Below are 288,358 nucleotides of genomic sequence, written 5' to 3'. Positions count from 1 at the left end.
GTGGTATTCAGAGGTCTCATGACACTGGTTTTCAACAGTGGGGTCATAGGTGAGAAGGAATGGGTTCCTTCCCCAGCGATGACTCCCCTAAACTGCCTCCCCTCCAGAGCCTTGGAAAAGTATTCTATTGTACAAAGCTTCTTTCAATGCTAACTGTGGAATGGGAAGTGTTTTCAGTGGCAGGATCAGTGATGGGAAGGGAGAGTTAACTCTGTCCAGATGGGACCAACCTTAAAACCACTCGATGCACCACAATTAGCCTTGAAAATATCCTTCTGTTGGCTGCAGTGGGTGACTTTTTTCAAGTGCAAGGAGAATCTCCTCAGGAACACTTGCCTTGCACAAGTGCAAGTTGATGAGCCTAATCTATATTGTGAAACAGATCCAAGTCCCATTGATTTCATCAAAAAAATTAACCTTGGGCCTAACTCTTTGCATTTGAAATTAGTAGGGCTTACAAGTACTTAGCTTTGGATGCCCAAGGTGTTCTACTTCACATGATAGACAGCCACTAGCCTTCTGGATTCTCCCTTGACAGCAAAGGCAATTGTCTTCTGATGAAGGAAACAGGCCCCATTGTCCAATGCTGGGAACAGGAGAATACATGATGTGAAATAAGTTTCTACTCATGGCTTTCTACTATTAAGCATATAAAGGAGTGTGAAGGAGGGCATATCCAGGGGTGTGCAAGCTGTGCATTACTGAACTAATGATCAGCACAATTACTGCCTTGAATAGCACTGCTAGGATGAGGGACTCTTCCTCCATTCATCCACTCAGCAGGGAAGGATCTTTGAACAGCCTTCTTCTGCTCTTTATCATCTCTGAACTGCATTCCACAGTCTCCACTGGAAAACTTGTAGATGATTACCCATCTGACCACACAGATCCCATTTAGCTAAGACCCAATAGGACCTGGTATTGTACTTAGTTTAATGGTGAATCTGGGCCATGCATTGTCTGTTTTAACCCATAGCACACCAAGTCATGTATTTATATAAGTTTCAGTTTTTTGTCCTCATGGTTAATGTGAAAAGCTTGAAAATAAGCCCTGTGTATGGCTTAATGATGGTTATAGTTGGGAATTAAACAATTCGACATATACTGTGTTAAACTGTCATAATTTGCAGGCTATTCCCAGGATTTGGGAGTTCACAGGCATTTAACTCAAATGCATTTTGTCCTCCTAGCCTCAGGGCAGCCCGTTTTTAATTGCATGATGAACATGTGGTTATCATTACCTGGGAATGGGTCAGCTTTCATAGAAAGATTAACTTGGGTGAACTTAATCTGGAAACTTTCAGGTGCAGAATGTCTGATATTTATGTCACAGAGGCTTTTCAGATATGATATAAAACAGTGACAATTTTAACTCCTGCGAACAATGATGAACGTGCCCCCAAAGATTCAGTTTTAATCTCCATAGATGAAGGAGCCCATATGGTTTGCAGTGAAGAATAAAAAATAAAACAAAAAACAAAGCAAAAACCCAACCCTCTGGAGGGGGCAGAAGAAACTAAAATTGCTGAATAACGAGAGTACTGTTTCATCATAAGACCTGAGTGACATTGATTTGATGCACCCAAGTGACATCTGAAACATTTAGATAAGAAGTCTGCCCTATTTTAATAATCATAGTAGTTACACAGATTTGTTCTGACACAGAGTTGCATGGATGTGGAAAATAAAATAAATAAAACCGGATAACGGAATCTGATAAAGAAGAGTCCATTACCCAAATGGCCTTACTGTTGGAACACAGCAAATCACTTCAGCTCATCAAACTTTGACATTAAAGAGATGCCACTAAACTTGCTTATGAGGGTTCCCATATGTCCTCTTTTTCCAGGACTTCTTTTTCATGGGTACAGTCGTCATCGTGATCCATAGTTAAAAGTAGAAGTCAGCAAATGTGTTCTCATTTTTTGCTCTTAAAAATATGGCAGTCCTATCAGGCATAACAACTTAACCCCTGTTTTGATACCATAAAATTCAGGGATGGATCCAGGGTGGGGTGGGTGGCCTCTAGGGCAGCATGGTGCAAATCAACCTGATCTGAAGGTCGCAGACTAGAGCTACAGGAAGTCCATGCGCAGCCCTAGTAGGTATCATTGTGACAACTTTGGCAGGGGGAGACACTGAGCAAGAGAGATATCTTATGTGAGGACTCCCATACATACCATTGTCCCAAGGAATCTGGGAATAAGTCAGATCTTGAAAAGTATGTAGACCTGAAAGAGGAAGTGGGAAAGAGTGTAATTCTTCAAATTTCCTCTTTAGCTCTTTTCAAGGCATAAACACTTAACCACTCTCACAACCCCATTATCAAAGGAACAGCGAGCGGATCTTCATGGGCACCAGGAAATATCTCAAAGGTGTCATTGTGACCACAGGCGCAAAGCTGCAGCACATAGTTTGGCTCCCAGACAGAATAAAGTTGTATCACTCCCACCTAAGGAATGGGAGGATGTTGTACATTTTGAGCATCCAGTGCTGAGGCTTAAAAAATAAATAAATTAATGCATGAATGAGGAAGAGGAAGTAGCAGCAGACAGGCAGCTGAGAGGGAGGGAGAGCAAGATTAATACAATGAATTATTCAGTTCACTGGTATACTAGAGACAGATATTTAATATAAAAACAGAGCTTGGAGCTCTGAGTTTCTTCAACCATCATAAAAACGTGGTATGTTTACGGGGGAGGCAGGCAGAAGGAGCAAGATTCATCTTCACTCCTGTAAAACATCTAAAAAGATGGCCCTAAAGTCCTGAGAGCAATTCCAGTGCATTGAAAATGAATGAATAGATGTAAATCTGACCCTGTTTATGCAGGCCTTGAACAGGGTGGCACTTAAGATTCTCTAGCATCAGGCGAATGCTGTTGAAAAGTCTTGTGCGTGTGCCAGTTCTATCAAATGGGGGAAAGAATTTGGAAGTGCCAAAGCACGTTCTAAATTGAATATGCCGCCTCTGATCTTAAGTACATTTTGCAAGCACTAGAGCTTGTTATAGGAAGCTGATTGCACTTCTGCAAAAGAGAAATTAAGCCATATTATGTGTTTTGATTGGCCTTTCACCAAGCCGGGCTGCATAGCAAGGACTTCTAAAAGGATTTGCTTTGTGAGGTACTGAGAGGCAAGATATGGAAAGCTGATGCTATCTACCCTCTCTAGCAAACACTGTGTATTCCTGGGCCTGTGGGATTTTCAGCTGATGGAGATGGCATTCAGAAAACTTTCAAAGGCACTAGCAATTCCTGTGCTTCTCGGCAGAATCTTCTTCACACATCTCTGAAAATCTGGGACGTGCAGTCTTTAACATTTTTGAATGCATTTTCATCCCTGAGACTGAGAAACTGTCAGCGTTAAGTATTCCTGGGGGAGTTCGTGAACATTGGCACCTTGTTCATTATTTTCACTGTAAAATAATTAGCTGTCCTGAGAAAATTTCTGTAGACAACTTTTCTATTTATATGACCTGCCAGTTTCCTGTGCTTGTGGGGGTTGTTTTTTTTTTAACCACCAGTTGAGCACAATGACCCACTAGAGGCCACATTATAATTCTCCTCTAAGCCCAGATCCAATCCTTTTACCAGTGGATTGAAGGGAAGAGTCTTCTTCAGAATGTGAGATGTCAAAACTGTGCGTGGAGTAGCAGTTAAATCATTTGTCCCCGTGCAAATGTTGCCCTTTTATACACATTTCAACAGTAGAAACAGTGGAATGGACCAGCTCTATCATGAGGTAGAATGAACCAGCTATTTCAGGCAACCAATGTCAACTGGTAGGGGAAACACCAGGAGCCCTTCCCATGACCCACCACACTGACCATTCTCATCCTCCTAAGGCAGAGCAGTGAGCAAGAGGACTGAGCTGTGATTGCCATTTGACCTGTGTCATGGTCCGGATCATAGGCAACAGCAGTCCAGACCTGACATGCCAGGACCAGGGTATGGATGGTAACAATGGTAGCAGTTCAATGGAGGACGGAAACTCAGTGGAACACAGGAACAGGAGAAGGAACTGGAGCAAAGACAGGAGTGTGGAAGCAGGATCAGGAACTGGACCAGGATCAGGAATTGGATCAGCATCAGGAGCTAAAACAGGAACTGGCAACAGCAGGGTATAAACCACGTTGTTGTGGCAAAGAACCAGGGGCACAATGCTGGCCTTATATCTGGGGTTTGCCTTCAGGTGCTGCACATCTCCTGATCTGGCCACACCCGACTCCCCCAAGACAAACACAGCAAGGGCTTGGTTCTGCAACTCTTCACTGTGCTCAGGGCCTGGCCACTGCAAATACTCATGGCACTCCTTACAACCTGTCCAGTACCCAGTTATCTACCTTCAGGTGTGATGAAGGATGCTGTCCTTTTGCCAGTGTTGAAGTATGTTTCAAGCTGTGGTCTGGTTGCCTTCTCTTTGTAGAGTAGGAGTGCCACATTGTTCTTCCACTGTCTATGCTCTTCCTTGATTGGCTAAAATGAAAGGGAAGTTGGATCAGATTACCTTCAAGGTCTTGTCCAACTCTGTTATTCTATATGGGGTGAGGGGTGAGGGAGATTTATTGCACAAATGGAAATCCTTGCTTTGACTAAAACAAGTTAGTGGGATGCCGCTTGTTGTGTGCAGTTTTTGCATACCAAAATTGCATCACAAAATCCAGTGGAGTATGTAATCTACCTGGGAGCTCTTCCAATTCACAAGCAAGTCGGGGGGCATTGAGTTAGGTTCATGCACTGCAAAAATTGAACTAAATGAATACTTTCCTGATGCTTAGTAAGACTGGTGACTGAATGGAATTTTAACTGCATGTGCTAATAAAAAATGCTGGTTCTTTTATATTTATTTCTTTTCTTCAGCAAAGAGCAAGCATTCTGTTTTGTTAAATAGAAGTGATAGAACTTCAGGGAAAAGTATATGAATAAGATCCCCTCCCCTCCCCACCCAAAAAAAGGCCTAAAAGAGAAGTTGATCAAATAAAACAGAATTAAAGAACAACTATACATCCTTTTTAAGATGAGTGTGGGTGTTTTTGTCATTGATTAATGATAAATTTAACTGTAAGGTGCTGAAAAAATAATAAATTAAAAATTCCTCTTCTGAGTTAGAGATATTTTCCCTTTTTTCTGTGGAGATTTAGATTTTGTAAGACTGAAGGGACTAACTTGTTCAAACCACTGACCACTGTAAAAAAAACACAACTTGAAATATGATCTCATCCTCAGAATATTGCTTTTTACATCCCATTGTGAGCATATTTAATGATCAGGACAACTTACACACCCGACTAACCTCAGCATTTTCTGGGAAACTAGGCATTCCTCTCAATAGTGTTATAAAATTGTAAGTATTCACATAATATGTTTTCAGAGATCTAACAGATCCACTAGTCTTTCATCTAGAACATCACAGACTGGTCTGCTATATTATCATTGCAATGTATAGGCCCAGATTGGGTTGGGTGTACCCCATATGAATAATTTATTTTCTGGATCAGGTCTGAATAGTATTCTGGGATAAATGCTAATATTAATGTCTGAAAAATAAGCTGAGTCCAATCCAAAGGAAATCATTGTGATCTGCAAATCCTTCATGCATTCCCACTTGTAGAGGCCAGAGAGAAGGGGCCTTCATTTCACAGGCTTCTGTGAGGCCATTTTGAAGTTCATCAAAACTCAGTAATTGATCTTGTGAACGTAACACCCTTTCTGCCATGAGAGGAGAGTTAGAAGGGCATGTTACTCTGCTCATGGTTCTTCAGTGCCTGTGGTCCAGCTTCTGGGTTTAAAATTAGTTTAAAAGTCTATTCAGCTGTGAAGACATCTGTACCATTAACAGAGGCATCTGTAGTCTGTTAGGTTACATCACACAAGCATTTAGACACCATCTCTACATCTTATGGCAAACAGCACCTCTCTTGACAGTATGTAGAAAAGATGTTAAGGCAATATGATTAATGATGGTAGTTCTCTTCCAATTTTAGGTACATTCCCCAAGTGGAGGAAGGTGAAAGCAGCATCCTCCATCACCAAGTTAAATGATTGGCCGGAAGCTACCGCCTCATCCACCAAAGAGCACTTCCTCCCTTGTGAGGATGTGTCAGAAGCATTGTTATGTGTAAGACTCTGAAAACATAACTTACGATGAATTATGGAAGGGACTAAATACACATTATGTGCAAATGTGCCTATTAGAGCCCTAACGCTGGGTGGTTTGACTTTCCTTGTTTTGTTCAAGAAAAGTAGCTTTAGGAAAGGACTATGAATGAGAATGGAGTTGAAAAGACTCTTGGGGACAATATAGAGTGGCAAAATGATAGGCAGGGAAAAGGTTAAGCCACTCCCTACTGCTGTGCTCTCAATTGCCTACTTCCAATGATGTCTTTCTTTTAAAAACCATGCGCACACACATCCAAAGAAAAACCCAACATTCCCGCTATAATGCAAGCATCTGCATGTAGCTACCCCCGCCCTATGGGGCTATATTTATCATATTTTAGTGTAGGCTACAGCAGTTTTAAAATACAAATTGAAAACAGTGAAAACTGAATGTTACATACTTTAACCTTTTCAAATAGAGTTATCTTCTTTGTGGAATGACTGGGTGCAGAAGAATTATTAGTGGGGCAAGGGGAAGCAATATTGTTCTAATCTAATTAATTAGAGTGCATCATCATAATGAAGAGTTAATTCCATGAATATAATTAGGCATTTCAGAACACAGGAAGTGAGGAAGGCAACAGATATAAGTAACTAATTAGATGGCACTTCAGTCTTAAACATTTTGGCTGATAAATCTGTCAGCAACACTAGTGCAATGCCGGGGTTTATGAAGTTGCCTTGGAGAGGCTGCAGCAAGACTCGTTTTCAGTACCTTTTTGCTGATAAAACAGGGCTTAAGATCAGGTGTGGAATTACATGAAAATGTGAGATCACACTATTTGTTGCTGACTGTGTCTGCTGACCTACTTTATATGCTCAAAATAGATGTTATGGAAGACGTGCACTTACGCACAACTCCTTAAGAAGCCCTTCATGCAATATACATTGTGCACACCCTCCTGCCTCCACCCTAGAAGCAGCCAATCATGAGTAACAGGGTGGGGAAATGGTTTCCATGGCACATGCCCTCCAACATCCAGGTGATCTAAATCAGGACGCTTGTTTTTATGGTCCCAAGGTCTTGTGGTAGCCAGCTAACACATGCCGGAGCACAAGACTAAAAGCAAGTGCTTTTTGGTCTGTTGAGAACCAGCTGACTTGTACCAGAGCACTGAATCAAAAATAAAATAAAATGGACATTCCAGGATCCAATCAGAATCTGGGAATGGCTTCTGTAATTCTGGGGTGTCCTACTTAAATTGGGACAATTGAGCGGTATATATGGCAAGAGCATTTTGCAATCCTCACCTGCTAGATGTGATAGAAAGAGAGGAGGGCAGTAGAGGTATGTTGCTGATTTTGGGGAGGAACTCCACTTTCCCCATAATGGCCTGCTTTCCACAACATGGTTAAGTCCAGCTATGGATTACTGAGGCCATGCTTTCAGCCAGTTTGCTCGTTCCTTGTCTTTCTTAGTTGTGTGCCACATTGAACCAAGGTTTGGTTTGTATGTCATCTGAACCCAGGATCACAACTCATGTTTTTCCTTGCTAAGCATGACCTACTATATCACCCCACACATTTCCTTCTCCCAAAGCCACAAACTGAATGAGGAATGTACCAGGCTGTGTCTATGCTGAACCCCATTGTGTTCCAAAACTAAGTAAACTAGATAGAGGAACAGCCATTGATACAACAGTTTGGCCACTTGATATACAGTACAACTCAGTGACACAGAAGGCCTTGCTTCACTACTATCTTCTGCAGAGAAACATGCATTGTAAACTTATGACATGGTAAGAGGATTAATCTCTGAAAGTGGGGCTAAGAAAATATAGTGCTCTGAATATATTTTCATGCTTGTACAGCAGCCACACTCTACACTCCTTATTTTGTTGGCAAGAGCCATGATGAATCAAACGGTGCTGGATATTTGTATTAATATCTGTTTACACCTTTCAAGAGGTGTAAATCAATGATGGCAAAATCAATCACGATGGTAATTTTCTGCTTAGATATGAGAACATTCCCTCAATTGAGTTCTGTATCTCTTTTGAAAGGCCAACCTGAACGTTTGCTAATTTTCCATTTGTTAACAGCATTCATGGCTCTGACTTGAATACATATATTTTACTGCACACCGAACAAGCCATTGCATTAATGTGCACTAAAAGTCATAGCTGTAACAAAACAGCACACATATTAACATAAATCAAGGCAACATTGCTCCTGGTGGTCTTACAACATGATCTTCAGCATAAACACAATGCACACATACAACTTTGGTTGGCCAATGTTGAATCAACAATTTCTACAGATTAAAAGGCAGAGCTTAGTTGTTCCCAAAGAGGGGAAGAGATAATTATTTTCCAAGGGTCTATGGGTCTACATTGGTGTGCGTGCAGGTGGTCTCCTCTCTGTACAGCAGAAGCCTCACATTACTTATGATGTCATGTGCTTATAGAATTATAAAGTCTTAGACTGCATTTTCAGTATGGAATGGTACATGAAAGAAGCCTTACACGTCCAAAGGGCTTAATATTTGCTGGCACTGAAAAAGGAAAAGGAAGGCAGCCTAGTCCAGAGCATAACATTAAGGCTAGGATACAAAACCCTATAGGGACGTGGGTGGCGCTGTGGTCTAAACCACTGAGCCTAGGGCGTGCCGATCAAGAAGGTCGGCGGTTCAAATCCCCATGATGGAGTGAGCTCCTGTTGTTCAGTCCCAGCTCCTGCCCACCTAGCAGTTCGAAATCACGTCAAAGTGCAAGTAGATAAATAGGTACCGCTCTGGGGGGGAAGGTAAACGGCGTTTCCGTGTGCTGCTCTGGTTCACCAGAAGTGGAATACTCATGCTGGCCACATGACCCGGAAAAAATGTCTGCGGACAAATGCTGGCTCCCTCGGCCAATAAAGCGAGATGAGTGCTGCAACCTCAGAGTCATTTGCTGTAAGGGGTCCTTTACCTTTTTTTAACAAACTGTAAAGGGTCCTTTAACTTTTTTTTTACAAAACCCTATATGCAATGTTTCACATGACTTTAGGTTCCATTGGCATACGAACTGTTCCTTTTCAAAAAGCACTCCCCTCTCTCTAAAAGACCTGGGACTCTATGGAGCACAAATAACCAAGAGGACAAATCAGCCACATCCTACCCTGTGTCTTCACAATATTGCATTTTATGATTCTAGATCCCAAGCAACATCCCAGTATTTGTGTAGAGGAAACCCAAACTCATTTACGTTGGCTAATACATTTCTGCAAACAAAAACTAGCAAGTAAGAAGTTTTAAGCCATCTCCCACCACCTGCACAGAAATAATGTGAAAGCCGTATTCAGAAGAAATTATAATAAATTTGGTTAACAACTGAGCAGCTTTACATGTACCTTAACCATAAAGGGACCCCTGACCATTAGGTCCAGTCGTGACCGACTCTGGGGTTGCGACGCTCATCTTGCTTTATTGGCCGAGGGAGCCGGCGTACAGCTTCCGGGTCATGTGGCCAGCATGACTAAGCCACTTCTGGCGAACCAGAGCAGCGCACGGAAATGCCGTTTACCTTCCCGCCAGAGCGGTACCTATTTATCTACTTGCACTTTGACGTGCTTTCGAACTGCTAGGTTGGCAGGAGCAGGGACCAAGCAATGGGAGCTCACCCCGTCACGGGGATTTGAACCGCCGACCTTCTGATCGGCAAGTCCTAGGCTCTGTGGTTTAACCCACAGTGCCACCCATGTCCCTACCTTAACCATAACCATCCATAAATTAACCATAAATTAACCTTAACCATAACCATCCATAAATAACCAATCAGGCTAAATTGATGTAAATCCTCGTGTTCAACTTAAAAGGGTTGTGTACTGAATCACAACAACCTTTCTAGATGGACGGTTCTTACTGATTTATCATAGGAAATCCAATGTCTCTCCTCAAAGCAGTGTGTCTGCTCTAAGGATGTTTCCTTCTTCCCCATCATGCCAGCAGAACATTATTTTGCTCCTAGGATAATGCAGTGTATGCCACAGCTAGTGCATTCATTGTGGATTGCATCCGAAGCAGTGCGATGTGAACATTCTTTCAGCGCAATGATGTCTGCAGTGGGATGTTTTTCCTTTCTCCTCCCCATGTGCACCCCTCAATCTGTCCTAGGATTTCCTCCAACCCCAGGAAGCAGATTTGGGGAGGGTGTGGCATGCACATTACCATTACATCATCCATCTTCCTGTGTCAGCCAAAACCATTTCTCTTCAGCCTGGAACTTAGTTAGTTTCGCCACGGGCTGGTGACGATAAGTGTGTGGTAACACAGACAGGCTTTTTCATGGGTGGCACCAGTGTTGTGGAATGCTCTCTGTTGGAATATAAGAGATCTCATTGGTACTGGGATTTCACTAGCTCTTGTTTAAACCAACATTCTCTTGATCTCCTGACCTGGACCTCCTGTTTTAATGGCTGTTTTAACTGCTTTAATAGTACCATTTTAATTGACTTTTTATTGCACATTTTTATTGTGGATGTTTATTTTAATGTTTGATGGAACTGTTTCATTGAGCATTTTAATCATCTGTGTTTATTGTATAATTGGTTTTACACCTGTAAACTGCTTGGAAGCCACTTTGGAAATTGAGTAGTATGTAAATATAATAACAATAATATATGGCAGTAGAGAGGAAGATTTTATTAGATACCTATGGATGCTACCCGCAATACTCATTGCAAACATATCCAATGCATCCAGAAGGATCTACTGGGGGGTGCAGGGAAATGATGGATTCTTCAGAGGTTGTCCTACCCTTGTACCACTCAGTCTGAAGTGACTTAAAAACGATTCACCTGCACGACCAGAATTCCAAACCCATACCAAAGAACCAAACCTTGCAATCACTTCCGAACTATTATCTGCTTACCCAACACAGTTAGGATCTGAATTGCATCACCTGGAAGCAATGCCCTACCTCTCTTTTCACAGGTCAAACATATCATCAAGATTCCATAGCCTGTATGTGTTCCCTTGCTAATGTAACAGTATATATAGCAGTGAGGGCTGCTGACAGCCCCTGGTTTTGGCAGAGGTTCAGATCAGGTTCCAAAAATGCTGAGCCAAGTGCTTATGATCCCATCTTTCTGCTTTCGCCCCTCATTTTCAGGCTGAAACCCTCAAGCACACTTAGGTCTGTATCTGTTGACTTACTGTCAACTGGAGCTGCAGCATTATTTGGGCAGGGGCTTTCTCACAAAGCTACCCAACAGACCCAAATTTGAAAAAGCTTTTTTTTTTTCAGGTGTGGATGAAGACATGACCCTTCATCTCCACCTCCCACTGTTAGTTATATAGTCTAACCTTTTAGCCACTTTTTCCATGACCATGAAATGTGTACCTTGGGAAAGCAAATTCCAGGAGGGAGTATGCTGAAGAACGTTCCTCTATCACCCTCGTTGCTTCACCCACTGATTTACAAGCTACTGATTTACAAGCTGTGAATGAATAGTAGCCTTCAACAACAGGAAGCTTGGTCATTGAGAAACCTGATCTCTTCACATGGAGCCAGGAGACGAGCCCTGGTGCCTACAGGAAAATTCACTCCAGGAATCCCAGTAATCAGAGCTGTTAACCAGAAGGAAATGTCTTCAGTGCGCTTACATGGCGCTTAATCAGCTACTGACAGAGCACCTTTGATCAATGGGTTTTCAAAACGAGGTTAACTGCAGTTTACAATATGTCCACATACATTTCACAGTCAATCCCAAATGTACACATTCAGAGAAATTATTCAGTCATGGATCTTTCCACTAGTTCCCCATTGATTTGCTGGTATCTTAGAAAACTGACTGAAAGAGATAGCTATTCACATATGCTGGAGTACTCCCAATGGCTGCAATGGTACGGCACATGGCAATTGGATCCCACTCACAGAAATTAGTGATGGAGCTCTATATTTATATCCAGGAGAAGGAAATATGTTCCAAAAAAAAAAAAAAAAAATCCCTGACATCTATTAAGAAAACACTACTGGGAGTAAGTAAACAGCACCTACAAAGATTTGTTTTCCAAGTTGATTGTGTACAGATTCATATCACCAAGCCTGAGGTTGAAGATTTCTGCTGCACATATTACTGCCACTAATATTTTGATATTGACAGTACCAGTAGAAATCAAAACTAACCCAGACTACGTAAACTGATTTTAGGTCCCACTGAAATCAAGTTAGACATTATTTAACTTAACACCTTACTTCCCAAAAGCTGAGTTGGTACAGCTTACCATAAAGGAGCCAAGAAGGGGCAAGGCAGAATGCAGAAGTCGTCAGAGTACATACATAGAACCATAGAATCATAGAATCATAGAGTTGGAAGAGACCACAAGGGCCATCGAGTCCAACCCCCTGCCAAGCAGGAAACACCATCAGAGCACTCCTGACATATGGTTGTCAAGCCTCTGCTTAAAGACCTCCAAAGAAGGAGACTCCACCACACTCCTTGGCAGCAAATTCCACTGTCAAACAGCTCTTACTGTCAGGAAGTTCTTCCTAATGTTTAGGTGGAATCTTCTTTCTTGTAAGTTTGGATCCATTGCTCCGTGTCCGCTTCTCTGGAGCAGCAGAAAACAACCTTTCTCCCTCCTCTATGTGACATCCTTTTATATATTTGAACATGGCTATCATATCACCCCTTAACCTCCTCTTCTCCAGGCTAAACATGCCCAGCTCCCTTAGCCGTTCCTCATAAGGCATCATTTCCAGGCCTTTGACCATTTTGGTTGCCCTCCTCTGGACACGTTCCAGATTGTCAGTGTCCTTCTTGAAATGTGGTGCCCAGAACTGGACACAGTACTCCAGGTGAGGTCTGACCAGAGCAGAATACAGTGGCACTATTACTTCCCTTGATCTAGATGCTATACTCCTATTGATGCAGCCCAGAATTGCATTGGCTTTTTTAGCTGCCGCGTCACACTGTTGGCTCATGTCAAGTTTGTGGTCAACCAAGACTCCTAGATCTTTTTCACATGTACTGCTCTCAAGCCAGGTGTCACCCATCTTGTATTTGTGCCTCTCATTTTTTTTTTGCCCAAGTGCAATACTTTACATTTCTCCCTGTTAAAATTCATCTTGTTTGTTTAGGCCCAGTTCACTAATCTGTCAAGGTCGTTTTGAAGTGTGATCCTGTCCTCTGGGGTGTTAGCCACCCCTCCCAGTTTGGTGTCATCTGCAGATTTGATCAGGATGCCCTTGAGTCCATCATCCAAGTCGTTGATAAAGATGTTGAATAAGACCGGGCCCAAGACAGAACCCTGTGGCACCCCACTAGTCACTCTTCTCCAGGATGAAGAGGAACCATTGATGAGCACCCTTTGGGTTTGGTCAGTCAGCCAGTTACAAATCCACTGAGTGGTAGCATAGTCAAGACCGCATTTTACCAGCTTCTTTACAAGAATACCATGGGGCACCTTGTCAAATGCCTTGCTGAAATCAAGGTAGGCTACATCCACTGCGTTCCCTTCATCTACCAGGCTTGTAATTCTGTCAAAAAACGAGATCAGGTTAGTCTGACATGACTTATTTTTCAGAAATCCATGCTGACTTTTGGTGATCACAGCATTCCTTTCTAGATGTTCACAGACTGTTTGCTTAATGATCTGCTCCAGAATCTTCCCTGGTATTGATGTCAGACTGACTGGGCGGTAATTATTTGGGTCCTCTCTTTTCCCCTTTTTGAAAATAGGGACAACATTTGCCCTCCTCCAGTCTGCCGGAACTCCAGTATTCTTGTACTATCTCCTTAGTTATTCTGGGCTGTGTTTCCTCCACTGTTTCTTTGTTCTTCCTTTTGCTACGAACATACCCATAAAAGCCCTTTTTGTTGCTTTTAACCTCTCTAGCAAGCCTGAGTTCATTCTGTGCTTTAGCTTTTCTGACTTTGTGTCTACACGTGCTGGCTATTTGTTTGAATTCCTCTTTGGTGGTTTCCCCCCTTTTCCATTTTTTGTACACATCCTTTTTAAATCTTAACTCAGTTAAAAGCTCTTTAGATAGCCACCCTGGCTTCTTTAGGTACCTTCCATGTTTCCGTCTCATTGGTATTGCCTGAAGTTGTGCTTTTACTATCTCCCTCTTAACAAACTCCCAGCCATCATGAACTCCCTTTCCTTTTAGTATTACTGTCCATGGGATCTCACCCAGCACTTCCCTAAGTTTTATGAAGTCGGCTTTCTTAAAGTCAAGAAATTGAGTCCTAGTATGCTTGGCTGCTCCTTTCCGCTGTATAGTAAACTTCAGAAGAGCATGATCACTCACGCCTAATGATCCTTCCACTTCTACCCCACTAACCAGGTCATCAACATTGGTTAGGACCAGATCTAAAATGGCTGTTCCTCTTGTTGCTTCTCCCACTTTCTGGACAATGAAGTTGTCTGTGAGGCCAGTGAGGAATCTGTTTGACTTTATGCTCTTGGCTGAGTTTGACATCCAACAAATATCCGGGTAATTGAAGTCCCCCATTACTACTGTCTCCCTTCCTTTTGCATGCTTGGCCACCTGTTCCAGGAAGGCATCATCTATGTCCTCCGTTTGGCTTGGGGATCTATAGTAAACTCCCACAATGAGGTCACTGTTATTCTTCTCTCCCTTAATTTTGACCCAAATGCTCTCACTTTGGCTTTGAGCTTCTAAATCTTGGATCTCTTCACAGGTATACACATCCCTGACATATAACGCCACTCCTCCTCCTTTCTTGTCTGGTCTGTTTCTCTGAAATAGATTGTATCCCTCCATTATTACATTCCAATCGTGGGACTTATCCCACCAGGTTTCAGTGATGCCTATTATGTCATATTTAGTTTGCTGTACCAAGAGCTCAAGCTCATCTTGTTTATTTCCCATGCTTTGCGCATTACTGTACAGACATTGAAGTCCATTAATCATTCCCCCGTGTCTCTTATTTAAGGATTTTTTCCTCCCACAACTAGGTCTGCGTGCTGTTTGCTCCATTTGGTCTATGACATTTGGATGATCATCTTCATCAATTGATAAACTCCTACCTTCAGGAGCACTGTCTCCCTCCCCCACATTAGTCAGTTTAAAGCCCTCCTGATGAGGTTTCTGAGATTTTTGGCAAAAACATTCCTCCCAACCGTTGTGAGGTGCAGCCCATCACTTGCCAGAAGTCCATCTTCAAGAAACTGCAGTCCGTGATCTAAGAATCCAAACCGTTCCTGTTTACACCATTTGCGATGCCAGCTGTTCACTTCCACTATTTTCCCCTCTCTCCCTGGGCCACGTCGTTCAACTGGGAGGACAGATGAGATGACAATTTGTGCATTTAATTGCTTCAATTTCCTGCCCAGAGCCTCGTAGTCTCTTTTGATCTTCTGGAGGCTATTGCTTGCAGTGTCATTGGTTCCCACATGAACCAAGAGGAAGGGGTATTTGTCAGTGGGTTTTATGATTCCTTGCAGTCGTTCAGTTACATCTTGGCTCTTAGCCCCGGGGAGACAGCACACTTCCCGAGACATCTTGTCAGGCCCACAGATCACTGCTTCTGTTCCCCTCAGTAGGGAATCCCCTATCACCACTACACGCCTCCTCTTAGGTTTGGTCGGGGTTCTTCCGTGAGCTGTCCGTTCCAAGGTCGCCTGCACATTCCCTGAGGACTGACTTTGCTGCTCGTCTTCATATACCTGATCGACTGTAATGAGGGAGAGATCCTCAAATGGAGTCTGCTCTTCATCTTCCATGCTAGGGGAGAGGACCTCAAAGCGATTGTGTATTTCTAAACAATCAGAGTGAACCCTGGGCCTCCTACTTCTTTGAGTCATGTTTCTCCATATATCTGGCTCCTGTGTTGGTGAACTAGCCTCCTTCTCAGGGGAGTCCCCTGTCTCCGCCTTGGTGGAGACGGTGTGGTCTGTTGCTTCCAAGAAGAGCTCCAGCTCTCTAATTCTTTGGAGCGTAGCTACACGTTCCTCCAGTTGCTGGACTTTGTCTTCTAAGAGGGCAATCAACATGCAATTGCTGCAGGTAAAGCTGCCTGCAACCTTTGGCAAGATGGCAAACATTGCGCAGGAACCGCAGGCGACTGCAGCTGTTCCCTCCCCCTCCATCTTGAGAACGTGTCGTTGGGGGTGGCTACAGCGGTCCTCCATCATAAAAAGCGTGAAGACAGGACAAATAACCCCCCCCAAAAAAACCCTAGGTCTCCCCCAACAAACGTTTGAGACTAGCTCCCCTAAATCTAAAAGATGGATCAAACTGCACGCGCCGCTGCCCTGCAAGCTCTGATAAGCTCCTCCCACAGCTAATCACCTGCCTCAACAGAAACCCTGCCCCCTCTGACCTTTGCACAGGGAGAGCAGCTAATCAGCCACAAAGAAACACACACACAAGAAAACCCTTTTTGCTCCTTCTTCAACTGCTGCCCTGTAAGCTCTGATAAGCTCCTCCCACAGCTAATCACCTGCCTCAACAGAAACCCTGCCCCCTCTGACCTTTGCACAGGGAGAGCAGCTAATCAGCCACAAAGAAACACACACACACAAGAAAACCCTTTTTGCTCCTTCTTCAACTGCTGCCCTGTAAGCTCTGATAAGCTCCTCCCACAGCTAATCACCTGCCTCAACAGAAACCCTGCCCCCTCTGACCTTTGCACAGGGAGAGCAGCTAATCAGCCACAAAGAAACACACACACACACACACACACGAAAACCCTTTTTGCTCCTTCTTCAACTGCTGTCCTGCAAGCTCATACTGGCAGGAGTACTGGATTGGCTCCCGTGGTGTGTTTGCACTGCACCAACCTTCCTCCATGAAACATATTTTGTATGTAATATCTTTTGTCATTTGTCTCTAAGGTTGGCCATGCTGGGTCACCTGGACAAGTTCTTCCCTCAAGGAAAGTAAGGGAGTATATAGAAGGTGATGTTTTGTATAGGCTGTCAAAGAAAGAATTGATGCCTACGCACATGGTAGTACAATAAAGCATGATGTTAACATGTGACTTGCTTTTCACAATGTCCAATGATAAACCCTAAGACTGGGCTTCAGACACGATCCTGCAAAAACACATGTTGCCTCTGCCCCACAGCCCTGGACCCTTGTGAGACTTAGAAGTATTGCCTCTAACTAATGGCTGAATAGAGAATTAATGTGCTAAACCTTACAGGTTATTTATGAAAGCTCTACATTCCATATCCATCTACTTTTGTGATTAATGGATTCATGCTGGCCAGAGAAAGAGAGTATTGGGAATCCGTGTTTGGTGTCAAAATGGATTGAAAGAGAAATCCTTGCTATATTCCTCTGGCATTTCTTGTAAAAACATTACCCAAAGTGTTTTTTCTCCTCTACGCTGCAGGCCTGGGCCTTTGTCAGCAACACAGGTCTACAAATGAGCACGTGGAGAGGAATGTGTTTATAGTCAATGGGACAGCAACCTAAGTGAATAACATTCCTTAAACTTGGTAAAAGATGCTAATATTAAACATGATATAATATTTAGGGGCCTAGGGTGATGAGATAGATTGCTACAATGATAACAATTTGGGAGCCTGGATTCACTTTCAAGAGAAAGGAGCAAAGGAAAAGACAATATGTGGGGTGTGTGTGTGTGTGTGTGTGTGTGTGTGTGTAGACCAGTTAACAACACTGAATGTGGCTTTAAAATTCCAGGTTGTTAAGAAAATATGGCCCAACTACATAAATACATCTTAATTAGACAGCCAAGCCAACCTTATCTCACCTGGCAGTTGCTTGGTACAGCAGGAGTTTTAGAACTGTAGGTGATCTAACATAGCACATGCAATGAACTGTTTAGCACATATGGTACATATATTGCAGAAATGTAACATAAAAGTTTACCTACTGCTCTGGGACTTCCTTCATAGAGTACCTGTTCACCATGGGGTAGATTAAAAAGGCAGCAGCCGGTTAACTACGAAATTTATCAGATGCTTTTGCCTTGGAGAAACAAAATAAAATCACTTAAGAAGATAGCATACTTTCCGCAATTATGAAATGGCTACAATTCACTGAATTTCTCTTTATTATGATGTTGTTATGTGTAGAAGTAATTTCTGTCTGAACCCTGCCCCAAACAGGAATCTGCACTACAGCCTTATTCTACCTGGGCTTCTGAAGCCTGTTGTTCTGTAATTACTATGCTGCCTTGAAGGCATCCCAAAAGGAAAGGGCTGTGGCTCAGTGGTCAAGAAGCTGCACTGCATGTAGGATGTCCCTGGTTCAATGCCCAGAATCTCCAGGTGGAGCTAAAAATGCCTCCATCTGAGACCCCAAAGAGTTGCTGTTGGTATGGACCAGAGCTAGTCAAAGTGGTCCCTTCCAGATGTTGTAGGACTCAAACTCTCATAAGCCCCTTTCCAACATGGCCAATGGTCTTGCATCATCTGGAGAGCACCATAGTGGCTATCCCTGGTGCAGACGAAACTGAGCTAGATGATACTGAACCAGATGGACCAATGGTGGAGCCCAAATGGCGCATTCTACTGGGGCATTTACAAAGTATTGCTGTATCATTTAGAAGCATTTCCTGCTTTTGTCTGCTATTATTATTTGTTATTATTTTTTCCATTTATATACTGCGTATATGCCAAAATGGCTTCTAAGCACTTTGCAATTATAAAAACATAATCAAAATACACAATAACAATTCCATTAGTGCCTTAAAAGACTCTTAGTTAAAATATACAATAAAACAAGCCCGTTAAAATGCACGGCAATTAAGCAGTTTTTAAAAAAAACATGAAAACAATAAGAGCAGAAGTTCAGGGGGATGCTTGGCGGAACAGATGTCTCTTTAGGAGCCGGTAGAATGCCAATGCTGATGGTACCTCTTGTATTTCGGGGGGGGGGGGATTCCATAACACTGGTGCCACCAGTGAACCACAAGCTGAAAATCATCAGGCTGTGGCACACTGGGTTCCATTTGCTAATCTTAATGCCTTTACTAAGCAACAGAGCTGAATATAGTTTTTCAGGAAAACTGGTACAGAGTTATTTAGGGTTTTGAATGTAATTAACAGAACCTTAAAACTAGCTTGATGGCTAATGCTGTATTGTTTTTAACACTCGATTGAGAGCCGCCCAGAGTGGCTGGGGAAACTCAGCCAGATGGGCCGGGTATAATAATAATAAATTATTATTATTATTATTATTATTATTATTATTATTGGCAACTACTTCACATCCCTCAACACCGGTAGAATATGTGCCTGATAAAGAGCATCACTTGCCACCGAGGCTGCTGCATTCTGCCTCTGGACCATCTACCTGCCTCTCCTCATGGTCACTTTACCCTGCTGAATTGTAAAGCTAACCCTGGGCAAGCAACAGTGGCTATGTTTACCTGTCCTTCTAGCTCAGCCACCACACCTTCCTTAGAAAACCCCTCAATGCATACTTACCTCTCCTGTAGGTAAGGAAAGTAGGTGGGGTATATTAATAGTAACATTATGTGAATCCTGCATGTTGCAGAGCTGCCTGTGCTGTGCCTGTGTTGGACCTATTCCGAATCGGCTTTAGAGCTTCAGCACAAAGAACTTTGGTCCCAAGCTGTGCCATGAGTGCATTTAGCAGTGCTCAGGAAATCATTGAATCATATATTTGGAAGGGCTCTAAACTTATCCCCTGCCCTCAGGTAGAACCATCCATCAGCCAGCCCCTCCAATAAAGTCACTAATTCAGCTTAGCAGCTTGATTCACAGCTCAGTTAGAATGAAGCCTGCTAGATACCCGTTCCAGAGGTTTACGAGTGCTCAGTTGTGCGCATGGACGGCCCACCAATCACAGGCCTCTCTGCTCATTCCAATGCACGGGGAACAGGACCCGGGCTTGCAACTTCGTAACAGTATCTTTAATTCAAACACTTGTCCAAATAAAATGTATCTATAAATTTGAGAAAACCTCTTTGGCGAGCCGCACAATGAACAGAGCAAGGAGAGCCAACGAATAGAAGCAAAACTATCTGGAAAGAAAATCTTTATTCAGTCAGCTGACGGAGCAGTCGAGGCTTGAACTCATTAGCTAGAAATGATTAATACAGATGGGAGAAAATGGTAGAGCATTCCCCTAGGAGAAGGTGAAGCAATTACAAATATAATAAATAAGATTAATTTTCACCAACAGTGGGGAGTTTGTTTGGTTAGGTTACGACCGCAAGTCTCTACTGGCAAGTCTGAATGTCCATATGAATAGGGAGCATGAGCATATCTTGGTATCTGCTCACTACAGTACGGCAGACTTCAAACATTACAACATTGTTGTCTCTGTGCATGTTTACATGTAATTTAAAAACCAAACCATAAATAAACAAAGGGGACAACTGTGCAAGCACCAGGACAAGAAGAGCCTTGTGTGCTGACTCTGAGATTGAAAGCAGATGTCCAGTTCTCTAATTAGGCACGATTCAAGCTGCCTGTAGCGCATAAAAGCCGTTGTTTGGGAATCGGTGGGAGGGGCCAATCTAACATAAACATTATTTGTCTTTTTTTGCTGCACATGGCAAGAGATTAAAGCAAACGGCAACACATTAATCACGGGAAAAATAGTCTTCAGGGAAGGCACTTACATATGTACCTCTGGTATCTTTCAAAAGTGAAATGTTTAGAAGTCGGGGTTTACGGTGCTTATTATTCAGGCATAGTAGGCCTGAATAGTTAAGGCACAACCCCATGCACCGTGCCTGAGAGGGAGGTCCGCATGGCTTGGCTATGGCTGGCCATGAAATTGGGTATATTGATTTGTTCTAAGCAAGTTTCAAAATGATTTTTCACATGATAACAAGCGAATGAGAGATTGGAGGGTTGGTCTTTCCCCCACCTATCAATACACTCTCCTAAGAGTGAATTATTTTCATGTATTGAAAATATCAAGATAAACTGAATCTGGATGATTTGTGGATTTGAGGCGAGTTATATCTACAAAGCACTTGAGAAACTTTTGGCTTTGTTTGACAGCACCACAGCCAACTTTAGTTCTACGCTCCAATATTTCACACATGAAAATCCGGCATGCTTGCAATACTCCAGTGATCATTGTCCAAGGTCCTACCTTTATATCAGAGTTATATCCACCTGTTGGCTTCCATTATGCTGTTGCTCTCCAGCTCCCATCAGCCCCAACTACTGGTTAATGGTCAGGGATGACTGGAGATCCCCTTCCCTGCTTTACATATGAAATGTTGTTCACCACTTGCTATATGCTGTCTTGGTTTATTCTGCAATAGCCCAGCACCAACTGATTTAAAAGCTGAGATACTTTTTTGTATCAATGTGAAAGTATTTTATCAATATTAAAGGTGTGATCCCCCCTTTTTAAAAAAATGCTGTTGATGTTCACCTGGAAGCATCGAAACATTTTGATTACATACTTGTGACCTCCATGCTATCAGTGTGAAACAAAGCCTAAATGATGTGATTTGGATCAACTGCCATTTGATCACATCAGTTCACAAGGTGAAAAGAACGAACCCAGGATCTACCAGCCATTTCCCCCTGTTTTTGTTATCTAAATTTTATTGAATTTTCAGCATAGTTACAATAACAATATAAAAGCATTCCACCCCACTTTCCCAACACACTTCCTTTTGTGCCATAACTAAATTCTAATGGTATTTTAATTGCGTTAACTTTAGCTTCCATAGTTTTAATATTGCTTTTATTACAGGGTGAGTCATGGAAGAGCATGGATGAGCAGTACAGTGCCTGCTTTGCATTCATAATGTCCTAAGTTCACTCTCTGGCATCTCCAGGTAGGTATGGCAAGAACCCAAACCTGAAACACTGGATAGCTGCTGCCAGTCAGTGTATACAGTACTGTGCTAGATGAACAAATGACCTGACACAGTATAAGGTGGAATCTACACACATATAAACAAACACTGTGAAAATGATTTTTTTTTTAAGTTTTGAAAAATACATGGAATTTCACCATCGAGTGTCACATTTGTATATCGCACTTTACAACACATTTAAAACATTTTATTTACAGCTGTATAAGACAGATTCTTATGTTTCTATATGCCATGAGTGTTTGGTTAGAGTATAAATTCTGTAAACAAATAATCAAATACGTAATGAACTCTGGCACTGAATGTGACATGAAATAATATTTCAACAGTTCAGGCTATATACACAAAGGGAAAAGAAGTGTCAATGAAAAAGGGAAGGGAAAAGGTGAAGGAAGCCCGAATATGCTCCGTGTTACACTCTGGTTTTTGTTTTCACTAAAACGGCACATGCTTTTGCCATGTGGAACGCTTTTGTCACACTTTCCTGTGATTTTCATTCCTGAGATTTCCCCCTCCTTTTGGTTACCCTAGATATTAGAACAATCTGCAGTCATAGCTCCATGATCTGGGAAAGCTTCCATCAACAGAGATCAATGAATGAAGGCGTACCTGTCTCAGGTGTCCGTGCCAACGTGTGAGTGAATTGTGGGCTTGCCCCATTCAACATCCTGTTCCTCCTCATGCATGTGAATAATCAACATGTGGAGGGGGTGGTGGTACCCTTCCTTCCTTCCTTCCTTCCTTCCTTCCTTCCATGAACTTATCTTCTCCAAATGTGCAGAGCCTATGCATTTAGATGCTGTACATTTGGAGATGGCTGGGGCCCATTGACACTGGTGGGGCAGAAGGAAGAGAGACCAATATTAGGTGGACCAAACCAACGATAGGCAGCATCAACGAATTCGAGTCCCAATTATCCTTCCTGTTGACATCTACAGGAGTCAGCACTCACCCAAGAAGAAGGAAGCTAGCAGACAGTTCCATAGCCAGCCAGCCAGCCAGCCAGTTGGGAGTTGGTGAAGATAATGGGAGTTGGTGGGGTAATGCACCATTTGTCCAAATGAAGCAATCTCCTCTGTCATGTGTTACATTGTGTTCTCTGTGCATGATCTAGAAACCATATGTACAAAATGTACAGCTTGCAGATATTTAAGCTCCGGGTGCACAAAGTCAGTCAATATGTGGGTCGTAGGGGTGAGACCAGTGGGCATCCTCACCCTTTCTACATATACTTTTGTTGTACTCAAAGTATGTAGATCTTTATCTAGCATAGTATCATCAGACTGCAAGCGTCTCTCCGGTGTCTCAGAACTTTGTCATGTTTTTCACATTATCCGCTACCCACCTGGTCTGTGCAGCTGTCCATCTCTCCACCAGTGCCATCGAGGGGGCCATAAAAGCTTCACCTTTAGTTTTCAGACAGACACAATGCACAATACAAAGTGAAGTGCTATGTCTTACTTGTAAAGACTTCAGCATCGTAGGATAGCCCTGTACTGTATGCAAATAATTTAATTTTCTTCCCCCTGTCTATCAATTCTTATGGCTCAATTAATAAGGAAAATGTTTGTGTTTTGTCTATTCAGCAGTGGCTAATCACCATATACATAATTATCTATCCCTTCTTGAATAGGAATAATCACTGCGAAGATTTAAGGAAACAAGAGGCAAAGGCAGGAAGATTAGTGTGCTGGCGACATAGGTGATTATCCTAAGCAACTATCTAATTATTTATAACCTTGATTCACGTATATAGTAAATATATCTCTTTTCCCCATGCTTGTTGACGCCTAGAGTAATTATTCACTGGAAGGTAACTCTCCGAGGCACCATTTCTATCTTCCTTAATTGCTCAAGTACCAGCTTACACTAGATCAGCATTGATGAGCAGTGACATCGCCCTGTCAGCCAAGTAATTTGTTGGCAGCAAATGCCATCGACGGTTTAGTCCCCATCTTTCAAGATTCCTCATGCAAATAAGACACCATAATTAGCACTGACCTTTGCCTAATGCTGGTTGCCAATCACTTGCGCACCATCCTGGCCGGGATGTGGGGGGGGGGGTGCACCTTCTTTGAGCTAGTTATAACAATTGAGACAATGAGTGGCAGAAGTAGGACCAACAGAGAAAGACAAAGATGCTGCTTGGTGAGCCTGCTGTGCTTATGGTAGCTTAAGGGATTGAATGGTCTTACAGAGTGTGTGCTGGGGAAGGGCCATAGCTCAGTGGTAAAGCATTCGCTTTGCATGGAGAATGTCCTGGGTTCAATCCCAGCTCTGCCGGAAGCTCTGGAGGGAACCTATCAGCAAGTGTAGACCATGCTGTCTTAGATAGTTCAGTGGTCTGGCTTGGTGTAAGGCAGCATTGTTTGTTCCTATGCTACCTACCTCCACCGTCTTTCCCATGGAAGCTTCCAGCTCATGACTCATTCTCCATTAATAGGAGATTCCAGTTTCTCATGTCACTGTAATGGAGATGCTTTATTTCAGGGATGGCCAATAGGTAGATCATGATCTACTGGTAGATCACGGGGTGCCTGTGGTAGATCTTGGAACCTCTCCCACCCCCCAAAAAAACAACTTGGAGCTCCCCCAAAAAGCTTATTAAAAAAAGCTCAACAACCTTGGTCAATCCAGTGGGTAGATCACTGCCAGTTTTTTTATAGTGGGAGTAGATCGCAGTCTCTTGGAAGTTGGACAAGCCTGTTCTATTTTATTGTGACATTCAAAGCTGAAGTTGATGATGATGATGACGACGACGATATATTCATACCACGCCCATCTGGCTTGGGTTTCCCCAGCCACTCTGGGCAGCTCCCAACAGAATATTAATCACGATAAAACATCAAACATTAAAAACTTCCCTAAACAGGGCTGCCTTCTGAGGTCTTCTAAAAGTCAGATAGTTGTTTATTTCCTTGACATCTGATGGTAGGGCATTCCACAGGGTGGGTGCCACTACAAAGAAGGCCCTCTGCCTGGTTCCCCGCAACCTCACTTCTCATAAAAGGCGCTCAGTGCTGGACCTCAGTGTCTGGGCAGAACGATGGGGATGGAGACGCTCCTTCAGGTATACTGGGCCGAGGCCATTTAGGGCTTTAAAGGTCAGAACCAACACTTTGAATTGTGCTTGGAAATGTCATGCTTATGATGGACAAGACAGATGCACTGGCAGGACACGCTGGAAGGACTGATTTGTTTATTTGAAGTTTTGCATGCTCCCCTTCATTAGAGGGCCACACGGTGATTAATATCAAAATTTCTGCAGCTCCCAGAATCTCCTGAATGAAAATAAATGCTCATTCTGATGTGTTGGGTTTTTAAAAAATATATAAAGTACCTTGTAGTGTATCTTGGTTTGGATCCTAGTTTCGAGAGCTTTCATTCAGAGAAGGAGATTTGCATTCAAAGGAGGGGACTTTCTAAAAGCAGAGAGGGTGCTTCCATCAATGGAGGTAAAACATAGGATCCAAACCTTTCGTTTCAGCAAGTCTTTTGGTCAGCTGCATGAAGGAGCAGACTTTCCCAAAGAAGTCAGTGGCATACACTGCTTTCATGTACCAAAGTGTTCATATCCAGTTCCCCAAAAAGGAAGAATCAGGGAAGTGAATAAGACCTTACCCTGGTGCCCACCAGATGTCCCTGGGCTGGCTGCAACTCCCATAATCGGTGATCAATGACCTTGCTGGCTGGGGTTGATGGGAGATGTAGATTGGCCCTTCCTGATCATATCCCTTGATGGTTTAAAAAGAGGATTAGGCAAATTCACACCAAAACTATCAAGAAATTCTAATGCCCTCTGTGAATGAGTCAAGAAAATAGAAGCCTCTTTCATAGGGCATGAGCACTAGAGGTGAGGTTTTGGCATAGCACTGCCTTATAAAATTTCCCTTGTACCACAATTTAAAGTAGTAGATCACTAGGTGGCATGCAATTAACTTGGAAGCAACTTTTTAAAGCTGGCAAGACAGAATCCAGGATGCTCAGAGACAGAGTGCTGCTATTGCAATGTTTAAAACAACTTTCACACCAAGACCTCACATGTACATTTTTGTTTCGCAAAGAAGTGAGCGGTGAAGAACATACTGAAAAACACAAGTGTTAAGTAAAAGAAAACTGCCATTTACAGCTCTTCAACCAATGCACCAAACTGGAACTTAATTAATGTGTCAAAAGTAGAGCAGCAGAGAGCCCCGATCCATACCATGCTAGGGCACATAAAGGAAAGAAGATATTTCGTAAGACAAATCAAAGTCTTATAAGGGTCAATAATCAACAGTATCTAGGCATTACGGTGTTATCTGGAAAGGAGGCTTCATAAATATAAATGGGCAGAGCTGAAAAGCCATTAGAATCCACTGAGAAGGTTAAAACTTTATTCATTCTTGGAAAGAACTAGACAAGCATACCTTTCCACTATAATCAATTCTTTAAGGATTATTCTTCTTTTGTTTGGGGCAAATTGCTTGCTGTCTCCTTCACTGTCAAGTCAATCCATTAGAACATAAATCTCCTAGAGTCAGTCTTTTATTGCCTACGTAAAATACAAAGGAACAGTAACCCGACACTTCAATAATTTCATTCCACAAGCAGCCTTCTATTCCAGCTGCATTGACAGTTCCTGGTGCACTACGAGCCGCCCCACCCCTTCCATAGAATGGAACACTTTCTCTCAAATTGCTGGCTCAGCCCATCGGATGACTCTATTAATCTTCACTCATTTAGCAAATAGCTGCTGCTGAACAGCACCAAAAAAGCAGGGCCTTTTTGTGGAGTATGATCTGTATCTGGTCAGTTTGAGGAATTTGCATCTCATGCCACATGCTGCTCTGAAGACATTCCATATCCAGGTGTTTTGGCACCCATCAATGCAAGACTATATATGCCTCACAACTATCAGAGCTGTGTGTGGACATAGCATGGTCTTTTAATCACAATTGCTACTTTCCTTTTCCAGTGGAATAGCAGACAGGCGGAGAAGACAATTGGCCCCACTCATATAGGGCTGTGCTGAAACCCGCCCTCCAATTTCTCCAAAGGGTTATTCCACCACAAAAGAGATTTTCTGATTTTATGCCTCATTTGAGATGGTGAAATGAAAATGTACATGATTATTTTCATGCATGTATTTTGAGATGGGTGGAAATAAATTAAGTAGGAATCTAATCACAGAGTTGTCTAGTCTAGCAACTTTCCTCTTGCTAGTTTTCTTCAGGAAAAGGGAGAAGCAAAGGGCTGATGGGCTGAAAATAGAGGGTGATTTTTGTCCAGCTTGTATCTTTTTAATGTAGTCATAAACCACAAAGTTGCTTTTCTTTTCTTCTTTCTTCTCTGAACTGGAATGATCATGCAATGTGGAAATATTGTCTGACACCAGCTCATTCTTTTAATAGAGATGCAAAGTTTGTCACTAACAGAATTGAAACCATTTTGTTCTTATGTTGTGAACTACCATACAGTGTGTTAAATTGTGCAGCTTTTTCATTTAATCTGTGATGTTGAATTGCCTGCATTAGATTGTATATTAGATTATGACACAGAGAAGAGTGTTGTATGAGGGATGGGGGAGAATGTCAGTTAAGTTTACATTTAAAAGGACCAATCAAAGACACACTTTCCGAAACAATGCACAAGCTGTCACAGACGCCCTTCAAAATTTACACTGCTCTGAACTTGCAGTGCAGTTCTGTGGCCAAATAATGTGTGCAAAAATTCATATTACCGAGTAGTGTATACATTAAAAAGCATATAGTAGTGAAAATGGCATACAACCATGTATTATGTTAGACAAAATTGCATACAGACATATTGGGATAAATTCACACTAAAATCACGATTGATTTTCATGCGGATTTTTCCTAATAAAATTGCAAACTGATAGGAAATATGGAAACTGAAAATGTTGGGAAGAAATGAGAACAACCAAAATTGACAGCTTTGTCCATTCCTGATATGTATACAGAACGGTCTGCAGTTTGGGGCTGTACATTTATTTCAGTATGTCAACTATTTGTAATCAGATATTTCTTTTTTTATTTATATCCATTTCCACCAGGCATACCAATATCTATACTTGCCATGCATCATTTCATTGCCCAAGTTTAGCCTGCTGAACTGGTGGGAGAAAGCAATGGCAGAAAGAAGTGTCATTGGGAAAATATAACCTTCTTTTACGTATCTGTAATATGTGATTTCAAAGTTATGGAGACGAGATACCTGCTACATATGAAGGATAAGGCAAAATATAGAGTGCCAACAATTTTCCTTTATTAGAAGCTGAGATCTCTTAAAGCTTATTTCAGCACCTTTAATTTTGGTAATACATTGGTATCAGCATGTAGATGAAAAATGTTTCATTAGGTTAGAAGACATGCTAATATAAAATAGCAACAGAGGAAGAATAGGACAATAAAATATGAGAGCCAGTATGGCATGGCAATTAAGTGCAGTATTGAACAACAGCAGGAAGACCTGGGTTCAAATCTCTGCTTATCCATGAAACTCACTAGGTGGCCTTGGGACACTAACTATTTCATGGTGTACCCTATGTAAGTAGCTGTTGTGAGGATAAAAATGAAGAGGGAGCATGCATGCCATTCTGAGATCCTTGAAGAAAGGTGGGTGCGTGGATAGATAGATAGATAGATAGATAGATAGATAGACAGATATAGATAAGTAAGTTAGTATTTAGGTGAAATGACTCCCAAAGTCAAGTTCTTCCTAACTGGAATGAGAATATTTCCTGAGATATTCCAGGAAATGTTCGGTAATTCAATTGTGACTCCATCAGATGCTTTACAATTAGATGTAAGCCTTCTTGCAGAATCTTGGGGATTCAGGACTTGTCATGCAATGCAATGCAATGCAATGTTTTAAAATATTAAGTAATTGGGGAAACCAGAACCAGGACTATGTCTATGCTGTAATTCCACAAAAATGCATTTAAAAAAATTCATAGTGTTGTTGTGGGAGCACAGATCAGTTTTCTAAGGATCACTACTTTCACTTCAGACTTTCAGAGCCTCACAAAATGGACTCTCGCATTGTCTTCCCCCCACTACAGAATCATCTCTCACCAGAGCTCTAAATCCCTTAACCACCTTGGAATAAATCTGCAAAGCATTAGCCATTTCCCAAGGACATGAAATTCAAAATGGTGCCAAAGTGGAAGGCAAAGACCATTCCAACCTTTGATAATCAAGAAAGAAGGCAGACTGATTTGTAACTGGGGAAATCTTTGGAAAAAAATAGCAGAACCATTCCAAGATGGTCTTGCTTTTAACATTCATGCTTTATGGCTCGAGACCAATGTGTCTCTCCCCCCACCGAATCTGTAAACAGGAATTAGACTTAAGGGAAGACCTGATGTATGTGATGAACCCACCCACACAGTTTTGTAAACAGCCAAAGACTCTACATATGTTATTAAATAGAAACCTCTGTTTTCCCGATTCCTGTCAGCGTGCAGCTACATCCAACTCATTACAATGGACTATCTTGTAAAAAACAAGTGACACGCTCTACTGGTTTTAGCTGTGAAAATTAACTTGCTATCTGACAAGAAGGTGGAGACCTGATGGTTTAATTTAGCAACTTTCATCTGGGATACATCTGCAGTTCTCGACAAAAGTCAGTCCTGCTTTTGGTAGGTATCCATGATTCCCCTGCTAGGCTTGCTTTGCCCAACATCCTCCTAGGAAATGAAAAGTCTGTCATTCCGCATTGTATCTTTTTCAGGAAAACACTATATTCTGGAGTGGATTTTAAAAGAACAAAAAATTCTTTAACTACACAGCCTTTCAAAAACTACTTCCACTTGCTCACTGGTAAAATAAAATAAAATAAATAAAATAAAATTGAAATGAAATGAAATGAAATACATGCATCAGTTACTATGCAAGTTTACTTTTAAATCTTTTGGAATTCAATAGGGCTTAGAGTAAGTAAGGGCAGATGCAATGCATTTCAATTTGTGTCTCTCCTTCAAACTCTACTTAGCACCTTGCAGTCTACTTTTCTGCAACTTGTGACCCATCAAGTAGCTGTTACATTCCTCATAAGCAGACTGGACCCGATTACTAATATTAATGCACATTTCACTACTCATCTGCACAGATTTGGTCTATTTCTTCCTCAACACTTGGCAGGATAAAACAAAAAGTCAATATTCTCCTTGTGGGAGAGATTGCAACCTGTTAGTTTATCTGGGGTAATTTGGTTGTCTGTACAGAGTCCGTGCAATACTCTATGAATGAGTTTATAGGCCAATTTAGGCGTTCAGTACTAACTCTGAAGGGGTTTTCATGCACGAGTGTGCTACCCTGCCCCTCGATTCCAGTGCACATATTAGTCACAGCCTGATGGATGTCATACAATCAATGTCATTCTGAATAGGGACCTATACATGAACCTCTGTACCCACCACCTTGACCCCCTTCAGCTTGATGTGAATTGCATGTGAGCCGGGGAGTGTGGTCATCAACTTCTAAGAAGTAGGGCTAGCTTACTTGTTCCTGAGATGCTCCCTGTATGTTCAAAGTGTGTATTTGAACCCCCTCCTCCCGGAAGCATCTTCACTTAGTTGTTGCTATGGCAACTGGCCAACTGAAACCATTATCCGACAAAGAGACTGGCTTGACTGGTTCAGCTACTAGATTCTAAACCTCACAGCTACAGAACCACAGATGTCAAAGGGATTCACAGATATTACCCTGAGTGACCTTTGAACATACAGGGAGCATCTCCTATAACAATATTCTTTTCACACAACCCTGAAAACATAGCAGTTCAGGGCTAGAGCCTGGCCTACTTTCACAGCACCTCCCCATCCCTACAATTATCTGACTTCAGCATTGGCAGTTTTTTAAAAACTACATCTGCTGTAGCCATTTCAACAAGAGAAAATACTGCCAACTTTCCTTATTTTGGAGAGTTGGCAGTGCTTTCTACTGTTGAAATAGCTATAGCAGATGTAATTTTGTGAAGTGCCTGACTGCCATGATATGGAATTCTCCTCGTTCTGAAAGTGTTCAATGTGAATTTTGGGGAGAGAGAGGCTTCTCTCCCCCTTCTTTTTAAAGGACAGCAATGAAGGCTTTTATTCTGTCTACAGTAAATCTTCCTCATTTCTTTCTTTTACCTAGAAACTGATCACTATTCAGTGGAAGCTTATGAAAATTATCTTGGAATAGCTACCTCTAGTTTGCACACACACAAACCTATTTGGTTGGCTTAAAAATGAAGAAGAAAACCTTTTTGAGTGACTTGCTGGGAGATCTTATGGCCCCTCTGAGCCCTGGTAAGGCAGGATTAACACCACCCTGACATAAGAATCCTAGCTATCAAAAGCAGAATAGCTAAAGAAGCAAAGGTAAATATGGAAACTCTGAAAGAAGCTGCCACAACATTTTAGTAACTCCTTCACCACTTACAAGACTGCTTCCCACATCAGCCATGCAGAAAACACACTGATCAATGTTGTGTAACACAGATGGCCCCCACACACAATGCAGTGCTGGACAGTCAGAAAACCCGTGCTTTCTCCCACAAAGACTATCATGGTTTGTGGGCAGGTTGACCGCAACTGACCCTTATAGCCACAAATTCCAAAGCTTTGGGGTTTGAAGAATTTTCTCATAGTACTGTACATGCACAGAGAGTTTGCCAAAAGCCATCTTTGGTCAGGCAGATAGCAAGGGCTAAAAAGTGGTGGAAGGATGCTTTTGGTACCTCAGTGGGAGAAAATATTGTGGAGGGGGTTCTTTTAGCTGAATCTTGGGTTGCATGCCAGCTCTATAATAATGGCTAACACTGCAGCATTTGCCTAATATGGCATCTATTTGTCCTTGGTCAAAGAGCAGCACCCAACCCACCCCAGCCAAAGTGTTTATGCCTCATGCCCCCATTTCTGGCAGAGTGATCGGTTCATCCTGTACCCTGCATTCAAGATAGTCAGATTTTGTTTAATTGGAAACTTACATTTGGAGCTGTGCAGTCTATATTGAGAAGCAAATATTCATTATACACCTTTAGGTGCCAGGAAAAGATGTTCCTTTTTAACCAGGCCTTTGGTTGACCTGATCGACATCCTGTACCCTTTTTAAAATGTGGCTCTTTGGTTATTGTTATTTTTACTTTGATTTTAAATATTGTGATATTTTATGTGAACCGCCCTGAGACTTCTGGGTATAGGGCAGTATATGAATTGAATCAATCAATCAATCAATCAATCAATCAAATAGGTAACAGAAACTTCACATCACAGTGCAAATGAGATGAAGAGCGAGAGCAAAATGCAATAACTCTTAAGAGACAGCATAAAGCTAGTCTGAAAAATCCTGGAAAAATGTCAGAAGTAGTGGTATCAACACCGACTGGGGTGAGCGTCATGTGCCTTGTCAGGAGATAAGAAGGAATAACACTGATTAAAACAACAACCCACTGGTGTAAATTAGCCCCCATTAGGCAGCAGTTGCTGAAAAGGTGAAATCCATGTGAGGGAGCATTAGGAAAGGGACTGGAAGTGAAACAGCCACTATCATAAAGCTGTCTTAATAGTAATAATATTAATATTAATTATTATTATTATTATTATTATTATTATTATTATTTATACCCTGTCCATCTGGCAGGCACTCTGGGCGGCTCCCAACAGAATATTAAAAACACAATAAAACATCAAACATTAAAAACTTCCCTAAACAGGGTTGCCTTTAGATGTCTTCTAAAAGGCAGATAGTTGTTTATTTCCTTGACATCTGATGGGAGGGCATTCCACAGGGCAGGCGCCACTACCGAGAAGGCCCTCTGCCTGGTTCCCTGTAGCTTCACTTGTCATAGTGAGGGAACTGCCAGAAGGCCCTTGGAGCTGGACCTCTGTGTCTGGACTGAACGATGGGGGTGGAGATGCTTCTTCAGGTATAGCAATCAATGGTGCAACCAACAGTTGCTTATAGTTTTGGTTGCTACACCTCAGAAAAAGGATATTATAGATCTGGAAAGGGTGCAGAAATGGACAATCAATACTGTGTAAACCAAGCATTCAAATGAGTCCTTACCAGCCAGAGATCACCCTTGGGAAGAGCTGTAAGTCAGTGGCAAAGCCCATGCTTTGCATGTGGAAAGTCCTCTTCTCCAGATCGGGCTGAAACCCTGCAGAGCCACTGCCAGTCACTATAGATGATCCTGACCAAGATGGACAAATGGTCCGACTTGGTCTGATGCAAGTTGCTCTCTTCCTGTGTCATCCTAATTTATCTCCATAGACACCTTTCAGTGCCTGAGCTGAAAACGAGGGCCTGTGGAGTATTGTGAGAGACAGCACATGTTGAGCTAAGGAAGACAACGAGCCACATATCATTAAAAGTGATACCAAACGCTCCCTTTCCTTTCATCTCGAAGAAGTTCCATTTGCAAGATTTTGAAAGATGTTCCCACAGTGCTTTCTCTCTCTCTCTCCCCCCTCACTCTTTTCATCCGTAAGATGAGAATAAAAGTGGCTTTCTATAACCTCCAGGGAACATTACAAAGGATAAATACATTGATGGTTGCGCTGGGATTTTGTTCAATAATGATGAAGAAGAGAAAGGTGATTTAGCATACAATCCTAATCACTTTGAAATCAATGCCAAGGGAAACATTGGCCTCAATGAGCACCCTAGATATACAATATAAATAAGACACTTGAAACCTCTCTGTGCTGGAATCATCACCATAGCCAACTCCAAGATCAATGAAAGGGGAGAAAAAGGAAAAGATATTTTCCTTTCCTCACTACAGAACTGATGATTTAATTTCCATGCTTCCAGGTGCAATTAGTATGCACTGTAATGGCGTAAGTCCTACTGACTTGAAGGCATAGTAATCTCGACTCTGGCAGGGGTTTCATTACACACTAAATCAGCGAGAACTGATGCACCATTAAAATGCAGCGTTCCCTCAGTCCCTGCAGAACGGGCTGTAAAACTGTTACAGCTGCACTTTCGCATCCACTTATAGCCCTTAAAAGATAGCAACGGCAAAAGGTGCAAAGGTTTGATTAAATTATGTAACCCAGACCCCGGTTTTGGGCCTCTCCCTAAAAACGATTCCGAGCGCTTTGATTAAATACCTATAAACAATGCAGACAAGTGGACGGAGTGCAATCAAAAGTTTTCCAAGTGCCAATTGACTCAACATAAAACTCCCACATGCTTCACAAAACAGGCCCTGTCAAGCCATAACAAGTCAATTACACTTCCTTCGTCAATCTCTGTTAGTCTCGCCGATGACAGACTTGCCAATTATTATTTTTTTACCAACTCGGAAATCAGTGCTTCCTGCAGAAAACTGGGTGGCAGGGGGAAGATGGGATAGCCAGTGCTTTTTTTTCTGGGGGTATGCAGAGGTACGCATACCCCTAAACATTTTGTGAATCTAAGTTTGGCCTCATTGAGGGGTAGTATTTCAATATGAGTAGGAAAATGAGAGTACCCCTCAACATATTTCTTCAGAGAAAGAGCACTGGGGATATCTGTAAGAAGAAGTTGTACAGGTTGTCTGCCCATTACTGAAAATGTCCCGGGTTGTAAGCAAAGGGGTGGAAAAACCATTGGTACTTGTACTTTTGGGATCCCTGGAAAATCAGGTTTCCAAAAGGCATGGGACCCTCCATGAGAACAGGAGACAACCTTACCCATGGGAGAAAGTCACCTGCTGAACATATGGAGGGAGCAGAGCAGAGCTAACACCGTTGTGACTCTCCCAGTATGTTTTTTTAAAAGCCCTTTTCTTTTTTTAAATATATTTTTTCTTAAATTTTCCGATTTACATTTCAAAATATTCATTTAAAGAACCTTAAACCAATGACTCCCCTTCTTCTCTTTCCCTGGATCATTTTGCATTCCATACATCCCTGCATATTTTACATGACCTATACCATTGTTGCATCCATTAAAACTTGTTTTCACTGTTGAATTTATCTTAATGCTACAAGCGTTTTTAAATGGACACAGTTTTAAACCCATTTTCAATGCTTGCAAATGGCTATTTACTTGGTGGACAAAAATCCATTGACATGGAATGTCAGCCATTGACAGGGAATGACCGAATGACCGCTCCCCACTTAAAACGGGGAGTGCCCTTTGCGTGGACGCGAGCAGCCCTAGATCTGGAGTGGCCCCATCAGCATAGGCTTGGCTTTGCCTTCCCTCAGGTGGGATACCTAGAGGTCTCCGCCTACCTCAGTCAGTTGTCCAATCCCACCTGGGGGAAGCGTTGCCAAGGAGACCAGGCCAGGTAGGGGAGGGATTACCTGCCCACACAATCTTACCTGGGAATTTAATAAAGTTGTGGCCAATTTAATCCCATAGCACATTGTCTTGAGTCGTTATTCCACATGACGGGGGGGGACCGCTCGGGATCTGGGGACTCCGCCTGTCCATGCAAACATGCTTAACCACTGTAGCCTGTAGTATTCACTGTATTATTAATATTATTTTTTTAAAAAGGTTTTGCAATTCTAGGAGCATTGAACACCTCTGTAGTTCTGTAGTTCTTTTGCCCTCTCCCTGACCATTTCGTTGTGGAGAAAGATGTATGATATATCACAATCATTTTGCATACAGTCTCTCACCTGAAGTCTCTGGAGTAAGATGCAAGCTTCGCAGCAGAACTGCAATTTGTTGAGGATAAGTGAAGGAAACAAGAACACACCCTGAGAGCCTTTAACCTCCCTCTGATATTTCAAGACTTGATATTTCAGGTACACCCCCGCTCCTCCTCCTTTCCTCTGCCAGTGGAGAATTCAGCATCCCTTTACAATGTATACATGAAATTTCAAATGTGTCTCCAGTGACTTCTAGCATATATATATATATTAGAGGATATAAATGCTCTTTTTGCTGAAAAGTGGCAGGCTCTTCCCCAAAGTCCTTAAGCGTATACTATCAAAGGAGTGTTTCAGTCCACATACTAGGTTTAACTATATATTTTTTATATCTGTTTCCAAAGTCCATGTCATTTTTATGGGGTGTTAAAAAGGGAAATTTCAATGCCACGGTGGCCTGATATGCAAACACAGATCATTTTGCCTGGGAAACTCTCGTTTCCATTTTAATGCGGAAAGGTTTCAGATTTACCGATAGCAGAGAGTAAACTGTAGGATGTCTCATAGCTGTAACAGTTTACTCTAAAAGTGTCTTCTGAAAGATCTGTGATCATTCATTAAACTCAATCCCTATCTGTTCAAAAAAAGGTCATAGTTTGGGCAGAGCTGCCCCGCAACCCCAATACCCAGATTTCACCTTATTTAATTTTTGGATGTTTCAGAGAAGACTTGCTTTGAAGTTCATCCCCATCTGTGTATAATAATGTGGGTGATCTTATAAAATAACAGTGAAGACTGAATAGATAGCTTCTTTTTGCTAGATTACATGAAAATCTGTCATTATTAATTATATTGTTCTCTCCACTAGATCCTTACAGCAACCCTGAAAGGTATTTTTGAGAGATTGTGAGTTTCATGGTTAAATGGGATTTGGATCCAGGGGTGGATGAACTGGTCCTAACTTAGTCATGTTCATTAATTTTAGTGGGTCTACTCTGAGCAAAACTTAGCTGAAAACCCACCCCAAGTTTCCCTGGTTTTAATCCAATGCAACATTATCATCACTGTACTACACAGGTTCTTATGATGCTGTGGTTTCTCACATGAGGCTGTGGGTAGTGCTAAACCCTAGAAATTAATAAATGGTTGGATTTTGATTATTTGGAGTACTGATGGGAAGATTTAGTGGAAAAAGGACAGACTAAGCTTCTTTTCCAAGCCAGTGCCTCTCCCGGAATTGAGGCATTAACATGACAAAAGGTGTTGATGCCCCATCTAAGAGGAATCTTGGGCTTGGGCAGATAGAGGTTGCCAAACTGATGGGTGTATATATGAGGTGACAGGAAAATAGTGCTTTTTTTAAGCAAGGTGTGCTAGGAAGAAGTGGGAGAAGAAAGACAGAGCCATCTCACACAGGCTGGCTGAAGTCCAGCTGGGAGAGATGACTTGGGGTGAATCTAAACACAGGAATACAATGCTATAAATGAGTCATAAATTAGATGGAAAAAATTCCTATGTGAAAGCCCGTTTTAAACCATTCTCGCTCTCTTGAGCCATCTGGTGTTGCATGTTTAAAATGCAATCAAATCGCATTACTGTGACAAATGTAGCTGAGTCCTTGGACTCCAGTGCTATACTGCTGTAAGATCTGGACTCTTTCCCTCATCTAAATCCAGGTGTAAATATGTGAATGAATCATATTTCTTAAAGCTACAATAGTCTCCGCTGCATCTTCAATTCTGTACTGTATGAGGGGAAATTGCTTTGCAAAAATGTGAACTGCCCTGAGATCTTTTATTTTGCAAAATAAGAAAATTCCTTCCAGTAGCACCTTAGAGACCAACTAAGTTTGTTATTGGTATGATTGGCTGATAGGACAGGTTTTATTTTGCAGTTTTTGCACCACCACCACAACTCACTGTCCCCTCTGCAAACCTTATCAGCATTTTAGTGCCACATTAGAATGAAAGCCAAGTGGTGTCCACCAGTCATGTACCCAGAATTCAGTGCCCTGACCTATAGAGCTATGATTTTTTTAAAATAGCTATATAGGCTGGATTTTATAGAGGTGTGTATTTTTAGGACCCACGTTATTTTTGTGACTGTGGTTGTTTAAAACTGTTTTAACAGTTTTAACCATGACCTTACGGTGAAGGGCAGGTAAATAAATAAATAGTAGTAGTAGTAGTAATAATAATAATAATAATAATAATAATAATAATAATAATAATAAATCGTTGTGCCAGTCTTCCATTGACTGAGTTCATTAGGTGCATCTCACGCTAAGCCTGTAATCCTACACCTATTAAACTGGGTAATCCACACAAAATACAATGGCATATTTCCAAGTAAATACACATAGTATCATGGTAAGGCACTGATCTAGAAAAAGCTGAGCAAAAAATCAGGAAAAACCTCTATTGTGAATGCGGTTTTCCACACAAGCTACTATGGGGGATGAGAGTTTAAAGTTGCAGCTTGTGTCGAGTTATGTGTCCCAATGATTTCAGCGAGACAGAAAAGTGGAAGGCCAACCGCAGGAACGCAGCACTGAGGAGAATAAAGAGAAGCAGAGACAACTTACAATATCAGCTGGAACTGCAAGCAAGCTGTGAACACTATTTTTGTTAGAGACTATCATTTGTACATGTTATTTCCTATGTTTCATTGTAATTCCCTGGCAGGAGTCCCGTAGCATCGTAAGCTAGAGGAAGGGGAGTTACAAAACCAGGTTGTTGTAAGGATTGAGTTTTATTGCTTTGCTATTAGAGTGAGGTATGTATTAACTCGGTTAATGAGGCATTAAAAAAAAAAGTTAAACAGAACGTCAGGCTGTGTTACTTTGCCAAACCCTGAAATAGTCACAGGGGGAAGTTGGGATAAAATAATAACAGTAAAAAATCAAAAACCCTCTCATCTGTAAAATGGGCAGTGATTAGACTAGCCCAATCAGCCTGTACAGTCTTCCATAGTTTGTCAACCTCTTTGAGATATTTTTCTCAATATAAAGTGGTATAGAAATGAAATCATCAACAAAAACCCAAGAATAATAGAGAGCTATCAGCCAGTCAGGCAATATTATTCCTACAATCCTCACAGCTACATGGAAGATGCAGAAGGCCTTAAGAACGGAGTGTGGAGACAATCTTTAAATGCAAAGAGAATATATTCTTTGGAAGGTGGTGGGGAATCTCAGAAGGTACACTATCAGATGTGACTGGGGGGAAAGGAGATTAATCTGAACATGGATTAAGTTTGTTTTATTTTTGCTGTGCCATATGGGTCACTTTCTTTTGCGGGATTCTTGCCCACAGTAGTAGATATGATGGTCATCCGAACTGAATTCGCCCATTCCCGTCCATTTTAGTTCACCGATGCCCAGGATGTCAGTGTTTATTCTTGCCATCTCATTTTTGTTAAAGCTATGGTTTTCCCAGTAGTGATGTATGGAAGTGAGAGCTGGACCATAAAGAAGGCTGATCGCCGAAGAATTGATGCTTATGAATTATGGTGCTGGAGGAAACTCTTGAGAGTCCCATAGCCTCCAAGAAGATCAAACATATCCATTCTTAAGGAAATCAGCCCTGAGTGCTCACTGGAAGGGCAGATTCTGAAGCTGAGGCTCCAATATTTTGGCCACCTCATGAGAAGAGAAGACTCCCAGGAAAAGACCCTGATGTTGGGAAAGATGGAGGGCACAAGGAGAAGAAGACGACAGAGGACGAGATGGTTGGACAGTGTTCTTGAAGCTACCAACATGAGTTTGACCAAACTGCGGGAGGCAGTGGAAGGCAGGAGGGCCTGGCGTGCTCTGGTCCATGGGGTCACGAAGAGTCAGACACGACTAAACGACTAAACAACAACATGGGTCACTTTAAGAAAGATATTCTGTATCTGTGGATTGCCGACACCTGTAACCCAATGAATATTGTGCTTGTCCATATAACCCTACTTTGTAACAGTTGCTGCTTACCACAGCTACTACTATGCCATAAGATCCACTGTCTTGTAATGTCATATATGGTATGTACAGTTATTTATTGTTTGATATTATTATTGCTGTAAAATGTGTGAGATCATGATATTGTATTTATTTGTATTACTTGGTGCTTTAACTACTGATGAAGCCCAGGACAGCGAAACAAGGCCAATATTCTGGAAATCCTTGTCTTGACTCTGTGAGAGGATTTTGTGGAACTCTAACAACCTTTCATGTGGATTGTTTGGACTTTATGAACAGACAGATGGAATAGACACCATTACACGGATGGACCTTATACATGAACTGACTAGAAAATGAACTGATCCACTGGGTCTTCTGCTTTGTTCGTTTGTTGAACTTTATGAGTTACTTCTGTTGAAATTTGATACAATGAATAGTATACCTTATTTATCTAAGAACACAGCAGGTTACGTCTTGTGTGTTTATTGTGGTTCAAAACAACAGCAACCCATTGAGAACCATTGATTAAACCAAGCTACAGATGTTCGATGGCAGTCAAATAAACAGAATTGAAAGACAGAATCACCAATGAATTCTAGAAATAATTAAAAGAATTAAAAAGGCAAAGAGAGGCTTGAATTATAAGCTTTCATCTACTGGATCCCAACTTTGTCAGATGCATCACAACAAAGTATCTTACTGCATCTTCAAGACTAATTGATGTCTTGAGGCATAAGCTTTTGTGAACAAGAGAGCTCACTTCATCAGACATATGAAGTGGTGACGTGCATTCTGGTCCATGACATCAATGCCTCTAAGGTGCCACAAGACTCGTTTTTGTTTGTTTGCTGCAAAATAATAACATGGTTGTCAATCTGAAAGCCAAGGGTAGATTTCAGAATCCACCCCAACAGATTTAGAGGATTATTAGCTTATTTATGAAAATTTTCAATGGATCTGTAGGTAATCCTCCTTCATCAAGCCAGGCTGCCTCTTATTAGACTTGTAGTAAAAAGTTAAATTGCACCCTAAAATATAGATCCCAGATGTATTTTGGACCTCACTTCCATTGAAATTGATTTCCAACCAAATGATTAAACCTCCAGGCTGAAAGCTTTAAATAAGTGGAACCTTTCCTTCTGACCAAGCTCTAGGAAAACAGCAGAATGCGTGTGGATCTAGCAAGTTTATTGATCCACTATTGCATCCACTATTTATTTTTTTTACTTTGCAACATTTTTTAATAAATAGTTTTTAGAAGTTAAAATATGTTTAAATGATATTTTATCTTCTGTTACTTAATTTTTGGAAGCTAGTTACATAGGAGACAGCATCATCCCTTTGCCAATCCGCCAATATAACACTCATTACTTCATTACTACACCTTTCCTCTCTGGCTGTTTCAATCTGGACCAATTCCTTTTTTTGTTTAGATGATTTACGTTATCATTTGCACAAGCCATAGGGCAGTTTCAAACAAAACGAACAGATGAAAACACATAACATTGATTTTTTAAAAAATCCTTTAAAACTAGTTCTTTAAAAAGACACAATAAAGGTAAAGGTAAAGGGACCCCTTACCATTAGGTCCAGTTGTGGGGTTGCGGTGCTCATCTTGCTTTATTGGCTGAGGGAGCCGGCATACAGCTTCCGGGTCATGTGGCCAGCATGACTAAGCCACTTCTGGCGAACCAGAGCAGTGCACGGAAATGCCGTTTACCTTCCCGCCAGAGTAGTACCTATTTATCTACTTGCACTTTGACGTGATTTCGAACTGCTAGGTTGGCAAGAGCAGGGACCGAGCAACAGGAGCTCACCCCGTTGCGGGGATTCGAACCACCAACCTTCTGATCAGCAAGTCCTAGGCTCTGTGGTTTAACCCACAACGCCAAATGAGACTTACTAATAGCAGCAGCAACCAGGTCTCTCCTTCTCCAAACAATACTTCTTAACAAAGTGCCTCAAATTATAGAGAGTGGGGCCAGGTGCACTGCAGTAAGGAGGGAGTTCCACATATAAGAAGCCACCACTGAAAAGGTCCTTTCCTGGTCCCTTCACCACATACCTAATACTATGGAAGAGTCACAAAGAAAGCACCATCAGCTGATTTTAAAGCAAGTACAGGTAAATGTGAAAGAAGGTGTTTTGCGGATGGTTGGGCCTCAGCTTGTTTAGGAATTTAAACATCAAAGTAAGCACATAGAATTGGGCTTGAAATGGCAAGCTGTGCAGCTGTTTTAAGATGCTGGAAATATGCTCAGTGCAGCTGTTTTAAAATGCCGGTAATATGCTTGTGGACTGCTACTCCTACCATATGAATCCTAGCGTTCTCTACATCTCTTTTCCTCTTTTAAATTCAAAGGATGCTCAGCTATTTTTGAGAAGCTTGTATGGGTAGGAATTGCTATTTTGGTAATTCAGTTTTAACCCTCACTTGATTTTTGACACTATGTTGAAATGGATATATAGTTTTATTCACTTTTCTTACTTTTCCTGTTTGCTTGTATCTGCTATATAAACCTACAGACTGCAATGTTTTGCTGTTCTGTTTAATTCTGTTTTGTGCATTATGTTTCATGCTGTTCCTATAGAATTGTACCTTTAAAGCTGATTTCCATTTATTAATGGAACATGTTTTGTTGTGCTTTTGATACTTTATAGTAAGCTTATCTGATACTGTGTTTGAATCTCAATAACAGTATAACTCTCAGGGATAAATACATAAAAAATATGGAGTGATCCTTTGCTCCATTTCATCTAAGAATTTATGCACATAGTTGTGAACAAATCCCTAATAGTATAAGAATCTGTGCATGCCAGTGGGCATAGTGTGTGCTGTTCCTTTTATTTATATACAGCTTAGTGCCAAAATAGGCTGCTAAGCAGTTTACAAGTATAAAAATAAATGATGCAACCTTTAAAATATGAACACCCATAATTACAAAATGCAATAAAACAATCCAGTTAAAACAACACAGCCATTGAAATGGCTCAGGTCAAGAGATTAAAGGAATTCTTGTGTTACCAGGTGCATCTTTAAAAGCTGGTGGAATGCCAGTACTGATGATGGTGTCTTGTATTTCAGCAGGGAGTGTCCTCCATGACACAAGCACCAGCAACAGAAAAATCCAACAGCTCCGGTTGCATGTATAGAAAATTTCCCCCTTGCCCCAAATGCCATTGTGCATCTCAGCCGTTTGGGAAGGAGCAAGAGTGTGTTAAATGCCTTCCCTTAGTTGATCACTGCTTTTTGAAGGTGGGGATGGGGATGGAGACTTTGGCTCCTCACAGCTAGATCAACATGTGAGGTAAAACTATCTCTCACAGTGTGAAAGCTTTTCTTGCTGCCATTTAGGGTTGCCATATTCATGGGTGTCAAGGCTCTGTAAAGGCTTCGGGAAAGCTATTCCTACCCCAGCTGCAGCAAGAGCAGAGAAAACAAGGTAGAGTCATTTTTTTAATGAGGTTTATTCAATCCTAATAAGAACACAACCAGCCTCAGAAAACTGGGCTCCTTCCTCCTCCTCCTTAGCAACAGCATCTTCCCTTACGGTGGCCACTTGTGGTCAAATGTCTTTGAGTCTTTTGTTCCTGTACTCTTAATGAATGCTGCATTCTGGGAGAAGGGGGATCAGAAATACTTTCCAGTGATGACGTGTCATCTGGCTGCCCTGCCGGATTCCGCCCCCCCCCCTTGTTCTAACACTTCCCAACTTTTCTGTTCTTCTCTCTCTGAGCTGTGACTTTCCTCAAATCCCTCAAAGCCCCGCTGTAAATCAAGGCTGTCTCCCTCTTCTGCTGCAGTGTCAGGAGAAGGCGGGCGGGGATTGATCTCCACCACCACTCCTCCTCCTCCTACATCTCGCCCTCTTGAGTCCGATCCCTGACATCGGGTATGTAAAATGGGAGTTGACATCGTGATCCATAGTTAAAAGTAGAAGTTGGCAAATGTGTCCCATTTTTGCTCTTCAAAATATGGCAACCCTACCATCGTTAGATGGTGCCATTGAATAGCATTGGTGTGCCCTGTGCCCAGGTTAAGCAAAGAGTGGCATACTGGCACTGCTTCTTCTGCTGCTTCACCTCTTCCCCAGCCCTTAACTTCTCAATAATTTTTATTTAACAAGAAAATACGTATAGTAAATAAAAAATAAGAAAAACACAAAGACACATTACTAGGAATCAGGGTTTGGAAGGAAAGGGTAAAGGATTTCCCACAACTGCTTATCCACATCCTGAAGCCACTTTTTGGATTTGGAAAGGACTGCTAGTAGGCCACTGTTATGGGCATTTGTGTGCAAAATCCCCTTGTTGTCTGCCTTCCTCTTTACACGATCCAGTTCAGTGGAAGGAACTGTTTGCCAGCTTCTTCCTCTTGAGTCTCAAGGTTGCCCTTTTAGAACACAGCAGGAAGGAGGGTGGGAGGGGCAAAACTATAATGAGTTGCCTCTGTTGGTCAGCTCTGGCTCCATCTACTGTTGACCTCTTTGCCTTCCACCCTACCAGTCCAATGGATATCAGCCACCATTGGATGATTCTCCAGAAATCCAGTATGCAGGAACATCATCACCATCGTCATAACAACAACTTTTATTTGTATCCCGCCCTCCCCGGCTGAGACGGGTTCAGGGCGGCTAACATCAAATATAAACATTGATCTAAAATCAAACAATAATTAAATCACCTCTTAAAAACAAGTCAGGATAAAATTAAAGTCTGAATTAGATGACTTTCTGCAGAATTTGGGTTGGGAACAGTAAATGCTCATCAGGCCCAACTGTGTACGCTGATCTTATATGGGCCTGTGAGAATGCTGGGAGGCTTCTTTTGTACTAGTTCTTATACAGAAAAGGAAGGGGAGTCAGGCTGAGCCCTGACCAAAGGCCTGGCAGAACAACTTGTCATACAGGCCCTGCGGAAAGATGTCAAAACCTGTGACCCTCCAGATTTTCTTCCCATTGACTCCAGGCAGCAGAGCCAATGGACAAGGAAAAATTAGCTATGCCAACACCTTCAACAGCTGAGGACCCACCCCAGGCAACCCCATATTTAATGTATTGCAAAGTGTGTGTCTGTGCTGTGCCAGGATGGTTTGCATCAGTCCCAGCAGGAACAAAACACAGCCCAGATGTTAAGAAATTTGAGATTTTAAACCTGTCTCTCTTCTGTTAACAGTATCTTACCCCTATCTCCACCACCACTACCCTACCTGTCATCTTGTTTCTCAAGCTGTATGTTGTTTTATAGACATTAGCAAGGGCTGGCAAGTCCTGACAGGGGATGTGTGCTTTCTGGTGAAATCTCTGTTGATATGGACAAGAAAGCATTCTTGCCTTCTACTTCTCATTAAGAAGCTCTTGGACATGCAAAAGCCCCAAACACATGCCCTTATCCTTTTATTTTGTACCGTCTACCACACTATCATGATACAGTGGTACCTCAGGTTAAGAACTTTATTCGTTCTGGAGGTCCGTTCTTAACCTGAATCTGTTCTTAACCTGAGGTACCACTTTAGCTAATGAGGCCTCCCGCTGCTGCCGCGCCACCGCCGCGCGATTTCTGTTCTCATCCTGAAGCAAAGTTCTTAACCTGAGGTACTATTTCTGGGTTAGTGGAGTCTGTAACCTGAAGCGTCTGTAACCCGAGGTACCACTGTATTTTTAATCATAGTTAAACACATGCCAGAGTATCACCTAACCTCCAAATTGCAGCCTCGTCTTATTCTGGTATTCCATTTTTTTTTTTTTATGAAAATGAAAGTGTCATAGTGGCAGAAAGGATGTGAGGGAGAGAGTCTTTGTGCTGACCACCTCCACAGAAAGGATCCTTCAGAAGGGAATTGTGGCCAGGAGCATTATGTTGCAGGTGTATTTTTGATGCATTGAATAGAATGAAAGTTTATGAGTCATGGCAGAGGGGAGAGCATGTGCACAAATTCAACAGGGCTTTGTTTGTTTTGTTGCTATTTTGTTTATGCTGTTAATATTGTTTTATAGATGTGAATCCTATAATATGATTTTTGGTGTAACTGTGATGTTTAGCTTATGTTTTAGTTGTTTTGCTAATAGTGTTACATAGATGGTAATTGTTTTGTTTGTGATTTGTAATTGTTTTACTGATGACTTGTTTTCTATATTCTGTATTTGTGATGTTCCATTATGTTATTTTTATCTTTTGTTTGTAAGCCACTTTGGGATTTATTTGAATAAAAAGCGAAATAGAATCAATCAATCAATCAATCAATCAATCAATCAAGTAAGTATCCCTTAATGCAGAAAAGTCTGAGAGAGTCCTTGCTGGCCTCTTCATTGTTCATTGTGTTCTGCAGTGCTGGATTCTGATAGCCAATTCCTGAGAGTGGTACAACAGGCAGCAGCACTGTCACACCTCATCCTGGAAGCCCTGGTTTGGCTGTCACCTCTTACCTTTGCCTGTCACCATTTGGAAAGGGGTTCCTTTAGCACCAGAGCAAAATCCTCCATACCATGTTCCAAAAGATCTCATTCCCTGGCCTTAGGTATGGAAAGGTAGTGCTGGAATATATATATTTCTCCAAGCCTATTGGGGCACCGAGGTCCTGGAAACTGCCTGAGGATGCCATGTGCTGACATTGGGCCTGCCAGTATTCAGAGCAAAGTGTTCCTAATGTGTACCATTTTGAAATCATTTCCCTGACTACCTTTCCCCTTTCCAAACAGCTTGCTTAGCACAGTGTCATCGAAGGTGAATGGAAATATATGTACCACATCAGTTCCCTGCATGATAATACCGCAAGATGTCTTTCATCATTCTCAGTTAATTTTAAATATAGGATTAGAACGTTTCCCTGTCCTCCAATTCTTCTTGCAAGACAGTACTTAATATGCAAAAGCAATTCCACACACTGGTTTTAAAATGATCCTTGCTTTAGAAAGGCACATAAAACTTTAAGGCAGAGGGAAGATGATAAATTATCCCTCCTGCTATGAACATCCAAAGGAAACTGAGCATTACAGGATGCTTTTACATTGTGGGGAAATGATTGGGGGGGGGGGGAGAGCACAATAAATAAACCTTGGCTTATATGGTTGAAGAAGAGTGCATTTTTACAGCGTTTGGATGCCTTAGCATTATGAGAGGAGCTCCAGCGCCTTTGAACTCAACAAAGACTTTCATTTTCTTGCCCATTATTTCATTTCCTCATTCTCTCATGAGTTTCAGATCCAATTCTTCCTAGTCTTTTATTCCTAGAATGCTCATAGAACAAAGGAAGCACAAACTCTTGACTGGAAGGTGACTGCACCACTTTTTCTCTTTAGTAATCTTTTTTTGCAACACCCACCATGTGAAGAACCAAGTGGTAGCTGAAAGTGGAATTTGTACAGTCGGGAGAGGGGAAGGGATTCATTCTAACGTATGCTTCTGCGGCGGCGCCCCTTTCATTCATTTCAGTTAATCAGATTTAATTGCTAATCGGTATAATTAAACCTATTAGGCCTGTGTTGCAGCTCCCAATTGCAAAATCACACACAGATTGAACCTGCAACAAAACAACTAACTTTCCTAACAACAACCCCACAAACTGTCCTGAAAAAACAAAACAGCAGCAGTTGATAATAATCTTGGACAATCGAATTGCATTTTACCAAAGGCCTAGCTAAACAAATGTGCCTCAACCTGGCACTCAAAGCCCAGTAATGTAGTAGCCATTTGTGGCACCAGGAGCTATAACTACATAGTTGGGGTACCATTACAGAGATGGCTCTATCCCACCTGGGCCACCCTGATCGTGAGATTGGATCATCTTAAAGGATGGTCCTGGTTGTGGGTGGGCCCACAACACAGTCCCCCCCTCCCTGGCATGGGGGGAGTGATGCCCTTTACGCCAGGGTGGCACCACGATCACCCCAGGCCTCTTTTGGCCAATTGCAATTGAGTGGGGTGATCGTGGGGGATATAGAAGCAGCAGCGCGACATGTGCTGAGCACCTGCTTCATGCTGCCAAACACCTGCCCACCCTCCCTTTCGTTTTAGGTGCCATCTGGCCTTGCTTTGGACTTTGGTTGGTCACCTGTCACCAGGGGCCGGGTTGGAATTTTCCCATTTGGCAGATTGTCACTGGCCACTTGGTTTTCGCCTACCTCTTAGCAATTGTCACAACTATGTAAGGTTTGGCGGTTAGGCATTGGCTTATTGATGTGTGGGGGAGGGGAGGTCGGCCGTTGCCTGCCCCTCCATGTTCAAGGGTATTCAGTTAAAGGAATCTGGGGCCTGGATCCAAAGTCTGCTTGAGGGGCTAGGGCCATGCCAGGTCTCTGGGAACACCAAGGAAAGCTGCAGGCGGGTTCCCCCGATGTCGCTTCCTCATTGGTGGTTTACTCTTCCTGACTCCCTGCAAGGTGGGCAGGAGTCAGTTAGAGTTTATAGCCAATGTCTAAGCCAATACTGCTCACATTTGCTGTAATCAATAAAGTTGTGGCCTAAATTTTGCCCATTAACCTTAAACCATAATCTGTGTCTGTGTGAATTTATTTCTTCTGGGGGGGGCTGGCTTGCGGGCCTTGACAGGCAACCACCCCCACCAGTGGAACAATTGGAACGATGTCGTATGCTGATCTTAGGGCCTGTGTTGGCTAATATGGGGAGTGGTGTTAGATCATGTATTTGGGGCTCAAGCCATTTAGGGTTTTGTATATCAGCACTAACACCTTGAATTATTGGGTCCAGTGGGATGTAGGCAGCAGGTGAAGGTCATACAGAATAGGTGTTATGAGACACTGCACAAATACTGCTGTCATCACTGCTTGGCATATGGAATGAAAGTCTACTTCTGCATAGACACGCCCCCTTGCTGGATTGTGGTAGGGTTGTTTTTTAACATGACCAGCTAGCCTGATGAAGCTGTATCCTAAATTTGAGAAGTTTGCTCCAGATACTGTAGGAGATTTAATACAAAATGATTGCCCAACAATCAGTTTCCTTGGTTTCAAAACAATCACCTGTGTATTCCAATATGTAAAAAATACTTTCATTATGTTTATTATAAAAATATAAATGTTTCCACTACAAATCATTTTACATTAGTAACAGGCCATCTACAATTGCACAACGTAATTAACTAAATGAGTAAGTAATGCTTTGAAATAAAGGTTAAAAAGCAAATGTGGATTTGCCAGTTCAAATCACATCTATACATTGCTTATTGGAGTCTAAAGTACAGCAAAACAAAAAAACAAAAAACCCTATGTTATATGTTAATAGAAATAAATAATATATGTAAAAACAATATTTTTAAGATACAAAAACAATAATATGGTACATATTCTTAGTGAAGACTTTGCAATGCTTGTTTGATGTAAATAATAATCAAAGGCAGGTCCTGTACAGGAAGATGGCCACAAAATTTCTATTTCCTCTACTCCACAGTTAAGAATTGTACACTGCTATGTTTACATATGTACAGGGGGAGAAGGGGAATGGGGGCTATCGGAGGCCACCGAACAGTACAAAAAATTGTAAGAAAGAGAAGACAAAAGTTCTTTTAAAACCCTCTGCAAAAAAGGAATTTCCTCCTGAACAAACAATGAAATCAGTCTTTAGTACTGAGCACACACATAATTATGTCCCGTGGTATTACTAGACATTGAAAGATAATTAAGGATAGGTAAGACTAAAATGTAGTTTGAAAACCTGCTAATACACATTTTTTTCTTTCTTTCACAGCCATTTAAAATTGCCTCGGGGACAATTTGTTCTAGATAGTACTTCCAAGAACATCAGTAGAATTGTTTTGTTTTAAAAACAATACAAAAACTTCCTGCTAGCAGGAATGGTGTATTTATGGCTGGAGATCAAATCTAAAGAGAAGGGAGGTGATTATTTGGCATATTAATCAGATCTGAATCCTTGCAGAACACGGGTTTAGGATGGTGCATTGTATACTTCCAGATCCTGCTATGATCAGAGAACTTTAAAAAGCATGACATCATATTGGAAGGGCATGCAAGTTACAAAGGTGTGCAGGGAAAGTACACCAGTGCTCTGTGTATAGTCAGAGTATCAGCATTTTGAAGTGTCATTTTATGCTTTTTACAAAACGGATCACCTACTGGGCATAATGCAAAACCAAACCATGGCTTAACGCAAATACAAGGGTTCTTGAGAAAAGACTGTGGCCGCTGTGTTCCTTTCCTAATCATCCTGCTGCTGCATGCTGTGAGCTAAACCATGGTTTGGCTTAGCATACTGTCTGAACCTGGTCTCATGGTATGTCTCCTCTAGATAACCATGAGCTGTAAAACCCAAGAGCAAACCATGGTTGCAGCTCACTGTTTGCCTGGAGTGTGACAAACCATGAGGCTAGATTCGGATGGCGAGCTAAGCCAACCATGGCTTAGCTCATAGCGGCACAACAGCATTAGGGGAGGAGGGCAGTAGCTGCAATCTCCACTCTGAAGACCTGTGCATTCACGCCAAGCCATGTTTTGACTTCACATGTCTTGCAAACAGGCCACTGTATGACTCAAATCCATCTTAAAAGCAGCTGTGTACTGTGGTGAAGGCAAATGTAGCCAAAAGAAAATACAGACAGGATACGTGTTGATTTGGATATCGGCCCATACACGTTGTTCACATAGTACAACTTATAAGCACATCTTTGTAAGTGTTTAAGACTGCAGCCTTAAAAACATACTGTAATCATTTACTCTTAAGTGGATGCCAACAATGCTAGCTTGCTTCTCTAATATAATAACTAAGAAAAGGGATTTTCATCTTTTGCTATTTGGACCCCAGAGTATTATAAGCAAATAATTTTATCACCAAGTAATGCATCGTATAGCCTGGGTGTTGCTTTTTTTTTAAAAAAAAATATCTGGCACAATTCAACACTTTGTGCACACTGCAAACATTTAAGTACATGCAATTATGCAACTCTGAGTTAAGTTGTCAAGAAAATAACGAACAGCTCACTATGGCTGTTTTCCTTGGAGAAAAATGATTGTGTGGTTCATTGGATTATACTACCCAGAACATGGTGCATGAAAATTTACTCACTTGTGGGCATGTAGGCCTCTTTCTTCACTTATATCAGATCCTCTAGATTGGGACCTATTTTCTTAAAAGTAAGTCTCACTACTTGTACTGAAATTTCTTCCCAATGTCTGGGGCTGCAGCCGAAGTCTGGGAGGATATGGCACTTGGTAGTAATTAAACCCAGTCAAAACATATATAAATATAAACAATAAGAAAACATTTAAAGGGAAATAAATATGCCTTTTAAAAGAAAAATTAAGACTTTTTTTTTTTATAAGAACACATGCATCAAAACCAGCCCCAACAGCAAATATTATTCATGAACTATTGCCTCATTTTATACCCAACATTATTCATGTTTTCCTTCCACCGTCGAAACAGAATGTTGCAGGAATATCCTTGCAGATATGGCCAGACAGAGCTGAGGTATTATCCCCAAAAGAGCATTACAATTATTTTAAAGAAATAAAATACTAGTCACCTATCCTTTCTGCATATAAAAAAAATACTGCAAGGGTATTTCCCCCTGTTGCTTTCTGCTGACAATTGGTCAAGACCTAGCATAACATCCACCGTTTAGTTGTTTGCCTTTCTTGGTATTCAGTCCATCAGCATTGAAATGGCTCTAAGTTACATGGAAGGATTTAATAAAACAAAGAAACCAACATTTTCTTTCAAATGCAGTATATGTTTGAGTAGTCCATTATTACAAGGTGGGAAAGGCACCCCCTCCCTTCAAGAATAAGAGAGAGAGAAAAGTTTTTCATTCCTATTTTAAGGCAATTTAACTCAACGTATGAGTCTCTTAGTGGGCTTGAAACGGGCCCAAAATGTCATGCTTCCAACAATGCTACAAGAGTGCCTTTTCAGTCTTGCACTTTTTCACTCATCACCATGACCTTTGCAGCAACTTCTTGCTTCCTCTTGTGTCTCGAGTGCCAACGTTTCGGTAGCCTACACTGGAACGGGGCCATTCTTTGTATGCATTTCTAGAGATTTAATACTGCTAATGAGCTTTTTCTGTGGCCCCACAATCGTCACACCGACCTTCTTCATGTCGCTGGAAAAGACAAAACACACCTGATGAGTTCCAGAGAAGTTGGAAAGTGTTTTGCACATCAAAAGAATCCACAATGTTAGGCCGATGAGGAAACTTCCTTTGCATGTTGCTAAACAGTGGTAGCTCGCCTGAATGTTTCCAGATGGGCCAAAGGCAGCAGAGTGTGTTTTTGATATCTAAGAAAATAGCTCTCCTAAGGAAGCAACACAAACACATTCTCAGGGGCTGAGAAAAATTGTTGCACCTGTACAGCAGCTTGCAGATTTTGGATGATTTAAACAAAAGTGTGTGGGAGACAGGGAGAAGTGGTGTAGTGAGGGAGGGAGGAGGGCAGAGGGGCGGTGGCCTTGGGCACAAAATTATGAGAGGGGCACAACCAGGCACAATGCCCATGAATCCCACACCATAGATGGCTGAGCTGGGAGGCAGCAGAGCTGCTGAGCTAAGAAGGCACACAGCCACCGTAACCAGCAGCAGCAACTGCCCAGTCCACCAGGGGAGCGCAACACTTGCCTCACTCCGAGCACCAGCAACCCATGCTATGCCACTGATGGAGGACCACTATCTTGGATGCCAGTGGCTACTGTCATACATAGCTTCTTCATAGAATTTCCACATATGGTAACCAATGGCACCCAGGGCCCTAGGTAAGTTGGAAAAGGTTCATTCAAAGAGTCTGAGTTTGAGGGCTTGAAGAATTTCTGTGAACAGAACTGGAAGTGGTGGAGTGCTTTAAAAATAAATAAATCCCAATGATCCTGGCTCACAAGCTGGGAATGACAGATGGTTGAGTATTTTATCTATCCTGAGGGGTAGTACGGTGCCATGGTGAGAGAATTTATTATTACCAGAAAGACCTCAGTTCGAATCCACATTCAGCATATGGGTTGAGTGATATTGGGTCATAGGATGTAAGATAAAACAGAGAGGAAAAGTTGTGTATATCTTCTTGAGATCTTTGGGCTGTGCTAAATCTTCAGAACGCCAAAAATAATCTCCCTCTCCTTCTTTTTTCCTGCCCCACCACATCAGCATAACTGACACTGGACAAAAAATACCCTATTTTCCTGAGAAATCAGAACGTCTGCTCCATTTAAAAAATATGGAAGCTAAAAAATTCATTATGCTGAACCGTTGACCTATATAAAAAATTGACACATCTAATTCTAAACTAATCCCAGCCACCACGACTCAGATAGAGCAAAAAAGTCACATGTTGCTTTCAAAAGAAGATCTTCCATTTATGATTTTACAACAGCCTTCCAAAGAAGTAGAACAAATGTGGGGCAACTCAGTTGGTAGAGCATGGGACTCTTAATCTCAGGGTCATGGGTTTGAGCCCCACATTGGGTGAAAGATCCCTGCATTGCAAAGATGACCCTCATGTTCCCTTCCAACTCTATGATTCTATGAAGAACACTCTATTGTTCAAACTGACATATATGTAACTGAACACATGGGTGGTATATTTCAGCATGGTGTTCTTGAAGTGCAATCTATGAAGGGATTCTATGAAGAACACTCTATTGTTCAAATTGACATATATGTAACTGAACACATAGGTGGTATATTTCAGCAAGGTGTTCTTGAAGTGCAATCCTATCCATGTCTACTCAGAGGTAAGTATAATTGAATTCAATGGGACTTGCACCCAGTTAAGGCTTCAGCCTGAGTTGACTTTAAAGGAGCATGTGTTCTGGGCTGCCTGCTGGGCACATATGCTGCATTAATTTCACTGATACCTAGATGTTGAACTGCCCACAAGATTGAAATCTCATAATTTGGCAAGTGGCATGCAAAATGCAAAAGCAGCCAAAGAAACAGTTTTAAGATGGACTCTTACTCTGAGGAAATCTTGGCTATCGTATCGCACGAGCTGTATTCTACTCCTGTGAATATGTCCTTGCATTGTCCTATCCGAATGCCATTGAGCCAGTCACCTGTTGAGCGGAAGGCTGAGATTTCAACATTGCTTTGGTCCAGAAGGAGATTTGATGGCCTGGAATAAAATGAATGTGATGGTGGTGAGAGAACAGAAATACACTGTGATTCCCTATATATCTGGACTTAAAACAAGTCCCAGCAGAATCTTTCAGATGAGGTGCAAGTTGCGTGCAGAATTTAATGCCTGCAGAAATCTATTGCTTTAGGGGAAACCATAGAAATCACAGTGCCTAAGTGAACCAGCTGTTCAGCTTGTGTCTTAAGCTCATGATTGCATTGTCAGGGCACTTCTTTTGAATTGAAGCTTTCATGAAGCTCATCTTGATTTAGCTCAGGTATGTGTAACTTGACAAACATACCTCAAATAAGAGCCAAGCCAATCCAGTGATAAACGCTCTTAATCTCAGATTAAACCAACTGATGCAGTGTGATTTTAAGCACGTTATGAACTGGTGGCTTAAATAGGAGGATGTGACCATCTGGAGCTTTGCAGCACGAATGAAAATCTCTAGATGGCTTTGTTCAGAATTGGCAGCGCAAAATATTACAGACAGCAAATGCAATGAAATCACCAAATGCTTCCCTAAAATTTTCTACAACAGTTTTCAGTTCTGGAATATCAAAAGAAACCTGAGAGATCGTTGCATTTTAGAGCCTGCAGAGACAGACATAGAAAGCTTGTTTGCTTCATAAAAACAAAGTTTAAAAACTTAAGCTTCCATTATATTGCATCCCTAACGTAATGAGCAAACTATATGCTAAATTATCCTGTGGCTTTCGAATACATAGTGGAGACTCAGCAAAACAAATAAGTAAACCATCACAAATAGTTTTCTACAATTGACCTATTTGGATATTCCTTCCCACTTTTATTTTGGTTGCTGATATTAAATATAAAAATATAACTCAGTGGATTTTTTCTTTGAGGAATAAGCTACTATTTTCCCTGCCAGTCAGTCAACATGTGCCATGCTTAAATGTGAGCTTTTCAATCATCTTTCTACAATTAGAGTACGTGCAGTAAAAACAATATCTTTTTTTGGTGCATGGGAAGTTGGAATTCTCTGTGTCAGTTTGTCCATGTAATTTGATACACCAGAGACAAATGATTTATTTTTCGAGAAACAAACAAACAAGCAAGCAAGCAAGCAAACAAACAAACAAACAAACAAAGGCACTTAAAATTACCTTTTCTACCATCTCATGTTATCTGATAAGATAATGTCTGATTTATGAGCTATGAAGAAACCTGGGAGATGAACATCAACCCCACCTGCCCAATACTGTTAGAAGAGATAAAAGAACAAAAATCTGGGCGCCCACTGACAAAAAATGCTGTCTCACCACCCCAGCAGGCACAACAGCATGATTTCTTTTCTCCACCAGCTGTCCTATTATCCCCCTGTCTATCGCAGAATGAGGACAATCCTCTTAATTGTTGGCCAAAGTCCTAGTCTCTGCTCCAAATGGATTTTTATTAAAGAAAACTAAAACAAAACTCAACAATACGCAAAAGAGTTGGTGGTAGCTTCTTAGTATATGAACCTTCTCTCTTTCCCTTCATCTCCAAAACTAGTCTACACATTTCAGCTGGACAGATTATTATCAGCAACGCAGCACCCCTTGTGGTGAAGGACTGATATTGCTATAAAGGAGCTGAGTTGCTTAATGTGGCTATTAAAAAGAGGCTATCTGATGCATCAATTGCCTGCTTTCGCTACGCATACAGTTCTTGTTAATATGTATGTATGATTTCTTTGATGCTCAGCCATTTCCCCTAAATGTCCATTTCAGAAACAAATCCAAAGGAAATGCAATTAACTATACTGGATACAGCTAGCTAACTTCTGTTTGTCTCATGAAGTCCACGTTTTTTATTTATAGCTTTCTCTGTATAGCTACTAGGATCCCAGGGCATTTATTAAAGTATATGTGAAGTATGGAGAAGTTGCTTTTTCTCTCTGGTCAATCTAACATGCCGTTTCATTCTAGTAAAAGGGGGAACTGGCGTCACTGCTCCCTTTTTGTGTGCATGTGGAATGTTAAACAACATGAGAAAAAGCAGAGCAGCAGGATTACAAATTGGACAATCCCAGTGCAGCTTTTATGTCTGTTGTCGGGACCAAGGTGTAATGAAGACAAAAATATGAACTAATTTCAAGTAACCACAGAATAACTAGCATTGTAAAGTATCATTTTTCTCGCAGGATTCTAAGTGGGGAGGGCATTTCTCCCCCCTCCCCACAAAAAAAGCTCCTTTCCTCCTTGGAGAGGACATCTGGACAGTTTATCAATGAGCAGGAATTTGTCTCTCGCTGTGAAGAGTCTGTGATGTCTCCTCATGCGCATCGAGGGAGTGCCGGGCTTTCGGAGCATCTGCATCCATGGGCTTCCACCCCCCTCCCTTTGACCCAGCCCCCTAGACAGCAGGTCTAAACATGAAATTTATGGGCTGGGTGATGTGCACCATAAGCTCACACTTTTACTAGACAAATTAGATGGGCTACAATCCGTGCAGCTGTAAATGACGTCCTGCAGGGTTCCACCTGATCTTTCACAGCTTTTCATAAATCAGGTCCTACTAGCGTCAGACTGCAATCATTAAAAAGAAATCATGGAAATTACATGTCTGCTCAGGGGAATTGAAACACAACTCCCCCCCGCCTCTTTCATTTCTGCCGCTTCCCACTCCCACTAGCAACATTTCAAAACTGTTCTCTGTGTACTGGCAAAGCGGGAGGGAAACCTTCGGTGCTATTCATTCTGGCACTGAGCATGGTTGGAAGGCTGTGTGTGCTGGCATATGGCTGTCATAAATAAAAGGACAGCAACCCACTCAGCAGTGAGATTCCAGAGTATATATTCCACCAATGGCCTCTTGCAGTCGGCTTTTATGGACTGACCTATTATGTTAACAGCTGGAATTAACCTTGTTCTTTTGCATGCAAGCCTGGAAAGCCATGGTTTGCTGTCATTGAGATGGATGTTGCCACTTTGCAAAGAATTTTCTGTCGCACCGCATCATGTCTCGAAATAAACATATAAATAGCAATGGAGCTGTACCTCCTACTGATACAAATTGCTGTTCTGAGCGTGCCAGCTGTCCAGTGGGGAAAGATATAACTCAATTTGTAACCACTACCATCAAGCACTCCTATTTGAGAGGCAGCAGTGTGTTACTAAGAGAAATGTTGCATACTCTACCCTCTAAGTTTCCACATCTATTTTTACTTGTCTTCTTAGCTAGCTCTCCTCTGCTGCACTCGAGTGTCTCAAGACTGGGAGAGCATCTATTTCAAACGAGCAGTTCTTAATACCTTGCATTTTTGCTTATGTAAAAGCCTGCTGAACATTTATGCGAGCTGAAATATGACTTTGATGGCTTATAAATGACCCCAAGGACCAGAATCCTAGACTAATTTTAAGGTCAACAAAAGCACAAGTGTGTGTGATTTTTTCATTCATATATATATATATATATATATATATATATATATTTGCTGCCAGATGGAAAGCACAGGTATAGCCACTTTCCAACAGGAGACAAGGAAATAAATGCCACACTGAGGAGGCGTGGAGACATGTTGTTGACTTTAATTATCTCAGTACCACAAGGAGTACAACTTTGCTTTTACAGTCATTTATGCTGCTTTAAAGTGTCATTCAGGTAAAAAAAATATGACTATGTTCTTTAAATAAAATTGACCTACCTCTATGGCACATTTGCTTCCCCTGATATTTCTTTATATCATGTTTGCTCAGTTCAGTAATAATCAGATAGCTACTGCATTTGGTCCTTGAGCTAAAAAGACCTAGACTTGCGAATCAGACATCAAAGGCATCACCTTCGCCTAAGGACAACCATTTATGGACTGCTCACCAATAGATGCCCAAAGCGCCCCTTCAGATAATGAATGCCCCCCAAATTGTTGTAAATGTCAACAATACTGAATGCTTTTCATTTACTATGATTATAATATTGGAAACCTGTGGGCAGGGTATTTTTGCTTTTCCAACTCAAGTTCTATAGAGTTCTATAGCGTCTAGTTTTTGAGGAGCGTACATTAAAAACCTGGGTTTTAATCCAGTTATTCGCATTATAACTTCAATTACATACACTCCATGTGGCTATTGCAGTGAACAGACAAATCTGGGATTCATATCCATAGCCACCCAGCTCCAAAGTGGCAATAAAGCTTGAATTAACTGCAACATAGGATACCACACAGTATCCGTATTGCCTAAATACGGTAGTCCCAAGGAACTGCAATTGCCTCGCATTTTGGTGCTTGGTTGAACATGGAGTTTAACACAGCAGAGACCCATTGTGTTGGGAAGCCAGGAGAGCAACGCAGCTCCACCCATGCCACCCTATCAGCCACTACTGTACATATTCACAACTGTAAAGCAGTGCACACGAAGGTAAGAAATAATAATCTGAACTAGGAAAAAGAATGGACGTGATCAAAACTCAACTTGCCCTAAAACACACACACACACACACACACACACACACACCTATATGTTATACAGATTAAATCAGAACGGAGAAAAAGTTAACAATGATCAGACACCCCGACAGAACTGCTGAGACAAATCAAAGAAGTTATGATTAGATTGTGCAAGTGCTCTGGCACAATCACAAACTAAACTGTAACTAAACTTCAAATATTGTGCCTTTTTGCACTGTATTCCAAAACACAGAGTCTGCATGTACCTGAAAAACACTGATTACAAAAGTGCCAATCAGCCTAGTAAGAAAGAAGAGCTTAAAATTATATCATAACTGATGAACATAGAACTAGTAGGAGAAAGTATTATTTAATGTTGAGCCAAGATATGGAACTTCCTGACCTGGGGGAATCAACTCTCAGCTCTCTCTTCCCTTCCCTCCCTTCCAATTACAAATTTTCTGCTGCTGCTTGAACACCTGTTTGTTTTTGTTTGTTTGTTTGTTTGTTTGTAGGTCTTTAACCTGACCACTGTGATTTTTGCTGCCCTCCTCTGGAATCCCTTTGGTTTGCTTTCATATGAATTATTTTTAAAAGTTTGATGTAATTTATTCTGCACCTAGATAGGGGCAAAGAGCTATGCAGTTGTCTCTAAATCAGTGGGAACGATGGTTGCCTCCACTACCATCATCTGCACGGCATAGTTTCTGAAATTTCACTAGACATTGCTGACATATTTTCTTCAGGCCTAAAACTGCATTTTTGAAAAAGAGCACAAGTTGAGATTGGAAGGATGAAATCTCTCACAGTTTCTGCACCTGTTCAAACTGACCGTGCAGTTGCAGAAAATGCTCTGTCCTGATAATGTCTGCTTGCTTTCATCACAGTATTCCTGTGGTGCTGCACACCTACAGCTTTCTGTTGAACTGGTCTTGTGAATTCACAACCAGCAGGAACTTTGAAACTAGATGTTCCCTTGCCTCCTTTGCAAACTGGGTTTTGGACAACAACAACAGGGATGCTGTTTGCCTACTAGAAGATAAATAGATAGCAGCCATGCTTCCTCCCACCCCAGCCCCCAACTTAAACTACACTACTAATAAGAAATAGCTGTAAACATGGAAGTAGGTAGTGGACAAAGCAAACATATTGTAATTACTGGAGGTAGAGAAAGCAAACACATTCATGCTCAGTGTGCAAGATGTAGAAGGTATTGTGTCACCTTGCAGCTGCATTGGTGATTATTTTTAGACTGCTGGGATTACGGATCAGCTTGTCCAGGATGCTGACAATCTGCTCAAACTTCGGTCTGTTGTTTCTGTCTTTTTGCCAACAGTCCAGCATCAACTGATACAAGGCAGCTGGGCAGTCCATGGGTGGTGGCAAGCGGTACCCTTCTTCCACGGCTTTAATTACCTGCACAAGGAGAAAAAGATTGCAGACATTATCAGGAAATGCTTCCCCCTTTGGTTCTGCAAGGGATCTCCATTACATTGTCACGGACGCACGGTATTTAAAACCAATCTATTCATTCTCCAATTGTTCCGACGTGTCCTTCTTCCTCTTTATTTGCAAAATAAGCCACTTGACAAAACGGAGATAGGGAAAAGTGACAGAGGAAGCAGAGGATAATGTGTAGCTCTTTGAAGAAGGTGCTATTTGGTCTTGTCCAGTGCTCAGCTTTGATTAGACCAAATGCAAGTCAACTTAATACATTTCCTACAATACAAGCTTAATTGGTCCAAAGAGAAAACATCTGGAGGATCGCTACCCACTCATCCCCCCTCCTCCTCAACAGCCTTTTAGGAATTGCTGTTTGAGATCATAGGAACATGGGAAGCTGCCTCAGAGTGCGACTGATTATTGGTCTGTATAACTCAGTACTGCCTTCAAGCCCTGGCAGAAATTCCAGTGGGTTTCAGGCAAGAGTCTATCCAGCCCTATCTGGAGATGCCAGTGACTGAATTTGGGACATTCTGCATCCAAATCATGCACTCTCTTTCTGAGCTACAGCCCTCCCTCCAATAAAGAGGCCTTACATTTTAAGATCTAATTATCAACTAGGATGTTTTACATAATATTCACTAACACAAAGACACAAGCATGCAAACTCTGGGACTATTTCATAGGTACAGAATTCTATATAGGGAGAGAACATCAGTATATATAAATATATCTATATATTAATTGTTTCACAGAAAGAGGGCAGTATTCATCTATCAAGGCTACATCGGAAGCTAGTAGCTTAGCACAACAAGTTATCCCTTCTCCTTTTAATGGGAGTGCTCCTTGCCTCTATGAGCAAGCAATATTCAAATACGCACTTAAAGTTGCACAGGCAGTTGCTAACGCCACATAATTGCAGAAATATCCAGCTTTACTGACATTTCCATATTTCTGCATCGCACGGCAGATAGAGTTAGGTTACTGTTGACAGATGGGTTAAGGGGCTAACAAGGATGTGGAGTAGCAATAAAGCTAGATTACCCATGATTGTCCTAACAAGCATATTTCCAGCCACGTTGGGGTTTGGCTTGAGAGGTTGTGGCTGTGTGGTTTGCATGTGAGAAATCAACCAGATTTTGACTTTCTATAATCATTTTAGGAAAATGACTGCAAAGCAGCAGGCAGCTTAACAAACGCCCTGTGGCAGATCACAAACAACTGCTTCCTACTTGACATTTCAGGAGGAACAAATTATGAAATTAGCTTCCATTTTCTAATTTCCATTGTCAGGGCAGCAATTCTTTATTTCTAAACCAGCAAGTTAAGCAATATGGTTAACTAATCCAGGCAATATGAACAACTAACAGCCAATAGTTATATGAATAACTAGGGGCTACTGCAAACATAACATTTCTTGGTCTTTTTATAAACTGTAGCTAGGAAATTAAAAGCATTCCCTGACCTACAAGAAACCCCCTTTCCCTCCCCTTTCAGAGTTAACAACTGCCACAGTGAGGTGTTACATTTACATTAATGTTAATAATAACCGTAGCTGCCTTTAATCATGGTTTACATCGCCATTTCAAACTCTTATTTTAAAGCTAACCAAGACAACATTGGTGCAAATATTATTGCATGGCTCATGCTGGCAAGCAAAGATAGGATGGAATTAACATGTTAGAAGGGACACAGGCTACTAATTTATTAACAATAATCAATAGACTGGAAAATGTTATATATTTATATTAATAGACTGGAAAACCTGTTCAATAAAGAGTCATTTTAAAGCAATGAACAACATGGGTTCACTACACTGTGATACAGCCTGTGTGTGTGTGTGTGTGTGTGTGTGTGTGTGTGTGTGTATTCCATGATTATATCCCCATTTGTTAGCTAAAAAGTGCCTGATTTCATTTGCTTTTACTATATGTTTCCTTAGCATTAGGGTAAGATATTATGCGCCAAATTTATTCCCGTTTGTAAAACATGTATAGAACTGGTCAGAATTGATAGCTTTTAATTGAGTCATGTGGAACATATCTAGACTAAATTAAGGGAACAATATGGTATGTTTTTTAAAATGGCTTTGGGAAATACTATATTCCAAAGAAGCATAAAAGGATGGCAGATCTATTTAACTTTCTGAAGTTGGACAGCAATAAATTTAAAGCTATCTAAATGAACCTCTATGTAAAAGACTTCTAAACAAATCAAACCATCACTTCATGTTATCTGCTCACTGCATCCGAAGGCATTCGCTCATTAAAATCTTAAACACAATTTCCTCCTCTCTTTCTTAGGCAGTTTAATTGGCCCAGTATACTCCTAGAAAAGCTCAGCAGAGATACAGCCAAAAGGGATCACGAGACATTTCATAAAGTTCTATAAAAGATGTATAACATTCTAACTAATGTAAAAGCACTTGTCAGTTATTCTCAGAGTAACTTGAAGTTGTAACCTGTAAGTTCAAAAGTTCTTTTTTATATAGAAATGCTGCATATTTTTTCAAGAGAAAGTAAGATTTTCAAACATTTGGTTTTCCAAAATTAAAAATAGGCACCAGCTTGTCTTATGCTTTTCCTCCTCTCACAGTATACTCACATCCTGATTGGACATCTCCCAGTATGGTCTCTCTCCATAGGACATCACCTCCCAAAGAACAATCCCATAGCTCCACGCGTCACTGGCTGATGTGAATTTACGGTAAGCAATGGCTTCTGGAGATGTCCATCGGATTGGAATCTTGCCTCCCTACAAACACAAAGCATTGTGTAAAGTAGCAATAATGACTCAGGCAGTGGGATGCACATTTATGCTATGGAATTTGGTGCCATAAGACGTAGTGATAGCCACCAACTCTGAAGACTTCAAAAGGAAATTAGACAAATCGTTGGAGGATATGACTATGAGCAAAACTCATTCTATGAATGGTTTCAACATCCTGAAAACTGAAATGGACCCAGTTTGAGTGTAGCTTGTAAGAAGAATTGACAGTGGTGTAAGTAACTTTTTATTTATTTACACTGTCTCTTGACAGTTTTACAACAAATACATTTTCAAATGTTTGCACAAATTTTTTATTTTTTTTTAAATAAATGCAATTGAAAATGCATGTAGCAACAATGAAAGAATACATAAAATCAACTGGGAGTCTATCTATCTAATTTCCAAATGCCTGAGAGAACTAAAAAGTTTTCCAGCTTCTGAAAAGAAATCAGAAACATCAAGATTTCTTGGGGGAACACATTTCATAACTCCAGGACCACCTTAGAAAAGGCAATGGTGCCCTTATTTTCCTAGAGGCCGTAACTTGGAGCAGGACCCCACTGGCAAATACTAAATTGTTGTAGTAGCCTCATGTAATTGATGTCATTGCCTGATGCTGTTTATTTGTTTATGTCACAGGGATTCCTGCCAGAAAAAGAACATGGTATGGAAACCAACGTCTGATTGTTCTTTATTCCATTGGAAAACACATAAACCCCAATTTCACTTGCCAGGTCTAGATGGTCTCTTTTAAGTTTATTTTAATCTCTGTTGCTGACTTTTAGCTATTTTATGCTTTTATGTTGCATTTTGCATTCAATTTGTTTTTCTTTTTATTGTAAAGCAACCCAGAAACTATGCATTATGGGGCTGCATACACATTTTGCTTTAAATAACCGAATAAATAAATCTATGTAGGACTGTCACAAAACAGCCACTTTGATATACATGAACCACAGAACCACAGAAACTGTTGTTATTACTTTGGGCATCTTTCTGGATCTGACGTTTTCTCTCCATTTTGATAGACATGGGTTGCCATTGTATACACATTTACCTAGGATTTACTGCTGAATAGATATGTATAGGATTCCAATCTTAAGTATGATTAGATTCCAGAATACATATTTTTGAACCAAATCTCACCAGATGGCATTTAGCATGAGGACAGAACTATGCAAGCGTGGCTCACCCTGCAGGGTAGAGCTGTAGCAATAGCCTCCCGTCAGCAGCATCCCTGTTGCTTCCTGGAAGAGGCACGGTGGCAGCAAGGTTGGTGCCATGCAGATGCATGGGGGAAGCACTGTATGCATCCCAGCACTGCTGCTGGGAGGCTATTTCGCAGTACTGTCCCACTAGGCGAGCCATTCCTGAAAGAATGTATGCAGCCTTGAGCTTCTTGGAAAAAAGAAAGAAAGAAAGAAAGAAAGAAAGAAGATTGTAAAGCCCCAAAGGAGCAGAATTATGTGTTTCTAAAACCTTCAGCACTGGCTTTTGTGAAACTGGTAGGGTGGTTAAACGACATTAAATCATATATATTTTCCTTGCCTTTTTTAATCTCTTCATCAACTTTTCATCACCAAGCCAGAAATGTAAGAATATTGGAGGAAGTGTATAGGCATACTGGACAGTCTTAGACAGAATAGAATTGTTGTGGTCATGTATGTGTGCCCACCCTCGCTCCCTCCCTCTTTTAACATAAATGATCTTGTTGAAGAGCCACTATGTCATATTTGGCTCTCAAACACCTAAGGATTCATAGTAATCATTCACAGATCACCGGACTCACCCTTGTTGTGTAGGCAGCTTCTGGATCATCCTCCAGAACACGGGAGAGGCCAAAATCTGAGACCTTGCATACCAGGTTACTGTTGATGAGGATGTTGCGGGCAGCCAGGTCACGATGGACATAACCCATATCTGACAAGTACTTCATGCCAGATGCAATTCCTCGAAGCATTCCCACTAGCTGGATGACTGTGAACTGAGCATCATGTTTCTGTAAGACATTTACAACAGCTTTTCAGATCTTCAACGCACCCAGGACTTGTATCCGCACACATTCTATCAAAGTCACTGGGAACCTGCCTTGTGAAAATGCTCTGCCAAAACTCAGTGCTTATAATGAAAATAAACCTGTCCCAGGCATTGTCGGATGAGACATGGGTAATTTCATCTGTCCTTTTATTATTGCACAGTTTTTATATGAGTTCAGACTATATAGCTCCCTTTGGGCTGATTTCCCCCCACTCCAGTTGACTGTGGGGGCCTAATTTCACCGAAAACCTTAATTCTCTACTCCGAGTTAAGCAGATACACAGGAAGGCAGACAAAATATGATTATAAACATATATAATGGATTCAAATGGGCACATTCTATCTGTGACTCAATATTATTTTTCACAGTGTAATACAATTTCATTCTTTTCTTCTGGCGAAATGCAGTAGGTGCATATATTTCCTTGTTGCCCAGGTATGATACATCAGGCTTGCAGGATGGGGGCCCCTGCCTGAAATCCTGGACAGCTGCTGCGAGTCAGTGTAGACAATACCCTGACTAAATACAAGGTGTTCCTGTGTTCCTATAATTCCTTATGAGGCAAGCAGTAGACTCATATCCTTATGGTATTTTTACATATCCGCAACCAACCTTTACTATGGTAGCCATTAGTCTGAAATTCTACCAATACTGGTACAGTCACACTGATTTATAAAGCCAGAGGCATCACCACAGAATAAACAGGGTACTTACCCTCAGGAAGCTATCCAAAGAGCCATTTTCCATATACTCAGTAACAATCATGACAGGTTTACCTGGGGGGGAAATATTAAGCACAATCACTCTGTAGGATAAGCAACCTTATAACCAAAATGCTTAAGTCTAATTAATGCATGCATGAAGGGGTTAATCCCATAGAGCAAGCTGTCCTGCCAGGCTTATCTAGGTTATTCCCTTTCAACTCGAATGGAAGGAAGTCAAGCCTATGGTTCCCCTCAGCCTACCATGCGAAGCCACTCTTGTGTTCCTATAGAAATAATTAGGAACTTGCACCATTTGGGAAAACAATAACATCTTTAATAAAAAACAATTCATCATCATCATCATAAAGTAAAGGGTTAACAAGAGAAAAGTTAAGTTCTACAAAATGCAGAGAGCTGTATTATGGTAAAATGGCTAATAGCATTTGGTGTTTGATCAGCATCCTAAAAGCATTCTCCAAACAGAAGAGGGGCATAAACAGGATTGTTTGCATGGCTATCTGTATGATTTAGAACAGGGGTGGGCCTGAGGATGACATGAAGCCCTCAGCCTAATTTCATTCAGCTTCAGAAAGCCTGGAAGGAGAGGAAGAAGGCAAGGTGGCAGAAAGAGGGGTGTGACCCATTCACTTTTGGCCCTCACCTCCAACGGTTGACATATGACCCCCCCACCTCACCCAGCAGATCAATCATATGGGAAAGAGGTTCTCGTCGGGGGGGGGGGGGAGGTTCCCATGCCTGGTTTGCTGCAAACATGTTCAACTTGAAGGTTCTCCTATACTTTTTATGAAGCTGCTGCTTCTGTCAGTGACAGAATGCTAGGTTAACGTGAGCTATTGGTCTGAAGCAATATGGCAACTCTGACCTATTATAGCAAGGCTATATGCAACTGCATTTCATTTTGGGTCTCATGAAGGCAGCTATAATATTAGCATTTCAGAAGATAATTCTTTAATCACAACAAAGGACTATTTATTTATATTTTATCTTCTGTCCTAGGAGATCGGTGCAAATCATCACAATTATTCAGGGATAAAGCAAACTTGTCACCACAGGGCTCAAAGGCCATCATCTTAATCCTAAACACATTTACTTGGGAGTGAATCCTATTGATTTCAAGACAATTTACTTCCAATTAAGAATGCTTAGGATCATAAAATGAGCCAGGGGGACAAGAGGCCAGACAACGCCAGCAGGAGAGCAAACAATAGGGGAATATTTGGCAAAATACTAACATACACAAGAAATACACAGATGGATGGGGATGAATCACAACCATTGCTCATAATTATAGATTTCTCCATGCCTGTTTTCGTCTGAAATTGCCACTTCACTGCTGAAATATTAGCACATAGGAAATATTTCCATCAGTAGCCCACTGCATATAACCCTACTTCACTCTTTGGGCAGAAAAGGACATGGTCGTATGGTGGCAGTATACCATCCTGCTTCCCTGTGACTAAGCCTCATTCCATGCCCAATATGCATGGGGCACTTTGGCCCGGCGGCACTGTGGCCCATAGATTGCAGCAAAATACTGGTCAAGGTTTTGTCCAGTATTCTCTCTGTGTGATGGGCTCATGGGGAAAATCTGCCCCATGAGTCCTTGCTGAAGAGGGGAGGAGAAAGCCTATATAAGGCTGCTCCCCCTGAAGCTCACAGCCATTTTGCTTTGAAAGCTTCCCGCCCTCCCACCCTCAGGTTAGAGCCTTCAATGGGCAATTCTGAGTCGTTGGTTGACAGGGCTGGACAGGATTTTTTCCTCCTCTCTGAACCTGATTGGCACTTGGTTGGGGTTTTTTCCACCTTTCCCTCAGTGAAATTATGGCATTCCTTTGTTAGGCGGAAGGAGTGTTTGTATGAGGGCAGAAATGGCATTGGTCATGATCAACATAGTATGGGGGGGCATAAGGGAGCTGAGGGGAGAATTGACCACAGCAAACCCAAGCATGGGTTCAGTATCTGACTGGTTGGAATCTGCACCCTGGTCCCCCAGTGAGACCCTGCTTGCTTGGCTTGCACCACAGCAAGGTTCAACACTGGCTGATTCCCGTCATACAGGTTTGGAGTGATCCAAACCCATTCCATCAACCTGGGGCTTGTGGAATGATGAACTGATCCTGGGACCCAATGCCATGCCAACCCTTGCCCTGCCTACTGCTGTCAATAAAGATTTGGTCTGATTTTATCCCATCACCATTCTACATTCTGGTTATTTTGCTGCTCTCATGGGTCACATAATGTGCTTGCGTGGACAATTAGCTAATAGCAAATATACTACATTTAATTATCACAAGCATTAAGTAGTTCAGGAGTAGCAGGTCTTACTCAGGACCCTAACAGCCTTTCCACTGCCTAATGGCAATTGGACACAGTTCTTTCATGTGTCCTTTGTGAAGAAACACTGCCGTGCTTATGCTCCAATGAATCTTTACAAAGCTCAGTCTTTCAGATCTTTCTGGTCAGGTCTGACATGAGTTATGGCTTGGGAACCAGAAAAAAACCCACTAGATAATCCACTTAGCAACTGCTTTAACTCCTTAGGGATAATGCCGCCCCCCTCCATGGCTTTCCATTCATAATCAATAAATACATGGCATAATACAGCATAATGTTCATTCAGTTAATTATTAATAACCATATTACAGCTGCAAATAATTCACAAGCTACCAGAATTATGTGCTCGTACGGCATTACAGGACTACGCTGGCGGTGCACAATTTCCATTTTATAAATGGCTACGGACCTATTTAGTCTGAGGTATCCCTACTAATACAGACCTATAGTCGAAGGTTAAACTACTGTCTTGTAAATTGCCATGCACATTCTATGCTATACGAACAAAACAATGTTTACCACCTTTCAGAGGTGTTGTAAAGGGTTTGAAACCACAGATTGCCATAGTAAAGGTAAAGGTACCCCTGCCCGTACGGGCCAGTCTTGACAGACTCTAGGGTTGTGCGCCCATCTCACTCAAGAGGCCTGGGGCCAGCGCTGTCCGGAGACACTTCCGGGTCACGTGGCCAGCGTGACAAAGCTGCATCTGGCGAGCCAGCGCAGCACACAGAAACGCCGTTTACCTTCCCGCTAGTAAGCGGTCCCTATTTATCTACTTGCACCCGGGGGTGCTTTCAAACTGCTAGGTTGGCAGGCGCTGGGACCGAGCAACGGGAGCTCACCCCACCGCGGGGATTCGAACCGCCGACCTTTCGATCAGCAAGCCCTAGGCGCTGAGGCTTTTACCCACAGCGCACTTCATATCATTTTTTATGGGATCTCATGTTTTAATAAAATAATTAATATCAGAGAGAGGATTTCAATGTCATTCTCAGGAAATTTTGTGTGATATTTAAAATGCAGTCAAACCAACAATTCATGTTTTGTTAGACGGGCACACGCTAGGAGCTGAAGCGCACAGAATTTTCCTCTACGTTTGCTAGAGAGAACTCCATTAGAGACACTCCCACTGTGCCCTGACAGGGAGAAGGCATAGCTATATATCTTCTCTTACCTGCCCGGGCACATCCTCTCCTTTTTTGCCTTTTCCTCAACTCTTCACCACCAAACCAGAAATGTGAGAACATCTGCTAAATCTGAGCTCCAAAGCTCAACTACATTTAAGCTAGACTTAAGTATGTACTTGTCACCAAATTACCATTTTAAACCTGCCTGAAGAAAGCTGCTGTTATCTGTTACTCTTCAACAAGTATTCTGTGGGAACAAATGTTATTTATACATTTTACAAGATTGTCTGTGTGATTGTTGATTTAAGGGGGAGAAAAGGGAGAAACACCAGGAATATCAAGTCTGCCTTAAAGCATTCGATCTCCCTCCCGTCACCATGTGCTCTTCTGAGGGTGTTCCCAACCCCCTAAAGCCAATTTCAGGGGGCATGGGAGGGGGGAAAGTCCCATTGCACAAGCAGAAGTTCTTGCATGCAGCTTCTGCTGACAGGACTCATTAGTTGCTTCCTGCTCTCAGGTCTCAGCTAGACTGGTAAAGAAAAAGCGATTGATATGCATTGTATGTGCGATATAACATTGTGCCATCAGCTGGCAATGTGGAGTCCCGTTTTTCTCTACCTGTTTTCCCTGTTTAAATTTACAATGCTTTAAACTGAAGTGGTTTTTTTTTATGTGTCTAGATCCAGCCACAGTTAAGCCTCCATGTCATCTTCTTTTATTCAGATAAAAACGTGGATTGCTCCCCAGTCTCAAAACTCAACAAACTGTTTCATTCCAATGACAATAAAATGTGGATTCAGACCTTTGAATAGATTTCATTGCATATTTACAAAATTATCTTTAGGCTCAACAGCAATCTGTTCAAGAGATGCAAGATAAATAAAGGACAAATGTTACTCTGTGTACACCACTGTTAAATGAGGTAAAAGTTCTAAAAGCAGAGCTGGCCCAAATAGGGATCATGCCTATGTCTTACTCTAGAGGAAGACCCCATTGGTCCTTCCTCAGAGTGAGGTACGGAAGCAGTGAAGATGAGATGAAGCGGCAGTAGAAAAGTTTCCACCACTAATGCAGTGGCAAAAAAATCAAGGGAGGGAGGAAGGAAGAACAGGTGGTTTGATAGGCGGAAGGGGAAAGAAGTAGGATATTGCCACTGATAGATGAAAGGCATAGCTAGCTGGCAGCCCCAATGAACAGGACCATGCCTAAAAGGATGTGAGGATACACCACTACCATTTGCTGCAGTGCCATACTTGTTTCCTCTAATAGCCAATTCCTTGGACTGAATAATAATAATAATAATAATAATAATAATTTATTATTTATACCCCGCCCATCTGGCTGGGTTTCCCCAGCCACTCTGGGCGGCTTCCAAAAGAATATTAAAATACTATGATACATCAAACATTAAAAGCTTCCCTAAACAGGGCTGCCTTCAGATGTCTTCTAAAAGTCTGGTAGTTGTTGTTCTCTTTGACATCTGGTGGGAGGGCGTTCCACAGGGAGGGCGCCACTACCGAGAAGGCCCTCTGCCTGGTTCCCTGTAACTTGGCTTCTCGCAGTGAGGGAACCGCCAGAAGGCCCTCGGTGCTGGACCTCAGTGTCCGGGTAGAACGATGGAGGTGGAGACGCTCCTTCAGGTATACTGGACCGAGGCCGTTTAGGGCTTTAAAGGTCAGCACCAACACTTTGAATTGTGCTCGGAAACGTACTGGGAGCCAATGTAGGTCTTTCAAGACCGGTGTTATATGGTCTCGGCGGCTGTTCCCAGTCACCAGTCTGGCTGCTGCATTCTGGATTAGTTGTAGTTTCCGGGTCACCTTCAAAGGTAGCCCCACGTAGAGCGCATTGCAGTAGTCCAAGCGGGAGATAACCAGAGCATGCACCACTCTGGCGAGGCAGTCCGCGGGCAGATAGGGTCTCAACCTACGTACCAGATGGAGCTGGTACACAGCTGCCCTGGACACGGATTTAACCTGTGCCTCCATGGACAGCTGTGAGTCCAAAATGACTCCCAGGCTGCGCACCTGGTCCTTCAGGGGCACGGTTACCCCATTCAGGACCAGGGAATCCCCCACACCTGCCCGCCTCCTGTCCCCCAGAAACAGTACTTCTGTCTTGTCAGGATTCAACCTCAATCTGTTTGCCGCCATCCATCCTCCAACCGCCTCCAGACCCTCACACAGGACCTTCACCGCCTTCACTGGTTCTGATTTAAAGGAGAGGTAGAGCTGGGTGTCATCTGCATACTGATGAACACCCAGTCCAAACCCCCTGATGATCTCTCCCAGCGGCTTCATATAGATATTAAAAAGCATGGGGGAGAGGACAGAACCCTGAGGCACCCCACAAGTGAGAGCCCAAGGGTCTGAACACTCATCCCCCACCACCACTTTCTGAACACGGCCCAGGAGGAAGGAGCGGAACCACTGTATGACAGTGCCCCCAGCTCCCAGCCCCTCAAGACGGTCCAGAAGGATGTTATGGTCGATGGTATCAAATGCCGCTGAGAGATCCAGCAGAACTAGGAAACAGCTCTCACCTTTGTCCCTAGCCCGCCGGAGATCATCAACCAGTGCGACCAAGGCAGTTTCAGTCCCGTGATGAGGCCTGAATCCTGATTGGAAGGGATCCAAATGGTCCGCTTCTTCCAGGCGTGCCTGGAGTTGTTCAGCAACCACTCGCTCAATCACCTTGCCCAAGAATGGAAGATTTGAGACTGGGCGATAGTTGGCCATCGTGGCCGCATCTAAAGATGGTTTTTTAAGAAGCGGTTTAATAACCGCCTCTTTCAGCGGGTCTGGGAAGGCTCCCTCACGGAGGGAAGCATTCACCACCCTATCAGTTTGCCTATCAGTTTGCACATGAAACAGGGCCACCTACATACAGAGGTGACACCCTTGCTAGGCAGAAGTACATATCACTGTGAATCAAACGAAAGAAAGAAAACTCAACCATACTGACTGACATGAAGCCATGAACATACAAAGTCTTGATGGCAGTTGAGAGGGAGTGGGTGAGGAGAGGGGAGGCTAAGGGTTTAATGCTGTACTCACCAAGGGCATAAACCACACAGAATCAATGGGGCTTACTTCAAGTAGACTTATATAGGGGAAGGAGGAAAAAGTGTCCTTTATCCATTCTCCACCCATAAACCCCATTCATCTACCCCCATACTGAGAGGCTTAAACAGTACAACAAGGCTCCTATTCCATGTTCCTGTCTGGAATATTCCTCTAGGGGAATGGCTATAGACAGCAAGACTTTGTTATAGGTCCCACATGCCTTAGTATGTTTCAAAACTCTAAATAAAAAGAAACTGAGTGGAACATTGTACATTTGGTAGCAAGCAATGCTTATGAGATGAATTTACGCAACAAGTAAAAGCCAAAGTTGCCTGGTTACAATCTGAATGTTTCCATATTGATAATGTGCCAGTAGTCTAAAATTAGGAAAGAAGCAAAAGCCTTTCAAATCATTAGACGTACATTAACTGCCTTATTTATCCTGTTCTGAAGAGAAATTCTCACTAACACTGAGCTGGAAATGTATGTGCAATCCGAAACATATGCTCCAAAGAAAACCTACATTTTTTTTAAAAAAAGAAACATTATGTGTTAATTTATCAAAATGCAGCCATTTACACGATAACAACTTGTGTCAACAGTGTTTCTAAAATTTATTATACTAAACTGCTACAAATTGCTGTAAATTATTAGTAAACTAAGGAGAACATGTGTGTTGGCTATTAGGGCTGCTGCCTATAGGACACCCTAGAGACCAGTGTGGAAGGAAAGTTCAGCACAGAAACAAATATGTTACAGGGGAATAATTCAGTGCTGGAAGAATGGTCGGAGGTCTTATTTCACCCATACACCTTATCGCATCTCTAGTGAGTAATAAGAGACACTGTCCCTAAACAGTGAATGTGTGCCTCTGGGTTCAAGTAGGGTTCCTTACAGACATTTGCCATGCAAGAGGTCAAGAATAAGTCCATATGAACCTATCAGCATGAACAGTCAGTTCCTTTCTAAGGGCCATCCATCAAAATTGGGTTTGCCATGTAACGGTCCCAATGCCTATTTATCATGTGCTTTATATATTTTGGAAGGTATGCTTGGCAGACTCCTTTCAAAAAGAACACCCATGGATAATATACAAACTTGAACTATTTTCTTGAACTATGTCCAGCTTACCTTTAAGCTCTACATAATTGCCAGTAAAATTCAAAAGCACTGGAGAATTTATCATTGTACCATATCGATGCAGGAAGAAATAATCTATTAAGTATTTGCCATCTTAGTGATAATGCAAAACATGTATCTGAATTACCTTCTTGAAAGCAGCAAGAACATTTATAGTAATAATGTCAGCAATGGCCAAAAACATTTCCCCTCAATAATGTCTTGTGTTATATGTCTTAGCTGATATATATTCTAAACAACTCTGAATTGTAATGTGCTAAGGCCTTTTGTGGTAGTGAAGCATCGGGTAGTGATTAGCTGGCCTGCCATGATGTCATGGAGTGCTCATAAACGTTCTAACTGCTGAAGAAATGACACTATGAATAATAGAATGTTTGCAAAAAGTCCAAGTGAAAAATCACTTTGATTGAGGGGGAAATCTAGTCCTAACTCAGACCTTTGGGGGCAAATTACACAACCACAGCATTTTTCATTGCAAAATTTGCACAGAATTATTATTATTATTATTCCTCTGTTGAGCATTGTTACCCACAAGGTAGTAAACAATGACCACAAATTTGAGTCACTTACCATTTACAGTTCTTTCTGTCAACAAAAAGCTCCTGGGACAAGAAATATCCCAAGAAAATCAACTTGATTTTACCTGTGGGTTGCTCTTGTCTTGTTGTTCCACTCAATGTAATGTGTTGGGATACCAGGAAAAACTGATGTGGCATTATAGGTTAACGTGCCCAGAGAGTTGTTTTTTTTAATAAGTTCCTGGGACAACACCCAAACAAGAAATCTATTGATTTTATTTCATCATGGCTGTGGACTGCTGTTTTGGTTTCTTAACCCCCGGGATCTCTTCCTACTTATAATTTAGGGAGTGGCTTTTCTACCCCAAGCTCCATTCCAATGCCTCTCATGAAAGCAAAAGTCATGCTTCAAAATCAATACATTCTTCAAATATCTGAAGGACTGCCATGTAGAAGATGGAGCAGATCTCTTCTCTGCTTCTCCAGAAGGCAGGACTAGAACAAAAGGATGGAAGTGTCAGTGGAACAGTCTGCCTTGGGAGGTGGTGGACACTCCTTCAGTTGAAGTATTTAAGCAGATTAGGTGGCCATTTGTCAGGGATGCTGCAGCTGCCTCCTGCATCTGACATGCATTATACAGTAGGTTGGACTAGATGTCCTACAAGATGTCAGGCTTTGGGGAATCGGCTTTCTCTCCTGTGGCCGTAAATGAGCAGATCAAACAAAAGGAATTCTTCTCGACCTTGGGGAAAGCGCTGGAGGAATGCTGTCCAAAGACCATGAATCTGCTAACCTCTCTCTTCCAGTGTTTCTTCTCCTAGCTGTTCCCCATCGAGTATTTCCCAGCTTCTGCCTTCTGAACTATGCCCCTCTGCAAACCACTGTTCCAAATCCTGGGAAGATTCAGGAGCAGGAGAAAGGGGGGGAGGTGGCTCCCACCATTCCTCTTCAGTGCAGCCCTCCTCAGCACGGTCCCTGACACAAGATCCTGAAGGGCTCTACAACACTAAGCTACATATATAAGCTCTATGATTTCTGATGAATGTCTTATTTGTTTTCTTACTAAGTGGTTGCACTAGGCGCAGCTTCTTCCATTGTTCTTCAACACCCATCTTTTCTATGACCTCCAAACCACTATTACCTTCGCATGCTTCGGTTGGTCCTCCCTACGGAACATTTTTGCCCTTCCGCTCAGCCCCTTTACCCCAAGAATACATAGTTTATTCTGTTATTGAGCCTTGTGTGACCTTTTCTACATTTTGTTTCCTTTTAATTGCCCCCTTCTTTCCTCAACTCCCTAGCACAGTGTTGATAGAGCATGACAATGAACAGGTAAAGAATGAAAAGGTCAAGGTCCCACTTCTTGCATTCATCAGAAATCATAGAATTACAGAATCGTCAAGTTGGAAGAGAATCTGAAGGTCATCTGGTCCCATCCCCTGCAATTCAGGAATCTCAGCTTAAGCATCCATGACAGATGGCCCTCCAACCTCTGGTTAAAAACCTCCAAGGAATGAGTGTCCACAACTTCCCGAGGAAGTCTGTTCCAGAACAACTCTTATTGCCAGAAAGTTCTTCCTGATGTTTAATGCATTCCAGACTAAGCAAAGATGTTCTTAGCATATCTAGTGTAAACATCCAATTTGGATAGGGTAAGCATAAAAAGTTTTTAAAACTTTTGAATTTCCCCTTTTATTTCTTTTTTAAAAAATGAAATTGTCATCTACACTGTGATAGCAATATCTATACGGGATTCGATTTTATGCTAATCAATTTATCAATGCTATTCTTGGTCATTTGCAAGGCAGGAACTAATATTTTCCCACTTTGTACTGTTCTTATGACTCCTAAAATACATATTAAATACCATGCAATAAATAATGAAATTAAGCTTTTACATGGACCAATTATTGCCACATGGTTTTTTGCTGCCTAATTGTGGCTATCCAAATATCTGCCAGATGCTGACACCATGAGGTAATGTGCAGTATGGTTTTGTAAGCGCAGCCAGAATGCCTGCAGCTGTTTAAGAGCAGTCACTCTCAGCACAGATCCCGGTATTTTCTAATCTTGAATGACAACTGTAAAGCATTATCATCATTATCACCACAGGAGGGTGTATAGCGCACAGAATTCTCCAAAACTATAAGAGAATGCAAGACTATGGGTTCCTGTAGTATATATTTAACTATTCCAGAAGTTTAAAGACGGTTGCGTAGCCCCTTAAGATGTAAAATACTGCTTCTACATTAAGTAACTGCCTTGGTATTTAGGAATTATTATGACTTATAAGCATCCTATAAGTAAGACTAAAACATTCACAGCTCAAGGATTATCAATACTGTCTAGCAGCATAGTGTTAAATTCTCTTTGGCTGGCAGCGGCCAAAAGATGGGAGGTCACATAGGGACTAGACTGCCTAGGACTGGGTGATATCTGGTATTATCATGATATATCGCCAGCTAAACATTGCAGTATCTCGATATATGTCTGAAATAAGGCTGGAGCTTATAATAATCTGGGGAAATGTTTTTTTAAAGAAAAATCTAAATTTGATGTGTATAATTAAATGAAAATTTACTCATGCTTAACTAAACTATTAAAAATTTCTGGAGAATATATTACTGTTCTGTTAAGGGCTTTCTATACCCATGGTAACACCTTGTTAGAAAGTCAGGTAGACAATCTAGGTGCCACATGGTTCCTGAAAACTAGGTTACAGACAGTCATCCAACCTCTGCTTCTCCTCCAAGGAAGGAGAGTGTACACCTACCAAGGGTGTCCTTTCCACTGTCAAAACAGCTCTTACTGTCAGAAAGTTCTTCCTGTTGTTTAGTCCTTGCTTGTCGCTTGAAGCCATTCATTCGGGTCCTGCCCCCACCAGAGCAGGAGAAAACATGCTGCCTCCATGAGGGCCTTGCAGATTGTGCAGGCAGAAAGCAGCTTTTAATGCAAAGTCCTTTAGTCTGCAACTTCAGCTGAGAGGTAGCAGGGGCTTATGCCTTGCAAATAGGACAGGCAGGAAATGGCCATTTACTTTGCAGTACAGTGGTACCTCTGGTTACGAACTGAATTCGTTCCGGAGGTTTGTTCATAACCGGAAACCGTTCTTATCCTGAGGCGTGCTTTCACTAATGGGGCCTCCTGCTGCGTGCCTCCAGTGCAAAATTTTTGCTCATAACCAAGGGCAAAGTTCGCAACCAGGAGACCTACTTCCAGGTTAGCAAAGCTTGTAACCCAAAGCATTTGCAAGGAGGACGGTTTGTAACCAGAGGCATTACTGTAAGTGCAAAGGTCTGTAAGGCCAGCTGGGCAGTGCATTCTCGATATATTACAGGGTGAAAAAATATGAAATCTTTATCGCGGTCTGGAGTTCATCCTGGTAAGAGTCAAAATATCAATTTATCGTCCACCCCTACCTAGGACTAGGCAGCTAAGAGAATTCTGGATATCTTAGGAACTACATTTCTCATAAACCTTTCATACCTTGCCTACAGACCATGGATTTTCGAATTACTCCCTGTGGGTGCAAATCAGATGAGCAGTTTCTGAGACTTTTAATGAAAAGTCATTGGCCACAGACAGATGACATTTGCAGCTTATGAATGTGATTTTCCACCACTTGATTCAAAGATCAACTTCTTTTGAGGCATATTAAGGCAAACCCTTTCCATGACAGTCACGGGAGGAGGGCTTTAAGAGTCTTCCATACAGTTTTCTACACACTATCTGCAATATGCTACAACATACACAAGCCGACTTTAAGTATTTCTACAAGTTTCTTCCTACTTCATATCACCCAAAGCATTTTCTTCAAATACAGAAACTCAATTGATTCATTCTCAATTACATCTGTTTAGACTAGGAGCAGGTTGCCCTTTTCAGCATGTGGGCCACATTGCCTTGTGCAGAGCCTTTGGGATAGGCATGGCCAGAGGCAAATATTGGCAGAGCAATGGGTATGGCTATTTCCTTTGCATATTCTAGCGCACAAAAGTTATACATGTCTTTCTATCCTTTGTCCAGGCAAGCAAGAAGCATTAAAACAATTTGAGGACACATTTATGCCAGGAGCAGGCACAGCAGGGCTGGTGAGAGGGGTGGTCTGGTGGAAGCAAGATTAGGTTGGGTGTGTGTGTGTCATGACCTCGGGAGAGTCCCATGAGCCAGATAGAAAGAGAGGGCTGAATGGCAACACTTTGCACCGGTGCCTGAGATTCCCAATTCCTATAGTAGACAACAGTTCTTACTTTTAGTGACAACTCCTTCTAATCGGATGATGTTGGGGTGATCAAACTGTCCCATGATGCTTGCCTCTCCAAGAAAATCTCTTCTCTGTTTATCCGTGTAACCAACCTTCAGAGTTTTGATTGCCACTGAGATTTCTTTTTTAGAAGGAAGTTTTAGACGACCACTGCATACTTCTCCAAACTCGCCTGTCAATAAAAGCAAAATATAAGGGAAACACTTTTTTTCATTTCATAGCTCACGACAAAACTAACTTAGAAAACTGCACTTTAATTGGCACTGAAAAACTGACATTTTTACCGTCATGGATCCCATAACATGTGGTTCCCAACCAGTCACTCCTCCAAGCACTAACAAGAGTGAAACCGTCTTTACTTCAGCAGTGTGGTGGCCTCATTCGCCTTCAGATAATCACCCTGAGACTGTTTCAACAACAAGGCAACTTTAGCAAGCCTTTTCCGGAATGAGCTTGACCGTTTCACATTGTTCAGTTCCGATTCTTCAAAACTATGGCACCGACAACTAAACTGCCTTACAGTAATGTTCTTTAGCAAAAACAGAATTTTCACACAGTTCTCATAGTACGGTCATTTTGCAAAAGTTTTGTGACAGTTTCATTTCACAATGATTATGCCAAGTGACAAATGACATTATGCAATAGATGAAGCAATAGACACTTTGTCCTATGGCACAACTTGTCTTAATTCCAGGTTAGGAATTGATAGCCATTTGATAAAAACCTCACAATCTTGGCCAACAACTCAAGGAAGTGAAACCACTCCATCCCCCAAATAAAAAGCAGCCAGTGCTTCCATAGTTTAGTTACAATTCAGTCAGTGCTGTGCTTTCTATATAGGAATGAAATCTACAGCCAAAGACCAGTAATTCTTCACCCATTGCTACATCCCTGGACAGGAAGTGTCAGCAACAGATGAGATTTCTGTTGTACTGTATGCTGTAAATATCTATATGTGACTAATTTAGGCACATAGGTCAAGAAGAACACGGGCCATGTGACAGTGTGACGATTTTTCATCTTGACAAATTCACATAGAATTTTAACAATTGTCTTCAAAAGCCAGCATCTCCGCTATAGCCTACTGCTGACATTGCTAAGAAGCGATAACATGGGCTGGCATTAAAGTGGTATAGAAGAGCCTAGCATACACTGCATTGCATTATATTTTCTTTTTGATTCGATGTAGGTCAAAAAGGGCCATTCAGCTTGAAAATGAGCTTTTGGGGATTTTTTTTAAACTGACTATTTAGAGATCCAAACATGCATTCAAGAAGCTATACAGGCTGTAACAAGGATTCTGATGAATAAAAATCTGACCTCTACAAGAATCCACATCTGCCAGCATGCTTTACTCAAGGCAAACAGCAGTTCTATTCAAATATTAGCATTAGGTCGATACTGTTAGGACACCATGAGAGCAGAAAATCAAAGCGTGACACCAGAGGGGCAAAAAACCCACTTTTCAATAAATCTTGTGGAGGCTTGATGCTGTATTTTCTTTAGCTTTCTCTCTCCTTTCTTTCTCTCCCTATGTATCTTAATGGTCGTAACAGCTATAAGCTGCTGATCTCTTACACCTACATTGTGTGACAGCCAGAGGAATTTTTATTTATCATTTGAGCAAATGCGGCTATTAAACCTATCTATGAATTCTTTGCCTGAGAACACAGTCAGAAGTGTCCACTGGGAGGTGGGTGGGTGTATGTACATATAGTCTGATTTTCAGGGAGAAATGTTGTGTTTTTGTTACATTCCCCTTATGCTGTTTTGCAGCTTATGTAGAATATAGATTGCCCTGAATAATAACAACATGCTCCAAGCTATACAGTGGTACCTCGATGCCTTGATGTTCAGGTCCTCTTACCAAATGGTTAATGAATTCAAACCCTACATACTGCAATTGTGTAAGCAATTCAAGCTATAATTAGGTGAAGAGGGATTAATGGAGTCCTAAAATAAGTCAGTATGCCATGTTCATAGTAAAACATGTGCGTTGAGAAAACCTAGCAAGATTAAGATATGGAGGAAGAAGAGCAGAAATAAACCCAGTGTTGTTCAGTTGATTGAATATTGGGAGATCTCAGCCAAGAGCTGGGGAAATTGCTGATTTGGATAGAACCATACATTAATAATAATAATAATAATAATAATAATAATAATAATAATACATTTAGTCAGTTGTGCTGTGCGGGAGTGAGAGCCTTACATTTCTGCCTATCTGGCATGCCTTTTACACTTCCAGTTGTCTCAGACATCTCATTTGAATATGACATACATGTTTAAAACACAAGCCACTTAAGCTTGAACTTAGTAACTGATATGCCATACAAAATCTGGAGATTGACGTGACCTGGGCATAGTGCATTGGATTTTATACATGTACACACAACTGGGATGGCATGCTCACACACGGCTGTCAGGGGCATCAGAGGTGGGAAAATGCACCAGATGAATGGCAGGAAAGGTTCGTGATCAGGTAAGTGTATAATCTGATGCAGTCTGCTCTCTGTCAAGCTCAGGTCTTCATTTGTGAATGAGAATTATGGTACTAGCAAGCTGTTGTGAAGTTAGGTGACAAAAGAAAATCATCTGTATTTTATTGCTGCTTTGGGCATAGTACGTTCTATAACAAGATGTAATAATTGTAATTATTATTATTATTATTATTATTATTATTATTATTATTACTCAGCCATTCAAACAGGCACGTTGTTCACTTCTGATAGCTTACAATGGATTTCCTTGAGAAAAAACCCACAAGGCTTTAATTTCATTTCAAATCACATGCACAGCAGGGGTTGAACTTTGTTTTCAATTTGGACTGTCTGGAAATAGAAGGATACAGATAGATATTACTGGAACAGCTTTACATGATTTAAATCTACTCAGGGGACACTGGACATTTCTATTAATTTAGGCACTTGCTGCCTCAATCAATTGCATTTTGTTGAGAATTTGCAAACAGATGAGTTGTAGATGCAATTGTTTCCTCCTCTTAGTTAGGTATGCTCTAAATCATAACTCTGTTCTGCACAGGGCCCTCCGTGACATTCCATTTCCTATTCAGATAAGACAAATGTCTCATGTAAGCTTAAACATTTTGTGCTGAAGCCCTCATTAATGAGAGCCAGGTAATTCATCCCCGCTAGGCTCTATAGCTCTGGAGCTCAGACTGTTAAGCCTTAATTCAGAACAGCATTCAAGGAAGCGTTGGTTAGGACTAGTTATTTAAAGGGACTATACAGTCGTACCTCGGAAGTTGGACATAATCCGCTCCGGAAGTCCGTTCGACTTCTGAAATGTTTGACTTCCAAAGCGTGGCTTCCGCAGAAGTCCTGCTAGACATTTGGCTTCCGAAAGAATGTTTGAAAACCGAAACACGCACTTCTGGTTTTTGATCGTTTGGGAGCCGAAACGTTCAACTCCCAAGGCATTTTGGAGTCAAGGTACGACTGTATAAGCATAAGATGATATTTTACAGGACATGCTAATTCAAGAAGAAGGCAGTACCTGACAGATGATATGAGGCACCAAACACATCATGCCAAATTTTGACTCCTTGTAGACCATCACTCATTTTTAAGAACCTAGGCCAAGATATTTTCCAAATGTGTCTATCTGACACATATCCATCTATATAATGAACGTTTGTCTTTTAAAATACATTGTTAAACTGATATCTATATTTATATCTATATTTGATACCCTCCAACATGCACCAGAGTAAAACCAGGATGCCCATCTTTCGGGGCTGCACTCCTATGTGAGTCACGTGACTCATGTGAGAGCACAGCCCCTAAAAATGGGGTGTCCCACTTAAACTGGGACAGTTGAGGCGTATTGCATTCTGTATATCCTCCAATAAGCTCAGGGCAACACTATGCATTTCTTTCTTCTCTTCCTTTTATCCTCACAATAGAGTTAGTCCCATGGTATTCATAAGCCACAGGAAGCCTGATGTTCACATATATGGAACTGATAAGGGTTGATGATGAATGAAAAGACAGTACAATTGTACCTTGGAAGTTGAACAGCTTAGTCCCCGAACGTTTTGGCTCCCGAACGTCACAAACCCAGAAATGACTGTTCCAGTTTGTGAACTACTTTTGGAAGCCGAACATCCAATGGGGTTTCCGCTGCTTCCAATTGGCTGCAGGACTTGCTTTCCACACCTTGCTTTCCAAATTTTTGGAAGTCGAACGGACTTCTGGAATGGATTGCGTTCGACTTCCAAGGCATGACTGTAGTAGTAAGGAGCACGTTTACACAGATCAATCCAGGTTTTTACAACAACTTTAAGGCATTGCTTTGCTCTTCTGACTCAGGTGCACATTGCAGACATGCATTTCAGTGGACAGATGGTGGGAGGCAGACCCCGTTGCCACCTCTGCCCACACGTTCACTATTAGGTGCACAAAGAAGTGCAAACACATGAAGTCAGGCTCTGAGTACAGGCTCTTTAAGAAAAAGTCAGAGGAGCCACATTTACCTTACAATGCACACCAAGATTCAAAACAGAGGGGCAGGTGAAAGCAAAAAGGCAAGTGATAAATAGTGCGTGTTGAGTATCCTGTGGACAAATTAAATCATACAACTTCCTGTCCTAATAAACATGTGCAGAAAGGAAACTGGAATTGGAGGAGGAGCAGAGCGAGATACACATGCCTTGCTTGGCAACTCCCAACTCTCCCTTTGACAACAAGGGCAGACACACATTAGGAATTTGATTTAGAAAAACAAAAGCTCTGCCTCCTAGGTTCTAAAAGTGCATGATGCAGTGAACTCCGTGTACAACACTCCAGATTAAAAATCAGAAATAATGGATGGAAATTAGGCACTTGAAATAAAATGTATTTTCCAGTGCTATGGTGTCCTTTAAAACAGTGATGGAAACGCTTCGTATGCCCTCTCACGTTTCCATGGTTTGCGTTCATGGGGTTACTTTGAAAAGCACCTGAACCATAAAACACTTTAAAAGCACCTTTTCATGTCTTGAGCACTAGGGAGTGGAATGCCTTGGAGTGAGGGAAATGGAATCCCTGTTGTAAATCCAAACCGTATAAACACAGATTACAAGGTATGTCTGCCCTCATTTTAATTAGAGATTGCACAGCAGTTTACTTTGCTGATTTGATTGTCAGTTGTAAAAATGACCCATAGCACCCATTGTTAAGCACTCATTAAAGTATCATTTTAATTCATTTTAAATGCTTTAAAAACATTTTAAAGCTTTTAGGATGAAATGGTTTTAGCATTTACTGCTGTATAATTAACTGCTAAGAATTACAAACAGCTGTTGTAACCCTTATCAGGACCCTGAGAAGTGGTACTAGTTAGCAGAGGCAGATGGAATTGACGAGGATCGTTAGAAGAGATTCTTTGAGTATCGGACAAGAATCTCTTGCAGAAAATAGTCTGAACTAAGGAGTCTACACTATACCTGTGAACTTTATCAGCAAGGAACAAGACATTCAGGGGAAGCTACCAGCAGTCTTACAAATATGTTATCAATCTCTTTTCTAGTTAAAAACAACCGTGGCCATAACACATATGCCACTGCTAGCCTGGATATAACAGGATGGAGAACACTGCACTCTTGTGGGGCAAAATGAAAAAATAAATAAATTAAAAATAAATAAATAAATGAAAAAAATTCAGAGCATGTGAATTTGACAGATTTGCATTTAAATGCAAACTGAATCAAATTTCTCCTCCATCCCTAAATTCACCAGCATCAACTTGGGCAAGACTGCCAGCTAATTGAGGACTACAAAACATAAAGAGCTCATGCACTTGCAAGTTCTTGAATCTGACAGCAATACTCTCCTACACTTTCAGGCCAGTTTATGGCAAAAGGTCATAAACTGTATGCTTAAATGGCAGCACAAGAGCAGAAGCAGCTCAACATTTCAGTAGTAGTGACTGGTAGGGTTGCATTGCTTACTGGCTTCCCAACACAGAGTCACTGCTAGGAACCAAGAGGGAGACAGGGGGAGTGTGGTCACTATTGCAAGCACAACAATGGAAATTTTGGGTTAGCTCTGCTGCTGCACCTGCACCACCACCAACATTCCCATTGCTGCAAGCTCTTTGTTGGGAAGCCAGGGAAGCAATGCCTTCCCATCCCTTTGACTGCTTTTGCATTTCAGTGTCCTGAGAGTTTTGGTTTCCGGCCTCATTTGGGGCAAGGAGCTGGTAGCGGCTTAGCTTTAGGTATTCTTGGTGGAAAATGATTATCTGAACCCACTGCAGTCAGAGCAATTGTTCACTTTAACTCACGGAGTAATGTGTGGTAAGGCTTTCCTCTACCTTATATGTTGTAAGACAGATTGTCTCCTTCTGCAACTACATGCACACAAATACATGTGAGTCTATGCGCACAACTTGGAGGTGTGTGATTCAGTTCTTCAGCTGAAGCTAAGCAGGTATGCTACTATTATACTGTCTGGGAACCACATGTAAGCCACTCTAAGCTCTTTGGACAGAGGCGTGGGCTATGGGTAAAATAAATGAATGAATTAAGTAAGTAAGTAAGTACAAAAGCACTATTCTGCCAAAATAAATTTGAAAGCCTTTAAGAGGCAAATAACTGCTGTTTTTGCAATAACTCCTAGTCTTCTGGAATGTTTCCATTCTGTACTTATTCTTCAGTAATGTCTCTGATTGCTACATGTTTGAAGCACTGAGGCATTTGGATACAATTCACAAACCTCTCCTGCTGTGCAAAGATCCTGCATACACTGGTTTTGTGGAAACCGGTGCGTTTGCAACAAGCTTGCATTCAGGGGTATCTTTATAGCTCTGGTGATTAATAATATGTCAAGAAGCAGTTTGCTCTTAAATGAGTAACTCCAAATGGTGATGTTCAAAAATCAATCCACTGAACAAAGGTCACTGCAGTCTGATGGCTGTTTGATAACCTATATGAAATAAAAGTCTGAGGTTTTAGCTCAGATTCTGGTAGACCAACAAATCTTCAACATCAAACCTTTTACGGGCAGCAATATTAAGAACAAAGGGCAAAAGAAAGGCTGATAAACATTTTCAGTGCAGAAGAAGCAGCTGGATCTGTCAGTCATGACGGTTGTGAAAAATTCAGAATACAAATGCAGAAACCTTCAAACAATTATTTCCTTTGCATCTGCACAGAAAGTTTTATCCACCAACTTGCCTGCATCTGAATGGTCCAGCTGTATTAGGCAGACTGAAATGGCACAGTTATTCTCACGAGAGAGGACACTGTAAGAATCCTTACCTGCCCCAACAACTTTGTCGATGGCTATGCTAGCAGAATCTAGCTCCTTGGCAAATTCATGAACAGCTTGAGTAGGATCTTCATATGTATGTGGATCCACATAAGTTCTAAGGCCTGGGAGCTTTACTGTTTAAAAAGAAATTCAGAGAGAGAAGCATATGTTCAGTAATAATAACCAACACACAAAAACCCTAATGCGTTTGTATTGCAAAGCATCCACTGTAATCATGAAAGCAAAAAGTGCAAGATTCCTAGGCCACTGACATTTTGGGAGCCAACTGTAGTACATCTCACCCCTTTTAAGTATCAGCCAAATTGCAGGGGGAAATAATAATCATGCTAATTTTCCTCTGGATTTAGAAGAGGCAGAGGAACCAGAGACCAAATTGCAAACATGCGCTGGATTATGGAGAAAGCTAGAGAGTTCCAGAAAGACATCTACTTTTGCTTCATTGACTATGCAAAAGCCTTTGACTGTGTCGACCACAGCAAACTATGGCAAGTTCTTAAAGAAATGGGAGTGCCTGATCACCTCATCTGTCTCCTGAGAAATCTCTATGTGGGACAAGAAGCTACAGTTAGAACTGGATTAGGAACAACTGATTGGTTCAAAATTGGGAAAGGAGTACGGCAAGGCTGTATATTGTCTCCCTGCTTATTTAACTTATATGCAGAATTCATCATGCGAAAGGCTGGGCTGGATGAATCCCAAGACGGAATTAAGACTGCCGGAAGAAATATCAACAACCTCAGATATGCAGATGACACAACCTTGATGGCAGAAAGTGAGGAGGAATTAAAGAACCTTTTAATGAGGGTGAAAGAGGAGAGCGCAAAATATGGTCTGAAGCTCAACATCAAAAAAACGAAGATCATGGCCACTGGGCCCATCACATCCTGGCAAATAGAAGGGAAGGAAATGGAGGCAGTGAGAGATTTTACTTTCTTGGGCTCCATGATCACTGCAGATGGTGACAGCAGTCACGAAATTAAAAGACGCCTGCTCTTTGGGAGAAAGGCGATGGCTAACCTAGACAGCATCTTAAAAAGCAGAGACATCACCTTGCCAACAAAGGTCCGTATAGTTAAAGCCATGGTTTTCCCAGTAGTGATGTATGGAAGTGAGAGCTGGACCATAAAGAAGGCTGATCGCCAAAGAATTGATGCTTTTGAATTATGGTGCTGGAGGAGACTCTTGAGAGTCCCATGGACTGCAAGAAGATCAAACGCATCCATTCTTAAGGAAATTAGCCCTGAGTGCTCACTGGAAGGACAGATCGTGAAGCTGAGGCTCCAATACCTCATGAGAAGAGAAGACTCCCTGGAAAAGACCCTGATGTTGGGAAAGATTGAGGGCACAAGGAGAAGGGGACGACAGAGGACGAGATGGTTGGACAGTGTTCTCGAAGCTACAAACATGAGTCTGGCCAAACTGAGGGAGACAGTGGAAGACAGAAGTGCCTGGCGTGCTCTGGTCCATGGGGTCACGAAGAGTCGGACACGACTAAATGACTAAACAACAAATTTTCCTCTAGATCTCCCAGTGTTCCAAATAATCCCGCCCCACTGTACAGCTGCTGTTCACTGAAAATAGAAATGTCAGGAAATCTGATCATGGATCTTTGGCCCTAGGAAGCTACATAACAGAAGCAAAGGAAATCAGTACGGCTTTTTCTTCTCCTTATACAGTGGTACCTTGGTTTACAAACTTAATCCATTCCGGAAGTCCGTTCTTGAACCGAAACCATTCTTAAACTGAGGCACACTTTCCCTAATGAGGCCTCCCGCCACTGGTCCCCTTCCACTGTTCGGCTTCCGTTCTTAGACCAAGGTGAAGTTCGCAAACCGGGACACTACCGGTTTTGCAGAGTTCGTAAACCGAATAGTTTGTAAAAAGGGCTGTTCTTAAACTGAGGTACCACTGTACTAGAAACCAGCATCAACCATTGACATTGATTGTCAGTAGATTCATGACGGACCAAATAGCACTTCTTCCATGCAATGCATAAAATCTATGCAATTCATTATCATAAGATAATGTGGTAATAATATTTTATAAAAGGTGACTTTTAGGGGATATCAGATAAATTTGTAGAGGAATGATTTAACAGACGGTATTAAGCATGGTAGATGAATGGAACATCCAGGTTCAGAAGCAATGTACTGCTGAGCATAAATTGCTAAGGGATGAAGAACAGGATAAGGCATTCATATGATTCTTGTACACTTCCTGAAAGCATATAGGTATATAAAAAGAGTCCTGCTGTATCGGAGCAAATCTCAATCTAGTCCAGCATCCTCTTTCCTTCAGGCCAACTAGATACCTCTGGGATGTCCACAAGCAGAACATGAGTGAAATAACATCCCTGGTGTTTCCTAATGACGAGTATTCAGAGGCATGGCACTTCTGACCCCAGAGGTAGTTATATAGCCATTGTGACTAGTAGCACCTAGTTGGCCACTGTTGGAAAGAAGTTGCTGGACTGGACTGATCTTTGGTCTGGTTCAGCAGGGTTCTTTTCTCCGGCTTTCACTTTACCTACCAATACAATTGCTGCAAGAGCGTAATCAAATCTTGAAAGCTTCCCTCTTTAAGCTCTAGTGTTAACTGCCTCCAACACAATTTAAGCATCACATGAAGAACAGTGAAGCTGTGTTTTGCCCAATACGACATGCTGAAATTGTTTCGTACAAGACCGTGGTTGGTAAAACTATCGCTCACAATAAAACTTTCTGAACAACAGCAGCAATTAAAACACACACTCACCCCCCTACTGGCAGCATATTGCTACAGGTTAAAGGTCTCGTAAATGTTCCCTGCCATCCATACTGCCTGCATATTACAGACTCCCTCCTGTCTCTAATAAAAAGAAATCCAGCAATTTAAAAACCTCTGAGCAGTGGGGACTTCTGTTCCTGATTTTTTTTTTTTTAATGCTGACCCCTGAGGGTTTGTGTTATCAGGTGACTGGAGATTGCAGGGAGAATAATTCCTTCGCACCAATTACTAAAGAGCAGTCCATATAATGTTGATTCTGTCATGAGCAGTAGATAATAAACACATGTACTCGTGTTAAGCTGCAGGACTTTACAGCTCCTTCTGTGCCAGTGGCATCATTTCCATTTTTAATTTTTTTTACCAGCATGAATTATCTTACAGGTAGCAAAGGAGTAGAAAGTGCTTGGCCAGACGTGGGCAAACGGGGATGATCTGAGAAGGTCAAATGCATTTCTGCTCCTTTGAAGTGGTATTACAGGATTCGAAATAAGGCCGCAGGGAACACTTCATGGGTGAGGCTTTTTCTTAGGCAATTCACAAGCAAGAGGCTGAAATAAACCATCTGCTATGGGCTAAAGTGCAGAAAGTTTATTATAGCCACAGAAGTTGTTTTATCCTATTGAAACGAACCCAGGAGAATTTTCATTCTGGTATTTAGCTGCAACAGACTCCAGAAGAGTGACTGGGTTTATATTTCCCCAGTAGCAACTGGGGGTTCAGATGAATGCTGAGCTTTTGGGAAGGGGGAGTGCCCAGTAGTAGTTCTGTATATTCAACAAAATGCCACTAATAGAACATTGTAAATAGCTATGGGGTATACAATTGAAGCACTGAAGCTTGCCAGAATTAATATATCTGGGTACAGTCACCTTCTCATAAACATTTTCAAAATAAGCCTCCCCCTGCAAGGAAGCCGAAGATTTAATTTGAAGCAGGACTCACCAGTGTTTGGTTGTGAGACCTGTTTTGAATGACCAAAGTATGCTCAGGAATATGTTCAGAAACAATAAAGAGGACTGCCTCTGAATATTTCCATATCATCATTTAATAGTCCAATCTAGACACAGCACATCTGACATCAGGGCAATATAGTTTTCTAGACCCAGTTTGATAAATATACTGATAGCAACCCTCCCCCAACAATCTACAGCTCTCTCTCTCTCGGATGGATTGTCAGAGAACCAACAATATTTAGACTTTCCCTTCATATTGCAGCATGAACATGGCTTGGAACGCCAAAGCACAATAACTGAAGTGGTTGAATCCACAGGAATTTTAACTACTGTGGTTCATTTAGAAAAAGTGGTTGTGACATTCCATTGAACGAGAATTGAGAAAGCAACTTTTGACCTGTTACTTGTCCATGACACTTTTTTAATGGTTGTTTCTGTTTTATAATCTAATTAAAATGCTGTGGGCCACATATTACTAAATGGGGAGCTGAAGCCCAGTGTGTTAACTGTGATTGTGCAGCCTTAAGTAGCTGGATATCACAGCTTGCATGTTGGCAATAAAGTACCAACTTGCTCCTGAGGGGAAAGGCTCTAGAGAAAAACAATTTGACATTCAATTGCTCCAACACAGTTGTAATTAGGCGGAGGTTTTAATTTCTGCAACCATATGCAAACCGCATAAAAGAAACTGGCAATACTGACTCTGACTTAAATTGTAAATAAAATATCTGCATCTAATAAATAGGGATTCAACTGCATCTAATAAATAGGGATTCAACTATGTGAAGAAAAAAGAAAACAAGAAGTCTCCCATTCCTTGATCCAAAAATGAATTGGGCTCTTCCAAGCATTTCACCAAAATTCCATGTGATCCCAAGCTGGGATGAAGCAGAACTTTGCTTCTGTTCACATTTTCATGCAACCCTACCTAATTTGCACTTCTTGAAACAATACAGGAACTGAAACGCAGCTATCATTTGAAATTTGCACGAATTTTGCAAAGCAGTTCTGCAACCCCAAAAGCACACAAAATTTGCAGGGAAAGTGTACACAAAAAAGTATCTATTAATGAAAAGAACATGAACAAAGGCACTAAATTGGGGAAAATTGCTTGCAAAACTGTGTAAATCACCTGAGGAGATGCTTTCTCCATATCAACTTGATCATTCATTACGATCAGCAGGTGAGGCTCTTTTGGTAGTTCCTGCTCTGAATGAGATGAAAAGTGTGGGGCCCTGTAGGAAGCCTTTTTAGTGATGGCTCTGTGGCTACAATCTCCATTCTGAGATGCATCTTACTTGTGCTATGCATTTGTTGAAGCTGTACCTTTTTCATCAGACATTCAGAGGTGGACAGGTGTGGTAGGTGAAGTCAGTTTTAAGTATGACGCTGATGCTTATATATGCAGATGCTTATGTAGGTATTTTAGGTTGAATGGATTTAGTGATTTTATTATGTATTATGTTTTGTTGTCTTTTATTTTGTTGTACACCACCATGTGGCTGCTGTAGAGAAGAGTGGTATAAAAATACCTTGATAAATAGGCAAAACTGAATGCAAAAATGTGTATCTTGAGCACTTTGCACAGAGGGAGGCATTTCTAGTTGCACAATAAGGGGACACAGATTTATACTACACTGCTATTATGAATTTGGCCCCATTGTTCAGCATGAACGTGCCGACCACTATGACTTCATCAACCCAAGGGTCGGGAGCCTGTGTCCCTCTAGATGCTGTTCGACAACTGCTCCTATTATCCCTGACCACTGGCCATGCTGGCTGAGGCTGATGGGAGTTGTAGTCCAATCCTAACCGGAGAGATACAAAACTACATCATCCTACACCAGGATAATGGATTTGAGAAAGCACCTCAATGTTCCTTGATTATTCCAACATAATGAATTTTACACCCATCATGGGATGGAGCAGGGAAAAACACATTTGCAGGCCAGCTTGCCATTTCAATTTAGAGAGAATAAGACAGGTAGACTAGGCTACCTTTGAAGCCTCTTAGAGTTCAGGATTTTGCTCTATCCTGCAGGAACATTGATTTGTTTCTAATGTTCTCTGCTTGCAAATATGAAAAGAAACCATCTATCACAGACACATTTCTTTTCTGGGATTTCTCATTAGGAAGAGAGGACACAGTGAAACTTACTTCTGAAGAAGCACATATTGAATTGCACTAAAAAAATCTTGTATTATTTGCATTGTGAGACACTGTGTGTGCATGCGCGTGAACAAAGGGAAAGAGAAATAAAGGAGACAAAGTTGCATCTGTATCATATGAGCACATAGAATTTTGCTGAGTGCAATAAATGGCATAATGTACTGGGGTGGGGGGGAAGAGATGACAAAAAAACTTACAATGTCCATTCCCAAAGTACAGCCTCTTCTCATCAATTCCATGTTTCGATTTACTATGCCCGCAGAATCTACAAGCAATAAAAGGCAAAAACATAAGAAAACCAACTTTTTATACGCTGCTTGAATATAAAAAACAGAGCACAACAGTTAAGTTCCTATTAAGAACTTTAGTACTGTTTACATTCTCTGTATCCTACAGAGTACAGATACGTTCTGAGGGAATTTGAGGAAATTGACTAATGAGACAATCTGTTGATTTTTGACCCCTCCAGTTTAGTTTTACAATTGCTTGAGAATGTGTTTATAGCTATTTTTAACAAGTTCTGTAGTGCCTGCGCCTGCTATTGTTTGCAGCCTCATTAAGGCTTATAACTCTGCTGTGACTTCCTGGTCAACAAACCGGGGGTGGGGGTGGCTTTCCGGATGAATCCTGGTGATTCTTGTTCAGGAGGGTGTCTCCTTGACAGCGCTTATCATTCAAATGCAGCACTGAAGGGATGGAAATAAACGTGTAAAAGAAATTATGAACTAACCTCCCGATCAAGATGTAAACCACAATGGTGAGCAGAATAATTGCTACTGCAGCCGAAACAGCAATCATTACAACCTGGCTGTTCTCGCTGGAGATTGAGAAAGCTGGAAGTTACAAGGAAATAAACGTGAGGTTTTCTTTTAGTTTAAAAACCCTTGGAACATTAAATATATCACCACCGACAAATGCAGGTAGCAGATAAGTGAAATCATTACAGCATTGCTTAGAAATGACTTGCAGCCCAATTTCTAAGCTAAATATCTATTTACTCTTTACCAATTTGAAAAGACAAGAAAAACCCTTATGGGTCTATGAACCAGTTGCAATGGCTAAGCAAAGTAAAAATATATCAGGTTGGAGCCAGAGAAGTGCTAGCATGACTCCACACACACAACATGGCTTTTTCAGCCCTTCCTCCCTATGGTAGTCTCCTTCAGCCTAAAAAAACCTTATTTTGAGGAGTGAATAACGCTCTGGAACAGTGTGGGACTGAGACAGGAGAACATTTTATGTGCAATTTTCCTTAGTAAAGTATGTGGCTTGAAATGTATTTTTTACACAAGAGGCTTAAATCAGCTCTGTTTAAATTGAGCTCCTAGTATGAATGGAAAATGAAAAATTGACACCAGCTACCCCTTCAGGTCTCATCCCAACTCTCCATCGCAATAACCTCTAAAGGGCCAAACTAGACCATATATTAGCTTTGTATTTGTGTCCTTAAATATGGGTTTTTGCCGTTTGCTTTTTACACAAATTTAATAAATAAATAAACAAAACTGGGAAGTTTTGTAAAACAGCACACTGCACTTAAGAGCATAGATAGAGAGCTAATGTATCAATGAACTTGGTCTTTAAAAATGCTTGTTTTAAAGTCAATGGATCAAGTCCAAAGTTTAAAATGCTATGCAAAAGAAGTAAGTACTTAAAACATAATAAGAATATTGAAATCCAAGTCATGATTTTTAAGTAACAATTAGAATATCCACCAAAATAGTATCATGATAATAAGGAACAACAAGTCTTCCATCTGTTCTGCAAAGCTTTTTATCACCTAAATTCTGTGCATTTGCCAGAGGCATCCACATGCATCTTGGTTCGAGTTAAGACAACACAAAAACATATTTCTTTGCCATCTATTCCCATATATTATACCCTAAATGGTTTTATATTCTCTATGCATCATACAATTTATTCCATAGACTGAAGGTCACCATAATAAGTCATTAGTTTGCTAAAATCAGGAGCTCAGCTACTTTCCAGAAAGAGCTGGAATTTCAAAAGCTCACAAATCTCAAAAATTCAAACAAGATTGCTTGGCTTGCTGCTAAATTTTTTCTGTTTATTTTTGAGACCTTATACTCTCCAAACACTCCAGACACTCAGGCCTTATGAGAAGGCTGTCAGAAAAGTTGCTGCCACTGTATCTGTGGTATAATCTGTGTTATGCTATAACTTTGGAATTCCTCCCACCTTCCTCCAATCTCCGATGTCTGACAAATTAATCAGGACCAACTACTAGATGGTGATATTATTGCTGACTGGTAGTGCACACTGTAATTGAGATGGACATGTTGAATATTAACTCACTCAAATATTTTCATAAATGCTATCAAGGGAGGTGATTCTCAGACCCAGTGGTTAATTAGGGTAGTCAAAAGATAAGCATTTGTGTTTTAAAATATAGAATTACATTGTGTACATTTTAAATGGTCTGATGACTTGAGTTGGCTTTGGTTGTTGTTGCTTTTTTATGAAGAGATCTGCAAGATCAGACCAAAGGCCTAACTAGTACAGCATTTTGTCCTCAGAATGGTCAACAAGATGCCCATGTGAAGCCTGCAAGCCAACAGCATGACATTGTTAATGTTTAGTGTAAGCAAGGGTACTGTACATATTCTGGTTAAGTAATGTCTCTGCCAAAAGTTTTGGTACGCAGGACTTTCCCAGAAAATGGCTATTTTGTGGGGGTTCTTGCATGTATTTGTCACTCCATCAACTGCAGTAGTGAATGTAGGATAACAATGTGATAATTCGAGAACCTATCTCAAAGGTACCAAGGACTAATAATGAGCATGTAATGTTGTACAGTGGTACCTCGGGTTACGAACTTAATTTGTTCTGGAGGTCTGTTCTTAACCCCAAACTGTTCTTAACCTGAAGCACCACTTTAGCTAATGGGGCTTCCTGCTGCTGCCACGCAGCCGCCGCACAATTTCTGTTCTCATCCTGTGGTACTACTTCCGGGTTAGCGGAGTTTGTAACCTAAAGTGTTTGTAACCCGAGGTGTTTGTAACCCAAGGTACCACTGTAATGAGTTTCACGAACTATTGAAAAGTTTAGTTTATTGTAAAAAGGTAAAGGACCCCTGACAGTTATGTCCAGTCGTGAATGACTCTGGGGTTGCGGTGCTCATCTCGCTTTACTGGCCGAAGGAACCAACATTTGTCCACAGACAGTTTTTCCGGGTCATGTGGCCAACATGACTGAGCCACTTCTAGCAAAACCAGAGCAGCACACAGAAACACCGTTTACCTCCCACCGGAGTGGTACCTATTTATCTACTTGCACTTTGATGTGCTTTCGACCTGCTAGGTTGGCAGGAGCTGGGACTGAGCAATGGGAGCTCACCCCGTCATGGGGATTCAAACCGCTGACCTTTCAATCGGCAAGCCCCAGGCTCAGTGACATAGACCACAGCGCCACCCACGTCCCCCGTTATTTTATTGTAGGTTGCATCAAATTGTGTCCTTCCATGTACAGATGGTGTCTTTCCATTTGGAGTCTATGATCTATTCTAGCTGAAGGCCTTTGCTAATGGAAGAGGAGAGGACATGTTCCAACCTGTGTCACTTTCTATTCTTTTCCAGAGTCCATAGGGATATGTATTAGCAGATAATATAGCACTTTATTAAGTCCCATGTGAAACATTTAATTGAATCAGTGCTATTTTTCTAGAAAAAGAGGTGCCAGAATTCACCTTGAATGTCTCTCTCATTCTCTTACAATGGCAATGGCACCTACCTGAGAGGTGCCGGAACGGAGTTCTGGTGAGTTCTGGCCCTGATTTTAATGCCACTTTGAGAAAAGCAATGCATCGGGGCTTAGTGTAGAAGAAAGCTAAGCAATATAATACAAAATGGCAATTCACTGGCATCAACCTTTGCTTTGACTGTAATTTGCATGAAAAGTTAGGATTCCCTTCCTAACAAACCAACACCCACCTACAGGGGAAAAAAGGGAAGCTTGCCTGAAATTAAGTTAATGAAAGCACAACTCTATGTACTTGGAAGTCGGCGGGGTGGTGGTGGTTTGAAGTGACTGCAGTTCTTTTGGAGGTCAGAAGTTTAGGAGTCCATAAGTTTAAACAACAATGTCAGAATATTATGACACTGTGGAACTTTTAAATTTCTTTCCCGGCAGGAGCTGCTGCCTAGCACAGGATTCATTTAATTCTGGCAACATAAATAAGATATGGCAGGAGAAAGTAGGAATACCACCTGCATTATTTTATAGTATATTTCACATAGCATGTTTTAAAATAATGACAAAATATAAAAATTTATAGGCATGTTAGCCGGAAAGGCAGATCATAAATATAGAATCACATTTGCTGAACTAGAGAGGGAATAAAGCTAGCCAGCCATATAATTTTGTGCAGGAAAACAGACAAAATCAATTTTTTACAAATACATACAATCCGGGCTGGTTTCAAACTCAAACTTGCGGCTGTTGGTTCCATATCCTGCAGCCGTCCGAGCTCTGATTTGGAAAACATAAGTGGTGTCTGGTTTGAGGCCACTGATGGTAACATTGGTGCTTCTTGCTCTTAGAATGGTGTAACTTGTCTCTTGCTCCTGCTTCAGAAAAAAAAAAAAAGAAATGGCCACATTAAAACCCAAGATAGGGTGGCATATTGACGTTTTCTCCCATCTTATGCTGGCTGTGTAAACAGCATTTAGAGTGAGAGTTAATTGTATTCACATGTGTGTTATCTTCCTGCACCAGAATGATGAAACAGATCGGAGGGTGCAGAAATGTCTTGACCCTCTACAACCCTTTTTCCTTCTTGGTGTAATTTGGAAAAATGGGTGAAATTGCACTACCCCTAGCCAATATTTTAGTGGACGGTCTATTATTGCAGATCAAAATATAGTCACAGTGCATTATGATTTTTAGGCTGATTAATCATGTGTGAAAGTGTTTTGCCTTTCTCTTTTTCCCTTTCAAGCCTTTTTTTTTTTTTTACCAGCTTGACACAGGCATCCGATTGAAATCAAGGCCCTTTAACACGGCAAGACATCCAGAAGATGCCCTTATGCAAACCCTCCCCTTTCAGACTAATAAAAATAATGGATTCAAGAAACATAGGATTAATAGAATATATTTTGCAAATGTAGAAATATAAAATACATGAATAAGCATATTTATAAACTACATTTTTTGTGATTTAAGGAGGTTGTAAGATAAAACAGAGGGCACAATCTAAAGTGGGGAATTCCCATAGGGTAGCTTAACAGTCTTTTTTCCCCCTCCTCTGTAAGTGCAAAGCGTCATTCGGGAGCAGAAAAAATTATCTGCACAGCTCCTATATCCACATCCAAGCACCACTCTGCTCAGTGCAAGTTACTCAAGCTTCAGAGTATGAATAACCTGCAAGAAAGTAAGAAGTGCCTGCACATAGATAGTGGAGGGGGAAAGGAAACAGGGCTTGCCATGCATTGGATAGTGCCCCTTAATTTGCATTCATCGCTATGTCACAGACAGCCAAACCCAAACATGTTTACTTAGAAATAAGCCCCACTGAATTGAATGGAACTCCCTTCCTAGCAAGTGTGTCCAAGATTGCAGCCTAGGTAACTATTTTAATAGCCCAAAAGGAATAGGTTTGCCAGTATAAATGTCATCATTTTATGAATCTGAATGGCTGCTTAAGTGGAATTTCTGAGGCTATGTTTGCATAGTCAGGGTAGCTCCTTCTTTTTAATAAATATGCAAAAGAGGAGATTTTGTGGTTATGGAAAGGTCACATTTCTTATTATAAACATAAATCCGCATCCTATACCCACTCAACTGAGAGTAAGCGCCACTGAAATCAGTGAGAATTATTTCTGAGTGGACAATATAGGATTGCATTGTTAAGCAGCTTGGCAAGGTTTAAAAATATATATATATGATGAGATGAATGGCAATGTATCTTTAATAATATGGTAATTTCTGTTTTGTGTTAATGATCATCAGATTTTCACTTTACAACAACCTCTAGGTTTATTTTTTCACAGAAGAGAAACAGAAATTCAGAAAATGCTGTACTTTATCATTAACATTCTTTTTTATTTTAATAAAAGAACGAATCCCTCTGATTAAACACCCAACATGTCAGTGACTTCTTTGAAAAAGGCTTGTTCCCCCCCCCCTTTCTAAGCATTACTGCCCATTTCCCCCACAAAGCAGAACTGGATGGATCACAAAACCAACACATTACCAATAAAATAATCTACCAGAGAATATTTCTCAGAGGATAGTCAATTCTATATTTCATAGCGAGAAATTCTGCTATTAATGCATCTCATGCAACAAAAATGTTCTAGTTAATTCAGGATGGGGAACTTGTGGCTTTTCAAATGTTGTTAGATCCAATGCCCAACTTAAGGCGAGAGCCAAATAAAATAGCTAAATTTTAAATTATGGGGAATTACTGTTAATATACAGATATTCCTCAGTGGCACTCTGTAAAAGTCTAAGAGGCGCCGTTCCAATCTGACATTCTTCATATGTTGTTAGACTACAACTACCATCATCCTTGACCTTGCTGGCAGGGACTGATAGGAGCCAGAATCCAAAAACATTTGGAGGCAACATTTACCTTTACCTTTACCTTTATGTCATGCTGCACCTCCTGGCACACAATTATACTCCTAAATACACCTCAGGCCTTTCTCCTGGTGCCCTGCTAATTAAAATGTGATGGGTATCTACTATGGTAGGACCCTTTTCTGTGGTCACATCTGACTTATGGAATGTGCTTCTCCGAGAAGCTCACTTGGAGACCACATTGTGGTCTTTTTATTTTCACTGGTTTTTAATTTTTTTTTTAAAAAAATCTTTTAATGATTATAGATATTTATTGGACTTGAAGATCTGTGAAATTCTTGGTGCTGTTGTGAGTTTGCTTTATTGATATTATCCTCTGTTGCCAGCTTTATGGTGTGTTATATATTATTGCTGTTTTCTATTTATTTGTCATGGGGCATCCTAACAAAAGTAGCAAATTAATTAATAAATTTCAGTGGGTAAATGAGGGGAAAGTAGAATAGATGATAAAGTATGTCAACCAAACATAGTTGGGACAATAATTCCTTGATTTTAATTTTTCCGTACTAAATCCTGTGGTTTTGGTTTTATTCCTGGTTTTCATTTCTAACTTGCAGGTTTTTGTTTTTTTAAAAAAAAATGATGAGGAAGATCTGATATATGGGAAATTAAGCAACATTCACTCCCTTCCCCAATAGAAAAGGTTAAAACGCCTTCTAAGAAACTTGTCTTTTTCTGTATCCTGGAACATGGGAAATTATAGTATCTAAACAGGCCTTAGAAATTACTGCTTACATGACTTTACCTGGAAAGTTAATTGCTAAGTTGAGTGATATAATACCTTTTTGGAAAAATATTGAAACTCACGCAAATTCAATTATTTTACATTGTTATCACAAGTGTATAAAACAAACAAGAATTCAATTTCTTAAACGTACTGTGTAAGTGGAATTTTAAAGGACAGTTGAGATGCTTATGTAACCTTCTTATACTGATTTAGTCTATGCATTTATACAAAAAAGCCTAATTAAATAATAATAATCCGATCTAATATTAAATGCAGCCACTGAAAGCATTAACTTTAATATGATACATCAACAGAATGCAAATGTTGTTCTGTATTTTTGTTCATGGTTCGGACAGCTAAGCTTATTTTGAAGAATTTGGATATGAATGTGAAAGAGCATTTTTACACAGCTTTCAACTTCTTTTCAGTTTCTTATCTTACTCTTCCCATAACCCAACTGAATGGGCCAAGCCCACCCCCTGTCATCTTTGCTGTGCTTTCCCACCTTTTCGTAGTACTTGACTTCATAGTCCAAGATGATCCCATTAGGATGTTCAGGCTCTTGCCAAGAGAGAGAGACACTGTTCCTGGATGTCCGGTCTTTTCTAATTATAGTAATAGGGGATGGAGCTAGAGTGGAGAAGAAGAAAAAGAAAGCAAATGGAGTTTATCACTGTTCTAATCCTTGGCAAGGAGGTGGTGTTTCCATTTGAAGGGCTCCTGAGTATAAACCTGGATCCGTATCAACACTCAACAGCTGGATTATAGACTTCTTACCCAAGCCTTGAAGCAGGATAGCCTGAAGGAAAACGAGTTAGGCTTTCTATTGCTAGAAGACTGGTGGCAAATGAGCAGATGTTTCTAATCTGCTACTATAATGTAAGCAACGAAATACATTTGATATATTAAAAAGTGAAGCAAAAAAAAGTGCTCAGCCTATTTATTATGATGTTGCGGTGTTATTAGTACCAGATTCTGCAGCTCATTGATAATTTTTTCATATTCCAGGCAGATGACAGGACTGGAGTACATTATGGGCAAGGAGTCCCAAGAGGTCCAATGCTAATAATAATAATCATCGGTATACTGTTGAACATACACTTTTCTGTGACATTCTCTGTGGTTCCCCTATCCCAGTCCACTTCAAATTTCTCCCACATCCTTAACAATTTTCTACAGAGCTTAAGCAAACATTAGCTTTTTTAAAAAAAGACACCACTAAAGCACAATTCATTTATCAAGGCACAGGTAATTTTGCTGACATAATGAAGAAACACAAGTACCAAAATGCAATGTGGTGAAACATTTTATTGTTCATATTCAAGTTCTCTCCTTCTCTTCGGTCCCATCAGGACAGGGATCACAAATGTGACACCCAGAGGCTCTCATGCAAGAGAAGGGTCCCAATAAATATCCCTTCACAAATCAAGAATACATAACATACTTTTTGCAATTCCACTGATATTCTGTTAGCACTGGGTCAGTCTCTTATACATTGAAGTCATTATGCTATGTCCCAATAGTAGCCATTTTGTGTCATGCCACACCCCATAACAGCCACTTTGTGATATTCCCACCCCTGACCATCAGCATCAGTTTTTTTGTATGCCATGCCCTCACGGCAGCCATTTTGTGACTGGCATCCATGGCGTTTTCTTTAAATAGTAAATAAGCCCACTGGCCCAAAAAGGTTGGTGACCTTTAACTATAAAGTTAAATGTTCTACTAGATGTTTAAACAGCTCATTCAGTGAGCCCATGGTTCATGCTGGGTATCCTGGTAATATGGCAGGACACTAGAAAAATGGAAGAGAAATAATCTGATGAAGATGACATGTAAGAAGTAAATGCATGCCAGCTTTCATTTGAAAATAGCAGATAAGGTGAATATTCACATTTATTAGAAGATCGGCCTGGAATTTTATTCCAAATCTGCTCAAACAAATGGTAGCTGAATTGTTTATAATACAACTGAATAGTCATAATGGGTTAGAAACAGTCCAGGTAACTTGAATGAAGTTCTCATAGACCTCAACTGGAACTCAAATTATGACAAAGTTACTCCATTGATTTCATTGAGACTTCTTTTTCCTTAACTTAGCTCGGCTCATATAGTTTTATTGACCCTAAAAACCGTAGAATTTTTTCAAATTACAGCTTTCTGGGAATTCATCATCATAAAATCACCACCATTATTTTCAAATACAGGTTTTAGTCATAAACATGGTCAACCCTTAATTAGGCGATTGGAATTAATCTAGCTGATTCTAGATTCATTGAAACCAGAGAAATGTGAGGGTGCATCCAGATTAAGTTCAGCTTCATGCATATAAGTAGTGGCATAGTTACTGCCCAAAAATGTTTTCATGCAGTTGGAATGTCTGTCACAAGACACAGGGGCCGGAAGGTTCTTGTTTGTGCACACCAAGGTAATGAATATCTATAGGAGGAGCCCCTACTGTAGCTCATTTCTATGACAGCATTGTTGGATGTGTAACAGTAGAAATAATTTAGTTTGTAACTTGAGGGTGAATTATGTCATCAGTAAGTCAGCTAACCAAGAAGGTAGAAGTGGTGCAGATGTTGCTTAGCAACCAGGCAAAGTTGTAGAAAGCTTGCTAACGCAACATGTGCTGTGATTGGCTATGTACTTCTGAGAGAGTTCTCTCCTGAATATTTGGTTGAATATCTCCTTGCTATGCATTCCTGAACCTCTGTTCCTTTCTCCTCAAATTACATTCTGTGTTCTGCTCTGTTTTCCTCAGAAAAGTGTTATTAGGCTTTATTTTCTCCCTGGACTCCATCAGTGTTTTTAAAGGGACTTTGCCAGCAAACATCACTCACAGCATGTGCTCCTCCTACATGGTTCAGGTGCTCTGGCATTAGTGGAGTGATGCAGGATGAACATATGGTGCAGCAGCTTCTATTGCTTGAAATGGATTTTGACAGCAGCTCTGTTGTTGCCTGAATGGATAAAGCTGCTCTTAATCTGGGCACTTCTGACAAACACAACAGAACATGCACGCACACATGCACACACACACACACACACACACACACACACACCAGTAGAAGTTCAGCATTATGCAAGCAGCTCCAGCTTCCCATATACAACTACTAAATTTCGTGAGAGGTCGTACTGGCCTCTATGTCCCCAAGGGGAACCATGCATCTAGGAGAAGTAACTTCACATAACTGAAGCCTTCCTTGCTGATCTTTCAGTAACAGTCCCTATGACTGAAAAAGGACCACGTTTACAACTCAACTGTGGCAAGACCAGCAAGGACTAGTCCAAGAATTTCGTGCATAGCTCGAAATACAAGGATTATAATAACTGACAAGCATTAAGCAACACAAATGGATCTGGATTATAACATCTACTCACTAGTAATTGCACAATCAGAAGTACAGGCTGCTGTTAAAAGATAGATATAATAATAGTCAGGCTGTTTTGAAATGCAGAGACCTATGTCATGCACAATTTCCTACTAGTTCATCTTTACATTCTTCTAATTTGTACCCTTTAACACTTTAGTTTGCATTTTCCAAGCATAACAAGCTTATGCTAAGATAGGTGCCATCCATATTTATGAGTAATTAACAAATCGTTAAAAGTTATGATTTCCCACCACCACTAATAATACTATAAAGTCAATCAATATAGTGTTGATGAGACAAGGCTAACAATCCTGATGACAGTGATTGCTCCCAAATTGTTGTAATCACTTTTTACAGTTTACTTATATACTTCTCTCTATGAGTCACAAATAATGTTAGTGCGTTGATTGTGATTTTTTCAGAAATATAGCTGTTTTTGACCCCCCCCCAACAGCAACTTGCACATTGTTGGTATATGCCACACCATGTCAATGGAACAGTGAAATCTTGATTACAGTAAACATGCTGACCTTTATTAATCAGACTCCACCTCTGCAATAGCAGAACTATTTGTGTGACCAGATAATTTATATACTCAGATCTTTCCCAGGACCCACCAGAAACCATTAGATTCTGCTACTGAGTTGCCTCCCACGCTATCCAAGCATCAGAAATTTTAATTTCAAGATCTGATAACTCTGCATATCTGTTGTGGGTACTGACGTATAGGAGATTCACTTGTTGTTTATACATATAAGTATTTATATACTGCCCTCTAGCAAAATATCAACAAAAACAAATTTGAAGCAATCATTAAAATGGTTGGCTACTCAAGGATAGGGTTTTTGTTCTCTCAGTTTCTCATTTTTCCAGTCTTCAGTTCAGTTCTCCATACTTTGGTGAACTGTATGATTTTTTAATTATTATTATTCTCTTAAAAATCTATCGGCATTTCCCATAATAAACACATTTTTATATGTAGTTTTGATTGATGTGCACATTTTTGAAAGCAGCTTTCCTAAAGTAATGCATTTTTTTCATTATTTCCATCAGTATATTCATTTTTATGGACACTTTTCCCGAACAGATGCAATTTTGTAGAGAATGGTTCATGAACTACATAGCAGAATTCGTCCAAGTGGAAAAGTCAAAATTAGAAACAGAATTGTTAGAACCCAAAACTAAGAATTTGTCAAGAATGTATAACTTGCTGTTGAAATGGAATACTCAGGATGAAACGGTGAAATCTGCTATGATTAAATGGGCACAAGATGTTGGACATAATATTATGTTCGCTGACTGGGAACAGTTATGGACCACAGGTATGAAGTTTACGGCATGTAATGCCTTAAGAGAGAATATTATGAAAATGATATACAGGTGGTACATGACCCCAGTCAAGCTTGCAAAAATTTATCATTTGCCCGATAATAAATGTTGGAAATGTAAAGAAACTGAAGGTACATTCTTTCACCTTTGGTGGACGTGCCCAAAGATTAAGGCTTTCTGGGAAATGATATATAATGAACTGAAAAAGGTATTTAAATATACCTTTCTGAAGAAACCAGAGGCCTTTCTCTTGGGCATTGTCGGCCAACTGGTGCCAAAGAAGGACAGAACCTTTTTCATGTATGCTACAACAGCAGCAAGAATACTTATCGCAAAGTATTGGAGGACACAAGATCTACCCACTTTGGAAGAATGGCAGATGAAGGTGATTGACTACATGGAATTGGCGGAAATGACTGGCAGAATCCGAGACCAGGGAGAAGAGTCGGTGAAAGAAGACTGGAAAAAATTTAAGGACTATTTACAGAAATATTGTAAAATTAAGGAACTTTAGAAGGATGCTGGATAGAAATTAAGAGGTTTTTAGCTGTAATGCTTTAAGAGACATGGAAAAGAAAAAAAAAGGTTAACAATTGGGTAAAAGATTAATGGTAAGGATTTGCTGAACCAACAAACTGAATTGGAATACAAAGAAGGGAGGTATGAGGAGGTCTGGGGAAATAAGAGTAAGGAAGATAGGTTATGGAACATTAGTGTGTTTTTAACTGTTTTATTTTGTATGTTTTTTCTTACTTTTTGCTTTTTTGCTGTAATTTATACTTTTTTCTTTGTTTTCTGTATTTTTGTGAAACTTTAATAAATATCTTTAAAAAAAAATACATAGCAGAATTCGGACATGTGCCAATTTCAAAGGTCACCTGTGCTGCAGTTCACAATTTATTTTATTTTTTTTGCAAAAGTATAAATTGATAGTTTTGGCTTCAAATGATACATGAATGGAATTTCTCCCCCAACCCTACTCAAGAAACATTTTAAACAACTGCATAGGGCTATCAGCTTAAATATATATATTTAAGAGATGCCTGAAAGTCTTAAGCAGACATGGATATTGGTACAAAATTTACTCAGTCAGTCAATAACATCATTCCGTATATAATAACTAAATCCAAAACCATAAACAGTCAAACATTAAAACATATACACCAGCAGTATTGAAGAAATAACAGCAAAAACTTCACTGAATATAAAAGCCAAAGGCTTGATTGTTCCAACATGGGAAACTCTAAGTGGCAGTAAACTGTTAAAGGATAAATAAATAAATATTCCTTATCTGTTACATAGATTTTGGAGGCAATGAAAGCAAGTCTGGGAGTGAAAAAGCTCATTCTTGTAAGTGTTTAAGATGCAAAACATAAAGAGCATGAAGCTTCTTAAACTCCTGACAATAATTTTAGATTTACCTTGCTAAAATTGATTTGCTAGAGAAAATAATCCCTAAGCATATCATGCATCTTCCTTTAGCTTAGTAGCAGCTAGACATAAATTTCCTTATTGATTTAAACTCCATGTGCTGTGTTAGTATTTGTTACATGAATAACTGGTCTCCAGATGAACACATGGCAAAAGCCAAGCCTGCAATGTGCATACACTGCACTCAGTAGTTACCGCTTCCTAACGGTTACTAACTGTTCTGTTGAGACTGTAGAGTCTCTATAGGGATCACAAAGATTCATATGCATGCAGCTGCCCAATGCTTTCAGAATGATTCTGGACCATTAAATCAGAGATGAGGGAAGTATCTAAAACCAGGTACAAAGTGGCACATGAAAAACCTGTTTGGTTTCTTTCTCACCACCATGGTAGAACCCAAAATTTTCAACCCTGCAGTGTACTATGGTGGTTAACATCCAGTATGGGCTTCAAATATTTAGATAGGCTGGAGTGTAGTGTCAACGAACCTGTTTAGCTTTCTTGGAGGACTAGGTGGACTCCATGACCATCTTAACACTGCAGTTTGATCTAAAGCATAGCAGAACGCATCACATATCTAGGGAGAAAGTTTGCTCCCTAGTGGTGCCATGAAATGTAAAAGACATGCAATAGTGGGAAACTGATTTCTGAATTCAGATCCCCCGTCACTGAAGCCCAAAGAAATGAGGTAGAAGAGTTAGAAGAATTGAGGAAGATGTGTTGAAGCTTCATTCTGGGCCCACAGGATTGCAGTTGACCAGTTTGTGCTCTTGTCTCCGCTCAGCATTTGTGTGCTTAACTCATTGCATGTTAAGAGCCTCAAGCCAAACCACCCATTAGGAGTAAAAAAATTCACACTGACGCAGAATTTTGGTTTAAAGTGAATGGGCAAAATTTAGGCCACAACTTTATTGATTACAGCAAATGTAGCGGTATTGGCTTAAGCATTGGCAAAAGACTTTATCAGACTCCTGCCCCCTGTGCTAAACCACAAAAGGCTAAACCACAAAAGAGGAAGCTGCTTTGGGGGAACCCGACTGCATCTCCCCTGGTGTTCCCAGAGGCCTGGCATGGCCCTAGCTCCTCAACCGGACTTCAGACAGGATCCAGGCCCCAGATTCGTTTAACGAAATACCCTTGAACAATGGAGGGCAGGCGATGGCCAACCTCCCCTCCCCCACTCAACAATAAGCCAATGCCTAACTGCCAAACCTTACAAAGTTGTGACGATTGCTAAGAGGTAGGTGAAAACCAAAAGGCTAATGCCAATCTGCCAAAAGGATAAATTCCTACCCGGTCCCCGTCCTAAGACGGGCGACCAAAGTCCAAAGCAAGGCCAGAAGACACCTAAATTAAAGGGAGGGTGGGAGGGTGTTCAGCAACATGAAGCAGCTGCTTGGCACACGCTGCGCTGCTGCTTTTATGCCCCTCCCCCATGATCACCCCACTCAAAATGATTGGCCAATAGGCCTGGGGTGATCATGGTGCCACCCTGGTGTGAGGGTATTACTCCGCCCATGCCAGGGTGAAGGAAACTGGATTGAGGGCCTGCCCGCAACCAGGACTATCTTTTAGGATGATCCCACTTGCAGGGAGGTGGCCTAGTTTAGCCTCAGCTAACAGAAAACTCAAGCAACCCTGATGCTCTAGGACTTGTTTCCAAGAAAGGTCAGTTTCACCTTTTCCCTTAAGTCCTTTCAGAGCTTGGTTTTTTTAAAAAAATCCCATTCAGAAAGCCTTTGGGAACTGTTGATTACAGGCTGCTACGTTTCGTTCTTATGTCTTAGGTACTGTTTATGTGTCAGTATGTGCTGGTTTAAGGGACACGGGGGGCGCTGTGGGTTAAACCACAGAGCCTAGGACTTGCCGATCAGAAGGTCGGCGGTTCGAATCCCCACAATGGGGTGAGCTCCCGTTGCTCGGTCCCTGCTCCTGCCAACCTAGCAGTTCAAAAGCACGTCAAAGTGCAAGTAGATAAATAGGTACCACTCCGGCGGGAAGGTAAACGGTGTTTCTGTGCACTGCTGTGGTTTGCCAGAAGCGGCTTAGTCATGTTGGCCACATGACCCAGAAGCTGTACGCCGGCTCCCTCGGCCAATAAAACGAGATGAGCGCCGCAACCCCAGAGTCGGTCACGACTGGACCTAATGGTCAGGGGTCCCGTTACCTTTACTTTTATGTGCTGGTTTATTGTATTGTTTTACATTACTACATGGGATGATTTTTATTGGGTAATTAGGTGGATTCTGTCTTGGATTTAGACTAAGCTATTTGAGATTAGGTCCCACTGAAACGAACGTTAGTCATGATTTCACTTCACAATGAGTTCAGTGCAACTAACCTAGGCTGCATTCAGACGTGAGATTATTCCATCTTCCAGATGTTTCCTTACCTGTTAATTTTCACATAAAATGCACCTCTGGAAATCAAGCAGAATCTGGTGGCAGTTCAAAGCTAATTTATGTGTTGTTACCAGAAAATAATCTGTTGTAACCCTTGAAATTTGCTGCAGTTTTCATGGATCAGGCCCCCACTGCTCATGTAATGAAATTTTAGGTGGTATTCTAGCATACTGTATAGTGAATCATGGGGGAACAATAGAGTGAATGCACAGAAAGGGTGTGGGGGGTGACACTTCCAATGACATTCCTTGTTGTGTCACATCACACCAACTGGTGCAACTAAAATTTAATGCAACATGGGTGGTTTTTTTTATTAAAAACCCATAGCTCCATAATGCAACAGGTGCTGTGGTGCAAAAGGAATGTTAGAAACTGGGACAGAACCCGGAAAACTATAGCAATGATCCTCATGTCTGAATGCAACCTTTGTCTGGATCCAACTCTCTGTTTCTGAATGCATAAACTGTTGTTAAATTCCATATGAATGAATAAAATACAACAGTGTTTAAAATAAAAACTATCACAACTCTTTCACAAGGCTTTAAAGCAAAAGAACTTTTAGTTTTCAAATGACTTCTAAACTGGTGACTTCACTAATTATGTATTTCCTTGTAGGTAAAGGACCCATGGACTGTTAAGCCCAGTCAAAGGTGACTATGGGGTGTGGTGTTCATCCCGCTTCAGGCTGAGGGAGCTGGTATTTGTCCACAGACAGCTTTCCTGTTTGTCCACAGACAGACAGCATGACTAAATCACTTCTGGCGCAACAGGACACCCTGACGAGTGCCAGAGCGCACAGAATGGCCTTGTATGGGTACTCTAAATGCCCTTTACACAGACTTATGCCCTATTCCACTGGGCCTCCACATTTTCTAGAACTATTGTATGTAACCTTTGAACGAACAATACTGCAGTTTATCATGCAAATGTACATTTTAATTACAGTATTCTTACAATCTTAAAGTTATTTTGCTGAGGGAAATCTGTGAAAATTTGACTATTCTACTTCAGTATGCCTGCTTTTGTTTGGTTGGAAAAACACTGTCAAAAACTACTGCTTTTTGGCAAGTCTTCAGTGACCAGTATGAAACATCTTGGGAAGAGATGTCTCACAGCTCGGTTCGCAGATGACTGATAGCACAAGCAAAATAATTACAATGTTAACTAACTCTGATAGGTTCCCTATTGGGAACATCACTGAAGAGGGCAAGTCATGAAGAACGGTCTACATTCTCACCTTTATGTGGTGGTCCCTCTAGATTACATAAGACATGCCTGAAGGATGGGGATTTTGGATGAAACTTGTCTTGCTGCTATTTCTTTGTGAACAAATAGATGATTATATTCTCTTTATCTCAGTCAAACACCTTTCAGAAACAATGACTTTTCTCAAAAGACAAACCTTTCCTTTTATAACAAGGAGACATTTTGCAATTGAGCTCATACAATTTTGGCCACTATCCACCAGTTTCCTATTTGTTTATCTGACAAGTGAAATGGCACAGGTGGAACATCTGGCCCAACAATTTCTATAAACATCCTCTCATTAAGAACTGGTGCATTTTTTTCCCTTGACTACTTTCCCCCCCAGAATCCATGCTATAGTGGAAGAAGGGAAGATGAGGGTCAGGCTTTGTTATAGAAAGAATAATGTTGGGTATAACTTAAAACTGTTTATTATTGTTATTATTGGTTTCTATTGATTTATTGGTTTGTTTTTGCCTGTACAGTGGAACCTTGGGTTGCGAATGTGATCCGTGCAGGAGGCACATTCGCAACCCATAGCATTCGCAACCCGCAGCGCTGTGCCTGCACACACGCGTGATGCGATTCGGTGCTTCTGTGCATGTGCGAGTGCCGAAACCCAAAAGTAGCCTGTTCCGGTACTTCCAGGTTTCGGCATGTCTGTAACCTGAAAACGCGTAACCCGAAGTGTCTGTTACCCAAGGTACCACTGTATAGGATATTGTGTTTTTTAATGTTTGATGTTTTGTTGTATTTTTATAGATGCTGTAAGTTTTATATATCTATATAAGTTTTATATTTTTATATATGCAGTAAGCTGGCTGGGGAATCCCAGCCAGATGGGTGGGATATAAATAAAATTATTATTATTATTATTATTATTATTCATTGCATTTTCTCAGAAACAGAAAACTGTGTGAATGAGCTGAAGAATTATGAAATGCATTATGATTCTACAGCAATGAGCATGACTGTTGAACTCCACTGAAATCATCTTTTTAGCAGAGCCTCTAAGTTTCCCTCAAGGTCAAATTCCAAGACTGTAGTGATTCAAATGGCTTTTTGATCAAGCTCAAAACTTATTCACTGATATAGGCAAATGTTCTAGGGAAACGGCAGAATTTGAACAAGAAAATCATATATAGATATGTACACCAAGATATAGATATATAGATATGTATACCAAGGGGGAAAAAAATCCTCATTTGGTGGAAATATAAAATGGACAGCAAGTGAAATTTGCCAAAATAAAACTAACTTTAGTACCTATCCTGTTGAAGAGCTTTGTTTAGACAACAGTTTTACGAAGCACGATTTCAAGCATTTTAAAATTTAATACTTAAGACGGGGCCTGCCCTGGTCCTTAATGTGTGCATTAGGTGCATGGAACATATGCCCTAAAATTTATTGGTTTGAAGACCCTGTCTACAGGGTCTGCAAACATAAAAGGGGATAGAAGAAAGCAAGGCGGAAAAGACAGCAAGGAACACAAAATGCCCCTAACTTTCACGTCAGAGACAAACTATTCCTATCTAACAACTTTCTCTGTAAGAACAATCAGTGGCAGTTATTTTTCACTGGTACTGTTAAAATGCATATTAAACTTTGGCTTGTTTCACTCTTTCATGTGCTGTTGTCTGTCCGTCTCCTTTTAATAGAGACACAAAGTGAGCGAAACTAACGCGTTCTTCGTATGTTTAACATGTGTGTGATAAATCAAGGATATGCCAAGTCCACTTGAAAAGTAACAGACTGCACAAGATATTCACTTCAGGAACCACAAATTACGAGGCTGTGGCTTTCCCACATGGAGAGGTAAAAATCATGCATGCTTTTGTAATGGTTTTCCTGGAGTAAACATGTTCAGTTTTTCAGTTTCATGCACAAAATAGAAGCTTTTATGCTGCTTTGTCATTCCTGTTGAGAAAGCCTCACGGTGGTTGATGGAGAGATCCTGATGCCAGCTGTATGAATACTGTACAGTTAAATTATTCTCCTCCCCTGCCAGCCTTCTTAACTTCACCTCCTCTAAAATCCAGTCAGCTTCTGACATCTTAAAGATCAATGGTGAAAGACAGTGTGATCACCCTTGTTTGGAGAGTAAGGATTATGCACTGAGATCTTTGCTTCAGCAGGTGCCTAAATCTTATCTACGGTGGTTCACAGCAGTGCTCTTGTGAAGCTTATTATACATCCAGCTGCTGGATATCTTTCAGAATAAGGAACTTCCTGGTAGTTGAAAGCTCTCAGCTATGTGGTAATCTGAAGGCAATGCATCTAGTTCACTACACAGAACAATGCCGCTGTGCTTTTGATTTTATGCAGCTTTAATACCAGTATGGGATGGTGACTTGTCAACATTTTAAGATCAGTTTATGGCTAAAGGGCAGGGGAGCTGTTGAAGACAAAACCAAAGAAAACAGCTCCATTTGTGCATACATTATTAATTCCAATTGATTCAGTTAGGTTGAATGGGGTCTTATTTTAGGCAATGGGTACAATCCAGATAAATTTAAGTGAGCTTAAGACCAACTAATTATAATTTATTTGAAATTTGGCTGCAATTTAAATAATAGACGTGCTGTTTCAAGTATGCATGAGGGAAGGAATATCAGCTAATGGCTTGCATGTGTGAATAGGTCACAGGCAGGACTTTCATATTCCCTCAAACACCATTGCCTTTTGATGATTACAGCTCACAAATAAGCTGCTTGTCATCAAGTGATGAGAAATTACAAATTTAATCAGAGCTGAGTTCATAAATCAAGAGTGGGGAACTTGTGGCCCTCCAGATGTTGAGGGGCTCAATCTCAGATCAGCCCCAGCCATCCTAGCTAATGGATAGGGATGAAGGGAACTGCAGCCCAACCACATCTGGAGGAGTACAGATTCCCAACCCCTGAGTTGAAAGAGGCCTTGGTCAATTCCCACTCTTAAATCAGCCTACAAAATCCAGATTACAAGGGGACAATCACAGCTGAACTGGCTGTTGAAAGGTATTTACAAATTTTCTCCTTCCTTCCTTTGTAGCTCATCAAAGCTCAGAAATTTAGAATTAACTAAAATCAAATATATAATATAACCCCCATCACAAAATTAACAGTAAGCAGGCATATTAAAAAATTAAGATAATTGTGTTTAAGGACCTGCCACACACTCTCCTTCACTCATTCTCATCTCTCGCCTCCCCATTCCCAAACCACTTCAGTTCTCCACAACTGGGACAGTCTTATTAATGCTCCCAGGGTCAGGCTGCTTCACATGGGTGATCATTTAGGGAAGGAATTGATGTCTGAATGCTACAGTAAGGCTTTTTAAAGGGTTGACCCTAGGGGGGAGCATGAGAGGCAAAATTTGGACTTTGATTCAAGCAACAAACTACCCGTTTCTGTCTCAAATTCCTTTCCAAGCACACACTATTCTTTCCACTGCTCTATGTCTCACCCTTCCAACCTTCACCAGCACAGAGTTAAATGTACCCCCCTTTTTTCTGAAAAATGAAACCAAGCAGTCTAAGGAAACATTTAGAGTTCAAGAGGAGAGCAGGTGAAGAAGAGAGGAGAGGAAGTGGAGAGATGAATGGGAAACTTTGGGTCTTGATGGACAAGGCTAGCTTTTAATCACACTGAATTATTTTCTGAGGCTACTCCAATCGCAGTGATTTGGAGCAGGGATGTTGATCTAAATAAACAGAGTTGTTCTTCTCATGGGTTATCATTCTTCTCTGAGTTTTGGCTGTGGGAGCAGGGTGTAAAGAAGTGGAATAAGACTGTTGGGTGGCATAATTCTTTCCCCTAAAAAACAGTTTAAAAGAAAGAAAAAATAGGGACTTGCAGTTTTCTCTAATGAAGGTAAAAATCACCTAGCACAAAATCCCCTGGAACTATATAGTCTTTTTCTTTTTTAATAAACAAAACATTAAATGTTCTCTACATGAAATCATCTGCCTGAAATTTGGCAGGCTTAAGCCATTCTTGAGGGCCTTCTTCGCCTAAAGATCTTAACCCATTTTTGTAGAAAGTGAAAAAATGCAAGAGCTGTTTTCATATTCCCCATTACAGTAAACGGAGTTGAAACAAAGCTTTGGATTTTTAACAGATCAGATTCAGACCCAAATAATGAATGAAATTGGAATGACATAGAGCATATCTGAAACAGATTGGACTGCTTCCAAATGCTACAGATGCAAGACAAATCTTGTGGTCACTGCACACCCCTTATATCTTATTTGTCTAAACTTTTTGTTTGAGAACTACTAGCCTTGCATGGCAGAAATTATTTTTGGTTTTTTCCCTATTCTTTGCTGTCTGGTATTGAAGAATACGGTGGATACTGAATATACTGTAGGAAGGTATATTTACACTTTTTATTTTATGTCAGAATATTGCTCCCCTATTACAATCTTGAAAGAGAGAGGGTTGTGGTCCATTGCTATCCTAGTCTTGATTTAAGAGATTTATACAGTTCCAGTCATTTACCAAAAGATCCAGATAACTATAACTAAAATACAGCCAATTAAATAAGTTAAGGTTCTTAAAATAATAAAGAACCCAAAATCTGATCTGAAAACCTATCTGCGAACTAAACATTGACCAAGCAGACTAGATAAATCTGCATATCAGCTTGTCAGAGTGGCACAGCTGTCCATCTCTCTCCATGACACATTCATAATTAGCACCTTGCCTCAGGGGATTGTGGATTTCATATAATTCTCCTGTGGCAGTCAGTGACCCGTCCTAAGCAGGGTTGATTGGTGTTATTAGATAACATCTGTGTGAAAACATATTATTGTGAGTTGAGATGAAGTCTTGTTCCCTTTAGCATGGCTGATAACTACAGTTATAAGTCTGGGCCTTAGCATTATAATATAGTGGCAGAAGCCTGATCATATGAGCTAATAGAAGCAGAACATGTTACTCTTTCCATGAGGCAGTTGACAACAAAACCCACCTAAAAGTATTGCAATACTGCAGTTGTCCAAGGAAAACTGTCCTAGACTCTATGTCAACGAGCACATGTGATCCAAGGAATAAAATGATAGCTTAAGAACGTGGCTTTCTGAACTTCCTCTGCTTCTTTGTGTCCTGTTTTGCTCAGACAATGTTTGAAATGTGGAGCCATGTCAGAGAATGGCATGGTTACTCCCCACACCAGTCCAGTACCAAGGCTGGATTTAGGTTTGATGAGGCCCCAAGCTACTGAAGGTAATGGAGCCCTTTATATGTCCAGCTGTCCTTTGTCAACAACAAATTGTCGCTGGGTTTTTGTGTGTGTGTGTGTGTGTTGAATATATGCTATATGGTAATTTATGGACCTAATAGGTCCATACACAACACAAAACACTGTGGCTGTATGTAGGTTTTATTTTATTAGTTTTTTTAACTTATATTTTGGAAATCTAAATCCAGTTTTTTTCCCTTTCAATTTTTCTGGGGGGCCCTGGGGGGACTCTCTTGAGTGGGGCCCTAAGCTATAGCTTGTTTAGCTTATATGTAAATCTGGCACTGGTCCAATACCCATCCCCAGAAGCTGACAAGCCTGAAAAAGGAGTAACCACGTCATCCAACCATTCTGTATTTTCTCTCCATGGCTGTACATCAACGCAGACATCAGCAGAAAAAAACTGCCACTGCTTTGGGTAGAGAAGTACATCTGAGTTAGCCTGAGTTAGCTGAGTAGTATATAGGTACAATTCCCCTAATGTCGTTCATTACAGTCAGAAGATGGAGTTCATTTACGAAACACTGTACTACTATAATTGCATATGTGCCAGTGCAAATTGAAAAACGGAAACATGGTAGCATGTGTTCCACTAGGATATACAACTTTCCATGTTAACTGTAGGATAGGAACATGAAGGAAGCTCAGGTCTCCCTTCACTGGCTCATCTGCATTGCTGCAGCAAGTTACCTCTCAACTCCTCCTTCCTTCCCTCCTTCATCTATTACCATTAGGCAAAACTCCCCATTCACAAACTATTCACACAAGCAGCATACTGCACAGAGGAGTATGCACACGGGTGGTCACAATAAATAATTAGGTATTGTTCTGGCTTTTCTTTATTAGTATTATTCCACCACACAACTTGTCAAAAAGGCAGATGAGAAATATTAATTAACCAACACATTGTAACTGAATATCTCCATAAAGAAAGCATCTAAGGCTCATTCTGAAGAAAGTAGAGAATGAACTACATGGTGGCTGTACAGAAAGTTGAGATTCCTCCACATCCCACCAAGATAATTGTGAAATTTAAAAACAACCAAAGTAATTTCAAGTATAGTCTTCTGTACTTGAACAAACAATACTTACTAGAGACCTATCTATTGCAAGCAAAACTTTCCACAGTGAAAATTATACTCTCATTCATTCATTGTTCATGTACAGAAAATCCCATAGGCATGAATGGGCCTCTCTAAGGCCAGCTGAATACCATAAATCACAGCACCAGCAATTTAAAGCAATATTCATGTAAAGCTGCTGGTGATCAGGATTTGGGGAGAGCAGGAAACATGGAAGAACAGAAAATATAATCCATAATATTATTAAATCTTTGTAGTGCCAGTGTTAGTATTTTATATGTCTAACATCAAAGCACTTAATTTCCTCCACTTCTATTATATCAAAATTAATCACCTACATGACCACTGTAATTTATATTGGAGATTACTGCTTTGAGTCTTTCATTAAAATCTGATTTTATTAATAAAACACATTCTTTCTGTGACAACAGACTAAAGTGTTATTTGACACTGCTGACTGGAGATTGGGAGTTAATCCTAATAGTAATTCTGCCAAATCCCTTGATAATAAAACCACCCAACAATTGGAAATCTGTTTCTGTTTGCTTTCACTACAGTATATTCATAGCATCTCCCCTTATGCTACAGAAGCTAAACTAATGAAGACAGTGTCCCTAGTACTTATGATGCAGGAAAAGAGAAAACACTACCTCACACCAGATAGTTGGCTCTAGCTGCTTGGCAAAGAAAGCCCACATGCCTTCTTCACCTCTTGTTGGCTCTCAGATGGATACAGTGATAATGGAGGGGCTGAAATTTGCCTCTATGCCTGCCACGTGATTGGAATTTCAACAGCTCAGCAGAGACAGAAAAAGGGTACATGGCTCCACTACCTCTCATCAACTAATGGCAGGGGAGGTTCTGCTTGTCCCTGACCTCATGCTGCGTTTCTACAAGATCCCACTGCCTGGGGCAGGATTATATCCTGGTGAAAACAAATTGTTGCTTGACCACAAAAACACCCAAACATTATGGACATGTGGACCTACTTCTTATAAAGACAGACAGAAAATACACCCACAAACGCACTCCAAACAAATATGAAAGCTAAAAGGTAAGAACAGCAGTTGTAACCAGGGAAGGGCAGACATCTGCAGAACTCATTGGACTGACTTGGAAACAAATTTCATTCTTTACTCAAAAATTGGAAACAATTTCAGTTCATTTTCAGAGCCCGTGACATAAACTCAACAAAAACAAAAGGAGCCCCTTCCTCCTTGGCAGCTGACCACTGTCCAAAACATCCTCCCTAGGCTTCCCTTTATTTATTAATTTCAAAAGGTTTATTATTTAAAATTAATTTTAAAGAAGATTTGAAAGATTTTTAAAAGATTTATAAACAATGCACATTATAGTGGCATGGTGTACAGGAAACCAAAAGTGATACAGTTAAAGTAACAGCACTACATTAGTAGACAATCAGCAGACAATAACTAAGAATTGTATTCAGAAAACGTGTTGGTAAATAAAAAAGTTTTGAAAATGCATCTAAAAGAATAGATTGTTGGCCAATGCCCTATTTCAAACAGTTATGAATTCTGCATTAAGGTGGACACAACACTGAAAGACCTACTACTACAGTTCAAGAGCCAGTGTGGTGTAGTGGTTAAGAGTGGTAGTCTCGTAATCTGGGGAACCGGGTTCGCGTCTCCGCTCCTCCACATGCAGCTGCTGGGTGACCTTGGGCCAGTCACACTTCTTTGAAGTCTCTCAGCCCCACTCACCTCACAGAGTGTTTGTTGTGGGGGAGGAAGGGAAAGGACAATGTTAGCTGCTTTGAGACTCCTTCTAGTAGTGATAAAGTGGGATATCAAATCCAAACTCTTCTTCTTCTACTACTATTGGCAGACCCAAGGCACATAGCTTCTGGACTAACCTCATGGGCAACTATATGGGATCTACTGTGGTAGACCAAACTGCGGGAGGCAGTGGAAGACAAGAGTGCCTGGTGTACTCTGGTCCATGGGGTCACGAAGAGTCGGACATGACTAAACGACTAAACAACTAAACAACACTGTGGTAGCCAAGCCTTGAGGTTACCAGTGCATGGTCACTGTGGCCAGATTATCCTTGTTCATAAACAGCTGAAGTTGGCATTCTGTTGAAGCTGGTAGAACCTCTTACTAGCCGCTGAATCCACTTGACAAACGATGAATCAATAAGTAACCCCAGAACACAAACCTGTTCCTTCAGAGGATGTGAAGCCCCACGCAGAACAGACAAAAGCCAACTTCCCAGAATAGAGAAATGTACAAGGCCTCCACTTGCCAGGATTCCTTTTTCATTCTATTGGCCCTCATCCAATAAACTTATTTACTAGCAAGTAGAAATGAGGGTGGGAGCAGCAGCAGCAGAAAGCAGAATGGATAGAATATTAGCTCCTCCTGCCCACATACCCCTGATGCACTGCAGATACTCTGCAGCATACAATACCAATGGAGAGGTAGCGGGGATAATGAGAAGAAGAAGAAATCCCTTCCTTCTCCCTGCCATCACTACAGCCACTAGTTCTACCTGCTGGTAAGTAAGATGAGGGATGCTCTGAGGGAGGAAAGATGATGAGGATGTGGAGAATGAGGCCTGGAAACTTCTCAGGTTCAGACAGCAGAAGAACAATGAAAAAATGATACTCACCAGCTTGATTGGTCGTAATGATGACTGCAGCAAATTGCCTTGCAAAGGTGCTCAAATCTGACACGCCATTAACTGCATCTATCTCAAAGGTGTAATTTGTGTGAGCCAGGAGGTCCACCACAGTCACAGTGGTGTTGGTGAGGCCGATCTGACGTGGAAGGAATCTCACATTAGTACTACACGGATCACACAGCTTTGCTGTTCCTCCACATTTCTTGCAGACAACGTTGAAAGTGACATCTTTCCTGCCCCCAGTGTCCAAAGGCCAGCTCCAATCTAGGATGACTGATGTTTCATTGATGTTGGAGATAACATTTCTGGGAGCAGAAGGTGGTCCTACAGATGTAATGGGAAGAAAATGATGATTGTTTCATCTGTTTGAATTCAAAGACAATAAAGCTACTCAAATATGCATTTGATAATGGTAGGTGCCATGTTTTTTAATGATCTGCCTCATTTCTCCAAAGAAGTTTCATAGAGATATTTTTCTTTTAATGGTCTCTTGTACTAACAAACTAGGACTGCTTTTATAAATGCATTTAAAACCATTTGTTACTGATCATAATCACTTTTGTGAAACATCTGCCTGAGAAGTCTAGTATTGGTTGTACAAATATTCAAGTATGGGTTTCTGTGCGGACCTTAGTTACAGGGCACAAGGAAACCCACACTTGAGTTACTTATCCCCAAGGTGTATGTCTGAAGAGGTACAACAATGACTTAAGAATTATTATGGCCTGCAGTATCATCAGTTTCCCAACACAAATTACAGGTATCAAGCTTTGTTGCTCCTCCTCCTCCTCCTTTGTTAAAATCTTATGTAGATGGCACACTGCAATGTTAGAAAAGCAAAAATGACAGAAACCAAGCTTAAAGTAGATTAGGATGTAAAGTTGTAAAAGACATTCATTTCTGCAGCTATTAATAAAGATGACCTATTTGGTTCAAGAATCAAAATGCACAAACATAATGAAAGAATCTTATCAGCAACTACAGTGCATCAGTATAAAAAGTTTTATTTTCAAAAGATAGATTTTTCTTTCTTTCTTTCATTATGCACCTTTAGGTGCTAGACACAAACATTCCTCTTTAACTAGGCCTTTCGCTGATTGACATCTGATGCCCTTTAAAATGTGTTGCAGAACAGGGGATTAATGGGTTGTCTTTGTTCTTATTTTTATTATGCATTTTGTGTTTTTTATATTGTAATTTTATGTTGTGAACTGCCCTGAGATCTATGGATATAGGGCAGTATACAAATTGTAATAAATACTCCTACTCCTACTCCTACTCCTATACTTACAGGAGAGACTGAAACACAAGCATCCTTTTTTATTATACTGAGGTTACTCACTTGTGCAAGCCATAGATGGAGGGTCTCTCTCAGAGCGAAAGTAATTCTTTTCACACTTGCAGTTCGTAGAACCTTCCACATTTGTAGAACTGTGAGGCGGGCATTTGGCACACTTAACATTACCAGCAAAGGCTTTGTAAAATCCTGGTCGGCAAGCTGTAAAAGAACAGTAGTTGGTTAAAATCTCTCATATAACATTGTTCTATCATTCTTTGCTGAAGATGAGTTATAACCAAGGGAAGGATTACTACTAGTTCCTCTACCAAAATTAAGCCAAAATTAAGTATGATTTGAATGGGCTTCTTTCATCCTTATTTTCTCCTCTTTTGGAGTGATTTTGGAATGGTTTCCATTGGTTCAGTGGTATAACATCTGCTTGCATGTGGAAGGTCCCAGGTTCAATCCCTAGCATTTCCAGGCAGAGCTGGGAGAGACTCCTATCTGAAACCATGGAGCACTGCAGTCAGTGGGTATAGTTAATACTGAGCTAGATGGACCATTGGTCAGACTTTGTATAAGACCATTTCCTATGTTCCTCTATAGGGAATTTAAAGTTCATATGGAAAGACAAGACATTCTGGAGAAGCATGCTACAGTTTAGGGCTTGCTGTAACTCTTTTAAAAAAGTGTGTTGTTTCTAAACTAAGATCACAGTAGTCCATCCAACAAAAATGATTGTCTTAGCTTTAATATTTCTCCTTTTTTTCTTAAGTAATGTCAGGCACTCAGGTACAAAGCACCTTGAGCAACAGGCAGGTAGGTGGTGTTTGGGAAAATCCAAATGGGCAGTACAGTGGTACCATACACTTCAGGTTACATACGCTTCAGGTTACATACGCTTCAGGTTACAGACTCCGCTAACCCAGAAATAGTGCTTCAGGTTAAGAACTTTGCTTCAGGATGAGAACAGAAATCGTGCTCTGGCAGCGTGGCAGCAGCGGGAGGCCCCATTAGCTAAAGTGGTGCTTCAGGTTAAGAACAGTTTCAGGTTAAGAACGGACCACTGGAACGAATTAAGTACTTAACCCGAGGTACCACTGTACTGGACCTCCAGTGCTGCTTGACTTCCCAAGGAAAATGGATTGCTGTGTGAAGTCCTAGCCACTGCTGTGTGAATGGCAACCAACTACAATAGCAAAAAGAGCATAGATCCAATGTCTGATCCAAGTTTCCAGTTTAAAGTCCATGGAACCTAATAGCTGTGGGTGATTATCTTGAGTAGGTCAATAGACTAATCAAATTGGGATGTTGAAGTGCTCAAGCCAAGCACTTGAAAAGCCTCAATAGGTTTTTGAAATCTTCAGCTTGGAAATTCTAGCATCCCTTACTGCCAATTTCTACTTTGGGGAAAGGGAAATTAACATATGGCAGGAAGCAGAAGAGTGTAGTAAGTGTGGAGAACAAGGATGTTACATGCAGCCAGAGATCACAGGACTTGCAAGCTCTGAATAATCTCTAAAACCTGACAACTGAATTCACATTAAGAGAAAGCTGCCAATAATGCATTTTCAGATAAGTCCCCAATTCTATTCCGTGCCACACCCAATCATGAATTTGACTCTGTGCTTTCTTTGCAAAAGGTTTGGGTTTGAGGATGATCAAACTTTATGTTTGTTTGATCTCTTCAGCACAACAAAGACACACAAAATTACTAAAGAAAATGTAAACAGTGCAATGCTCATCCCACCTGAAAATTTGCAGAAGCAAAAAAACACACAGAGCTTCTTCGGATAAAAAGAAACTCTCTATTGATATAAGCTATAACTGTTTCTTTTGTTAAACATGACTGTTAGGGAAGATGCTTCTGGTTGTATAATCTGCTTGGGAGAAACTCCAGGTGGTGGCATTTCATTAATATTGGTACATTCCTCTAGTCTTTCTCGTTGCTCAGACTCAGTCAGTACCACACACATGAAGTTAAAACATAGCAAAAAGCGTGCATGACTTTACAGCAACTGCATCTAAATTCAGTATAACCAATTAGACAAGAGAGTGGACAAAAGGACACTGTGAATGAAACTCTGCCATGGTTTCATCTTATTCTGTAAACTTCACTTTATTAGATACACTTTATTAGATACAATTATACTGCCTTTTGATGCATGTGAGCAAGGAGTGTCCCTCAATTCCCCTGGAAGTCTAGCCAATGAGAACATTGCTTCTGCTCTGAAAAGGTCCCAGAGATGCATTCCTCTACCTCTCCTACACCACTAAGTAAGCCCCACAGTGTTCAATGCATTTATTGCCTAGCATAGTGTATTTAGGATTGCAGTCTTGGTAGGTTGCTTCCAAGATCTCCACATCTGTATATAAAAACCTGCAGCAGGCTGGTGTACTTACCTGTCAACGGATTTATGAGTACAGTACACACCCCCGACTGCCATTTTAAGTGGCAGGTTTGAAGGAACAGTGGACCACCTGTGTGGTGAATCACAAGGAAAGGAGTAATTCCCCCACCAAGCTACAATTATCAGAGTTCCCTGGGAAGTGGGATTGACGCGAAACTGCTATAGCCACAGAATCTCTGGGAGGGGAATGGGGTATCCTAACAACTCTCAGCACCCTCAATAAACTACAGTTCCCATAATTCTTTGGAGGAAGCCACAACTGTTTAAAATGGTATCATGCTTTAAATTTATGGTGTGAATGTGGACAAAGACAACATTGGGCCTGCTGCACAACCTATAGCATATGGTTATTTTAGTATTCTAAAATGCCTTGAGAGGGGTGGGTGTGGGTGAACCACAACATGTTAAAACAAATAAATGGTATAAAATGCTTTTTGATATATGTGATATCAATGTGTTTATGTAGGGGTCCACAGAAGGAAAAAAATGACAGACCTGCCCACAGACCTCACTTAATAAAAGGCAGGAAAAACTGAAGCAGAACACCACAGAAAAATATCACAACAAAGCCAGCTGAATCTGTTTATTGTCTCTAGAGGCAGAAACTTCACCAGAGACTGGCGTTTTTTTCATGGCTCCGCTACAGTGCTGTGAAGATAGCAGTTACGAGGGAAATGAGCTAGTTACAGCCCAGCATGCCCTAGTGGGAGGATTCTGATTTGTACCTTCCCCTCAGGCTCTCTTGCACTTCTTCTATCTTTGTGTGTCAACCGAAGCTAAGATTATTCAGTGCCACAGCCCTCAGGGGAAAAAATTTAAGTAGGCAATTACAGTGTAAATTAAAAACTTGGAAACAGTACGGCACGAAAAGGTGGTCACACCAATTTTATTATCTTTGACATAAGAAGATGGGAGAAAGAATTGCAGCCTTCATTTCAACTGATATTTATTTTTCAGGGGTAGACACATATATAGGGCTGGAAGAGCCACATTTGATTTTGTCAGATAATAGGCACTTTGAAAAAGACAAACCTAAATGTGAGATATGAGCAACATTTTTATTCATAAGCTTATAAATGCAACTAATGCAACACCAGTGTTGGAAACATCCTTCCTGCCTAACCTACAAAGTGACACACAAGCAGCAAGGGGTTAGATATCTGATAAACTCGCAGCCCAAACTCCATCACTCATAGTATCCCAGCCAGTAACTCTGCCAGTGTAATATATGATACAATTAGGTAGCACAATGTGGGTGGGATTTATTGGCAAGGAAGCCCGCACACTTTTGGCTACAAACTTGTGCCATTGTGATGAGTGACACAAACATGTCATAAATACAGGCAGGCTTTCTGCCACAAGCACAGAGCACCTCTAAGCTCCATTTTTATTGGAGCTCCTATATTTAAATGTTATGGCCAATCAGTGCAAACACACTGGGGTGATTTACAAGTACAAACCCTGGCGTTTTAATGAACACATGGATAAGTAAACAGGAGGCAAAAAGACACTAATTTCTGGCACTGATCTCTGGATGATTCTATGCTACCTTAGGTCTCACCTCCATAACATATCATACCCTCCAATAACAATTTGGGGTGATTGATTGCTTATCAGTTTGGAAATGACTTGGGATGGAAGGATCCAAAAACAGAAGAGTGGCTTCTAAATTCTTTAAAAAGGAACAAAGTAAGCAAATAAATGCACAGAAACACAGAGAGAGAGAGGAGAGAGAGAGAGAGAGAGAGAGAGAGAGAGAGACTTGACAAGAACCTCTGAACTTCCAGGACTTAGGAAATGTTGGTTGCAGCTGAGTCTATAAAGGAAGGACATATTAGAGTAACAGGCTCCATTGCCTAGAAAGAGAACCTCCAGAGGTACATAATGAATGCTAACTACAGAACTCTCGTCTTTGCTGCTATTTTTTGTTTGGAAGAAGGTCATCTTGCTGCCGAAAGCTACACCAAAATCTTGGATTTCCCTTTCATTTTCTACAGGCAGGTTTTGCTTCTAATGCTGAGGAGAGGGGGAAAGGACATGGGTTAGGTAGAAATGATCTGCTCAATTAAAAGATTATTCATTTATATGCATTTTTTAAGGGCTGCATTAACCAATAAATTATATGACTCTACAAAGGAATCAGACAAATTTGTGGAGGCTGCAACTATCAGTGGCTACCCATCATGATGATGCTATGCTATGGCTACTCTGAGAATTGAGACAGCACACTTCTGAATACCAGTCCCTGGGGAACAACAGCAAGAGTTATTGGCCTCATGTCCTGCGTGTGGACTGACTATAAGCATCTACTTGGCCACTGAGGCAAACAGGATGCTTGACTAAATAACCCCTTTGTCTGATTCAGCAGCATTCGTAAGGTTGACAGTAAGCATCAAAGTCTCATTTAGTTCTATTTTCTCTGGATTGCATCAGTTGGTGCAGGGAGGTCCTTTTTAGATGTTGGCCCTTTATACAAAGAGCAATATCAACTGGAAATACAAAGTATAATGCCATGAAGCATATGCAAAAGAAGGTTGTTTCCTGGATTGGCTTTTCTAGGCCCACTTGTCTGTGCAAGGTCAAAACAACAGTTTACTTGTGAAGAGAGCCATACTGTTTGATCCAACAGGAACTCCATTCTTTAAGTTCTGGACTGAAGCACAATACTTTGAGTCAAAGTCGGCAGCATTTCAATACACTGGAACTGAATATGTGCAGTCATTCAGCTGAGCAGGCAATGGGCAGCAGTGACCCTACATGTCCTTCTGTTGTTCCCTACTGCTCAATTAAAAGTAGAGAGAGGTTTCGGGTGGAAACACCCCTCTGCTAATATAAAGCTCCGTGTTTAGAAAATAAGCGGAAATAAACCAGCATGACTCATACAGGTATCAGCTCCTGCATGCTTTAACAAGACAAGGTGTCAACAACCCAAGAATATACTTCACACACATCTTTGTTCTATACATAGAATATCAAAGTGCACCAGTTACGCTAAGGATAAAACTGTTCCATCTTCTTCTTTTTTAATCTACCCACACTGGCCCAGTTCAATTATATCTGAGCTTCTTAAACCAATATATGCACAAGCCTTTTGAACAACTTCCTGTTCTGATGTGAGCCACAATTAAAGCAGAAAATCTCTAACCGTGGTTCCCCAGTTCTGATGAAATGAAAAACTATGGCTAAATATATACATCTTGATTTAATAGCAGCTTGCCATGAGAGGGTGTGAGTGTGTGAAAGGCGGAGGCATAGGAAGGGGGATGCGGTGGGTGCGATCCGCCCCGGCTGTCATGACTGAGGGGGGTACCAAAATGGCAGGCGAGTGGGCGGCACATCTCGTGCCTGGCAGCAGCAGCAGCTCTTCTCACCCAGCGGCAGAGAGCAGGAGGAGAGTGAGCAGCAGCTTCCCCGCCCCTCTCCTACTCTGAACTGTGACACGTGGGAGGGTACCCTCCTCACCCCTCAGGAGTGCGCCCACCCTGGGCAGCGTGGGCATATACTCTGCTGCTGGTGAAAGGTTCACACACATCTTGCAATAGTGCTTATGTGGCAATGTGCTCATCTCTCCAGTAGCAAGGACTCCTACACTATGCAGTGGTACCTCGGGTTACAGACGCTTCAGGTTACAGACTCTGCTAACCCAGAGATAGTACCTCGAATTAAGAACTTTGCTTCAGGGTGAGAACAGAAATTGTGCGGCAGCAGCACAGCGGCAGCGGGAGGCCCCATTAGCTAAAGTGGTACCTCAGGTTAAGAACAGTTTCAGGTTAAGAACGGACCTCCAGAACGAATTAAGTTCTTAACCCGAGGTACCACTGTACTAATAAAGGGTTTGTTTTTTGAAAGGCAAGAATGGATCAACAACAAAACCCACAAACTGAGGGCAAGTTCCTATTTGCTACACCTGCAATGAAACCCCCCAAAGGGATGATAAGAATGTGCAGATCCACATGACATTGGCAAGGTCAACAGATACAAAAACAAACTTAAAGGTACTGACCACAGGAAGCCTTTCATGCATTAGCACTGCATTAGCATCACTGCACTGCAAAGTTCTTTAGTCCTTTCTTTCCAACTAAGACATCTTTCCCAGCAGGAATGTCTTATAAAGCAGATTTTCAGCAAACCGTTTCCTTGCTGCAATACACTTTCCAACAGACCTCATTGTGCTTGCTATATAAAAGTCACAACCTACTGAACAGCAGATGCACACTGACGTGAAGTCTTTTCTTTCTAAGCTGCCAAAATCCTCCCTCCCCCCCCCCCAACCCGTTGCCTGGTAAGGAAACATTTCACACCTCAATAAATAGTGGACTTAACATTTCCGACTTGGCTTTGGCAACCAGGAAGGCCAAGGGCACAGCACAAGGGCTGCTGCAGCATGTACCCTTTTCTGAGAAAGTTTCTAACAAAACGAAGCAGAGACTGTTCAGTTTCATTTTCCACAGCATTAAACAAGTTCAGTCTAGATTTAATGGATTTTCTATGCAAAGGAGTAAAGGGTTCTGAAAATTCTTGGCTTCACAGTCAATATAAGGAATAAGATATTCATGGTTCTTTGCTGCATTGGGTTTAACCAGTGCTCAAGATCTGTTTTCTGTACACTCAGGGTTTTTTTCCCCCAGCCAGAACTCACCAGAACTCAGTGGGCACCAATGTCATTCCAAGAGAACAGAGGAGGCATTCATGGTGAGTTCTGGCACCTCTTTTTCTAGAAAAGATAGTGCTCTGTACAGTGCCTAGAAAGGGCGAGGAATCTTTCAGACCAAGGGCAACATTCCCTTCTGACCAACCTTTTCTCCTCCATTCAGCAAAGCAAGAGGCATCATCTAAGTTCTAGGATACTTTTCAGTCAGTCAAAACACTAGGGACATGTGAAATAGGAGTGGTGGGGGTGGGGGTCTGGCTGCGGAGGAGGTGTGGTCTAGGAAGAGTCCCAAGGACCAGAGGTGACCGAAGGACTGCATTTGGCCCCCAGGCCTTTGGTTCCCCACTCCTGGCCAAGGACATCACCACTACCGAAAGTAAATAATTAAAGATTATGAGTGATAGTCAACCAAGTCCTGTTCTGAGCAGAGCCACTGAAATAAAATGATTTCAGTGGGTCTGCACTGAATGTAACTTAGTTGGCTATCACCCTATGGCAGAGCTGGTTCCAGACAGGTAGCTCCAGAGTAGAAAAATACAACAATTAAATAATTCACAACATGGCATCCTTTAAGCCATCACCAGAGATGGGCTGCCCCACCCTGTCCAATGATAGGGTTGGTCCTGTAATGATCAAATGATCTGCTCTGTATAGTATAAATATTCAACACAGTCTATGCATAGTGTGGCATTTCAGCATTCTATGATTAAAAAGATTAACACTTTTACACAGTCGCATAGCACTGCATATGATACATTTGAAAATTGATATTAGCGAATGGATGTTCTTAATCTTACCCATGAGTAATCTTACCCATTTACTTCCCACATTTTATATTTTACACTGATCTGTGACCTTAACATTTTAATCAGATACCTTTTACATTGGCTGGAATCCCAGGTCAAATTATTCAACAGAAACAATCCTTCCCCATTGTTTAATAACTGTTTCTGGCAGACATATTAATTATATGTACATAAGAGATAGTTTCATCCCAGGGGAACAACAGTGTACCTTTTCAGCTGTATTCCATAATAGCTTCCCATTATAGTTATCCGGGTTTTTCTATCTCTTTTTATAAAGTGGATTACCACAGTAACAATGGATAATAATACAGTTTTAAAAGGTGATACATCAGTACATAGGGCAAGGAAAAAATAATGCCTATCATCACAGAGAGCTAGTGATGCAATAGGTTAAACTGTAGAAATCCAAGTCTATGTGCATGTAAAATGAATTCCTTTCATTAGACACTAAACTATTGGGAAATTAGTTTCACTGACTGACTCTCAGAGTTTTGAGCATGGCTTTGGATGTCACACTAAATTATGTTTGACCATGACAGAAACAAGCCTAGGTGATCCTCACATTGGCATAGCTAGCCACACACACACACACACACACACTGAGAGAGGGGGGGAGAGGGAGGGAGAGGGAGAGGGACGTGGGGGTGGCGAAAGTCATATTGGAAGCTTTCACTTCTGATTCTTCTCCCAACCCATAAACTGTGATTAAACTTAATTATGGTTAATGAAAATTAATCAGCTTTATAAACTATGGTTTAAAGTATAATTGTTTCAAACAAACCATGGTTAATCACATTGTTGGTGGTTTGGGTGACACAACAAGCTATGGTTAATTTTAAAAAAAGCTTCTTAAATTGCCCCTACTGGTCTGAGGGTGGTGACCAAACAGGATTCTAGAGGTACATTGCAAAACAAACAAACAAAAAAACATTAGGGAGAAGAAAACCTGCTTGTGTAGAAAAGAGATGAAACTAAAATGAAGTCCAGTGAAGAAGGTGCCAGTTCTCTCCAACGTCCCAGAAACCTTTTCCAGCACACTGATGGATTTATTTTTATTTCACCCTTGCTCACAAATAAACTTTGTTTTGTATTGGTAAATGACAGGTCACAGCGTAAACACCTTCAGATTCTGTTTTTCATTGTTTTAGGTGTCAACATGAGCCTAAGTCTTATTGGGCTACAGACAAACTCACAAATTCCACCCAACACTCCTAACTGCACAGAGTAAAAGATCTTGTACCTTCTTCTGACTGGGGAATTGGTCTTTAGCTCAACTAAAGTTTCATCAGCATTTCTACTTCTCATACACTCCTCCAGACTGAAAAATATTTCTGTCCCCAAAGTAGGCATTCAACCCTCTTTCAGTCATGAACCAGAGTTTCATGCTTCCATTCCACTCCGCTCTTTCTGGGGTGATCTGCCCCCCAAACTGAGTTCATTCACAGCTTCCAAATTCCTCCTCACAACTTTGCCACAGTAAGACAGGGAAGGATGGAGCTCATGAACCCAAAGTTTACCCAAACTCGATTCAGTTACAAGTCTAGGTGAGTTTGTGCTCATGTGTAGTTTAATGCAGTTTACTGAGTTGTCTGGAGGCACCAGATAGTATGCCTTTATGTCCCACAAGTATTTTTTTTTTCATGGAAAGGACTTGCAAGTGCCTGTTCTACCAATTGTTCACACTTATTATTAGAGGACTACCTCAAATTGGCATAACGTTCATTCATGAGAAGTACAGCTTCTGTTTTACCTGCTATAATTATTGTGTTCTTTGTGACTAGGTCACCTCATAAAATCTAATGCCAAAATGCAATATTAAAATAAGTTATATAAGTGGATATTGCTCAGATTGAATCTGATGGGGTCAGGACACTCTGAGGCATAGGGGTTGTATATGATATAGAGTAATATTGAAGTATGTCAAATGCAGGAAATTACGAGAAATTACTGCCTTGCCAGTACAGTTAACCCTCAGCAAAATATAGCATGTCGTTTGAGTACAGGAACATTTTTATTTGACTATAAAAGAAGTAATATTCTTAATTTAATGTGATCTTTAAAAAAAATTGCCATGTGTTTTTAAATGAAAGGCTGCCACTAAAACTATTTAAAATTTCAGGAGAACAGGTCTGTTCTCTGTAGTGTTGTTTGCTAGACTGGAACAGTTACAAATATTAGTTCCAGGCTAAGTTAGTTGGAGGGACTTGGGTGGCGCTGTGATCTAAACCACTGAACCTAGGGCTTGCTGATTGGAAGGTCAGCAGTTCGAATCCCTGCGACGGGGTGAGCTCCCGTTGCTCTGTCCCTGCTCCTGCCAACCTAGCACTTCAAAAGCACGTCAAAGTGCAAGTAGATAAATAGGTACCGCTCCGGCGGGAAGATAAATGGTGTTTCCGTGCACTGCTCTGGTCTCGGTGTTTCATTGCACCAGAAGCGGCTTAGTCATGCTGGCCACATGGCCCGGAAAAACTGTCTGCGGACAAACGTTGGCTCCCTTGGCCAGTAAAGCGAGATGAGCACTGCAACCCCTGAGTCGTTCGCGACTGGACTTAACTGTCAGGGGTCCTTTACCTTATTTTTACGTTAGTTGGACCTAAGTCTCTGTGCAATTAATGAGGTAAGTTAGTAATGGGTTGACAGTGCAATTCTAGTCAAATCGATTCAGAAACTACACTTAGTTCAATGCCACTGACTCCCAGATATGCAAGAAAACATTGTTTTCATTTTGCCCTGTGTCTGTCACCTGCAGCACTGTTTCTGCTCAACTGCAGTTCGTCTTATGCCAAATACATTATTTCTCTCACTGACCACTGTGGCAAAATAATATAACTTACATAAATTATATAAATTGCATGACTACATTTTCATTATGTTATCTGCCCCATTCATTTCAAGGCAAAGGAAACAGTGTAAGGCATGGTGATAGGATCAATGATGTATTGTTTGAGGAATGAAAGCAGCAACAGCAGCAAATACCGATTATTCTTGCTGGATTGATTTCAGTTATGGACATGGAATGAATAAGCGAACACCTGCAATTTCTGCTTCCATTTTCTCGGAATTCTCCGGCATCCCTACCTCCAGGTAAGCATCTATAGGATGCAGCCTAAACACTGTAATCTCATGCATGCTTTGGACATAAACCTGCCTACAACTCCTGCCAGCCCAGCAGCCATAGCTCAATGGTAAAACACATGCTCTGCATGCAAAAGGTTGCTGGTTCAGTCCCTGGCCACTCCAGGTAGGGCTGGGAAACACTGATTGAAACCTTGGAGAGCCACTAGAAGCCGGTATAGACAATACTGAGCTAGATGGCCCAATGATATGACTCGATATAAGGCAACTTCTATGTTCCTATGCTAGAATCGCTCCTAGACGTTTAGATTATACGCCATTTATTAAAGTTACAAGTACCGCAACTTTTATATTGCCATCTTGAAAAGCCTTGTTTATGCTGACATGAGGCCTAGATTAAAAAACAATGAATCGCCCGGTTTTATTTGGCTTGAAACTGAAGACATATGTGCGCAGATTGTTACTGTCATTTTTAAAATGCTATTATTTTTTTAATGGCATAATCTTGCTGGGCAAAAGATGTTGCTGCTCCAATGGATCTTCAGCAACAACAACCATACACCCATACCGCGAATGTTCCTTCCAACTACTACTACTAATGTTCCTTGCATGTAGATATATTCCTGATAATGTAAGCATTTCATAAACAGGTTAACAATGAAAACTTAAGACTTGATTCCTTTAAATAAAATGTTACACTCTGAAATAGTGACAGTATGAGCAGGAGAAAAGAACATGTCTTCATCAGTGCAGAATAAGCAATTACAATAGAGAGGCGAAAGCTACCTTTGCTATTAGACACTGTCATAATGCATTAGTGAAGTATCATATTAAATCATACCTAATGTGAAATGATGTTCCACTGATAGGATGTCGCTGCTGCTATTATCTATTCTACTGACATCTCACAGTTAGATCAAGGCAGCTTTCTGCAGATCTGGCACTGGAGAGCCAAACTCCTGCCAGAGAAGCTGATTAAGAACTCATATCCCCACCTGGTGCCAGGAAAAAGGCACATGACATCCTGAGCTTTAGCTGATTATCATCCTGTAATTACCTGGACACTTAATCTAACCTAGACCTTTTCCTGCTGAAATCTCTAATCTCCAAAGAAAGCATTGTCAGCAACATGGGGATAAACAGGAAACTCTAGCATTATGGTATTTCTTTTTCAAACACTATCATATGCATTGAAAATGTTTATTTAAGGAAAGAAGTTACATATGATAGGAGGCTATCATTGGAAACTGCATCATTCCTTGAGTTCTTCTCCTCTTCTCCCATAACATTTGGATCATTGTGACATTAGAGTATTGTGCATTGCCCTGACTGTGAGTTTAACAGCAACAAAGCATTGGCCTTATTTCATCAGCCAAATTTGGGTTTTATCACCAGGCCTAGAAGTCACTGCAAACAGGCCAACCATGACATATTGTCACCAATACAAAATGTTCCCAATAGACATCCAGGATAACTGTGACTTTCCTTTGTCAATCTGAAACCACTGCTGTCGCAGTTGAGTATCTTGAACAGAGAGCAGGTTTGAGAATATTACTGTTAGAAGTGGGGGGGGGGGGGATTCACAAGCTGTCAAATAATTAAGCCAGTTGCAGTTGTGATATCAACAATGCACTGTTCCAGATGTTACCATTTGGAGAGATTCTGTGGTTTGGAGGAGGGAGCATGATACAATAAAACCAAATGTGAGGTGCATTTAAGGTGCAACGATCATTTCTTACAGGAAAGGGACATACTAATTTTGCAAATAAGTAGCCTAAATCTGTAATGCCAGTATACAGAAAGACAGAAATGTCAACAGAAATAAATGAAAAAGGACTTTGCACATTCCAAGCAGCCAAGATAACAACACACCAGAGTCCCATGAACCATCATTTAGGAGCTGAGTGATCCTACAATAACATCTCCTGTTCGATGCAAAGACAATCAGGTTATGCTGAACTATGTACAGAAGTTATATGCTTAAGGGAGAAGAAAGAACAGTCATCATGTATTCTCTACAGAAAGATAGCTGCTTTTGAATACAATGCCATTTTCTTGGTCATAAATCAAAACAACAGAATTTGTCTCAGGAGATTTACAGGACAGTGGAACCTCCAGTGACAGCAAGTTTTCCTGTTCACAAAGGACGACAAAATCAATCACACGAGATGCCTGTGGCTCAGCTTGGATGTCAGCACATTTGTTAGAATTTGACTGCCAGCCACCTCCCATTTATCTCTACTGACTGGGTACCGAAGCTGTCATAAGGCACAGTGTAAACCTGCCCAAAACACATCGAACCTCATCTGGAACACGAACTGGTTCATCAAGAAAAGAGACATTTTCATACATCATGCCAGACTGGCATTTGCGCCGCATAAATCAGCCAAAACTTTTCACCATGCAAAACGGAAAGTTTTGCTCCTCTTCCTGTCAGTAAGTGACAGAGTTATAAAGTGGAGTAAATGATCCCTGCACATAATCTCATGCAACAGTGCACTTCAAGGTCCTCAGTTAGGGACTTAATGATAATTCTTCAAACTTAAGTACCTAAATTGCCTATAAGGCATCTTAGATGTGCAATCTCTTATTGATCTTATTATTCAAATACTCTGTAAATAACTCTCGCTCACTCTCTCCCCCCCAAGTCCCATCCCCAGCCAGTTTGCCTTTCCTCAAGAGTAAATTAAGTAGAACTGCATTCATTACTGTCTTTAAGCATCTTGGCATATACATCAAACTGCTTTGAACTGCTTTACGTAATTAGGTTCTGCAATTCTCAAATGCTGCCATTTTTCTTCTAGCTTAAGCATACTTTGTGAAAGCTTAGCAGAATGGTTCTCATAACTTTGTTCATCAAGGACACTGGTAGAAGTTAAATGCCACGCTATGAAGAAAGAAAAGCTTATTTTAACTTAAATGAGACATGCCCAGTAAATGAACATTACGGACATAATGGTTGTGTCCTCTAGTGTGTAATGGGAATTGAGTGTCTCATTTGGTTGCTCACTTAGCTGAATATTTACTTCCAAAGCCCTGACAAATCGCCAAGGAAATGGAAGTGACAGTTAAGGGAACTTCAGTCTCTCTTGGCATAAAAAGCAGCACAATGGGAACGATGAAAACTGGAAGGTCCTAGGCTCTTCCTGGGAGCTAAGCACTTGAGGGAGCAGCTCTTTGGCTGAGCTCATGCTTTGCATACAGAAGACCCCTGGTTCAAATTTCACACACACACACACACACACACACACACACACACACATATATAGAGAGAAAAATTTTCAACCTCAGATACAAGGCTAAACACATCTTCCTGAGACCTTGAAGGTCATCTTGAAGACCATCTGAGGGTAGTTGAGAGTAGACAGCTAGAACAAATTATCTGCAATCTCATAATACTTTTCTTCTTAATCAGGTTTTCAACCACCCTCCCCAAGTTATTTAAATTGCTGTTAAGCTTGACTGCTTTCTATTGCTTGTATATACTGGGTGATATCCAAGATTTAGTCAGAAGAGACCTTTCGAAATCAAATGGCTTTTACAAATGCTACATAATGTTCATTCTGCAATTGCAAGGAACCAGTTCCCCAACGTGTCAGCACCTAAACTTTGGAATTCCCTGGCCATTGACATCAGGAAGATATTTTTCACTGTACTATTTTCGGCACCTGCTAAAAACTTTTTTGTTTAAGCAAACCTACTGTAACATGTAAATCTGACATATATTTTAATATGTACATGATTATTATTAATAGTAAACTGTTGATTTTACATTGAAAAATGTTAAGCTAAATTGTTTATCACATTTGATTTTATTCGTAATTTGAATGTGTGTTTTAGATTTTATGTAAACCACTCTGGGTGATGAAGTAGTGCATAAATTATGTTAAATAAAATAAAGAAATACACTATGGTTTGATTGAATGTCACCTATTGCCATTGACCCTCCACTGATATTATCCTTGTCATTTTGCAGCCCCTTCTGTCTGCTTTGAAAGGAGGGATAGCATTCGGAGTCAAAATAAACACACCAAGGGTTTGCCTAGATCAGGGGGAGAAGGTATTCTCAAAAATTGGTGATAGGGAGAAAATCTTGACAAGTATCCTGTCACTTTGGTGGGCATGTATAGGCTTCCTCCTGCTGCCTTCTCTTTTTCACCTGACAATTTTTCAGGTGAACATAATTAACTCTGAATCTTCCCAGTACAGAGTAACACAGGACTAGAATTGAACAAACACACATCATCCTTGCTAGCCTTGACATTAGATAACCCTCAGCCGACAGGGAAAGTGGTGAACTTTTGTCTCCTCCAACACATTTCAGTAACTTTGGTCCCACCCAACATCAATCTTCTCATGCCAATGTTGACATCCCAGAACAACAATTTGGTTCCAAGTTGCTGCCTCCAGATGATTCATTACTGTTCTAATTAGCCAATCAACATTGGAAGTAAATCGGATTGGTTTCAAATACTTCTGTTTCTCCAGACTGTGAATACAGATATATAAAGTTCGCAACAATGTAGGTGCGGAAAAACATGTTGGATTCCTAGATGGCAGCATCAAATTTTAAGTGCCTGGCCCTGTGGAAATTCTCACATGCAAGAAGTTTAGAAACAGGATTAAAGTAACTGTTTTGTCATTGACACAGTGTCAGCTCAAGTCAGCTCTGAGTGTGGGCTTCTCTTAAAGTTAGTCAGGAAGATTCAACTGGTGCAGAATGCTGCAGCCTCGTTGCCACGGAGTGCAGCTTGACAGGATCATATCATTCCAATGTTGAAAGTGCTGTGCCGACTGCCAAAAGCCACTGGACCTGATTCAGGTTGCCATATTTACTGTGTAAAGCCTGAATGAGTTGAGATCTGGGCACCTGAAGGCGTGCTTCATCAATATTATTTACTACTACATAAACTGTCCTGCAGCGACTTACACTTCTAAAAACCTAGATGTTGATAATGAGGTGCCAGCACCTCCTGAAAGAAAGCATTCCACAGCCAAGGAGGAACCACCAAAAAGACCTCTTCTCATGTTGCCAGCCTTTGTGCTAGCCTTGGAAGGGGGCACATGACGAAGGGCCTCAGATGATGAACACCAAGATCTGGTTAGGTTCATGTAGGGAGAGGTGATCTATAAAGTATACCTCTCCACCCGAGCCTTATGTAATTGTTACAATGCATCTCTTCTTGATATATGAAACTTTGCATGTCCTGTGAGCTAAAGAGTGTAATATGTTAACTTTCTTATTGATAGTAAATAATATTTCACTACTATCTATAACAGGTTCAGAATAACTGTTCACAACAGACCTTTCACCTAAGCATTGAGATCGTGGAAATCTTCTGAACAATTACCAGTTCTTTAACTTTCATACCTGATTCTTTCCTCTGGAAAAGCTATCTTGTATTGTATTGATCATGGCTGTAATCTCCTCTCTCCCCTCCCTCCCTCCCTCTGTGTGTGTGTGTGTGTGTGTGTGTGTGTGTGAGAGAGAGAGAGAGAGAGAGAGAGAGAGAGAGAAGGCATAGAAGAGAGAGATTTTTCCTGTCTCTGCTATAGCACTGAAAGTATAAACTGAAGAATGAGGAAACTTGGTCACAAAATAAAGCTTTTGGGTATCATAAGAGCACAGATCTAACCTGCATTGACTATGATCACTATTAAGACTGACTTGAACAAACACATAATGGTGCTTCATGGGAAACCATGCAAGAACAGTTTGAAAATCCATAACGTATTTCAGTTCCAATCAAAGAGAAATGTTTTGTCCCCAACACCCCAGATGGTACAGCAATTTGGCTGGAAGGCATCAGTTGCACCAGTTATAGAGTTCACACTAACTGCTAATAATGAATGCAGTACATTTTATCTGGGGTAGAGTAATCAGCAATACATTTTTTATCTCATATAATTAGCTATCATAAGAAAAATGCTACAAATATTTGCATGGCAAATGCTCATAATGACAGCAGCTTCTGCACATCGCTTGCCTAACACACCCACCATACTGAACATCACAAAATAAAACAAGACTAAATGCTGCTTCTCCCAATACAGAATTTTAATTATGTTACATCAGAGCACACATCAACAACAGTAATTTTTAACAGATGGGGAGTTGAGGCAGAAAAAAATCAAGCAATCTTGACACTCCAAATCTATGCATTCAAAACCTCAACTGTATGATTTAATATAGGAACAAAATTGCAAATCATATTTAACCCACAGAAATACAATCCTGCAAAATTATTCATTCATCACTGTCTGTCTGAGCCTTATGCACATATTACTAATGGCACCCTAAAGAAATAGCTAGTATTCCAAATGCTCACTGTTAATCACTCTGGATTTATTAGATAAGGCACTTTCCACTGACTGCTCACTAAGTTGCAGCCCCATTCCTGATTACAGTTAGGAGTTTTAGTGGGATATCCTTAGAGACTTAAGCAGAAACCATATAGCACCAGATTGGACAATCATGCTTAAGTCCCTGAATATTATTTAATTTTTGACAATGCAAATCTCAAAACTAGTGAAAAAGAACCCCATTTTTGGATGAGGGTGGTAGCTTTGAGACAAACTAATCAATATATGCATAAAGAGCTTACTTTCGTCCCAGGAGAAGATGAGATAATATTGTCACCCAGAAAGAATATTTAATTATAATCAATTCAGTCTTTTGGAAGAACTTCTTTGTTGTACTCAGCTATGACATAAATGGTTTTATTACCAATATCTTCTTCCAGCAAAACTTTGAAATCTTATAAAGCAGTCAGGGTACAGACAGTTGATCATGCTATCGCACATTATCTATTAGCATCAAATCTGAGCAAAGGTTTTTCTTAACAAATGACAGAATAAAACCAGCAACCATCTGAACATGCAAGTCCATGGCAAGTCTTTGGTATATGGCTGTCGGTATCAACCCACCAGCAGTGAACAAGATTTGGCAGAGACTACAAGAGCACATATAATTATACAGTATAGTTGCTCAGAGACCAACATTCATTTTCGTGAGATTAGTTTCCGATCAGTTAAATCAGGATCCATACCATCAAAACAGATCGATGGGTCATTATAATTTTTCAGCGAACTAATTAACAATGTACTTCTGTACCTACAATTAAATCCCATCACTTTCAGAGGGGCTTTATGGGTAGATAGCTAGCTGGTGATTGGATTGTGGACAAGGGTCACCTCCAGACTGTCAATATTTTGTAGGAACGATTCAACTGTATAACAGAAGTTTAGGTCTGCATTATTAAAGTAGATTAAAGAGCTCTGGTTTAACAGATCTAATTTTCTTTTCTTTTCTTTTCTTTCTTTTTTTAAATGGACTTATTGGGGTTAGGGAAGTATGAGGAAAATGCACTAAAATGTGCAAAATAACAATTGACTGATGAGAAGCCATATAACTTCAGTGGAGACAAATCAGGATGAATGTGTGTTGCCACTGTGCAGTGCTGTTGGAGTCACAGGACTCTGTTTACATTCCAGAGACATTCCAGACTGTTGGAAGTCTCACAGAAGACAGGAGATGGATGTGATGTTTACTAGTTTCCTGTTCCTTTGTTGTCCAGTTGCTCTCTGTCTTTCACAGAGAGAGGATGTATTTTTCTTTGCTGTCTGTGTAGTTAGTAATAAAACTCCTAGCATGTAGCTCATACTATCTCATCCTTCCGCATGCTGCTGGAAACTTTGCTGAATGGGGGATGTGCCTGGAGCCTTATCAGAGGCTCAGGTCGTCAATCACGTAGGAGGTGATTCCGGAGGACTCGGCCGGAGGAGGATGAGCTTTATCGGCTGGGTTGAGTGGAGATTTCGACAGAATGCTCATTCTCATTTAACCTCTCTAGAAACCAATCAGAACAAATGTCCAATAATATCTGGCAAGCCCTTCTGAAGAAGTGTGCATGCACACAAAAGCTCATACCAATAACAAACTTAGTTGGTCTCTAAGGTGCTACTGGAAGGAATTTTCTTATTTTGTTTTGGCAAGCCCTGTTTGTGCCATAGGTACGGTGGTCACCAGGAAATAGCATTGAACGTTCCATCACTGTGGCTCAGAAAGGCCACCAGGAGCAGACAGACAGACAGAGCACAGAACTGGTTCTGGTGGAAGGTGCCTGGACTTAGACCATGGAGGACACTCGACATTCCTGGTCTGTAGCCAGGCTATTTAAAACAGCCAAGGCTGTTGCACCACTGCTGTATTTTCTGACCTGTCTTTGAGAAAACAGCATCAAGGAAGTAGCATTGTCTGTGTCTTGAAGAAGCTGGATAAAAGGTCTAAAAAGAAAGATGTAGCCCCTCCGACTGGCCTGAAGTCCAGCTGTGATATAAAGAGAATGTTTGGCTTGTGATGGGTGAGCTGAATGAATAAAAGCAGTATTGGCTACGTAGTTTGGTTTTTTCTTTTTTTTTCATCAGGGCGGGGAGTGGCAAAATTTGTGATTTTTTTTTTGCTTGGGAGCAATTAAGAGGAAGCTAGTCAGAAGTATATCTCTGTACTTTATGCATTGGGAGAAATTCAGGAAACTACAAAATCTCTGCAGAAATGGAACCTGCATAAAATGCAGAGACCAGCTAACATAGATGAAAAGCGTTATCCAAGTATATATTAAAGGAAATGATACACTGTATTGGGACTAATAATAACATTGCTACAATTACAGACTGCAGTGTAAACATAGCTGCTGCACATGGACACCACTTCCATCAATTTCCTTAGTAACACTAAGGCAAATGCAACAGGTTTAATTACGTCAAAGTTTTAGGTTAAACAATCAACATAATGTTCAAGCTGTATGAACAATTGAACAATGAGCCAAATGCATTTTGAGTGCTACTGAATCTACCTTCCTGGAGGAAGTTATTGATTACAAGGTTTTTGGAAGGAGGTACAGTGGTACCTCGGGTTAAGAACTTAATTCGTTCTGGAGACCCGTTCTTAACCTGAAACTGTTCTTAACCTGAAGCACCACTTTAGCTAATGGGGCCTCCCACTGCTGCCGCGCCGCCAGAGCACGATTTCTGTTCTCATCCTGAAGCAAAGTTCTTAACCCGAGGTACTATTTCTGGGTTAGCAGAGTCTGTAACCTGAAGTGTCTGTAACCTGAAGCATCTGCAACCTGAGGTACCACTGTAGACTAAATGGGTAGTATGCAACGAGGCTGTACTCAGAACAGACCCATTGAAACTAATGGACCTAACTGAGAGCATATTTACACTTCCTCTTGTCCTGCTGCTATCCAACAGGGGAAACTGCTCTTTAGTACTCAATTGGAACAAAAAAACAATTCAGTTCCCCCCTCCCATTGGCATTTGTTCCGATCTTTCACTAAAGAATGAGTTTTCCTTTGGAGAGGAATGGGGCAAGAGGCAAACTGCTCAGAAAGTATGGTTTTCTGCTTGACACGCTTTCTAGGCATGGTACAAGTGGAAGTGTGGACGAGTCCACAGTCGTGTTCATTAATTTTAATGGGTTTTCTCTGAGTAAAACTTGTTTGAAAGCCATCCTATGACCTGTTAATTTCTCCTTGTTCTATGCCCCCAGACTGCAATGGAGAGAAAACCATGCAGTAGAGAGAAAGTAGAGAGCTCACCAGACCCATCAATAATGTATAAACAAGCAAAATACAGTTTGGTGGCTTACACAAGTGCATCGTTCTCCCACCTTTCTGATTTCTTTCTGCAGGGCCTGTAAGACAGAGTTGTTCCACCTGGCCTTTGGCTTGGAATCAGCTTGATCCCCTCCTCCTCTTTCCTATTCTTTCTGTGATGGAACCCCTATTTGGGGACTTCCCTGGCTTTTTTCCGGCCCACATAGGACCATTCTGGATAGTTGGCCTTGGTGAAGATTTGACATTTTCTTCCCCCAAACAGTTTTTGATCTGGGCATCCACTGAAATGAGGCTGCATTTTAAGTTGTATTTAAATCCTGTTATTAAGTTGTATTTTAATCAATTGTTTTTATACCTGATGTTAGCCGCCCTGAGCCTGGTCTTGGTCGGGGAGGGCGGGATATAAATAGAAATTATTATTATTATTATTATTATTATTATTATTATTATTATTATTATTATTATATTATTATTATTATTATTATTATTATTATTATTATTAGCCTTTTGCCCTCTACATGTTATGGACTACAATTCCCACCAGCCTCATTCAGTCAATGATGGGAGTTTAATTCCCAAACAACTGGAGGGCACCAGGTTGGGAAAGGCTGGGGAAGTGAGTCATGTCACATATTGCAAAAGGAAGGTCAAACTGACCTAGTCGGAATCATAGAATCACAAAGGATCCTATTTCCCTAACACCCCATTACAATAGTTACAATTATCAGGTAAGTTTTACAATACACATAAACGCCCTTGAACTTATTTGAATTGTCATAAATTGATCTTGGGGAAAAGTAAACATGGATTTAAAAGATGTACCAGTACTCTCTTATTGCAACATTTTTGGACAAACCCACCCACCCACCCTTACTCTGTTTTGGGGGTAATAACTGTGATATTAACTTTGGGAAATTGAAATCACAATTGTGAAATAATTCTCATGTGAACAGTTCAGTCTACTTCTCTCTCCCCCCCCCCCCCCAAAGTACACTGAGAATACTTTGGACATAGTGCAGTTTATGGAAAATATATTTTGATGGGATTCTGCATATTTTTGTGCACAGATTGTTTGCTCAAAAATAAATGTACTGTGACAGATGTCATTACATGCCTCAGACTTCAGCAGCCTCTAATGTATTTCCATTCCAGAAGGCCGAGAAAGAAAAGTGTCAATCAAAAACACAACTTCTGTTTCCATGAAAGTTCTTAGTATATTAATCTGTCAGTTTATTTTATTTTTCACTACCAACCCACCCCCCTGCATAATGTGATCATTTCTGACAAGTGTATCCAACATTCTCGGCATGATATTTCATTCCTTAAAATAAAAATAAAAAGCTCCCTTTTGAAACACACACATGGAAATGGGAAATTATAGGGGGCGGGCACAAGAGTGCCATTAAGAATAAATAGGAATGATTAAAATCTTGTTTGCCTCTGATTGGTTTCCAGGTGATACTGGGCTGTCATTCAGAAGCCCCTGAGACCATAGAAGTATATATAAGAGCAACAGCTTATGGGAACAGATAGGACCTTCTGCAGGACAGACATGAGTCTAACAATCTGGCATAACAGGGTGGCACTAAGCATCTCATCCTTCTGCATATCATAGAAAGAATGGGGGTGCTTATTCCATCCTCTGTATCCTTTCCCATTGAAACCCACTGTTTTCCTTCAGTGACATTGCAAACACACACCTATCTGGGGTGAAAAGTGTCATCAGCATAGTTCTGCCATGAGACTTGGTCCAATGCCATGAGATATTAGACCTGGTTTGAGTGTTAGACATTTTGCCACACACATGAAAACCAACACTGAGACATTTAGATTACCAATTATTGCCTTCATTTGTCCCCCACAAAGTGTAGCCTGTTGTTCCATGCTGTTGCAGAGCAGGGTTGAAGTTCCTTCATGGTAAATACCTGTTGGATGTGAGGGAATCTCCCCTCCCTTGGATGCCTACTGACAATAAAGTTTTTGTTTTTCCTTCCACGCTTTGCCCTCTTTGTACTTTCTGATCCTGAAAAGCAATCCTAAGAGTTCCATGTGAATGTATGTCTATGTAGCTCTTTGTGTTGATGTAGTTCTTTGGGCAGGATACACATGGAAATATAGTCTGAGCTTCATTACATCCAGGGGGGTGGGGTGAAAAAGGATGATGATGGTGACAGCTTCCTGGATCTACCGGCTATAAGGTATGCACAGATTCGCAGGTAAATTTTCATATTGTGGATTAAATTTAGTGATATATATACCTCCCTGTATGAATCCGTTGGTCCGGTGTAAATTTCAAGATGTGTCCATTGGGTAATAAATTGTTAAGCTTAATTTTATGAAGACAACTGCTCCATTGTTATGATATTCTGCTATCCAGCTTCTGAGTTTACATTTTATTTTGCAATATTGTATGCTTTCCCACCCTAGCCCCTATTGCCTGCTGCAGTCCCTGGTAATAACATTGTGGCTTTATCTACCAATAAGCAATCTGTATTTGCCTTTTCCCCTGTCTATTGCTCCAGCAGTCTTCCTATTTTTAAGTGAGTTACTTGTGCTTATCTCAGTTCAGGCCATCTGGCCTTGGAAAAGTTCAGTACAGAGAGAATTGCCTTTTTCATCCAGCATGAAGTTTGTTAAAAATCTAGCAATGAAATTATCCTAGGGCTGATACTGAGTCAATGTATAGAGACATATCAATTACAAAAAAATCAAAAATAGAAGATGCTTAGGTTTGTAACAGGAATGGGAAACCTTATCAATGCTGTTGAACTCTAACTTCTAGCCAGCACATGGTAGTCAGGAATTATGGGAGCTGTAGTTCAATATCTTCTGGAGGGCCAAAGATCAGTCACCTCAATGTCTACAGGGAGGGGGGCAGGAATCCACTGACAATTTGGGACAATTGTGGGCCTCAGCCCAGTATACCTGAAGGAGTGTCTCCTCCCCCATCGAACACTGAGGTTCAGCTCCGAGGGCCTTCTGGCGGTTCTCTCACTGTAAGAAGCAAAGCTACAGGGAACCAGGCAGAGGGCCTTCTCGGTAGTGGCGCCCGCCCTGTGGAATGCCCTCCCATCAGATGTCAAAGAGATAAACAACAACTTGACATTTAGAAGACATCTGAAGGCAGACCTGTTTAGGGAAGTTTTTAATGTGTAACATTTTAATGTATTTTTATTCTTTGTTGGAAGCTGCCCAGAGTGGCTGAAAGGCCCAGCCAGATGGGCGGGGTACAAATTATTTATTTATTTATTTATTTATTTATTTATTTATTTATTTGTAAATGACTTGGAAGCCATTTTGACATGCAAACAGTAAATAATAATAATAATAATAATAATAATAATAATAATAATAATGACTCGCTAAGGACTGGGTTCTGATTTTGTTAACCTGTGTCTCACCCACTTAATGTGTGTTTCTGAGTATGTATCTACAAGAACTATGGCCCATATCATTGGTAATTACTAGGAGATCTTTTAACACATCTGAAATCAGATTTTTGCCCACTGAAAAGCAGCTATACCCTCTGGAGTGGCTCCTCTGTCCCTGACCAATGGGAATAAAAGTATCACTTGTCACTGCTGAGGCACTTTGATTTGTATGATCAGTACAATAGGCAGTAGAGACAAGACGACAATATGCCCCCTGGTTGTCTTTGCCATTCCTTGGCAGTCTTCCTATCGATCCAGCGTTAAATGTGAGAAGCTTTCTCTCTTTGCCACTGTCACTGAGATCCAGACAGACTGTCTATCCCAACACTTGCCCTCAGTCTGTGAAAATAGATGGATACCTTCCCCTTTGACCCATTGTTTTTAGCATCTTTGTAGCACACTAGTCAGAGCTCCTTATGGAAAATGGCATGCTTTTGAATTCCTCGGGACTGAAACTCACTCTTCTTAATGTCACACTCAACATTTGCACCGCTCTCTGTTTTCCTGCCTGGATTCTGAATATCCCAGTCTATTTCTCCGTTGCCTTTTATTAACTCCATGCAATGTGTTTGAAAAGCAAGCCTTCACAGGGTTAAGAAACACCATTTTCATTGATTTTACATTTCCAATACAGCCACTAGAAATGGAACAGGCTACTTGCAATTCACATCTTGGAACACAGTTAACGTTGAAAGAACAGTAATATTATTGATTTATCTATGATTAAGCAATTTGTAGCATATGCCAGCAAGTATAGTTTTCCTGTACAACACTTTACAAAATGGATTCAAATGCATTTGTTTTGCAATTTGGTTTTGTAATTATATCAGGGATTTCTTAAATGTATTCTTTTTACCGTCATTAGTTATCACTGACAAGCTGGCTCCTTATTAGGTATTAAAAGTAGAGGAGACAATGCACAATTACTCTACTTACTTGCACCCGTATGTTGTACCAAGTATACATATTAAGAAAAGTCTCTTCAAGATGAATTGCCCCATTTAAGAAACAGTGGGATGTCACTTGTAATCAATTAACCAAAAAGCTTCCATGTATGAATGGGTGACAGTCCAGCCTACTTTGCTGAATACTAAGCAAATTGAGCCATTTCTCTGAATTTTCAGCTCCATTTACCTTAGGCATTTATTAAACAAATCTTTAAGACCTTAACCAATTATCTCCAGACAGCTAAATAAAAGGCAAGAATGACATTAATTAATCGCAGATAGCTCAGAAAGCCTCTTTTATAAATGAGCTCTTATCCAGAATTTTAACTGTAAATATGATAGCACAGGGAGAGAGGGTGGGAGAGGCAGAGATGCTGAATACAGGAATATTTTCCAGGGCTGCACATTCAAACACATTTCTTTAAAAATGTTGAATTGATAGCCCATGCAGCAAAAAAAGTGTTCTTTTTCTCATTCTCTGTCTTCAGGTATACACACACACACACACACACACACACACACACTTTCAGATGTTATATGAATTCTTGGGTGGATGTGGAGAAGCTATATAACATGCATCTGACCTCCACAGTGAATGTCAGAGACTACAGAAGACTAGTGGTAACCCTTTTATTGTCTAAACAGCAAACTCACTAACACAGACTTTCCTGTGCTCCCAGCCTTCTGTTTTAGTTCCACATTTCATGCCATAGTATATAAAGAACCGCCTTTCTATTCAGGACCATGTTTCATCCCATTTCCCCTCTTTTGAGTTCTAAGCAATCCTGAAACCCAAATCTGAGCTGACCAGCAAATCCTAAGGATACCCCTAAACAACTTCCTCCCCTTGAGATGATGAGTCACCTCTAATAGCATCTGGGGATTATTTCGGCCCATCCTTTTAAATTCGTCTTCAGGAGCAACAGGCACCTTGTGGAATAGCTCCACTGATTAAGCTCTTTTGGAAGACTACACTGGGTATTCAATAAATAATGGTACTTTAAAAGGTAAAGGTACCCCTGCCCGTACGGGCCAGTCTTGACAGACTCTACGGTTGTGCGCTCATCTCACTCTAGAGGCCTGGAGTCAGCGCTGTCCGCAGACACTTCCGGGTCACGTGGCCAGCGTGACGAAGCTGCTCCGGCGAACCGGCACCAGAGCAGCACACGGAAACGCCGTTTACCTTCCCGCTATAAAGCGGTACCTATTTATCTACTTGTACCTAAGGGTGCTTTCGAACTGCTAGGTGGGCAGGAGCTGGGACCGAACGACGGGAGCTCACCCCGCCGCGGGGATTCGAACCGCCGACCATGTGATCGGCAAGTCGTAGGCACTGAGGTTTTACCCACAGCGCCACCCGCGTCCCTTAATGGTACCTTACTATTTAATAAATTTTGAATTCCATTCAGATGAATGTCATTATCTAGTATATTGTACACATATATATTTTAGAGGAAGCAGAACAACATAAATTTGAAAAATCAAAGAAGAGGCTATAAGAGGAGCTTATAGCAGCTGCCATCTGTCAGGAATTCTCCTTTTCTGTTCTAATGCAGTATCAAATGGGGTGCAATCCAGGAGATCTTGTCTAACCATTTTAGGTATCTGGAGAAATTGTTGTAATTGCTGCACAACAGCAGCTATTGCTCATGTTCATATATACACATATAGTTCATTTTACATGCAGTCTTGTTTTGTCCATTCATTCATCACCTCTTATACCAATTTCATTGTTTGTTGGGGTTCCTATGACCATATCTGTGGTTTTGATACTCTTGGGAACTTCTCTTTTGTTTTGGTTGAGCTGGGCTTCGTTGTATTAATCAGAGTCACTCTAACATTCAGTAAGACGGAATATGAAATTCTTGCTTCAGGATCACCTTGCAGTTTAGACTGTTTTCTCTTCCTACCTATATTGGCTGGTGGGTAGCAGAGTCTGGTTGTAATATGGGCATTCATTCATTCATTTAGCAAGCTGGGTGCAAAATTTATTTTGCAAATTGTGGTGCCTTAACTATTACACGTTTGTTGCGACACTTCAACTTTGCTAATATATCCTTTAAACAGGTGGTAGAACTTCTAATATCTGTTGTGTGAGCTATTTCTAGATACCTGGAAAGGTCTGTCTGATGCAAGTTATGGTCCTTTCACATAGAGAGAATATTCTTCTGGCAGAAATCACAATTTGCATTTGACTGTACCCTGGTGAACTTCACCAGGGCGTTTGGTTTCACTAGGATACCTTGTCTCATCTCAGCTGGAATGACAATTCTATCCCCATAATGACTAACTGTTTCAACTCTGCAAGTCTCTTTCATTCCAGGGAAAGCAAGAATAACTATGTGCAGAGGAATAACTCATAGCTGTTTGTATCAGTCCTTGCAGTGGTACAATGGTTGATATCATATAATGCAAGTCAAGCTGTTTTACCCTCATGGAGGTTTGATATTGTTTTGGACCCCCAAACCAAGTGGTATTTGCCTTCAACACCTTATTTAAAGAGTAAAGTACCCATGCCAACTTTGGCATAAATCTTTCCAAATATTGTACCATGCCCAAGAACCTTTTCAGCTCCACAATGGATTCTATGAGCTAATCTCTGAAATAGCTTCCACTTTCTTAGGGTCAGTGCTCACACCACATTTGTCTATGTGATACATGAGATTCTGGTGTAGGAGGCACTACCATTCAGTGCAGCTTAAACAGTTGCACAGACTTTGTTCAATCTCTCATTGTGTTCTTCCTCAGTAAGACCACGTCCTAAAACTTCAGGCACGTAAACAGATACTCTTTCCAGGTGTTGCAACAGCGCTGCCATTTTCCTTTGAAACTGCTCTGGGGCACACAAAATCCCTTAGGGCCATCTGTTAAAGAAATCTCTCAAAATGGTGTGGTGAATGTGGTTACTTTAGCACTGTCTGGATCAGCCAGGTCAGCTACTAGCTGCATCAGATGCACAACAAACCATGAAGAACTGCTTCTCCTCAGTGGTATCCTAAGCAGTAGAGCTGGCCTGAGACATTTTGCTGCCTGAGGAGCAGCAAATGGTGCTCTCATGTGCAATATATCAAAGTCCAGTCAAGTTACTTTGGCATCTGAGGCATCTGAGGCAGAAAACCTCACAACTCCCTCTCTGGCAGAAAAAACAACAACAAATAAATAAATAAATTAAAGGAACTAAATTAGTGAACTCATGTTCCTTAAAACCAGCTTCCTGTTCCATTTCACAGCAGGGCCAAGACTCCACAAGCAGCTACGGCATGTGCAAGCTATAATCATATGGACAGGACCACTTGAGTGCGTCTTCCACATATGATCAGCACATCCTCCCTAATTAACAGCCCCAAATTCATGTCATTGCACCATTCACACACATTGCAACCACCTGGAATGTCACCATAGTAGCATATTAACCAGGAGGAATGTATCTACAGAGAGTTTCATTTTATGAATTTACTGTTCCAATTGTGTATTCATTCCTTAGCCTGGCAGGTGGTTTTCCTACTAGGAAGAACTGGGCTTCCTAAGCCTATAACTACCTGCAGTACAGCCACATGTTTGGTGATGCCTTCCTTCAAAGGAAGCACCTCCCTATAACCTACCAATATAATGCCTACATGGAAGAAAATGAATTAGTCCTGCTAATCTGGCCAATAGTTTAGTATGCTTAAGGCTTTCAAAAGCAAATAGTGAACACGAACAATTACAAACCCTCCCCCTTGCACCTCAAGCTTTCCAAATAATTCTCATCTAACAGAAAAAACATTTCAAATCCATTTTTAAAGGGCTTCTCAGGGATATTATAAACCATGTCTTTTGATAAGCAATTTGTATAAAGTATATAAAATTGTATGAAGTCATCATGCAGCCTGCAAAAGCAAAGATCATTGTCAGAGAAAAACTGAAATACGATCAAGGGGAAACTCATGAACTTTCTCTGAAAAAGCAGCTGCAGTCAAACTTTTGGCTACAAGATGGCATGTGATTAACCCTGTAGTAAAATGAGCCATAACCGCAATGTCATGGAAACCTTCAGGAATCAAAGCTTTGATTTACTCCTTGGATATTAAAAAATATAGGTCTGAAATAGAGTTAGAAGAACAAAAAAAGAGTTTGCTCTGTTTCTTGGTGTCAGAGTGTGACAAGTTGTTTTATAGACCGAGCAAAAACCGATTCTCAGGTGTGTGAGTTTTCTTTCTCTTCCTCCTATTAAAATAATCTGATTTTCAAGATAAGCATATGTTTTTAAAGCCTGGAAAAAAGAGACTATAAATACATTTTGAAAGTGCAGGCTGCACCTTTTTTCTTTCCCTGAGTTGATTTTTCCTCCCTTATTGTCTCTGTATTTGATGTCATCCTGTAACATTAAGGAATCTTTGCTTATACATTCCTTTCAACCGCAACGAAAAAAGAAAAAAAAAATGGCAATTTGCAAAGCCTAGCTATGGATTTTGTGACTCATACTTTTAAAATATGTGATTAACGTTGGCAGGACTTAACCAAAGGCTCAAAGTCTTTTCTGCATTAAGGTTTTTGTCTTTTATAAGAGAACTATAAAACAATGAAAGTATTAGTAGTGTTAACGGTAAAGAAACAACAGAAAGAGGCTAAACTGATTTACAGTTCTTTTGTATATTTTGACCTAGAAAAAGTTTCACTAACATTTGACTGGATCCTTCATTGCAGGGGGATGGACTAGATGACCCTCGTGGTTCCTTCCAACGATACAATTCTACGATTCAATGGGATTAAAAAAGTACAATCCTATGCACACTTACCTAGAGTGAACCCCACTGAATACAGTGGGACTTACTTATGAGTAAACAAGCACAGGCTCGCACTGTCAGGTATCACTGGCTGAGATCAGAAACTGGACTAATCAGAGGACAGGCACCTCTGATTCAAATAGATTTTTAGTAATTTGAATTTACCAAACCTGAAACAAGTAACTGAACTGAGCTAAATTGAAGACACTCATTCTGACACAACGATTATCCTTTCTAAATCACCAAAAGAGAATAGTCTGTTAATAGTAGCCTATGACAGTAGACACTTTGTGAGAAAGCAATGTTTACTTTGCATTTTTGGCTGGCCCAAGATGCTCTGCTGCCTGAGTTGGAAAGAAAGATGGCAGCCCCATTCCACATATAGAAATTTACTGGACTGGTAGTAAAAACTTCCATCAACACAGGTGATTGGACAGCAATCTCCACCAAAACTGCAGGCAGCAAGCTACCTTAGGGGGAGCAGGCCAGGTCATGTCTCTCACACAGTTCCCCCCTCACAGTTTAGTATTTGCTGCTTCTCAATCTGACTAAAGTTAATGTGGTTGGTCCTGGTTTTTTAACTAAGGCAGGATACACATGGTTGTTACATTCAATTGATATATTAGGACTATTCCTACAATCCTGCAGTAGAATCCGTATCTTCTCCTCTGTGGGTTGATACACAACCGGAGAGATGGTTTGGAAATAAAAACAGGCAGAGGAGAACATTTAAGTACCTTCTCTCTGCTGTCATTACTCACACGTGCAGTTTACTTTGGGCCTTACAATGAAATCCTAAGTATGTTCACATGGAAGTATTATGAGCTTAGTCCCAGGAAAGAATGCATCTTTAGGTTGCAATTTCTAAACACATTGCCACCATATGGATATGGAGGAGGCATGGGCTACAATGTGCCTCATCTTAGTTCTCTCATCAGCTAGAACTACGTGATATAGGCTGGGTAGATTTTGATCAGCAGTAAGACACCTCCTAGGGATGCGGGTGGTGCTGTGGTCTAAACCACTGAGCCTATGGCTTGCTGATCAGAAGGCTGGCGGTTCAAATCCCCACAACAGGGTGAGCTTCCATTGCTCGGTCCCAGCTCCTGCCAACCTAGCAGTTTGAAAGCACTTCAAGTGCAAGTAGATAAACAGGTACTGCTCCGGCAGGAAGGTAAATGGCGTTTCTGTGCGCTGCTTTGGTTCGCCAGAAGCGGCTTAGTCATGCTGGCCACATGACCTGGAAGCTGTCTGCGGACAAACGCCGGCTCCCTCAGCCTATAGAGCGAGATGAGCGTGGCAACCCCAGAGTCGTCTGCGACTGGACCTAATGGTCAGGGGTACCTTTACCTTTTTAAGATACCTCCTACCATAGTTTAGCTGAGTCCTTTTTTCTTTTCAGTGCTCAATTTCACATGAAATAAAAACCTGATGCTACACAATACATTGTTATGTGCCGCAAACCTGCAAATTTTGTTTGCCACTAGTTACTTCATAGATAGATAGATGAATGGGTGGATAGAATCTCCTAATTTCAGCAATGCAAAGCCTTAAATCTAAGCACTTTTAATCCCTTGAAATCTTGGTAAAATCCATAGGTATGCATCCAAAATATTACATTTTGTATGTTACGTTCAACTTTTGGATGGAGTAAAAAACAAATGAAAGAAGTAGGAGGTTTTATTACAAAAGCAAGCTTTGGAACTAGTAAATCTTACAAATGTCAAAGCTGAAACCTTCTCTTAAGAACTGGGGCCTACTTAAACCTTGGCTCTGGAGTAATCTATTACAATTCCATACTAAACCCACAAGATGGAAAGATTAATGTATTAAGCAAAAGCACAAGGCATTTCTGAAAACGAGCATGTAATTTCACATTCTTCAGGTATTCATGGAGCATAAAAGCTTGTTGTGTGGTGCTAAGAGCACTATAGTGGCCTTTGAAGTTTCCAATACCAGGCCTCTCTAGAAACCTAGGCCTCCTGCTCAGTGGTGTTTTTTAAAAAACTCCTTTCAGAAAGAAATCATAGGTAAGGTAAAGGTAAAGGTACCCCTGCCCGTACGGGCCAGTCTTGACAGACTCTAGGGTTGTGCGCTCATCTCACTCTAAAGGCCGGGAGCCAGCGCTGTCCGCAGACACTTCCGGGTCACGTGGCCAGCGTGACAAGCTGCATCTGGCGAGCCAGCACAGCACACGGAATGCCGTTTACCTTCCCGCTAGTAAGCGGTCCCTATTTATCTACTTGCACCCGGGGGTGCTTTCGAACTGCTAGGTTGGCAGGCGCTGGGACCGAGCAACGGGAGCACACCCCGCCGCGGGGATTCGAACCGCCGACCTTTCGATCGGCAAGTCCTAGGCGCTGAGGCTTTTACCCACAGCGCCACCCGCGTCCCTGCAATCATAGGTAATGACCATCAAATTGGTAGCTTAATTAAAGTGAATATATTTTTCAAGAAAAAAAATTTTTTTTCAGCCTCTGTTCAACTTAAGATTCACAGAATTTCTGCGATCTATTTTAGCTAACACTGCAGCTGCATTAACTCAAAAGAACACTGACTTTCCGATATCCTCCTTTAATACATAATGTGCTCTTTAGTGCAAAAGAAAAATACATCATTTCCTGGATTCGGTGGGAACCTTGGCTTCCTGAGAGAGCCATTCTGCATAGTGTCATAAATCTTCATCCGCAACATAGAAAGCTTCGTAAAATGTAGACTCTCTCACTTAATCAAACGTTTTCATGATGCCTTTTTCAAACAACATCCAAGAACAAGAAGCGGTGCTATATTAATTCTTCTGCTGCTTTTGGCTCCTGTGTGCTTTAATTTATACGCACACTGAACACTGCTAGATTAAACATGGGAGAAAGAATGAGAATAGCATGCATTAGTGCACCAGCTTCCATTTGTCCTTGGGCTGATTCATACAATACTATGTTTTGTACGAAGTTTTGGCAGACTTTAAGAAGGTGACCACATGAACAAACATAACATGTGGGCTGGGTCACCACAGATATGACCAGCAGTGGTTCTGATGATTCTGACAGTTCAGAGAGGGGCCATAACTCTGTAGCAGAGCACTACTGTAAGTGCAAAAATTCCCACATTCAAATCATTTACATCTCCAGTAGCTAGAAAAGCCATTTGCCTGAGACCTTGAAGAACACCTATTAGACAGTATCCAGTAGTTAGACAGATGGATCAATGGTATGCATCAACATAAACAATCATATATTGCAGGTGGGGGGAACCAGATACTGCTGGACTACAACCCTCATTGTCCCTGACCACTGGCCATATTGACTGGGGTTGGTGAAGTTGGAGACCAGCAACATCTGGAGGGTTATAGGTTCTTCAGCCCTTATACATAGAAATAGCTTCCATGCCTTCCATGTCTTGACTATTACATGTGTCCAGAGGTTTGGAATGGTTACATTTACTAAGAAAGCTATGTGTGAGTTGTTCTAGTCAAACAAAAATCCTAGAACAGTATTGATTTGACAGCTCTTTCTACTTGGTAACCTCCATCTAGTGTAAAGGAACCAGAATTATCTCTTTTAACAATTTGAAAGGAACAAATTGAGAAATGGCACCTATGGAACCAATAATATTTATGTTGATGGCTGCTCACAGGGTAATAATTAAAAAATGGAAAGCAATTTAACTGTTGACTTTACATTTTTGGTATAGTGAGCTATATAGCAAATAGGCATGACAGAAAAATATAGCTTACCAATTTAAATTAGCAAAAGGTAAAGCTTTTAATTTTTATGTAGTGTGGTAGGTTTCTACTTCATAGATAAATCAGGGACATATTAGGTAGTGATGTTTATCAAAGCCTTTCTTCAAATTAGGGACTTGCAAAATTTCTTGTGAGGGCTCCTCCACCCCTGAATTTGGAAGTGTTTCATTGGGTGAAATATCTGAAAAATGCTGAAAGGAGGCAGCAAAAGCGTTTAGATATAAGACGTGCAAAAATTATTGGTTCTGTGAAAATGGTTACTCCAAGTGAAATGTTATTATGGCAGTAAAATCATGCAAGGTCTTCAAATGCAAACATGCAGAGCTATTACTTATAATTAAAAGGCAAGGGTGAAATGTAACAGATTGACAATCTGAGAGGCTAGAAACTATATGCAGCCCCCCCCCAAAGGCTTGAAATTCAAGCCCACCAACATGACAGTGGTCTGAAATGAAACCTCACACCATGAAAGGTGTGTTGGACTTTATGTCTCCATCCTCAAAGCCATCTGTTTTTCTTCTAAAGGTCAACTTGTGTGTTATATTTTTCCTGTGTGGTGATTATCTCAGTGTAGAACGACATGTATATGTTGAACTCATGTGAAAACATTTCTTTCTTTCTATGAAGTATTTAACTTTTCTGTTCTATGATCCTGGATATGCAAAATAATTCTGTGGATTGCATTCAGATATTCTTTCTTTATGGAACTCTGGCTGTCTAGTAGGCTTCTGAATGCACTTCCACGTGTTGGACACTACTTTCTATGGGATGCACATCTGAAAGCTTAGCTCTGTTTCTAACCACCACCATCAAGCAGTTTATGTATCCAAGCACTAACAATTTATTTTCCCCAAAGGGGGAAAAAGTAAATTATAATCAGACAGAAGGTAACTTTGGCAAAACTACAACATCTGCATTGTAAATGAAACTTTCCAGATCTCTATCATATATTTTATTGTAAGTTCAAAATTGCAGCACAAGACCACTCATGTCAGTGGTCCTGCCTCTGAAGAGGAGGGAGGAGAGGTGTCAGAGGGAGAAGAATCAGACTGGGAGGCCCACCCCGCGGCAAGAGTTCGGAGCGGGTGGGAAGCGGGTTTTGAATCCTCAGAGGTTGGCGACAGCTCCTTCAGGGGATTCCCCGCATCATCGGCCGAGGAAAGGGACGAGGTTGGATCAGAAGGTCGGGCCGAGGGTGGGGGGGTCCTGGGGGGGGGGGGAGATGGATGTCAGGGAACTGCCATCGGAGCTAGAGGCGGAGGGAAGGCTCCAGAGGGATGGCGGAGAGGGTCCCAGTAGGGAGAGAGGCAGCCCGTCCGCTGGGGAAGGAAATCAGTCAGAAAGGGTTTAACCAGGTAACCTCGCCAGCAGTGGCGGCAACTTACGCACGAGCAACCCCTAAATCCATTACAACTCACTATACAATTTCTCCAGATAGTACACTCACAAGTTTAGCCAAATACAGGTGACTCAAGGAAGTGTATCATGGGGAAAGCCTACCACTTTTGCTGTGGTTACTTAGTTTCCTGCTTTTTCAAGAGATGTAACAACCCTGGGAGATGGGACATAGGGGTACCTTATTTTTAGGTACTTCAATCTTATTTAAGTACCTTTACCTAGCTAAAGTAGGCTTCTGTAATATTGTAAGGTACCCCACATTGGATACTCTTTGAGAAGGTGTGAGTTAATCGAAAGGTGAAGGCCAGAGTGCTCAAAAAGTTGACTTTTAAAATGACACTAGAAGGAAAGTAATAATTTCCTGACAATGTCTTCATGTGTCTTGCAAAAGCTGTAAAGATAGCTCAAATGCATAATGGCAACTCACATCAGTATTTCCAACTCTCATTTACCCCTCTTGTGAGTTTGTTTACCAAGAAACAATATTCTTTGCTCTTCAATGTTCTGTGATCAATCAAAGTTCATACAATGGTTTCATATAATAATAGAAAGCAGAAAAGACCTAGTCCATCCTCCCCAGTATTACAGAACTGTATAACATTATATGGCGCTTTTCAGTCTGCCTGGCTCACAGCATCAAAATAAGTTGCAGTGCAATTTAGCCAAAGATAATTAAATTATATGCTTTTAGAAATGCATGGAATAATGTCTGTTAAAACTGTGAGATGCTATATCACAAGACTGAGCCAGTTTCTTTCCAAATCCATTTATAAAACAAACAGGAACGCTAGTTACCAGTTGGTTAAGTTACTTGTAATATTTGCTGTAACATTCACATTTCAGCTTTCAAGATATTGGGTTACATTCCCCCAGCGCCCCAACCCCGTCCAGTTTGGTTCTCACTAATTTTCTGCTACATGTTTGATTTGGTTTCATTTCAAACCTGTTGCCGAATTGGCGACAGGGGGGTAGTATTAGATGTTTTATCTGTTATGGCAAAAGGACACGGATATTTCAAAGTGGTAGGCAAAGATTAAGAACTGTAAAGGGAGATGAATTTCATTCTAAAAATCTGATAAGGTATGCATATTTAAAATAATTGTGTAAAGGGTCAGCTACCCATAAAGGACTTGAAAACTTGAATAAACGTCTGCATGAAACAGAATGTATCACAAGAAAAGTTGCCAAGAACTTATGCATGGTTTATCTAACAATTTGCAAACTCAGTTATTTTATTTAATCCACTGTTTTATTGCTTGGCATATAGTACTCCCATATATATGTATTTAAAAACAAAAAACAAAAAAACTTTAAAAACCCTCAAGTCCTGCCCCCCATAGACTTTTAGTTTCATAATGTACCACATTTTTCTCTCTATAACACGCACCTGACCATAACACGCACATCATTTTTAGAGGAGGAAAACAAGGGGGGGGGGATTCTGAATGAAACAGTGGGTGTATCATTTTTGTGCCTCATGCTGTGGCCACAGACATGTGATCTGATGGTGAATTTGGGGTGACCCAATGCAAAAATCCTGAGGATCCATGTGGATCCGTGCTTTGTAACCACGGTTTAAGTGGGGAGGGAAGGAAAAACACAGAAGGGACAAGGAGCACGAGAGGGGTGTGCAGAGAAGCAGCTGGCTAAGAATGCAGGAGAGGGGTTTAATGGGAGGGAGGAAAGGAAGGCAAAAGTTTCCCCCCACCCACCCACCCAAGCCAGCCCCCCCTCTCTCTCACCTGCATGTTTTCCGGCTGCCTGTGAGTCCCTAAAATGCTTCCCTGGATGCAGCAGCACTGGAGCACGGAGAGGAATTAGAAGGAGGGACACGATCCTTTCCTTTCCCCCTCTGCTTGCCTGGAGGGGAGGGGATTTCCCTGCTCTTTGTTCCGTTTGAGCAAACAGCAACCGAAACAGAAGAGGGTGGGCAGTAAGACCCTGAGGCAGAATGCAGGAAAGCAACAGCTTCCTCTCTTCAGGCGTCCCTCCTCCCTGACGCGTGATTTGATTTTTGCCTGATTTTTGCCCCTGCACTCGGGCCAGTTGGCTCCAGGGACCACACATTCACTCAATAACACAGAGAGACATTTCCCCTTACTTTTTAGGAGAAAAAATCTGCGTGTTATAGAGAGAAAAGTATGGTAAATCATGTGCTAAGATTTGAGGGTCGTTATGGAGAGAGTAAAGCAAACAAGTCACAAGCTTACCTTTCTATAAAATGGGAACTGGATTTTGCCTCTCATTGAATTTAATGAACACGTAAGTGGGTAGCTCTTTAGAAACAGCACTCAAGATCTGACCGATTCCAACACAAATCTATTCAGTGCTATTTTCCTAGAAAAGGAAGTGCTAGAACTCACCATGAACACCTCCCTCGTTCTCTTGGAATGCAATGGCGCCCACCTGAGAGGTGCCAGACTGAGTTCCAGCTGAATAAAAGCCTTGAATCTATGACATTCACCACTGAACCTCCCATGCATTTCTTCTCAGAAGTAAGTCCATTGGCTGTAACACTATACTCAGTTTTCTGGGAATAAGTATGGCATATGTGGGGTCCTGCTGTTATTGCCACGTAGTTGTGTTGAGGCTTCTGGTCCTAGCAGGAAATAAAGGATGACTTCAAACTGTAGTGTGAGAATGCAACATTTATTTGAAAATGCATGCTGACACCTAATTGGGAAATGAAAGGAAGACTTCTTCAGATAAATGTGTGCAAAATAGTATTCCATAAACTGAACACACATTTCTGATGAGTTTCAGTTAAATTACTTTTGAGCTTCTACTCCTGTGACCTTACATATATTTTGCCAACATCTGTCAACGTTGTTTATTTAATTTTCAGTTCAAAGTATAAGCTTGTCTGCAGTGTCAGGGTAATTACTGGTCCAAACTAATGGAGCTATGAGATTGTTTTGGAAAGAAACAGCAAGATGGTTGGCCATGTTGTAGGGGGAAAATAGCATTTACTTCCCTATGTAATATAATTCATAAAAAACTATAGAATACAAATTCAACTGCTGCTGACAGAGCAGTGAGGGTAATTAAAAGTGAAGTATGTTACTAGTTTACCTGCGGGATATTTCTGTTCATAGAATATAAAGTCCCATCTCTACAATTCTATGGTTCTACATTTAGCAGTGTAAGTAAGCTGCAATGCAAATCAACTATGGTAAGAATAGCGAGCAATGGTTTTTGCCTCAACTGGATTCTGCCTCAGGTTTGCAATTTTGTTCTTATAGAATGATTTCCGGATTGGAACTCAGTATTTTAGAATCCATTTGGTTTCCAGATAATATTTAAGAATAGTTACAGAGGAAAAATTGAACTGGGTTCATTTGGAAATAAATTCTTTCTTTGTTTCTTTCCTAATGCATAATTGTGCGGTGGTGAAATGGTGGAATTTGACTATTTCATCACTGTATTGCTGCACTGCTGCACAATTTTGCAAGTAAAAGGCGTGGGAAAACAAAATATTGTTTTAAAGTTTTGTTTATTTAAAATTTCATCATTGTGAAATTGTGGTTCTTTTCTAATTACAACATACTACAATTTAAAAAGTAACTTTTCCCACTTTTACATAAATGTAACATATGCAGAATTCCACCAGTTGCCTTTCAGAACTGGAATTCTGACTGGAATGAAACTGGGGTGATAACGAATCTGGTGCCAGAATCTTAACACAATTAGAGAACAGAATTGCTCCATTTTGCTCATTCTGAGTCCCTCAGTGAGAAGTGAATAGATCAGAAATTGTGCACACCTACAGGAACTGTGGTCCAAATTGCCCAATGTGATACAATAGATATGGATCAACTGATTTTTATGTTATTTTTCCTAACTTATATGCCTTTTGTATGCACTTTCCCCTAATTTACATATTTTGTATGTTTTTATTAAATATCTTTATTTATTTTTTGCTGGACAACTGTACCACAGAATTCAGAGCAGTGCAAATTTTGAAGGTTAATTGCATTTGGTTATATATTCAATTCAATTCAAAATAAATTCAATTATTTAGGATCCCCTAACTGACTTTAACCTATATTTGAGTATGTTCCTTTGGATATGAGGCAATATAGCCAAACCTTTGTTCAGTCACAGATTAATTGGACTGGCCTCTTCTCTGTCCGAACTCCAGTCTCCATGCTAATGTGCTAAATGAAATTTAGTAGCTACTAACTGATTAGAACATTCCATTATTCTTGTTCAAAAGTCAGTGTTATTGATTATAAAAGGAAATTCACATAAAGTTTACTTACTGTATAAGCTCCTACATTCTCTCCTCCCTGCTCCAAGACTGTACTTGGCTTTTCCATCTAAGAATCTCCCTATCTTCTTGTTATCATTAAATCACTGGAACTAGTTCAAAACCACAATTCTTTGGAGATGCATAGTGGCCTTCACTAATCAAGGTGAATGTTTACAGAGAAGTTGCTCTGTAATCTCCCTGAAATCCCTCTCTCCTTTCTTGACATGCAAAAGCCTATATTTTTAATAACCTGTGAAACCAGGTCCTTATCTCTTCCCATAATACATTAAAATGCCATTAATAGCTAGCCTCTTATATGTGTTCACATAATTGTTTAATTTAACTGTAGCTAAGTATCGACAACTAATGCCTAAGTTTTGCTGGTTATTCATTTGTAACAGAAAAGAAAAACAACATGTGAGAAAAAGGACAAAAAAATAAGGAAAATGTTGCCAGTGATTACGGATTTTTAGTATAAATAGTGGCACTGTTCAGGCTTGGGAATTGTATAATGCTAAAACACCACAGGGTTCATTAAGAATACATGTTCTGGGATTAGACTTTACTGCACACCTCAGGAATCTACAGGTCTAAATGGAGGTGATATTAGCTCCCATTAAAGATTCTCAAGAAAGTAATTTATAGTTACTCACAAGGGAAAACTTAGCAGAGGGAGGTGGGGAGAAGGAAGATTGCCAGCAACTCCTGCTGAGATCAGGAGTATCACTTGCAGCTCTACTTTAACCACTGCTTCACCTCGCCACTTGTCAACACATAAATCTTACGCTATCACTAGAAATACCCCAATGGCACCTGGGGAAAGCAAGACTAGAGGTAGAGGGGAGGGAGCCCAAGAGGAAACGCCGCTTGAAAAGTGAGTTGATGTACTCAGTTCAGGCAGTGTTTTACATTAGGCTGTGAACATTCCTAAAGCAAGATAGCCCACTGAAATTTGTACCGGTGAAGACAATGTACTTAAGTTTTAGAAAACTGTTTTCATCACATGGAGAAACCTCATCCTATGCTGAAACTCCTTGGAAATAATGAAAAGAGAACATTTGTAAACATAAGGATTTTTATATACCTGAAGGAGCCTCTCCACCTCCATCGTTTGGCCAGGACACTGAGATCCAGCTCCGAGGGCCTTATGGTGGTTCCCTCACTGCAAGAAGTGAGGCTACAGGGAACCAGGCAGAGGGCCTTCTCAGTAGTCATGCCCACCCTGTGGAACGTCCTCCCATCAGATGTCAAGGAAATAAACAACTATCTGGCTGTTAGAAGACATTTGAATGCAGCCTTGTGTAGGGAAGTTTTTACTGTTTATAATGCTTTACTGTGGCTTTATAATTTGTTGGAAGCCACCCAGAGTGGCTGAGCAACCCAGTCCCATGGGAATAAAAACAACAACAGCAGCAGCAATAGTCACAGAGGACTGCATGGAGTCCAACAAAAAGCCTTCACATAAGACAAGCCAGGATACCTTTGGCTTGTCATATTTCTAATGGGCCCTAGTGAGTGAAACAAATAGGACACATTGCTTTAAGGGTGTTTCAGGTTTTCACATAACTCTAAGAGAGAATATATGTGCTCAAATGTTAATGATTAAAGCAGCATTACTCCTAGCCAGGCAAACAAGTTGTTCTTGGACATCAGCAGAACTTTAATACTGAAAAAGAGCTGTATTTAAAAACACGAGCGAGGTGCTCTTTTTACTATCTTTCATGCATTTTAATCTCCTAAACGTAATATGAGAAATTGCTGTTGGCTCTCAGCACACCACAAGGAGCCATTTTTATCATACGTTTTTTCATTAATGTGTATCTGCCAATGCAAATAATTGTATGTGAAGGGCAAAGTTAAGGAAGAATTTATCACTTGCACTGTCTGAAGTTTTAAGTACCATGTGAATGACGTTCTTGCTCTTAGCAAGAGCCAATTTGCCTCCCCACTCCAACTGGGAAGAGCCTCAAGTTGGTGTCTCCCAGAGAGAGGGGTCAGGGTCACATGGGGAGGCTTGACCAATGGGAGGGGATGGACTTGCCTTCTTTCTGGGTGTGTAGGGCTATAAGAACCTCTTTCCACAACTGTACTTGCAAAATTCACAATCATAGTCTAATTCAGGCCTGTCTCCCATCAAAGTGAATGCCTCTTAGTGAACTGAACTCTAAGACAGACCTGCAAAAACAAAAGGCTCATCCATCCACTGTGGGGTGACCTCTACTTCTGCATCACACAGAGTGTAGGTCTCTCTCAATATTTAGAATTCTCAGTTAATAGATTTGATTGGATTTATGGGGATTGAAACAAAATGGGAGTGAAATAATTTGATTTGTTGATGTCATACTTCATTATAATCTCAAATTTTGTCGAAAGACTGTGAAGAGTACTAGCATGATAGAAACAGGGGAAAGGCAACATATCATTATTTGTTTCTCCCAGTTCTGTAGTGTTCAGCCTGTCTCTTTAGCTATTGCTGTAAACTTCCTTTATAATAAAAGCTTTTCTTTTCTTTTTAAACAATGAATGCCATTACAAACAGTTGCTGTCTGTTACTGTTTAGAATGATACAACCCAAATTTTGGATGTGTCAGCCTCCCTGGACTCACTCCTCGGGGAGGATAGGCAGGGTACAAATTCAATGAATAAATACCCATGGTAATTCAAGGTGCTGCTACTTCCCAGTGCTCATCCTCTGAGATAGGTCATTCTAACAGAACAAAAGGAAATATAATAGGGATATGATTGGTACGGAGAATCTGTGAGGGAACAAGATTAGCAATCGTATATGTATGCAGCACCTTACAGGGTTACATAGACATAAATTATATTGTAGCCGCCAAGAAACTTGCAAATTAGGGTTGTTGTCTTTTTAAATAAACAAATAAATAAATCAGTATTTTAGTTTTTCCATATTCAGGTAGGTAGCCGTGTTGGTCTGACGCAGTCGAAATAAAAAAAAAAAAAATTAAAAATTGTCCAGTAGCACCTTATAGACCAACTAAGTTTGTTCGGGTATAAGCTTTCGTATGCATGCACACTTCTTCAGATACCTTAGTTTTTCCATTACATCTTTTGGAACCAAGTTAACAATCTAGGATAAACTTTTCTGCTTTGGTGTGTGCAGTAGTGTGGGCTATATGTGAATGAGCACTTTTTCAGAGAAGGGGGTGGGGATGCACAGAACAAAATCCAGCACACACAAAGACATACCACATCAACTTCCAGACAAAAGCTATGTGTGCATTGCTCTTGCAGTTGGACTGAATCAGGGCCCATTTGCATATGCAGTTCTTTATCCCACTGGGAATATACACAGACAATTTCTAGATTAAGGTAAATGTGTTCCCTGTGTTGTCTCCCAATTTTCTTCATTTTACTTCTGTTTCACTTTTGTTAGGCTTTTGATGGGTTTAAATTCCACTGTTTGGTTTTGTTTTCATAATGGTTTTATTCTGTTGCAATGACTTTTATTCAGTTGTAAAAACTTTTTAAAACTTGTATTGTTGTTTTAAATTATTTTATATTGCATTTAGCTCAGAATTTTGGGTGATTCACAAAAAACTTTAAAAATATAGACACAATTGACTAGAATGAATATTATAGGTGGTAGTCAACTATACTACTCAGAGTAGAACCATTGAAATTAATGCACCTAACTTAGTCATGTTCATCGATTTCAGTGGGTCGACGCTGAATGAAACTTACTTGATTCCCAATCAATGATGCTCTATTACAAACATATTGGGGTTCTTCCATACTTTATTATGCTGATTGGTGTAATAATGAGGCATTCTGAGAAAATGAAGACAGTGGCTGCAAACACAGCCAGTGCTCTTCTTCTGAATGCTAATTAGAGATAAGTGAAAAAAGGAAGACTGGTAGCAGCAACCAGCTTTGGGTCCAGTGGTCCTGTCCAAGCTCACAGATCTAAGCATTTGTCCTATTATTCTGGGTACTGACACCAGGCCAGATCACTGCATTTGACTCTGGGCAAGAATGAGAACTTATGTGAAATTTCAGCAAAATACCTGCTATCAAAGCTATAGCTTTCCTTATAATAGATGTTTGCTTGATTTGGTCTAAGAGTAAGCACTTTATGACATGCAACATCGTTTGGCAGAGTCGTTATCTCTGATTATTTTATGGTTTGTCTTAAACAAATTGTTACACTTTTGTTATGAGAGGCCCCCTTCCTCTGCCCCACAATACCTATTACTTTTTAAAAGAGTGAGAAGGCTGCAGCTCCTGCAACAGAATTCAATTCTTTTTAAAACTTATTTTTCAAGTTGCATATGTTGGCATTCTACCCGGTACTCCTTATCTACAAAGCAGATAATCAGGTTGGACAAAACAGTTGCATGCTAAGGGGAAGCCTGTATTATTTGTCTGACTATTGACCTACAATGGTACCTCGGGTTCTAGATGCTTGAGGTTACAGACTCCACTAACCCAGAAACAGTGCTTCAGGTTAAGAACTTTGTTCCAGAATGAGAACAGAAATCATGTTCCAGCAGCGCAGCAGCAGGAGGAGGCCTCATTAGCTAAAGTGGTGCTTCAGGTTAAGAACAGTTTCAGGTTAAGAACGGACCTCCAGAACGAATTAAGTTCTTAACCCGAGGTACCACTGTATATGTTTAAAAGGACTTACTTTGCTCTCTTACTAACAGAATCATTTCCCATTACTAAGCCATTTAAAGAGACACATAGAGAGCTAATGCAGTATTTAGTGCAGAGCATTTTTGGCACATTTCATTGTAACTTTGGCTTGAGCCTGTTCGGCAGGGTAGAGGTTATGGTTCACACAATATGAGCTCAATTCCTTGCTGGCTGTAGATTTGTGCAGACCCCCCCCCCAAAAAAAAGACCTCTAAAATGTTCTGTGTCACTTGCATGTTTTATCTCAATATGCTAAAATGTTCTATTTTTAAAAAAATCATAGAAGACTGTGCACCGCAGAGCACAATACCTCAAAACATTTACAATAATGTGAGTGTTCAACGAGGAAATATTTCAACATAGCCAAAAACCCGAGAAAAATGACCACAACTGACTCTATGTAGGGTTTATCCCCCACCTACCCTGCAATGAATGTCACACTAACATATTGTTTTAGCAATCTGAAAGGTCTTCCCTCCCTGAACTTAAATGCCAAGCTAAGCAGCTCTTTTCCTTGGCCCCACTGGGGTTAGAAGAAAAACTGTTGACCCTTCGCCCTGACTATGTTCACTTGTCAGCTATGGATGCTGTAGCTGTCGCATATTCCAGAGGATCAGCTGGTCAGAGAGAGCTGGAGAATAGACTAATTAGCATCTCTATAGCTCGGTCCAGTCCACCTGATTACACATTCATACAAATTAATTAATTTTTAATTTTGCCCTATCTCAGCTATTATAAATCAAGTCAGGCTGGCCAGAGAAAGGCTTGCAGGAAATATGAAAACTGTCTGGCTACGAGGCGCCTGATCTGAGGCTCAGGTTTAGCAATCTGTCGTGCCGTTGAGAACACAAAAGAGAAATTACTCCGTATAGATATTGTGATTGGAAAACACCGTCTTAATTAATTATTGTTGCGCCTGAAAGGTCACCAAGCAGGAAATAATATTACAACAGTCATGAGCCCACTTATCCAGCACTGAAGATCACTGTATGATCGCAGACTCATTTTCTTTCCTTTGTCAAATAAGCTAATAATAATAATAATAATATCAACATATTTTCATACAATAAAATATGAAATAGATGCAGAAGGTTGTGTATCAAGGGTAGACTCCCATCAGCACCCACCAGTGTGGCCTGTGTTTGGAAACATGTTTGTTTTCATCTTGCTAGTCTCTCTCTTTGTCTGTTGTCTATTATGATGTAGGCTTTGGAGCCTACTTGTGCCAAACCATCATGTCTTCAATACTAGACTCTGGGTTCTCTGTGGGCATGCACACCAACTCAGAATCCTGTGCTAATGTAAAACAAAGTATGCACTGATAAAAGTGTTTTTCAAAAAATAAATAAATGCAAATTTGCATAAGTTCCTGATTTTGCATAATTGCTTATATTCTCATTCCACAGTCAATTGAGGATGAGAACCTCCCAAAGAAATTATTTGAAATTTTGATTTCAATCAACGTCAGCAGTGCTTCCTCTGGAAGGCAAGAGGTTGGATGATTTTGCTTAGGGAACAAAGTAACTGCTCCCTTCCCTTTCCAGCACTGTGGCACCAAGGGCTTCCATACCACTGATCTTCTGGACAGCACGTAGTAGGACAATCCTGGAGGGGAAGCACTCTGATCCAAAACAATTGCCTTGAGAATACTGGCCTATACTTTTGGTATAACGTGTCTGCAAAAATGCCATACTATGAGGTTTTCTGGCCTACCCTATATACTAACTTGATGCAAGAAAAGGTCTTAAATTTAGGATAGGCAATTGCCTAACTTAGTTTACTTCTTCTTAAGCACTTGATAGGTTCTTTTTTTTTTTAACCATTGCTTATAATTGAATTACTCAGAGAATGAAATCCATATTGGAATACTATTCCCAGTTATTAAGTTAGTAACATTTGATGGTGGAGTCTTATTTATGGACCTTGCAAATACCAAATGGATAGCATTTTGGGGTTGAAGATTTACTAGTGGTGGGTGGCTAAACTATGAGTTCCAAAATGACACCTGGTTTAAATACTCATAAATCAACCCAGGTCATTGGAGTTTCATGTTGATATCAAATTGGAATTCGGCCCTGAGGTTTACAGATCCAGATGTTCAGTTTTTACACATATTTGGCTAGTTTTAAAGATGATATAAAACCTAAGATATATAGAGTTTGTAAGCTGTAGATTAATGCAACACACCAATTTGGCATTCTGCAAGAGCACCACATCAATAAAACATATTCATCTGAGGCAAAACTGCTGGGATCGAGAACAGCAAGAAACTGGAGAAAGCACAAGGAAGACAAATCTTTGATCTTATATTTGTTTTAAAATTATGCCAAAAAGCACTTTCACTGCAATATAATTTCTACATAGCCCCACAATTTATAGATCACTGGTTCTCAAACTTTGTTGCATTGACCACTGTTGGGCTTTGTTTATTCTTTGTGAAGTAGCACTGCAATCAAACCAGCCTGATGGCTCTGTGGAGCCCTGTGCTACATTTAAACATAGGGTTGAATCCTGTCAAAAGTAGTTGAACTTAAGGCCCATTGTTTTCAATAAGAACAAGGTTGCTGTTAGCTTGTCCTATTCATTTTCATGGCTGACAAGGGGGGGGGGAGAGTTTCTCTTCATTGTGAGGTGGAAACTTCAAAGAAAATGTCAGCTCTTTAGTATCTTATTTCTATTTATTGTGGTATTGGAGGGGGCACTCAAAACAATAGAAATGAGCCTTGTTTGTTTTTTGAAACCCTAAGTGTATGATTTTGTATTACACTCTCAAGAAATTCCAGAGCCCCCAGATTCAAGAGTATTGTCATTCAAGGCATTCAAAAAGTGCCTAAATTATTGTGGGGGGGTTGGTTATAACCAGAATGTTGAGAATAGTGCATGCCTAGGGTCTTACTGCAGGTCTTTGGTTCTGAAAAATATAACTTTAGGCACCTGGTAATATAGATTCATTAGCCATAGTTTTGTTGTGTTTTCAGTGAAAGTGAATTCCCTACTTTCTCTTGTAATCATTCAATCTGTGATGTTAAAGCATTGGTTATGCTATAGTCTATGCTATGCATCAATGTGGGGGGCCTGGAAGATGTCTGTCTTATATAAAGTTAATTGCACAATTATACGTAAAGCATTCATATGATTCCAAGAAAGGAAGCCCTATGTTTATAAGTAAAGTATATCATAGTTAATGGCTATCTCTCTAAGCCCAGAAATGACATCATTGGGCCAGATGTGACTGGAAGGTTGCAAAGTTTTTTTTAGCTGTATCAAAGTTGCACAAGACACCCCTTCATGTAATTTGTTTAGCATGTCGTTTGTGGCTCAGAAACAACGTTTCAGCTACAGAGCAATTTGCGTGAAATTGTTTCCCTCAGGTACTCAAATGGCACTAATTAAAGTAGTAATACAGTATTATAAGGAACAGAGTTAGCCCTGCAATATTTGGGGTATGGAATAATTACTTCCACTTAGCTTACTGGACACTAGGAATGACTGTTTCAGTCTGTGGACATCTTAAGGTTTGTCCATCCCTTCCAGGGAAATTCCAGAGATTTTTAGGATAATTCCGGAGAATCAAATAAATAAATCTGCAGATAAAAACAGTCAACAAAAACCAAACATAAACCACAACCCCCACCAAACTTAGGAAGAGCACCAAGGGCAGTTCTTTTGTATAAGTTGTACAGATGGGACAATTGTTTTGTTGTACATTCAATGGTCATTTGTGCATCTAATTGCACAGGAAGTGATGCTTGGCTGCTTCCTCCACCATCTGTAAAAGCATTTTTACCCTGTGCAGTGGAAGTGCTCTGAGGAGGTTCATGTTGTTAAAAGCAAGGAAAAACACAAAACAACCCACAGTACACCTTGCAAGTACAATAGTCAAAACAGCCCTCAGAAAGGTTTGTAGATCTGCAGATCAAGCCCCAGATTTGTGTTTCATTAAAAAATGGTTCTGTGGGATAAAAGGGGTGTGTCCTGGTTTGAAATTTTCAGCCATCCCTACTTGAGTGTGTACTCAAGATTGTGTTGATGTCTTTAATACTACTCCTTAAGCCACTTATTGTGCACATAACTAAACAGAGTTAAAGATTGGATAAATGGTGTCCGTCCCCCCATCTTGTGGAGTGTGGGCAATGATATGCCACCATTACACACTGGTGTGCTACCATCTTAGAATCATCCTGATACTTCCCAGGTATTTTGAAAGCCAAACAGTCTTCTCAAAAACCATTAAATGAATTGAATACTTCCCACTGGACCAAAGAAAGATGTTGACACATTTTTTAAAAAATGATGCAAACAAAAAAACATTCAACTTGTGAAAGAAAAGGAATACCATACAGACTCAAGCCTTAACAAAAGCTTTAAATGGTGATAATTTAAAATACTGTGGGAATGGTTATTGGTAAAGAGAGTTCTATGCAACATTTCAAACCATCATCAGGATAAAATGGGCTGAAAAGTGACTGCTCTGGAGAAAACACAATTGAGTTCTAGTTTAAATCAGGGTCAAGGTAAACACAAACATTATTTGCAGGAAACGAGAAGATTTTTCTGTGCTTCATGAAACAGATTTTAAAAAATAAATATAATATTGATTTCCCATCTTTCTGCCCTATGTGCCCCTTAATAGCTACATGTTTTATATTTAAATTGGACTTTCCTCTATTACTTCAGACTAAAGGGCTAGTTTTATTATCCTGAAATAGAACTTGTTCCAATTTTCAATTAATTTCATTCTCAAATTATAAATGGAATATAGTGTGATACTACGCTTCCAGGATAAGCAGATGAAACATTATTGTACTGAAGACTGATCAGTAAATCTTTATTTTAAAAAGCCAAGAAGCAGGAATTATCCTATGCAAATGGATTTTTCCTCAGTGTTAGTTGCATACAGCTGCTATCCTATTTCGAAAGGTTAATACATTAGAACCTCCATTACCTGGATCATTATCCATACAAAATTCACTGTATCTTGCATGAAGGCCCACAACACTTGAACACTATCTAAAACAAAGTTCTTATTTAGTAACTTATTTTGTAAATGTTTGTGGCTGTTGGGAAACCATTCATTAAATTTGCTACAAGTGTTTGCCATTACAATATTTTTTTAAAAGCAGCTCAGCCTTTAATCAGAATGGTTGATGATCCTCAGTGTAGCCTTTGAAAAGCAATTTTTGGAAATGAAATTGTGCATCTCGCCCCCCCCCCCCCCATTTTGGAGAATGTGAATGGAAGTCAGGCCATGAGGAAAACACTATACCTTAGTTCATAGTCCTTGCCTGCTGACAGACTTTAACCTGCAGTCATTTATCTTGTTCATGCTGTGGCCCTCCAACTCCGCTCCCCCCAATCAATCCTAAGTAAAATTCCTTGCCAGAAACAGCTATCAGGAAAGAAAAACTTCGGCTTCTCACTGCCTCCCACCATGTCCTTTCCTCGTTTCATACCACGTAGCATCATGGTGACTGAGAAAAAATAGCAGCTTGTACAAGGTCCAAAGGTCCATAACAGCAGGGAAAGGTGAAGGAAGAAGTCATGTCAACAGCAACAAAGCACAGAAAAAATGCTTTGATCTTGTGAAGAGACACACTGACCACAGCAGAACATCCTCCCCATTTAAAACAAAGACAAAGCAAAAATAGGATTTCAGCTGAATGAAACAAGACCTCATCCAATGAATGGAATTTGAGTGAGTGCAGCATTTCAGCAATTTTGCCATCTTTTCCTTTACCCCTTTTAAAACACCTCCCCAAATTTTAAAGAGGTCCAGATCCTGTTGTTTCCTCCCCCCCTCCCCGCTCACAGTGCACAGCTTAGCTGGTACAGAATCCTTTATGCCAACATCCCTATAGCCGTAGACATTATGTAGAAGAAGTCTATCATTTTGCGTATGAATTGCAATGTCATTATAACTCTTAATAAAGTACTAGATTACACAGGATTGTACTTCAGCAGCATAGTGGTAAAAGAAGCATCATTGCCTATGTGGATTTGAAGAGGCCCCAAGTGTCAATGTCAGCAACTATACCTCCAAACCACATGAACCAGCTTGACTACTTTAGATGCCCTACTCTGTGCCCCCTTCCCTTTAGCTATAAGTAAGTACCAATGGCAGTGGCACCTAAGTCCTGATCAACGTCCCAACACAGCAGGTATCATTAGGCAATGTGAGGCAGCCTCCCCCAGGCCACAGAGGGGAGTAGGGAGATGTTTTGTGTGACGGAGTCTGCTGTCTGACCCCTTTACCAGAATGCTGCCCTCATGTATGGTGACGGATGCTGTCCCTTTGCCATTGCTGAAAGAGAGCCCGACTGGCTGGCTTCTGTACATGGCTGGCCAAAGACATTTTGCTGCCTGAGATGAAGCAGAAGATTGCTCCCCACCCATTGCATCTTACTTCAGCACTGGGGTTGGGCCACACCACATCTTAAGCTGCGCCTGCTGAGGATTCTGCCCTCCAGTACCATAATGACACTCCCTGTCTACTCACCAGCACCTGCCACCTGAGGCAACTGCCTCACTCTGCCTAATGCTAACACAGCTGTGGTGTAACCGCCTCCCAAAATACAATTATTAGCTTCCTTCTTTACTATCTTTTAGATGCCAAGATATGCCCATCATACACAGCCACACTTCTCATCACAATTAATTTCCATCACTTTTAATCTGTTTCTTATATTATATGTCACTTTTTACCACTATTTTTTATTCATCATTTTCATTTAGCTTGTTCTTGACGGAGGTTTCAAATTGTGTTTAATGATAAGGTTGTGTGGGCTTGCCTTGCAGAGCAGTAGTAGCAGCAGCAAAAGATTGGATTAAAAGTTATTTTTTTAAAAAAATTCTTGTTGCAGTTGTGTCCTGTCTTTCTTACAGGGCATTCAAAAGAGTAGCACAGGGGTTGGCAACCTAAGGCCCATGGGCCACAAGCGGCCCATGGGGGTCGTTTGACTGGCCCATGGACCCCCCGCTGCCCGTTCAGGGACCCCTGCTGCCTGCTTGGTTGGCTCCCGTGCGCCGCGGTAAACTGGCGTGGAGCAGAGCGGGGACCACCTTCTGCGATGCTGGCCGGCTTCCCATTGGCTGCAGGAAGCTCCTGCAGCCAATGGGAAGCTGCGTACGCCTTCTCCGTGCCAGAAGGATTGCCAGAAATAGCGTTTGCACGCGCACACACTCCGGCTCACCACAGCATCTGCGGGACCATGAACTGCCCCAAGCCACAAAAACTTTGCCGACCCCTGGAGTAGCACTTTCCTCAGTTATTTTCCCAGGCTACCCACTACTCAAACCCACATCCCTCACTGGCCCTTCTTCACATCCTACCTGAGTTCATTTTCCTCACTGGAATGTTTCCTTAAACTGAGATAAGGAGGTGCTTCTAGAAACTTCTGACTTTTGTGGGACTAGAATACACAAAGGTGAGAACCATACTCACTGTTTTGCACTCTTTTGCCTCTGGCCTCCCTCATCACTGGCATGCGGCCCCCTGAGGATTCCCAACAAAGGAATGTGGCCCTAAGACTCCCTATTCCAACTTAGCTCGTGCTTGAAGGCTAAAACCCTCTGCAGGGATGGCACCCTGACTTGGGTACTTCCATTCTAGAAAGCCTCCATGACAATCTACATTACAGTATGTTCATTGCCAGAGTTAGCCTTTCCATTTACCCGGGAGTGTTAAGGGGGGTTCATTTGTCTGTGGTCTCTTCCTTGGTTTTAGCTTTTAGCAAGTGTGGTATGTTTACTCAATCTGTTTCCAAGAAACTATTTGCCGGACAGCCGAAACATAACCCTGACATTGATGTGAGACACCGTGAAGGCCGTTGCTTAGTGAGCTGCTTCCCATTTTATAGATATAGATGCATAAAATAGCATTTATTGTACTTTGTTATTATTGTATACCACCCTGAGAACCTTCCAGATGAAGAGCACCAGAGAGGTTTTAAAAACACATAAATGAATATGCACCTTTGGGAGTAAGTCCCATTAACCTCAGTTGGAATTACTTCAGCTGTTCTGAATATCTCAGCAACAAACTTAGGGCTGCACATTAATCAGTACATACTAATGTATGTAATGTTTGCCTATAGTGTTTATGTATTTATTTAACAGGATTTCTATACCACTTATTCAACTATAACATCTAAGCAGTTAACATTCATTCAGTTTGTCTCTAAAGCAAAGAAGAAAGCCTTATGAAATAGTATGAAAGAGGAAACATCCTGGGTTCTTTTCTAAACCCTTTTAAAGTCCCTTATTTCACTTGACTCAGTTGAAAAACCAGCTTTAAATCATTCAAGGGGAAGCAGCTCACTAAGCAACGGCCTTCACGGTGTCTCACATCAATGTCAGGGTTATGTTTCGGCTGTCTGGCAAATAGTTTCTTACAAACAGATTGAGTAAACATACCTCACTTGCTAAGATGCCAGGAGTGGGGGAAAGCCCTCTCATCCATGAATCTTTAAAATGAACCTCTGGACGGTAGCTAAATTAAAAGCAAACACCACAGAATCGCTATCTTCTATTGTCAATCATCTTTCTCTTTTCCAAAACAAAATAAAAAAATTAATAAATATGAACGCTGCACAGTTTGTGTCACATCACAATCTCTTGTCTATACAGCATTTTTCTGCATGTGGGAATTGCTTTAAAACACACACACACACACACACACACACACACACACCACACTACACAAGGCTTTTGACCTTGACAGCAACTGTAAATTCCCCCAAGTCCTATGCAAGCTTGGCTGCAGTCATCTAATCTTGACTAAATCCTGTGTCAGCTAAACCCAACTTTTGATTGTTTCATCTACCTATATATAAAACAGGAATGACTGTAACCTACATCCGCCTGTTATTCTGAGGCCAGTACTAAAAACAATAATGAAAACTTTCAGCTACCAAGCTAAGAGAAAGCAAAGTGTAGGATTTACATCTAAACAAATAACCCACACATCTTGTCAAACTCAAGAGGGATTACTCCTTCCCCAGAAATGATCTATAATGAACTGAAGAAAATGTTTAAAATAACTTTTGTTAAAAAACCAGAAGCTTTTTTACTAGGATTGATAGGAACTGAACTCCCCAAAGAACAAAAGAAAATATTTATATATGCTACAACAGCTGCCCGAATATTGTTAGCCCAAAGATGGGAGGAAGAAAAGATGCTAACAAAAGAAGAATGGCAAATCAATCTAATAGATTATGCAGAAATGGCAAAATTAACGGCAAAGCTCAGCGACTATGACAACGAGAAGTTTTAAAAAGAGTGGGAATCATTTATTGTTTATGTGCAAAAATACTGTAAACAGGTTGTTACATTGGCAGGGTTTGAAGTAAATGCTTGCAACCAGCAGAAAATTAGATAAAATTAAGGGTAATAATAATTGAAAAAGTTTAAGAATGGATATGCAGAAGAACTTGGTTAATATAAGGAACCAGAAGAGAGTATGGAGGGAAGTCCAGGGATTTAAAGAATCTCAAAGAGAAGGTTTGTGAAAAGGTATTTGTATAAATTCAGATCTGGCAGAAATGTGAGTTAATTACTGTTTTTATTTGTGAAAATGTAACTATGAAAAACTAATAAAAAATTATTTACAAAAAAAGAGGGATTGCTCCTTGTCTTTTATGAATGGTTTCTAGAATTCAAGACATAGATATGTATCTGAATGACAGGACCAGGGTAAAGCTCATTCCTCACCTGGAATGAGTTCTGAGGTAATCTATAACAGGGAGACAAAAGAGTTTCTAGTATTGTTAGGTATTCCTATTGCCTGTCAGAGAGAATTCAGATGCTGAGCACAGGTAGAAAGTCCCACTAAAGGCACTATCTTGTACTCTTTCAACCTCTGAACTAAGAAAGCTAACATAAAGGAGGAATGAAAGCTGACCCTGATATATATACTTTGCCCCTCCTGCACTCCAACCTCCATTCCCCCCCCCCCCGGTGCTGCTAGTGTAAGGGCAACAGCCTATGATGTTAAGAAATCTGCATGTGCAATGGGGGTTTCAGTTTCTCTCCCTGCCCCCTCAGTCCCATTGTGTTCTCCTGAAATTTTCACCCTTTAGCCCCCAACCCTCTGCAACAGATTTTTTGGGGGGAGACACAATGGCCTGCAGGAGGAGAAGAGGGAAATAAAGTCCCATTGGACAAGCAGACACTCTCTTGTATTATAACAGATCTCAGTCTAATACTCTTCTATTTGCAATAAATATAATCAGGAAGAATAAGAAACGGGAGGCAGAATGGATTTGGCATAATAGGCAATATAGTCACAGTTTGCTTCTTTATCAAGTGACAGACAAAACACATGTAAAGAAAGTATGCATGATTTTAATTTGGGGTATACAATATGAAGCTGATTTCAGCCTGGAGGATTCCCCCCCCCCCCTGCTTTAACTTCATTAAATCTTTACTGTCAAGAGTTTGTAACAATTTCTTAAATAAGATGGCAGGTTTCCTGACAGATGGGTAACTGATGTGCTATGCAGTAATCCCTAATTATAAAAGAATTTGGACGGCTGACATGCCTAGCATTAAGGAGGCAACCGAAGCAGTGTCACACTGACCCTTCAGAAATGATTATTGTCCAGACATACAATATATCTGATTATAAGGAATTGGTGAATGTAGTTGGCAAGAATCATTACAACAATTCCCTATGTGAATGGACATCCATTTTTATGTCCTATTTTTAATGTGGCAACATATGAGCCAACCTCCCCCATGCTGATAAACTTCAAACTTCATCTCAGGTAGGTATATAAATCCTAATTATATAACTAAAATAAAAATATCAGCCAAAGGTTCTGCTTAGATGCATTTAATGATCTCCAAGGCTACAATTCTCTCCAGTAAGGCGAACTTAAGTCTCATTGATTTCAGTCGGTCTATGACAGGACATCTGGTTCCAATCCAAAAATCAGTGTACTTTGCTTCTGAGTTAAGATGGATAAAACCTCTTATAAAAAAGGGCTACTTTCTCTGATACGAGCTGATGGAGATTATTATTATTATGCATAATGCCTTTGAAAATCCCCATGGGAGATATAAAAGACGGCTTGATCAAACTATTTTATGAATGTGTACACTAAAAACAACATAATAAATAAACTAAAGAATGAAAGAAACATGTAGAACAATTCAACTCCAGATTAAAACATTTAAGAATAAAAAGCCTGGAAAAACAAAACAAAACAAAAGTTATAAAAGAGAGTGCCTAATTGGAAAGATTTGTATTTTATTTTGAATTGGAGATTATGATAATATATCATATTTTCTAGAAACTTTAATATATGTTTCCAGCTAAGCTGTGTTTATTTTAAGTGTCTTATCTTAATTTTTTACTCCCAAAGTCCTCAGCCCCCCCCCCCAGCCAAGGGTTCCAAATATGTGAACTGACAGGCTCACCTACTAAGGTACAAACAATGCAATACCTAGGGAACTCCTCTATGCCTTACCCATTTTGGAATTTATTTTGAGAGAACCAGGAGGTTATCTACCTTCCTGTGTCCTTAACAAACAATCAAAGTACTCTAGACATCCCACCAGGATTAGTAACACAAAAATCTGAAAAACAAAGCAACAATTAAAGGGTGAATCTCCACATCCACATCACTGATGGGATTCGCCTCTCTTGGTCATGCTCAGCTTCACCATATGGCTTTCCCTTCCTTTGTGGAAAGCAAAACTTCCTGTCAAAGAGCAGCTGCTCTAAGTAATCACATCAGACTTTAACCTTACAGTAGTCAACCACCGAACCCATAGATGTTTGTCAATAAGATACTTTGCTCTGTTGTTTTTTAAAGAATCTGTAATATTTTTTCTGCTTCATTCTGCTGCAGACCAACTGTTTTGTAATCAGATGGTGCTTATCATTGTTTAAGGGTGGAACTACAAATCAATTCTTGGACATCTCCTCCTAATCCTTCCATACTATTAAAAAATTGGATATTTTGATCAGTTATTATGTGACCAGATTATTTTGTTAAAGCAGACAGACTATCAAAAGAAGAGTATGACTTAATGGAAGGGAACATGTAATCACTATGGTTCTAAGCCTGATTTCACATGAAGTAAGTCAACTGTATGAATTTCCCTGAATCATATATGGACATTTTGTTTTGCTATAATAACCACTTCATTAGTGGTTATTTAGAGGTCTGGTAACATATCTGAGCAACAATGTTACTTCAAGAGAGAAACAGAAGTTAGGTACCTTGCCTACTTGTGCTGATCATTCAAGACAACTCAATCTGTGTGAGCATTTTAATCAATTATCAAAATGTACAGTGCTCACAACAATTGCTCTCTATCAAAGTCTTGTAACAGCTGTCAGTGTTGTAATGCAAACCCTTGTTAGTTCTTACACATTCCCCTCTGGAACTAATGAGGGACCATCTGATAACTCTAAACATAGGCACAATTGAGGAAGAGCCTACTCAGAAGGGGAAGTGTGCATTGATATATGACTCAATGCAACCTTAATGTAGCTGTGAATTTAATCTCATGTCTTCATCTTCAGGCTCATTGTTTGTTAGCCAATGTGGTCAAGGTATTTTCAAAAATTAAAAGAGCTTAATTTTCTGCAATCCTATACTCATTTGCCTGAGAGCAAATCTCATGGTACTCAATTGTGCTTATGTTTGAGTAGATATGCACAGCATTGTGCTGTTAAAAGACAAAATCTTTTTTAAGAAAAAGAGGGAAAGATATGCCAGCAAGTCCTCTAAAGCATATTTATTATGCAAATGGGTCAAATGTTCTTGAATAGAATTCTGCACAAAATAGCCACTATGACAATATGTTCAGTTCTAAAATGTTTAATTCCAAATAGGATGGGAATGAGCAAGTAGAAGCTGATATAACCCACTTATGTTGCCTCTTCCAAGAAAAAATTAGCATGTCTTTGTCCATTTATCTACTGGATAAACTATGACAAAACTTACTGGTCATGCACCAGGTTTTTGGATAATGCATTCCAGTATTTCACAGCAAGAGCAAACCACATATCCTAGCCAATCATCAATCTAGGATGTGTAAATGTATCTTCTGAGAAAAAGAATATAACAGTTCATAATCACAGCTCATTCATGTATATTTGGGAGATATCAGCATGATAAAAACTGAAGTTATTAAAATTAGAAATGAGTAAAAACAGAAACATCAGCTTTTTATTCCTAACTGGTTTAGGGTTGCTTCTAAATGCTAATAGAAACCATACATAGAATTATTTAAAATCCTAGTCAAGCTTCCTTTAAAATAATATTTAAAAACTATATTTAATAAATAATATTTTAAAAATATTTTTTAAAAAATATTTAAATATTTAAACCAAATAATGATCTGATTTAACTCCATTCCTAAAAATACTTTTGTATAGATTATGAACCACTATGATTCTAATGAAATCAACGGGTTAAAAAACAGATCAAAATAACTGGCCATAGAGACTTCCGGGGTGGCGCCATCGGCAATGGCGGACTCCCTCTGAACTGGAGGGACTAGCTCTGTGTGAAACGGGTCTTTTCCACTACGGCGAAGCGGGGACCCTGCTAAAAATCACAGGCGGATGAAGCCTGTGACCATGGGACTCGGCGGGCACCCTTAGCGCCCCCCCCAACCCGCAAAGGAACCCACTAACGGGCTCCGAAGTGAAGAGGGGGAAGTGTCGCGGTGCTGTGAGTCAACTGCTATTTCCGTGGAGCGAAGCCGCATAGCCGTTGCCGGAGAGCGCTGCCATTTTCCTGGGACAATTTGGCTTCTAAAATAAGCACCCGTGAGTACTTAAAATTTGAACAATCGGACTTTAAATAAGGACTTGCGTGCAGAAAGGAATTGGACTTAAAAATTTACTTCAATTTGGTACTGAAACGGGAAGGTCTAAACAGGAAGTCAGCCTTCCGTTTATTTGTAGACAGAATAAAGCAAAGACAACGTAAACTAGAGCTCAGAAAATCGCCTCTAAAGGATTGGATTTCATCATTTAAAATTGTGGAACCCCCCTTCGACAGCAGGAGAAGAAGGGGGATCTTTTTCGGACTGTTTAAACCTGCAGAAGTGAGTTCAAAGTAAAGTAACTTTCCACCGTCCTGATCCTGGAGCGGGGTGTCAGGACAGACGTTTGAAGCTCATTGACCAGAGACAAACGTTTTTGACAGATAGTTAAAGGAAGAGAAACATAGTGATTCCACTGTTTCCTTTCGCATTTTAAAGGAACAAATATTGACAAAATATCTCAAAAAGGATACTTTGTTGCAAGAACAAATAGAAGTTCTCCCCCTAGAAGGAGACTGTGAAACTGTAACTAATTTCAGGGAGCTTGCAGCTGTCACAGATTACAATCGTGGGAATGGACTTGTGACCTTGTAGGACAATGTATTCAGAGGCTCTGTTGTGTGCTCTCTGGAAAACAAGTGCCCTACTGGAACAGTTAAATGAGAAGATGGATTTGATGACTAATGTGGCCAGAATTTTTGAACAGGCAGTGGGAAACTATGTGGAATCAGATCAGGAGTGCGTCCTGACAGAGCAGATGAGAGAAGAGGATGTTGCTGAATCTTGGGCGCCAGAGATGGAGGGAGCTGCGGCCTTGCAGGAACATGAGCTTTTGGATTTGACAAATGAACTTGGAAAAAGCCAGATTTGGAAAGATAAAGTTTGGTTTGGTTTGGAAATGGGGGGTTGGATAGATGCAGGGATGTTTGGACTTTCCGAGTCTGGCAATGGGCCGTGAGATGTTTGGAGCTGTGGGGGCTCTCAATTTTGGAGGGATTCTGAAACATGTTTTTAAATACCACATGGAGTTGAGTCTGGACTATGGAAAAGGGGCTGATTTGTTGAAAAGGGTCAAAAACGTCACCAAGCTGGAGTTCCCACGAGTGAAAGGAGAATATGAAGAAGAGCTGCGGAAGGGACATGGAAGAGATTTAAGGGCCTCGGATATAAGGTTACCAGGTTAATGCGCTAGATCGATGGGATAAAAAGGACTGACAAAACCCGGGACCAGGAGGAAGGGACGCTGGAGGAAGACTCGATTATTTTTATTTCTTTTTTTTTATTACCAGGATTGTTTTATAAAATTGATGAATGTTAGAAAAATGCTGGAACGAAATTACTTGGCTCTAGTAAAAATGTTTAAAGAATTAGGTAAGAATATTATGGTTGTGAGAAGTCAGTAAAAATAAGATTTAAGTTTTAAGTCTTTAAGGTTTTCTATAAGATAAGATGAAAATAGATTAAGGTAATGTAATGACAGAATATTATGAAATATGGAAAGGATTTGCTGCGATAATTATTAACTAGGATACAAAAAAAGGGAGGAGGAGGAGGTCAAAGAAAGAAGGTAATGAGAGTTGAGGATTTGAGAATGATGGAGTTATTTTTGTCTGTTTGCAGTGTATTTTTGTTTTTTGAATTTGTATTGTTTGATGTGGTTTGTTTTTTCTTGTTTCTTCTTTTTTCTTTTTCTGCTTTGTTTTTTCTCTGTAATTTAAAAAAATTTCAATAAATATCATTAAAAATAAATAAATAACTGGGCATAATATTCTCTCTTTTATTTCTAAAATACTTTAATATTGTTAAGTCCTTCAGGGATGAGGCAGATATGAATTATAGCCCACATGAACTGCCCCAGAGCCTGAAAACATCATCATGGGAGGTTTGGAAGCTGGCAGCACAACAGCAGATCTTCTCAATGGTGGAATGTTCTCTCCAGGGAAAAATGCCTGACATCATCTTTATCTATTTTTTAGGCACCAGGCAAACGTGGCCCCAGCCAACATGGCCAATGGCCAAGGATGATGGGAGTTGTAGTCCAGCAACATCTGAACAACCACATGACCCCTACCTCTGGTGTACAACTGTGCAGATTGTTTTAACCAAATACTAGTAGACTTCATAGTGTTCAGGAAAAATATTATTTGAAGTAAGAAAATATTAAAAGAATTAATGAAGGGGGGAAAATGTGTCTTGCTTGGAAACATGATGGTTTTCATCTTCAACCCAAGTCTGGTACTCTGTCTGTCTGTCTTGCTACATAGAAAACCATAACAGTATCTTGGTTTATTCAGCTTCGTAGACAAATGCTACTAATTCATTCTGACCTTTGAAAATAGTCTGATAAACAGACTTTAGAGAAGAGAATAAATGGCCAAACAAACTGATATGCTTTATAGTGTATTAAACATAGCAGGAGTTGAATGTATTAATATTATTTTCCATGATTTATAATTTTATAATATGTTTGTGAAAATGTTAAGTGCATTCAAGTTGTGTTAAGCGGGGAACACATGCCACCAGAGAATAACCTACAAACCTTGGAAGATATTTACAAAGGGGCGATATGAATCCTGCACAACTAGCTATAAAGAGACATGATCAGTCTGCACATTATAAAATATTTTGAAACGTAAATATATAAAGTAGTAAAATGACTTCCATTAGCTTGAGATGGAGGTGGCTTTGAGGCATTTAACAATAGTTTGGACAAAATTTCCCCAAAACCTATATTTATTTCCTCCCCCCCCCTCATAATAAAATTGCTATTAGTACAGATTGATGGGGAGGGAGAGAGAGAATACCACACAGTTTAAAATGTAAAACACTAGTGACATCAATACAGGATCAAATGCTCCTGAAAAATACCCCCAAGTTAAGAGCTATATAGGTTAATATATCATGCTTGTGGTTATGCCACTCTTTCAAAACCAATGTGAACTTTCATTAACTGCCCTCAGCTTGGACTAATCACAATGCCTAATTCTCAAAAAGGGTTGGGAAAGCTCATGTCATGCTGTTGATCTGATTATCACCAACTTTTATTCTTTCACATTCTATGATAATTTTCCTATCACTTGCTCTAATGTTAATTAGTTTATATTGAAGAATTTGTTGTGCAATCACTATAAAGATAGGTTTTGGAAAATTCAGAATCTGATAAATGCTGCTGTGGTACAAAGAAATGATATTCACAGAAACCAGCTAGAGTTCCCTTCCTTCTCAAAGAAGTGAGATGTGAAGATGCAAATAAACAAACACACCTGTTTCAATGGTTTCTTCTGCCAACAATTCTCATTGACTACCTGGGCTAGGTAGTATTACTTTCACATGAATCCCCCTCCATCATTAAATGCACTGATTGCATGCCTGTTTCTTGCCTGCTCTGTCTAGAAAAGTACTATTTTAATCATCTTAACTTGGGGTGGGGGACAGCATGGGAAGAACACTGCTGAGCCACAACTAGTCCATTAAGAAGTATGTGAAAAACTTAACTTGGTTCTAAGCCTTCCGATTCCTGCTGCGTTACTGACGTCAACAGCAGGAGGGGATTGGGTTACCAACTGCTTTTAAAGTGCCACTTAAATCACACCCTGGTGAAAATATTTGACAAATTTGGGCCTTGATAAAAGCTGTCAGGACAGCAGGACGTAGTATGTAAAACCAGAGCAGGCCAGAACGCCCTGTCACTTTTGTTAATGGCCTGCTCATACAAAGCTCTCTTGATGAACAAATGGAATGGAAATCAAAAAAGCAGGCCAGCTCCACTGGATGCCAGGACTTGATTGCAGGATCAGAGTCTGCTTCTTATATTTTGCATTCATGGGCACAAGTAATCTCTTGCTGACTGAAGTCAGCAGGCTTTTCTCATATACACAGTGTCTGAAAACAGGCTTCATCCAGTGGTATAAACATTTAGCGATACATGTGCTTGTCCCCAAGTGCCATGCTGACACTTTTAGCAGATTAAAGCTTGAGCAATAAATTTAGCCTTGCCTGGTTGGATCTACACTACCCCCTAAAATGGAATTAATCTATTATTCTTTTCATACAAACGTTCAGAAACTCAGAGCTGAAGAAGGTGTGAAATTAAAACCTCTGAAAATCAAATAATTTCTTATTTTGGGGGGGGGGGGAGAGTTATGTGCCTTTACCTAACTCCTGATAGTAGAAACAGAAAACCTTAAAAACACATGTAAAATTCAATAACTACTTTCTTAAATCACATTCCTATATTGCAATCCTTTCAGTATATATCTGTGAATAAGCAAAAATAACATACATTTATTTACATTCTTTTTTGAAAGGGTAAATCTGAATCACCTTCTGTCCTCCTAGTTCCTTCTCACACTCACCATCTTAGAACACTAGCTTCTTTAAAAGAGTTTGGACTAATAGCCAGGTGAACCTTGCACTGTCTTGTGAGGAGAGGACAGCACCAATCTAACCAGAGAAACAAACTAGGCAACTGCTTGGTGTGGCAAAGTTCAACATGTGACTGACTCAGCAATTGCTGTGATTCAGGGGGTCAGACTTCTCTTCAGGAGCAGAGGCCAGGAATTTAAAGCAGGAGAGATAATTTCCTTCAGGGACAACCCCTGAGGCATATAGCCAAGTAGAAGTACTTGTAGTGCCAGTTTTCTGGCCTAAGAACATTGTTTTGTCCTCCTTTGATTCAGAGGACACCAGCCTTGCTCCATCAGAGGCTATGACTAATAAAGCTGGCTGGGCCTCTTTAAATGAAAAGACTCTTCCATGTGAAGGAAGAACTGCTGTTGAATCAACATCTGAGTTCTGCTCTCATGAAGTCTCCAGCCTAATACCTGCATGGAACTGTCCAAGGTATCTTTGCCTCTGCTAAGGTCAGTACTCACAACATAGCAACAATGAACATGCCTGGAGGAGAGTGCGCCTCTGTCTGCACTTTGAAAGAGACATACACAGAGTTCATTGAGCAACTTATCAGCAGACAAAATCAAGAACCTTGATCTCCATTGGCTGTCGGAGTATCTACAAAGAGCAGGAGTAAAAGACGTGGCAAGAGATTAAAAAGGGCAAGGGCCATAGCCTGGCACCAGATCATACATGAACGTCATAGGTTCAATCTATGGAACCTCCAGACAGAACTAATCCTGCCTAAAACTTTGGAATATGTAAATTTCAAATGAAATTGATTGCAGGTATATCACATTAGGAATCACACCGTTCTGTTCCAAAAGAAAGGGGCTGCAGACTTGTCCTTCCATTAATAGTCCACAGGTAGGCATAACTCAAGGTTATCTGCCGCTCTTACAAGGATCCAGTGATTTGGTGGTTCAGGAAGCAGCTGTTTTTTTTAAAAAAAAAAGTGCACAAGAGCATTGTATCATGCAGATTGAAAAGGAGAACACCCAACATCCTTTTGATATCTAGGATGCACTTAACAAAATGAAGGAAACTGCAGGTTATAATACCATAGCTGGGATCCTATGAGACCCAGCTATGGGTCTCATGGTGTCTCCAATTTCTGCAATTTCCCTCCACCAGCAGCCACTTGAGCTGGTTTGTAAACCATTCCAAAAAAGACCCTTTTGGCAGTGCAAGAGGCGTAGTAGATAGTGGTATTGGAAGCCCTATTGTACAAAGCTTTGTGTGCAAACCAATGAGATTAAATATCAAGTTTTCAGCGTAGCCAATAGAACTAAAAACAGCAAGTACAACTGCAGGAAATGAAAAAGTGAATGCATTTTGTATACTAAATAAAAAAGCCATGCTAAAAGATTACTTTTCTCTTTAACCTTACTTACTTGCTGGAACACTTTATAAAGGAAAGGGAAGCAATTCACCAACAGCAAAAATGTAAAAACTATCAAACAGATTACCTTGGCAGGCGTATCCCCTTTCTTCATAGCCAGCGTTACACAAGCACTTTCCAATAGGAACTAGCCATTCTCCTTCTGTACTGCAGTACATCTTGGGTGGGTCTTCCTCTTTGGAATGATTAACACAAGAACCGCGCACTTCCACCAGTGACTGGGAATCCATAGGGACTGTATCTGGAAACATGGCCAGGTTCTTTACAGTGAAAGGGCACTTCTTGAAGTACACTCGCACCGACACTAAGGCAACGCACGCACCCACATCTTGAAAAGCCAAGTAAAACCCTTTCCTGCTAACAGGTCCCACTTCACGGACCTCTGTGTTGAGTTTAAGAATCCGATCCCCAAGATCCATCTGAGTGAAGCTCTCGTCGGCAGCAATGGTATCAATCTTTGTAAACTGATGTTCTCTAAACTTGACGGAATGGTCATCATCAGACTCCATATAATACAGGTTAAAAGTTTCCTTGCAAGTGCCCAGAACTAGTGGGATGCTGTTACAGTCCCGCAGGGTAAATTTGAGTTCCACATAGATCTTCTGAGCTGAGTTACGTGCTATCCAGTTTGTCCTCAACCAATTGTTCTGACTGTGGTCCATAACGTTGCAAACCTGATACGTCCTGATTGGCGTATAGTTCTCATCAACACCACTTATTTCTTCCCACTGAAAACATAAATAAAAGGATAGTTACTGGAGAAAAATAGTTATAACAGCAAGCAGATGACACAACTCTCTTCAAAATGTCTCACAATACGTGGAATGTGGGTAGGAGCTTGCAGGTTTGCAATGCACACAAAAAAATAACATGACTGTACCAAAATTTGGGCACTTAAGCATGCCCAGAAGAAGGCAGGGATAGAATAATTCGCCATGGCAGGCTGGGTAATGTTTGTATAGAGGAGATGTCTATCACATTGTTTTCTACCAACATTCTGAAGTAATATAGTCTCAAGTGCACAGCATTACTTTTTTCTGAACATTTTGAAACATTTGGGGGAATTGGGTGCAGACCAATCTTAGAAACCTTGCTCTGGAGACCCAACAATCAAGCACACCACAGCTGCAAAATATTTATTTAATATAATATAATATAATAATATTTTTATTTATAACACAGCAAAGTTTTAAAGAAAATAACATGCCACCATAAAACAATTTGGAAGCAACAGATGCAGCTGTACAATTAGATTTACCATTACCTACTTAAAAGAAAATACTGAAAATAAAAAGTTAATGATAAAGGGTATGAGGATTGTAATGGTAAAACAACAAGTGAAGTTATTTTCAGCTGGAAAATAGCCTGCAGATGAAGAGCTAAGCACTCCCCAACTTGAAATTAGCATCTTCCTTCTGCTGCATTTCAATAAAAGGAAGACGCCTGAAGACTGTTCATGTGTTGCTGGTACATGATCCTGGTGGCCCTTCAATGTTTTGTGTAAGTGAATACACTTCTAAGGCCATAGCCCAACACCGCACTAAGCAAACTTAAAACCTCTGAGATTTATGGATGTAAATGCACTTAATTCGTTGTCGGACTTTTGGCTTTCTAATTTAGAGCAGCACAAGCATTTGTGCCATCTGCTTCTTTCTGTAAAAATATATCCATATGCATTGCCTGCGTGACAATAGGTAATTCAGGACACTTGGCTCTGGACTAATTGCACCTGTTTTAGATATAGAAAGTCTATTTTGTGACATACTTTGCATATGTGTTTTATTTGAAAAGCTAATCATTTACTTCTCTAACTGCAGAGAACAAATTATTACATTAAATGAATGGGAATGCACTTTTGTCCCTACTTACTAACATGCAAGCAGGAGCAAAAACCATGCAATTCATTCATGAGTGAAATCCTTGGGATTAATGGAGAACTGTGATTTGGAGTCAAGATTAGGCATGTCTAAATTCTGAGGCCACTGGTTGAAAGATGCAGTGTGAAATTAATGTTTACTGGGCTCCTCATGTTGATGGTAGATTTATGGAGGCACTAACCTGGTGGAAGTTTAAATTCCTTCTGCTTTTCGTGAAGGTACATAATTCTTGATAACTGACACGTTTATGTTTTCAGGGGAGTTCAATTTAAAGGGTAATTTGGCCCAGCTGTATCTCCCCTATCTTTGTAGATCTGGAATCCTTTTGGGTGACGTGGTTATATAACAAAGCTATAGATTGGCATTTGGTACATTATTAGATACGGACAAGATACCCAACCCTGTCTCAGCCAAAGATACATCAGCATAACTTTCTCAGCCCAGCTCAGCTGATGGGGGTGGAATGGGAACAGGACAAGAGAGTAGGGACTTTGGCTGGATCCTAGGCCTATTCAATTACTTGGCAACCCAGCACAGAACAGTATTTTTAAAGGCTTGCTATGCCTATTACACAGAGGAACACGGGTGGCGCTGTGGTCTAAACCACAGAGCCTAGGGCTTGCCTATCAGAAGGTTGGTGGTTTGAATCCCCACGACGGGGTGAACTGCTATTGTTCAGTCCCAGCTCCTGCCAACCTAGCATTTTGAAAGCACATCAAAGTGCAAGTAGATTAATAGGTACTGCTCCGGTAGGAAGGTAAATGGCGTTTCCATGCGCTGCTCTGGTTCGCCAGAAGCAGCTTAGTCATGCTGGCCACATGACCCGGAAGCTGTCTGCAGACAAATGCCGGCTCCCTCAGCCAGTAAAGAGAGATGAGCGCAGCAACCCCAGAGTCGTCCGTGACTGGATTTAACGGTCAGGGGTCCCTTTACCCTTTATGCCTGTTACAAAGCACAGCAGCAGTAGCCCCAGCTGAATGAAGTTTGGATCTGGTGTAACTTTGCACTCGCTTAATTTATACCAGCTTGCTTTAATGCCATCTCCTTGTGCTTTATGCCAGCATGCTCCCCAACAGCAGTATTGCTAATTTCCCCCAAATCACCCTTTTAGTGAATTCACATATAAGATGCACGTACATGCAAATGGATCCACTTCCAGTTCTGGTTGCAAGTTGGAGCCCAGCAATGTATTGAGGGCACAGATTCCACCCTCCTATTCTAAAGCAGCCATTCATTCATTCCTAAACAGCCTTTTTTCCCTTTGAGTAATTTTGGGTGTTTTTAACAATTCTGCAGTTTGTCAGTATATCTTTATATCAACACATCTGTGCATCATTTGTCTGCATCTTGAAGACAATCTGTTTTCAGAGAGCAATTATGTATTAACAGAAATCAAAACAGCCATCTAAATTTAGCTTTCTAATAATAACTAAGTTTGATTTAGAATTATTTTATCATTACATCATTAAAAACATGAGTGGCATGCAGTGAAATACAATATACACCTTTGAGTGCATTTCTTAGACCTTCAACATGTTCAACATTTTTCATTTTGCCACGCTGACACCGGGGGGTGAATACTGAGGTCTAAATTGCATGACAAACCAAGTATCACCAGTATATACCTTCTGCACAAAGGGTTGCATTGAGCTATTATCACTGCATTAATTTGTAATGAAGACCAAATTGCCTGTAAAATTATAGAAGAATGAGATTTCAGGCCATTTGCACAGATAGCAAAACACCCAAACTAGCAGTTAACACTGAAGCATTGCTCAACACAACATCAGGTTCCAATCTTATCTGTAATAGATAGATATCATTTGCACTCGTTTCCTGATGGTGCAACACAAATAATTTTGCAATCCCTAAAAGAGCTTTTAAGCATTTTAAAAAACTGTTAATGACCCTGCTGTTCTTAATGCTGAAATTGACTTATAGCCTTGTGTATTCCTATCTTATTATGTGGAGACATTCATTCATTATTGATAGGGATTTTTTATGAGACTTCATGCCCTAGCAGCACTTTCAATCATGTTCCCTCCTGGTACACAATGGAGACCGCTTGATCAATTGGGCTCATGCACTTGAGAGACCAGAGTGTTTAACTGCCCCACCATCACAGCAATCATGTATGACCTCTCAACTTGAGACACGATAAGTCAGGAACCATTTAAGAATCAGCACATGTTGCTTGTATATTATTATATGCAAGCCATTCAAAACTACAGAATTCCTGCCAGGAATTCTTGGATCTGTTCATAAGAAAATAAGAAGAGTCCACTGGAACAAACCAAAGACCCATCTAGTCCAGCATCCTCTTCTCATATTGGCCAACCAGATGCCTATGGGAAACTAGGGAGCAGAATATGACAAAAAAGCACTGGTTTTCAGCAACTGGTATTCAGGAACTTTGCTGCTTCCAACTGTGTAGATAGAGCATAGTCATCATGGTTAGTAATCAATGTCATCAATAGCCCTTTCCTCAATTAATCTGTCCAGTCCTTTTCACAGAATTGTAGAGTTGTGGTGTTGGAAGTGATCCTGAGGAACATCTAGTGCAACTCCCTGCAATTCAGGAATAAGCAGGTGGCCCACACAGGGATCAAACCCAGCACCAAGCTCTAGACAAAGATTATCTCCCCCATCAAAATATAAATTTTCATCAGCCCATTAGGCTGGCCAATGGTAAAAAATGACTGGAGTTGCGGTCCAACAATATTTGGAGGCCAATCTCTGTTGTAGGTAGATCAACAGAAATGTTTAACATTAGCAGCTATCACAACTATTTAAAATACTCTCGGGATTTTGATAGGAGGAAGGCACAACTCCCATTGAGATTTAATAAAAACAGTTGGTTTGGAGATGTCTTTTTCCACACTGAAAGATTTAACTGTTTTCACAATTTGAAACATATAATCCTTTGTACAGGATTGTACATTTGCCATGAGCTGACAGCATGTGTACCTCCAATTATTTCCATACTCATGTCAGACTTATGTTCGGATAGCAGTTGGTGACAAAATATAGACTGAACTAAACTGAACCTGACATGTTCACAGAAAACATACTGCGAACATGCGGCTCGGGGGGGCAGGGCGGGGGGAATCAGAAGAAAAATGACAATTGGATGGGAAGATATTGATATAATATGAAGATTGCTACATGTACTAACAAGCTCCAGATATGCTGTTGGAAACAGACATATCATCCAAATAGGCAATGTGAAGAAGAAAAATTGCATGGCATTCTTGTTGTCAGTGTAATTACTTTACATCACCTTATAAACTCACAATGGCTGAGGAACTCTCATGTTACAGATGCCCTGCATGAGAACAGTATGCATTTTCTGGGTGAATACAAGGGGATTGTTCATATCACTTTGTGGTTGCCAAGCAATTGCCCTAACAAATGGTAAACAAAAAGGACAGAACCCTTTAATGCCGTGACTCCCAAATGTTGTGTCAGGACCCACCAGCGGGGTGCAAAAACCTTGTGGATGAGCTGCCAGGCAGCCTGCAATGACTACCAGAGACAATGCAGCCCTAGGATCTAATGAATGCATGATGTCAGGGTCAGAGGTGAAGACAACAGGTGGGCACCTCAAACCAAGATCAAGAACAGATGGACTGGTTTCGTTTGGCTTAGTGGAGAAATGGAGGTCTTTGTGGCTTTCACGAGAGGCACAAACCTAAGAGATTCTAACCCGCATGGCCTTTTTTCTGCTAGAAAAAATTTCCTCCCCGATTCAAAACACCATGTGCAGTGTTTTTGTTTGTGTACTGGGACTTTTCAGAAGCCTTTTGGAGACACAGCCTTCTGAACAGACCATCAAAGTAACATCCAGCTATTTGTAAATTTCTGCACAGAAGGATTCTCTCCCCCCCCCCCCCCACACACACATATGAAACAGGAGGGTACGGGGCTGCGGGGCTGGCTAGATCCTGACCAAGTATTTCCTCATGCCTCAGTTTTCTGAAGTAGGTTACAATCCTTCTTTTGGAATAGTGAAATGTAAAAAAAAAGGGGGGAATGACTACAATTTCAGTTTTAATACATCCTACACTTGAGAAAAATTCAAATCTTTCTAAGGAAACACATTGATCAATGGGGAACAAAAGTGAGAAACACATGCGAGTATGAAAGGACCGAAGGACATCATCAAAAAATACTTGAAATTCAGGGTCATTGTAAACTTAGCAAGGGGAGGGGAACCTTAGATTTTTACATTCTTACTGCCTGAAACAAAGAGTGTGGTTTCATCAAACAGGTGCACAATATATCATTTCTTTAGTCTACCCTGCTTTTCAATCTGAATATACACAATGGAACTCTCAAATGAATACATATTATCCTATTGTCATTTTAAATACCATCAAATGTACAGTGAGATTCCTTAATGCTACACTAAAATAAAACTGTTAAAAAGCACCAGCTGGCTATATCAGTAATGGCTTGCCTCCAAGTCTCAAATGTCTTATTTATATACAATGGAATTCTGCCGGCTGTTTAATATTTAGAGCTAATAAATATAATCAGCACTCCTATGACTAAAAAACCGCAAACACAAATATGCTTGAAAATCCATCCTAACTACAAATTTCACAATGACTGAAGGTGTGTGTGTGTGTGTGTGTGTGTGTGTGTACACACACAGTTGATAAACATGAGTAAGACATACAAAACTATGCATTTGATATTTTCAGTTGCAAAACTAAGCCGTCTATATATCTATAACACAAAGAATGAAGTGGATTCATTTATTGTACTGCCAATAAGAAACAAAGAAGATTATCCATCAGTTTCAGCAAACTATCAAGAAGTGCTTCCAGTTACAAAACCAAGCACTTGCTCATTAAAACAACACCCATACCGGCTCCCAAAGCAGCCTGAAAACTTCCATTACTGTCTGCATGACATGGCTCACAAGACATTACCAAATGACTTCCACACTCATTTGAACATAAAAAATTTCATATTCTCAACTGAATTGGGATAGGAAAAGGAGGAGGATATGCTCTGGTCTAATGTACGCTTTATAGCAGGGGTGGCTAACCTATGGTCCTCCATTAGTTGTTGGCAGTGCTATTTTTCTAGAAAAAGAGGTGCCGGAACTCACAATGAACACCTCCCATGTTCTCTAGTAATGGCAATGGTGCCCACTGGAGAGTTGCCAGAACTGAATTCTGTCAAGTTCTGGCTAAAATAAAACCCTGGTTGTTGGACACCAATTCCCATTGTTGTTTAGTCGTGTCCGACTCTTCGTGACCCCATGGACCAGAGCACGCCAGGCACTACTGTCTTCCACTGCCTCCCGCAGTTTGGTCAGACTCATGTTTGTAGCTTCGAGAACACTGTCCAACCAACCAATTCCCATTAGCCCTAGCTAATCAGTGGCCAAAAATGTTTGGAATTGTGTAGTTCAACAAAATCTGGAGGACCAAAGGATAGCTACCCCTGTCTTCAAGATTAAGCCATTATTGGTTTGTTTGTTTATAAATGTTGTCATCCATCTGCCTTGGGAGACATTGGAGAGATGTGCCTATGGAGGTGAGGTTAGGCTGATGTAAAGTTGCAATGCCAGCTGTGGCTGCAGAGACCATGCAGGAGAGACATGTCTTGTTGCAGCTGGGGCAGCTGAAAGCTCCCAGTTGTGTCCATCTGTTTATAAAGGAGCAGCCTCAAAAGGGACAGTTGCAGTTAGGGGGAAATTGCTGGCTATACTTCAAATCACAAACTGATTTCAGGTTGGGAAGAGAGTTTTAAATTGTTTGGGATGACTAATTAGAAAATCTATACTAAGTAAGGACAGAAAGAAGAGGGAAAGTTCTTATTACTAAGTGGTGAGGAAAACAGGAGGTAGAAGCAAGAATAGGTTGAAAATGGGCAGACATTGGAACTTTGGGGAAGAAAAATTAGTGGAAAACTAGAGCTTTTCAAAAGCTTTTGAGATAGAGGACAGACATCTGAAGGCAGCCCTGTTTAGGGAAGCTTTTAATGCTTGATGCATTACTGTATTTTAATATTTTGCTGGAAGCCGCTCAGAGTGGCTGGGAGAGCCCAGCCAGATGGGCGGGGTATAAATAATATATTATTATTATTATTATTATTATTATTATTATTATTATTCAAAAAAAACAAAAAAACTATCAATGAAGCAAGCACTTCTGAAAGCACTTCCCTGTTCAGCTGCACATTGTGAAGCAAAGCCACAGAATCCTGATCAATGCTATTGTTGCTGCTCCATGATCACAAAACTTAATGTACAATGAGTTCAAAGTACAAGCTAGTGGGTTGTTTGTTTTGGTATCTGTATTTTCAAGTTATCTATATACTGGATTTCACAGGATAAAAAAAAAAATCTAATCAACTCTCACTAAGAAACTGATTACAGATTGCATCAAGGTCAAAAACAAATTAGCTAAGCACCAGAGATTTTCCCCCCACACACACACAGTATAGCTCTAAACAAAAAATGTAGCCCTGCTGGGAGCATGTTTCTACAAGTGTGTTTAACTTCTTTCCCCTGTGTTTGAGCCTGCAGAAGGTGGGGGGAATCACACAACGATTTCATTGTTTGCCTTTTTGATGAATCGTGCCTCCGTGGCAAAACTACAGACATCATGAGACGATAATGAAAGTCTCTATTTGCACACCGGTCAGACCTCTTGTAGGTAACCATACAATCTTCCCTCGTGCCCTGCTTATGACCTCAGCGGCAGACCAAGAATCCTCCTCCAAGGATAGGAGGTGGTTTAACCTTCAGACTAGTTCAGTCCCTTGGGATCACCCCAGCCAAAGGTTAGCCTCTGAGTTACTACATGTCAAATTATTTGTGTTTCTGATAAAGACGACTCAATCTCAGGGGCTTGAGACAAGACCACCACACTCATTTGACTTGAATTAAAGTCTCAGATGTCAGAAGCTAGCCCCATATACTGTAAGATAAGGAATGCTTTTTTAATGCATAGTGGCTATTGCATATATTTTCCCTTTCTTTCTCTGCCTGTCTGAAATGGCAGCATAAATCACTTGCTCTCCTTAAACAATACCTATAGCTTGAGGACACATGCCAAGAGTCTGCATTTCAAATTGTCAAAAATTCTTATTGCATTTGTTTGTTGATAAAAAACCCTGAGCTACAGTCTGTCACTGATCAGACAGTAAGAACCCTTTCTCAAAAAGCTTGTATAAGATCCCAAATCTTTCTCTATAGCACCTAACTTGGATTGTATCACAATCCCTTGAGAAGGACACTGAGCACAAGAGAAGGGGGAAATGCCACAGGGTATGTTGTTATTATTTGGGGCAGGATACAACTCCTAGAACAGGTTTATGGGGTGCTGGGGTGGGGGGAGAGAAGAGGGAAGTCTAGTTATGCAAGCAGACCTTCCTTCCTGCATGCATACCCAACTTAGCACTATGTTGAATTTCATCCTTGATTTTTATTCTGAACTTCCTCAACACGTTTATTTGTAAACAGGTCACCTGGAAGATTCCCAGAGCATTCAGGACTCCCTCCAATTCCCTCAGCCAGGCCAGAGCCTCTGAATGGGTCCCCCAGCTTTACAGGGGTACCACTTACAGCCAGTCCAAACCATCAGATCCCTCTCAATCCACTGGTGACCAGACTAAGGATATGACCCAACAAAATTCTCCTCCAATCTTAGTGTGTTTGACTCTTCCCCTTGATGTCAACATTTCCCCTGAAACTTGACCCCCTTCCAGCTGTTTTCCCCCCAGGGGATTCTAGACCTATATGTATGAAAGCAAATATTGGTGTAGAAAACTGGTAGGGCTAAAAAAAAGTAACAGTGGAGCAGAGGAGATGTTTCAAAAGGGAAAAGCACCTGGCTAAGGAAAGATAATGTATCCCCTTTTCTGCTTGTTGCAAAGCAGCCCTTGATGATGTTTTGCAGTGGTGAAATGGCTGCTGAGTTACTGCTACAAACTTGCATGCCATTACAACACTACAAATCTGCATTGGCTGCCATGGAACTTATGTGGTTTGCCTATTAGGTTAAAACAGGATTCTCTGCTCCTTAGAATATAAGCCTCATTCCCAATTTCTGTTAATCTTATTGCTTGCCTTACCAGCAAAGCTCCTGGTGTGTTTTCTCTGAAAGAAAAACCAGATTTTTTAAAATAAAATATAAAATAAACTAATAGAGATTAATTAAATATAGGGCCTGATCTGCAAAGAATGAAGCTGGCATCTAGGAAAAGACATTAGCCGGGCTTCCCTGGCCACTGTAACATAAAAGCCATTCTAAATATAGGGTTTTTAAAAAAGTGTAAAGAGGTGTGTGTGGTTAGAAAGAATTCAAGCAGTTGATAGATAATACGGCCTTAATTGCTTCCTTTGGCTCAAGAGAGCCCTCTGGCTACTGAATTCTAGATTTAACCAATCTATGTTCACCCTGTAGCTTTTTATCACACAATGCTATTACTGGGACATTTAAAATACTGAACGGCATTCTGAGTAGTAGAATGATCTACCGTGGCAAAGCAATCACATTCTTGGCAAATTTCAAGTGCGGGTAAGGGAAAGGGCACTTTGAATGTATCTCTGTCTTGAGTTGAGATGCCTGAGCTCGCCAAGGCTCAGATTAACTCAGAAATAAATCTGAGACTTTCCTAAAAATTGGGAAGATCTTGGATAAATCCCCCAAGCCAATCCATGGCACAGAAAAATTACCAAGTAGGGGAAAAGTCAGCTAACTTTTCCCCTACTGAATATGGGTCCATTTCATGGTTTTTGCCCCTACAACATCTTAATTTCCTCCTATAGAATGCAATGGAGCAACATCACAAGGAGGAAACTGGAAGGCCCGGGAAGCTGGCAGTTCTTCTTTGGCTCAGAGTTTAATCAGAACCAGAGAAGCATGTGGAGGCTTGCAAAGCTAATTTCCTTTGAGGTGTTCTTTACCAAGCCCTCAAAGAACTTTTCCACTCATGGTTCAAGAAAACCTTTGCATACGTCTCTGGACTTGGCACAAAAGACATTCATGTGGGAATCAGATATAGTTTCTCTTATCCCTGAGAGCTATGTGACTCCTGTGTTCAGTCTATGTGGGACCTCTGCTTATATGGACTTGTTGCTTAGTAATGAAGCATCAAAACTGGATTGCAGAAAGTTGAGCCAAACTGGCCCTTAAGTTACCTTGATCATCCTCTTTCCTTACTTCTGGAAAATGCCTGAAGTGGCAACATGCACACTTTCCTGAGAATATGCCTGCAAATTATAGATGCTCAACTAGCTCACACATCACTATGTGACTGTTCAACAAAGATGGTCAGTTTTAAGATCCGCTTTTATGTTCCTTGGGGTTCTGTCCCAGCAGCCCAATTCCAGACCCAACCCTACTAGAACTGTACTCTTCTATGGCCCAACACTGAGAGAAACTAGTGAGATGATATTTGTAAGGACATAAGCCAGGTCACTAGATAACACCAGGTTCTCATAACAGGAAAATTGCAAATATCATTGCAGCATGTGTTTTTAAGATGCTGCCCCTTTTGCAAAAGCTTCACAAAAACCACTCCGCTGGGATTTCTCATTTACTGGGTTTCAGTCTGGGGTCATCCATCACCTCCTTCTTTGTCATGTAACAAGTGTGTGATGCCTTAGTGTTTACTGGGTGGGGGATGCAAGGTGACAGCACACAGTCACACAGCCTGTTTGTCAGTATACAGGGGGAAATCACAAGAAGTAGCTCCAGCTGTCACGTTAATTAAGCATTGTTTGGCTTTGCAACTGCTCTGACTGGTCATCACCATGAACATTCAAATAAAAGGTAGAAAAGAGCCTGTTGGAAGGTCATGTGATAGATTTGGGGTAGGTTTCAAGAGTCTGATTCAAAGAACCATTCCTACATTCACCTCTCAGAGTGAGACAAAACAGTGCAGTTCACACCAAAGGTTGGATTCACTGCTTTTTGCAAAATGGTCTGCAAGATTTTCACACTAGGCTCACCAAGACAAAAGGACCAAATGAAATGCATCTCATTACCAGCTTAGTGCCTGTAAAGTTCCAAGCACCTCCACTCTATTCTTGCCCTAAATTCCCAGAAGCATCATCTACCAAGGGGACTGTCCAATTCTGTTAGGTAGTGTGATTGGGATGCATAGTTTGGGGGTGGGAGTTGTTGTTTTTTAACTTTCTAGATGACCTTGTAATTCCATCCCTGTGCACTCTCAAAAAGCCAGTTAACCAGTTTCATTCATTTTCTATCACATGGTCCCATGCAAGCCCCCAGCACACAAACTATTAAGGGCTGATTCTAGCTGTACTCAGGATGCATACCCAAGTACAATACACATGCCTGCTCCATCAAGCGTGAAGGACATGCCTGCAAAGAATTAAGCATGTGATCTCTTTAAAGAGTTGGAAGCAAGACTCCAATCTGTTTCTGACAGCTGACTTTGAGTTTTAAAAATAAAAAAATATAGACACAATCCTGCCCAATTACAAAATGTCAAGCGAAAATAAGTCCAAACTTAAGAGGTATTGGTAATCTCTACTAGAGCTTGTGCCACATTCTCTAACTCATATGCTTTGCAAGATTTACTTTCAGAACAATCCAAGTATTTTACAAATTGCATTAATGAGTAAGACAGTATCTTTGGATGGCAGTGGTCATCTTGAATTTCTAAACTCCCCCTTCCCCACCCAAAAAAGGTGAGTATTGGGTGTTTTAATAGAAAATATTAAGTGTGTTATCATGGGGTTCCCGCCATCCAAGATGGTAGAATTAGGAGTATTATCTCTTTTTGTCTTTGACATCAAATATTTCATAGAGTATCAGTTGTTATTCATTTCAAATGTAATATTTGTACATTGGGTGTAGGTCCATGCATGAAAACGCTTTAATGATTTTATTCTATCTATCTATCATCTATCTAGCTATAATTGGAGGTAGAATATATGAATAAGCTTTCAAACTGACCCATTTTCAAGACATCCAGTACAGCAATAAGTATGCACAATGCTGTTGTACCTATTTAAAGCATACAAGGTTAGGAATGGAAACATTTGTCAATGGCATCAATGACTTATCCATTTTGCTGGCATAAACTGACAATGTGTTTCAGAACCAATCTGGTTTCTCTGCATATTTATGAACTTAAACCTAGATTGTTGAACACTACCTTTTCAGCAGAAGACCAAAATGAAAACAAAAAGTGACTATCATTCTTATTAGGATCTTGTAAAACTAAAATATCCTCTGTACAAAGCATGGGATAGGAGGAAAGGAATGAGCATGGCTGAAAAAGGGCTTCCCATCCCCCCCAAAGAAATTTCATAACTGAGATGGAATTTAAAAAACACACGTGCCATGCAGTGCTGTGCCAAAGGCAAATGCCAATACAAATCTGTGAAAGACACGTCCATAGTGGTAGTAAAAACTGCATAAATAGATGAGTAACATTTCATATCTTGGTTACCCATACAGAAAGGCCCATTTCCAAGTTGCAGGAGGTCCCCCCCCCCCCAGATCTTAGAATATTAGAATATGCTCATAGATTAACAAGACAGCAGCAAACAAGTTTAGTGCAGAGTAGTGGCTTAGAAAATGAATTGTGAAGCGAAGGGGTTATCAGTACAAATCTTGCCACTGCCATGAGCTCCCTCTTCAGCCTCAGCTTCTTCTCAGCTGTATATATGATAAATAATACATATGCTCCATGCAAGATGGGTGTAATGATTATTGATCCATGCAACTTATAGGATGGCTGCATGGATTCTTCATACATTAAGAAGAGCTATATGCATGTAAACAGAGCTGATATATGGGGGTGTCAGCATGGTGAATATGTGTTTTTATTTTTTTTTAAAGTCACTTTCAAATCAAAATACTTTTTTAAAAAATATTTGCATGGATTTAATACAAAGGACTGGCTTCTAGATGCCTTGCTACATTTAAACTGTATTAGTTTTTAAAACGGAAACCTTAATCTGTCCCCCCCCCCTTTGTTTCTTCTTCTCCCGTACCCCCCCCCTTCAATTTTACAAGGATATGAAACATCCACCTCCTCATTCCGCCTGGGAAGGCTTTTGAGGCACTTTGCATAAATAGGGCTCTAACAGCCTTGCAATTATTAGTAATTTGAATCAAGTGACCACTGCAAAAAAGGTTAAACTTGGGGAGTAAAGAAGGCGCAGCAACTAATTAATATGTCAGAAAGGTACTCGGCTCTTTCAAAGGAGTTAATGAAGCCTGCAGAAGACACATGTGTGCCTTTTGTAGCCAGCCCTGATGCAACTTGTGCTAGGTTCAGATCTGTGAGAGTTGCTGGCCAGTTGGCCACCACCTGGTGACTGGTGCCAGTACCGTTCCCCTCCCACTTCCCAGCCGTCAATGACAAGCTGCTGCCATTAAGCAAGGAGTAACGTCTGATAGTGTTTGGTTCCACAATAGGCCCCTGACAACCGAATAAAAGAGGGGCTACGGGATGAATAGGGAGATTTTTCCCATTTAGTCATGATGTTAGCAGCAACAAAGAGCCATCCCCCACATCATTGTGGCCATTAACATTTATAACAAGATGCTAATGACCTTCAAGCTAGCTATTAAGCCACACCACTGATTGCAAATGGACTTGGGGAGTTTAAACAGGGGATGGCGGGGTTATGTGAAATTGTATCAATCACAGAGCAGGCAAGGCTTTGCTTCTCCCTACCCGCTTTCTATCTGAGGAATAAATGATGGACAGACCCATCCCATTGTTTGCTTTTGCTCTGTGCACTGCCATAATGCTATGCATGCTTATTATAGAGGTCTGTCTGTATTAGATCACAAACTGGAAATTTATTCCTTCATTAGGGTTTCGTATTCCACCCTTTTCCTCCGACAAGGAAATAACAATAGTGCAATCCATGGGAAGGATAGCACTGGATGTCAGGCCTCAAACACTGATTGGCACACACACACACATACACAACACATTCTTTAGTCCTATTTTAACAAGTACCCTCCTTTCTTCAAATCAGCCTAGGAACTTGGTTGCTCTCTGGTTCTATTGTACTAGATGGTGCCCACTGGGTCAAGAATCTAGAGGCTTCACATTGTTTTAAATGGAAGAAAATGTGAGTGGTGGGGCAGTCGGAGTAGGTAGTCACTCATCAGTAAAGGGAAGAGCTTCTGTCCATAGTAAATAACAGAACTGTGCTCCATGGAAGCTGTTAGCAACCAGAAGCTGGGATCTGGCCAGTGGAGTCCAGTTTTCTGGGCTGGCTAGCAGGCAAAGGGAACTGTTGGTTTCATCTCTGCTGTTCTGCATCACTTCCACTACAGATGGCTGGAAAAAGAAGTACAGCAGGATCAGATGATCAGCAGAGCCAATAATGTCCCACTGGCTTTACTGTATATAAGTGAAATCTCTAGCAACTTCACTAGCAACTTCACTACACTTCACTACACATTGAGAGACCACAAACTGTCTAGAAAACAGGCTTATGAACTATGAACCCCCAAATTTGAGATCCCCCTCCAAACTTGTACCAAATATTTGCAGTGCAAAACCACACGTTTTGCAGCACCCCCACACTGGTTTGAACTGATTTGGATACTGTTGGATTTTGAGGTGTTAACTAGGAACTTTGTGTTTGATATATCAATTACTCAGTTTGTGGGGAGCTGCAAAAGTGGAGCTTTCACTGCAAAATGACTGCATTGTCCTGACAGAGAGCTATTCAATTCATGTTTGCTTGTTTGTTTTTGTTTGTACTGAGAGCTGGAAATTGTGAGCTTTGAAGAAATGAAATAAAAGATGATGGGTTAAAAGATACAGTATTGAAGCCTTGTAGGAATTAAAGGTATCATATGCATTTTGAAGCAATAAATAAAGACAAAGGCTGAGATCTTAGTTAAGGTTCTGCTAGCAAGGATGTTTTGTAAGCATAGTCCTGTTTACAGGATGCTTCCACTAGCATGTGGGAACAGCAATTATATATATATATATATATAACCCCCCCTTGCCCTGTTGCTTCTTTGCCATTCTGGAAGATTGGTTGGTGGACTCTCCAGAGCAGCATGAAAAGCTGTAGGCAGAACAGGACATCAATGGAAAATGTTGTCCTGAAATACAGCAGAAGCCTCCTCTGGATTGGAAGTAGCCATTCTGTGAATGGAGGGAGTTGGGAAGTTCTGGCATGAATTCCAACACTGAAAATTTCAGCCATAATCATGAGGCTTGTAGCAGATCACAGTAAGAGGTGAACATGTGGCATAGCAGCCCTAGAAACTGTGTGTTTCCAGAATCACAGGTGCATGTCCCTCCCAACAAGAGAAAATGGGTAGATCCAAATGGCAGGATTGTATATGCAATTTTTTGTGATCACATAGGAGGAATAGGTTGTACAAAGATTGGAATATTTATGCTACTTTCCAGTCCAGTAGAAGAGCTGGTTAGTTTTAAATTCAACTTTCAATTGATTATCTCTTCATTACTACACTGTTTACATCCATGATGGTCTGCTGACTTTACTATGTGACTTAATCCAACATTTGATATGTGTTAGTGTTTTTCCTTCACGAAATTGTGTGTTCCCTCCCCTTTCCTCTCTGTTTTCCCAACTTAAAAAGCAACAACAATCTTGACAGAAACGAGACAGCTCAAAATGCATCATAGGTAACCTCTTTGGATATCAAAAATTTAGTAAAATTCCTTAAGAACTAAGTGCCAATTAGTTCAGCCTTATTACAACAGTTGAAAAAGAAAACACCCTGCTTTCCAGTCTGCACAGCAGTGCTCATTACTTTTGACACTCAAAACCCATCATTAATTCTGATTAGCGGTACTTGATCATTTTTGACAGTTGCTTCTGTTTCCACTGATGTCTGCATTTATATAGTGACACCATGAAATCAAAGCTGCTGGGGATCTACCTGCAAAAATAGATTGGTCAAGACAACAGGCATTTGACATTGCCAACGGGCTTTAATCTCAACCACCAGGAAGTGACCTTAAAAACAATCAACACAAAATACTGTGTTTTGTCTTGCATGGACCTACAATGGACATCTAGAAAGAATTTGTGTGGAAAATGCCATAATTGTAACATCAAAGGCAGCTGGGATAAAACACCTGCCTATGTGTTAACTGGTGGGGGTTTACTCCACACCAGAAGTAATGACCTGAGTGACCCAAGGCTGTTTCCAGAGTTGAGGAGGGCAGAAGTCTGTAGGTTCCCCTAATTTTACAGGAGAGGGTTCTGCTGAGAACAGAACAAAGAGTTCAACTCCGTAAAGCCTTGTACTAAAAAAACACACCACCCTATTTAAGCATGTATGTGTGATTGCATATACAGATAGATACATCTCACCATTAAATTGGATGCATTATTTTGAAGAAATTATTTTGAATTATTTTGAAGAAACACACTAAGTTATCTTACTGTGTGCAATTAAGTAAATAATTGAGAAACTCATCACTACAGACCATCAATAAATGTGCCAAAGGTTCTGGCACACACAAATGGCAGCACTGCCTCTCTCCAAGCCATTGTCTTCCAGCTCACTCATGGTTGTGGTTAGTGATATCAGTGACACTCACAGGGGCTCATAATGTTTTCCCCCCTTTTCCTTTTTAAAAAGCCAGGCAGCGCTCGTGGGTCTCAAACCGCTGGAGGCGATTGGGGGATCCAAGCAATGCATTGGTCGATGGAACCACTGGGCTAAGCTGGCTCAGGGCTCATAATGTTTACTTCAACTTGGAAGCATGAATTAACAACCCATTCTTCTCTGACTTGGATTTTAATCCAATCTGAAGAAGAATTCAGCTCCATCTCAGGCTGTCCCTGAACTAACTGTATTCTATCTATTTATCATTCCAACCCACTAAGTGGGGAGAGAGGGAAGACAGATTGACTTTTGGAAATTGGTGGATGGGTTGGACATAATGGAAACTGGATAAATCTGTGGGTTATAGTGCACTACATCTGAACTGGCCTAAGAATCAACCAAGCTCTTTACTGATGGGTGGGAGGAGCTTTCGGTTACTCTTCAGCCAATCATCTGATATGAACTGGATTGAGCATGTGCCTCACTTCCTTGACCAGGGATGGAGAACCTGTGGCCCTTCAGATGGCCAAGCTGGCTGGGGTTGATGGGGTCCAACAACATCTGAAGTGCCACATGTTCCCCATCTCTCCTCTGACCACAACTATTATATCCTGAACTTGACCATGTAAAAATCGTGATTTTTTTTTTACTTCAAGCTGGATATATGGTATCTCAACATGCTTCAACAGAATTGCTTTCTGAATTCTATGTTCTTGAGCCCAGTTTACAAAATGTAGCAGAATCAAAATGTTAAAAACGAATTCTTCACTATACTATGTCACACTACAGGAGTCTGAAAGATCACATCAGGGATTTTATCAGACTTAAACTGGAAATTCCTGAAAGTGGGAGTTATGTAAGCAGCACCAATGATAATTACTAGAACTACATCAAACAAAATTGCGGAGATTCATTGAAAGAAAGTACACCAAATGTCCTTGCCATAAAACATTAACCCTCCCTTGTCCAAGGCAGTGAAACACTAAGTGAGGAGGTATGTATCATAAGCCTCCATGAGCCTCAACCTGTTATTTCACCTCATCTGTCCCAGAAGTGAGAGCTGTGTGCCCAAACTCTCCATTCCCACTTTCCTCTCCACAGTTGCCAGAGCCTATCTTTGACACCACCTTTCACGCAGCCCATCATGGAGCCTTCAGATGCTGAGTCTAGCTGTGCCTCTCCAGAGGGGGAAGACACACACACCCTCCATCACATAGATCCCAGAGAAATAAGAGGTGTGAACAGATGGAGGAGATCCCACCTTCAACGCAGAGTGCTAGGTTTGCTTGCTAAGGAGCAAAACTGCTTGATGCACTAAGTTGAGCTCACTCTATTCCTTTACAAAGGATAGCAAGGGGCATATCGGTCTCAGATCAATGTCTAAGTTTTGAGTTGTAAGATCACCTACCTTTGTGTATCTGAGCCTTGGATTGACTATGTGTATTGCCTGCTGTGTCTTGGATCAGTGATTTGCATATGTATCACACCAATCTAACCATTAAAGTCTTTGGAAAGTCTTTGAGTTCTTGTTCTTCAACAGCTAGAAGCCTGGACACAGTGAAATGCCCATCCACATGCAGGCTGAATTTTTGGCTTTTTGTATGTTTGGCCCAGTACTAACATAGGCATGGTGCTCTGCACAGCAAACAAGGAACATGTGTATAACAGCCACATGTCCTTATTTTTATTTTTTTTAATTTTTATTAAAGATTTTCTTGTTTTACAGAAGTAAGTGTAATGTCTCTCATATTTTTTCCATGTAACATTTTTACAAATCCGTTTCATTTGTTGAGACATTAGGCGGAGAAAAAAAGAGAGAGAAAAGCCACATGTACTTATCAAACCTAAGGAGCCTTGTTTAAGAACTCATATGTGCCATTCTTATTTTACATATTTGGTGTTCCAATAAATTACCCACATCAAACGCCATGCATATGGAGTTTCCTGAAGTGGCTTAGCAGCACTTAATAATACTGCACTGAAGTAAGGAGAAAATACATTTCTGACACAATATTTGAAAACACAATATAAAAATGCCTGCTTACAATGCAATGTATTACAAATTATTGATATTCTGATAACAGATGCTAGCACACTGGATTTTTTAATTTAGGTCTGTAGGTTGAGCTTCGCCCACCCACTACAATGTGCTAAATGCTTCCAGTCTTGGAGAGTCTAAACCAAGAAGTCTGCAGTTACCCAAGTTATCTGCTTCTTATCGAGCTCCATGTTTGGCACCAGACATGTTTGATTCATTCATCATTGTCAACGCACTAGCCCACTAATTATTTCAAATTGTTTCCTCCGGCAGAGGTCTAGGACAAATGCAGGCATGCCAAAAATAGCAGTTATGAATAATTATGCATAATTTACCTCAAGGCCTGGACCAGCCTATCATTAAAACTTTCACTTGCCACCTGTGGCCCACACAGCTAACTCCAGGCTTCAAATTATTTCAAGATTTCACACAACAAACAAGCAAACAAACAAAACCAAGCTACTCTAGAAGTTTTCTCTGAAGAGTTTTTCTGCTGCTTTAAATGCTTCTACAGTTTCTTTCTTTCTTTAAGTGCTTTTCTATTTTGCAGGCCGACTAATAGGATAAATCCTGTGGAGACAAGGTCAGTGCATGGGTGACCTTGCGGTGATAATTCCTCTCCCTCTTAGACTGAAAAGCAAGTTTCTCCAGCAAGTGGTAAGAAGCTCTCAGCGTCTTCAAAGTGAATGCTGATCCCTTTCACTGAAAATAACTTGCATTATTTCAGCACTTCAACTTTATTCCTACCCGTGCTACGACTTGTGTTAAGGTGAGGTAAAAAGGCACAAAGGCCTATAGATGTATTGTAAGGGAGATAGGACAAGACCCAGAATATCATGTTTTCCATATGTATTTGATGTACATTTAATCATGTTCAACAAAGGAGCACCATTTAGACAGAGCAGAATAAAAGAGGTGTTTCATTTCTTCAGCACACACTGTTTTGCTATTGATTTCAATGACAATTTCAGGACAATAGTTTTACACTGCCTGGGAGTTGCATTTCCTGTACCATCGAAAGATGTACAGAGTAAAAAACAGCAGTGGTTGAAAGAAAAACATTTGCAAAATGTAGGTGAAAGAGGAATGCTGTTCTGTAAGGCATTTGCTTCTAGCATTCGCCTACTGTTATCTTACTTGGAAATCGTGTAGTGTTCAAAACAGGGGCCAGAAAAAAACATTAAAATAGACAATGAACCTGTCCAGGTGCCCTGGGACTTGGTTCTCTCTAAGCCAGGAGTCACTGTGTTGAACGCCATCTGGAAAACAACACAGGATCTAAGGGACAGGCAGGCAATGGGTTAGAATCAGGTATTGTTGAGACTGAGGAAGAAAGAGAAGGGCTTAGGAGATGCAAGCAAGCAGCAACAAGTCTATGAGGGATCAGAAAAGCTACAAGAGGAATAGACACTGCAACACAATAGCTCCAGACCAGGTAGCATGTAGATCAGGCTATAGACAGTAGGAGGAAGTAACAGATCAGTGCCAGCCTGGAAATTTTGCCCACTATTTTTTTCAACCATTCTCTATCAATTCATGAGAAAAGAAATTGCATCAATGGGGAAATATCTTTTTGCGATAGAAAGTTTTATTTCCCTTTCTTTCGTTCTTTCTTTCTTTCTTCAAGTTATTATATCAGTGGCCTATGCTCTGCAGCCTTCCCAGGGGCCTGTGCTACAATTAAAGCCCAGCGGAAGACCATAATAAGGTAATTTCTCCCATGGACCCTTTTACGTTTAGAAAGTACAGGCAGCCAGGGAGGCTGCAGAGCCCTAGAGAAATGTTTACTGGGAAGGGGAGATGGGACACATATCAACATATCAACTCCAGTCACCTTGCAACGATAAAGGAAACTTAAAGCCCTGTACTCAATGAAATTCTACATAATTTCTAAAGTGCCCTCAAGAATAAAAATGGAAGTTTCTTTCACAGGGGAAGAAACCTTTTGAGAAACTGGAGGACCAGTTTCAGCACAGCACTCTTAACATATGCCAGAGAAAGGCATGCCTGAGAGGGGAGATGTTCCTCACTCTGAATACTCAGCTCCCTCTTTTCAGGACACAGCTTTTGGCTTACAATTTCCTCTTCTGAGCAGCTGTGCCCCTACCACAGGGAGTAAGAAACCAGTGCCTTTGAGGCTCACAGCACCTGACGCAAATACTATGGAGGGGTCCACTATAGACTTCCCTTATGATAGGCTGTCCCCATACCAGCTGCATCTTATCCACCACCTAAGATTAATCTTGTCACGAAGCTATTGCGATAAGAGAGACTGTGTGTTTCAGTACCAAAGAATCTGATTACACCCGCATTTAAACTTTCAAGAATGACAAATGGAGGCTAATGTCTCAACTGCAATGAGATCAGGGGCTCTGATATAAACTGAGCTTGTAGGAATGACAACACAAATGACAAATGTTCTGAGCTGTTATGCAGTTGCTACAAGAGCTCTGCTGATCAGACCAAGGAGCCATCTAGTCCAGCATTCTAGGTCCATTGGTGGCCAGCCAAATACTTCCAAAAAGCCCACCAGCAGGGCATGAAAGCAAATAGGTTTGCTTCTCCCACACCAACCCTCACCAACTGGCTTTCAGGGGCATACTGCTGCCATGACTAATAGCCACTGATGGCCTTATCCTCCATGAATTAGTCTAAGCCTCTTTCAAGACCATCTAAGCCAGTCACCATCACTTCATTGGTTGGCAGTGAATTTAATAAATTCATTGCACAATATTTATTTACACCCCAAATCCAGACAACTGTGCAATGTATTTCTCTCTCTCTCATATATGTAAGCATCTACAATGGACCGATCCAAAGGTGCATCTCTGTTCCCAGAAGGAGAGCTTCCATGAATGTACAGATCTTCAGTCCAGCAGAAGGTCCTGCAAACAGAAGGGGGGCAAGTTTATTTTCACCGATTCCCCCTTCACCCATACACACCACCTTGCATGCTGTTCCAAAGGGTTCTGAAGAGCTTTGGAACAGATATTCAGTGGATGCAGGAGGCTCAGTTCTCTCCAAGACAGGAGTCACTGTACAGAAACCATCTGGCAGAACATGCAGGATCCAAAGGACAGGCAGATGACAAGTTAGAAATAGTTATCATTCAGACACAGAGAGACAAGAAAATACCCCTGCGAGATATCGGCAAGTGACATGACTATATATTCCAAAGGAATTATAAATCCATCTCCTTAGGAAAGTGGGAAATGGCCAAAAAATATATATTAAAAAATCACATAGCCACCCACCTCCTTAACAGAAAGGTACCTTTTGCTTCAAAGCTCCAAAGAATACAAAGAGAGCTGTACTGGATCAGATTAAAGACCTATCTAGAACAGCATCCTGTTCTCACTGTGGACAACCAGATGCCTAAGCAGAACCTAAGTACAACACTTTGTGACTCCCAGCAACCGGTATTCTGGGGCCTAGCATGTCCAGTATTGAAGGTCAAACATAGCCATTGCGTGTAGTAACTACTGATGGGATTAGACAAAGTAATGGTGGATAAGACTTTTTTAAAGCCATCCAGAATGGTGGCCATCACTGTCTCTTCTGAGAGCAAATTTCACGGTTCAACTATGTGCAGTGCAAATAACTTTTGTCCATCCTAAATCTTCCTACATTCAGCTTCGCTAGATGCCCCCAAGTTCTGATACTTTGAGAGAGAGATAAAACTTCTCCCTGTCCACCCCATGCATAATATTATATACCTCTATCATGTCCCTCCCTTACTTGCCTTTCTTATGAACTAAAAACCAACATCTCCTTATAGGGGCATTGCTCCAACTCCACTTTGGTTGCCCATTTTAGATTTTTCCTAGCTCTGTAATCAAATAAGAAATAAGAAGCAGACCAGAAGTTCTGGCAGCCATGTGCAGTCCAATAGTTGTGCTGCTGCTTCCTCTGCAATGTTGCAAGGGACCTGAGAATGCAGCTTCATTGTTAAGTATTTGAGCAGTTAAGTTTTAAAAATAATTCATGCAGACACACACAGAGACCCCCCCTTTGTGTGGGGGTGGGGGCATACATAAAAGGTCCTGCCAAAGTGAAACCAACTACAGACATTTGGAGCTGCCAGGAGAACAGAGGGCTTCCCATTTCTGGTTCTTTCACAACTTTCTAAGAACATAAGAAAAAGCTGGATGGCCCAGTCCAAAGGCCCATCTAGCCCAGCAATCAGTTCTCACAGTGGATAACCAGGTGCCTGTGGGAAGCCCGCAAGCAAAATCTGATCATAACTGCTCTCTCCCCTCCTGCAGTTGCCAGAAACTGGTATTCAAAAGAATACTGCCTCCAACAGTGGAGGGAGAACACAGACATAAAGGCTAGTAGTTACTGATAGTCTTATCTCCCCTGAATTTTGTCTAATCCTCTTTTAAACCATCTAAGTTGATGGCCATCCATACTGCTTTGGAGAGTGAATTCCACATTGAACTACATGCTATGTGAAGCACTTTCTTTTGTACTTCTGTTCTGAATCTTCCAGCAGTCACCTTCCTCCATGCCATGCTCCTGATGGAAGGGCCACTTTCCCCTTTCACTTTGATATGGAAAAGTGCCAATGAAATCCGTGGTTCTGAATCCATGCTGAGATTTCAAAACATTTTAAATACATGCTTCTGGGTAGTGACACACACAAACTTTAGAAAAAGGAAAAAAGCTATCTGCAACACCATCAAGAGCTTTGATCTTCATGTGGAAGACCACGAAGAATTCTTGATAACAATGGAACCGTGACAACATGCACCCAAATCTAAGACTAGGATCAGTTGTTCTCATCCTTGCCACACTGGGATGTGACAAATTGTTGCACCTACCAAAAGTCCTTCTTCTATCCAACTCCTGAAGGAACAGGAATATTGCCCTCTTGTTACCCAAGCTCATACATGATTAAAAAACAAAAACGTCGGCTATTTCCTTCAATCATATAGTAAACATCCATTTCTGATAGGGCATAAACATATCCTGGCCATTGCTTCATAATCCTGTTTTATTTACTGGCTCTGTTAGTTTTGAATTTTATGTGAGAAGACAGCTGCAAGTAATTGCAGTTTTCCATTTTATCAAAACCAATCAAGGTCTTGATCTTGGATATGCATATGGAAAGTCTTAATTTGAAGCATGGGAAACATTTTCATTCAAGTCTTTTATTTTTATTTTTTTTTAAAAAAACTCCTTTCCCCTCTCTCACTTAGGTTTTTTTAATCCTTGCCATCTCTTCTAATCTTTTCCCTGAAACTTGTACAGTAGTATTTTTTAAAGGACGGGGGTGTTTTTGAAAATGCCTTTCAACTCAGCCTTCATCATGAGAAAGAGAGATGCATGCCGCTCCCCACTATACACACAGAGACAAATTGTCAGACAAATTGCCACATACAAACATACAAACTGGGTGATTGACAGAGTTTCTATGCCTTTATCCAGCAACAGCTCAATCCGTCGCTGTGTCTTCAGGCAGCGCTGGCAGAGGCAGGAATGATGTACTGGTGGGATAAAAATGATCTATTGCATACTTACTCCCTTCCATGGATTTATAAAGTGGGGTAGGTTGGGATGGTGAAGAGGGGAGAGGAGTCTTATCTGAAGTACTTCTGCCTTGGTCAGACCTCACTTGGAGTACTGTGCCCAGTTCTGGGCACCACAGTTTAAGAAGGATACTGCACACGGAACAGTGTGCAAAGAAGGGTGGCCAAGATGATAAAGAGCCTGGAAACCAATCCGTATGAGGAATGGTTGAAGGAGCTGGTGATATGATAGCCATCTTCAAATAACTGAAGGGCTGTCACATGGAGAATGGAGCAAGCTGGAAAGGGTAAATAACATTATTTCTTCTTAGACACAAACCCCCTCCACCCCAAATATTTAGCCTCTGTCTTCATAGATGAGCCTCTACCTTCATAGACATCTAGAAAAAAATATCTAGGCTAACAGAACAATCTTAACCATGTCTACTCAGAAGTAAGTCCTATTGAATTCAATAGGACATACTCTCAAGTAAGCGGAGTTAGGACTGCAGCCTAAAATATGGAGTTTATTTTCATTTATCACTTATTGATCACACATGTACTGAGCAAGGAAAATGGCAACACTCATAAAAAAAGAATCTCAAGTAGGTTTTTAGATCTAGTATTCAGATTTCTTCAAAATGCTTATTTCAAATGCTTATTCATTAGTCTTTATGAATGCCTGCTTTCCTCAAATTAGTCCTGGATTTAGGTTTAGATTTTGCAAAATAAAAAAATATTCTTAAAGCCTTTACTTGTTCAGTGCCACTAAATAAACAAACACAGTGTTGTTCCTCTGTGTTTCTTTTAGTACCATCCAATTCTCTTTTTGTATTCCAAATAACAAACCAGAACTTTTGCTTGTCTTGGCCCTTCTATACCGAGCTACAATCTATACTACAATGCAAAAATCCATCGGAACGAATGTTGCTATAGAAGAAATGATGCATGCAAGTTGAATTATAACTCCCAAGTCTTCAAAAGTATCTAAGAGCAGCTTCTATGTTTGCAGTCAATAAAATCCACTGAAAACACATTTAGTCACTAATGTTTTTCCTCCTCCATTGTCTGATCATGCAGGTTTATGCTACTGACAGTATTTTACCCCAGAGATTCCTTTCATGCCTGTGTAATGTAACATCTTGTAAATTATTTATTGCAAAACATCTGGATTAAATAACCCCAAACAGAGAGAAATATTACGTGTGGAAGCCAAATCATGCTCTCAACTCATTAAAACAAGGTTCTCAATTCCAGAGTTATTGGTGTGAAGAAGGTATTAAGCAGACAGTGAAGACGTGGTTTATCAAAGCTATGACAATATTAATGGCAGAATAAATTATATACGCTTAATTAGGTATATTCTTTGTCCCAAAGGAGCGTGCTTAAAGTAGCCTTGTAACAGGATATCTTCTGGTGAGGTCTCCAGTCCATGTACACACTCATGCACAAATTTACATGTAAAAATTTGAGGCAATCTGCATGACACAAGTGGAACCACACATTAAGAAAAAAAGAGAAGGTTTGTGTATGCAAAATAATACAAGAGGAGATTGAGTGGCCCCACACACATGTCTACTCTGATGGACTGACGTGTCTTTCTCTTCCTCAACACTTATCTCCCGATGGCTTCCTAACTCACTTCAAGATCTAAAAAAAAGTAGACCAGGTATGTGGTTAAAGCGGTTGTGCCTGTTTCAGATGCAAAATTCAAGAATGAAGACAACCAATTAATTCACAGGCACATTCATACAGCTCCTCCCGTAAAACTACTTAGCTGAACAGAATGGGTGGACACTTTTCAAACCTATTTCAGCTATCAGGGCTCAGTTCTGGAACTTCTTATGAGGGAGCTTCAGCCAGTTCCAGCCTATTTGCCCTCTGTGTGAAGATGCCTTCAGATGAACATTTCCTGGAATAAGCTATTTTTTGATTTGTTGTCTTTGTTGGCTATTACAATTTAATTTAATGAACTGCAATCAGTGTTTAATTAGTTTTTATGTTGTTTTAATGTTAAGTATTTTTATATGGAGGTTTTATTTAATTATTTATTGAAATTGATACTTTGCCCTTCACTTGGTGGTACAGTTCTCAGGATGGTTTACAAGTATTTCATAGCTGTGTTCTAAACTACTGAGCCTCTTGGGTTTGCTGATCAGAAGGTTGGCGGTTCGAATCAGTGCAATGGGATCAGCTCCCGTAGCTCTGTCCCAGCTCCTGCAAACCTAGCAGTTCGAAAGCATGCCAGTGCAAGTAGATAAATAGGTACCACTGTGGCGGGAAAGTAAACGGCATTTCCGTGTGCTCTGGTTTCTGTCACGGTGTTCCGTTGTGCCAGAAGCGGTTTAGTTATGCTGCCCACGACCTGGAAAGCTGTCTGTGGACAAATGCCACCTCCCTCGGCCTGAAAGAGAGATGAGCATCGCAACCCCATAGTTGCCTTTGACTGGTCCAGGGGCCCTTTAGCTTTAGCTTTTTATAAGTATTTCATAATTACTCTTCTTGGAGGAAAAAGTGAGATAAAACTGTAATAAATAAATCACATGTATTTGCATGGGAGCTTTAAGAACCATAATAAGGCAGATGCATTCCATTTGAATGCGCCCTGGATAGGATGTCCTTTGGGCGTCATTCCCCAGTTCCAGGGCTCCCAGAACCACCACCCCCCGTCACCCTGCAAGTATACTATAGGTAGACATTGCCATGAAACCAGGTGCTAAAAAAAAGAAGGGAAGGGTGAGGAGGCTGTAACCATCACCAGTTTCTTTAATTACCACAAAGTATTTTCATTGGGAATTTAAAATGGCAGCAGCCACCTCATTATCCCCCACTTGTCTTCAGATTGCCAAGCACGCATTATTTCTTCAAGGAGTCCAGCATAAACAGCAGCAGTTCCTTTGATACCAACCTTTCTCAAAGGTTTCACTTTTCATTCAGTGCAAACTGACTCTTATCATGATGGATGCTCTCCTCTACAACCAAAACTTTTTTACAGATGAAGAGCTTATTCACTGCCCCGCTTTTTCCTCACTGTGTACATTAATCAGACCACTAGAAAGCAAATACTGTAACTGAAATATTAAAACATTCTTTGAGGTTTGTTTGTATGCTGCACTGCTCTTCATGGCAAGAGGGATGTCAGGTACTATGTAATATCGAATGTGCTTGTAATGTTTACACACTATATTGTCCAGGGCTGACTTTCAATAGATCACAGCTGCTCTGCTATGTACAAAACTCTCACCCAGAAGCTGGTAATTTACCAGCACTGGATTCACCACAAACAGGCTTCTGGGTCAGGTCTTTATATGGAGCAGCAGAACCGCCTTCCTGCGATCAACTGAAAGTCAGCTCTCAGCACAAGGCCGTCTGTTGCTTATAGCACACCTCATGTTCATGGGAACCCAATGCTATACTGTACAGGTGACTTTTCTGATCTTCTAAATGTCTGCAAACACACAGCTAATCACAGCTCTATATGCTATGATGCATACAACTACGAACATTACAAAAAAGTTACACAGTCGTTTCAGACACTGCAAGTGAGGCAGTGAAGCAGATTGTGTTTCTGATTTTCAGGGTGCAATAGTAATATCTCTAGAAATCATACTAAGAGGAGGAATGCATAAGCTTTGTAGCTCAATACAAATTACCCACAATAAACAGCAGTCCTGTCAGGGGCCGTCCCATGTGTGAGAGCACAAAGTGTGCAGGGATGCACCAGCCCTTTCTTCATTGTCCCTGCTCCAGCTTCCACCACCACCAACTGTCTCACATTGAGGAGGAATGTTGGGAAAGGGTTTGTAAGCATGTTCAGATGAACATACTTAGAACGCTCCCTACAGTTAGGAACCCTGAACCAAATGTGCCTACAAGCTCCATTCAGACCTTCCCACTCAATACGGGCCAGTCAGGGATTAAGCAGGTACAGATGGAAATATTATGACTTTAGGTGTTATTTTCTGAAAATTAATTAAAAAATAATAATTTTAAAAAATCGTAAAGTAGAATAAAAACTAATGAGACAAATTGTCAAAAGCTTTTTGCCTAAGAAGAGAAGCCTGTGACATACAGCACTCTGTTAACTCTTAAGTTTTCTTGCACCAGCACTTGTGGCTATTGCCATCATTCACAGTTCTTTGTGTCCAACTGTATACTTTGGATTGAAAGCTATATAAACTTTACCCTGGCTTTGGAAAAGATGACTAATAAATCCAACCTGGGGGAGGGGTGAGTGCACACAACAGTTCAATGTATTAACAGTACAGAATCAATAGTTATTAAATTAATTTGTTATTCATGGGAGCATCATTAATCACTACAAACTTAATATCGATAAAAACGATCCATCTTGTAAGCTTAATGTAAATTGCCCTCAGTTTTGCCAGAGTTTGATACTTTCTTTTGTTGTATTAACATTGGTCTGGTTCAAAATATGAGCCTGGCCTAATTTCCTGTTTTCTAAGTGACGTTAATGTGTTCAGATGTAAAAGGGAGTGCTGGCTTCATGATGAAAATAACATGTAATGGAAGGTGAGGCTGGTATGAATCCAGAGTTCCCTTGGCCTCCAAATCCACTTCTGGCTTCTTAAACCAGTGCTTTGAAAAAACCTGTGCAGCCAGACCTATATTTTGTGATCCAGTGCCACAGCTGTTGCAACATTTGCCTGATCCCTTTTCTTGCACAAGGTAAACAGAAAGGTAGAGGACCCCTGACAGTTAAGTCCAGTCGTGGACAACTGGAGTTGCAGGACTCATCTCACTTTACAGGCTTAGGGAGCCGGCATTTGTCTGCAGACAGTTTTTCTGGGTCATGTGGCCAGCATGACTAAGCCACTTCTGCCGCAATGGGACACCAAACCAGAGCAGCACACAGAAACGCCGTTTACCTTCCCACCAGAGCGGTACCTATTTATCTACTTGCACTTTTGGCGTGCTTTCGAACTGCTAGGTTGGCAGGCGCTGGGACCAAGCAACGGGAGCTCACCCCATCATGGGGATTCGAACTGCCAACCTTCTGATTGGCAAGCCCAAGAGGTTCCGTGGTTTAGACCACAGCACCACCCATGTCCCTGCACAAGGTAAATACCAACTTGTGAATGCAAATTGATTCATATTAAGCTAGCCTATAATATAGAAGCATCTTTCTTTCTTTATATTGCCTCTTCTTCCAAGAAACTATTTCCACAGTCACCTTCGTCCCCAAAGCACTAGAAAAGCTCAGAGTCAAATAATTCGATTTTTTTTTTTGAAGCAATATTTTATAGGCTTTAAATAATTCTTGCCACTTCCAGAGCTACATCATTTCCTTCACTGACCAGGGCTTCCTCTAGTAATTTAATACTCTCACTCTTTATTATGACCTTTTCCACACTCTTCCTTTATTAACAACTTTAATAATCTTATTAACCATCTTGTAACCTTTGCAATCACCCATTGTCTTTTATGTTGCTTATTCTATTAATCATAGATGGCTTTTTGTACTTCCATGTTCATCCTTACTGTTACAGAAATTGCCATTACAGCAAACCAAGCCAAATAAATTATCTCAGGCCACTTAATTCCCTCTTTGCCTTTTCTTTTAACTGCCATTTTGGTCCTATATCAATTTTCTATTTAAAAATGTAGTCCTTGTTTTGTCTTAATCTGAATTGTACTCAGACCCATGAACAGTATGGAGAACAAGTATTGTGCAATGGCTACAGGACTGGTTCTGGAGATAACAATGGGGTTGGCTATGGATTTCTAGTCCTATTAGGCATTCTGCCAACTCTCATCCTTGCTGCAAGATAAAAATAAAACTAGTTTAGTTGGCTTTGAAAAAGGGATAGTGCCTGTTATCCATGATGAGCTAAATGGAATGGCCATGTTTAAAGGGAGTATGCCTATGAATCGCAGGTGAACATCAGCTCAGGTGGTGGGATGTTGTCTGTTTGCTCAGCTAGTAATTCCCCAATGACATCCTGTTAGCCACTGCTGAAAAGAAAGGGCCGGAGTATATGGACCTCTGGCTTGACCTGTTGGTGCCTGGGTACATGGAGAGAGACCTCGCTGGGCTTCTTGCACCAACTAGAGAATGCCAGGCAGCTATGTTCTCCCCGACAAGCGACCCTTGGGATGATTCATCACACTTCTTTCCCGATCTGCTTTTGTGACGCATAGTCGAAGATATGTGCACACATTACGATAGCAGAGTCCAAGCAGAAGCTAGGCATCGGAGGTGTGGCTTTCTAAGCTACTTTATTATGTACAAAACAGAACAAAAGAAATCATGGCTCCTCTCTCCTTCTTCATCTCCAAGAGAGAAGAAAAGCGATAGTACGACACAACGGAACAGTGTAACTGAAACTTCCATTCTCATGACTCCAACGGTATGGAATGTCGACACAGACATGCGATGAAAACAATCTCACATCCTGCAATGGGAGGAATGAAATCCCAACATGACCTAGTATGTGTTCTTTCATACTGTGACAATGCAACCCCTCTGTAGGCCCTGCACGCATGTCTAGATGCAGTGGTGGTCAGATGAAGGAAAATAATACGAGCTTGAATTCTGAGAAGATGGTGGTACTGTGGGTGAATGGCTCCCCTCTCCAAGAAATTGGCCAATTACTTTCACTGGATAGGGACTCCCCTCTCCAAGAAATTGGCCAATTACTTTCACTGGATAGGGACTCCCTTCTGACAGAAGCTGAAAAAAGTCTACGGGTGCTTCTGGGTCCAGTTTTGTCACAGTAGCCCTGGATCTGGTACCTTCAAGAATGAATTATTACAATGTGTTCTATGTTGTGCTTCTCTTGCAGCTGCTCCAGAAACTGAAGAAGTGAGATCCTGTCAGCACATTCTACCTCCACTCATAGTTCTAACTGGCGAAGCATTTGTTCAAGGTGTTACTGGTGATATATAGAGCCCTCAACAGCTTGATATCAGCTTACGTGAAGCCTTACCCTGCATGTGCCCCCTTAACCTCTTTGATTAGTGGAATCTGAAATTTTGCAAGTGCCACATAATGTTCATTCTGCACCTGCAAGGAGGCAATCCTTTATTCTAGTATTTGCCACCGCCAAAGGCCAACTCTTAATTTTTTGTTGTTCATATCTATATTTTTTTATAAATATTTTACATTATTTTATGTAAAGTAATTTGAGATGTTTCTATTTTGATTAAGTGGTATAAAAGTTTTGTTAAATAAATTAAAATTTGTATGCCGCCCCCCCCAAAAAAAAATCCCTGGAGAAAGGACTGAATACAAATATGATATATTATATCACTTACCTAATAAAGGAAGCATTAGTTCATTAATAATCATCCCTGCTCCAAACTTACTTGAATATCTAAGTTTTTTATCATTAGATAACTGCCACTCAAATAATGCTGATGAATGCACTAAAGAAATACTGTATAATTTACTATTTATAGATTTTCTATGCCTCTTTCCCATTTTTGTTTTCTTCCTTTTTCTTTTTGTTGAGATTGAGTCTTAATAGTTAAATACACTTAAAAGAGTCCTGATCCAAAATTCTTAGATGGGTACATTGAACTCTGACACTTACCAGCACTGGTTGTAAAGACAGTCTCAAATACTGGATGTACAGTAAGATTTGCATTGATTGCATTAATGGAGAAGTTGATTAGAGAAAGATGTCAGAGTAGTCATGAATGAGAATTTAGTTTGAATGTGGTTTGAATGTAGAAGGCTTCACCTCAATTTCAACCCTTTGTATCTCCAGGCAGAGCTAGTAATGACTCTTATTTGAAATTCTGGAGTGTGCATATCAATTATTGTAGAGGAGGAAGAAGAAACCTGTGGTCCTTCAAGATGTTTTGAGTTCCCATCAATCCTAGCCAACATGGTCAATGGTCAGGGATGATGGCATTTGCGGTCCAGCAACAGCTGGTGGGTCACAGGTTCCCCATGCCTGGTGTAGAAAATACTGAGCTGCATGGACACTCACTCAGTATAAAGGCAGAATCATCAGAGAACAGGAAGCTAAGTACACCTATATACAACACAGAATACACAGATAATTTTCAGAGAGAGGAAGAAGTGGGATCACAGTGTCAGGCTGCACTCCAAGCTAAGCAGATTCATATGAACTTGGAACTAAACCTACATCCATTCACAGACAATCACATATGCCTTGGAGCAAACTTTTTCTACATTTGTGTCCTAAATACTAGCCCTTCTTCACTCCTTTGAAATAACGAAACACCAGAAGAAAAGAATTAGCTAAAATTTAACAGAATGAGCGCAGCTGTTTGAGGGTTTTATAGCACAAAGAAAATGAGGGGCAGGATATGTTTTGATTGTTAGCTGGTTAAATATCTTGTCCTTGAGCATAAAAGGAACCACGTGAATGTTTAATTACAGAAAATCCTGCCTCAGGTTTACCAAAAAATGCCCAAGGAAATCAGATTGTGTGGAGCCATCACTTTTGATAAATGACGAATAGGCAGACAGATGAGAACCAGGCCCAAACTGACCAAATGAACTAGTTTCCTACGCACAATGCACTACGACGACATACCAAACTTGTTTACATTAATTAAAAGGGATGCCTTTAACTCAACTACTAAACCAGGCTAAACAAACACCCGAATCACGTTTTACCAATGTTTGTAAATACCTTCCCTTACCAGTTCCAATACATGTGGTTTTAAAAAAGCTACTTCCAAACATGTCAGGCACAATTATGCAGAAATTTTGCATACACTGAAAAAAAAGTCAGCCTTTCACCAGTGGCATCAAATTCCATCTGACCATTCAGAAGGACCAAGGATCCACTTCAATATTACATTACTGAACTTCAGATTTGACCAGCCCTATAAAAATATATCTTTTTTTCCATATTCAGAAAAGGTGCTGTTCAATCAAAGGGCCTTGTATAATTAAAAACAGCAAGCAATCTTTTAATGCATTCATCTCATTCTGGAGTGTGTGTGTGTGTGTGTGTGTGTGTGTGTGTGTGTAAATGCAGAGTGTAGCAACCTGTCAAATGTTTTCCTACATGTATATAATTGGCCATGGCCCTTCAAGGGCACATTTCAACTTGCTGTTGAATATTATTCTTTGTAGCTAAAGTAGAGGTTGGCATAATAAATTGCTCCTTTGGCTCCCACAGCCCTAAGAAGCAATATGATAAAGGAGTAAGCTTTCTGTAGAGAAAGCTTACGCTAGTTTATTTTGGAGTTCCACTCTGATACCCTTTCACTCTATGTCACATCACCCATGGGGACCTTGAAAATAGTGCTCTTCCCAGACAGTTCCTCAGCATGTTGTGAAAGTAACTGAGAGAAAGGGGTGCTTCCACACACGAGCTCTTCAGTGCCGCTCTTGTCAATTAGCTGCAAGCAAAATTAAAAAGTTGGTTCCCAACAGCACTGCTGGCTGCCCGTATGTTGCTGGGCCAGGTTCAAGATTGTTGTATTAATGTACAAGGTCATTAGCAACTTGGGTCCAGGATATCCTAAGAATTGCTTGATCCCTCATAGTAAGGTTACCAGGTTTCTTTTCAATGAATCTGGGGACACTTTTCAACTTCAATGGATTTTGTCAGGGGACTGATTTGTAAATCAAGGAAACGGGAACGTCTGGTAACCTTACCTTATGGTCCTGCCTTATCACTAATACCTTTGGGGAAGTCTTGGTTGGTGCTCTCGCATGGCTCAGATGCACAGTTTGTAACTACCATAAGTCATACATACAATGCCGTGCGCTGAAGCCTGTGGAATTCCCCCCGACTTAGATGGGACTCATGCCCTCCTTGCTTAATTTCAGCGCATGACAAAGACCTGTTCATTCCAGCAATCTTAAGATGCCATAAGCAAATTTTGCATGATGGCACCAGAGATGGACAAGCAGATTTCTGTCAAAGTTTGGATACCGCGGAACTCCATTCTGGATCAAGACAGCAGACTCAGCCTTTCAAAGCTGTACTGTGATACCTCGGGTTACAGACTTCAGGTTACAGACGCTTCAGGTTACAGACTCCACTAACCCAGAAATTGTACCTCGGGTTAAAAACATTGCTTCAGGATGAGAACAGAAACTGCACGGTGGCAGCGGGAGGCCCCATTAGCTAAAGTGGTACCTCAGGTTAAGAACAGTTTCAGGTTAAGAACGGACCTCTAGAATGAATTAAGTTCTTAACCTGAGGTACCACTGTACTTATTTTAACCACTTTCAAAACTGCACTGGTTTCTTAGTGGGCATTTTATTTATTTAATTTATATACTGCCCTTCATCAGAAGATCTCAGGGCGGTTCACAGAATAAAATACATCTATTCAGCAATATCCTTTGCCTTGGACCAAATCTTTACTAATATTTACTCACAGATAATCCCCATTCAGCAAAGCCCCCCTGAAACACCAGGTAGCAGCTTCATCCTAGAAGGTTCTGTTCCGTTCAGGTGGGGGGGGGGGGAGATTAGCAAGAACTGACCCCTAATCTGGCAGCTTGTGCTCCCTGCAGCAGGGCAGCTTTAATTATGGGTTTCCTTGAATTTTTACAACAAAACAGAATTATAAAAAGAAACCATCGCAGGGCACCTGAACCAGCGAGGGGTAGATCAAATCTGGTGGGATGTGCAAACTGAAAAAGTACACCGGAGTCATTTGGGGCAATTCTTACTCTATGAAGTACCCAGCCCAACTGCCTTTCTCTTTGGCACTGATTTCTCATTTTAGTCTTCACTTCTATGTGCACACTTACTAGAAACTAAGTCCACTGAATTCATTTTGAGATATTTCTGAAGACATGCTTAGTACAGGCGCTCTGTGGGAGAGGGGATAACATCTCATCAGGAGGCCCATTCCATGTGATATACAAAATGGGCTTTGACATGACTTTTGGGCTTCCACTGCATATCAGACTGGTGCCGTCTCTATTGCCTTTTCAGCCCCGATTGAACACCTTCCTTTTCCTACAAGCCTTTGTACCTGAGCCTGTATCTGTACTGAATCTGAAATTGTTTTAAATATCTGAAATTGATTTATTATTGGAGCTTTCATTGTAAAACCTCTGAGATATTTTGTAGGAAGCAATTCATAAATGGATTGAGCTAAATAATAATAATAATAAAAGACTACTATGTAAGCGTCCCAAAGACAGCCCAAGAAAGAAGGCTTTTTGCTGCCAGACGCAGAATATCAAATACCCCCTTGGACATCAAATACCCTCAAGCAAGCCAAATTATTTTGGCATCTAAGGCAGAAAAATCCCACAAGCACCTCTCCCCATTCCGGGAAGTAAAAATGCAGTAATAGTACTTTACTACCTTTCCATGACACCTCAAACTAAGTGCCTGTCATTTCACTTAACAACAGCGCTGGTCATGGCACAGTTAATACCCTGCATTGATAGACTATGGCAGAAGCAAATACTTGCAAAACAATCTGGAATGTTGCATTCTGGGATCTGCGAAAGGCCTAGACACTTTTCTGTTGGCAAGTGGTCTCAGAATCAGTGAGCACAAGGTTGCTGTCCCTCACATCTCCACAAAGGTAAGGGACAGCAGTGACAGACAGCATACCCTTTGGAATATGTTGCTGCTAAAAATATTTGAACAGCTGTAACTCCCAACTGGGTTTTCCGTTTCAAAAGCTGCAGCACTCAGAGTAGCTAGATGTCTGCTCCAGCCCTTCATGGCCCCATCAAACCTTGTGAAGTGTTCCCTTAGGCAACAGCAGTTGAAATTTTCTGCACATCAGTGCATCTACTCACAGCAGCAACCATAGAGATGAGCACACAAAACCAGAAAGAACGAGCCATCTCTTTTGGCTTCTGAAAGCATGGGTGCCTGGGGGAACTGAATGATTAGCATGTTTTCGTGGACAGTCTTGTCTACCCTGGCATCAACAGTAAAGGTGGCACCTATGACCTTAATTAGTATACTTTTGACTCGCCTTAACATGATTCCTGAAAAGGAGCACAGTTCAGAACACTGTTCTGAACTAAAGTCTTTGCTCTCTGCAAAAGAGGTACTGTTTGTTCTGCCAAGTTCACAAACAACAGAAGACCTCTGAACCTTCACAGGGCAGATGGGGTGTCCATTTACTGTGCTGGAAGTACAAGAGCTGAGTGGTCCATCTCACTTTTGCAAAACTAAACATCCTCCTGGTCTCACACACTAAAGCATCAGAGTTCTTCTTCCAAAAGCTAGACAGGAGCATTTCCTACTTTAAGAAGGTAAGCAACACCAGTCCTTAATAAATGAGAACCTTTCACAATAAAAGCTTTCTTTAGCGTCTCAAAGATGCAGAAACAGCAGGAGGTAAAAAGCATTTCAGAGTTGTTCACGGGTTACACCAAACACAGGCACAGGCTGTTTCTACAAGTGTACATATGGACTTGCTGATTCGTACCTCTCAACAAATTTGTATACACATGTATACAAACTGTACACTCATTTAAAGTAATGTAGAAGAAGAAGAAGAAGAGTTTGGATTTGATATCCCGCCTTTCACTCCCTTTAAGGAGTCTCAAAGCGGCTAACATTCTCCTTTCCCTTCCTCCCCCACAACAAACACTCTGTGAGATGAGTGGGGCTGAGAGACTTCAAGGAAGTGTGACTAGCCCAAGGTCACCCAGCAGCTGCATGTGGAGGAGCGGAGACGCGAACCCGGTTCCCCAGATTACAAGACTACCGCTCTCAACCACTACACCACACTGGCTCTCGGATTAAACCTATCAGGGCAACCTCAAAACTAATCTCTTCAGTTATTTTTGGAGCTCCATTTGCTCTAAAAAGTAGAATCAGAGGAGTGTCAGATGGTGCAAAGTTTAGAAAAGTCTTAAGTAGAAATTTACAGCCAGTTGTTCATATGTGTTGTATTATGCACTTTCTGCGAAGGCCTCCTGACTCCTAAATACTATATAATAAAAGTGGGTGATATTTGCATTCAAGATGCTATTCAACCACGATTTTCAGGCAAGCATCACCATTTTGTTCCATGTTATTTTATGTAAATAAATTCAGCATAAGAGAACAGTGGGAAACTCAGAAATGACAGTCAAGCTTTTCTTTAGAGAATTCGGTGGAGGGGTGGGTGGGAGGGAGGGAACTTCCAATGTGATCTCATCTCTGATAACTTTCCACAAATGGTCTGCATTTATACTGAGAGACTGACAGAAATAAAATGCCTACCCACAAGGGAAATGATACTGTTTCTAACCATCGAAGTTAAAAGGGAAAATGGGAAGCTGAAACATACGTAGTACAAGTTCTAAATAAAATCTTTATTTAGGCCTCAGAATGGGAGCTGAAAAGTACATTGCTGAAAACCACAGAAAAATGATACGCAATCTGCAACAAGTTATTTTGCAAATGGCAGAATGATTGATTATATATGTAATTAAATAAGATGGTCTTTCAGTGCTACCCCCCTCCCCTCAAATGTGAAATGGCAGCGTACTTGCTATGTTTTTAACTGCACTTCTTAGGTTGGTGGTGGCTTTAATTATTTTAAACAGCAGAGCTACAAATGTCTGAAAGAGTGCTGCCATAAACTAGAATGGGCGGGGGGCAGGCAGGGGGCAAATATTCAAAATATGAAAAGAGGGCAATGATTACTAGAGGAAGAGTGGTTTACATTGGAACAAAACTGATATTTTATACTACGTTACTTTGAGTTATTATCAATTTAAAAACCAAACTAGGTACAAATATCACAATCTGGTTGAATTTATAGAGTTGCCATTTTCAAAAAGCAGGCTCACAGGAGGAGGGGTTGAGTTGTGTTTTGCAGACTCCATTGGCATGTGTGCAGTCCCTTAGACCAGAAATTTCAGTGGGTTGTACTGCACTTGATGCAGCTCATGAAAAAAATTCATGGGGAGAATCTTTCATTGAGGACCAGTTTGGCTACAGTGGCCCACAATGAAACAAAACATTGGAGCACTTCCTTGGAATGGTCGCACAGCAATATCAGTAGCGGCTGCATAACTGTTTCGTTCATCCTTGCAGTGTTTTATGTTTGGGGTGAGAGAGAATTACTGTTGCCATTGCCAAACCTTTACGTATTCCAATTTATGGTCTCATAGTACTGCCTCCTATGCACAAGTTCTTCTCATCTGGAAATCTGTTGTCCTTTCCTGATTGCTTGCCATTTTATTTTTTAAAATAAAATAATAATAATTAAAAAAATAATAATTGGGGAAGGGCCTTGCTTTAAGAGCATGCCTAATCCTTAAGGGATTTTTCATGGATGCCCATTTACATATTCATCCAAGGAAGGATAATATCTCACGACCAGGAGAGCTTACATACTTCACCGCTGAAATAACGTTCCATACGGATGACATCTATTTACCACCTACCAGCAATTTAAATTCTTTGCTTCTTGCACTATTCTGAAGTGCTCAGAGATGTGACCACATCCTGTGGTTTCATAATGGCTAACAAAATATATTAAAACTATGCTAAAATAAACTGAAAGTGTAAGCACTGCAAAACACCAACATGTATTCTTTTTTAAAAAAATATCCACAAAATGGCAATCCTGTCTAACCTACAAACCATATCCACTCTTGCCACATTCACTCAAAGCACAAAGGCCTTGTCATGTGAGCTTAGATGCCTTTTTCAAAAGAAGGAACGACCACCACTGTGATCATTAAATAGCACTTAGCCGTGTTCCAAGAATATAGGTTTCTGCCCAGAGGGGCATACAATATAATTACTCAACATAGAGGAGAAAACAGAAGACTAGGCATGAAAGAAGCAGTGAACAGGGTAGAAACATGCTACTGTTTCTGCTGCACTAACATAAGCCCAAGACCCTCCTTCTGAGTTTTCCAGAAACCCATGTATGTGCTGTCAGAAATTAAATACTGGACTGAATTTATCTTGGTCCTGATCCAGCAAGGGAATTATTATGTTCTTAGTGGTTCCAGAAATACAAACGTCACCACATGCATAAAGGGTGGTGTTTGGGTGGCTGTGGGTGTGAGAAAGAAAGAGAGAGGGAGGGATGTTTCCTCATTTGGATACCATCATTAAAAAAGGGGAGCTGTGGAAATGCTTTCAGTCTGTAGCCTAAACACGACCACATCCTTCAGCTTCCCCTCCAATGCTCTTGCCTTCTCATCCTCTTCTCATCCTCAGTCCTCTTGAAAGCTTTTACCATTTATGAAACGGTTCCTTACATGTGGCCTTCAGCCTGGAGCACAGAACTCAAAATGAGATCATATCAGTGCTTGGGTTATGTCATTTTGGTTAGCACAACATGTTACTGCCTCATATGCATGTTTGTTTTCCAAAACTGCAGCCCCCCCCCATCCTCTTTAGCCAGCCAGCTATTCCCCATTTTATACTTGCGGGATTGGTACTTCTTTCTTATGTGTAACACTTCACTTTTATATAAACATGTTCCCCCATTTTTACTCCATACAAGCTCTTGGCAAGAAAAGGAAATATGATTGCCAAGCGGGATCAAAGAGATTTTAGATACTGTAATTCGTTTCAGCCACAACTTGGTTAAGCTCAAGTGCTTGGATTTAAGACAATTTAATAGGAAAGCAGATAGACACATCTATTCACTCCAATTATTTATTTATTTTAATGCTTTTTTTAAAAAAAAAACCCACCCCAAAGACATCTCAATATTTAGTATGCATTAGGAATATTCTGGCTACATATCTCAGGGTCTATTAGTGATACACAGAGTGCGAAATAACACAACTAGGTGCAAGAAAAGACGAAAATAGAGGGGAAACCTTCTTAACATTTAAAGACTAAGGCAATGATCCTTACCCAACTTACCTGAGAGTAAAGGATCACACTCTTAAGGACAGATATGTGGCATATTGCATTTCATTTTCGCTATACTTGACTACAATACATTAGTTAGTTTCTGCTTGTGTGCAGCTGTGTAGACACACTAGGGGTGTGGAACAGCTTCAGACAAATCAGAAGCCAAAGGATGGTGTTTCAGAGGAATACTGGGCTTCTCATAATGAGATATACATCACATTATTTTTACAAAAGCATCTCAAAAGATGTATAAACTGTTTTCTTTTCAGATCGTATAAATCTTTTGCAGGAATCTTTCGATCAATGTGGAGCTCAAACCCACAGCCCTGAGATTAAGAGTCTCATGCTCTACCAACTGAGCTATCACAAAATACAAGACAGACAATGCAACTACAAGAATAGATACATTCCCACTTATACTGAGAGATGGCGGGGGGGAGTTTGTGTTGTGTGGGACCAATGGCATTGTTACGACCCCGGAGTCAAGCAGTAAATGGGACATCATCAGAGGATATCAGCTGAGGAGGTGGACTGAGTTTCTAGCTCTGAACCTGATACTAGCCATCATGGGACCCCTGACCTGAACCTGGCAGGGAGGACCATCACAGATGCCTTTCCTCTGCACCCAAGGAGCTGAATGTCCTCCCATACTACCTTGCCAGTTCAAAAGCACAGGTAGTGTACCAGGTTAGAGACAGTGAAGCACAAGAGAAGCACCTGTTCTCAAGCCAAAAATATGGCCTTCAAGAGACTTCAGATCTCCAAAAGGGGATGTGTCATATGGAAGATGGACTGGAGGCAGAAGTTCAAAAGGCTCATTTGGTGCTTTCTTTGGTGCAGTGACGATTGACTTGGCTTGTCTGCTCATCCGCAGGATCAGAGCAAAACTCAGAATCCCACTAGACAGTTCATATGCACATGGATATACAGTCTTGCAGAACCGCACTCACATCTGTGTTTCAGTCGGCATACTCACAGTATCTAGTGCCGGCAATTCAAAGCTAGCCTAATCAATTACTGGCCTCATTTTGTAAAGCATCCTCAGGGTTAAAGCCACCAGTCATTTGTACATATTATTCAGATGCATCATTAAAAAGGGTCTTATGGTCCCTTTCCCAACCTGCTTCTGTTATTCAATGGAAGCTATGGGAAGTTCAGGCCTGGCCTAAGGGTGATGATCTTTGCAAAAACAAAATTAAAATAACATGTACCTGTTATGTACTGAGTATATTTCAGTACCCAAACTAAAACTCTATATTGTCTACTATAGACACAGAGCTCTTATGGAACTGATGTGCATCTGGCTTCCCCATTCACTTCAATAGAGGTGGTTAGCTGGTCTCCCTTAAAATGCATATGGAGCCCTGGTGCATCCTGGAAACAAGGCAACTTTTCACATAGGTTAAGAGTAGTTTCCACTCTAGTTTTTTTCCTATCCTGTATGGGTGTGCTCAGATCTGTATTATTGATTGAAGAGACTTGATTCCCCCACCATTCCACATCTGTACTGCTGCAATTTATGTGAATTGCAGTTAATAATCAGTTGCGTTATGCTTAATCAGCATATCAATAATATGCTCAGCAAAGACTAAGTGGCTCTCATTTCCCAGACCCTTTCACAAATTTTGATTGATTGACAGCATGAAAATTGCACAAATGCAGGTGTTGGTGCAGAATATTATCTCTGTGGACTTTGCAATCAAGTACAAGTAAATGTAGCTATTGCACTCTTTAATAGTTCTGTTGCTCTGCTTTCTGGAGGAGCCTGAACTCCCAGCAGACTTGAATGAGCTTGACCAGATGATCATTGTATTACAAACGCTAATGTTATGAATGTGTGGGATGGTTGGGGGGGGGGGGAGAATGAGACTATGGCATTCTTTGAAGGTGATGATAAATCCAGGGTTCAAAAACGCTGACATGAGACAGCTATCAAGTAGAGCACAAATGAAGGTAAATCACAAAATGAATATTCAGGATTTCTGTATAGCTGCAAATCAGATCAGATAATCATAAGGAAAACATCGAAAGAACACTGCTGAAGCCAAACAAAACCTGTCTCCCCCACTCTAGAATTAACCCCTTGTATACACCTAAAATAAAATCAACACATCAAATTTTCATGGGGTGCCTACTAAGGGGGAGGAGAAAAAGCAGCCCTTTTATATTTACTAAAGTAACCAACCTCAGCAATATTGGCACTTATGGGTTGTGATGGGAATATATTGCTGTGTCTTGGAACTTGGCTGGCTTCATACCAACACCCTCATTTGCGAGATGCAGCTTTGAGTGTAGCTCTATTAACTTTAGCTTGTAAATCACCTTAGCACCATTAGCAATGTTTCAATATGATGTGACATCTTTATTATAATGCTTTCCCTCTGAAGTTTAAGTTCATATTTTAAGCTGGGTTTCAGACAGATGTAGATCCCCTCAGAGTTTTAATTAATATAGTAGATGTAAAGCCACTGTGAAAATATTGCCTTTTCTGCCTCCCTCTTTTTTGGTTCTCTGCTCTGCTGAATAATTATTTAAGAATGCAAGTGTGGAAGAACAAGCACTAGTCTATGATTGTGCCTGAAAATGTCAGATTGCTCACTCAGACCCAGACTACACCCCCTCAGATCAGCTTTGCTTCATGAAAACATGGGTGTTTTGCTATTAAATTCAATAAGAGCAGACTATTTGTTCCCTCTTTCCCTCCCTCGATGCAACAAACTCAGTATAAACACACAGTTCATTATCCCATAACAGAATCAGTATGGTCCAGACATTTATTCTTAGCTCCGTTCCCCAAAGAAATTAGAATCTGTCGATAGGAACAGCATGCACAGATCAAACTTACCCAAACCATCCCAGGCTTCCAGAGTCTAACCAAACTGCTGCGTGAGACAACAGGAGTCTTTTTAATGGGTTAATGTGACACGTCTGTTTCTTACAACACTCACGCTACTCTACTTCGAGCCTGTGCCAGCTGCTTTGCCTCTTGCCGCTTTAGGCGTTTTGAGGCAAGAGAAGCTCAACAAGGGAGTCCAGCAGAGCAGGAGAGTGGAACAAGAGAGGAGTCAAAACAGCAAAGCTGCAAAATAACACCAATACTCAGTCGGAGGCTACCCAAGAAAAGAGATGAGCTGGGAAAATGTAGGAGGTGAGTTTCATGAGACAATTCTGACAAGGACCATAAACTGATCTCTTGCCCGTTCACTTTTGAAATTAATAAAGAATAGGGGTAGGGGATGACAATTGTGGCCTCTGTCTCACAGGCACCTGTCCCCTATTCAAACTGACCCTTCCTCTCATATCACATATCTACACTCAAACATGTAACCATTCTGTACTGTCATGGCTTCCCCCCAAAAAACTTGTACCAGGTACCCTGTATTCTCCTTTCCCCATATAGAACAAGTGTTCTTTGGGAAGAATAAGTGACTGCTGAATCCAACCTGTAATGCAGATATGCCAGCTGACCGCCACTTTTAACTCTTGCCATAGCCTCTAGTGCTATGCGAGATGGAATTGTTTTGTAGGGAAACTGGACACCAGGAGATGTAGGTCACTGGTTGGGGATGCTCCTATAACTACTAGCCCTCACTGCAATTGGCTGCATGATTGGCAAGGCACATAGTGGGCATGTGCTGTGCTCGGCATCCTGATTGGCTGCCATGGCGAGCATTACTGTGGGCACCATACACACTCCATCCCATTGCTTTGCATTCCCGTGCTGTAAGTTGCGTGCCACATGACATGCGTTTGTACACACCTGATAAAGGCACCTAGGATCTTTCCCATGCATGTCAACAGGTGGCCACCATTCCTAGGGAGTTGCCAGCTGAGCTGGCTCTCTGAGTTTCAGTGGCTTCTTTCCACTCCGAACCAATGTTGACTCAGGTGGCCTTTCCCCTTCCCAGAGCCTAACGACTAAGCTCTAGAACTGGCATGCTTTATGCAGGCTTCATTTAAACTAGCATAATTTATGCCAGCTTCCAGTGTTTAAGTTTGCTCCCTAAATTACAATGATCAGGGGTGAAAAGTGTTATCGGACTATTGTTGCGCCTCAGAAAACCTGCACAGGATCACTTGCTTGAATGGATCCTCATACCAAGGAACACCTAGATAATTTACGTGACATACTAGGAAAGCACATGCAGGGAAATTTTGCTCTGTGGTACTTTAAAAGAAGTGATCTCCCCCAAGTGCACTCTGAAGTGGCACAGTCTTGTGGGGAATTGCATTACAAACCCTGCTGAATGTTTCAATCAGCTTTCAGTTCCCCGAAGAGAGATGCTTGCTGCCAATTACCACATAGGAACACTGTAAAGCTTAATCACACCAGAGACAACTAACCTTCTGGAAATAGCATGTTCTACAATCTAGTTAGCGTTAAGAACTTCCCTCTTTGCAGCAGACCATCAAGCGGCCAGACAAATGTCTCTAGGATGCTTATAAACAACTGCCCGTCCCCACATCATCTGTCCCCGACATCGGATACGCTACTTTTCAACAGGGACGTTCCACTGACAGATGCCTTGTCCCTGAATCTGTATAGCCTCTTCTAAGCTCATCTCTAAGCCCGTGGCCTTCACCATAACTTGTGGTCACAAGCTCATTCCTCACATTCATTGTGAGTTGCAAAGAGGGGAACTGACTTTGGTATGTTCCAAATCTATTACCTATTAATTTTCACTGGAGCTGAACTGCTGCGTTTGTGCAACTATTGCACAAAGTTAAAAAGCAGCAGCAGCAAAAATAGACAAACGTCATGTGCAGCCTGTGCTATGATTTGAATTGGTACCGGATGGCCCACCTAGAAAAGGGGGGGGGGGACATAATAAAAGTCCTGCTAAATTAGAATATGAAGTCAGCATCCTGTTTCACGGGGTGCCACCCAGATCGCTTTGAGAAACCCATAAGCAGGATACCCCCTGTGCTCCACAGCAACTGGTTTTCAGACCATGTCATCTCTGAACATGGAGGCAATATATAGCCATCATGGGTAGCACTCATTGACTGGCCCCCGGGCCTTACTTTGCCTACCCATGTTTTAGACTCCTCTACCCATGTACTATCCTCCACAAAGGGCTTTCCAGTGCCTCAAGCAAAGGTCTGTCTAGTCACTTGCTCCCTGGTCCTTTTAACTGGAGATACCAGAAATTGAACCAGGAACCTTTGGTGGTCAAGTTGATTTCCCGTCTCTCCCACCTTCTTCTCAGTTTTTTGGCTGTTGCCCCCTGCAACACAACTGACAGACCATTAGTGGGGTATGAGAGCTGAAAATAATGCCAATATATTTCACCGTTGCAAACAAATGTGCCCCTTTTGTTTCAGATAGTACATGGGTAGAGGAGTCTAAAACATGGGTAGGCAAAGTAAGGCCCGGGGGCCAGATCTGGCCCAATCACCTTCTAAATCCGGCCCGCGGACGGTCCAGGAATCAGCGTGTTTTTACATGAATAGAATGTGCCCTTTTATTTAAAATGCATCTCTGGGTTATTTGTGGGGCATAGGAATTCGTTGATTACTCCCCCCAAAAAAATATAGTCCAGCCCCCCACAAGGTCTGAGGGACAGTGGACTGGCCCCCTGCTGAAAATCTTTGCTGACCCCTGGTCTAAAAAGTCCATGGCACAATTTTTCACAGCCCTCTAGTGGCTATGGTGGCTCATTTACCAGAAGGAATGTATTTAGCGTTAACTCTGGAAGTGACGAAATCTCTCTGACCAAATCCTGACCAAACTAAGCCTCCTAGAGCAAAACATACATCAGGAGGCTTAGTTTGGTCAGAATTGAGCATACACTTTCAGAGTTCACGCTAAATACATTCCTTCTGGTAAATGAGCCACCATAGCTGCTTGAGGGCCGTGAAAAATTGTGTCCCGGGCTTTTTAGATTTGTCTACCCATGAAACCAAAAGGGAACATTGGTTGCCAGATGTGATTCCCCCCCCCCCCAGCTCTCCTACCCTACTACATGGGATTATGGTTAGCAGCAACAATTCACAAGGCAATTTCTGGGCATAGATCTGTGGCTATTTCTTATAGGTAAGGGCATCATAGTACACCTTCCAGACTACAGCAATTTGATTGGCGTTTAAAGCTATTCTTGCTGCTTTGAGGTGTGCAGTTGGAGGAAGGGGACTCAGGCAAGACACAAAGGAAGTTGTAGGCCCCATGTTGCCCTGCCAGCAACTTTATCAGCAATTCTAAGCAGTGGGAAGGCGTTCTGCATGCATGCCAATGTACAGCTCAAAGCCATGCATTCCCTGTAGCTGGCCCAAGCCTGTGGAATCCCATCCCAATGAAGATTAGACACACACCCTCTTTGCTGAACTTCAGGTACTTGACTAAGTTGCTCTTGTTCCAGCAAACACTTTAAGGCAGCATTCAGTTTTATGGCTCATCGATTTATTGTTTCATTTTCTGCATGGCTTGTTTTTACGTACACCGCTTAGAAATGCTAATGATTCAGCAGCATATAAATGTATCAGATTAAATAAATGAATGCACACAGGAATCTGCCTTCTACCAAATCAGCCCATAGTCCTATATAGCTCAGTACTGCTTACATTGACAGGCAGCCACTCTACAGGTTGTACGACAGGGTTGTCTCCCAGCCCCACCTAGAGACATCAGGCATTGAATCAGAGACCCCCTGTACACATAGCTCTACCACTGAGCTAAATCCCATACAGCCTTTCTATGGACAGAGACTTTCCATGCAAGGAAGGCCACTTGCCCATTCAGTGACCCTCAACAGGTGGAAGAATGGTATGTTCATAGAGCAACAGTACACATCGAAGAATGAAAGAATTGTAGAGTTGGACGGGATCCTGGGAATCATCTCATACAACCCCCTGCAATGCAGGAATATGCAGCTGTCCCATACTGGGATTGAATGTGCAACTATGGCATGCTCTAACCATGTTCTAACCAACTGAGCTATCCAGGCGTATAGAATACCTTCCCACATACTTTGAACATGTGAACATCAGAGGAAGACCATGGTCCATGATGGGTCCTGTGATCTCCACTTTTCCAACTCATGGATCATAGCCTGCCTCCAATGTCCCCTGTCCCATGAAAACCCTATAAACTTCCCACAGTAATTTCAGTATCAAATGTGGAAGTATACAGCGGTTGGTTGGTTTTTAAATACATATCCTGTAGACAATTGCCAAACAAAAGCTACAGTAACCATTTATGTAAAGTGTTGATAGTGCAGAAAGGTGCATTGTGCATATTTTAAATGCACAGTCTCTCTCTCTCTCTCTCTCTCTCTCTCTCTCTCTCTCTCTCTCTGTGTGTGTGTGTATACACACATGTATATATACCTAAATGTTCATGCTTTAAGATAGGCTGGGGAATCTCAAGCCCAGGTGCCAAATTTGTCTATCCAGATCTTGCAATCTGGCTTTCCAGGCTCTCCCTAGACCAGCGGTTGTGAACCTGGTCCCTACCGCCCACTAGTGGGCATTTCAGGATTCTAGGTGGGCGGTAGGGGGGTCCTACGGCACAAGCTGAATCCTCCTTCCATTGAGCACCAGTGGGCGGTAAGGAAATGTTACCATCAAGAAAGATGCATTAGTGGGACTTAGGTATAAAAAGGTTGACTACCCCTGTCCTAGACAATAACCAGACCCCAAGTCAGACTCTTCATAGTCTCTGCTCCTCATGGGCTTTTGCCTGACTGGATTGTGTCCTTGAACTGTGAGGTCTCTTACTTGCCTGGATTCAAAGATGTGTGAGTAGAAACCTCTGAATTTTGTCTGGCTAGAATGTGGCCTCGTGTACAAAGGTAACAGTCACATCCATCGAGCCACCCATTTTTGCCTGTGGTGTACAACCCCCAGAAGATCCCCCATGAGGAAATGTAACCCTGGACCTGAACAGGCCCCCCACCTCTGTCTTAATAAGTGGATTGCATTTTGAAGCAGAAGCAAAAATAGCACAAACTACAGCTTGTGAGTCTTCTCTCTGGTCTGGTGTTCTCTGATGACAAATAAAATGGTTAAGCAGCTCCATTGCACTCATCAACTCACCCCATGTGATGGATACGAGATCCAGCCCAGCTCTCCTTGAATTGCTTTCGAATCCAACAGATTAACTGCAAAAAGAAGACAAAATGAGGAAGCATGAGTTTGTTTGCCTCTGCTCGATTTTAAAAAAAATCAGAATTAATCATTCAAACCTCTGAAAGGTTGACGTCAAATACACATTAAAATGGCCAATAAAATCAAATGTTACAAGTTAGCCTGTTTCCCCCCAAAATAAAACCAGCAGAATTTATAAAATAAAAGCATATATTAACATTCATGTCAAATTTTAGCTGGTACCAGAATCAGAACGGTGAATGTGCCTGCCTGCCATCAGTTGGAAAGGAGTTCCAAAGTCTAGGTGCTGCGACATTGAAGGATCAATTCCTTGAAAGTGCAGAACAATATGAGGCAATTGTAAAAGTGTCTGTTCCACAGAGTGAGGTAATTGAGTGGGCATACGCAGGGCTTTTTTCAGTCGGAACTCTCCTGAACTCAGTTCTGGCACCTCTCAGGTGGGCGCCATGGCCATTCTAAGAGAACAAGGAGGCGTTCATGGTGAGTTTCAGCACCTCTTTTTCTAGAAAAATAGCACTGGATGGCGTAAGGCAATCCTTCAAGCAAACTGGTCCTTTTGCAACAGGGCTGGAGAATTTGTGGTCCTCCAGATGTTACTGAACTATAACTTCCATCATTCCAATCATTTGTCTATGCTAGCAAACGCTTATGGGAGCTGGAAGCAAAGCATTTCTTGAAGCGAAATATGTTCCTCCACTCCTGGTCCCCAAGTAGCTCCCTCTCACAAAGGAACTGGTTTGTTTGAGTTAAGACTTTCAGAGATACAGAAAAAGCAGAGCTTTTGAAGCAAAAGTTAATGCCATAAACAAAACAAAGCAATGAATCCATCTCCACATTAATGATAGCAGGAGTCTAAAATAAAACAGTTATTAACACCTTTATACTCTCCAGATTTCTTTTTTCTCTCTCCATGTCAAATGTCTGAAACTTGACTCAGCGAGCACAAAATTAAAAATACAGAAGTGAAAGGTGCAACAATATTCAGATTGTAGTTTAAAAGGAAGCTTACATTTTGCAAATGTAAAGTGATTTGTATAGTAATTAGATTCTGGGCTTTGCCTTTTCTAGCCAATTCATGACACTTTCCTTGAACTGCTAGGCGATATACGAATTGTTTTAAAACTAAAACTTCAAGCATCATTTTTAAACTTGACTTTTCTCTTCCCAGATAACCTCGAGCTTTTTAAACAGGCTTCTAATCTACCAGCAGCAAAGACCAGATCTGGCATTTTGATGCATGTTTGAAATGTAAATTGCAAATTCAATTAAGTACATTTTGAAACTCTGAAATTGATGTTGAAAACAGATCCAGTAAAATCTACCGTTTGACGTTGCCCCCTACCCTGCCCCCCGCAATGTGTCTGCTCTTTCTCACAATAAACATATTGATCTGATTGCTGTTGAATGATCACATGATTCCATAAAGTGCCTGTTCATTTTTCAACAGAAAGTAGCATTAACTGCATCAATATTACAGTAGCAGGGGGCAGATTATTATGATAGTTTCCAGATTGGCACAAATAAAAAAAGAATTCTTAATATATAAATAAGAATACTGCTTCTTGTAACACGAGGCTTTAAGATTCTCATCTAATATTCAAGACTTGGTGCCAAGATTTAGGGGTTTCCTGGGTATATATATTTTTCTTTTGGCACAGCGAGTATAATCTGAATGACATATCTCCTTCTACAGCAGTTGAATTGTTAGTTTAAAAAAAAAAAGTTCTATCCTAAGCTACCAGTTAATGAATGTCAAATTAAAAATGGGATTTCCTTTAGTGCTACATAGTTTTGAAAATTCATATTTTATTTCTTTATCTTTCTTTCAGTTTTTAAAAACACAACGAACAAATGCAACATAACTGGAAGATGCTAAAGCCCTAAACTAAAAGAAGGTGAAAATGTTAAATATATTCTGATTTGTACCACGGTCAGTTTTCAGTTGAGACCTTCTGATGTATGGGCGGGGGGGGGATGCTTTCAAAGACTCTCAAGGTAGGTTTCAAGGGTTAGAAACCCTTTAAATAAATAAATAAAATGTCAAGTGTTTGTTTTCTCAAAACGAAAGGAACAGAACTTTTACTGCCCACTTATACCTGCTATGTTAAGGAGGAAGCTGCGTTGACCTGATCGGAGTCATGTGCCTTTTTAAAGAGAGTCTGTGTATTTAAATTATTCTATAGTCAGCTTTGATATTCTTAGGAGGTGGAAAAGGTTTTTCACTACTGGGGAAAAAAAATACAATAAAAAGATGACTTGAGCAAAAGGACCAAATTCTCTCTCTCTCTCTCTCTCTCTCTCTCTCTCTCTACCATTCATTAAATAGCAGGTCAGTTAATTAATCTCCCCCAGTAACATTTCAGAATTGAAATGTTTTTCTCCATAAAAACATTCCCATGAGCTACGCCTTGTATTTGTGTCAAGGAATCTGAGCATTCCATTCCTATCACCTTCCATAAAACTTAACACACAAGCATCTCAGCAGTACAATTAGATTACCTTTCCCCTGCCCCAACCTCAGTGGAGTCTTCAAAGGCACGTAAGAGCAAATGATGGATATAAATGGACACAGTGTCACAACATGATCCATCGCATTAGGGATCCGAGGAAAAGGCTATTCGCCTTCTCACAAAGTTTAACGACAACAATGGATTAACTAGAAAATGATGTAGCTTAAGTATTTGTTGGCTAAACAAACATTTTTATAAGCAATTAATACTGGGTTGGGAGAAATTACAAATGACATATTACAGAAAGGCTATTGACCCATGTAATTAAATATTTTGATAACTTTGATTGTTTTCATTACATGGAGAAAGTCATGATGGGAATCTGCAAAAATTCAACATCTCTAACAAGGAAATAATTATATAAAATTCATAATTATAATTTGGTTATTTGGATTACAGTAATTATCTGTATGTTTTTAATGGATATGCTATGTATGTACACATATATAAAAACAGTTTTGATTCTATTATTGTTCAATTGTTCTTTTAATTATTGTCCCTCCCCCTCCCACATATTTTAGCTATTCTTATTTTATCTGTAAGCTGCCTTGAATCCCTGTCAGGGAAGAAGATGTGGTATAAATAACTAATAATAATAATAAATGTTTTCATTAGTTTTCACAATACTGGGCTATAATGATAGAGCAAATTCCCCTTCACAATTTGTCCAGCCAGCTTAAAAAAATGATCATTACATACACCAATTTTTAGAATAGTCCCTGAAAACTGAACTTTGAAAACCTGTAGAACACTGACAGTGTAACTTTATACATAACGATTCAGAAGTTCCACTGAGTTCAAAGGTGCTTATTCCTAGGTAAATGGGTACAGGATTGCTCAGTTAACAGAAACATCTGAAACAGCGAAAGTTTTAAATCTCTTGCTCAAAATGCACCCTCAAACAGTTAAGGTATTTCCACACCAGACAGAAGGCTAAAACATCAGATGTGCAAACTTCAAGAGAAGCATGAATACTGAAGAAGCTTGAAAATAGATCTCCAGCAACAGCCATCCATACCCTTGCAAAATGCAAGCTGTATCTACTGGCATAAATATAAAACACGGTGATTTAAAAACTTTCCAAGAAGCTGGCAGGATTGCTAGATTCAGGTTTTGTTGAATCTTCCAACGAGTGGCATTTCTACTGAGAACCCATGTTAGTGCTTTTTAACCTGTCCGTTGGGTGAAAACAACGGATAAAAAATTAAAACGGATAGGCTCACTTGATGCAGGAATAATGCAGCAGAACATAACGGCCAAAGTTCAAGCACAGGACTCAAGAGGTTCACAGCAGAGCCCCACACAAAGGAATAAAACTGCAGTCCCATGTACTTACATGAGAGCAAGTCCCTGGGAAATCAGTGGGGCTTAATTCTAAATAAAAACATGCGTGGGATTGGGCTGCATGATTTACAAATCCCAGGAATGAAAATAACGTGGCTTTCTTCCCATTTTACAAAATAATCGGTTTGCCCACAGCACAGCACGCCATCACTATTTATGGCCCATTGCACCATACCAGCAACAACATCGCCTATTATTAACGTGTTCTTTCTTAAGAGCTCTGCTTCCAGCATGGCTACTGCGGGCTCTGAGGTAGCCAACTTCACAATTTAGGAGAACCCATAATGAGCTGCCTCCGTCCAGGTTGATTCCATGTTTATAAGGATGAGTCTCATTTTGAAACTTGAAATAGTAGCACAGCACACATGGCTGAAAACCTGTTTAAGCTATTTATGGCATTTACGTCTAACACACAGTATAAAAACAAGAGCTCTGCTGTTGGGGATTGCTACCAGTAAGCAAAGGAGTTTTGCCACTGATAGCTGACTGGAAATCTACAGCCATTTCTGAGTTGTACTTACTAAGGCTGACATCCAATGATTTGCACCCAATGGCACAACATATTTCTGCTTTAATGCCTGACTTCCACTTCCTTTCCTCTCCCTATAACCTTGGGGTGCATCCAACATCTGTTTCCCAACCCTCCAGAGTAAATTCCGGGGTGCACAGAGGCTACAGGGAAAAGGGAAAGAAAGGGGTGTTCCATTGCATGAGCAACCCTCTTTTCCCACTACACTGGGTGTTACCTTGAGTGAACTGGGAATAACTTCAGAGAGCTTTGTAGAACTGCAGTATCAGAATGTAAAAAGAGGCTAGCCCAGGGCTAGTCAATGTGGACTACCACCAACACCACCTAGCATAACCAGTGGTCAAGGACGATGAGAATTGGACTTAGGAATGGGAGAGAAATTTGATTCAGTTTGTATTTAAAGATGAACTTCTCTAATCCACACTTTTGAAAAACAGCAAGAGAACCAAAACTAAGCCATCCTTCGGAGTTCAGAATTCTCCAAATTTTATAGTTCTCCAGCCAAGTAACATGTACAAAAATGCATATTCAGTGCATATAAAAACAAAAATAACCCACTAAAATGTTTCCGCCGTGCACTTCCAACAACCAAGCAAGAGAATACAAGGCAACATGTGAAAATGCTTTATGGATTTTGCACAAAACAAAAACCACAACACAACACACACAAACAGGGCATAGGAATAGGGTGTTTAACCCTTCCTTGTGTTGATTTCACAATGACAATCACCCCCTCCCTGAAGCTGATGTTTCTGCCCCTCGCTGCTTCCTTGCCAGAGCATATATAGGTTCTACAGATGATTCTGGTGATATACATGATTGTCTTTTGTGGGACTTTGTGAGTATGACTTTGTAGACCCTAGGTCCAGTAAGAAGTCCAACATGAATAAAATAATTACATGATCTTCAGTGCAATCCTATGTTTGTCAGTTTGGAAGCCACAGTTTGCTTTAAGTAAATGGGTACAGTATTGCAGCCTTATTGTGTAATTCTGAAATATTTAATCTCTGAAAACAAGTATTTTCTCCCATTCTCTTCCTTTATGATTTAAATGAAGAAAACTCTTTAACTCAACTTTTTTGATAAATGGTCATACTGCAGTTAAAATGTATTTCAAGATGTAGATTTCAACATCTCACTTTTTAATAAAATAGGATTTCATTTTCAAACAGGATTCTTTTTAAAAAGACACTCTAACTGGAGCAGAATAGGAGAGAGAAATCTAAATGAGTAAAAGTAAAACCATGGAGTTCATTCTTGTTTTAAGCAAATTCCTTCTAAAGATCATCTTTTAAACTGTGCCACACAACAACAACACTATTTAGAATTCTTTTTAGTGAGCAAAACAAACAAACACACAAGATGATCACTAAGATGAATTATTTTTAATTTTCAAGCACTTTCTACAAAATGCAGAGGGAGGTGCAACGCTTGTTAGGTTTCTTTCGTTAAGCAGCTAGCTGCTAATTTGGAAGCAAAATCGCTTATGAAGAAATGCTAACAAAAGGGGAAAAGTAAGTTTTGCAATCCAAGGCAAAAAATATAAAATAAAATGAAGACACCCATAATTGAAACATGTCATGCAAATCTGGGAAGCCCAGAAGGCACTTTGAAGCAGAAACCCAGCCAAGCTTTGGTTTTGGGGTGGGACAACGTGGAGACTACTCACAAGCTGATATACATTTGTAGACCGCATGGCCCAGCTTGCACCCAGTTTCTCTCATGCAGTCACTGAATGTATGCAACCCAAGCTGAGCGATTGGTCCATTAAAGGTGACTCGCTACTAAAATACATATAAGGGAGCTGGAGATTCTGCTAGTCACAGCTGCACCGACACAGCGTGTTTTTTGAAAAAGAAAAAATACACCCACAAAGAGACAGATTTGGATTCTGAAGACATGTCTCTCCTCCATCATTCCTAGCCACCCACCAAGAACCAGCTGCACTAGCCATATATATATATATATATATATATATATATATATATATATATGACGTAAGCCATTATCCTGAATGATGGTGCCACAGAAATTCTCACAAACTGTTCCACACCACACATTTGATCATGCAGGTACAGCTAGTTTTCTGCAGCACTGAACTGCCACCTTTTGCAAGCCGACAGTAGACAGCAGTCTCTGGGCTCCACCGTTTAGCACAGAACAAAACAGATTTTCATGTAATTTATTCATTATGAGCAACGCAGCATGGACCATAATCCATCAGCACATGGCCAAAGGATTTCTGCTGAGTTCAACCATCCTGCTCCATGTCCCCAGCTTTGTTTCCTTCCCAACTAACCACAATGCAGGGCATATTTCAGTTCAGGCTGCCTTCCCAACATCCTGGATTAATACGGACATCCCATATTTTAAGAAGACCACAGAGCCGCTGCTTTGCTATTGAAATTAGAACCGGTAATTCAAATGTCAGAGGGTGCAGAAAATGACATGTTCCTCACCGTGTAAAATTTTGATGGCTCTTAATTCACTGACAGCAGAATGTGAAACGGCCTGTTGTCATGGGCCCCAGACTATATTAAACAGATTCTGGGAACATGAAGTACTTTGATGGCACTGAGATGCTTCTCGCCTACTTGCCTTGAATGAGCGGGATGGAGGGAGGGATGAATCCTATTTGATTTCACTGAAAATGCATAAATCAGACAACAATGCCACAATAAAACTGTTTACTTCCTTCCTAGCCTGGAATGAAACTAATCTGCAATGAGAGCTACGTAGCCTCTCTGAATATAAGGAAGCAACCCTACAGAAACCCAGGCATTGAGACACAACTTTATTGATTACAGAAAGTGACTGGTTGCATAGGCTCTGGTTCAACTAGCTCCCTGCCATGCAAGTAGCGCTGACCCAGGGCACCAGCATAGGTCAGCCAAGGGTGAACAGCTGGATAAGCGGAAAGCCGGAAACGGGCTAACTTCGCCACCCAAATGTCCCCCTGAGGTTAACCAAACCATCGAGTCCCTGGATTCCTTTAATGGAATACCTTTCACATAGGGATGGTGAGAGCGTTCTCCCATCCCTGTCACCTGAACCAGAGCCTATCCGCAACCTTACAAGTTGTGACAATTTGCTACAGGGCAGGCAAAACCCAAATGGCAACAGCCAATCAGCCAAGTGGGGAAAATTCCTGCCGTGCCCCTGTCCCAATGACAGACGACACACGATGGCATAGCAAGGTCAAGCGCACAAGCCCTAAAAGTAGGAAGAGGTGAGCGGTTGTTCCAAATGCACGCACCGAAAAAGGAAGCTCGAACCATTTGGACTGCATCCCATTGGCCAGATTGTACCCAGCTTCGAGGGACCTACCAATCAGGTGTTGTGGCTGACCAATCGTACCCACCCACAACACAGGGTGTCAGTTTTCCAGGTCTCACCACAATATGTGCCCTCTTTAAGGGAGGACCCGATTTCTCGCGACATATTCCTTATTGTTTGGGATATGTAAGAATGCAAATGGAATATAGTTTTAATTCAGGAGTCTTTTAAATGGCCGCTTGCAGAGGACATAAAATAATGTGATGGGGCACACACATACCCAAAAGAAACCAAGTAATCTGATAAGGTAGTATTCACATTACCACATTAGAGCACAGTGAAGTTGCTGCTTTTTCAGTGCATTTCACAGCTCGCAGCCCCTTTCTAGTTGTTCACATCAGCATGGCTTCATTAGAGTCAGATTCATTTCTGCCAAGGGACATTGATGGGCAGGGATGTCTTTAGCCCTGCACAAAGGTATTCACACTTTGGCTGGAGATGAATTAGGAATGGTTTAAGGACTTCCAATCAGTGTGAAGCTAGTTTGAAAAACAACACATCAAACAATGATATTTAATTTTAAGTACAGGATACCTATGCATTTTGGATAACATCATGTGAACATGGATTCAAAGCCCAGTACAGTAAATGCACCGAGTACACAGTAAATGTAGTGTGAACACAGTCTAAGGTCATTATATAACAAAGTTAAGAAGTACTTATGAACTCAGCTATAATTTGTGTTCAAATCCAAAGCTGCCATCAGGGAATTGCAATGACCTGATTAAACTGAGACATTTTGCTTTACAGAAATGCCTTTCGCTGCATGCAATATCAACATGTTGTGCAAAACTGACTTTGCTTCACACATGCCACTCTGATCTGTTACATTGGTGACAATTATTATTTTTATTTACTGTCCCTGTTGTTGTTGTTTTTTTGTTAATATCAGTTGGTAGAACACGAGACTCTTAATCTCAGGGTTACAGCTTTGGAGACCCACGTTGGGCAAAAGATTCCTGCATGGCGGGGGTTGGACTAGATGACCCTCATGGTCCCTTCAACTTATATGATTCTATTCTATTTTATTCATAAGCCCTAATATCTATTAATTATTAACTGCCTATTGAGCAGAGGAAAAGACAACAGTCAATTAGCATAACAAGTTACACATATTTGCAAAAGGGTTAACCCATGCACTTCTTGTCTTCCTTTTGGGCATCTTTGAAACTCACTTGTCATGCCTCATTTCCTGATCCAGAAAGCACATGCCTACCAGCCTCCTATATCAGCTATTGTTCCTTTTAATGAACTATCCCACAGGCTAACATCAAATCCACAAGGAGAACAGTTCAAACAAACTTACTGCAGTGCATTGCCTATGAAAATAGCTGACCCGCATCTGTTAGAGGCTGATATAGTTCCAAGGCCTTACTCCTTCCCTCCCTCCCTAGTCCCCTCGTGCAGGAGGAACAGCTTCAACTCAATGAACCCATTGCCTTTCTCCTCAGGAGACGCAACTGGTGAATAGAACCTGGATAGTGGAATCTCCATACACTAATATAGCCTTGCAAAACTGGGCGGACATCATTGAGAATGTGAGTGCACAACAACAAAGCAGAAAGTCCTGCTGCAGCGCTGGTTCACACAAAATGAGATAAGCATGCCAGAAATGTAAGCAAGTCATCATTTTCACTACCAATGTTGCATTGCCTTGCAGTAGCGTTGCCAGATGGTCCTTTTTCCCTAAGAGCCACCTCTTACTCAGAAACACCCCGGTCCCATTAAACATGAGTGTCTTTTCCTTCTAAGTCTCTATAGCGTTAACAGATGTTCCTTAATTCAGGCACTCCAAGGGTGAGCTGCTCCTTATTTTTTATTTTATTTTTAAATGTGATCATGGCAAAGTAAAGGGGGTGGGGAGAAGTAGCCACATTTGCTAGTAACAGAACATAGAATGCCTACATTGAGATGTGAAGGAAAAAGAAATCCCTGCTGCTAAAATTTACATGAGTGTATTAGGCCTTGACACCACATGGCTGGATCTGGCTGCTCTCAGTTCAGCAAAGCACGGACTCCTTCTCCACCAAACTGCACAATCTTATTTCCAAACAGCTAGATAGGAGCAATCTCCTTCCTCACTAAGATATAAGGCACCAGCTGCTGGAACAGCAGAATCCGCTGGAACACTAACTGCAGAAAGAATGAAGAGTTTCAGTGAAATTTCCCCACCACACCTGTTGCCTTTATTTCAACACTTCACCTGCTCTCCCACAACTCTTTCCCCCTCTTCTCCCATTTATGAGAAAATATTTTCATGGCTCTGCTTCATCAAAGTCAGGATAATTTCTTGGCAAACCTGAAATCCAGAAATCCGGCACTGCTTTCAAACACTTTAATTAACGGAGGGGGGAGGTGAACATTTGCCTAGCCACGGTTCAATCCCAAGACCAGCCTCAACCCCAAAGAAAGTCAAGCGGGAATGCATTTCATGCCAGAGACTTCAGTAAAGGAGATAGTTGCATTTTTTCAACCAGCCTACGTAGCAGAAGTGAGGCACCTAAAGGCAACTTTACACACCAGAACCCAATGTTACTGCTTTCTTTTGGGAAATGTATTTTTGTATCTATACAGACATATCCAATCTCAAAGGTTCTGTGTTGGTATCAATACGTTTTAATAACAATAACAGTCATGCCAAATTGCCAAAGCTAAATGAATATTTTTTTAAAAAAATACTTTGTCAAATCCTCTACCAGTGCCAACATGAGTTCTCATCACCAAATATATGACTTATGAAGCTTCTGAATTAAGATGGATTTCATTGATGACTGCAATTGTTTTTTAAAAGCCCCACTTCATGTTACCTCACATGTACTGTATGATTTCAGGTGGGGGATTAAATTCTTTATAAAACACCCAAGAGGTGTGTCCAGGAGGGAGGAAAATTCCATCAGTGAAAGATTGGCAAATTAAATTTTGTGAATACATAAATCTGGCAAGACTCACAGCATTCATAAGGGGACAATCGGACCAGAAATTATTAGAAGAATGGGGTTGTGCTAAAGAGTATATGAAAAAACATTGTTCTGGAGTAAGTATATTGGTATGTAATGAATGATGCTTTACAGGGTTAAAGGAAAAAAAAATGGTGTAAAAAAAAAAAGTACAAAGATGGAAATAATCTAACCAGACACAACAATATAGTAAGAGTAAATTTTTTGAGGTCTTAGAACAAAGGAAGGAAGTCAATATGTGTAAATGTAAGTAATGATATGGTTTTTTTCTGTAGATGTGTGCTTTTTCGGGTTTTTTTAGTTTTGTTTTGTTTCCTTTGCTTTTTTTTTGCTTTTGCTTTTCTGCTTTTTTTTTTTTGTATGTTCCGTTTTGTTTGTTTGTATAGTATTATTTTGGATTCAATGTTTGTAATTTTTGTTATGATTCTGCATTGAAAATAAATAAATAAATAAATAAATAAATAAATAAATGAGGTGTGTCCAGTGATAGGCATATGCAGTGTAAACCTAGCAAAACCAATGTACATGGTAAATTAATTTCAAAGGGTCTATCTACTCTGGGTAGAAATTAGGCATATTTTAAAAAAAAAAAAAATCAGTCAAAATCACACTCCCCCCCCCCCATTTTGTACATAGCTTGCAGAGTTTTATTTAGAGGAGCACTGAAAAGCATTTCAACTATAATGGTACAGCCCAGTAATAGATACATCACAAAGGGCCTGCGCTGCCTTCTTGTGTCTCTCATGATCAGATACGTCAGCAGCTAAAGGGGAAAAAAAACTGCTCCCACAAATGGTTTACACACATAAGCAGCAAAATGGCAGGATTTCCAAATTCAGCTTATCTGCTGTGAAAAGAAACATGTCAATGTTAACTACTTACTTTCAAAATAAACACATCATTTTTTTTCCCCTTGTAAGAAAAGACTCAGTTTAAATGTTTGCATGAGTTAGTGTTTGAAGTTATTTATTTACCGATCTGGTGTAAGGTTGGAAAAGACTTGTAGGGTACAATGTGGCTTAAAATTTAACAGCTTTCTGACTTATAAAAATGTGTATTATGTATACATATACGGTATATGTAAATTTAAAGGCTATTCAGTCAGACATCACAAATTGATGATTCTTCTTTCAGTACCCAGTTAACATCATAGATGTGTATCTGAAGCAACAAACCTTCCAAATGAATGATTTTAGCTACCCTGACTTCAAAAGTAGTTAACAGAGGCATTCTACATAATTACTCAGAAGTAAGCCCCACTGGATTCATTGGGACTTACTTCTAGGAAACAGAGTATAGGGTTGCAGTCTGGGACACTCAATGGCTCTTGAAAAAAACATTAATAGTTTCTAACTTTTTACTTTTGTACTTGATTGCCTCTGACTTCGTTGCAGAACTACACTGTCCTGTTAAGTATAGGCTAGCAATTCAAATAGCAGAACAAGATGCTCTCCTGTTTTCTGCCAGTTCAGATTCCCTTCTCTCTCCCCTCCCCCCCCCCCGCCCCGGGTATTTAAATACCAGCATTACCATCCTGAGGAAGGCAACTTCACTGGAAACATGACTGCAATTTGCATCCGATCCTAAAGTTCACAGGGCAGAGTCCTCCTCCATGCAAATCCTTTTTCAGGACATAAGAAGTGAACCCCAGAATTCTTGGAATGGGACTACATCCACGAGAAGTTCTCTGATCACTCTTACACATTCAAGCATTCTTTCTGCAAGATATTGATCTCAAGTTCTGAACACTCAGCATATCCAATGTGGACCACTTATAAAGTAACTGTTGGGGGCCAAGTTGTCATAGCTTATGACAGTGGTTTCCAACCAGTGTGCAATGGCACCCTGGGGTGCCTTATATGATGGTCAGGGGTGCCATGGGCAACACTGGCCTCCTTCCTTCCCTCCCTCCTCTGATGTCCTCTCGTGTCTCTGGCTCTCCAAGGCTTGTGTGGCTACAAGCTCCCCAGGAGAATGGTGGCTCTGGAGCTGGCCTGGGGATGCTTCCCAGGCCCCAGTGGGGCAGTGTGAGGAGTCATCTCTCTTGGGGGGGGGCAGCTCAGAGACCAGGCTCAGTGGCTGCCCGGAGGACTCCCAAGGAGAGGGGAGAGGAGAGGAGGCTGAGGGAACACTCCGCAAGGGAGAGTGTTAAAAAATCAGTGAGGGGCTCCTGTCTCTGTAGGCAAGGTTGACATAACTGGGCTCCTGAGCCCCACTGGGGTGCTGCGGAAGGATGAAGTTGGTCAAGGGAGCCATGGACCCAAAAAGGCTGGAAACCTCTGACTTGGGGCTTCCACAGGCTGATGGAATATGTCCCGGATGTGGAATCCATGGCCTTCTGGATGTTGTTGGACTAAAACTCCCATCATCTGATCACTGGCCATACTAGCTGGGCTCATAGAAGCAGGAGTCTAAAAAAATCTGGAGGGCTAGGGGTTCCCTATCCCAGGAATTGAAACTTAATAATGCCAAAGCAATGTAGGGAGAGAATGGAAGCCTAAGAAGCTGAAGGATCACAAGTCTTCTTAAGGCTCCATTGCTGAACATGGCAGTCTTAAATATCCAGATGGCCATAGGAAGCTTTCTTCATCCAATGGAGTGGACTCTGGTCCAGAAAAGCTTAACCCATAATAAATCTGTTACTTCTTTTAAGGGATCACAATACTCTGTGTTGCTACAACAAACGAATGCAAATACTCTTCTAGAAATTGGTTCAATGACATCAGTTCCAAACACCCTTAAAAAAAAAAAAATTCAATCACTTTAGTAACTGCTTATGGTCTAACAATCAAATGACACAGAAGTGACTCATAATATCCAGTAACAACAGATGATGTATTGCAGGGGAATGAAAGTTTTTAATGCAAGTTTAACTTGCCTGACACGTTAAAGACTGCACAAAGCCTTGCACTGGTCACTTACTCGGAAGTAGACCCATAGTACCCAGAGGATTCTACTCTGGAGACAATACAGATGGTGCATAATATCAAGCTTTTAATATAATTTTATGCCAATCACATATAACTGTGAAAAGTTATCCTAGCTCAAGACCACAAGCTACCAATTTTAGGCCTGGTCCAACATTTAACTCAAAACTAGATTAAAAGATGAACAAATAAAAAGAACATTTCTGCTTGGCCCCAAAGCATTAATTCATGCATAACTAATTAAAAGGACAAGTGGCTAAATATTTCAGTGTGAACACAGGGAGAGGAAGCAATATGTTGATAGAACCAGAAATCTCCATTAAATGTCATGTTGAGGAAAACAGGATGCTAATCCTAGATCCGGTTTTATTTTCCAACTTGCTGATGTCACCAAGAAGCTATTTTATTGTTGGACTGAATTTATGGAGGTAATTAATTCAGAACATGTGTGCTTTGCTGTTCGCAATTTTTTTAAAAAAAGAAAAGAAACTGATTTGCCCCAGTTTAATTTTCTGCCTTTCCAAGCAAAATTTTATACACATTCTCTGTCAGTCTCCTCATGTGAAACAGACCAAGTACGATAAGATAAACATTAATGTTGGCTATCGCAGACTTCCCCGCCCAGTTCGCCACAGCTCTGCAAGTCATCCATCGCCTCCAGCCCCTTGTTGTCCCAAGACGGATTCATCATACTTCAGAACATGCCTCCTCCACTCCCTGAGAATCCAAAAACAGTATGTGAGCAATAGGTCCCACAGCAAATTCGTTGATTTCCCTCCAATGGTGAGCAGGTGTTCTCTGCCCTATTTCATTTCCTCCCTAAGTCAATCACACCCTAAAGGAAACTCTGGTGTCCCAAGGTGGTTGTTTCCTGACTGAGTCCTTCACCCATGCAGCTCATGAAACACTTGCAGGTGGTTCTGGCTGGACACATTGTTCAGCACATCCAATCCTATCACCTGTGGAATGTTTCAGCGTAGGCGCCCAGTGGACAGGGGCTGGCGTGGGACCAAGGAGGACGGCGCAATCCACACTGCTGATTTCCATGCAAACCAGAGTGGGAAACATTATCATTTGGGTGAATATACAATAGCCCGCCAGAGCAAGCCACACAAAGGCTAAAGTGTAAAGCACGTACGCAGGCAGTTGGCTCAGGCCTTACTCCTGTTTAGAGTAGACCCATGGAAATCAATGGGACACAAGCTAGCCATTGGTTCCAGTGGGTCTGTTCATTTCATAACCAAGTATAGACACATCGTAAGAACAAACAAAAATAAAAACAAATGTCGCCTAAACAATGCTCTCGAAAACAATAATTCCACCACAGATTCCATACATTAATATGTAGATGGGATGGTTTGTTTGTTGTTCTTTTTTTAAAAAGGATAGAGGCAAAAGCTGCAATGGTAGCTAAATCTTTAAAATACTAATAAACTAAAGGGCAGAAAGTTTTTAAAGTTTCACTATGTGGGAAAAAAAGGTCTCAAATTAAAAAGGAAGATTTTACTTTTTAATATGCTTGGAACAGAGGAGGAAGATTACAAAGATCTATAAATGCAAAATATTTTTTAAAAACAAAATGCTTGTGAAATAAAAGTGGCAAGACAGCGTATGAAGAAGATTGCAGTGAATTTAGTATAAAATCAGGAAGCACAAAACCAAACCATGGTTGAATATTTTGTGTTTTTTTAACGATAGAAAACATTTATGCAAAACCCTGTTGCGGCTCAGCTCAAACCAAAAATATACTGAGGAGTAAGGCCTGAGAAAACTAAGCTGAAAGAAAAACTCAAGAGAGAGGAAGTGGAGATGTACATGGAGTTGTCAACTTGAAGATAGTATGAAAGAAAGACAAAAAAATAAAAAGCTGCTGTGGAGATCGTAACTCCACATATTTATCTTTTCCACAATGTCCCCAAAATATTATTTCATCTAACACTTCAGTTCAGTTACCCAAAATTCCCTTTAACTATTTTATTGGGGAACTACGAGCACAGGGTAAGATCCTGACTTCAGTCACCAAAAATGTTTCTATGAAACTATTTAAATTGCAGAGATGTCAAAGCTGCAATATTAAATAAATATTATTACTTAGATGGGGTGGCAAAACTTTTTACCTCTGTGTGTCACGGCTCACAGCTGCAAAGCCTACGATTGCAAAGACTGAAAAGTACAAAGGCCATTAAGACTTTCAAAAAAATAATAATTGTTGGACTCTTTACATTTTTGGTTCCTTAGAATATTACGGGAAGTGCAGACACACACACACACACACACACACACACACCCCTTTAAACAACTACAGTGGGGGGGGGATTACCTCACTTTCACTAAAGCTAATTGAATAACATTTTTTTTTAATTATACACGTTCATATCTTAAAACAGAACCCACCTCCCCCCCCCAAAAAAAATTACCGTTATAAGAAACTTGATTTTTAAAATCTAAACCAATAAGTTACTTAGAATATCACATGAGCTAACCGAATAGAACCTTATTCTGTAAAACCCCTTTATTTCACAGTTGAGCTGCTTGTATATCTCCATCACTGTTTGTGTGGTGTGCTTTTATTCTTTTCCCCAATATTTTTTTCCACCAGATTAATGGGATTTTCTTCCTCACTCTGCCCATAACAGCAGGATATACAGTAGTTTACAAAAAAAGAGAGAAAAGTTGCCTAAAAGTTTCCCCTTATAGTGCAGCAGCCTGCATAATGTCTCCCCATGTTAAACAATTAATTTGGTGTGCTTTCATTAATCCTAAGCAAGACCCTGGCAGGCTAGGCCTTTCTTCTTTTGTCACTCTCTCAACGATTCCTTTCAAGCACGACTATCTTTATTTCTATATCTTAATTTCTTTTAACCACCCAATCCACAACTGGCCAATTTCACAAGCAAGCTGAAATACAAGAACTCCTAAATGCTTGCGGATTTCAGTCAATAGGATTTCAGGGCTATCAGTCTTTAATTAAACCAGGGCCACATTAAAATCTACCCATAAATTCATATTTATGGTCTTTTTCATTTTACTCTATTCACATCTTTACAACATAATATTTGGGAAACATAATGGGGAGTTCATCCGGCCAAAGTATGGCAGTTTTAACGCAACCCTGATTTAAGTGGGACAGTTAAGCATGTGCTAAAATCTCTCCCATTCCAAATCAACAGAAATAAATTAATGCTAACCGAATTGTTTCCGGTTTAAAACTTATTACGTAATGCAAATAAATAAATGTAATCTCCATTGAATAACGTACATATTCTAGCACATTCATGTAACAGAATCATTATTCGTCCCACCCCTCTTGTGCACTACCCTTATAAAGTTTCTACTTAAGTATAACAAAGGAAATAGTTTAGGTCTCCTTTTCAGTGGAGCATTTTCTACCCTGCAATGTCCTGATCTCGGTTTCAAGCACATTTTGATCACAGAAGCTGGCAATTATAAATTTCAGCTATAAGCAATCTATGAAAACATCCCATGAAAATAAGTCTGCACTTATAAAAGGTATGATATAACAATGATACTTGGAGCTAAAAGGATGCTTAGGATCAGGGCATGTGCCTCAGAAATTAATAATAATAATAATAATAATAATAATAATAATAATAATGCCTCTTGTACACTAACACCCTAATTTTACAAAATCTACAATCCTAACCCTACTTTACCCAGAAATAAACTCCACTGAATTCAATAGCACTTACTTCCAAGTAGACATGGCTAGGACTGTGCTTTAAAAAGTCAGTCCCGTTACTTCAGTGGTAAATCAACTCTAGATCAGCATTACTGTGAATGCAACTACACCAGAGTATAAAGTTTTAGTGAAATAGTGTGGTCTAAATTCTCAAATGACAGAAAAGGGGAAGCAAGACCGCAAATAAAATTTATTATTATATTATTATTATAGTTTTCCTGGGAGTAAGCCCCATTAATTACACCAGGACATACTGTGGACTAAATATATACAGCATTGTACCATGTTTTAGAGTTTTTTAATTGAACGGACCAAGTACTTGGGAATTTTAGAACTTTCTATTAAAATGATTTTGTTACCTACTTGTTCAACTTTCTCTCTCTCTCCCCCTCTCTCCCCCCACTCTGATACACTTTCGGCTCATATCGGGTCTTCATTATAAACAGAAAAAAGCTAAACAAAATCAAAGGACGGGCTGTTATATAAATACACCATCAGGCTGCGGAACCTAAGGAGTGCCTGGCTGGCGAACAGGAGTCTGAACTTTTTTGAAACTTTGCCTGCCTTGCCTCTTACATTTGCTAACAGCTCTGCAGTGACCCTCGCTGGTGATCGAGTCCAGACTGCTGACAGAAAAATGAAGGAGAAACACCTGTATCTGAACTGCTAAACCTTTCATCCAAGGCCGATTACACCAAACAAGAATGGTTATGCAATTTTCCATGAAGAAAAGTTTCAGGGTTGGAAGCAAGTATGCAAGACAGAAGCAATACTCTTCCCACACTGTATTATCCTGGGAGAGCATTTGAAAAAAATTTAAAAATCCCAACATTTATGTCTAATACAAGTGCAAAGATAACATTCAGTTTTGCCAGTCGTAGGGTTTTTGTTTGTTTGTTTGTTCAAATGGCAGCCTACTTTTTGCACGTGTTTTTAATTTCCCTTTTTGCGTGTGTGGAAGAGGAAGCTTCCTATCATTAAAAACTGATCAGTTTCTGAAGTTGCATACTTGAAAAGTTGAAACATGCACCCTCGATTCTCTCATTATCTTTTCTCCCTGAATAGAAACACACTGCAATCGACCTGAAACAAAGTTATCGTCAGAATCTTACGTTTTGGTTTCTTTAATATTTAACATATGTTCCAAACTTTTAAAAAATGTCATTCTGCAGGATTGTAAAATTAAGTCAATGAATCAGTCTTAGGTTGGAAAATATTAAACACCAAATGACCAAAAAAAATGTAGATCATTAAAATGTATCAGTGAGGTCTTGCAATCAGAATAAAGACTCTATACAGCATTTTTGTTCTACGACCATGGAGTTTTACAAATGCCACGATGCAAGTTATAGAGCATTCTGGTTTACTTGTTTTGACTACATAAGCAGGGGTTAAAACAGAGCAGCTCTGAATGAAAGGCAGCTGCATGAAAACCAGCCCTTTAAACCTCATCTTTATTTCCCCTTTCAATTCCACCTTAAGATTCTGATAATTTGTTTTTATTTTAAAGCAATTGCTGCGCACACACACACACACACACTTGGAATCCCTGTTTTTAAACGTGAGGTAACTAAACTCTAAACACATCAGGGATTGTGTAAGTCAGGTTTTGTCATGTCACCACACCTAACTTCTCCTTGAGTCATCGTAAGCCCATTTTATTCTGGAGAATTTAATGGCTGGGGTTAAACTGGCGTCAGCGGGTTTTGGAGGGCGAGTGAGTAGATGGCGCTCCAGTTGGAATTTTAATCATGCTGAGTCCTCATGGATATTTGGCCTGTTATTTATGTGATTCTTTTTTTCTCTTTTGGTTTTATCTTCTCTGGTGTTTTTTTTTTAAATTATATTTTACCCAGCTCCAAGCCTGAAGCATCTTGTGAGATAGAAGTGTAAGGGCAAGCAATGTACTGGAAAAATCCCTTGTGCAAAGTCCCCTTGAAATGAATGGACACTGATCTGAACACTAACAAGCATGTAAGATCATTAATGCACACTTGTGTTGCTCCCATTCACTTCTATGAGCCTTGTGCAGAAAAACATCCAAGAGGACTGTACCTTAAATAAATATTTGGCATTTATTGAAAACTGTTTCGTTCTAAAATAAAGTTAATGTTCTGTTAAAATCCCTTTGCCATGACAAAGGGTTTGTTTCGTTTTTTAAAAATATATATTACTGGAACATATAAAAAAACAGAACTTAAAACACGAATTCTGAACTTAACTTATTAAGGCTCCCTTTAAATCAGGGAATGATGTCTTCCATCACCCTCTGGGTTTAGATGTGGGGAAGTTAGATAGGCAGACCAGTATTTCTATGAGCGATCTGCTTGAAAATGCCACAGCTGCTGACATCACTAAAAACTACATTCTTATTTATAAACACCAAGATAATGTTTATGGGAAAAAGTTGTAGTTTAACCACTGAACAAATGTTCTGATACGGCAAGAAGAAATGACGAAGGCATTTAAGGAAAAACTCAACACACTGTAAACAGAGAGTCTGAAATAGTTCTAGCTGTTTACCAAAATGGAGCCTATTGGTAACCATGAACAGATGTACAATCTTGGTGTCTTTGGGGTAGTTGTGTTCATAAGAAATTCTTTATGTGAGATTTGAGAGGTTAAAAGAAGTTTCCTGTCTGCACAGTCAAAATATTATTGAAGCAATTCAGGTTGTCAGTAAAAGCTTAAACAAATTTGCTGATAATCCTGTTAATGACCTAGGTCAAGTGTTAACTGTTGTGGGTTATAAAATAGTTAAATTAAGGCTGCTGGTACCCTAGGGCAAATAGTATCATTACAGAAATGGATTAGAAAAAAAACTATTAAATTGCAGAATTATATCACTCCATAGGTTCTTGATTCTACAAGAATAGTTCCAGAAGAAGTTCAACAAGAAAGTGGAGTCTTTGTTAAAAATTAAAATTAAAATCTCCACCTCAAAGAGATAAAGTGGTGCCTTATGAAAATTCTAAGAGCACACTTTCAGGCTGAGATTTCAGGGCATATTAAAAAAAATCTATTTAAATCTCAGCATGGAGCAAAATCCATTCATTATTCAGATGCTAATTCTTCCTGACATTTTCCTGTTACTGAATAGATGGCTCACACTTTACAACTCTTCTATTAAATATATATATATATATATATATATATATATATATATATTATATTTTTATATCCAACTGAGATTTCTTAAAGGTGTGCATCACTCCAGAAACACACACACACAACTCTATAACCAACTCTATGGTTTATTTTTTTGAAGAAATTTGCTTAGAAAAAAATTACCTGTTTCGTCACCTTTCTACTTAATTGGCATTTCAGTGAAGACATATCAAGTGCCTGGGACCCGCTGTATACAGTAAGTCCGAGTGAGCACAAAGCTATAGATGCAACCTACGCTAGCCCTTTCATGCTGGATATAAAATGGCAAATAACTTATTTCTGTGTAAAATATTGAAGCATTTAAAATGGGCCAAAAAAAAATAAAATAATTGAAAGTATTACTTTAAAAGTCTAAACGCAAGCCAAAAAAATACCAAAATCCCTGCTGCTATAGAAATGTCTTTGTTATTTTCTATGAGGTGAAATAAGCTTCTCAATTCATAGTATGTTTTATCCAGCACATTAAAAGAAAACAAAAAACCAACAACAACTTTGCTCTGTTTGTGCTATATAAGCTGGGAGTAAAACGTATCAGAGACTCGAAACAGAGTATTTTTGGACTGCTTCTGACAATTTAGACAACTTCATCAAATACATTTTATTTTTTCCTGAAGATTCTGCAATGTGGTTTCAGTGGGTGAAGGGATATGATGGGTTAACTTAGTCATTAACAGGGCAATCCTGTACATTGCTCAAAAGTAAGCTCCACTATGTTCAATGGCATTTACTCCCAAGTAAGTGGACACAGGAATGCAACTTCAGTGTAGTTTTTAAACCATCCCTTTCAAGAGTGACAGATGTATACACTCTGAAATGAACACTTTCTGAAACACTGGATTCTTAAATGAAACAGTATTTTAGAATTACAGAAGTGGCCTTTAAAAGTTCATTCTTTAAAAGCAATTTTGTTTTTAGAAACGCTCAGGGAAACTTTGTATGTTCAAACAGCAACACAATTCATTATTATTTCTTCTTCCAGTTTTTCCTTTCCAGTTTCTAAGTTTCTGTTACAAAGTTACAATTACAATAAATTGTTGATCAATCTAAAACGGTGTTACTTCCAAGTTGGTTAGCTGAAGCCAGTAAGCGATTTACAATAAAAATTAAACATTATAAGCAACTATTTGGGTCCGGCTTGTGATGAGCAGGGCGTGTGAGCCGGATTATAATACAGCAATAACTTTGTAGGATTTTAAAAAAATAAATAAATAAAATAAGCACCACTTTGGGTGATGAAGTTTAAACAGCATCTTCTACGGACAGCACAGGCTTCCAAATAAATGTATAGAAGATAACACACAACATTGTAAGACATGAGCGTTCAAATAACAGCTCTTGGTGCCTCAGCTGCACTGTCTTAATACACAGTGTACTTTGCCAGCCAATGCGCTAGCAGCTTCACTGCTCTACTGACTGCATAACAACAGGACTGTGCACATTATCAATGAGTTCAACTGCTGAGAGCTGCACGCCACTCCAAACTAGCCTCCATTGATACTCATGCTTTATTAGCCAAAAAAGGAGTATAACAACAAGATTAATACCACCGCTTTCTTATCAGTAACACATGTTCTACTAATTATTCTGCTATTCTATGATGTACCAACTATTTAAAAAAAACACCCAACCCAGTAATGAATATGCATTTGTGAAGGAGGTGATTTATTTTTTATTTAGAACAGGCTATACTGAACCATTTCATTTCTTTGATGTAAAAATCAGCTACATCTTCTAAATCTATTTCCCATAGCCAGTAAAAAAACAAAACTCAGCATTACTGTTTCCCCCTTTCCAAATCCAAAAATATCAGCAGCATTATTTGTTCAGTGAATTAAATATTCTTGCTTGCTAAACAAAATGATTGAAAATTGGTTTCTGACTCAACAAATGTTTTATCATGAAATAGATTTAAGTTTATCCAGAAATATTTGTACATGGTGCTACTTATGAAACACAGGTGACTTTCAGGAGTGCTAGAAATCTATTATACCTAAAGTTTGCGATGCAAACAAATGCAATTAACCCATGGCTTTAAAATGGAGGTATGTTTTAATAACAAACATTTATTTTAAGGAAGTGGGCCACCATCAATTCCCGCCCCCACAATTGTGTGTCACAATAAGGTATATTAATGAGCCCCTAAAACTGCAAATCCTAGGAACACTTTTGCCTAGGAGAAAGTCCAATTAAATTCAAGGGAGCTTACTTCCAAGTAGACACAACACAAGATTGCACTGTTTAACTTGCTTCCATCAGTTGATACACATGGAACCATCAAGGCAGCTACTGAATCAAATAAGAAGCCAAGGCAAATTCAACACGGCTTCACAAGCATTGTCCTTTATAGATATACTGTACATTTCCAGATGCACTTATTTTCTTTCTCCTTGGCGTCTGTCTTAGCCACAAAACAGTTAGAACAATGCAAAAAAGCATCCCCTCCCCACAAGGTGTGAAGGCAGGCAAGCGCAAGGGGCTTCCCCGTCCGACTTTTCCTGGCATCCCTTTTATGCTAATAATCCGGCTCACACGCCCTGCTCATCATAAGCCGGACCCAAAGTAGGACCTTCGCCACTTTGTGACAGACAATCAAGCCGCCAGTCTCCTGACAGCTGCTGCTAGATGCAGGGATCCTGCCTCCACCTGCAGTCTAGCGCCAGGTCACTGTCACTCCCGGGGAGGTGGGTGTCACCATCTCACACACCCCAACCACCGTCCGCCAGCGACAGCCCCTTCTAACTTTGCCTCGCCAATGCGCGTCCGTCGTGGCCAGCAATGCGCCCTGGCGTCCTTATCCACAGAGAGGCTTCCAATATATTGGGGGGTCCTATCCCCCAAAAGGCTGTGGAAAATAAATAAATAAATAAATGCCGAAGGTGAACCTGCTGCCCTGGGGGGAAAGACCAAGAGAGCCATGGACCAGGTTTCCAGCAGCGGGATCCAGGGAAGTTCAGACACTCCCCCACGGCTCCCCTCGAGGATGCGCCCTGCCCGGCTTACCTTCGTTGGTGGGATGGAGGCTCAGATCCGCCCAGCAGCGGAGAGCAGATCCGAGGAGCAGCAGCAGGAGGAGGAGGAGGGCGCCGTGACAATCCATGTTGCTGGTGCAGAGGGCAGCGCGAGCTGCATATCTCCCTGAAGCATGCCACTGATGTGAGCGCTCCGATCGCAGGAGAAGTTACCATGCTCCGCTCGCAGGCTGATGTCAAGTTTGACACTGGAGATAAGGAGGAGTCTGCCGAGCTGGCCCGGGCGGACGGAGCCTCGCCGGGAGGCCCGACGGGTCCTAGCGCACGCCTTGCGCGCGCGCGCACAAAGAAGAAAAAAAGAGCACGAGGGAGGGAGTCACGGAAAGGGTCTTTTCTGCGCGGATCGAGGAAGGGACCGAGGAGGAGGAGGAGGTGGAGGTGGAGATGGAGAGGAGGAGGAGCAATCTCCAGAAGAAAGTAGGTGGCGTGCAGGAGCCCAAGGCAGCTCGGCTCAGAGGCACGCCGGATCTGCCGGTAGATCTGCAAGTTAGCGAGAGCAACGGCGAAACGTCTTTCCTCAGTTCAGTGGGGCTGCGGAAATGAAAGAGAAGGGCGCCAAACGCACCGGCTTGGTTCTGGTATATTGGAAAACAAGGAATCCCTAGGCTCGGGATATGCTCAGAGGCACCCTTGTTCTTTCATGCTAACACTGTGCCTTTTTGAGCCTGGTTCTTATTTGGTTTCTCTTTTTTTTTGGTGTTTTTTTTGGGGGGGCGGGGTTGCAAAAAAGGAAGAAGTAGATCCAAGAAGTCTGGAGTCTGCCCAGCCTTGCTTGCTCGCATTTATTTATTTTCCATTTTAAGCGCGCTTAAGGCGCTCTCTTTCCTTAGTAGGGGAAAGCGAGCGGCTCTTTTGATCAAGCCATCAAAAAGTAGAGCCCCCCCTCCGATCCCGCGGCAGAAGCTTGAAAGAAGCGGAGGGAGAGAGCAACCCCTCATAAGCCAGGACCCCCTCCCACCTCCGAGGCCCTGGAGCCTCCTTCTCTTATTTAGGGGTGGGGATGTGCAAAGAACAGAAGGCAGAGGCTCCTCCAACTCCCCAGATGTGAAAAGGACGCGGGACACCCGCACCCCGTCCGGCTCTCTATATGGGGCGTGGCCCCCGGCAAGAGAAGCAACCTGGCCCGCGTCCTCGCTCACCTGCGCTCAGCCAAGCGGAGGACAGGTGGGAAGCCCGGGATGGGAGGCGGCTGCAGCGACCCCGCTCCCGCCAGGGCTGCTCCCTTGGAAGGTCTGTTACCTTCCTCTGGAAGCGCCCCACTCTGTGGCACCGCTTTCCCCTCCCAAGGGAGAGTGGGAGAGGCGAAGGAACAGGTAGAGACTCAGAGATGCTAAGCCGCTGAAGGCATCAAGCGCCAGCAATACCGTTATGAACTGGCAGTCCCGGTGGGGTGGGCTGCATGGATCCACTCCCACCCTAGAGGGAATTCCTAGGCAGCGGCGAGGGGGGGGTGGGGGCAATGGGCTTAAATTGCGCGCAGTCGTAAGGAGCTGCCCTCGATTTCTTTCCAGGCTGCCCAGCGGAGCGAGTGGGGAGCGGTTGCTACTCTCCACCCAGCCACCCACCCGCCCGCGCCCAATAAGTGGCAATGCTCAGAGAAAGAGTTGTTTCGCAGATTGGCGGAGGCGGGGGGCGAGGATCTTGCTATGTTTATTCCTGTTTGGACAATAGCGTGTTGAAGAAATCAAAAGCGCCTAGCCGAAGGTGTCCTTTGGCACAGTCCCAGGCCCCAGCAAACTGTTCGCAACAAGCCTAGATTTTTATTTTTCTTATTTTTCTATTTTGGTTGCGCGGGTGCGTTGTTTTCGCTCCAGCTGCACGTGGTAGCAAAAGCTGTCGCGGTGCAAAATCCAGGCGTTTCATCCGCTTAGGGAAGGGGCAGCATCAAAGCATCAGTGAAAGTCGAAAATCGATCAGGCATGCCTTATTTACTCACAAGCAGTCGTTCGCTCCCCCCCCCCCGCCAGTCAGCCACCCTCCTGCGGGGATCCTCCCCTCTCCCCCTGCTTCTTTCTTAGCGCTCGTGGCATCAGACACTCCCCGCCGTTTCCCATTCTGCGTGACTAGACGTTAGCCCACACAGCTGCTTCGCCCCACCTCCCCCTTGTGATGCTGTAGGAAGGATGCTGGTTTCCGAATCGGACGCAGTAAAAAAACTATTCGCGAGGCTTTTAGTTACAGAGGCTGCACTCTAGGTTTGTAGGATCTCTTCTGGAAATCGGGTGTCTACGTGCGATAGGGTGGGCGTCAGCTCAAGCTCCGGGAAGGGGCAAACTTCAGGCTCGAGGCTTACGTGCAATGCTTGACTCACCAGACGACCGTGGAAGAGAGTGCCTCTGAGCATAGGGAGAGTCCAGATCCCTCCTTGGACCCTCAATAAGGGTGTGGTTTTGGTTTTTCAGCTGCTGCGCCCCCGCCCCCGCAGAAAACCCAACCCCACATGGATTGTGTCATGCTAAATGGAGAAAAAAATCGTCAAAATTACTTCACTATAGAGGGAAATTATGGAGCGGTGGTGTAGGGTTTTTTTGGGGGGGAGGTGTCACGGTTTAATTGTTTTATTTATTTATTAAATTTGTATACCACCCTTCATCTGAATATCTCAGGGCGGTTCATAGCATAAAACACTTCGTTTTACTATCAAACTACCCAAAGCACCATGATGGCACAATTTAGGTGGAGGCAAAGAAGCAGTGGTTTGTCATCTCATTAGAGTCCCCCCTCTCCTAATCCTGACTGTAGGCTGTAACGTAGATTAAGCTCATGGGGAGAGGAGGGGTTTATCAGTGGAGTTAAGACCACAACCTTGTGTTCAGTGATTAGAAAGTTATGTTGAATTAAGTGGGATTTACTCTGGAGGAAACATGTGGGGCATAGGATGGGGCTGCTGGTGGTCATGCTGACTTCTTCATTCCATACAAAATATTCAAGCTGATATTCTACTGTGCCATCTGCAAAGCTTATAAAAACTCCAGTGGAGCGATTGGCCGCAATGGGGAAAATCCAGAGTTTAGCATCACTAGACCACCACCCCTGAAACTTGTGATGTGCTTGTATGTTCTTCCTCAGCCCATGGGCAATGGGAGTGAAGCCAGAGCCATTTGCCTTGGGAGAATCAGCAGCGGTTGGGAGCATTAATCCCCAAACTGTGGGCCTGTGCCAGACACAAGCAGAGGAAATTAACTCAAACTGAGACAGCTGCTCTTTCCAGAAGAACAAGACATCAAGAGATCCAGTCATAGATTTCCTGCAGATCATTTTAGTCTTTTACACATCCCACATGACTGCACATCAGAGTTGGGTAAATTGTGGCCTCTAGATGTTGCTAGACTCCAGCTTCCCATGTTAGAACCAATATGGTGTCACGATTGGAGGTTTAGGCTAGGACAGGGTTTCCCAAACTTCGGTCTCCAGCTGTTTCTAGGCTACAGTTCCCATCATCCCTGACCACTGTTCCTCCTAGTTAAACTTCCTGTTTAACATCTGATGCTTTATTATTTCAGCAAGCATTTTAAGGAGCTTCCAGATGACCTTGGAATTGAGCATTCATCCTGATCTGCTTGCAGGCAGTTCAGACAACATTGGCTATTTTAACAACCGTTTGATCTTATTAGTTTGGGGCTTTCCTTATCACTTTCCTTACTGCAAAAAGCCCAATCTTTTGGGAATGCGAGTTTGTTGTGCAAAAGCGCCAAAATCGCTTTTAATTGTGCAAACTGCATTTGCTAGTATGTGACCGAATCCCACCTGAAAATAACAACAGTTGAAAAGTGCCCTAAGTGAGACTTTCCTCTTGCTTTCATGATTCAATCCTATGCACTTTAAAACTGTGGTATTAAGTGGTATTTTAAATATATATATTAAAAATGTAATGAAAATAAATGAAAATAAACAACTATTAAAAATATCAGAGCCCATGCTATCCTCCTGTGCAGCTGGCACTGGAGCCCACATTCAAGGTTGTGTGAATTTGACTGGCCCTTACATAGACAATAATACCCATTCAGAGCCAGCAAATCACACAAGAAGTCCCTTCAGCAACACAGCATTCAGCCTCTCGTTGCCTCACTGTGGGGATTCATTCTGTGACGCTGGGTATAAAAATAAGGATGATAAAACAGCCTCCCGCCAAGTACCTGCCAATAAATCACAAAAGAACCATCTCTTTCTGTCTCTCCATCCCCCCCCCCCCCGCTGCCCCATACACACATGCGGCTTTAGCAGTTCCCGAGGGAGCCTTGCTATAAAAGATGACATAATTCACGGAAAAACCCGGGCCTCTCCCTTTAACATTGCAGGCCATTCACAATCTGATAATACTGGGTTACTGCTCTTTTCCCAGCTCGCGCTCACACAATTGCGACCAGAAGCAATGCTATCAAAACTCAAGTAACTCCTTGGCAGAGGTATTGCAGAGTTTGTCAGTCACGTTCCCTTTGCCACAGAGAGGCAATTGTAGCCCTTTATGCTTCGGGAATTTGTCAATTTGGAAGCTTAAGATAATACTTCACATCCCAGGAAGTTCTTATGGTCCCTCCGAGATGCCCTATATGCAAACGAGGCTCGCATATTCAGCCCTCATCTTCCTCGCTCGCTTGGCCGTGATTCCGTTGGCACCAGGCTCTTGTTATGTAGAGCTGATCACCCTCTCATACTTTCCACTCAGAAAGCATGTTTTTAATAGAATTCATTAAAGGGCTATGTCTTAAATCCTCTGCTCCATTTATCTAGTCGTATAGGCTTCAAATGAAGTCATTCTGAGGGCTGCTGCAGGGAAGATAAATGCCAGGCCTGCTGGGATCCATTAGGGCTCTTCTACACGTCTGCCAGCTTGAGGGAAGTGAGAAAGGGAAATAATAAGGGATCAAACTTCTTTCGCTGGGCAGCACTGTGCAGGCACATTGCCAGCCTCTTAGCCCATCAGGGCTGGCTGTAGATTTGGAGCAGCCAAGAATGTGGGCACCCGTCACTGACTGTATGCTTAAATCTTCATAGGCCTGAATAAAGGCAGGGCAATTGGTGACCCTCCAAATGATGAGGAACTACTGCTCTCAACATCCCTGTCCTTTGGGCGCCCTGGCTTAGACTGATGGGAGCTGGAATCCAAGCACACCTGGGAGGTCACAGCCTCTGCCATCCCTGGTCTGAATCAAAATATGAATGTCACTGAACGCAACCTCACTGAAGTTATGAGTGACCAGGCAGAGGCCTTCTCGGTAGTGGCACCCGCCCTGTGGAACACCCTCCCCTCAGATGTCAAGGAAATAAACAACTCTCTAACTTTTAGAAGACATCTGAAGGCAGCCCTGCTTAGGGAAGTTTTAATGTTTGATGTTTTATCGCTTTTTAAAAAATTATTATTATTATTAGCTTTATACTCTTCATCGGCAAGCACTGTGTACATGTGTGCGTGTGGGAGAGAAACTTACAAATAGCCATAGAGCTTACCTACATAGACAGAATTGGTGGCAGGGTGGGGGTGAAGCAATTTTCAGTTTTATGAGGCAACTGGTGAGATGGAAAGGGATCCATTTTATAGCTACCAGATATACCTCCCACTAAAAATATATTTCACCACACACATGCAGTGATATTAACAGAAACTATTCCTATTAGTATCTGCCCACCTTTTGCTACTCTACGTAGCGGGGTAAGAGAGCCGAAAATAATGTCAATATATTTCACATCTGGCAACTAATGCGCCCCTTTGATTTCAGATAGTACATGAGTACTAAGCCTCCTAGAGCACAAGATACATCAGGAGGCTTAGTTTGGTCAGAATCAAGTATACACTTCCAGAGTTAACACTAAATACATTATTTCTGGCAAATGAGCCACTATAGCTGCTAGAGAGCCGTGAAAATTTGTGTCCCGGGCTTTTTAGATTCGTCTACTCATGTACTATCTGAAACCAAAAGGATGCATTGGTTGCCAGATGTGATTTCCCCCCCAGCTCTCCTATCCCCCTAATAGGATAGTTGCCTAAAATCACTGTCTCAAGTCACAATGGATTCAGGTTGTGAATACTTTCCCCCCAGTTACACCTGCTTAAAGTTCTGCCTATCAAGGTCGTAGTAAACTTAGCAAAAAATAAAACAGCTGCATGTGGGAGGAATGTATTTTCAGAATATTATTTTTTCCTCATTCTCTCCTTGAGTTTGACATGAGAAGCATCCAAAGCTCATGGGACTTCATAATTGGATCCAATATAAGCTGCTTAAGCAATAGTGCCTCAACTCAGATTGAATGCAAAGTAATTCTAAATTTCAAACAATTCACTACATTCACAAGCATTCAGCTTCATCATATGTGATTTTAACCTCAGATATTTTACACTCACACATACATGTGCAACATGAGCAGGATGTCATGCCTGATCACATGTTTCTTTTGGAAGTTGGAGTGGATAGGTAGCATACATAGCTCATCATGGACTCAAGGATTCTGAAAACAACGCAAAACTAGTTTGTTTCTTATAGAACCAAAATGGAAGTTGTGTGTTGTTTTGTTTTCCATTTATTGTTGGAAAAACTTTTTGCTGTGCATTTTGCCACTTTAAATACACATCCTTTTTTCTACCTTCATGTCAACTTATTTCAACAGCAATAGTTCAACCAACATGTCTCTAACTGTACATTTGCCTACTGTAAAGATTCTCTTAAATGATGCTGAAAGAATATTGCCAGAAGGAAATATAAATGCAATGTTTCCCAAAGTGTGAGATATGCCGTATTGAAAGAAGAGTTGGTAATTTTGTGGACAAGCACAGGAAATAGGCAACTTAAGGAAAATTCATTTTTTTTCCAGATAGCCAGAAATAAAAAAGAATTTGAGTTTGTGTGTGCTTTCTCTCCATCATACTGTAGCATGTATAAAGGCAGTTTTGTGTGCATTATTTACTTCAATAAGAATAATTTGCTTCTACTGTAAAGGTGCCTCTGAAGAATAGGAACAGGCATTATTGACATTCTGCATTACAGGATAATGCAATCTATCCACTCCAACTTCCATAAAACCGTTCCGGAGAAACATGTAACTATGATTTATGGTATTCTGCCAATGCTGCACTTTTATATATATTTTTAATATATCTGAGATTAAAATCCTTACTAAACGCAAACTTTATATTGCACATTTTTCTTCCCTTAAAACAGAAAGTGACACCACCTTTCTGGGAGTGCGAGATCGAAAATTCTGAACACACGGTCGGAGTGCTGCGACAACATGCTTGAATACAAAATAGGAAAGCAACTTTCTATGTGATGAAAAATATTACGGGATTATTAAAAGTAACTACAGAAGTGATCAATCATTCTGTCCCTGGGGGCTCAAAGTTGCAGTCTGATTCCAAAAAGGCTTTTTAATGTCTACAGAGCTTGATTTGCACTTTTAATTAATTGCACCACATATAGTAAGACTCCAATAGTCAAGATTTAAAATCTCTGTAAATGGCACTTTTTTCTTTCCTTTTTCTTTTTCTAATTAAAAAGCTCAGGATTCATTTTTAATTCAGAAAGGGTGCTTGCAGGGAAATGTAACTGATGGAATTCTCTCTTTATGAAGTTCAACAGCACCTTTCTCTATGACGTCTTAGTACAATGACCTGGGTCCCATGCTCTACAGTAACTTAACTGGAGTCAAATTGCAGACTGAAATCTCCTTAAGGCAGGGACCTGTCCTTTTGCTCTCTGTAGAGCACCATGCATGTTGATCATTACCTTATTGTCACCTTGGGGTGGACTGACATGCTCAGAGTGTGAGTGAGAGGGTTTATTTCTACCGGATCCAGAACACAATGAAACAACCATATATTATTTACTTATTTGTACTTCTTAGTAAGATTTCTTACCTGCCTTTCACCACAAGGTTTCTGGGCAGGTTAGAAGTACAGAAGAACAAGTCTGTCATCTTTGTTTCTCATCTTTCCAGTCTTCAGTCCAGTCTGCCACATTTCTGCAGTGGTTTGTGATTATTGTGATTATTTTTAAATCCTTGTGAAAATTCACCAGCATTTTACTGCAAATTTCTGCTAATAAGTGCATCTCTGTTTGCAGTGTTGACTAAATACACACATTTTTGCAAACATTTTTAATATATTATTTTCACTTCCACGGGTATTTTTATGCCGCCACCCCCCGATAAATGCATATTTGCATAGGTGTTTTGAGAACTCCACTGCAAAATTCAGAGAAGTGCAAATTTCTAAGATAGTAGAAATTTCAGTCCATCTATTTTTTCAAGAAGTGCTAAACAGGTAACTTCTCACTGAAATGCAAAGAAAACCAAATTTCTCCCCCAACCCTAATTACAAGAGCAGAACACAATCACCCAGTTACAAAAAGAGTAACACTGTTCCAATCGAGACAGAACAGTAGTGTCAGTTCACGAGTACCATTTAAATGAGTTGAGTTCCAAGCTGAGTCCATTGAGAATAGCTCAACAATTTCGTGAACATACCATTGATCTGCTCAGCACACACTTTGACGTGCTTTTTGGCCCTTTGGTTTCCAGGAGCGAGCATTAAGGAATATTTGCATCACTAGCTCCTTTTGACTATACAGCAAATGTTGAAACACAATGGCCTGAAGGGAAAGGAAGACCAGGTATGGTGCCTGCTTAGGGGTGGAACTAAGGGCATTTCCACATTTCCTCTCGTCCTGCTGCTTTCCCCCAGGGGAACACATTCTTTAGCACTCAATTGGAGCAAACAGCAATTCAGGTTTTCCAAGGACTTTCATTTGAACCAATTTAGAGCTAAAGAGCAGGTTTTGCCAGGGAAGGGAGAAAACCGCTTGCCTAGAAAGTGCAAGTCCAGCAGAAAACTTCTGGGATCTGTGATGTCTAGGTATGGGACAAGTGGAAGTGTGGATGAGGGCAATTCAAATGAAGATGAGATTATGAAGGTCCTCCTGTCTCTTTAATTTTTTTGTTTTGTTTTTTATTAAATATTTTCTTGTTTTACAGAAGTATGTGTAATGTCTCTCGTATTTTTTCCATGTAAAATTTTTACAAATCAGTTTCATTTGTTGAGACATTAGTGGGGGGGGGGGAGATGGGGGGGGTCAGGTGGCGATATTTCTATTTTGCTTAATGTATGTAGGATTTCGTCTCAGCGTTGCTCGTGCCGGTTCCCTGCTGTTCATTTGTGTTTCTTTGGTGGTGAGAGAGGTTGGGGTTGGCCTATGGTGTGGTTGTTTGTTTGTGATTGGCTGTGGTGATCTTTGCTTTCGTGTGTGAGGGGGTGAGTGGGTGTTAAAATTATCTACATGAGGGCAATTCAGAACAGAGTTGTGGTACATTTGGAGAGATATTGAAATATTCCTCACCCTTTACTGGGGGAAAATTATGGAGTAAATGTGTACCCCTCCCCACTTCTTGCCCAGCACCACAGTCGTATAAACTGGACCCTGCCATAGTTTTTTTGTTTTTATTTGTGTTTGCAAAAATGCCTGGCAGGAGGTGATGAGAGCTGTAGTCTAAAATAGCTGGAGGGTTAGCAAAGGTTGGATCAAAACATAAGGGGAAGTGGAGAACTTTTGGAAAAAAAAGTAACTGATTTTTTTTAAAAAAACAAGAAATACACAAACATACACTATTATTATTACAGTATAGTATTATGCTGCCAAAATGTCAGTGTACTAATACAAAACAGGAAGAGATTTTTTTAAAAAATGTATACAATTGGCTGCAGATAGCTAATAACAACAAGTAGCTTTGCTTGTTGCTTCCTAGTGGAAGCACTGAGCTGTGGTCATCTCTTACTAAAAAGTCGCAGGGGCTTTGTTCTGCATGCCATTGGCAGATTTTGACAGTGTTAAAGAGAATAAAATGTAAAGCCATTCTAGCATGCAATGTTGAATAATCAATATAATCTGAGAAGGACAGGGTGCATAACTCAGTGGTAGAACACTTCTTGAGATCTTGGAGAGTTTCCTCCAGTCTTAATAGACAGCATTGGGCCAGATGGACCAATGCTTTGCTTCAGTATAGAGTAACTTCATATTCACGTAAGAGAAATGATGCTGGTTTCACTGGTGAAAAAAGTATCTGGAGGTTCAAATTGAGGTCTATCTCAGTCTTGTTGCCTGATAGCCATTTTTAAAACAAGGCATCGTAGGTTTAGAAGCTAGAACCTTCGTACAATGCATGTGTTCTGCAAAGAGGAGCTGAATTTCCACATTTTTGTCTTTTATTATTCCATATAGAGCAGGAGGCGCATAAATAAACAACTTCAGCATGATGTGACCCATGGCTGCTTCTCTAATTTTCAGTTCTCTGCTGGTATTTCCCAGAACTGCTCTCCATGCAATAACTGCATCTTTCTTTTCTGAATAAAATATTAGTCCTTATCTAACGAGTATCCCTGTCACTCTGTCCTTTGATGTAATAATAGTTTGTGGTACAAAACATAATGCCACTTCATTCTGCAAAAAAATCATGAGGCAACACAAAAACTAAAAAGACCTTGTTTCTGAAAGTTTGACATCTGGTACGTAGCTGTACCTAGACTTCAGTTTGAGCACATATGCCTGGCCAATAAATAGCCTCTCAAGCATTCTCTTAACATAGCTCAATTCCCAGAAGACTCACATGGATGATGTTCTGTATTTCTTTCCATAGGTCTGGTCATTTTTCAATAATGAGTCCATCATGCATATTTAACTCTTCTCTGGAGCTTCAACAAGCATGGATTTATTTTGGGCCTTCCAATATTCTATTAGCCATCCTTGGAAAAAAAAGTATTTTTAAGGAATTTGTAAAATTCTGTCATTCATAATATCTCTTTGGCATTCCTTTACTCTTAGTTCTAAGATTGCTGTATAAGATATCAAAACCATTAGTTTTCTTGGAACTTTCTCCTTCTCCATATTCCATGGAGCACCAACAATTGCAAACTCTTTGCCTGATTTTTATAGCACAGTTTCATTTTCCCTGGACCTCAGCTTGTCACGTTACCTGTATCCAGGAATCCTGATTTATAACAAATGCTGGCTAGTTTAACAAGTTTCAGAAACCATAGTTTGCAGTGTACTTGTTTTGGAAGGGAGCAGAATTTGTTATAAACCATGTAACCCGAGGTACCACTGTACTACTACTACTACTACTACTACTACTACTGCTGCTACTGCTACTACTGCTATTACTACTTTGTGCCCTCTTGGCATGGCACTCTGTGTGAGGAAACTTCCTGCACTGCCCTATATCTGCTGCTGCTCTCAGAAATGTGGAAGGAGAGGAAGGAGAAGTGCAGAAACCAATGCTTTCTCAGGCTCATTCCAGTTCAGGATTTAGCACAATTTGCAGATTCAGACTCCTATGTCCTAGTGAAGAACTGGTGCATTTCATATTGCTTCTGGGTGCTTCGATTTCATTGATCAATAATATGTACTGTTCTCGGTGCTTCTTTCACAGACTGATGAAGAAATTGTGCAGGACCAAGTCTCCCATCTTTTTATCTGGACCACTTAACCATTAAGCACAATGCGTGTTCTTCAAACTCTTCTTTCCACCTTTTTTGGGTTCTGTACCATTTTTTGCTTTGATCCTTTTATTTTCCAATTCTCTGCTTCCACTAGCCCTACTGGGGCATTCTGTTTCCTTGTGTGTAAGCAAAATTAATTAATTAAACACATGAGCAGAAGGCAGGTGGTGCTAAGCTCCTCCTCTCCAGGCCATCATATGTTCGTGATGTGGAGCCCTCCACAAATTTGAGGGGGAATGTCTGAAGCTGGGAGCCTCTTTTACTCATTGAGGCTCATTATCGTGGGGTTCCAAACTGTGTGAGGCCTTCATGAGTAGAGGTGGCTCTCTGCTTCGGATCCTCAGCCTTTACACCCATGGAAGGCCCTAAACTGTGAAGAGAAGACATAACGGAGGGGAAGGGCTTGCCAGCATGGCTCCACCTTTCCTTGTAGGTTTGCTTACACGCAAGAATACTGAAAACCTGAGTAGGGCTACAGTAATGATCCTGGGAATTAAAGTATTCCATGAGTGAGCTTGGGGTGAAAGAAGTTCTAGGGGGCACCCAAACAGAACAAAACATTTGGCAGCAGCCATTTGGGGTTCTGTTGTAAAAGTTGCACACTGTTACATAAAGTTTGTCCCCCCCCCCTTGCCCTGATTTTGGAGAGTTTGCCGCAGAAAATATTATACAGAATTTCCTTTTAAAAGCACAGTTGCCATCCCATGAGAAATATGAGTCACTTGCTAATTCAGTCCTGCTGAGCCCGATCGCTGATCTCCTTGCTCTGGTCACATACAAAGGCTGTTTGTTTTCTTTTATCTTAAAAAAGTGTCAAGAGAAGTCTGCCTTTCATATAACTTTCTAAAGGGCTGATATTTTCAAAAGCTATAGGAATTTTGTTGCAACGGCTGTCAAATTGTGCAACTTGTTTGCACTTGGGTTCCAAACCCCCCCCCCACTTCCCCACAATGCAATCTTGTTTCCCAGTACCAGGTCTTAGTGGGCTATTTTAATTGCTTTTTCTTATGGCTCTCTTCATATGCCATGTGGAGAGCCCTCTAATATCAGACTGGGCTGTGTGTGTTCCTCTAGCCTAGGACTTTATTTCCAGCAACGACCAACCAGATGCTCTGAATGCTTACAAGCAAGACATGGAGAGAACCTCCCATATTGATGACCCCTCCAATCCAAGAATCACAAAACAGAGAAACCAGTAGGAGAACACTTCAATCTCCCAGGACATTCTATACAAGATCTCAAAGTAGCTGTTTTACTACAAAGGAATTTCAGAAATAGACTGGAAAGAGAAGCTGCTGAATTGCAACTCATTACCAAACTTAAAACCATGGAGAGACCTGGTTTGAACAAAGACATTGGATTCTTATCCCATTATACATGACTAAGCCATTTCTCACCTTCTCACCCCTTGCCTTTTCCTGTAAGACCTATTACAGTTGTTAAGAGTCGTCAGCAGGCTCATCTCAGCTATCTGCCAATCTCCAATTCCCACCACCCTTCTGAGTAATACCCCTCCCCACCTTCTCACTATATAGAAGGATCTGGCAACTTCTGTTTCAGTGTATCTGAAGAAGTGTGCTTGCACACGAAAGCTCATACCAAGAACTAACTTAGTTGGTCTTAAAGGTGCTACTGGAAGGATTTTTTTTATTTTGACTATGGCAGACCAACACGGCTACCTATCTGTAACCCTCCAATCCAGCAACTGATATTTGGAGGCACCATGTCCCTAAACACAGAGATTCAATTTAGCTATCACGACTGAGCTAATATCTGTTGGTGAATCTATTCCTCACCAATGTATTTAAGCCCATTTTAAAAACCACCTAAGCCTCTGGTTTTCATTACATCTGTATTGCTCTGAATTCCATAAGTTAATTATTCATTTCATGAAGGTCTTTGTTTTAGCTAACCTAAATGTATTGGCAGACAATTTTATTCTTCGCTGATCTCCAGGTCTAGTTTTATGACATGGTGGGGTTTCTTTGTCTCTATTTTCTCCACCTTATGCATACTTCTGCTGTAATAGGGGCTGCACAACTATTGTCAGGCTCCGGGCTCTTGGCTTCGTCTTCCCGTTTCGTCGTAGATAAGCAGGACAAAGCGAAAAGAGTCTATTTAAAGAGTCTTAAATGATCACAGCAAAAGAACAAAGCATCCATTCTTGGAATAAAGGTGTTCCCAATTAAGGATTCCACCCACTTCCCCTCTAGTCACTTCCATCTTGCAACCTGATCTCTCAGCCAGCCTGCTTTTTGTGTAGCCCCCTTATCTGCTCTATGTGACCTTGGACTGATAGTCTGGACACTGTCCAGCGAGAAAGAGTCTGTTAGCTCTCTCTCTTCCAGTTCTTCTTCACTTTGCTGTTCACCCCCCAGTTCTTCCCAACTTTTGTCTTCAGAACTATGCCCCTCTGCAAACCAGTCTTCCAAATCTATACTGTTCCACTGTTCCTGGGCAGCTTCAAGATCTTGGTCAGGAGCAGGGGAAGAGGGAGGCTCCCACCATTACTCATCAGAGTAGTACTCCTCAGCCTGGTCTCTGACAACTATTTGCATTGCTCACCAAATCCACCTATAACCCACTCCTTGCTGCCACCACCACTAACCCCCTAGGGCCAGGGGGTTGGAAAACTTTTAGGCTCCCGCATTGGCCTAGATCAGCCTTTCTAAACCTGTGGGCCCCCAGATGTTGTTGAACTACAACTCCCATCACCCCTAGCTAGCAAGGCCAGAGCTCAGGGATGATGGGAGTTGTAGTCCAACAACACCTGGGGACCCACGGGTTGAGAACCACTGGCCTAGATAATCCTCAGGGTCCCTTCCAACTCTACAATTCTATGATCTTGTAGCAACTGTTGACAAGTGCAATCTACAAGATACAAAAAGTTAGAAAGAAGTGAGAGGGGTGATGTCCAGTGTAGGTACCTGCCTCGAGGAAGGAGGAGTGAAGAGAAGCAATTTATTGGGTCTTCACTGTGACTTGAGGATGCCACAGTTGTGGCTGAGTCCAGAACCTCTGCCCTAGGGCAGGCAATTAATTCAAAAGTAGTGGGACTCCTGACATTTAAGATGAGACAGATCAATTTGTCTCAGTTTACCGCTCAGGTGATCCAACCAGCCTTTAGGCTTCCATTGCTGGATGATGCTAAGGCCTATCCTGGCCGATTCAGCCCTGGATTCCAAGGAATCCTCCCATTAACATTCACAAAGTTTACTTTTGGGATGATACTGGCTTGTGCTTCCCAAAAGAGTTCTAACCATTCTAAAGGAGAAAAACATCAAAAATAGCTGAGAGGCAGTGGGATGCAATAGGAGAGAAGGGAAGGGAATTAGCTAACGCTAAGTAAGTCTTGTGTCAAAGAAGCATGAACAGATCTTCCGAAATCGGTCTCATTTCCTCTTTGCTGGAACTCAATCATTGGTTTGTTCCATCCTGTTTTGTGCAGATTTTTAAAAATAATGCATAAAAAGCTTGACATTTAAATTATATGCATTCTTCTACACATTATTGTATGAATTTTTTTTTGTCAAAATATATATTTTTCAATGCTTTTCAGTGCACTTTCTCCCCCCAAAGACTCATCCTATACACATTTAACTGTAGAGAACGTACTTCTCTGTGCACTTTTCACACATTGAAATTGCATTGGATAATAAAGAAGAGTGCACCATCCAGGTGGGAATAACATTCCAATTCACCAGCAAGTTCAGGACCTTCAGGACTATGAAACTGGGTCAGTCTGCTTCAGTCTTGATACCAGCAGTGACCCACAGCTTTGGTGCATGCTTGAATAACAGCAGCATGGGGTAAGTGCATAGCCAAGGCACAGAACTGGAGAGAAGCACGGGCCACCAAACTGCGTGAGTGGGGAAGATTGAACAAAATGAGATTGAGAGGTGCTCAGTTATAGGAAGGAGACATTCTGATGGATCTTAGGTCTGTGGCATCATTTAAGACAGGGCTGGATGGAAGAGACATTCAGTGCTGCTTAATTCAGGTCCTGAGATGTTACAGAGAAATCATTGCAAGTGCCCCTCTGCTTAGTAGGGAGTCTCTTACCAATCAAAACTCACAGCTAGGTATGACCTAGACATACCTCATATGGGAAAATGGAGATGTTTCCTAAGAAATGCAAATTTAGGCTTAATCCCATTCCCAGGGGAAGGTGCTTGTTGGAGGCTTCCTCAGTTACTGTCCAATGTTAATGAATGCTAAATAAGGGTGTCTACTTGCATTAGATATGGTAGAGGTTCTAGGGTCTAATTAGGCTTGCACTTACATGATCCATCATATGCCTGATGCCTATTGATTAGGACAGCGAAATCCTCTAGAGCAGCTACTACGGGGAGGATATTTGGTGTGAACCACCAGGGCTTTCCCTGATGCTTAGCTTGAGCTGCCTCAAATTCTGTGCTCTGGTTGGTCAAGGGAAAGCCAAAATAATACATTATCTAAGTTTCTGTGCAGAGTTCCGGTTGAGCTTCTTGGTTAACACTATGGAACTGCCACTTGAAAAGCAGCTTCTGATATCAATTGAAGGAATGTGCAAGCCGTGGACCACGTTGGGTGTAACAGTTTTTTGGGTGTGACATGTTAAGTACCACTTCTTTAAACCAGATACCTTCTTCGAGTTATCCTCCTAGTGGTATGGCAATAAAACTGCTAGCACATTTGCAAAGCTAAGCAGAGTCCAGTATAATTTCAAATTGGATGGGGGACCATGTGCTGAGGTTCTTGCATTGCAGGGGTTAGACTTCTTGACCCTCAGGGTTCCTTCCAACTCGGCAATTCTATGTTTCTTGGCTGGCTTCTCTCTCACTGAACTCCTGTGAGTTCCTGAGTAGCTTAATCCTTTCCCAGCAACATGGACACAAAAATTTATACTCCCTGCACTGAGTGTTTATATATGATTATTGATTATCTCTCCCCACTCCTTTGTTTTGTGTGTCTTGTTTTAATGCTGACATTTTAAAACACAAATTTTAATGTATTTCACAAATTATTATTTTTTAATATGTGTGTCTTTAGCTCTCAGATGTGTTCACATTGTAGCAAACACAGTTTTGTCTATATAATGTGTGAAACATCCTAATAATTACAGAGATGTGCACATTTGGATTTATTTATTTATTGCCACAGAATAGGTCTTTTTCTTTTTCTACTTCTCAAGGGTTGTCATTATATATTCTGTGGTCCTTTCTCTCTACAGGCTCAGACCATAACAATAATCACTTTTGGAAAAGTATATACGGTATAAACTTTCCCCGTTTCCTTTTGGAAATATTTCTTCCTTTCTTCCTTTTTGCACATCTTTTGGGAGCTACTTAGAATCTGCTTCCTTGTCAGGTTCACTTTACAATTTTTGAGCTTGCCTCTTGCACCCACTACCTGTGTTTCCATCTCTCCCTTTCATGAGAGCATATTTTCAGTATTGCTGCTTCAAACACACACCACAGTTGTGAACCATCTTCCAATTGCAGAGAGGCACTCAGAATTCTTAGCAAGTAGCATCCGCTGTAACCATGGCAAATCTCAAGTTTACATCCAGATAGAAGGACTTCTAAAGCCTTTTCCATATGACGAAAAGCCTCCCCCCACCTCGGTTGCACCCTGATGTTCCTACCATGCAGTCCCTCCTTCATGTACAATAAAAGGGAAAAAACACTGCATGTGCTGCGGGATATGAACTATCTTCCCCCCTTACTCTGGAGCTGCAGAATATTTCATTAATTTATTTACTTGTTACTTTTGTAGATGGCTCTTCCCAAGAGAGCCGTGGGCAATGTACAATCTGGTATCCAAACACAAAAGAGATATCATAAATAAAGCACAGTAACCAATAGAACTTTAAAATATCTATAAAACTCAGAACCATTAAGCACACCAAAAAACATCCACAGCTGTTAGGTATTAAAAGAAACTAACCACAGTTTGTAAAAGCCTGAACGAAATAAAACATTTCCAACTGACATCTGAACATGTAAAGTGAGGACAAACATCTCTCTAAAGGGAGGGCATTCCAACGCAGCAGACTTTTTAAAGGCCAATTGATATGCACTGGGAAGAAGGAAATGGAGACCTCTCAAGACTTTTTATTTTCAGGAAAAGGTGTACACAAGAGCCGAACCTGACTAGGGACTGGCAAGAGGTTTGTCTAGATGTTGTCTTGTGATTCTGCCATTTTCAACCTGGCCAGGGATTGGGAACCTCTGGCCCTCCAGAAGCTGTTAGACTTCAACTCCTCTATCAGCCCCAGCCAGAACAGCTAATGGCCATGAATATGAGTGGCAGAGAAATTTGATTCAGTTTGCATTTAAAGGTGAACTTTAAACATACAAAATGAAACACAGTCATCCTTCAAACCCTGCACTTCTCATTCTGCAATGCAGTAGCCTGCATGGGCATAGCCGGGGGGGGGGGGAGTGTTGAGGGGGGCAGCTGCCCCCCTATCAAGTAAATAAATAAAAATACTTAACTGACCAATTGCATCACAGATAGCTTGGTTCTGCCCCTTCCCCAACAAAAGTCCTGCCTCCCCGCCAACAAAAATGCTGGCTACGCCCATGGTAACCTGGCTCGGTAATGCTTTTTAAAAAATAAATCATTTACTACAAAAATAATATGTAAAAATGCATTGTATTAGGCAGAATTGCTTACAAAGATGTGTGCATCAGTAGAGTTTCCATTAATATGCTGATGAATTTTGATGAGGGATTTTTAAAAATGCAAGCTGATGTAGAAATGCAGAGAACTGAATTTAATACAGTGGTACCTTGGGTTATGTATTTAATTCGTTCCGGAGGTCCGTTCTTAACCTGAAACTGTTCTTAACCTGAAGCACCACTTTAGCTAATGGGGCCTCCCGCTGCACCGCCGGAGCATGATTTCTGTTCTCATCCTGAAGCAAAGTTCTTAACCCGAGGTAACATTTCTGGGTTAGCGGAATCTGTAACCTGAAGCGTATGTAGCCCGAAGCGTATGTAACCCGAAGTACCACTGTACTGGGAGAAATAACCAACTGAAAAAAACCAAAACTGAAAGGAAGTTGAGAGTTATACTCCTGTAATGTCCTGAGAGTGCACAAGTTCCCAGTCCCTGTGTTAAGCAAATGTAGAGGTATACAGATTAGAGAAGGAATGTGCAATTTCTTTATATCCTCCTGCCCATTGAGCGGAGTGGATTCTCTCTCTGCAAGCTGGTCAGGAGCCAAAACCACCAATTTTGATGCCCACTCCACTTTCCCTGGGAAGGCTCTGGTTCCCTTCAATGACAAGTCTTCTCAGTGCTGGGAAAGAACTGCCAAAGGAAGAGAAGTTCAGAATAGAAGGGTCCTCTCCCCGCCCCCCCGTGTGAGCATTCTAAGGAAATGCTAACCTAACAGTTTTCCACTCGCGATCTGAAGTGTAAAATAATATTCTTGAGAAACACAAACCTTAGTGAATTTGTACATCAGACATCCAAGCACTGGCATTCTTTCTGCTTTTTCTCTGTGGATGTTAATCTACACAAATCCCTAAAATGGCCACTGGGAGGCCACTGAAACAGCCAGCAAATGGTAACATCCTTCATTTTTCCTATTGTCTTGGTGAAGCAATTGCAAGAGAAGGGCTGTGCGGTTTGGGAACTCAAGTCCCAATTCTCACTTTTCTGAAAATAGTAATAGTAATGAAATTAATAATAATAATAATAATAATAATAATAATACATTCACTTTGAACCATATACTTTCCTCTGCTCATCAATGATGTTTTTGTGCATTGTTCCCATACTTCGGCCTCCACAACGAAAACAAAAAAGATTGCTGTCTGTCTTCTTCCCCTTTTGTTTTTGTGGGTAAAGTATTTCAGTGCTAATGCTGCCAGATGGCCCTTGTTCTAAGGGACGCCCATTATTTTAAACGATCGTCCCCAATTCCGGAATATCACATCTCCGCAACACATAATGGACCTCCCTTATTTCAAAACACTGTGGCTCTATAGAAGCCCATAGAACAAACACCACAGCTTTGCAGCATCCTTTATTATTGGAAATGTCGATCTGGCAACCTTTGTCTGTTCTGTAGGTCTGCAAGCAAGAGTTAACACTGCTCCCTTATTCAGCCCGATGAGCCAAACTGTCGGGCCCTGTGCCCTGATTGTTTCCTGCTATCAGAAAACAAGGGCAGTTTCTTTCTGTGCCATTTCCTTGTCTGTATTAACAGAAAGGCCTAATTGCATAAAACGTGGGGAGTCTTTTGCAACTGGTGTGACATTCAGCATGACTCACAAGAGCCTGACACTGCTTGGCCTGTCCTATGTAACATTGGCCCCCAATTCGTTAAACTGAAGTTGCTACCCAAAAAGGCTCCTAAGGGATCTCCTACACAGATTCGCTTCCAAGACTGAGGTCTTTTCCTTCCCTTTATTATGAAGAGTCAGGGTCAAATTAGAGGGTTTTAGAGGGATGGAGCTGAACCCAAGACTTTTTAAACCTCCTTCCTTATAACATCATCTACATTGCACTGCTTCCTAGGGCATGCTCTGAAGGCTGGATCAACCCTAAATATACCACCTTGAGTTCCATACTGGGTGGGGGGGAGTGCATGTATGATCATCATTCCTATGTGTTTCCCCATCCCGATTCATATCATCCTAGCTGGCAGAAAAAGGACAATATGTCAGGCCAGATCATTTTGCTGACTGAGATAAAGGACAAGATGCATCCACCCATCCCATCTCACACACTCGCACACACAAATTCTTTGTACAAAAGCTGACTGGACTGGTAGTTGAATCACACCTTGAAGGCTCCACCACACCTGAAGGCAGCAGACTAGTTTAGAGGTCTCAGCAGAGATGATGTGACACACATAACTCTGTTGGTCTGCACTTCTCTGCAGTCTCTCAGCATCTGCCTCTCTCTGCTCAATGATAGGTCTGGCCCTGAGATGCCATGCCACACTCTGACTGAAAGCTGAATGGAGAGTTGCAGAGATGACAATAACACAGGCATTCAACATTGCACTATGATGAATGTTCTGCCCATGCAAGCATTTCAGCTTGCCAGACAGACTGCCCTCCCCCAAGTGCTGTTCTGCGGGTACTCTTGAGTCCCCCAAACCAACTATTGGGGCAAGGGGGGCACAGAGGAAGGAGAGGAGGAAAACCCCATTGTGCAAGCAGAAGTCTTTGTGCAGGGCTTCCAATGATGGGTCCTGCCCAATAATTCCATCTTCTCACACGGGTGCCACAGATAATGGAATGCAGCTTCCTTGGCAAAAGCAGCAACCCGAGTCCAGCACTGAAGGAATGAAATAGACCATTGGAAACCATATCCTGAAGTCTTCTGACATTTGAATAGATAAGTAACATCTTACTATATTTTATTCTTGTGTCCTGCTCTTCCTTTGGAATGCTCATAGCTAGCGATGGGACTTATTTCTCAGTAAGACAATATCGGAACATAATTAAGAGCAGTCCTGTTGGGTCATAATTATGAACAGTCCTACTGGATCAGACCAAAGGCTTATCTTGTACGGCATCCTGAAAGCCTAATTAGACCCACAAGGCCTCAGCCTTTGGTCTGCAGTGTGACTTTATCTAAACCCTGCCCGTCTGCCATATGAAGCCACATGACATCACTTGAGTCTGACCCCATTCAATGGGTCATCTCTGGATATTTTTGTACTTCTGCAAAACCTGGGTTTTCTCCAAGCCTGCTGATACCTCTGTCTCATTGTGTAGATGATGGAATTGGAGAATAAGTTTTTATTAGTATATTCTATAAAGGATGACCTCAATGGGGGAGTGGGATATGAGCTATTCTGACCTACACAATTTGGCTTGTGCAAAGCTCGTAACCCGTTTGTTTGTCTGAGGCATTTAAGCAGTTGGAATGACCGCACAGTGTTAAGCTGGTGGCAGAAGTTTCTTCTGACAGTCAGGAGAAACAAGAGACAAGCAATGACCAATTTATGTGTGTCCAATTGATGTGCGACCAAGTACGGTGCCAAACCTTGAAGTGACTTCAAAATTGGTAAAAAGGGCAAAAAAGCCATGAAAACAGCACTTAGCGATCCCATGAGCCTTTGCAGGTGAATATTAGGAGCTCTTTCACCAATTGTTGAGGCCTGTAGAGAGTTGGAGTTTGAGCAAGGAGGTTTGAAGGGAACGATTGTGATGAAGTTTGGCATCTGGAAACTTCTGCTGGTTTTTCAAGGGTTTCCAGGGGTTTGGATGTATTTGCAGACTTTTTCAATGGTGTTTCTGCTGAGATAAGATGGTGCCCGGCACACTTCCCCTGTGCCGATGGACGCCTGTGCCGATAGAAAAAACTTGAGCTCTCTTTGCAGCTCTTAGCAGAGTTCCGCAGCGGCAGAAAGTGTTGCCTTGTGTGTGGATAATAAATCAGACTGTACGCAGACTTCTTGCTAATCTCTAATCGTCTTTAATGAGTAGAAAAACATCATAAATCAGTCCCGGTGAGAGAGCAGGCATTATTTCGTCTCTCAGCCAAAAACGAAAGTAACTCACACACAAAGAAAGATTCCCGTATGTGAACATAACCACCCCTCAGAATGTGAGACGTCACACAACTGTTTAACCCTGTAAGTTCTGATTCTCCTCACAGTTTCAAGTAAATGTGATTTCACAGAAATGCACAGTGCCTTGAAGCATAACTCCCAAGTAAATTGGGAAATGACTGCAGTTGTTGGGAGAGAGGCTTTGGGTATGTGGGGCGAGTGCCACAGAGCTTCACGAATTTGGGGGGATCCAAATTCAATCCCTTAAAGTGAAGAGCTAGTGCTACAAACAGGAGTGACTGGCAGCTCGAGACAGAGTCACCCTCCAGTCAGTGGTGTATCTGCTACTTACCAGGATGGTAGGGATGGTGTCAGTGCACTACTGGCGCCAAATAACTGCTCCAGCTGGTATACTAATATAGGTCTGACCTCAGTGCCACCATGCCCCTCCCTTGCCTTTGGTGATAAGCAGCAGTGATGTTGCCCTTCCTATTAATGAACATGGCATCCTGCAGCAAAGAGTCCAGGTATACTCATTAAGAAATACACACAGGTCTTGTGTGTATTAACCTTTGGGACTTACTGCCCACTAGCATTAGGCAAGTGCCTTTGCTGTATTATTTTCAGCATCTCACCACCCCCACCCCCATAAGCCAACCCAGGAATGTAATTTTAGCATGTAATTCTATTATATATAATTGTTTTACAATTGAAGATTTTATTGAAATTTAAAATGTTTATGTTAACTAGTTTTTCGTGTTTGCCTTTATTGCTTTTTAAAAATTATATTTTGGATTTTTTCTTTGTAAACTGTTTAGCTGTCTTTTATCAAGTAAACTGTGTATCAGTTTCGTTCACTAAATAAATAATAGCACCAGACAGACACCTTTTGCTGTCTTCCTTTTTTTTTTTAATAGAAATTTATTGGGTTTTACAATAGAAATAAACATAATAAACAATGTAACATATATCTTAACATAATTTCACATTTTCTTTGGACTTCCTCACATCTCCCGCTCCCAATTTCATCGTTATAGCATTTTGTCAGCAATTTGTTATCTTATTTGCATTCTTATATCCCTTCTATGTTTCATAATCTTCTAGTTCTCAAAAAGAGTTATATTTTCTCAATCTCACTTATTTTCTTAAAATCATCTAAATTAGTGGTGCTCAGTTATATTGATCTAGCATCCTGTTTAGCATTCACTCAAGTTGCAATGTTTTTGTAAATAATTCTTAAATTTCTTCCAATCCTCCTCAGTCCTCTCTTCTCCCGGGTCACACCTTTTGCTGTCTTCCTTTCCATGCCTGCTTAAAAACATTTTTGTTCAGGCAAGCCTATCCAGGCATGTAGAAGTTACATGTGTGTTCTCTCTTTTTACCTGATGTTAATTTTTAATCATCCTTTGAATGCTTCAAAACACCTGGGGTTTTTGTTTTGAGAATTTTAATGTTTTGTTTCATATTTTTGCACACCACTTAGGGCAGTGATGGCCAAACTTGGCCCTCCAGTTGTTTTGGGACTATAATTCCCATTATCCCTGACCTCTGGTCCTGTTAGCTATGGATGATGGGACTTGTAGTCCCCAAACAGCTGGAGGGCCATGTTTGGCCATCACTGACAGGGGGTTCTCTCACAATTAGTTATGTTAAATAAATAACCGTAAACTGGGTGAAATCAAGGGTTCAGGACATCAGGTTCCAGAACACACCCAAAACTGTGAAGGGGTTTGGCCTCCATAAAAGAAAAGCACTCAGCACTTGTTCTGTGATATCCAGCCAAAGTTAGTAGCCTTTTCTAATTGTCAATTCACCCTGCTACCCATTGCACTTTGCAGAGTGCTATTGAGAGCACGTGCTGCATGCCTTCAGAAAGAGCCTTAACATAATTTGAAGTTTGGCCTGCAAATAGAAACTACTCTGATAGAGGTTGTGGTCATATGCAGAAAAATATCATTTACCACTACATTAGCAGTTACGGTTTCCGACACTAAAGATGGGAAATTCATAACCATCCTGTAATTTAGACTGTCAGAGAAATCAATCATACTTTAGAGTTAATGCTAACTGTAAAATTGAGCAAGAAGAAAAGGCTAACAAATCCAATATTTTCATCCACAGCCTGAAGGCAGGGGAATCAACTACTCCCAGATAACACCCGAAAATCCAAACCCCACAGAGTGAAGTAAGCAGAGAGGAAAAGCACCAGAACCAGGTGATTGCAGACAAACTGATTTGAAATGATCCCACAACCCCCAAAATTTCACCCTTTTCTGGGGTTCAACTGAAACTATGTTTAGGGAGGAGTTGGGCCTTATGTGTAAGCTCTGTCCCAATCAATTGCAACCCGTGTCGGCTCTGGTCTCAAAACATTGTGCAGCATGAGGAAAATTTTGGGAGGGGGGATTTTGTCAAAAGCTTTACTGAAATCAAGATACAGCATTCTTGCTAATGTTTGCAGGGACTTCCTGTGCTGCTAATGCAGTCAGTGTGCCATGGAGAGGATGGGGTAAAGATACAGGCATTCCTTGGCCACATACCTGCCCACTGATCCACCTGCCAGACAGTCAATCTTTTTAAAAGATGGGGCAGGGGATTGCAGATCAGGGGTTCCCACAGGGAGGATGTTTTGTGAATTGGGAAGGGCTGCTGTGGACAATGGAAGGGAAGGCGGGGATTCTTCTGAATCCTGGATCTGACACTGTAGTGGAGAAGAATTTTGGAACTCATGAAAGCTCACTGCTCCTTTGAATTGAGCTGTATAAACCCTCAGTATTTTGGACTTTATGATGAAGGGTGGGTAAGAAATCCTATACATAAATAAAACATCTAAGCCTCAGCCCAGTGGGTTTTGCTGGAACCTCTAGGGAAAATATGTAGACTGACCTCTGAGACAGTAAGATCCCACAGGCATCTGGCTGGCCACTGTGAGAACAGTATGTTGGACTAAATGGGCCACTGGCTTGATCCAGCAGACTCTTTTCATGTCCTTAATATATATACTGGAATCATCAGAGGCTGATTCTGTTTCTGAAGAAGCAGTCAAAACAGACAGAGAAGCGGCAAACACATTCCTAGCCCTCTGCCTAATTTTTGGTTCTAAGTGAGTTTCTAAGCAAATGCCAACCACTATGAACTGGTAGAACAGAGAGACAGATTCTGTTGGGCTGAAACTCCCACCATCCCTGACTATTGGCCATGTGAGTTGAGGCCAGGGCTTTCTTTCCAGCTGGAACTCACCTGAACTCAGTTCTGGTGGGTGTCATTGCCAGTATAAGAGAACAAGGGAGCAACAAGTTCCAGCACCATTTTTTCTAGCGGTAAACATGATTAAAAAAATCTGCCCTGCTGGCTGACTCCATTTGCCCATCTCTGAGGTACACCATCTTTAACATCTTGGAGCAGACGTAGGATATAAGTATAATAAATAAGCAAATAAATTCAGGCAATGAATATTTATTGAGAGGAGCTGTTTCCCTACACACACACACAGTTTGTCTTTTTATTGAAAAAGTGTGTTATCTGGGCATCCCAGGACCTCCTTCCACACTGCCCAGGTTTGGCACATCAATATATATTCCCCTGATTTCAGAAGAACCACTTTGAGAAACTATTGAGAGCCTGCATTCTGAAAGCAAGGATGTACATAGCAGAACCATAACACACATCCACGTCCAAATCACCCTCTCACACAGTCACACCTTTTCTGTTTTATATGGAAATTGCCAACATTTCCAGAAAATCTACTTAGGCACTTGCCCATATCCAATATAAAAGGATCCTTGACCTCTGAGGTTGGCAGTTTGGTGGTAACGACTGAGTGGGTATCAAACATAAGCAGCGCTTCTGAAGCCTCATCTCCAAGCTGCAAATTGGAAATGCACTCCTGGTCCCCTCCATCAACAAAGGAGTCCCTTGATGTGTGATTCCACTCATCATCCTTCTTAAGCCATTATCAGACAGCTGAGATCAGGCTACAATGAATGAGCATGTGCCCGATTGTTAACATGTCAGACTTGCATTATTAAAACGGTGGGGGGAAGGAGAGGAGAAAGAGAGAGAGAGGAGAGGCATCGCTTTCTTTGCTCAGAGTCATTATTTGGGAAGAAATTAATTCTGAAAAATGCATTGCCACAGCTAGAAGGTCTTCCTGTGACAAAGCATCAAAACTGTACTGTTAATTTGGGTAATTATTGGCATTGTTTGCATTTTCAGTTGCAATGCTTGTCAAGTCATTATCTGTTTTCTCACCTTGACTGAACAGATGACCTAACTGCAGGCATTTTAAAAAAATAACAAAATAAATAAAACTGACATCTGTAACACCCTTCCATTGTTAAACAAAATGAAACCGTTTGGTGTTGCTGATTTTTTTGTTTGTTTGTTAACCACAGTAGTTTCTTCTCTAAAATAATCACAGGGTTATAGGTGGGAATGATTAACCGCTTACATTGATGGCTTATGCCTTATGCGTCAGTGTAGAGATATTAGCTGTCCTTCAGATCCCTTCCATTCAGAACGTCAGTAGTCGGTATACTAGATAATGATAGAAATCTGTCAATTTCAGTTTCTTTCAGTTTCTCACTTTTTAATCTTAAGTTCACTTCTCCACATTTCCATATCAGCTTGTGATTTTCTTTTGTTCAAGTCCTCATGAAAACCTATCGGCATGTTTGTGTGCATTTCTCCAATGCATACACTTTTGTACACTATTTTGCCTAATATACACATTTTTGCAAGCCATTTCCCTAACAAAATGTATGTCTTTGTCCCTGATGCATGCAAACGCATACTCTCTCTCCCCAGGGACATATTTTTCAGTGTTCACTACATCACAAGATTCAGAGATGTGTGAATCTTGAAGGATAGCTGTGTTTCAATTTACTTAGAGTTTCAAGACATGCAAATTAGGTAGATACACATTCAGACAGAAATGGAAGCGAATTTCTCCCATATCCCTAACTACTTGGAGAAAGCATAAAAATCAAGGCACACCAGAAGTACCTGTAAAGTGAAGGAAATGCTGAATTACACAGAAGTCAATGGCTCAAGTAGCTAGCAATGCCCCACCGTGATTTCTAAGGCATTCTGAAGTGCATAGACATTACTTGTTGATTGCAACATCCAGAGCTGAAGGGCCTGGGTGAATGGTGTTAGATCTAAGAGAAAATTTTCATATCTGGCACAGTACTTTTCAAGCAACTGTAGAAGCAAAGAAAATAACATTTTTCATCTCTTGGCATAATGAAGTCTATGTCTGTTAGTGATGAAGAAGGGCAAGAAATTATTCTGATCACTTCAATCTGTGGAACTTCCACTTTCGCAAGTGCCAGGAGTCATTCCTTTAGTACCCAAGCTGTGGAACTCCCTTCCGATCGACATTAGTCACTACACTGCCTTAGAAACCTGCAGAAAGCTTGTACATTTCAACCAGTCTGGTTAAATTACATTTGTTTAAAATGTCTTCTTGGTTTTACATTTGCTGCTAATGATAGTTTTATGCAGGGCTTTGTTTGAGCGCCAGTGTGGTGTAGTGGTTAAGAGCGGTGGACTCGTAATCTGGTGAACCGGGTTCGCATCTCCACTCCTCCACATGCAGCTGCTGGGTGACCTTGGGCTAGTCACACTTCTCTGAAGTCTCTCAGCCTCACTCACCTCACAGTGTTTGTTGTGGAGGAGGAAGGGAAAGGAGAATGTTAGCCGCTTTGAGACTCCTTCGGGTAGTGATAAAGTGGGATATCAAATCCAAACTCCTCCTCTTCTTCAGCGGATATTCACCGGAACTCAGGTGGGCGCCATTGCCATTCTAAGAGAGCAAGGGAGGCATTCGTGGGGAGTTCCAGCACTTCTTTTTCTAGAAAAATAGCACTGGTTTTATGCATGCTTGTTATCACTTTGTGTTCTTTAATAATATTTTATATAAAATTGGACTTGTACATTGCTTAGAGAATTCTTTTCAGTAAGCAGTTTATACCTTTTCTAAATAAATGGTGTTTTCCAATGTAGCAGGAACGCCCCCCCATCATTCAGTTTGTACAAACTTCACACACACTCACACTCACACACTACATACACTACGCTTCTGTTATAAATTCATAGAAAATCAACCATACATCGGATTTGCACTGTTCCACTTTTATTTTACTCCATGAAGGAAGGACTACAAAATGGGGAAGGTTTGATACAGGCCAGCCATAATCCATTGAACATCCCAGCACATCCACAGGAGCCCTGCCCAGTTGCTATGCAAACCCTGATGGTCCTAGACAGAAGACAATCAAGATCACAAAGAACTTGCATATGGGAGTGGATTCTGCATGGACTGGAACAAAGGACAATGATCAGATCTTCCCTCAGGGGGCAGGAAACTGCGACTACCTTTTGTCTTCAGAAAATGACTCATGGGGAGGGGTAGAGGGGAACCAGCCAGGTGACAGGACACTCAGGTTACCACCACAACTCCTCCCTCAACCCCTCCTTTCTGTAATGTATGCATGATGTTTCTGGGGGTGGGCTTGATCTACAGGGTGGGAATTTCAAAAGTTTTTATAAGGTCTTGCACACCATTTTCTGTGTCTTTTCCTCTCTCCTGCAAGTGAGGGGAACACCCTGTTGCAACAGTTCAATAAAGGCCAAGCCTACAGGCTGCTGTTTTGCTCCAAGTTATCCTGGTTGGTGTCTTTGTTTTTGTCCAAGGGAGCCCTCGGATTTTTCCGGTAACACCAACAAGGTCATCCTGCTAGCTCAAGGACTTCCACTTACACGGTGGAACTTGTCCTCCATCTTCTCCCCTGTGCATCCCCCAAATCTGTTTTGAATTCTCCCCCCCCCCAAAAAAAAAAATCCCTCTGGAACAGATTGGAGGGTGCAGTGAGCAGATGAAGGGGAAGTTCTGTTGCACCAGCAGAAGTCCTTGTGCTAACAAGATTTCATGGATACAATCCAATGAAAGTAAGCAGCACGGGGCACTGGTCTCAGCTGCTGAGCAGCGGGATCTCACCTCTTCTGTGGAAAAATGAGGTTTGCTCACATGCTATCTTGCCAGGTGGTCTGAAAAGTTTATTCATTCTAAAAGGAAGGAACAACTATTGCTAGGAAGCTGATTGGATCATATTGTACTCTTCTCCATTTTTCTGCACTTTTAGAAAAGCACAAGGGTAGAACGCATGCTTTGCAGGCAAAATGCTCAGCATCCAACATCTCCAGCTGAAAGGAAGTGGTAGTAGCTGATGGGAAAGAAACCCTTATGCCACTCAGTTGCCACTACAGGAGAAGCCAAATATAGCATCTTCACCTGGCATAAAGCAGCTTCCTGTTTGCATACAGAGTCCTGGAAGACAAACAGGTCCGTATCAGTTTCAGCCGCTTGCTTGTTTAGCAACAGCAGCATTTCATCTTGCCTGCCCTGCAGCACAACTGTGGGAGCCGAAAATGTTGTTTGGACATATTTCCCATAGTTTGGAATGGATAAAGGAAGGAAAGGAGAATCCATTAGCTCAGCAGGCAGCTTATGTGAGCACAGCATACCTACGCTGGTTGAATGCACTCGTGAGATGGAGCACATTACGGGCCACTTCTCTCAACTTTTAGATGAAATCATTAAGCTTCGGATCAGTGTGGGAAGGAATCCAAAGGGTCATGTTGTGGAATCTCCTGTTCAGATGGGGCATGTGGGCTGCAATGCAGCTAATTATCTCGCTGTGCGCTCAAGAAGTTGCACAACATCCCTATTGGGATTTTTGCCTCCCACCCACCACCCAGCAGCTTTTGATCAAGAGAGCTCTTTGCTACACATGCTTGAAGAAAACACTCCTGAATTAATGTGGCAGAGAAGAGAGTGGTTTGTGAAACACAAGCCCAAACCTTGTGTAGACTGGTGGAACGTGTCTCAGGAGCTTGAGATAAGTGTCTGAAAGATTCCCCAATAGATAACTATATATATATATATATTTCCTGCTGGGAAGAAAAATTGAGGATGCATTCATAAATAACTGAAGCTCAAGGAGTAGCTGCACCTCTAATGGGTGTGTCATTTCTCCTGGGGTTGTTCTTCAACTTATTGCCATGACAGGATAACTCAACTGGTTTGTGTGTGGTGCTGATAAAGCCAAGGTTGCAGGTTCGATCCCCACAAGGTGTACCTGCATATTCCTGCATTGCAGGGGGGCGACTAGATGATCCTGAAGGTCTCTTCCAATTCTATGAGTCTATGAAATGAGTGAGAAATTGAAGCAAGAGTGCTTGGTTATATGAGTAGCCCTACCACAAGGCACAATGAGGCAGTTACATCAGGCAGCAGATGCTGTTCTTCTAAAAGCCCTGGAGGCCTTCAGCTGTTCTTCCTCAGGCCTCTAGCTGATCTCTTTCATGGGAGGGCTGAGAGGGTTTACATGAATCCTGTTAACATCTTAATTCTCGAAATGGACAGCATTCTTGAAATGGACAACAACAACACAACTGCAAGTTTAGTTTTAAAATTCAGTTCGATTGTGGAAAGACACCATGTAGTACAAGTCCACATTTTTATTTCGACATTATTATACACGTTTACTCAGCCAAGTTCAATGGAGTTCACTTCCAGAAGGGAGAGTATAGGATCTCAGAGCCAATAATTCCCCAATGTTGCAGCTAAAGGCAAGGATGGCATATAGTTGCCTCTCTGTTGACCTCTGCAGGTGAAGAAGAGAGCTGCTGCTGATGGTAAGGGCTCTGCTGTGGTGGGAACCTTGAACTTCACCTTGGTTGGTTGGAGGAAACTACCACAAGCGGCAGGGAACAGAAAACCCTGAAATGGGTCATTTGGGTGGGAGTGGCATGCTAAAGGCCACCACCTTCCACCCTGGTCAACAGAAGCAGCAGAAATCTAAATTTTGGAACCTGAACCACAAAGAATGATAACTCTAGTAACCTGCTAACAACATTTGGAGAGAAAGAGGCAAAAACTGGGATGGTGATTTATCAGGAGCAGGCACCCGGAGTGTGTGTGTTGAACATTTATTTAGCACCAACTCTAAACTAGGAACAATAGTTTTATGTGTTTTTGACACAGAGTAATTTAGTTTGGGGACATTAGCAGCTCAACAACATCTTCTCCATGCAATGTGACACTGATTCTATTTTCAGTGTAGGTGCTGCTGCTACACAGCATGTTTATTTTGGTGCGGATGGCAAATGTTTCTGATCCAAGGCAATTACACCCTGGCATGCACTTTCATGTTTTGCTGCCTTGATTTAAAATTCAGTTTGTTTCATGCTGGCAATGATTTATAGTCTTGTACATTTGCTGGTTCTCTAAGTACAGCTGCTCTGCTAAGTTGATAGGGCTATTTGTAAATAGGCCAAATTTATGAACTGCAGCTCAAGTTTGTTTGTTTGTTTAAACAGACATCCAAAGAGACTAGGTGCTCTGTGTTTCTCACATGCCAATGAGAGTCGCAGACCAAACTATCCTAGACAACTTTGGAAATCTAACATTGATGAATTTGTTTCAAGCCATTATTGTCTCCAGTGACATATTCTTAAACAATTGATTGATGGAGCATAAAACTCTGTTTGCTCAGGAAAGTGGGACTGCCACCTGCTCTTTCCGCCTTCCTTTGAAAGTGTGTTTTAATTTAAAAGAGCTTGTCTAATTAAATTCACTGTTAGTGACAAAATTATCTCTTCATTGACAAGCCTCCTTAGCAACTCATTTATATTTTGAGGTCCATGTCTGTAAGAAAAAGAATTACAGGCATAGGATTAAGGAGGCATGTGTGTCTGTGCGAAGCATCAGTCAGTCTTCAGCATGCATTTGTTACAGATGAACACAATAAACCCTTTGGTATTTCAATGGTTGGATATATTGCAGAATTTGGTGCCAAGAGCCACTGAACCCAGTTCATTATCACCGCAACCATTACCAACTGGGAAAATGTTTATAATGGATGTAAATAATTACTTTACTTTCACATCACAGCCCCACAAGCCTATACTGGTTCTGGTGTAGTATAGTACATTACTTTTAAATAGGTTGATCCCATACTCAAGAATGAGAGTAAATATGTCCACATCTGGTTGGCTGTTGATTATGATCTGTGACAGTTATTCCAAAACATTTGAATAAGTACATCCAGAAAATATGGTGCTTTTGTCTTTCTTTGGGATTCATCTGGTTGTTTCAAATTTTCTTGACTAAAGATTTTTTTAAAAAAACACAACACAACACTTTTCCATTGGTGTATTCAAAGTAAGAGGCCAGCTGAGTCACTGATTTGTATGGCCTAACAGAGGCCAGATTCTTATGTTCCAGGTTGGATATTGAAAACATTCACGGGCTAGGGGTGGACAGAGCAGCCCAAGTTAATCTCTTTTCACTTTTTTCTGGTACTCAAGCACAAGTCCATTCCCTTCCTGTTTTGTGCAGATTTCTTTATTACTGAAAGAATGCATGAGAAGTTCACATCGAAATGGTATGCATTCTTGCACACGTTGTTTGCATTTCCCCAAAATATGCATTTTTCCATTCTTTTCAGTTTGTTTTCCTAACTTTTTTTTGCACCAAAACTGCATTGCAAAATCCAGGTAGGCACATAATCCAATCAGCAGTTGTGTTGTTGTGTGCAAGCATGTTCAAGATTACTGAACTGGGTCATTCTGCTCAGAAAATGACAACCAAATGCATTTTTCCACCACCCCTATAGGGAATGACCATGAGTAGCATGTTCTGAGGAAAGACAGATATTCTCAGAACTCATCTATGATGGCTGTATTGTGTGCACCAGTGGATAGCCAGGGCTTGTTAACTAGAAAAGACTAGATTTGGCACGGTTTTGGCTAGAAAAGACATAGATGAGCTGAAACATTCCTCACCTCTGCACTGTAAGAATCAAAAGAAAATAATTTGTTTCACAATGACTTTAATTTTTGTGAGAAGTGTCTCTAGAAACCCAGAAAGCCACCATAGATTTAATCAGACTGGGTGTTCAAACCCTTAGTTGTAAAATTTGCACTCTTTCTGATCCACCAGACATATGCAAATAAGTTTCCACACATGTAGTTGATGCATCCAAATCATTCAACATCAAAGTGATCTTGTTTAGAAATCCCCCAAATTGTTCAGCAATGGTGTGTAGATCCCAATTTTGAGTTGTGCACAATTTAATGGGATCTGGGCCACTTGTATTAGAAAGCAGAAACTATTTACTGTTCAAGGATGAAATGCACATCAATTACATTTTACACATGAACTCCTAAAACACATTCCTTAAAAACTTTGGTATTTAATATACTAACATCTGATAATCTTTCAAAGTGCATATTAAAAAAAGTCCGTCCCCCCCCACACACATCAATCCCTCCTTTCTAAAAATCTCTCAGACACTTAATTTGTCTTGGCTGTAATCCTAACTGTCATGGACTCTCAAAGGCTTTATTGTAATGTTATTGAAAGATGCAAATTGCCCAGTTCTTCAGAGCATCAATCTACTACGAGTAAGTGAGCGTCAGCAAGTTGTATACCAAAAGCATTGTGTCATAAATACTGCAATCCTCACAGCAATGCGATATTTTCCAAAGTTTTTGAAAAGATTATGATTCCATCTCCCTCCCACACATATTATCAAAGGATGTTAAGAATCCACTGTTCAAATCTCTTCTGCCTTTTGTACATAAAATGTTATTGAACATGCAGAGAACGTATTTCTGTCATAGACAGTTAAGATAACATTGAAATCATCTCACCAGTTTGAGAAATAATGGTGTACTACAAAGGTTTACAAACCATTAATGGGATGTTTTCCCTTGTAATATCTCCTCCTGTGCGCGGCTAATTTCATTTTAACACTATGATTCGAACACCAGACATACAATTACTTTCTGTTTTGGAGTGGAAGCCCTTTAATTCAAGGTCAAATTACATAAGCTTTATGAAGCATGATGAAGAGACAGTTACAATTCAACAAAGACTAGTTAAACCTTTAGTCTCTATAACTATTTTCCTCATTCTCTAATTTTTTTTAATTTTAGCTCAAAAGTTCTAAAAACAGCAAACTAATAGGTCTGACTCTCTGAAACAAAGGACAGCTCATTTTCCTGCCTTCAGAGCTGTTTGCACACGCATCCTGTAATTCACTTTTGCTCAAGTTAATAGCATCTGCCGAGGTAATTAGAAAATATAATGAAGTGCAGTTTTAGAATTTCACCTTGGAGCTCTCTCAATTAGTTCAGGAAAACTGAACAGGAATGTCTAGTAGTTTGAATGGTGCTGTATAAACTACACTAATGGGCTATTTGGAAATGACTGCTACTAGATCAAGACATCTGGTCCAACAGACCTCATTTAAAGGGATTGGAAGTGTCTTGAAAGCAAGCATAGAGGCAATCCCACAGTTTGGAGAGCTTTCACATGGGGCCATGCTTCCATGCACTTGGTCACATAGGGCAGTTATAATGTCAGAGGGTAAAGGAGGCCAGGTAAGGGCTAGATTGCGGATAGCAGGTCTCCATCTCTAACCTCCATCCAGGAAAGCAAGAGTTATTATTAGAGTTCCATTACACATTCCAGCTGGGGGCGGGGGGCACTGAATACAGCTGAATGCAGAGAATAGGAGAATTTCGTGTGGTGGTGATGGAAGTTTATATCTCTGCCGCCATTGGATCCTCAAGATCCAGCAGAGCTTTTCTTGGTAGTGAAGTAACATGTGGAAGGACATAGCACAGAGCCTTGGGGAACCTTCTGTGACAAACCTGCAAGACACTGGGGGCAAGGTCATTTGCATCTGGACCAAATTTTAAGCCATGCTTAGTGCTAGTCAGGTGGTGGTATCTAAAGCACCATCCACTCACACTGTCCAGGATCAGTTTCATTTAAGGTATTCAGTGGTGAACAAAT

At 40.9% G+C, this 288,358-nt stretch overlaps 1 protein-coding gene across 5 annotated transcripts; it reads right to left on the bottom strand.

Annotated features, from left to right (window-relative positions):
* Positions 1-48,419: 48,419 nt before the first annotated feature.
* Positions 48,420-253,696, bottom strand: EPHA3 (EPH receptor A3). Of its 5 annotated transcripts, none has more exons than XM_081002658.1 (18): positions 253,473-253,696; positions 229,930-229,994; positions 181,215-181,875; positions 117,877-118,032; positions 116,523-116,858; positions 101,187-101,216; positions 98,308-98,432; positions 94,899-95,061; positions 91,206-91,308; positions 90,673-90,740; positions 84,574-84,699; positions 77,302-77,487; positions 64,857-64,918; positions 63,894-64,103; positions 61,940-62,089; positions 59,115-59,308; positions 53,341-53,496; positions 48,420-51,497 (listed from the first exon to the last, which is right to left on the bottom strand). In XM_081002658.1, the coding sequence occupies exons 1-18, from the start codon at positions 253,567-253,569 to the stop codon at positions 51,392-51,394; spliced, it is 2,994 nt and encodes a 997-aa protein (XP_080858784.1). In that variant the 5' UTR covers positions 253,570-253,696; the 3' UTR covers positions 48,420-51,391. The 5 variants fall into 5 exon arrangements, with proteins under 5 accessions (XP_080858784.1, XP_080858785.1, XP_080858786.1 ...); XM_081002659.1 differs by having other exon boundaries at positions 94,899-95,058; XM_081002660.1 differs by lacking the exon at positions 101,187-101,216.
* Between the last annotated feature and the right edge of the window lie 34,662 nt (positions 253,697-288,358).

This window comes from Podarcis pityusensis (assembly GCF_964106645.2).
Source record: "Podarcis pityusensis genome assembly, chromosome: 4".
Classification (NCBI taxonomy): domain Eukaryota; kingdom Metazoa; phylum Chordata; class Lepidosauria; order Squamata; family Lacertidae; genus Podarcis; species Podarcis pityusensis.
The sequence above is the reverse complement of the archived record's forward strand: the minus strand, read 5'-3'. Positions and strand labels throughout refer to the sequence as shown.

What these genes read in the sequence shown, in the direction of transcription:
- EPHA3 (XM_081002658.1), bottom strand. Translation starts at nt 253,569, where the DNA reads ATGGATTGTCACGGCGCCCTCCTCCTCCTCCTGCTGCTGCTCCTCGGA. An exon ending in TCCATCTATGGCTTGCACAA is followed by an intron (nt 116,859 to 117,876) that starts GTGAGTAACCTC and finishes TTACATCTGTAG; the next exon opens with GACCACCTTCTGCTCCCAGA. An exon ending in CATTACGACCAATCAAGCTG is followed by an intron (nt 101,217 to 116,522) that starts GTGAGTATCATT and finishes ATCTTTTAACAG; the next exon opens with CAGCCTGTACTTCTGATTGT.